Raw genomic sequence first — 249,584 nt, forward strand, 5'->3', positions numbered from 1 at the left:
CTTTACAATGCTGATCCAGGAAATCCGAAATACAACACCTGGAACTACAGAAAACCTTTAATAACTATATTGTCTTTGTAGGTAAAAAGAAACATTTTATATAGCTCATGTGAAAGGGATTGATCCCACTCCACATTCATATGTGAAACAAATAAATCATCATAGAGAATCACAATGCAATAAATAAACTTCACTCTGAATCTTTGTGTTTTCTTTTTTAACAGCTCAATTTTTTTCAATCTGATTTTTTTTTTTTTGTGTCCATGTGGAAATGCAGAGCTGTCACCCAAAAGAACTGTAGAGAAACTGTTTAAAAAAATTGGCCTAAGCCCTGAATCACTGAGACACTGAGTTGTTTGGATTGTGAACCTTAATTTGTACTGCATCACACATAAAGAGTGCCAAATGTGAACAATTCAATACAAGTTGCACTCAATTCTAAAAATTTTGAATTTTAGTTTCATGATGAATTCTGCTTGATTTATCCCTAAAAAAAATCTCCTCTTGAAAAAAATTAACAGAAGCTTTAAGACACTTCTCCTAAACCTAGTTACCTGAAAAATCAGTGCTACTGAACATGAATAAACATTGTTTTTTAAAATCATACAAAATGAGCTGTATTGCATCTTTATAAGTGTGTCTTACTAAGTTCCACCACTGGGACAATAGAAAAAAAATAATAGTGATACATCTCCATCTAATTTTTTATGTCTTTCTCAGTGTTATTATAGGACTAACATATTCTCCCTCTCAACTTTTTTTTTTTTTAATTGTGGTAGCACCACTGGGAGCAGGTGCCTTGAAGTGGCGGCACATACCAAGCCTGACCTCCCTATGAACAGCTCTAAATTCCCTGATCTTGTTATGAATATTTTTTCTTCAAATGCAAAGCTGCAAAATGCATGAAGGCTAAAGTAATTCAATTAAGTATCTATTCTGAGCTGGAAAGGACCATTTTGTTAGAAGCACTGGAGCACTAGTTTAACCCTGGTGCTCAGAATTCCCAAGCAAGTCAGCACATTAAGCCAGCTCTTCAACTTAAGAACAATTACTGTCATTTATCAGCCTGAATAGCAATAATGCACAAATCGACAGCTTTCAAGAGGCACAGACCCAGCTAGGTGTAATGATATGCAAAGCCACAGCACTCTGCATTTTGAACTGTCTTCAGCCCATCAATACATCTCCAAGTACCTACCATTTATCAATACAAATGTGGTACCCAATGAAGGCAGGACCAAAAAGATAAATATGAACAGGGTGGAATAAAAGGTTCGAGAATGTTTGAATTTTATAATGATGAAGTGCAGATCACATTCTTACAGCGTTTTACATGCAGTGACCTGATCACATCACATTTCCCTCAGCAAGAGGAAACTAGGATAAGAGATAATCCTTCAGGTAGTTGTAAGCAGCTGCTTTGCTATTTTGCCTTTTTATGTTTTTGTTGTTGATGTCTCCTTTCTTTTCTATTTTTTCTTTTTTTTTCCCCTGCCATTCCTATTTCAAATGTGCATCTATGCAGTAGTTACACAGACATAGTTACTTGTATTGAAATATATAATTAACATATCATTACTTTATCTCAACAAAGCATAGCATATATAGGAAGCAGCATTTGTTTCTCGCTACCTTATAAGCTGATTTTAGTAGCAATTGAAGGACTAAAGGAATGGTTGAAATTATCTAATAGCATAGACAGCAAATAGCATTCAGTTAATGAAAGTCTCAAGCCTATTTATAACTGATTTCCTCTGTACCTGATCTAATTGTGTAGGGGTTTTGTTGTTGGCTTTTTTGGCTTTTTTAGCATTACAGCTTTTTTTTGAACAGAACCTTTCAGCAACCAGAGCTATTGCAGGGCTCAGGTATTCAGATTCCCTTTCTCATGCAGGCAGGTATGGGCATTTGGATTATCACATATACAGGGAATAAAAGGATTTCTATGTTTTACCATGATCAAAAAAAAAAAAAAAATCAGGATTATAATTATTTCACCTGCAAGTCTGGCAGTTCTACCTGAAACACCTTACTTTATAATATATTTTCATTTTCTAGTCCTTACTTTCTATTACTATACCATGTAAACTGTTATATGTAGTCCTACCTTTTTGCAAGATTTCAAGGTGATTCCTTGAATTAAACATCTACTTTGGAATGTATTTAGCACAGGGGATATCACCATGCAAGATATTTTTTTCTACACTATTTTCCTCTTCCAAACAGAATTCACTGTATCATATCAGGATATATAGCTCAAAGTTGAGAGGACTTAGAAGAAGCCTTCACATTATTTAAAATATAATTTTAAAAATAAATACAATTTCCTCATGGTTTACTGTCTTTGTAGAATTCATTCATCTTCTTCTGGCATTTGGGGGGGAGGTGTATGTTCAAATGCTTTGAGTTTATTTTTCAAAACCTTTTCTTGCTCCTGGCAGCTTCTTTCACAAACTTTTACCTTCTTACCAAGGGAGCTCATTTCATGTTCCTCAGCATATTTGTCTTTCAGGCAGCAGCTGCTGGAAGTGTGCAGAGATCCAACATCTCAAAGTGTGAGATGACCTCAACCTCAGAGATCCTTCCTTCCACTGTGACCTTCATTCTACTGCTGATTACAACTGCTCACCAGCTTGGTAAAATTACCAGTTAATTATATCAGTATTCCTTCAAAGTAATTCGCTGTCAAGGTTACTGAAGTAATAATATGTAGGACCATCCCAATTCAAGGCAAAACAAAGAGAAACCTACCACTGATTAAGACAACTTCAGAACTGCTGTGTTTGCTCCAGTATTCTGCTTTCAGCTCACTTAGCAATGCATATGGAAGAATCCACCATAATGGAAACATAATAGCATTATTTTCCAAGAAGGTGAGTGGGAAACTAAGCAGAACACAGTGAATGCTTATTTTGATTTATATCTCTCTTACTTGTTACTGCGTTGGCAACACTTATGATTTTTCACAAGTCTCCTGTTACTTGGTATTTCTTCTCATCTAACCACTCCTGCAGCTGGATTATTATATTTTTAAAATCTCATTTTCTCTTTTTAAATTATGTTCCCAACATTCAGTAATTATGAGAACACACTGCAAGTGTTTCAAAAAGTTTCAGAATGCAAAGGGAAACGAAAAGAACATAAAATGCATTGTTTTTAAAAAAATGTTTTAAACCAATATAATTGGGTTTTTTGTCAGAAATGCAGTGGTCATTGTTCTGGTATATTCCTGTAAGTAATGGCTCTAAAGCTACAGCCAAAATAGAACTTCCATCCCTTCTCTTTCTAACGTGTTTGTGTCCAGCCTCTCTACTGTTATCAATCTCTATTACTCCAGTCTAATAGCAGCATCAGAAATGCAAATTTCCTATAAAAATCCAAGGCACAAACCATTACATTGATAGAAAATAAATAAATTATTCAGAAGAAGAGGAGAATGCTTTCAAATAAAAGTGTAACCTGAACAACCTAAATGACATGTTATTGTGTCACGTCCTTTTGTTCATTTCTTATGTCTAAACTGACAGAGTTTGATCTTTCTTCCTCTGAATTCAGAACAAAACTTCCATTTTTCCTTTGAGAAAGCACAGAAATATCTTCTGGAGCAAAATGATATCTTCTGCTGAAAAAAAAAAAAATCAGATTTATCTCTTCCTTGGCTCATGTAATAAGCAGAGATAAAATAGTAAGAAAAAAATAAAATCATTAGAGTTTCAATGACCAGTTAACTTATAAACTGTGGGGTAAAAACAATAAAATGGGAGTCAAATCCTCTCAAACTGAAGAAAAACTTACTGATTCTTGTTACTCTTCAAAGTATCCATGCAGTAATTTAGAAGACAGTGCAAACTCACAGACTGAGAAGAATAGAGGGCAAATCAGGGCTAATTCAGGGATTCAGATCCAATGTTGATATATTTGCACATGCTACAACCCAAATAGGAGGGTTTTCTTCAATGTCATCTTATTACTCTGCAAGGGAGGAAAACAGACAGTTCAATCACAAAATCATAATGCTTAAGCAGCATGAAATCATAAAGCTAGCAACAAAACAGGTGAAGCATGCTACATTTATGATTCATATGCTTCCTTTCACCCCAGCACAGCCCTGGTTTGCTCACAGCCCTAAATGGCCAGTCCCTGCTGCTCTCCCCAGCACGAGAGGAGTGAGCAGTATTGTCCTTTTGGGTGTGCTTACTGCACTGCACTCCATCAGACAAAAATAATGCACATGAATACTTTAACTGTTTAGCCAACTGCACACATAGGTTACTAGACACTCGAAATGGGATTGTTGTTTAGACATGTACATAAAGCTGAATGCATACAAATAATCTTTACTGTCACATTTCAGATCCATTGAAATTGGTATACAGCTACAATGTAGTTTGTTGGGTTTACTTTGCTGCTGACATCCAAATTCCCTTAAAAATTGATGTGAACCAATATAAAATATTATTTGCAAAATCATATTTATAAAAGCAAGTCTAAAAGGAAGTCTAAAGAAAAAGTCTTCCTTTGCTCATTTACTTTTCTCGCAGTTTCTTCAAATACTTTGTGATTTTGAGATTATCAGTGTTGATATTCTCAAGCACATGAAGCAAGTACAGCTTGAAAGGGATGTCTCCTTAAGATGTGTGTAAAAATCCAGAGTAGAAACAATTTAGAGAAAACTCTCAACTTTATTTCATGATTACACATGGTGAAACAGGCATTTCCAGCTAAGATATTACAATTAGAACATCACAAAATAAACTGGAACATTTCCTCTCTGTGACAAGGCTGGACTGAGCACAGAGATGAGGAGGAAATGAAAGGACAGCTCAGATCACCTCGGGTGGGCTGGAGACTTCTTCACTCTCTGCAGCAGCTCATCTGGGTAAGGAACTGACCTGCAGAATTCAATCCACCTTTTATTATCCCACATCTTCCTGCCACAAGTCAATTCCTAACAAAAGGATAGTATTTTCTGGAGTGACTAATTAATCTAAAAGAAGTGAACTAGGCTCCCAACTGCCTTTTTATACATTTCAGCCATGTCTCATACACTGGCATTTGTTCATTACAAGGTAAATACACCTGCTATACTGCCATCTGTTGTCAATCAATAATCCACAGCATCAAGAAAATTTCTACATTGTTTTCAAGATAACATCGTTGCTCTCAAAAATTATTTGAACCAGCTTGTCGTATATAACGTGAATGTAATAAAGATGTCTTTTTCAAGATGTACTTACAATATTCTTTAGCATATGAAACTTGTAGCAGTCAAAAAAAAAAGTTAATGATACAGGAACTAATAGAGTATTTATTTGTTACTGGCATCTGCATATTATTTTTAGAATGCTAATTCCAAGACACCTTTTAATATTTTCTACCTCAATCAGAAACTTTTCCATTTCTTGTTCCAGCCAGAAGACAGAGTCACTGTTTTTTATGAAGATCCTCCCCCCACACACTACCCTGCCTAGTTCCTAGAGCTACAACCAGCTAAATGTTAATAACCACAATAGAAATTGCAAGTTATTCAGAATTTTGAGGCCCTGATTCTGCGTAGGACCTCACCATTGCCTTAGGTGAAACTCCATTTCAGCAGCTTATGATAAATCTTTCTAGAATACATCAGGGTGGGGTGTTTATTAATGACTTCTGTCATCTTAGTTAGCATCTTTCCAGTCACAACCTTCACCTCAGTGAAATTTCCACAAAAGTAGAGGCAGTCATCACAAACAAGAGTTTACTGATCCCTTGTCCTGAGAGGAGATTTCACCTCTGTTCATCAGGGAACGGGCAACTCTGCAATAAGAGCTTGCTTACTAATGCTAGATCTATTGCAAATTAATACCCAAGAGTGCAGCACACAAGAAGCAGTGTTAGGAAAAGCAGATAACTCATGGTCAGGTGTTCCTCACATACAGGCGACCCCAGGAAATGAAAAGGTTCCTGTCACACAGCTTCAAAACACAACTCAAGACCAACATGAGCTATAATTAACTCATCAATTAGCAACATACCACTGTACTTACTGAAATGGCTGCACAAGTTACAAGAGTAAAATCCTGGCTCACAAATGGTACAGACAGCACAACAAGACAAGCAGAAGGCAAATAAAATACAGATTACAAGTAGCTGACACTCCTGGAGTTCTGTGTCTGCTCACCACAGTGACCAAAAACTTCTGCTTTAAAAGGCTTAACATGAAAAGCAATTTATCACCCATCCCACTAAATCTGACTTCCACAACACTGTAAGGAGATTACAGGTGTTCTAAAATTCATTTTAGTTACATATTTAACTTGCAATCACAGGCAAGTGTTTCAGCAGCCACACATTATGTGACTACACCTGTAGTGACACAACAGTATTCCCTGGCTGGCCACTGCTGGTTTGGGGCCCTGACTGGCTCTGACAAAATAGAGAAATCAAAAAAATCAGGGTTATCCTTAACTTCTGCATTAGCTGCAAAGGTGTATTCTAGGGGTTTTTCTTGCTTTAAAGCAAAGAGAACAAACCACCACCCAGAATTCAAACAAATGTGTCAGTGAGCACTCAGGAATTCATCAACACAGACACCCAAGTTGTCTGTAAGAGGAAAAAGTTTTGCAGGTACTCTGTGAATTAGTCTGATCACTGGTAAATTCCAAAAGGTAAATGCAAGGGGAAAATTACTGTATTTCATTTCTACAAAATTTTAGACATGTTTGCAGAGCATTTTTGCATAATAAGACACAAATTCCTATAACAGAATACATTCTGCTCTTTCCATTTTTTTCTTAAAAAAAAAAATCTTACATACACAAAAAAAATGTATTTGCACAGTAATCAGACATTTCTTTATAAAGTTTTCACTGCTACCTAACAGGCACAGGTTTCATGCACAAAACATCAATAGTTTAGCTTCTGAAACTTTGTGTTACTTCCCATGAAAGACATCCACCCACATTTAGGGTTCAAAAGGTTTAAAATGTTTCTGCAGCATTACCGAGGGTCATGATGGTAACAGCAGACAAGGTAGGGAGACTGCACTGCTATTAATTATTACTTACAGTACATAGTATTAAATTAATTGAGCAGTAAAAGGTATTGCTATGATTTATCAGAGTATTAAAATCTCATTCACTGGATTTTTTTTTTCTTACTGACTACTGAATTCAGTATTATAAAGCAATGATTTTACCTTTTCAGTTTAAATAGATGATCCAGTTTTGGAGCAAATTAAATTGAATTCTTCTGAACATTAGTAAGAAGAAAATAAAAGCTGTGTTATCATTAGGAAAACAAAAATCTGGGGTAGATATTTTTAAAATATATCCTTCATCTTAAATTTACACAACTGCAGAAGTGCACAAAAAAAGAACAAAAAGATTGTTTAGGAAGTCCAGCATTTGGGAAACTCAAAAAACCCCTGGACAAATGACAAAAAAATGTGAAGTCCAACTTTAACAAAAGGAAAACAAAAGGAAAACTGGTAACCAGATAGGGTTTTATCATCATTATTTTTTATAGTTTATGAAGAAGTATTAACTGACAATGATATTGCATTTCCATGTCAAAAACCAAGCTTATTTCTGCTTCACCGCCACTCTTTTAGAGATTTTTTTTCAGAAATAAGCCATCTCTATTAAAAAGGGAAAATATAACTAATGTCTGGCAAGCTTTTAGATAGCAATATTCTCAATATTTTTCTACCAAAAATTCTTGAACTATTTTCAATTTCCTATCATTAATACTGGTTTTGGGACTACTGTTTTTGTGCTAAAACTGCAGAAGCAGCCAGTATGGTACTGAGATGTAAAGATCTGAATGACTGAGCTCAGCACTTTTGCCTGTATGTATAATGCTCACACATACATTATGTGTAAGAAAAACAATGTATTATTGCATAACATTCTTAATTGCATCTCTCCCTGCAGGACTCCATCCAAACACGGCGTGTTGTGTCTCTATAAAAAATATTTTGTAGAAGGACTTTGGAAAAGCAGAGAGCTAGTAAACAGATAACCATTGCACATATAGTTACAATTCATTATGTATTTAATAACCTAAATTTTTCAGTTGACAGTGCAGATTTTTAGTGAGCCTGAATGGACAGAAACTCCACATGCTTATATGGAGTGCTATCTTTACCTGCTCTTATAAAGATAAGCTATTAGCCCAAATGGCAGATACTATTGCCATGCTCACAAATACTGCCTAAGTATTTCTTCACTTAAAGACATATTTAGAGTTCATTTCTTTCCAGATTTGAACTTATATAAACGTTGGAGAAGAGGAAAGTTTTCTGAACTACTTTTCTAGGGGAAGTGGGTGAGTTTGTTCTCCAAAAGCACATTATCAGCCTGGAGGAGAGAAACAAAGGAACATGGAATGTGAATGGCTTCCCAAGACTGCTGTAGGACACACCTCTCATTGTGATAATTTGCTGACAGTCTTTGCTATTTAGGTCTATGCTATTTAGAACATTTATGCATGTGAAGAAAGAGAAAGAAAAAAAATCTGAATTTTACAGGTAAAGTAGATTCTTGGGACTTGTGTGCAAAATCAGAGAGACAAATTTTTCTATGCCCTAATATCTACCAGAAAAGCTGTGAAGCTTTCCTTTGATTTCCATGACAGCAACTGGGAAATAGCCCTTGTTCAACACTACAGGGGGATCACCTCTGTTTTCCTGTCATTGCTTTCTTCATTACTAGAGCCAGGCAAGGACAATCCCAACAGCACATCTGCTGTGAATCTCTGACTGGTGTGAACAGTTCCTTCAAACGCCACGTTATCAAATCCTGTTTAAGCTGGTTTCCCTTTGAAAATTCCAACTTGGGCAGAAGGGAAAGCAAAAGAGGTGGTGAAGGGGAGATCAGAGAGGAGATGCTGATGGCTGGATTTGTATTTGTCCTCCCAAGGTTCCTACTCAGTGGAAGCCTTTCCACAGTATTGTTTAATTGTTCATCTACTGTCTTTGATACAAGATATTATTGCAGCATTTCAGATGGAAGAGAGACTGGAAAAGCATCTGATCTTATCTCAGTCACTACAGGAAAAGTCCACACTCTCACAGTGCTGATCTAGAACAAGAAATGTCAGTCTTGTTAAGAACCTTATAGAATCCTAAAAACGTCACTGCATCCTTGTAGACAAAGCCCAAGCTCATTCATGTCAGCAGCAGTGCTACAGGAATAAAGAAATGAAGAGCTGATTAGCACAAAGCTGATCAGTGCTCTGTGCCCAGGGGCTGGCACTGCCACTTCCACAGCTGCCCCAGCACAGGGCACAGCTGAGCCCTCAGCACCCCTGGGGGAACACATCTGGGACAGGGCAAAACTGCCTGGCAGTGAGGGGAGGGTGAGGAAAAGCAGGATGGAAAGCAGGAGTGAAATCAGAAGAGCAGCCCTGAGAGCACTGAGCCTGGAGGAGCCCCTGGTGGGGCTGGGGTGGGCACAGGAGTTTGGGAGGAAGGAGTGAAGTTGAGCCTAGGAAGGACAGGCAGGGGTTGTTTTTATTTTGTCTCTGTTTCTCACCATTCCAATGTGTTTCATTTGGCAATAAATTAAATCAATTTTCCCCAAGTCAGGTCTGATCTGCCCAGGACAGTTACTGGTAAGAGATGCCCCAGTCCTTGCTGTGACCCCCAAGGCTGGCTGCAGGACAAGGTCATCCCCAGGCTGATAAACACCACCCCTGACTGCCAGTGAGGGGGAATAGAACAAAAAGGGGGGAAAGGCAAAGGTGGTAAACCTAAAGAAGAGGGAATACTAGATTTATTTGAAATCTTATCCCTACGTGGACTATTCTTGACTCTAAGTTCTGCAGTCAGTCCCTGATATATTTGGATATTTTGATCACACATCCATACTGCCAATATTTATTTCAGTGACACATTTGGGCCTCTGTACTCACTTAGTTCTATTCTCAGCACACAACCAGAACCCTAAATATAGTCCCAGTCTGTCTGTGGGTATCATGCTGTGCAGCTACAGCAAGCATGCTTTACTGCAGTAACCCTTTCTTCTACCCTTGAATTGAGTAAGCACTTGGAAGGATCTGTATCTAAAAATGCTCAATTTGTTTTATTGTGTCAAATCCTGTATATATCTGTTTGTAGGGAAAGATGTGAAACTGTATGGCTGTAAATAAACAAACATGCTTTCTAACAAACATTGTATTAATCTGACAGAGTCTATATAAAAACAAAAAAAAAAAGAAATTAATAAAATACTTCAAAACCATATTTTCAGGAGATGTATGCTGAATAACCTGTCTGCTACACAACTAGCCTCCATTCCCACTAAGTTTTTTCAGACTCATAGCTGGATACAAACTGTGTAAATGCTACCTTTAATGCCAGGCTCTCCTTCCTACCCAACATATGGAAAAGTGATGGGTTTTTTTCTAGATTTCCCCCTTCCCCACTGAGTTCACACTTTCACATCTCCTTTCCTTAGCCAACCATAAAATTCTACCAAGAATGTCCAGTTAGATTTTTGTCTATTAGTAATGACACTCGTGGCTCCTGAGGAGCACAAATCTCATTCTTACCCCCCTTGTGTAGCAGTTGTGATATTGATCTAGCAGTCCACAAAACACAGCTCTCAATGCTTACCATAAATGAGCAAAACACGTCCATTCTGAAATTATTAGTACTATCACAGGCAGATTAATTTCCTTTTGATGTTCTTCTATCAGGAACTCTACTTTGATTCATTGATGTCACAGAACAAATTAGTGCAGTACATAGCCAAGAGTCTGATATTAAAATCGGACATTATTCTGTGGCTGATATCAAACAATAAAGTAGCAGATGGCTTTTTTTTTTTTTTTTTTTTTCACAAATGGCTTTCATGTCAGAGTAAAGGGCTGCACAAACCAAAATTATTTCTTTTTCTGGAAGTTGTTCTTGTTGGTTGCATACCTGGATCAAAATCTTCAGTGTTTGAAAGGACTACATTGTGTGATCAAATGTCAAATATTCAATGGTATAGAGAAGACAAGAGGTTTCATAAGCTTCTATGTTTTTGCTCTTTAGCTTCAAAGTGGCAACAAACCATAATATCTGGTGAAGAAAGAAACACTGACCAAACTGTGTTTACTTTTGGACAAAATATTTGCCAAACATTCAATTTTAATAACATTGTCTTTTATACACAAGATTTACTTATGCCACGTGCTACACTTGCCTGAAAGAAATTATTCCTTCATAATTAATTGAAATCAAAGTTATATACTCTGGCATCAAAACTGGATTTGTAAGTGCTACCACAACTATTCCAATATTCTTTCTTTCTACACTCAGCCTGAACTTGCTTCTCCAGCAGATTAAAGACAAATGTTAGGACTTGTCATTTGTTTCAAAGGTGGTAAACGTGGTTCAGGGTCTTTCTTCAAGAACATCTTCCCACGACACTCCAGGTGTTGTAAGGACATCTGCACCTCTTTATTCAGCACAGCTGCTCTTCAGAACTGAAGGGTTAGAACACACAGGCTTGGGGACAATCCCTGAGCTGAGGAGCAGCCCATCCGTGGCTGCCACGTCTCCTCCTGCTGAGTGCCAGAACACACGGGCACTGCAAGGACTCGCTGTCTGTGGGTGCCTTCAAATGAATGAATGAAACAAAACACAAAGCACAAAAGTTTGTTTCACGTTGTGCTCAACCCTGAAGATGACAGGTAGCAATGCAGGGTTTGTGCAGCTGTTCCTGCTCACCAGCAGGAGGACAGAACATCAGATGCAGCAGAATCCTGGAGTTTCAACTGCACAGACAGGGTCACAATATGTACCACATTTACTGTATGCCAAGTGGCTACTTCAGTAGCTTTGTACAGTAGTTTCCAGGAGCTTAGGAGAATGAACAAAATACAGCCACTTACTTTGACCTCAGCCCATGGGTCTGGCAAAGAAAGAGCAGCGAAACATACTTACATATTTAGTAAAAACAGAAGAGTCAAAATATAGACTCTAAATAAACCTATAGAATCTCTAAAAGAGGAATAACACTTCAAAACTTTCATTTAAGAACACCTCAACAGTGGAACATGTGTGCTGCTAAGTGGATTAGCAGCAATACAAGTCCTATGGAACAAAACAGGCCTTCTAACAATTTGCAATTTGCATTTCCCCATGGAAGACTGGTGATTAGTTTTACATTAATTGCAGCATCCTCTTAATACTATCCCAGCCAGGTTTCACTGGCAACCAGAACCACTTTTTTCATTACCAATTCTTATTAGCTGTTATACGTATCTAATGCTAACATATGAGTTCAGTTGGGTTTTTCCATTATTCTCATTAATATGGGATCTTTTGAAAGTTTGGACTACTCATTAAAGAGATTGGGGGTGGGGACTGGAGAGGATTAGCCATAGTTTATATTATCTTTTGTAGAGAAAGTATCTGTGCTTGGCTTTTTAAAGTCATGTAAACTCTGGGCCATGATGTCAGCCTTTAATACTCCCACTTGTTAAAAGGTAGACGCTTAAATTCATTTAGCAGAAAAAATAAATTACAAGTTAATAACAGTAACCCAAATATTTTTAGAAAGATCTGTACAGCCAAGGATGTTCTTTCCTAAGCAAAATGTTTAACAAGTTCATAGCACTTTTCATATATCCAATTTTTAAAAAATCCTTTGAAAAAATAAGTATCCAGACATGCACAAACACAAGATAAGTTTTCAACTTATTTTTCTGAGTTATTGTGCCTCTTTCTCTTCCACAGTACAAAACAACTCAAAAGCTGTAATCACCACCATTCACCATCATAATGTTTAGAAAATATCATGTTCTAAATGTTCAATATAGTGAAAGCTTCTAATAAAGCTAAATTAACAAAATCTCCAGTTTTCAGGGTTATCAAATTAAATCAAGGACTGAAGATGGTGGGCAGTGAAAATGCATTTTGTACTCACTGTAACAAACACCTGGCTCTGCCAGCAGCAGATCAAGGACTGTGTTTTATGCAGGACACAATGTGGTTTGCTTAGCTTGGAAACTGTGAAAAAGAGCAGAAGCTTTCAAAACACAGAGAAGTAGAACTTAGTGCTCTTTCCCCATAAAGCTGCAGAATGCAGGTCCCTCTCAGCTGTTAAGATTGAAGAATGACTCGGAGTAGAACAATAATGTCAGAAGAACAGTGAAGTGCACACTAGACAGCCATAAGAACTTCATTTGACTTGTATTGGCAATTGATTTAAATGGAATTGCAACCACCCATCAAGGTCAAGAGTGCTTTCTTGACATTAGGGACCTCTGTGTCAACTGTAAATGTACAGTGGTCATCTATTTTTTACAAACATGTTCAAATCATTATAGATCATGTTTTAGAGTGATTGTTTTAATGTTCTAGGTAATGGGATTTTGCTGAATGGTAGTATTGCTTGCTGTACAGTTTGCAATTTATTCTTTGCTATACAAATTACTCCACAAAATAATAAAATACCCTTTATCAGATGTTGCACAGCTTAACCAAAGAGATGGATCACACCAGGTATCTTCCATTTTAATTTAACAGTGGTACCATGAAGACAACAATGTTGTGATTTCAGGACAACAAGATCTTGCTTAACATTAGTGCAGCTCATTAGGCAAATGTTACACTAACATTTGAATAAGAATTAAAATATTGGTTCCAGGTCAAAATCTCTGGAATATCCCACCACATCTAGAGTAGATTGTTCTCCAACTGAAGATGAGGACAATCTGTTTATTTGGACTTTGTATAGTTACAAAGAGACCCCACTGTGACAACTGTTTTTATATTTCTCCAAGAAAATGGGTTTATGTTGCTCTAAAGACAAATAAAAACACATCTCCCTTTCGGGATACTGATAATCAAGGTCCCTGACCAACAGAGATAAGGGTTACCCTCTAAACATCCTTTCTATATGGTTCTGTGAAATTACTCATTTAGTTTCCAGGTTAACTCTGTTCAGCTCATACATATTTACTGCCTTACTCTTATTTCTGAGGTAAATATATTTTGATGATAGAGCCATAAGGTTAAAATCAGAAAGAAAGAAGAAAGGCTCACAGTGAATTATATTCCTCCCAGGAATACTGCTATCTCAGTTATTTTGCTTCTTTTGGCACTCGCTGCATTCACGTCTTTGGAAATTTTGAAAAAACACAATCCCAGAATGGTTTGGGCTGGAAGGGACCTTAAAGCTCATTCCATCCCACCCCTGCCATGGCAGGGACACCTTGCACTGTCCCAGGCTGCTCCCAGCCCCAGTGTCCAGCCTGGCCTTGGCCACTGCCAGGGATCCAGGGGCAGCCACAGCTGCTCTGGGCACCCTGTGCCAGGGCCTGCCCACCCTCACCAGGAACAATTCCCAATTCCCAATCTCCCATCCAGCCCTGCCCTCTGGCAGTTTAAAACCATTTTCCCTATCACTACGTGCCCTTGTAAAAAGTCTCTCTTCATATTTTTCAGGCACTGGAATCACAGAAGTTTGTTCAAGAAACAGTGAAGAGTGAAAAAGAGAAGACAACAGCTCAGACCAGAGGTAAAAGGCCAGATCTGCGTCCTAGAGAAGTAACAGTATTTGTATTGGCTCCAGCAACCCCTGGCACAGCCCAAACAGCATTTGTGTGTTGTAGTCTCTGTTGCCTTGTGGTTTGTGATTCTCTGTTTTTTAAACGTAATAACACCTTATTGTGGAACTATAATTCAACTTGCATTTTTGTTTACATACTTCTATACTTGTTTATATTTAATACCTTTATTTCCTTAGTTGAAGAAGTTGTCAACAAACAAAACAAGTGGGAAAAAATTAATATAAGGCTAAACAGGTCTAAATGTCATATCTTAAACCTTCAAATTAAAGACTGAATAAATTTAAAACTTAAATGAATGTGTTAATCTTATTTTTCATTGAATTACACAGAATTATTTTATCTATTACATAAGCTGTCTTTAAGCAGTTATTTGGACTCCTTTAGCACCTGTTACATAAAGGATTCCTTCACACCAGATTTTAACTGATGTAAACACACCACTATCATTACTTTTCTGCATTTGTTAGGGAAAAGACTTTTGAGTGTTCATTCATTCATTATCCCACTGGATAACAGAAATCTAATCTGGATTCTAGTCCAGGCTTGGGCTGGTCTTGCAGAGCAGCAGCTCCTGAGCAGCAATGCCCCTGCAGAGCCAGAACACCAGGAGCATCCCAAAGATCCCAAAAAGTGTTTGGATGCTGGGAGCACCCCAGCATCTAAACACCCCGCATCCCAACACTCCAGCATCCCCACACCCTGACATCCAAACACCCCAGCATCCAAACACCCCAGCATCCCCACACACCAACACCCCAGGATTCCAACATCCCAGCTCCTTTCCCAGCCCAAAGCTGGCTTACAAGTTTGTCAATTCCTTTTCTTCCAGTGCCTCCTATTTGACTAATTACCTAATCATAATTGGGTAACCTAACAGTAATTGACAGCATAGAAATGCAAAATAACCTGAAAGCTGCCATGAGCAGAGTTATGTCACCCAGCATCCTGGCTTTCACACAACTATTTCATTACCTGTAAGCTTCTCAGTAATGAATATGCTATTAAAAGGGTTTTTTAATTTTCATGTTTCTCATGTTGTAATTCTCCAATAAATTTCCCTGACTTCCAATATAAATAAGTTTCATTATTCCTCATTATTAAAAGAAACAAACACATTCTCCTTCACTGAAAGGGTGTCATATAATTAGATGACCTTCCTACATAAACTCATGAATGAAAAAAGACCTGACAAGTTGCATAAAAATATTTAATCAGACATTAGGACATTAAATATAGTTAGTCAAAACACAAGACATTATTGTACTAACAAATGCTTTCAGAAACAGTCTTTTACAATACAAGAGATCAAAACAGACTTTAGCTTTACTACATCATTAGACAAGTCCCAGATTTTCAACAATTTATCACCAATTTCTTCATTTGGTTGCTTTAAACATGCTTTTAAAACATACTTGATAACTAGTAAAAATTGTATACAATGCAAATGACATTTCAGATAAGTTTTATTGACTTAATGCTCTGGTAATAAAATTATAACAATCAGTATTATTTTGATTTATTGCAAATTTTACTTTCACCTTTAATGGACTTGGTGCATGGCAGAATTGAATGTAATGCTGCTGCCACCTCAAGGTCACTACAGAAAACTGTGATGGCTCCTATTGGCCTCCTCCTATCTAATAAACAGTAGGAAGAGTGAATAACTAAGAATGAACAGGCTCCTTTGTTTTCATAAAGTTGTTTGATGCTCACTATGTGCAGATCCCATGTGCATATTTGCAATGAAAAACTGATTTTCTGCCTCTGTGTACATGGAAGTACAGACACAGACACACAGACAGACACAGGACCTGCAGACCTGCAGGCAGGCACAGTGCTGAAGGTTAGAGACAAAAACAAACTTTGGATGCCAAGGAATGTTCAAAAAGTGACCCAAACCATGCAGTCCTAATTTTACACCTGAATGAGAATTTGAACTTAGTAAAACTGCAAAGGGATTTCAGTCCATTCATTATCTTTTCAGGGTTTATGTCTGCTTGTTTGTTGTTTGTTGATTTTTTAAGCTTTCAGACAAAAATCACAATAGGATGAACAACTCCAGTTTGTCACATTTATGTCAGTATCTTGACAGAGATTTTGAGGGGACAAGTGCACAGTAAGTTCTGTAGTCCAAATAGGAAACTTGTGCAAATATTCCTATTAAAGATTCTATAGAGCAAAGGAATGTTTCAATGAGGAACCATGTCTTTACTATATAATATCTGCAGTACTCTGTGTTTCTATGGATGCTCAGAAATAATATAAGTTTGTACTCCTAAACGTTCTGCAGGAGCATAGAAAAAGCCTCACACCATCATCCACATGACAAATATGTGGTCACTCATATAAATTTTGTAAAATTTGTCGTGGTTAGGTTAATGTGACTGCTACCCTGAAGTTATCTGAAAAATGCCACACTCAAAAATTACAATCTACTGCTTAAAACCCACCTCAAGCAGGTCTGTACTTGATTAAAAAACTATCTAATCCCATTTGGCAAAACACAGATTTCAATTCAAGTAAAAAAGTCTGCAGGAGATCAACCTATGAAATTTAAGGAAAGTTGCCAGGACCACTCAGTGAAGGACAGAGGACTGGTCCATCATTCCCTTTAATGATATGAGAATACCCAAAGGCACTTCTTATTTCTTGATTTAAACTGTCCAGTTTCCAAGCTGAGCAGGAAGTTTTAATGCTTTTATTCTGACCAACATTTGTAATGAATATTGAAATGAAGTCATGGATATACCAGAGTTTCACACTTGACTGGATTTCCAAATTTTTGATGCTATTTTATCTTTTGGAAGCGAGCATGCAGTACATGCTCTAGATGCTCTACCTTACACCAGAAATTACAGTATTTTAGTCCACACTGAGCAATTTAACAAGGAGGGAAAAGTAATGCCTTTTAACTCCAACTGTAAAAAAAAATATCACCAATTGAATCAATTATGGGACTATAAGCTATATTAGAACTCCAGGGAGTCCAATTCTTTTTAGGGGATCTCCTTTTACAGGTGAAATATTAATTTATGTAATGCATGATCTGATTCCAGGCGTAGTGCAGCTTATCATTCACAAATGAATCTCCTGGATGTGTAAATACACACCAAGGACAGCCACTGGGGCATTTCTGAGTGGCAAATGTAACAACTGGGATCACTCTGTACCTGCTCTAATGCAACACTTCACATAGTGATAATTTCTCTTAAGAAGGCAACAGGCACTTCTGTATTTTCTCTGACTATAACAAGACAAAAAGAGTGGTACTTTGCTGTTGGAGTCTTTTGTGCATATGACTCCCCCTGCTACAACTGACAGTAATAAATCCCATTCTGTTGGATTACAGACCTAAAGCATTGTTTGGAGTAAGAGCTGGCAAAAATATCAGTATCTATGCAAAGTGATAAAAAGAGATAAAAATACTGGACATTACAATATGGTACATCATGTGGCAAGTCTCTGTGGACTGCCTTGATATTTTCTCTATTTTTGTCCCTATTCTAAAAGGAGTTTCCCCATGGCCAATTCAGCAGTAAAATCCCATGCAAAATCTATTATTTTACTAATTTAAAACAGATCTCAGTACAGGTACACAGACCACACTTTATTTTAACCCAGGTATAAGGGAACTGCCTGTTCTGAGGGCTGTGAGAAGCCCTGAGACGTGAAGACAATGGCAAACCACCTCTTTAAGAGTCTGCAAGTTCATCATTTTCCCCTCCAAGAAAAAGAAAAAGGTGGCAGTAAGGTCCTTGCTCCCTCACACTCGGCTGCAGCCCAGGTTTATCCTGCTTTCCACTCACTGCAGACCTTCCAGCTTTGACCAAGTCCATAAAAATCACCTCCCAACACACTCAGAGCAGTTAGGGAAGTGATTTTGGGTGACATTTTTATGTAAGATTTAACAAAAAAACGCAGTTCTAATTGTGTTTTGCCAGCATCACTGGCAGAAATAAGCTTTCACTTCCTCCACGGATGAAACCAACAGATACAGCAACTGTGAAAAGCACTGCTGTGCCAGTGTAACTTCTATATAAATAATAAGTTATATAAGTTGCTGTTGGTATAGCTGTATAAAAAAACACCTTATTTACTGCAGAGAACATTTTAGCAGCTTGCCTTGAGCCAAGTTTGAAGCTTTCCATGATGTCTCACTCTTTTCAGCTCACCTGGTTTCCTCTTCTGCTCAAGACCAATGAGAAGTGAGTATGTTGAAGATAATAACAATATTCCACAGAATAGCATGAGGAGAATTTTGGGGGAAAAAATTACATTCTCTTATTCCTGAGAAAAAGTTGTAAATATAAGTGAAGCAGCAGATGAGAAAGAAATATAGATTTTTTTTCTGTAAAAAGCAATTCCAAATAAGTGACTTATGGTCAAATAACTAAGATTCAAGAGAATGAGAGTAAGTTTGCAAATAATAGGACAGATACTGTTAAATCATCTCTAAATTGCAATTACGTATTTTACGTATACACTTACTTGCACACATAAAATTAGATTTACGTGGAGCTTAGAGGTGGCCCTGAATCACAGGGTTTAAATCTGGAGTCAATCCTATGTCTGCACTCCCATAAAGCTGGGGGAAGCAGGGGATTGAATACAGGGATTTTTAGTCTCATTTCCTGTACAAAATCAAGTAGATGTGATTCTAGGAGACAGAATAAATCATGTAGGAAAGTAGAGGCAAAGTGTTTTCCCTTTAATTCACAGGAAAGTATACCTAAAGTACAGAGTGAAAAAATCTCATTATTTGATAACATGTCATGGAAAAATACAAGTCTAAAGTAATGAGAGATTCACTGATTTGCAGTGGTAGCAGTACTAAAATAATTAAAAGACAGATCAAGGGGAAACAAAAGACAAAAGGATAAGAAGTTTAAAATGTCATGGTTATTCTCCAGATACATGACATCTATCAGATTCACAGCTTTTTAGCAAATACTAATAATTTAGATTTAGTAAACATATTAGTAACCATCGTCTCAAAACCAGGAGATATGTATCTAAATTAAATTAATATAAATCAGCCCCTAGATGTCATTGTTGCAGCTGAAATATCACTTAATACAGAACTTTCCTAATTTTCTAGCACAAAAGCAAAATAAACCATCTAAGTAATATAAATTCTGCTCAGCTTTAATGCCTTACTGCCAAAGCACAAAGAGCTCTGAGGCTGTAACAAAAAGATATCTGAGTCTAACTACACAAAAGGTTGTGTGTGAGGTTTGGGTTCTGGCAGCAGAGAAGCACAACCACCCCAAAAACTGCACTCCAAACCTTACAGCACAAAACATCACACCCCTGTCCCAAGGGAAGATCCTTCCTAGCTCCCATCAACACTGGCCTCAATACTAAATGTTATTTCATTACTAATTTCATTACTAATACTAAAAAAGTTATTTCATATAACAATCTAAATATATTGAATAACATTGAAATGTTATTTCAATATTTACATATCTTATTCTGTCTGGAACAGTTGTACATGTTCTCTCATTATATGCAGAAACTTGGGTTTAAAATACTCATTTTAATTCTTGCAAAGTTTTGTTTTCTACCATCTATTGTAGCAATGAGTTCCAGAGGTTGAATACACTTACATGAGAAAAAAAATAATCTAAAACTCCCTGTACCCGTTTTGAAAGTGCAACTATTATTCAACTTCACTGAATAACTAATTAATCTAATGGTAGAAGAAGTGTATTTAGAGTGCAATTTATTTCTTTTATACTATTTATTATCCATACACGTCTATCATGTTCTATTGTATTGTCTAAGTGCAGACACAGTGTTCATTCTTCCCTGCATAATTTCTCAGTACTCCTAACAATTCTCAGTCCACCTGCAGGATTTTCTCCCAGAATACAATGTAGTCCTATTTCATAAACAAATAACAAAATCTTTTTCCTAATCCATTTTCTTATCATGCTTCTCTCACTCTCTGCATTTTCCTAGATTATGCATCACCTTTGCAAACTTCTGTATTTAGAGGGTCAAAATGTCCCCAAGGCTCCCTCTCACGGTAAGGGTTCCCACAAAGCTAGTCTGATAAATCAAAATACCTGTACAGTATTTGTACTCCTATGTGAAAATGGGCAAATTCTTCCAAATTTTCTGAGGAACCAAACATTTCATTTTTCATGTGATAGTGAGCTGTATTTCATGCATTCTAAACTTTTTTTTAACCCAGAAACAAGACAGCTAAAAGCAGATACAGACAATATGAAACACATACTTTCTGCCAAAATGAATTTAAAAAACTAAATCCAAGCTTCTGTGATGTAGCTAGTTTATAAAGATAGCAGAAAATTCCCTACTTGCCAATCATATTGCAGAGCAATGGCAAATTCCATCTTTTAATGGTGGATCTACCTCACAATAAAGGTCAACTCCAGGCTACCAAGAGCTGAAACTTAGCTGAAATACTAAATCAAAATTCTCCTTCTGCTCATGCCACTCCCAATGCTCACACAGCACTCTTGGCAGTGTTCCCCAGGAAGGGATGCACCAACCAAAGCCTCCCTTCCCACCAGGGCTCCATGCAAGGTTCACTTCTCTTGTACACAGAGCTACAAATCAGTTTATTTAATGCCCACTCCATGCAGTCAGGGACTCCAGTTATACAATACATTATAATAATGGGAAAATTATAAAGCTTTTGGAATGGTTTGGGAACTGCCAGGTATGAAAACGTAGAAAACTCGTGGGCTAAATTGGATTTTTTCATTGACAATTATATAACTCGTTGCTGGTAAAAAATCATTAATGAAAACAAGCCTAACTGTTCATTTGATGACTGAAAAGAGTTTCAAGACTGAGGCCACAAAGAATAAGCAGGCACCTTATAGGAAAGCTACTACCTGTAGATTTCTGTTATTTTAAAAGTGTACACAGAAACCTGTGCATGTTTTCACTTCAAGATTGCATCTTTGCTGATGTAGCTCGAAATTCACCTGGTGTTTCTAGGCTATGTGTTACTCTTTTAAATTAAGCTTATAATGTTTACCATAAAACTCATGCCACCGACATTCTGTACATATTTACAGTACTTAGGAAGCAATTTGGTATAAACTTTTACAAAAACATCAACATTCTGAACATATTATCCCCAAAACAAGAGCTTCATCTCTACTGCTCAGGGAGAGGTGCCTTATCCAGATTTCATTTGGTTTCATGTCGCCTTCAACTTGAAAGCAATGAAAATGAAAAATAGGAAAATAGTTTTGTGAGTTAAGAAGCCTTTCAAATTAATGTAAAAGTGTAAAATCTAAATCTGTCTTTTGGTACAATCATACCTGTACAGAGAATGAAATCTTTAACTTAGTCCAGGTTTAATTACAACAAAGAAGAATAACAGAGTCTATGGAGATGATTACTCATTATCAACCCAGTATTTTTAATTCAGGTCTATCAGATCCTAGCATATTTTGATTGGAAAAAGGAGGGTGAGAGTCCTGTATCTACAAGAGTGATTCAATTCAGGTAACTGCTTAATGAACCTATGACATATACACACGTGGAAACAAAGCTTTTAAAGGAACAGGGTGCATAAAAATAATCATTTTCTATGAAAAGGTTCTATTTAATATGGCAGAAAAAGCTGAAACAAGTTGCCATAATTATTTACTACTACCTTTGACACTGTGAATACTATACAGCTTAAAGTTTAACTTTTTTAATTAAAAGCATTTAATAGGTGTTAAGAAGAGAGGTTGTATCCTTGCATTTTCCTGACAGCAATTTATTTTTTATAAAAAAGTCTTATCAAAGGCTTACTGTTTTGGTTTTTTTTTACCAAGTTAGCAATTGTAGGATATGACTTGAATTGTCTTAAAACTTTATATAATGAAACAGAGCTTCATAATTCAAGGGTCAAAGGGAAAAAGTAAAATTAGAGATGCCTATTGAAAAGATGGTCAAATCCATCTCTTGAAAGATATCTCTTGAATAATATCGGATTTGACAATATTTTATAAAGGCGATATACTTCAGATAGACCATATGACTATGAAACAATACAAAATCATTAACAAAAAGTTCAATCATTGCAAAAAGTTCCTACAATTTTACCAGATCCCTCCAAATCTCCACATCGATACACTTCAATCTCCGTTCTGGAAGTGAAGACTGGATTTTACCTGCCATCACCCAGCCACTTGTGAACTCGCTTTTGAAGCTCATGATTCCCATGACTTTCCAGGCTATTTGAAACATCTCACAAATTCACCACACGCAGCATTCCTGGTACCTGGGTGCCAAGGTAGCCCCTGGCATGCAGTGAACATGTAAAACTCTCAATTTCTGCCCACCTCAAACTGCTAAACCTTCTTGACAGCTTCACACTCAAAAACTGGAGGTTGGGGAGTTTTTAATTGTGGTGTTTACCATCGAAAACTGTGCTGGGAAAGAAAAAAACACCTTTGGGTGACTCTGGGATGTTTGGAGCGCCTGGCGCTGCCAGCGCGGCCCTGGCTGTGGGAATGAGGAGAAATGAGGGGGAATGAGGGGGAATGAGGGGGAATGGGGAGGAATGGGGAGGAATGAGGGGGAATGAGGGGGAATGAGGAGGAATGGGGAGGAATGAGGGGGAATGGGGAGGATTGAGGAGGAATGGGGAGGAATGGGGGGGAATGGGGGGGAATGGGGAGGAATGGGGAGGAATGAGGGGGAATGGGGAGGATTGAGGAGGAATGGGGAGGAATGGGGAGGATTGAGGAGGAATGGGGAGGAATGGGGAGGAATGGGGAGGAATGGGGGGGAATGGGGGGGAATGGGGAGGAATGGGGGGGGCTCTGGGCCGGACCAGCCAGACCCATCCCGGAGGAGCCCTCAGCGGCACCGGCCAGCCCGGGGCTCTGGGACAGCGACATTGCCCCACAGGGACACACCGTCCTGCCTCACACTGCTGCCCGTGTCACCCACACACACACACTCCTGAAGAAACGTGTTTCCTGGGCTGTCGGGGTCCACTCCGGCTAGCTACTGACCTCTGCCCACACAATACTTCATAGACGATGGTAAAAGATTAGAGAAGTGCTCTCCTCCACGTGGGAAACGTTGTCCTTTATTCCAAAACACACATGAGAGGCACAAACCCATGGGAGAAAAGAGAGGGCATTCCCTGGCAGCAGGGATGGGGACAGAGGGAGAGGTCCACAGGCAATGGGACACCAGTGAGGAGAGACCACCAGGGAGTACCGGGACAGGTGAGGGAAAGACCATGTGATGGGAAAACGGGATAAAAAAACCACATGATGTAACGTAAGCTTTACAGCGCGATATAAAACTATTCTGTGCCAATTCCCAATCACCCAGTGCAAGAGAACAACTAAACTGGTGCACCACAACACACTCCTGACAGTGTCCCCCGGCCCTGTGTCACACACACACACCCCTGTGTGCCCTGTCCCGTGTCCCCGGGCCCTGTGTCACACACACACCCCCCTGTGTGCCCTGTCCCGTGTCCCCGGGCCCTGTGTCACACACACACACACCCCTGTGTGCCCTGTCCCGTGTCCCCCGGCCCTGTGTCACACACACACCCTGTGTGCCCTGTCCCGTGTCCCCCGGCCCTGTGTCACACACAGCCCCCTGTGTGCCCTGTCCTGTGTCCCCGGCCCTGTGTCACACACACACACCCCTGTGTGCCCTGTCCCGTGTCCCCGGGCCCTGTGTCACACACACACCCCCCTGTGTGCCCTGTCCCGTGTCCCCGGGCCCTGTGTCACACACACCCCCCCCTGTGTCCCCCGGCCCTGTCCCCCCTGTCTCCTCCCCGTCTCCATGGTAACGGGAGGCGGCGCTGACGCGGCGGCAGCGCCCCCCGCCGGTCACCTGACCCGGGCCCGCGTGTCACGTGACAGGGGCTCCATCGCCGCCATCTTGGCGCGGCGGCCGCAGGTGAGGGCGCTGCGGGCGCTGCCGCGGGCGCTCGGCGGGCACGGCCGGGGCTGAGACCGGGACCGGGACCGGGACCGGGGCCGGGGCCGGCAGCGGCGGCGGGCGGGCGGGCGGGCGGGCAGCGCCGGGAGGCCGGGCGGTAGGCAGGGCGCCGGGCGCGGCGGCGGCGGGCCGGCCCCGGGGCGACGCGCCGCAGCCCATGTGCGGAGCCGCGGGCGGCAGCGGCTCCCGGCGGAGCCTTCCCGGCGCCGGGGCCGCCTCTCTTCCCCCTCCTCCTCTCCTCAGCCCGCCTCGCCGCCCCGGCGGCAGCTCCTCCTGCCCTGGGCGGCGGCGGGGCGGTCCCGGGGCGGCCGGGCAGTTTCCGTGCCCGCGGGCACCGCGCTGCGAGCCCGGCCGAGCCCGGGTGCCGGCCCTGCTGCCCCGGGCTGCAGCCGCTCTGCCCCGGGCTGCATCCTCCCTTGGGCGTCCCCAGCCCTCAGTTACTGTGCAGCTGGCTTGGACAGCGCTCGGGCACGTGTGGCTCTCGGGGCTGGTCCTGGGCAGGGACGGGGATCCCTCCAGTTCACTCTGATAATTTGTGTGCAGTTCTTAGCGTCCCCCTGAAAACCAAAGTGTGCACAGTAAGAATTAAACTCCAAGCAAAGAGTGACATAGCACACGTGTACTGTAGGTATGCGTCTGGTAACGGGGATCAGCTCCAGGCATCCCAAACAGTCCAGGTGAAGGTCCTCTCTCTGTCTGCCTTTTTGACATAGCACCAGTACATGACAGCATATTTCTTTTATAATCTTTTGTCAAGGATTCTGTGTCTTATTTGTTATGCTGTTTTCAGGTACAGAAAATATCTGCCTATTTAGCATTACTTTAAAAGTTTTTAAAATACCAACTTATTGTAATTTAAGGTAGCACCAATTTTCCTTGACTCATTTTCAAATTGAAAATATTTCAAGTAGATATTACTCGTTTGAGCGTTTTATTAAATCTGCGTTCAGGGGGAAAAGCAGGTTTGTTCACTTTTCACAGTGGTTTTGAAACACATTACAGGCAGTTTGAAAGAAACAACAAAGTGTTTTTATATAACTGAATTAGGGTGGTTTTCAAATAATAGTTTTCAACTTGAAATATTTAACAGGAGGTGCAGATGATACCAAAAAAATTAACATTGCTTATTGCTAGCTCTGATGATGACCTGAATTGTAAGTTGAATGGCAGATGAAGGTAATTTATGTAGTTCTGTCCAGAATTTTTCTGTAGTGGGAAAGGGGCACCAGAGACCCTGCTCTCATGTCTCTGTGCATTATAATGCTGTACACTAAATCCACAAGTAGGAATTACTGGATTTCATGGGTTTTTAGGATCAGTTCTGGAAATTCTTTTTTGGCCTCTGTATCTTTCTTGCAAAAAAAAAAAAAAATCCACATGAATTCACTTAGTATAATTTTTCAAGGATGACTGATAAATATTCCTCATCTCTTTATGTTCTGTTTTATCTGTAGTATATAAAAACTTTGTATAAAATATGTGTTTGAATATGTAGTAGCACTTGAATAGCTCATTTCTAAACATTTTTAGAGAAGTAAAATTGAATGTAAGACCTTTTGTCCAGCTCCTTCACCCCCCACCCCACAGCTCTGCCCACATCACAAAGTATGTTTTCATGTACATTTCTGAATATTGGCTTCTAATTTGACCTCAAACACTGCTCATTATTGCCTGTGGTTTATGGTTTGGTATTTTTAAAGGAGGTGTAATTGGAAATAGTAACTGCCTGTAGCTTCCCCTCAAAACAGAAAAGAATTGTTCTTTATAACTTCAGTACCGCTCGATTTTCCCTACAATTAAGAAATTGTAGCTGCAATTAGTAATTTTTGTAGAAAACAACATTTATAATGAGAAGTATGATTTGACATTTGAATGGTCTTTAAAATAGTCATAGTGAAATGACTAATGCAAGTAAATGCCAGAATGACTTTCTTCTAACATTTCAAGGAAAAAAACTGCTTATTTTTGTAAATTATATTGTAGCAAATTGTCATTTGCTTTAGGAGCATTGATGCATCAAAGTACATTAGGAATATATTTTCATATCCTACTGTGCTTTTAAACATCAATATAACAGTTACTGTCAATTGATATTTTAATGTTTAGCATTCACATGTGTAGTGCTTGTGAAGAAAAAGAGAATAGCTGTAACACTGTTCTTCAGCTTACGTTTGAAAATACTTGTCTTGCCCTTGTACAGCCTGGAGGCAGCCTGTTGGAGGCTCTCTTGGAATTATTCTCCAGCTGTATTGAAAAGCATCCACTAAATGTCCCCAATATCTTTGGCTATTTCTGTAGCCCTTCTGAACATTTTTATTAGTTTAGTGGAATTGGGCTTCCGTGTTTGATAGAGAGAGCAATGTAAATAGCACTGGGCTGTATTTTCATTATTGTGCAGGTACAAATCTTTATTTTTCTAACCCCCATTCTCCTAGGTATTATGGAAGAAGGAAGCAGCATTGCAGTATTGATGCCAAATATTGGGGAGCAGGAGGCTGTGTTGATTTCTGAAACAGTCATTGGCCCAACACTGCAGAGCAGTGAAGAGCAGAGAAAATGTAAAACTGACCCCCTGATCCACGTCATCCAGAAGCTGAGCAAAATAGTTGAAAGTGAGAAGTCACAAAGGTGCCTTTTAATAGGGAAGAAACGTTCCCATGCCGACGCTTCTGCGCAGTCCTTGGACGCAGCCGAGCTCTGTGAAATCCCAGCTAAAGCCATCGAGCTCTCGGTGATTGCTACTAAAAAGACTGAAGAGTTGCAAGCAGATTATTTTGTGACTGAATGTCTTCCACCAAGCAAAAAAAAGGTGACGTGCTATCAATGCGGTCTCTGTAATTTTCTATCGCCTTCGCTCTTAACTCTACAAGAGCATATAAAACAACATGGGCAAAAAAATGAAGTGATATTAATGTGCTCAGAATGTCATTTTGCCTCCAAAAGCCAAGAAGAACTTGAATCCCACTTCCAACATCACCACGAGAATGGTGGTAAAAACAGCATCCAGAAAAAAGTGCAGCAGTGTGTCAACGTCACAAGTTCATTTCTGCAAGGGCCGGTGGAAGGAAGTGTCAAATCAGGGACTGATCAGACAGGAAACGTGGAATGTAAGGATGCAGCTCAGTCTGCTCCTGTGCCTGAAATGGGTAGGAGGAAATGGTACACCTACGAGCAGTATGGCATGTACAGGTGTTTGATTTGCAGGTACACCTGTGGTCAGCAGAGGATGTTGAAAACACACGCCTGGAAACACGCGGGGGAGGTTGATTGCTCCTACCCCATCTTTGAGGAAGAAAATGAAAACACCAGCTTGTCAGAGACAGTTGTAACTCACACACCTCAGAGTGTGGATACAGTTGTCCTCTCTTTGGAAAACAGTGAACTTGATATCCATAGTGAGCCTTCTCTTCAGCTTCAGATTTGCAATTCTGAGCAGCTGTCTTGTAAATCGCCCATAGGAACAAATGTAAAAGAGGAAGAGATATTGAGTGAGTCCGTGGTGCATTCTCCTACTACAGAGGTTGTAGAGGAGACTGTGTCAGATACAGAACCAGACAATATGATAACTGACAGCCTGCTTTCATCAGCACAGAAAATCATCAGTTGTAGTCCAAATAAAAAGGGTCATGTTAATGTCATAGTAGAGCGTTTGCCGGGTGCTGAAGAAAGTGTTTTACAAAAGCCATTCTTAATGAACACTGACATTGAAACAGAAAAAAAATTGATCTCAGAGGAGTCCTCTGTTACCTGTGAAGACCCTGAAGTTTATCATTCAGATGCAATTCAGGAAGTAATAATAGAATGGAATAACACCGAGAAGAAAGATAACGAATTAAGCACTAATAAAAATGTAACAGCTGATGAAAACGTGCCTCCTGCACGAAGGAGGACAAACTCAGAGTCTTTGCGACTGCACTCCTTGGCAGCAGAAGCTCTTGTTACAATGCCAGTTCGAGCTGCAGAGTTGACCCGGTCCAGCCTCAGGGCTCTGACTGGAGAAGATGCTGTGGATGCAGGTGCAGGACAGGGAGGAGCCGATGGCCCGTGCATGGCTCACTCTAAAGTGGTGTCCTCACTTAAGGATCCTTCAGAGGAGTTCGGTGGCTTAAACCAAAGTGAATGTGCAATAGTTGAGATAAAGAAAGACAGACCGGAGCTATCAGAAGCGCCAATTAAAATGGGCATCAGCATGTCACTGCTCACCGTCATTGAAAAGCTGAAGGAGAGGACGGACCAGAACGCCTCGGACGATGACATCCTGAAGGAGCTGCAGGACAACGCGCAGTGCCAGGGCGGCGGCGAGGCGGCCGTGGCGGGCAGCAGCCTGGTGGAGTTCATCCCCAGCGCCGAGCGGCCGTACCGCTGCCGCCTGTGCCACTACAGCAGCGGCAACAAGGGCTACATCAAGCAGCACCTGCGCGTGCACCGCCAGCGCCAGCCCTACCAGTGCCCCATCTGCGAGCACATCGCCGGCGACAGCAAGGGCCTCGAGGGCCACATGATCAACCACTGCAAAGCTCGCATGTACCAGTGCAAGCAGTGCGAGGAGTCCTTCCACTACAAGGTAAAGCTCCTCCCCGTGCCTCTCTGTGTTGCAACAGTTCCATCCTGTTGTCTCCTTATCACAAAGGTTTCATACCTTCTTGGTGTTTTCTCATGGGCAGCTCCTCAGAGTGCTGACTCCTTCTTCACAAAGTAGCCAACTGACTCCAGTTCCTTCTCAAGCAGCCAAGCCACTCTTTTACAGCACTCTTCTTCTTACTGGTTACAGCTGTGGCCTGTTCAAGTCAGGCCTGTTCCTAATCTTTGGTAATTGGCCCAGCTGCAACGCCTTAGGGGTGAAATTACTCTCTGCACTATCTTTATTTTCTTATATTCTATCCCCCCACATCTCTAGAATCCCTAAATAACCTATTTCACTGCTCTTTTAATCGCTGGTGATCCCTCTTTCTAGCTTATTTCAGTCTGACATCCTGGCTCCATTGTAATTACCATTAGGGATTATTGCCAGCAGCACGTGCTGAATATACAGTTCAACTGTGATTATTCTGCTTTACCCACTGAAATAACCTTGCTTCCTTACATAACATTTTTCCTGAGAATTATCTTACGGACATAATTATATCGTGTTGTTTTTCTGCCCACACATAGCAACTGCAGGAAGAAATGGAAACATCAAAGATCTTAATAGCTGAAATTTTAAAACAATGCTCAAACATGCCTTCCTCTTGTGAGTGGGGCAGTTGGGGGTAACATTGAAGCAGAATTTATTTTTTTTTTCTGCTGTTTTGTTGCTTTGGATGTTCTGTAGAACTTAGATTTGAAAGATTACATACCAGAGCAGAATAATATATTTCTATCATTTTCCTAATTGCTGTTTTAAGCATTAGTGAGTTCCTATGCACTCAGCTCAGTATTCAGGAATACAGAACAGATTGCATCAGTACCCAGCTATACAGCTGAACCTCTTGGAAGCAGTGGTCATGCAAATTTTCCCATATTTATTGTCATTTAGTCCTAGTTTGAAAAACTATACAGTTAGGGTGGCAAAAGACTCTCTTGTCTTTCTCCTCCCCAAGCAAGCAGAAAAAGGACTGGTGTGTTCTTAAGTCAGTGGGCAATATGAAAATTGAGGTAATTTTCACACAAGATCTAATCTCATACTGCTTTTGGAGTACAGTAATTTTGGAGGAAGAACTGTGGCCACTTGTCTGTGGCAATGGGGAAAGAAGGAAATCTATTTTCTAAATAAATACAAATCATAGAATCCTCTCAGTCACTCGTACCAGTCCTTTATGTTACTAATCCATGAGATTTACTTGTTTTGTTTGTAGTAAAATTACCTAAGGGATATAATCCGTATATATGTTAACATGCATTTGATATCAGTTGTCATTAAAGCTTGAGTAACAATGTCACAGATGATTGCAATATTCCAAGTGATCTCTGTATGTTTGTAGTGTATATTTAAACATCAGGAACTTTTTTCAGAGCCAGCTGCGAAACCATGAAAGAGAACAACACAGTCTTCCAGATCTCTTCTCCACAGCCACAGCTAACAAACTAATAGTTTCCAACGAAGCAGATGATAGAGAAGGTACTGTTTATATTTACACTTGAAATTACAAAAATTCACTCATAACATTACTTGTTTGCTGTATTTGTGTGACTGGTTTTAAGATCTCTTGTGCTGAAATGCTTTCATGCCTGATCATAACCTTAAATGTATGTTCTTTCCAGAGGGCAGAATTTACCATAGTCAGTCTTGAGGTGGCGTTTATTGTTAGCTGATATATTTTTAGCCCCAGTAATTAAACCCTTCTTGTGAAAAACAACTTATATGCAATATTATTCTGGATTTTTAAGGAGAAAATCTTTTTTTCCTTCCTTCCTTCCTTCCTTTCTTCAGCAGCTATAGTAGTTTTACAAATGACCTAAACAAAATAAAGCTTTTTTTTAAAACTCACCATGGTAATGTAGTTTACTCTCAGCATATGCATACACTGCCATCCCTTCTGAGTTTAGAAATTTCTGTTTAATTATGGTAATGTCCAAAATGAGTAATTTATTTAAGCCCTAGCAAGGCAAATGTAAGGCATTCTAAATGCAACCTGTATCTGTAAGAGTTGCCTGGGTAACAGTAGATGTGCATTTTCATAGAGACCTAGAATGGTTTGGGCTGCAAGGGACTTAAAAGCTCCTCTCTTTCCAAGCCCTGCCATGGGCAGGGACAGCTCCCACTAGATCAGGTTGCTTAGAGCCTCGTGTTTGTTTAACTGTGTATCTGCTTCTAATTTAATAGGGTTTGTTTGCTAAATATAAACAGAAACAAAAGAACAAAACAAAAACAAACCCAACAAACTCTTGAGGCATTAAGGTAATCAAATAGGGGAAAAAATAACCAAATTCTGAAGTTTAGGAGCAAATGTGGCCTTAAAATCCCTTTTGTGTCCTGGAAAGCCACTATGTATCATGGCAGTGTGAATGCATCCTCTTCTCTGGTGAGTTACATCTACTGAAAATATTTACAGCATTTTTATTTTGAAGGCAACACTAATTATTAGCATTTTGCAATTTTAGAGCATTGTGGATAAATAGTAGTAATTAGATAGTCTCTGAACAACTGTGAGCTGAAGTATTCCCATTTTGTGCACAAAGCTCTTTTCTGTCCTATCTGTGCTCCCTCATTTGTTTAGACAGCAAAATGTGCACTCTAATGGTACTTAGGTTGCTGTGGAAATCTCTGTGTTCTACTCTTTCCTCTACAGCTGCTCAGTGAGTGCAAAAGTGGTTGAAATGGATGCAATTTCTTGTGAAAAAAGGCACTGACCAGCAGGAGCCAGGGTGGATGGGCAGTGGTTTGCCCAAAACAACCTGATACATGTCAGACCAGAATGAGTTCTCAGCTCCCACTGCCTCCTCCTCTGGCTTTCAGTGTACAAGTTGAAAGTTAATTTCCGTATCAACCTCAGGTGGAAGGTACCTGAGGTACCCTCCCAGCTCCTTTCTGCTCTCATCAATGCAGAAGGCATTTAAATTCAGGAAATTGATCTGTACTGCTCAGTACCTCCCCAGGACCTAAGCCTGAGAGAGCCATTGAAAGCCAGGGGGAGCAGGGAAGTGGCCAGGGAGGGTCTGTGGGAGTGGGAACCTTTCCTGTTACATACTGGGGGTTTCTGCAGAAGCAGTAGCATAAATGTTTAATGGAAGTGATAGGAAATAAAACATTGTTACTTTAAGTAAGTTACTTATATCTACAAGCACAGCTTGGACTGTTACTTCTGACAGTGTTTTGTGTGCTGTAAACCAGTGTTCCTAAAGATGTCATGATACAGGAATAACTACCTTGCAATGCCTGAAACGTGGCAGGTTTGGAGAAATACTGTACTTTTTGAGCTGAACTCCTGGTAATGGGACTGGTAATGTAAAAATCAATAGTTGTATCTGCTTTTGAAATTAGTATGTTTAATGAGGTGGTTTTATAGTTTATATCCTGATTTTGTAATTTGACTTTCATGAAAGGGAAGCCCCTGTTCAAGAAATCTGCCTGCTTTCAGTTAATTTAGAAATGTTTTTATAAATATTTTTTTCTTACTATTACCTTATACGAGTGTTCCAGCCATGCACTTTAATTGTTTACCCCACATGAAATTTAGTAATGGGGCTTGAATGAAAACAGTTCTCCTTTTAAACTTTTATTAACTCATACTGTGGAATGCTTAAATTATTTCAGAATCAATTTATAATCAAATTGCAGCACCACTGCAGTACAGCAATCTCTTGTCAAACAGATGTCATCCCTATAAAGCAACACAAAACAAAGAAGTTTATGGCATAGCATCTGTTTATGTGAAAGATGCCTGAGCTGGAACAGTTTCATTTCTTGTTTATGAAATGGTTAGTCCTAAAAGTCTCTTTATTCATCATGGTTGTACAATAAATTAAAAGGAGCATTACAGCACTGGATATGATAGGATTGTAAATGTCTAATAATGAAGGAATAGGGTAATAAGCAGCATTAGAGGAGCACCTGTTACTGCTGCTGCAACAAAGATCTGTCATTTCCATATTCACTTGTAGGAGACCTGATATTCTCCATCCAGAAAACAAAACAGGCCCCAAACCCACAAGAAATAAGCCAGGGAAGGGGGTGAGGGACATGAGTGCTATTTTATAACAGCAAGAGATTATGTGATGTATTATAATTTATGTGCATTTTGTGGAAGGAATAAATATAAAGTAGTGATTGGTATAAATAATTGCTCCTAAGTGTGTGCTGCTGGGTGTGTGAGCATCTTAGAACTATGCTGTAGCTAATATGTTTGCATAATGCTTTAAAAATCTCATTAGATACTGTTGGTTTTAAACTGCCTGCCCACTGAAATACCAAATTCGTAACAGAAAATACATTTGGGAGCAGATCATTCTAAAGCTGCAGAATTTAAGATGGAAAACCCCTTCAAGCAGAGCACAGCCCCTGCTCTCCCATGGATCTGCAGCCCAGTGAGTGTCCTTGGTCCACTTGAGGTCTCCTACATGATTGTGTCTTCATAAAAGAATAATGCATAGATATAAATTCCAAAGTCTTCAAGTAAATAATTAGGATTGTTCTGATAACTTTTACATTAAAGGAAAAATAAATCTAATAAATTTTGAGCATTTTGTAGGAAAAATTCCAATATATTTTGCTTTAAGGTTGACTTGCAAAGAGTGCCTGCTGTTGTTATTTCTTATAAGAATGCTAAAGAGTGAGAACTGTGTGATGTTTTAAAATTAAATATAGGAGATATGTTTTCGGTTATCTTGGTACACACAGAAATATTCCAATTTTATTTCACTATCTTTGCATTCAGACTGCTACTTTATTTTATATGATATACTATATATTCTTCACAATAACCCTCTGGGGTTATCAGCCTTACCTAATTACTTTGCATCTTGAACCAAAAGTGCTAAATTTTGGAGTGAAAGTTTAATTACTTGTAATTTTTCCTTACTATTGAAGCTGTGTGACTGTATTCATCAGAATAATATATCTAGAACCCTTTTTGGCAAAATTCAGTGCCTGCTGTGGGAAAAGAAATGTCTCTTTAAAAGAGTTTTACCATCATGACTCTTTAATTGTTTTGATAATGAGAAAATTCAGCCTAAAAAAAAAGTGCATGAGGTACAGCATGATAGGCTGGAATGGGAAAATTACCTACATTAAAAATACCATCCCTCTTCCCAAATGTTAATATCTTAACCCAAATCAGTCCCATTATTCAGTGAGGGAACAGGAGCAGGGCTGTTAAAGTGTACACACTTACATCTCAAAAATACTCCAACTGTGCACTGGTGGGCACACATTTTCCTGTGGAAGGAGTCATTAGCCTTTGTCTCTGCAACCATTAATTTTTCAAGAGTCTTTTTCATTCTGGAAGGAAAAAAATTACTTTTGTTCAATTGCTTTTTAGTCATTTGGATAAGTTCCAAATTATTTATTAAGACATCTGGTCAATAACTATTTTTTTTTATCATCTCATGTCTTTCAGAAAGTGTGAGTGTATGTTGGATGATAAAGAGGATTTAGAGGCTTCGGGAGGTCTTTTCTTTTCTGTGTTTGGCAGTTTGAAACTCATCCATTCTCAATCCCAGTCTTTGATTTGATGCATTCTGCAATGCAATGAAACCGCTGGGTTCAGCAGTCCCACATATTATCACCTTTTGCTGTAACACAGGACTTTACCCAACTGCAGGGAGAAGGAAATGTCCACACAGAATGTGTTTTCCTAAAATTTTAATAATTCCTGTAAATGGCAGGACAAATGAAGAACAGTATGGTAAAATAAACCATACCTTTATTACCTCTATGCCTGTTGTCTTATTTGATACTTTAAAAGTATTAAATATTTATCGACATTCAAAACTTACTTTAAAATGTAAATTTGTGTTTCATAATTCAGTTGTGATGAAATTACAATCTGAGAATGCCTTACAGCGCTGAGTGCAGCTCTCTAAAATGATGGATTTTGTTCCAACAGGAAGCAAGTGTTCAGGCCAGAAGCTGTTCAGGTGTGATGTCTGTGACTACACGAGCACGACGTACGTCGGCGTGCGCAATCACCGCCGCATCCACAGCTCGGATAAGCCATACAGGTGAGTGCCTGCCTCGCCCTGCCAGGGCCACCCAGCTGCTCCTGCACCTGGCAGGGCTGCTGGAAAAGAGCTGCAGTTACACTGTTTTACTGCAAATTACTGAAGGAGACACACTTGCTGGCTGACTCAAACCATGTAATTAAGATTTGCTAATTTTTCCAGAATGCATCTTTTGCTGTGGCAGTCTTCTGCCTGTTTTCAGTTTGAAGCATTCACATGTGGAGTGGAAAATAATTCTGTTATGATACTGGACTTTGGCCAACAGTAATAATATATTTCTCAAAACCCTTGCACACCTAACTTCATTTTGGATTTGCCCTTGTCACCAAGTGCCTCATCTTTTCACTGGTTTCTAAAAATAGTAACATACTCACTAAGGATCATATTTTATAATTTTTCTACAAGGGTATCATATGGGTTTATATAGGAAATTGGGTACCCAAAACCACATGTAATACTATTGCTGAGGTCCTCAGCAAAAATATACATCCTGCATTTTCCTATTGGATACTGCATAAATTCCCCCAAATTTAATCTGTGCTTATGCAGGGTGGATCTCTGTCCCTCTCTAGTGGCTAGAAAACAGATCTGAGTCAATAGATTTTTTGAGCTGATCTTTAATGTAAACTTCTGTCTTTAGTGTAAATTCTGAAAGCTCAACACCTTGAAAGGCTGAGCTAAGCCAGGGACTTTCTCTTCTGGATAAACAAACCCCAAAGACTTGTTGTATTTTGATTTGTGCATTATAATGATATCCCATAACACCAGCAAAAATTCACAAGATGTTTACTCAGAGAGCAAGTGTGGAATACAAATAGATTGTTTTCTCCTCAGAACCTTCACTATTACCATTATTTATTACTTAGTGAGGTTGGAGCAGCAGATACTGTAGAGTGTCTTGTATGTGGTAGTTTTCAAATTGGTGTTAGCAGCCTGTTTTGATTTAGGAACCCTTGGAAATTTTCCATTGGTGATACACACTGCTGCATACTAAATACAAACCAACCCATCTGCCTTGCTTCTCTTATTATTTTTTCATAAACCCCTTAGACAAATCTGAAAACCTGGCAGGATACTTGAGCCAGAGTCTGAAAACCATAATAATCCAGTATTTATGGTATTTCTCCTTCTGAAACATGAATTCCTCAAGCCTTCCATAGGGTCAAACAGCAACTACTACATTGCTGCCTTTTTGAGAGCTGTAAATATACTTTATTATTTGTTTGACAAAACTTGCTGGAAACTAAGCTGTAGAGCCTTAAATGATATGTTTTTGTAGATTTGATATGTTTTGGATTTTAATACTGCACAATTAAATCTTTTCAAAAATATATTCTCAGGGTAAGTATGAGGCAGTTTCAAACTGTTTCACACTACAGAACATGCTTTCTAACTGGACATTTTACCATTAAAAAAAAAGAAACAACTAAAGTTCAAACAAATACATAAAAATTTTAGCTGAGCTTGATGGTTTCTGTTTTAATATGGTAGATACAGGAAGGTTGTGTGGTAGTATATTGATATTTATGAATAATAAGGAATTTGTGTAATACTTTGGGATCTAAATCCATGTATCTGAATTCAGATCCACACTGCTTTATGTATTGGTTTTATGGAAAGATATTGTGACAGAAGTAAAAAAAAAGAAAAATTTGAATGGCATGATGTGACACGCTTAGGGCACTTAAATCTGAATATGTTTATCTTGTCACTGACCTCTTTTTCAGCAATAAAGCCCTGAAACTTGGTGTTTTATTACTGGTTTGGCTTTTACAATGTCATGAGAACCTTGCTGGTGCATTAAGTAGAGCACATACCCTCCCCTGCAGCTTTTAGGGTCACACTGTGCCTTTGGAAGGGCTGCACCCAGCCACCTGCATCCTCACCTCCCTTGCCCTTAGTGATGCTTACCCACACCAGGAGAGGGGCACGGGAGAGACTTCAGGAAGAAGCATAATCTGTAAGCCTAGTGATGCTTGCTGGAAGGTGGAGGCTTTTTTGGGCTGCAAAGATTCTCACTGCCCCAGAGCAGTTATGTCATAGCCTGGAGCTCTGTAAATATGGTTATTCCTCAGCTGTAGCCTGTCCAGGCACCTTAGCATTCTGCTGGCTGTTGGGGTTTGGAGCAGGCTCAGCAGTGCACGGGCAGACCAGTCACTTGTTGTTGTCTCTTCAGATGTCGCGTGTGTGACTTCGCCACCACAAATATGAATAGCTTGAAGTGCCACATGAGGCGGCACCCCCAGGAGCACCAGGCAGTGCAGCTCTTGGAACAGTTCAAGTATGTAACTCACGTGGCAAAAGCTCTGACACCGGGGTCTTGTTGTTGAAGCAGTGTTCAGATCCTGTTCCCTTCCCTCCTAGAGTCATTCTTTGCTCCAGACTTGTTTGGGGTTGTGTGGGGTTTTTTGATGGATTTGCCATGGCATTCCAGGCCATGCTTCTGCTGGCTGATTAAACATGTCCATACTTCCCTCTGGGACACTGTTTAGCTTTTCCTTTCCAGAATGTGGTGGTTGCACACAAACTGCCTATTGCAAGTAGTTTCTGGGCCGTGTTAATTACCTAAGCATGCCTGGAGTTGTTTAGGAGATGTATGAGCCAAAATCATGCCATGGCACTTCTAACATTTAACATTATAGACAGGTAAATTCCAGTATCCAGGAACATTTCCTGGCTTTCTTTAATATCTCAGTCTAGGCACAGCCATTGCATGTACTTGTCAGCTGGAATGCAGGTTGGCATCACCTAGTTAAGATTTAGCATGAATAGCCATTAAGGGATGAGAGTCCCTTGTAGTCTGTCCATAGACATGGGTGGTTTATAGAGGTATGAGAAAGTTGGTAAAAATTTGTGTACTACTGATTTGCAACAAAAAATAGAAGTTGGGAAGGGAAAGGAAAGAAAATCAGGAATATTCTGAATATTTCTTAGTGAAAGATTTTAAGGGCAGTATGAAAAGTGTAAATAAAGCACACTCATATAGAAGTTTCTTCTCAAGAAAAACTGCTTCTACAACTTGAAAGTACTTCCACTGCATTTTTCCCAAAATGTTCCTAGAAGCATTAAGTTGTATTTGCTCAGCTGTCATCCTTCCCACAGTATTGCTCCTGGTATTACCATGGATTATTGGAATCCTCCACACTTTAGTCCCTGACCCCAGGGAATTAGTCTATCCAAAGCTGCAAGAGAATTGTTTCCTCAGTGTATCAAAGTAGACGACACCTGAACATTGAAGTTTAATAATTCAGCACAAATTAAGCAGTATATTATGGAACTGAAAGGCTTCTGCTACTAAACTCAGTGGTAAATAATTTTGTTTCTCTGAGAAAGTTGCATATACTGTAAATACATGATCATTAACTGTAGTGCAGGATGCTAAAAGCTGTTGGAGTTCCTGTGTCAGATTTGAACTGTATGCTAAAATAGTCAACAGTATGTGGCTCAAAAGATACTGTTCTCAGCAAAGTAAATTGTATTAGTAAATCACCTGAGTAAATTAATGAGCTTCAAAAAATGAGAGTATTTAAAAGGGACTAAAATTGGAAACTGGGCTGTGGCTTCATTGATTGTGTTCCCAAATCACTGACCATTGATTGTGTTCCCAATCACTCTAAGCAGGGTTAGTGGCACAGAAAATCATATGTATTGTGAGACTAGTGGGCACATTAAATGTAGTTAAGATTATTTGTTGACCTTTGGGTTTTACAAAAAAAATTATTTTATCTATAAATTAGCTATAAGGTCTGCCTTTTATCTAATGATGTATTTTGTAACAGCCTTATTAGAGGTACTAGGATTCCCAGTCTGAGAATAGACTCACTTATCCCTGAAAGCATCCATTTTCTTTGTAAGGCTCCAAATTGAAGGAAAAGAGACAAACAGGATCCTACATTCCCAATCAGTAGGGAAGAGTGAGCTAGAAGGACACACCCATTGTTCCCCAGCAGGACACAAATACCTTGCTCCATAAGCAAGGTAATGTACTGTGCTTTCACCTCACTTGGGAGATTTCTGCTCTTCTCTGCAATCTTCTGCTGAGCAGAAATAGTTTGCTGTGTATGATTGTTTGCAGGCTATTTAAGGACTATACCCTACTGTCATTAAGAAAAGTCATAAAACCTTACTGAATTGTAGTGTATAATGTGGTTTTATGTAGGCCTTCTTGTGTTTCCAGGTTACATTTCTGAAAAGGTCTTAAAAATTAACAAAAACTGACTTGCATTGTGGTCATTTTAACAGACTCATCATAGTAACACACTGGGATCACATTGCTTGAGCAGAGCTGCATTCCTAGTTAGCATTTATTAGCACAAGGTCACCTTCAATTGATTCTGATCTTTTCCATGGGATCTGGGGAACTGAAGCCTTCCCAAGTAGCAGGCAGCTGAGCAAAAGAGCTTTTTTATCCAAAAGACAAAAAGACAGATCCTGCTCTCAAGTGATGTCATGCAGTATCACTCATCTCCTTCATGCTGAGGTGACTAATTTATCATCTTAAAAAACACATAAAAAAAACCTCCTCTGATGTATATTCGTGCATGAAAAGGGTTATACAGGATTTGATCAGTCTCGGGTTATTTCTGTCCATAAATATACACTACATCTCCCTGTCAATAGGATTTATTCTTCAGGGTTTTGTTCTTTACTGCCTAAGATGGTGTTTTACAGGGAAATAGAAAATTTAGTCTTGTGGTACCAGCGCTGATTGAAAACTCTATGAAGAAAATGATCACCTGTCTGGATTTTGATCTGTGAATATATTCAGAATCTGACACTGCCCTCAGCAGCCTGCTGATCCTGCTTGAGGGGCTGGATTGGACTGTGCGACCTCAAGAGGTCCCTTCCAACTTCAACAACTCTCTGATCCTTAATAAACTAATACCTGCTGTACCAGGAAAGACTTATTTAGTTCAGTTGACATAATTAGTGCTAATTACACAATTCCTGCTTGGTTCAGAGCAATGGCAGGGAGAGCTCACCACCTCCCTGCCAGATGCCATGTTTCTGCACTCAGCAGAAGTACTGCATTTCTGCAGGGTTTACACAATTTCATCAGCCCAAACAGATGAGATTTCAATTCAGCTGTTTAGGAAATAAAAATACATATATATTAGAGAGTTCTCAGACCCTAAAAATAGTCTTACATTTCAGGATGAAACTTTGCAAGCTAATGTGACCCAGTTATGAAACCGGAAATGGGACCAAGAAGAAGGTTCACATGGATCTCTCTGCTTACTCATCCTTTTGGAAGAACTAAACCATTACCAAACAAATAAAATATAACTTTTAAATGGTTCTTTTTCCTTCTCCATTTCCCCTCCAGATGTTCTCTCTGTGGATATGTATGTAGCCATCCTCCATCCCTGAAGTCCCACATGTGGAAACATGCAAGTGACCAAAATTACAACTATGAACAAGTGAATAAAGCTATTAATGATGCAATTTCACAAAGCAGTAGGTATGTCTGATTTACTGTCAAGCCCTATTATCTTTCAAAAGACCCAACCCTGACCCAAAACAAAGTTCCCATCTAAAAGCAACAGCTGTATATTTTAATATTTGTTTTGTTTTTTGTTATTATTTCAGGTTTCAAGGACAGCTGACTGACAAAACCTTATTAGAAGGTGCAGATGAAAGTACAGTACCTATACTAGGAAGTTCAGACAACCTGGTGTCTTTTACAGAGTCCATTAACCAGACTACAAATGAAATTTCAGGTTCTGATGAAAATGAAAAACCTACCTTGATGAATACCTCATGCAGTTTAGAAAAGAACTCCACTCTACCCCATCTTGGCACAGAATACTGTGTTCTTCTCTTCTGCTGCTGCATTTGTGGTTTTGAGTCTACCAACAAAGAAAATCTGCTGGATCATATGAAAGAACATGAGGGTGAAATCATAAACATCATTCTAAACAAGGACCACAGCACGACTCAGAATACAAACTAGGTGAAGCAGTAAGTTGAGAGGATTTCCTAGAGTGAATATTTTCTTTTTTTGCTAATTTTTGCCTGAGAAACTTGCTAAAGAGAAGAATTGCAAGCAAAACTTGATTTCCCATCCTGAGTTCTTGTTTCAGTAGGAGTACAGTGTTTGAACCAGGGACCGATGAATCATTTAAGAGATAAATATAAGGTGTGGAGAATAGAACGATCCAATTTAACCTGTTACTTCTTTATATGGTGCCAAGAATGTAGGATTGTTGTTTTTTTTCATTTCCTGTCAGGTACTAGTCAGTAATAATGCATTAGCACAGTACTTTAAAACCCAAAGGTGTGAAAGCTTTGAATCACTTGAAAAGCTTCTTTCTTCCTACCTCTTTGTTGTTTTCCAAGTAATTCAGCAAAGAAGGTTTTTACCCTCTTTTTTGAAAGATGATCTGGCAGATCAGGTAGAACTGTTACAATATGATCTGGTAATCCGTCTCCCTGGAAGGTGGGGAGAGGGGAGGTGAGCCAGGGCATGTGTGTGTCACATTCACACACAGGAGTTCCATTTTTCCCAGTCTATTTTTGACTTTACAAACTCCCATGTCATCTTCCAACAAAGACTGCCATCCTTTCCATTGATTTACAGCATCAGGAGCTGAAGGGTCTAGAAGCATTTTGTTAATAACTATTTGTTTGATTGGATCTTAACTACAAAACTGCTATCTTTTCAACTCATAGTGTGTCACAGATTATTTTTTATAACAATAACCTGTTGTTTTTTCGTGGTTTTCTTGACATGTTCAAACAAATTACTTAGAAAAAGAAAAACTTATAATGTCACTTTCCATTTTTGGTGATTATTTTGCAGTATGGATGAGCAATGTTTTTACTGAGAACAAGATATTAACAATAATTGCCACAAAGTGATGCAGATTAAATCTATGTAGATTCCAAAAGATGTAGGTGAGCACAAATTGGGATTTTCAGAACGCCTACGTGCTTTGGCAATCTTTGAAATGCCACTGGCTGGCCAAATTTCCCACTTGTCTGTCAGAGCTGTAACTGTGGAAATAATGAGCTGAAAGATAATCTTCCTGTAGAAAATCATATTTAAAAAAAGAAATGGTAAACAATGTCTTAAGCCAAACTGTATCCAGTCACTTACTGAATAAATTTTACTAGTGCCTATAGTATGGATTGATAAAAGGAATTAGAGATTACCTTGTTGACTAAGAAACACACAGAAATCTCACCCTTTAAAACCCTTCAGCTTTTAAAATTACAGTGTGAGTATTTTTTGTCTGTTGTTTTTACAGTTACAGCAGCTGGCAGCAGAAGATACTCATCTGTATATCAATGTGGAATATTATTACACTGGCTAGTTCCTGGCAACTTTGTTAAGTTATTGATTAAGTTGGCTGCTTAATTTCTTGAAAGATTCATTAAGTGTAGTATCACTTCCAGAGAAGCCCTTTGGCAGCCAGATTAAAACTCCCTAGTTCAGGCATGTGTTCCTGCTCCTGGTGAATGGCAGATGCCCAGCAGCTTGCCTGGTGCTCACACGGGCATGCAGTGACCTGGTTTTTAGTAGCTCAGTATTTACCAGATTCCTTACTCTTAGGAAAACAGGGGTTTCTGGTTCCTGTATTTGCACCCTTCTGGCAGCAGAAATGAGCTGCTGCAGCTGTAAATGTGAGAGGCTGGCACACGGAGTGTCTGTATTGTGCTAGCACTGCCTGGAAGTGGCAACCAGGAAAAGAAAACAGTACCAGAAGTCACAGCTTCATGAAGCAGCACAAAATGTAGAGGCCAGGGTAAAAGCACTAAGACTTCAAGTGTATTTGATACTTGTTTGCAAGAGGTTTCCTCAATTTGACTTCTTCTTTTGGGTTAAATAGGTATTATTTTGTTTATAAATTAGATAGCAGAAAGTACACATTTGACTTGAAGAATTAGTCAGGATATAAGGTCAAAGCATTTTTGTGTTGAATTTTTTACATACTTTAAATCCGTATTTGAAATTAATTATACATTATTTTTTGATAATAGTTATTTTTCATGTTCCTACAGCTGTATTTTACATTTGAAAAACACATTATTTATTTACATGATCCCAAATTCCAGAAGAGGTAATACAAATATCCCATTAAAAGTTTATTGTCTTACTGACACCACTATTTTACCTTCAGTATAGAATTAATGTGAAAATACTACATCATCTGGAATATATCTCAACTTTCTCACTCAGAAATCCCATTTGTTTGAAAAGTTAAAGGACAGTGAGATCCCTCGTAATGCTAAACTACCAGTCAGTATTCACAGAAACAATATTTACCACACTGTTATTTTTGTGTATTCTGTTCAAGTTGCTCAGCTAGTGAAAGACAAAAAAAGGAAAAACTTGCATTCATAAGCTACAAAGGAGATGGCAGTGCACCAGACTTTCAGAAGGCAATAACCTTGAATCCAAACGAGCAGCTCTGGTGTGTGTGGAAGCCACAGGAGCAGTGCTCTGTGCAGTGCCCCAGGAATCAGTGGCAGGATTCCTGAGCAGGATGTTCACAGTTGTTCTTTGCCATCTTGTTGCTCTGTTCTTTTTGACCATGTGTTCCTGTAAAACAGAAAGCTACTTGCCTCTAAAAACCATTATCAGTCCTGACAAATGCCAACAAAGCATTCTTTCCCATATGCACAGAGATTTGCTTTTTTTAGCTGTCTCCATGCTGCTTGCAATTAGTTACCCACTCACAGTTCCCAGGGACTTTGTCAGAAGTCCTGCATGTGAAATAATTATAGACTTAATTTTTCTCAAAGCAAATTGTTTCTCAGGTTATCTGCTTTTGAAAGTGTATGGCTGGCCTGGTTGCATGTTTTGTAAGGGGTTTTAAGCACATTTCAGAGTCACTAACACTGCAAATTTCCCCTTTCTTTAAGCTTTTAAACTATTTTTGTCTCTTCAGTCACAGCACTAGCAGGCGATCAGCTATTCACGTGCTGTTTGTTTAAATTAGATTTTATTCTGTGATACAAACTGTACCTTGCAGCTTTGTTTGCAATGCCTGTACTTCCACTAAAGAGCAAAATTCATACTTGGCTGTGCTGAAAAATGGGTGCATATTTCATCTTCCTGATTTATGCTTGACCTGGAAAAACAGAGTGGGATTCAGTTGGAGTTATTGTATTTTCCTCTTTCATAAGCACTTATTTAATCATTTAAAGAAATGTACAGTTGGTGCTCAAAGTAACATTTGTTAAGATATATTTAATAGAAATTTACATTTGCATTTGATATTCATGGACATGGGTACATGTATTTTTTTAAGAAAAGGTATTGTAACACTATGGCACTGCTTTTATAGCCAAAGTATAAAAAAATTTAGAAAACTGACATGTAAAGACTGCAGTTAATTCTGATACTGTATCTTATGAAATAGGATGAGTTTTGTTTTATAAAGTTATCCAGCACATTAAGCTGCATGCCTTAAGCTCTCTCTAGGATTGTGTTCCTGATAGGCAACTCTTTGGAAGGATGAAGCAAAGTCTGTAGTACTACTTTAACTACCTTCTGGAATACTGTACAATGGTAGAATAATTTATTTTGCTTTACAGGAGTTTGTCACGTATTGACTTTAATATTGTATTTTGGTAATAAACTTTTTTTTGTTAAACTCTTTAGTCACTTTTATTTGGTCTCTATGAAATATGAACATAGAAAATCCAAACACTGAACCCGGTGTTTAGAGGGAGGGAAATCTGGTTGAGACAAAAAGTATTTGAAATATTTTACTGCCATTTCTTACTGTTGTATGAAGTTATTAGTATTAGTTGTTATTACTAGTTTAAATACTGCTAATACAAGTTTTATCAAAGTAACTGTTGTGAAGAAATATGAAACTGTTAAGTCACAATATTTGTAAGTCTGCATGCAGTTAGGGTGGCACCATGCTGAAGAACTGCAGATTTGAAATTCATAATGAAACTAGTAGGAATTTTTCCCTAATTTAAATAAGAGTGAATGCCTTAATCAGCTTTTTTTCAGGTGATTGACTTTTGCTTTTCCATCACATAAGCTAAAACATATCTTGAAACCTATTTTTAAATATACAGCATATTTCTTGGCCTTGCTGGAGCTTTTCTTCCCATCTTTCTCAGGAAAAAATAAAGTCAGTTGGTGTTGCTGGGGAGAAAAGAGAGAGTATGGCCAGGACCAGCATGGTTTACAGTTACACAAACAAGCAATCTTTGCCATTTTCTTCTTGCTATTATTAAGGCCCTGGGCCAAATATGTTGAAATAAAGGCTGGAACTACAAATGGGTTTAGATGCAACACTACAGAATGCTGTGTCATGCAGCTTTTTCACATTTTCTCTAATGCAAAACCTGGGAGAAAAGCTCTTTATAGCAGGATGTGGCATCCAGGTGTTGTCCTGTTCACTGGGCTGAAACACCTTCCTCCCTTCAGCCGAACAGAGCCCGAGAGCTCCCCCATAAATAACCTGATCACAGGTGGGGTGGGCACCCCGGGTCCTGTGAGGGTTGGAGCAGCCCTGGGGGCTGGGAGAGAAGAGAGCCCTGGCAAGGGCAGTGGGATTCACTCTGTCCTAGATCCCTGGCAGGTGTTTAGGGCTGGAATTGCTGCGGAAAGCTGATGCACCACAGGGAGCCTTTGTTCTGCATCCCCTCGAGGCACGTCTGGAGAAGAGCTGTCACACCAGGAAGGGACACCACTGAACTGACCTAAGATTAGCTAGCTAATGAAATTCACAATTGGTAAAGCCAAGATTTTATTTGCCCAAAAGCAAAAACTTCAGGAGCCTGAAAAGCTTTAAAAGTTGAGAAAAGTGAGAACCCAGAAATTTGGCATGTTTGCCACCTACCACAGCAACTCAAAACACTGCAGGTTTAGACTTAAAGTTTACTGGGGCAGAACGTGAGTCCTCCTGCTTTTCTAGTTCATGGTAGCTCTTTCTAAAGTAGAACCCAAGAGAAAACACAACTAAACTGAATTTAAAGTTTCTTCCAACCATTTCTCGTTTGTAGATGTTTGGCACTTGCTGGGATTATGGCTAACTTGGTGCCACTACTTTGATCTAGTTGGGACAGAATGAGCAAACAGAATATTGTTAAATATCCTTTTGCTATTTTGGCAAGTAAGAAGCCAGCATTGCAACAGTATTATAACAATACAGTTATGATATAATCATCAGTATTACTGATTGCAAGCTACAGTTTGATACTTTTAATTTACATTTTATAATACAACTTTTAGATATTAATATCCATCTGGAAGCTCTTTAGTTCTTCTATATTCTCATACTTGAAACATTACAAATCCCTTACATCCATGCATGGGGTCATGAAACACAGGAGAATTAAGATAACTCCCCCTTCTTAGGGATTTCTGAAGCTCTTCACTGATTATGTTTTCTAAACCATTTCTGCAACTGCTTGTTCTTGTAGAATTTACTTTGCATTGGCCTCTTTACAAGCAGTGGAGAAGTAGAACTGTTATTCCAGGAAATATCTTCCACAGCATCCCCTTTCTTAGAAATGTAAGTACATTATCTGCTTTACACAAAAACCTGCAGGCACTCAAGGTGTTTATCTACACTGTAAAATTTCTTGTACGTATACAATGTGTTCATTTCAACAAACACATGACATCTAGGATGTGGCAGTGAGAAAAGGAAGGTAAATCTATTGCCCATGGTAAGGCACATATTATTTAGTTTTCATTCTTAGTTTAAGCATTCCCACAAATGTATGAGCTGCCTTATTGCTAAAAAAAAAAAAAAAAAAAACCAAAAAAAAAACCACGAAAAACATGAAAACCAAAATAAATATGGCTGTAAATTGACTTACAGTAGAAATGTTTAAATATTTGGCAGACTTGATCAGAAGTAAGATAATTCTGTTGTTTCTAAACAATACTTACAAAACAAAATAAGGACGCAGAGCAGATACTGAAAAATTTCCTGATTTCTAGTGCCAATGGCTTCAAAGTTCAGAATGACCAGGATGATTACTACATCATTTTCTTGCTGTCTCTGAGCATGCTTTCTATAAATTTCATGGCTCTTCCTGCTTGAAATACTAAGTTTTTCAATGAACCAAGGCTGTGGAATGAGAGAGAGAAAAAAAAAAAAAGTACTGCTGTACTATAAAATTATGATGGAAAATCAACTCAATATTGTCCTGAAGAAGTGAACTCTCTCCCTGACAATTCCACAGAATTTGTATGGATTTTTGGGAAATCAGCCGTCTGTGATAGGACCTGGAGTTGGTTTGTTGGTTACGGCTTCATGGGGCATGGTTTTTTCTACAATTACTAAGGACAGTGCAAATAAAACTTACAATGAAGACTTACTGCAGGGCTGGGTTGTCGCCATTCAGTAGAACAAAGTCTGGCACTGCCGCGATCTTCCAGCTACAAAAGGTCTTTCCCCCTTTAAACGTTTATGGTGCAGTTAAGCAAGAAATACAGGGCAGCTTACAATGCGCTGAACAGCACACGCAGCTCTAATCTCAATTTTAAAATCACACATATCGGGAGGGAGAGGGGCGGTGAGAAATACATTTTTAAAACCGCTACAAATAAATTCTAGGGCGCTATTTGAGGAAAACATCCTCGGACAGCGGTGCCCCCGGGGGAGCGGACCCGCTCGGGCCCGCAGCCCCTTTCCCCCAGGGCTGCCCGGCTGCCCGCCGCCGTGCCCCCGTGTGCCGGATTTCCGCCCGCAGCCGCTCGCAGCGGCGGCGATGGAGGCAGCGGGGCCGGGGGCCGGGCCTGTGACGGGCGCCTGTGCCCGCCCCGGCTCTCGGTCTCCGCCCGGCAGGGCCGAGCGCCCGGCGCCGCGCCCGCCCCTTCCCCTTTCCCTTCCCCTTTCCCTCCGCGTTCCCCGTCCCTGCCCGCGGCGGGGCCCGGGCGGCTCCGCAGCAGCACAGCGGCCGCAGGTAGCGGGGCCGGGGCCGGGGGCGGGCGGGGGAGCGGCGGGGCCGCGCAGGCCGCGGGAGCCCCGGGAGCCCCGGGAGCCCCGGCCCTGCCCGGGCCCGGCCCTGCGGGGCCGGCCGGGAGCCGCCCGCCCCGGCGGAGCGCAGCCCTGCGGCACCGCCAGCGGGGAGGGCATGAGCATCGTGCCTTTGTTCATTGATTGTCAGGTGTGCTACAGAGCCGCTCTTAGAGCCTGAGCTCGCCCGGTTCCCCGCGTGTTCCCCCAGGTGTGCGGGGAGGAGGCGAGGCGGGTCCGCCGCGAGAGCTTCCAACAAAGTTGTGCGGTCGGGGCGCTGGTTCCGCGGCAGCCGAGCGCGGGGAGCAGCTGTTGCTGCCGGGCGGAGCGGGCGGTGCCGCCGGGGCCGGACGGAGGGAAGGCAAGGAGAGAAGGGCAGGGATTGTCGCTGCCCGCCGGTGCCAGCGCTCCGTGCGGGCCCCGCGCTCCCGGCCCAGAGCCTGGCCACGGACGGGGCAGGGACCGGCCGGGCTTCTGGGCTTGAGATGCTCTCAAATTCTGCGGCGTGGAAAACATCGAGTGTTTTTTAATGCTGTTTCTAGGTGTTCTGTGTCATCGCTTTTGCATCTTTTGACCCCCTTTTTTGGGTGTTTCCTGAAAGTCAGGATTTAAATGACTGGCTTCATATTTTAGGCACCCAATTGAAATAGACTGAAAAGACTAATTTTTCTTTGAAGGGGTTAGATGTTTTAAAAAAGGGGAGCCTGATGTGTGTTTTGAGTCAAGGGCTAAAAAACTGAGGGCAGTCAAAATAAATCATTCTGAAAACCTGTTCAAGAGTATGTAAAATGGTGAACATTAGTCTTTATAATTCTAAGATAATGTTTTCTTTAACGTACTTTAATTTGCTGAGTGGTACAGACTTAAAGAAAAACCTTGCATTTTGATAAGATAGCCTTACTGTACATAAGAAATGTACAGTAGAGTTCTAGAAGTCAAAGTCTGTGATATCAGTAAGATGTGGTTTTATTTTCACGTATTTCATGCAGTATCAAGTGGCTGCTTGGGTGGGAAGATGCATTGCTTGTGTGTGTCCATTTAGGAGTCAGGCTGAAGAATAATGAATTGAAGTGACGGACACCATGACAACCGTAAGACAGAGAAGGGTTGGAAAAGGCACAGAAGTAGCTGAAGATCAGCCTTCAGAGGAGACAAATGCGAAGCCTGATGGGAAAATTCTGCCTGGTGAGTAATGAAAAACAAAGCGATGTTCTGGCTTTTTAGTACTGTTTTGGTTTTGATCTGTCCCAAGCACAGCTCAGGGCTAGGCATGTGCCAAATGCATTTCCATACTTGAATATCACCAAAATGAATTGGATGAGACAGAGGGTCTTATACAGATTGTTCCATGTCAATTTTATCTCTGTTTTAAATCCATGTCATACTTATCCTAGTTTAAATTGGTGACAACAATTTTTTCAATTTATTATTGGTGACACGCTATCAGCTTGTATGCAGCCATCCAAAGTTCTTCAAAGAATCCCAGTCCAAATCATTGGTAACATAAAAGGATTTGAAGACAACTGATGAAATGTACTTAAAAATAGGCAGGTTGTATATAAAATCCAAATTTAACTGCAAACTTTTGCTTTTTAATTTACAGGACACAGGTTAGTTAAATTTACAAGAGTCATTAAGTGTCTTAATTCCAGGATCTGTTTAAGTAATGAAATTCTGACAACATTTTTGTATGGAATTACAGCTTTAGAGCTGACAGAGTTCCTTGTTTTTTGGGGGGATTTTTAGATTAACTTATTTTAAGGGATATTTTGATCTAAAGTCTAAATGTTTCTCTGCATTTGGGCAGATGAAAGGAAATTCTGCACAAACACACTTAGGCTATATACAGAAAGAACAAGTGGTCATAGTTCTCTGCAGCCCAGCCCTCAGTGGCATGGAATTGCATGGCTGGAACCCTTAGGCAGATGTCACACACAGTATGAAATAGCCATTTCAAAGATACAATTCCAGATCACAAATCCATGTTAAACCTTACATTACCATTGAAAATACAAAACCCCTGGGAATGTAAGTGCCCAGTGAGGGCCTGGAGGGCAGAGCCCATCCTTTCTCTGCCATCACCCCATCCCTGCCCCTGCTCCTGTGTCAGCAGGGGCCCATCTGCAATTCAGAGCATGGCACCACCATCAAAGGCTGCTTTGGCTGCTGTTCAGTCTCTTTGTGGGTATTTAGTGAGGCTTCTGAACCTTCACTGTTGTTTTTACAGAAACTGAGCAAATTCCCCCCCAAAAGGCAGCTATTTTTAGACCTTTCTTGTGAATTTCTTGCTTTGTCATCAGTCATGCTGTATTGCTGGAATTTAAAAAATTCTGGAAGATTTTTCAATTCAGATTTACAAATTAGTTATGGCGTTGAGCTAAACTTGTATAGGATCATTGTGTTCTTAAATTTAAAGTGTGCCAGTTAAGGCACACTTTACTTAACTTTGTATGTAAATTAAATACTCTGATTTTTATATGAGAAAATAAAAACAAAAGCTGTGTTAAAACCAGATGTTCTGTTACCTGCAGAATGTGAACTGTACTAGCAGAGGCAGTGGATAAATGGCTTTCCAATCTCCCCATAGGTTCAGTAACATGTTTCACAGTTACAGACTGAAATATTTCTCTTCCAAGATCCTCCAGGTGGAAAGCTGTGGAGCATACTCTCAATAACTGTTGGTGGAATTGTTGCCATCTCTCTTGGACTTCTTACTTCTGTGTATGTGGCTACACTGCATGAGAATGACCTGTGGTTTTCCAATATCAAGGTAACAATCATTTTCCCAGTTTCATCAGTAGTTTTGTGGAGCATTAATATGAACATTAGTTGAAATTTCTTTTTTTTTTTTTTTTGGGAGGGCTATTTGTCTTGCAACCCACTCAAGACCAGAATATTTAATTTTTAAGAATTCAGTTTAAATAAGCTGTACTTCCCTTCCCACCATACTTCATCAGTTCTATAAATACCTGTCCCCAATTTTTTCTCTAAAAATATTGCTGGAGAGCTCCTGTCTGAGTTGTAGCTATGGTTCTTCCAAAAATTGATCTTTATCTACAGTAGAATTTCAACATTTTACTTCAGTATGTTTTCATACTTTCAGTATGTTTTTCTATAATCATCTTACTTTTATGCAAAGCAATCTAAAATTAAAATAAAAACCATTAGTTAAAAGAAAATGTATGCACAATCCTGGCACACAGTTCTTGAATTGTATGTATACTGTTGTAATATTATTGTGTAATACAGTTTAGGGACAGCCTCTCGCTATTCAAAAGTAATTTTATATAATGTCATCCTAAATGTGCAAACCTCAAAACATATTTCTTCCATTCACTGATATCAACCCAACCATTCCAAGACCCAGGACTGACTAGTTTTTTCATAGAATCACTGCAGAGAAAATAATGCAGCTGTACCCACAGCTAAATTTAACCAGAGAAAAGAACAGGTGAGTCATTTCCCTTTCAAATGCCTGAGATCCATTCTGCTAGGTCTGTGTATTGTGTTGTTCAAAGAGTACATTTATTTAACTGGAATACTTGCCTTGCAATACGTCTTTTCTATGCTACACACTTTTTGTGGCCCAGAAACATTTATATTTCCCTAACACAAATAATTAGCATTTCCTGCAACAATTGCTGTTGTATTATACCTATAACACTGTGTTGTGCCCACCCTTACCTTCCCTTGATTATATAGAGAGGTTGTACTCAGTATATTGAAGGTACACCTTGGGTTTGCATTTTCCATCCAAAAACAAATAGTGAGTAATTTCAAGGTGTTGAATATTTCCAAGTACAAGCAGGCATGGGCTTGTGGCAGTGGATGAACATAATGGATACATCTCTTTTCAGTCTTTCAAACTAGCACAGAGTTGACTGAAATAAGCAGCCTTGTAATTATAATTAAGTTGTCCCCTCAATGGGTGAAGCATTTGTTTTATTTGGTAATGACTGTTTTCGTTTTAAGTACACTAGAATGCCACTAGGCATCAAAACTGAAATAAACCCCTCTAGTTTTTTGTAGTCTGGATTCTGTTGTCTTTGTAGCTGTTATTTCATCCCATGGAGGTGATGGATAGCTGGTAACACTGCAACAAGAGCAATTTCAGCCAATCTGATGGAAAGATTGTAAGAAGCATTGAGTTTATCTGGCAGCAGGGTAAAGGAGGAAGAGCTGCAGACACTCTCTGGTTTCAGTGTCCCTTCTTCAGAGGGTGTGATCTCCACCAGAGCGTGCATGTGGAGATTACCCAGTGCTGACTTCAAACAGAATACTCTGTAGGAGTAGCAGGGGAAGAGAAGAGTGCATATGAAGGGTCTGAAATTTCCTGCAAAGCTGAGGCAGGAAGGCTCATCCCAGTATCTGTAAAACAGTCCACAGCTGTCTCTGTGCCTGTGTGTAGGAGTGTGGTCTCTCCAGGGCTGTGTGCATGTTTTCCAGCACTTCTCCACTGGCTAATCTTTTCACTACAGCGCATACTATATACTAAGAAAGATAACACCCTTAAAAATCTCATGGAAAATAAGTGGAAAAGGTGCTTTCTTCTCTAACATTTTATAGTTTGGCCGAAGCATCTGTTTTTGCAAATATTAACTGAACTTTCCAAAAGTTTGGAAAGTGTAAGTTTTGTTTTAGTTCATACCCCTGCCCAGATTCTCAGAAGGGAGAACTGTAGTCTAATCCTTGTCCCACAATTACTGCATGCCTTGAATAGTGAAATGCAGAGGTGATCTCACTTTATTATATTTTCATTAAACATAGCATAGAATAAATGGATGCGTTACAAATACACATCCAGTCTTTTATTAATTCCCGTGCCTTTGAAATACAGTAGAGCATCATCACTGCTCTGCAACACAGAAAAGAAAAATTCTAAATCAGTTCTATTTCCATGTATTTTAAACTACTAATTTCAGTCACCCTGAATTGGCTGTAAATGGGGCAGATTTGAAGATCTATGTTGTTGAAATCTGATACAGAAATTATATAACAGTTATTATTCCCCTGAACTTAGTTCCTTTCATCCAATAAGCTACAGTTAGTCAGATGATAAGAATTCATGCCCAGAAGGGTCTGTGTAGCAACTTAAATTAATACAGAGATGTAATGGGAGACCTGTTTTGTCTTATTTTCTTTTATATGAAGGTACTCTTCTATTTGAAGGGCTGCAGTGTTTTTCAGACACTTCTGCACCAGGCAGATGTTTGTACCTGCACCTTTTAGGTGCAAAAGGTGGAGTTTTGGTTCTGGAGACCCCACTGATACATGAACACCACAACTGCATATTTAAAAAGTCTGCAGTTGAACTCAACCCTAAAAATGGGAAGTAAAAAGAGTTTATTATGCGAAGTCATGATTCCTAACTCCTAAATAATTGGAGTCAGGACTTGCACACACGCTTGCAGTGATTGCCTTTCTGTAATTTCAATTGCAATTCATCGAAAGCCAGTTCAGATTTGGGTGTCTTCCAGCAATGGTTCACCCAAGTAGAAAAACTGTCTGGTTGTTGTTAAACTGTTCTGCTGTATTTTGAATATGGCTTTCAACAGTGCATTGCTTTCAGCTGCTGCTCTGTGTGTGAGGCTTGTTCTTGTTGCTGGTAAATGTGCCTGCTATTATCCATTAGCCATGGTCACAGGAGAAAGATGTACTATTGTTTTCTTACCAGGAAAACTGAAAAAGGACATCTTGAAGAGTGGTTTATGCTGTGAAGGAAGTACACAATTATTCCTTTTATTTTTTTATTTCAAGATTTCCTGGAAGAATGACCAAAAAAAAAACCTGAAACAGAAAAGATTCAGCATATCACGACACCTAGTCAGGAGCTCTGTGTGTGTCCCCTTCCAGCAGGGATCACAGGTTATAATCACTTTACTTGATAAGCTAATTTTTAAGAAAAAAATTTGAATCCCTTCTCATATACATTAAACCAACAAACATTTGTTTGTGATGGTGGAAGTCAAAACAGATTTCTTATCCAAAAATCCTTTCTCAGTTTTCTGTAAATGTTCTGGCATAACACATCTGAAATGCCTTGTCTATTTTCAGTGATTTTCAGTAGCAGTTTAGTGACTGCCCCTCCAGTGTAGCATCTTTTGGGAACAGAATCTGCTATGCAAATCACAAAATGGGGGGCCACCTCTCCTGTCAGCCACTGCTTGTTCAGCTGCAAATTCTGAAGACACTTTGAACAGGAGTAAGCCAAGGCCAAGTAGCAAATTAATACTGTAAGAAAAACAGATAAACTTCAGAGCATTCATTTCTTCTTTATCCCTTCTGAGTAAGCATTTAGATACTGATATTGATTTTTCCTTTAATAAAATGCTGCTTGCAGGGAGTCAGGCATAAAAATATAAGATTGTAAGTCTTTCAGGATAGGAATGCCTGGATTTAGTCTGTGAAGTCCTCATGTTTTTCCTTTCTACGTTTTGAATGCAAACCCAGAGAAGCTGTGGCTGCCCCTGGATCCCTGGGAATGTCCAAGGCCAGGTTGGACACTGGGGCTTGGAGCAGCCTGGGATAGTGCAGGGAGTGGCTCTGGATGGGCTTTCAGGTCCCTTCCAGCCCCAAACAAAATGACTCTATGAAGAAAAGCAGGGAAAGAGGTGATGAGAACTGCACCAAGTGACTGCTCGGGCATGCAGGACTTGGGCAGTACTTGTGCACAGCAGTGCCTGTGGAGGTGCTAGGGGTACTGTTACTGTGCATCACATCTGACCTGGAACACACCACTCCAGGAGATGGGCTTGAGGTTACCAGCCACACTCTGTCCAAAGATTAAATACATTGTTGAAGGCGTTCTCAACTGGGAACGTTGACAGCAGCTGTGTGTTGAGAAAATTTTCAGATCTTCCCAGTCTTAAATTGAAAAGTAACAAGTAGTTTCAGTTACACAAATTTTGTTTTAGCTATCTCAAAAAAAGAAAAGTAATTGGAGCTTTATTTATGGTCGTTATTTATAGAAAAACTCAACTCAGACTTTGGCTGCTTGCTCAGCTTTCTGAAGGACTTGCTTAAAGAGTTTGAGGAATCATATGCTCTAAAATTTTACACTGCCCTTGAGAGAAAGTCCTTTGTATTAGGTTGTGAATACTTAATATTATTAGGATACAATTGCATAAATTGAAATAATAAGCAGCTCTCTGTGTCCCAGAGGAATGTGTTCTTTATTTTTCCCTTGGAACACTGATAACTTCTTTGCTACAGCCTCACAAAGTGCATATACAGACAGATAAGCATGTGCTCTCACAATGTTTACCCATAAGTCTGTATGTTTTTATTGACATGGAATGCTAGGAAAAGTATAAATTGCTGTAGAACTGGAAAAGTATTTTCAGTGAATAAAACAGATGTTATCTTAGCATGAAACAGATGTAAAACTCACTAGTGTTTGTCTCATAAAGTATAGCATTTGGTTGAATACAGCTGGTGCCAGGATTACAAATTAATCATGTTTGAATGCATTTTTGCTAATTAGATCCCCCTCTGTGACTCCTCTCTCCCCCTTAATAAATTCCAAATGTTAGCATTCCCTTTTTTTTTTTTCTTATGAGCCTTTAAGAGTCAGCCACTTTTATGGTATTAGAAAACTTTTCAGTAGTGATGAATTTGAAACTAGAGCTTGTTTAAAATCCAGCACTCTAATTTTGCTAAGTGTGTGGCTTTTGGTTTGATGATGATTTCTATGTCACAGGGCAGCTGTGAGAGTTTAATTGTGAACTTAGATTGAATCACTTGTGGTTTTATCTATTGACTTTTCTCAGACCAGAGCTAATATTGGTTTGTCAACAATTGACTTCAATAAAACACATCCTTTGAGATAAGAACCTGTACTGGGCAGCAGAGAAGAACATGATTTTTTTGTCAGGCTTTATGTTAGTTGTGAAATAGAATTGATTCTGCTCCAGCATAAGAGCTGGGACTCTATGAGAAAGTTGAAAGTCTTAGGGTTCTGTGCAAGGTTGCGTTAACAAGATTTGCATTCATAAAAGTCTCTGAAAAAGTAATATTTTGTTATTTCAGTAACATTCTTTTGTACAGAAAGATGAATTCATAAGGTTATTTTTATAAATCACAGAAATTTTTTAGTGACTTGCATATAGCACATACAGGAATTTCACTGCATTTTCAAATCTCAGTATAAACTTTTTCTAACTGGATAGAGACCTTTTCTAACCTACTGCTTAGGAGATGCATTTGCTGGGATGTTATTATACAAACTACTGAAAAGATCACTAATAATAGAACAAATCTGTTTAAGACAGTTGTTAGTTCTCATCATATTGGTTGTGCATGCCATCTTTGTTTTAATGTGGTTGCCCAAAGCTGTGGATTTGTTAAATTTCATTAGGTCTTCACAACTAATGAGGTAACAAAAGGAAATGCATTCCAAAGCAAAAAGCTTTCAAATCTTACTAGACCCCATCTGCTGCAATATCAGCCAAGAAAAAAGTATAGTTTGAAATGTACCTGATTTGAAGTGTACCTAGTTTAAATAATTTGAACGTTTTTAATTAGAAATAAGAAGTTCACCAGCCCTAAAGCCCAGTAAAGAGTCCCTTTTCCTTTCACCTGTAGTTTAAGAATGGGAGTGATGCCAGCTGGCTTCCTGCAAGAAGCAGTGTTGAACAAGTGGGCAGCAGCATCCCCTGCCAGCAGAAATATCCCTGACATCATGGTGCAGCCCCCTCGTAGCACACTGAATTAATGGAGCCGTGAGCTGGCAGAGCCATGGAACACAATGGGATAACTGCACCTGGGAGAAAAGGTTAAATGCACAAAGCAGGGAAATGCAGCTTTACAGTCCAGCTGTGGGCCACTGTGCCAATCTAAGCTTGTCATATTGCAAAAAAATAGCGAAATGCCCAAAATGTCTCCATGCAGCAGCTCAGAATCACAAAAAGCTTGTGCATTTCCCCAGTTAAAAGAGTCATTTACACCCCAGCCGTTTGCCTCTCTAAGTTGTCCATGTATGTTTCCCTTTGGTTGAACTAAGTTCTTAGAATATGAAACCAGAGGACTGAAACCTCTCTGGAGCTCTCTGGTGCTGCAGGAATTGGAGCTGAAGGCAGCTTTGGATGATGGTGAAGAGCAAATGGAAAGTGAATTTACTGTTAAACTTCACTTGCAGGAGGTTGAAAGAGAAATTTCATTCAGAACCGAGTGTGGACTTTATTATTCCTACTACAAACAGATGATTCAGGCTGCTTCCATTCAGCAAGGTATTGTAAACTGTAAAGTAAGTTTTGCAGCTGACTATTTGTAGGCTTGGTTGGGTTTTTTTTTCCAAATATAATTGACAACAAGGCATACCATAACTATGAAAGATAGTGTAACAGTTGTACTGGAGACAGATTTATTCTGTTCCTATGCCAGGGAGCCACTAAGTTATTATGGACATAATAAATTTCACAATGATGCATTGATTTCTGTGCCACACCTTCACGTGCTAATGAGGGCAATCACTTTGAGGGACAACTGTCATATCTATTCAGGTTTCAGCTTGCTGGTTTATTCAGTTTATTACTTTCATTTTTATTCTTCTCTTGTTTAATTTGAGGTATGAGCTATTGCTGGGAAGGGGCAATGTTTTTTGCTGTGTTCCTGGACAGTAAGTGACACAAGGAACAGCTTCCAAGGAAATCATGTACAGTGATGGGGCTTTCTCAGACAGTCTCATGTTTTCTAGATATTTAGCTGTTGCTCCTTAGTAATTTTGCTTATATTACACATTTTTCAATAATAACTTCACCTGTGATTAAAGTAGTGCCAAGAACAGTTCTCAGGATCCAGAATGTACCACAGATTCTATGCTGGGGATGGAAGTATAAAAATAAATGTTTTATACACTACTAAATATATAGTACTTGAATTAGCACTGTGAGTCACATTTGAAGCAGGGAAGCTGAAGACCTCAGAAGGTCATGTTGATTCAGAGGTAATGTGTTCTGAATCATTGACTCAGAGTTTGCAGTTTCTGATGAGAGATCCTAAAATACCTTTGAAAAAGTTATTCACTGTTCAAATGAAGATGGAGGGGGAAAATGACAATCTCCTATTTCAATTTCTCTTTATCATTAAGGTTTACATGGTTTAGTATATGACAATAAAACTGAATCTGTGAGGACAATTAACATACTTGAAAGAATGAATGTTTACCAGGAGGTGTTTCTCAGCATTCTGTATAGGATTCTTCCAATTCAGGTAGGCATTTATTTATGGCTTTAGATTGTAAGTGCATTATGAAGATTGCGCAGTGAATCATAGCTCCCCTTTGTAGATATTTTCTAATTAGAAACATTCCTGATACCTTTTTAATTTGTAAAAGCAAAACCTAATTCATGCTAAGTATAATCCCCCCTGAGTGTTTTAATATCAACATCAGTATTCTTGTGTTTTACAGCAATACCTAGAGCCTGTTTATTTTTATATCTACACTTTGTTTGGACTTCAGGCAGTTTATGTCATTGCTCTCTATGTAACAAGCTGGCTTCTTAGTGGAACATGGCTTTCAGGGTTGTTGGCAGCTTGCTGGTATATTACAAACAGGTAAGTGAAATGAAACATTTAATATTTCTAAAATTTTACCTAGTTTCAAAGGTAAGGCATTAAAGCTTTAACTGCGTGATTAATTGGACAAAACATGAAACTCTAAGGCCTCTCTCCAACTAGCCAGAAAGTGGAAAGAATGTTTAAATAACAAAAAATAATTAGAAAATAATCAGAAATGAGCTGACGTATCAGGCTGGGTTTTTAAAGGTTCTGGAAGTTTGAGTAGAAAATTTTGTCTTAAAGTGGTCTCTGAAAGTGGACTACATCTTTCAGATGTGTCTGGAGCTCCAGGTGATGTACCCTGTCTTCTCCAGCCTAGCATCTCTCAGGTGTTAAGGACATCTGCATAAAAGCCCTTCAGGTGTCTCCTCACTGCCCCACACCTGCCTCCAGGGGTTCCTTCCACAGCCTCAGCTCAAGTTCAGCTCCTCTCTCCCCTTATTCCTGTAGCCACCTCCTGCACTAAGCCTCAGAGAAAAAGCATGGTAATTGAGCTGTTCCAGTGCTTCATCACTTGAGGAGATAAAAACCTAAGAACTGGCTTTATGCCAGAATTAAGCTGCTGGCATGAAGCTAAGACTGGTGACATTGGCTGTTACCTGTAAATTACTCAAGAAAATAAAAGTGCAGTCTTGGTTCTACCAGAAATGTTTGATATGTTAATGAGCAGCTCTAAAGGAATTTATCTGCAAGCAAATTCACTACAGAATAATTACAGGTGTATGGAGGCAAGATGTTTCTTTCTCCAAATATAAAAGTAATTAAAAGCCATATGCAATGTACAGTATTTCACACGTTTCTTTCATGAGGTCATCTCTTCCATTTACAGAGTATCTGCAGCAAATTTGTCCCTCTTTCTAATAATTGGTGAACAGTGAGAGCTTGTTTACTTTATACAATATAATAAGTGCATAGAATTGATTTGGATAAAGACTTTCTGTCCAGATTAATTACATCTGAGGCTACTGAGTAATTCCATTCAGACACATTCTTCCTCCAGCTGAACATGTCTCAGATATGTTTCTTACTTGCCGTTTTAGCAAATATTTTCTCTACACTGGGAGAAAAAGAATTATTCTTTGCTTTTAACTTTTAAACCAGGTTTTTCAAATTACCATTCTTTGGGGAATTCTTCCATCACATACTTCTAATGTTCAAAAGCTTCAAATCATGACCAAAAGCTCATAAGCAATTAAACTGTCTTCATGGTCAAGTCATTGGGATCACAGTGAAAATTATATTCTGCTTATATTCTTACATGTGCATTTGCAAACCATAAAATGAAGTAACATGACCCATGGTGTGGAAATCCACAAGTTGGATTTTGCAAGTGCTTTTCTGAATTACCCAAGCTGGGCTTCAGAAGTAAGATGTAATCCATAGTATAGTTTTTTTACAGTTAGTGAAGCTGAAGTACATCATTTGAGATGCAGAAACAATGGATAACTTGCAGAACCTTCGTAGTGATTTACTTCCAGAGCCAGCTGTGTTGAAGGAACTGGAGTATAGAGCCTCCATTTTTATAAATAAGGAGTTAAAATAGCACAAAGATGCCTGTCATTGCAAGCTGTCTGTCACCAAGTGTTTGCTTGATTTTAAATTTATGAAACTCTCTGTTTTGTACAGAGTAGATACTACAAGGGTAGAATTCACCATTCCTTTAAGGGAGAACTGGGCACTGCCATTCTTTGCTGTTCAGATAGCAGCCATCACATACCTACTCAGAACTCATTTACAGCCTGCTCAAGAAGTGAGTATTTCTGACAAGTATGACCCAATAGACTCAGTAACAGAGCACTGTCCTGATCTGCAAGAATTAAAGCAAATTGGTGATCCAGTTTCTTTGACCAACAGTTCTTGAGTTACCACTCCTCATTTTGATAAGTAACTGCTGTTTATGCCACAGTAAAACAGGTATTGCATTTTAATCTGGGGTCTGAAACTGTCCAAGATCTCACAGTTTTCTTGAAGATGCTATTACAGTGATAAAACAGAGGCGTAAGTCAAGAATTTGTAACTCTAATATAATGTTTGTTATCCTCTAAGCTGTTATTGCAGTTAGAAAATTCAGTATTTTAAAAGTGGTATAAAATAAAACCAGATTAAGGTGGGCTTTGGCTTGGTTTGTTGGGGTTTCATTTTGCTTGATCTTTTGTGTTTTAATGAAGAAAACTATAAAAGAAAACTTTGTTCCCTCCTTGCAGAGGCTCACACTCATGGCAGTATTCATAGCAACGTTTCTCTTTAGCCTGACTTGGCAATTTAACCAGTTTATGATGCTGATACAAGCATTGGCATTGTTCATACTGGACTGCTTGGACATGCTTCCCACAGCAAAGGTAACTTTTCTTTGGAAAGAACCTACTTTTGTTTCTTTGCCTTCACAAAGCCAACAGTTTAGGAGGTGTTTTCCTAACCAGTGGCCTGGATGCTCAGAGTAATAGAGACTGTGCTGTGTGCCTTGTGCTTTGAAGTAATCACAGTGTGTAAACCCTGCAAATGTAAAAGTGAATGATGGAAACAACCAATTTCTGTTTTTTTTTTCACTTGAACCTAGTTCATTTCTATTTCATTTTTGTCTGCTTTTGTTTAGACACTATTTGACACTTCCAAACACCATCCTAACAGTTGATCTGATACCACAGCTTTAGCATGGCCTCTCAAAGTTGCCAGAAGAAAAAAGTACCACAGGAAATCATTGTGTAAGCTGAAGTCAAAGCAGTGTATGAATTTTGCCTCAAGCATTCTGCATCCTCGTTTGCCAGTCAGGGCCAAGCTCTGTACACAGGAGGAGGGTGCAGAACACCAGGTTGCTGGGGAGAAGCAGTTGTCTTGCCTGCTTTGACATTCACCACAAAATAACAGCATTGCCCCTGCTGTGTTGCTGAGCTGGATAAGCCAGAAAATAAAACAAGTCTTACTAAGAAGGTCAGGGATCATTGACAGTCAGTCTTTCAAAATAGAAATGTACTGTAGAAGATGAAAGAACTGTCTTTAACATTGCTGTGAAATTCTACCAGGATCATTTTAGGCATGCTGAAAGCTTGCACTGGTTGAGAAAGGTTCTAACTTTAGGAAAGGTTACAGGAGAATGAAGAGTAATTCATGTAAATTCATTTTAAATTTGAAGCAGACTTGAACTTTACTGATTGTATTAATTTAACTGAAGATGAGTATGGTGCCTGCATATCAAGCTAAATGTGGCTTACTTAAGTTTTTGAACTCTTCATTATATCAGCAGCTGCAAGCTGAATTCAACATTTAATGTGACTGGTCAGCTGCCTTAAAAGTCAGCAAATTACCAGCTTCATCCTGAGTTATTCCAAAGCAGACTCACCACACCACTGTGTCTGTACTCATTTTCAGAAAGCATACCTAGAACTCTTGGAGCTTGTGGGGCTCTTTGATACTGATTTATACCACTACTGTTATACAAGACTGAACTTGGGACTTATGTGTGAGGTAAAATGTATATTTTGGTACCACTGTGTCAGAAAATCAGCTGGGGTTTAGTGCTTACGGTGAGCTGAACACAGATAATAGTTTAGCATAACCCAAAAGGGATTATACTGAACCATTACTGAAAAGTTTGAGAAGGTAGGTGATGTTTGTTTGCTGAACTGCACTGAGCCATAACTCTTTAGTCATAAAGACATCACAGAGGCTACAGAAATACTTCTTGGACTGAAGAAAATAAGAACATCTTCCAAGTATTAAGTAATTAATATTTTCCTCACACTGCAGTTATAATCAGGTATAATCAGCAGTAAATCTGCTTGATTATAGGATCAGGCTTCCTTAAGTATAAAATGGGCATAAAATATTACCCTGAGTAGTTCAGGACATAAATATAAAAAGAATACAGTAATGGCTTTAAATGTAATTATTTACTGCAAGGTGATACATTATTTGCAAAAATAATTGATGTTGAAATAAATTGCAAAGCATATTCAGAGAAAAGCACCTATGACTGTAAAATTTTGTAGGCATAAAAATCTCCTTATTGTTACAGGTTACATGGCTCTATATCATTCAGATTTCTGGGCTACTGCTGGTCTGTGTCCTACAGTTCTTCAATTCTATGATTCTTGGGTCATTACTTATAAGTTTTAATGTTTCTGTCTTAATAGCAAGAACAATCCAGGTAGGTACCAAAATATTTTTGTAGTACTAAATAAAGAGTATTTATATATGTGTGTGTGTGTGAATGAGTAATTTAGATGCATTATAATTTTCATTTAGCAATAGTAATTAGAGGAATTACTATAGCATGCAGCAACCCAAACATTGCCTGATCAAATAATGAATTCCATTACATTAACTGCAGCTTAACCAAGCACATCAGACATCATAATTCCATGATTGCTATTAACATTAATGACTGTGCAAGCTGCAGTTTGGATCCTGAAAAAAAAATTGCATAAATGGACTTTACACCTGTTTCAACAGGACTTGGCTTGAATTTCTGGATCTGCCTCCAACAAAATAATCTGAAACAACTAGGACAGCTAGGCTCCTGTCAAGTTCAGCTTCTGGAAATCCATTGTCTGTTCCCAAGATTAGGGTTTTTTTACTGTAGTTACGGTTCTTTTTTTTCTGATTCTGGCATTGGTGATAGCCTCTGACCACAATAAAGGAGTTTATAGGGCCATTCCTATTGTCTGCATCTATTTCCCAGTTACCTGTGAGCACCTTATCTGGATCTGGATCTTGTAACTGGAAAATTGCTCAAAATTCTAACAAGTGACAGAGCCACAAGATCCCTTTGCCATGTTTGGTGGAAGGTGTAATGAGTGGGTATTTAAAAAGGCACACAAGACTGGAAGTTAGGGGCTAAGTTCTGTAAGTACACTAGGGCTGCTGCCAAAGAAAGGCTGTTTGGCTGCTTCCAAAACTCTGCCAGATCAAAGCTTTCATGACCTTGTCCCTTCAGTTTTGTGCAAGAAGTAAATCTTTATTCTGGGTATTTGCTTCTGTGTCTGTTTTTGCTTAAATGACCCTAATGCAGAATTGGTGCTGCTCAGGGCTAGCAGATAAGCTGTTTCAAATAGCCTGTGATGCTTTTGTTCCAAATACATTAAAATAAAAAAATGACTGAAATATTAATATTTTCTTCTTTGTAGAAAAACCTAAAAAAGGGTGGCTTGCTTAATAGGCTTGGGAAACTTATCCTCCATGTTCTACTAGTTTTGTGCTTGACTCTCCTAATAAATAAATTCATTAAGGTAGGCAAATAATTTTTAATATCAAAAATTACGCATTGCATTATGTTAAAAGCTATTTGTTAACCATCTACAGGAATATCATTAAACAAAAACTGCAGTGAGATTTTTCTGCATCTCAGAAACTGTATTTTAGAAATTAAATATAGTTTTGCTAATCCTTGATATATGGATTTGGAAACTTCATAAATTACCACCAAATAATTTGTGTTAACTTGAAGCTCACCTGTAATTTTGTCAGTTGTAGATCTGTACTGTTGAACATTTGCAAAGTGTATCACTGAATTTTCTTTTCAATTAATGCAGTTAAAACTGAATGGTTCTTTGATTGCAAAGCACCCATCTTAGTAAGCCTGTGTTGCTTTACAGTTTCACTTAAATGAAAAAAAAAATCTGTTTACTGTGCAATATTTTTGATATTTAAAATGTAATTTCCTGTGTCTTCCTCCCTTTGTAGAAAATTCTTAATCTTGAGTCAGATGAGCATATATTCAAATTCCTGAAAGCAAAATTTGGATTTGGAGCAACAAGGTATGCTTCAGCTGCAGTTTTGCTTTTTTGTTTGACTTCTTTAATTGAAGCCTTCAGGTTGTTCCTATTTCAAATGTGTGCAATAAATCACAGTTTTACCTCATGTTTATGTCATACTTGCCCTAAGAATAATCTGCACAAATGCAGAAAGAAAGAACGGAAACTTTGATCCTTTTTGACATCAAGTCATGATTGACAAAGATGTTTATTTTTTTTTAGAGATTTTGATGCTAACCTGTATCTTTGTGAAGAAGCCTTTGGTTTGCTACCTTTAAATACTTTCTCAAGACTCTCCAGTACATTACTTTTTTACATCTATGGATTTGTTCTCTTCCTTCTGACAGTAGCAGCTGTAATTGTTGCCTTTCGGAACCTCAGGTAAATCCAGTTTTAAGAAAATTCACATTTTTATCAATTTTCTTTTCTTCAGCTGGCTGAAGAACTGACAGGTGAACACAGCAGCAAATTCAGGATTGCTTTGCACAGCTACTGAGGAGTGGGGTGTATGAGAGAGAAATCAGGCAGAATAAGTAACTTCCTGTTGAATCTAAAAGTGGAACCAAAGGAACATCCTTCCCTACAGTCAGTTAAGCTCTTTGCTGCTGAAGCTTTGCAGTATGTATAATGTTGGTTGGGTATTTTTGGGATGTGGGAAATCAAGGGAAGGATGTTTTTATCTAAAACATTGTTTGTTTCTTTAGTTCATCCCATTTCCCCTGTGCAAAGCACTCCAAATCACAGATTTCCCAGGTGTTACCCTCAGACTGCCCAGAAATGAGCTGGAATAATCTGTGCTGAACTTTGTGATCTGTGTGAAGGGACAGGAGCTGTAACTGTGCATCACTGCTGCCAGTTCCCAGAGCTAATCTGTGGGATTCTGAGGTATCTACAGAACACAGAAGAAAATCGAACAGAAATGTTACTTAAAAAAAAAAAAAAAGGTTCATTATAGAGCTCTCTGTTTTACTTGTACAACCTGGGCAAAAGGTGGAAGGGATCATATAAAACTTGATTAAGCAAAAACTCTAGGAGTGTCACCTGACGGTCAGATTTTAGGGAAGACTGGATAAAAAGCAGGGCAAGAGAAAGTGAGAGTATCCAAGACAATTACATTACATTACAATAGTAATTGTCAAATGTCAGTCATCTGTAAATAATTTTGGTAGTATTCAACCAGTCTTTTTAAAAACTTATTGCATCAGTCAATTTTAAAAAGAAAGATTCTGCAGCCTTTATTTTCTACAACCTTAGATGTAATCCCAAACATGTCCCTAATTTTTAATGCATTTATCTCACTTGTCCCCTGCCCTGAAAAATCACAAAAAACCCCACAAATTGAAGCAGCTTCTTTTTGTTTTTTTTTTTTTTTTTCAAGTGCCCTCCACATATATTCACAAGGCTAGACATCTCAAGCAATAACCACTCCCTTCAGGGCTTATTTTCCCTAACTATGCTTCCATTCTGTGGCTTTGGTGACATCCAGACAGACCAGCGTAACCCCACAAATCACAGTTAAATTCTTCGCTCTCATCAAAAGCCTTCTGAACATGGGAGTAGCTGCTTCCAACAAGAACCAAGCTTGCCTTGCTGTAAAGAATTCTATCTCATTCCAATCCAGCTCATTTAAACCCCTTGTATTTCCAGAAATCTGCACATGAAAAGAAATACCTGATGCTGCATCAAGTTGGTGGCATCAGGCTAAATTAGATCATAGAGACAACAGAGGGTTGTGGGGTCATAGCAGTGGTTGTTGTTTCTGGTCCCAGAAAGATTCTGTGCTTTTTAAAATGCAGATAATTATTTGAAATATGTTACAGAACTTCACATAATACTTTTTTTTTTCTTCAATTAGTGGTTCAAATCAAGTCCGTTTTAAGGACAAAATGGAAGAATATACAGTGACACTGAAGCCTGATGCTGCCTACAGCTTAGCTCACACAGTTCTTTTTGGATGTCTGGCGTTAAGCACAATGAGGTATATTTTCTTGTTTCTAAGGGCTTCTTCAGATGATTGAGTATATATTTATAAAAGTGTAAAATATGTTGACCACAAACTGATAGGATCGTGAACATTCTTTCTTTCCCTGGTGTGTTTCTACTTGTAGACTGAGGCATTTCCCAAAGTTCTGCCAGAAAGAATGGAACTTTGGGAACAGAGATGTTCTCAAGAGTGCATAGCAAAGTGCAGAGTCAGTCCTGTACTCAGTTATTTCAGAGGCATGAAAGTCCAAGGAAACTGTGTTCAGAATTTCTCTAGACACTAACTGCTGTCACAAGCAGCTTTGCAGAGCTCCAAATGACAAAACACAACACAAAAGCTTGTGTTCTTCCAGGATGAAGTACCTCTGGACATCCCACATGTGTGTTTTTGCATCCTTTGGCCTGTGCAGTACAGAGGTTTGGAAACTCATCCTGAAGTGTCTCCATCTCTACACATCCCAGAGGGTGAGCACTGTGTCACAGCCTTTCATCCACTGGGCTTTGGGCTGCATCTGAACCAAGTCAAGGCTCAGGGCTGAATATTGCTTGTAGTTCTCTCAAGCCAGGTATCTCTGCAGGATGTTTGTATAAATTTTGTAAGTAAAATGGATTTTCTGGTGATTTCTGTATTAAACAATTCCACTGGAATACACTAGATGGCAATATAGATGTGGCTATGAAAAATAACCTTATTTTTACTAAAAAAGTCTCCATATTAAAAAATCATCAGCAGTCTGAAAAGACCTTTGCAGTCAATTATACTGAGTGACAGTGTTTTCCACCTTGTAGAATATAGATTTAAAGATATAAGTCCATCTTTTGTGATGGGTCTGTAGTTAGGGTTATACTTGAAAATAAAATCAGAATATGGGCTTAAAATTCAATCACTTTAATTCCACTACATGTTAAATATTTCAGATATCAATACATTAAAAATTAAGTCTATTAAATGTATCATCAAAATAACCAATTATTTTTTCAATTTCTCATAGACACAGGTGATTAAGTATTCTATACCAATAATTACATTACTGTACATCTCATTTAAGGTAAGAAATTTTTTCTCAATGTTTTGGCATATGTTAGTTGCATGAAATTTTTCCTTTCTCCTAGAATGGTTGTCTTATTAGTAACTACATACAAGAATTGTAACTGAATTTTAAAAATAAGGATAGCTGTGCCTATGGAATTGTCTGTGAATGATCAGTTGGCTTATTTGATCCAAAGTAGTTGTTCATAGATACAAATGTTTATCTGATTGTAGTGTAAGTAGCAGGTGCTATTTAAATGCATAATTTTATGGAAATGGGAGTTGTCTCTTTTGGTTTTAACTAAGTTGTAGATAAAATGGAGATTGTCACATTGTGTCATGATTTCTTGTAGGAGCAGAAATAATCATAATCTCTACTGCTGTGCCTCATCTCATATGTTTTAAAGTTTGGAATTATTAAATGGTTTGTCTTCTGTCTGTTCCAGAAACAGAATATTATTATTGTCAAACACTTAAATGTAAATGCATGAAACATACCTAAATCAATAACATGTACAAGATTATCAGTCTGTCATAGCAGTGAGATTTAGAACACTGATTTAATGGGCAAACCATTCTTTTAATCTGTAGTCACAAAGACAAAAAATTCACAGTCTGCTTTGGTGGAGAAGTTGTTTCTGCAATAACTAGTCTGAGATGAAAATGCATCTGTTAAGTAATTCCCTTCAGAAGAACACAAGATTAATTTCATTGTTACAGTTCAAAAGGCAGTAGTGAAGCAGTTAAGAAAGCTGCTAATAGAGTTCATTCCAGTATTGTGTTCCCCCCTCTAAAACTGAAACAAAAAGTAAAAAAATACTGTTTTCCACTTAAATTGTCTTATTGTTCTGTTAGAAGACTTTTTGTCCACTGATGTGACAGTTAGGAAGTCATTAGCCATTTTCATAATCTCTGAATATGACAGAAACAATGCCATTTCTTCTGACATGGAGGATACCAGGAGCATGACATTCTGATAGTGTAATGTGACAGATCACTCGGAATTATTTTCCTCCCACTCTTCGTGAGCAAATGTAAAGTTCCTAAATTCTGTCAGATTCAATTCTGAAGTCAACAGAAACACTGATTTCATGGGCTGTAGAGCAGTCATTAGTTGTGCTCAGTCTGCCTGAAAAGCATCATTTTCGTGTTTCTTCTAAATAGAGGAAATAGTTTTTATTGACATTAAAAATACTATTTTTCAAATTTCTCAGTAGGAATGAGAAATGTGTCACCTCTCAGTTGTTTTTGTCCTGAGTCAGTTCTTGCAGTTGAGCTACCAGAAGAGTGGATCTCTCTGTGGGTCTGTTCTGCAAAGCTGAAGGAGTTGATGAGAAGCCTGAGGGAATCACAGAATATCCTGAGCTGGAAGGGACCCACAAGGCTCCTGTCCCAGGTGCCCTGGCAGTGATCAGACAGGAATTCTTACAGAGAGATCCAGAAAGGACCCATCACTTCTGTGAGAATGTGGTTTTATATTCTCTCTCTAAAACCTTATAAAGAGACAGTGGAAGGAGATCTTTGGAACAGAGATATACTTATCTTTCTCTTTTCCAGACAAGAATTTCTCTGTTCAGTCACTGCTCAGATGGCAGGGGCAGTTTCTCTGTACACCACAAAGTTAACTGGCCATCAGGGCTGGTTCTCTTGAATTTGTAGAAGGGCAGTTTGGTGTTTCATTATCTGTTACATTTGTCAGAACTATTCTTCAGTGCAGTTCCTCAAAATAGGACTTTTATGGGATTATTAACCTAATCCTGAATAAGCCAATGAAAGCTTCTTTTGAGGCATGTGGTTACTACAGCTCCAAATACATCACTTGAACAATAATTTTATGAGGTGCAGATGCAGCTACAATGCTGGCTTTCTTTCAGATTTCAGGATGTTTGAGACCTGTAAGACATCTGTATTCCTGTTTACATGTGATTTTCATTATTACAGTGCAAACATCTTTCACATAAAGTGAAAATGCTGAAGTATTTCCATGCCTACTTTAGCTGTGCTGCAGATTACACATGCAGAAAGCAGTACCAAGTAGTATTTATGTTTCACTTCTTAAACTTCTCAGGTAGATTTCACCTTTATCTTTTATTTTCATTTTATTTTAACTTCACAATAATGCTCCTCAGTTTGTGTTTGCATGTCAGTAATCTTTGAATAAATTATTGGTATTTAAGGTGAGATCCTGAGCTTGAGCATTCTCATTCCAAGGATTGCCAAATAATCTTGATTTCTCTCTAAGAGTAAACTCTGTATTCCTGTTACTTCTGCAGCTGCATTTTTATCTTCATCATGGCCAAGTCCTTTTGCTCCAAACATGGACATTATTACAGCACATATTGCACCATATACCCACGATCTGAGCAGTCTTTGGCTGTATGAACAGCTTCAGTGCTAACTTAAGCCACTTGACAAGCAGTTTCTTTTCCTGAAGACTTTGACCCCAGAGACAAGCACTGTTACAAGCTGGAAACCTCTTTCACATTTTCCTCTCTCTTCTGAGCAGTTTGTTACATCCCTTATGTGCTCCATCTGTTCTTTTTATCCTCTCCTGGTGTCACCAGACTTTTTCTCAATCTGACATATTCTTGATTTATAAAACAAAGTTCTTTCAGTGTTATTGGTCCATATTTTCATATGCTTTACTTTTTATTTGTCATTCTCTCGTATTTGGAACTCCTGAAGTACCTTAGTTTTCTCTTGGTTCTACTAATCAGGTGTAGTGCTACCTGGAAATTTTTCAATTCAGTAATAGCAAGCCCCATGACCAAAATTTTCCTCCAGTAGAAACTGCCTGTACTCACTGAAAACTTGCAGTACTGGGACTTAAAAAACCTTTACAGAGTGAGTGCCATGGAATAGCCCCAGCAGTGAGCAGGGAGCTGTAGCACTGGTGGAACAGCCACTGGTGCACTGACAGTCCTTCTGTCTCCACCCTGAAGGACTCCAAGCTCTCAGAATGTGTAGCTATTCCAGGCAGTTTAGTAATGAAGAGAGGAAATTTTGATTCATGATGAGACTCCACAATCTCCTTTCACAACAGCTGAATTTACTCATCTCTGGGAGAGCTTCTGAAGAGCAGAAATACATCTGCTGTACTGTTGTACTTCCCAAAGCTTCCCCACGGTTGGGATGCTGCCATGGCTCCACCTGGGAGGTGCCAGGAGTACTTGAACAAGTGTTTTAAGTGAGCAGGTACACTAGTGAGAATCTTAACTGGCCAGTTATACCTCCTGCCCCAAGCCCCATGTAATTACAGTTTTAATGAAGGAATGCCTGTGTTTGCTAAGGGGCTCAGCAGCACCACATTCAAATTCCCTCTGAACTCTTGGATGAGCATTAAAATGGGATGATTAATGGCCTTTTAGATTATCAGGTGGGTTTCCTTAGACTTTCTCCTGTAGCATTTCCATTTTCAAACCAGCAGTCCTTATCTAAAGAAAGCAGGTTTGGAATAGGTTTCACCATAACATTCTCTGTAGTAAAGACTGATGCACAGCAATCTGTCATTAGCATTGTCATTATCTTCCTTAATTGCTCCCTTCTGCCCTGGAATATTCCCTGGCTTAAACAATAAACCCTTAAATAAATCATTGTTCCCTTAGCTTTTTGGATAGGAGGGTTAAGCTTTTCAGAATCAGTTTCCATCCTTCTTTCTCTCCTCTGGATTTGATTTATGTATTCTTTGTATATAGTAAATTTTTAAAAGCTTTCCCCTGATGGCCTATTAGTTGTTGTCATTCAGTCACAGTTTTATTTTTGCCTTCAGTGGTTCTCTTTTAATTCAAATTTCTGAAATACCATTAATAGCATCTTAAGTGCATCTAATAGTCTTTACTTCTGATACAAATTGCCTACCTTTTTAAATTTAGTTTTATATTTCCTTTCCAAACTTAATGTTAATTCCTGGGACCTCTCCTTGTCTTGTCATCATTCACAATGGGCAGGTCTGGTCCTGTTGGTTATCTGGCAGGAGCTGCAGATCTCCAACTCTGAAACTGTGTGTTCATCCTGCAGTGACAGCCACCTCTCCTTCCCAGGAAGAGTAGACAGATACTCTTGAGTCTTGCAATATACCCATGAGCTGGACAAGATTATTAGCCAGCTAAGAGGAAGTAATACATTTCAGCATCCAGAACTTGTTTGGTTCATTCTGTCTTCAGGTTGTTCTATTTTGTTTCCATTTTAGTTCTGGCCAGGAATAATGGATGAACTATCAGAGCTGAGAGAATTCTATGACCCAGACACTGTGGAGCTGATGAACTGGATTAAGTAAGAGGATTTTTTCTCTATTTCAGTTAAATGCTATTTGTGTAGATCTAATGTTCTTAGTTACAGTGTTCTCCTTATTTGTCCCGGCTCAGCAGTGAACTCTGGTGACCCGTGAGGATAGTTAGGGTGAGTGGGTTATCAGGAGGTTGCTGTGAGCAGCTGTGGACAGCAGCTCTTTATCACTGTTCAGTGTCACTGTTCAGTGTCACTGCTGTGTTCCATGTGCATCAGGGAACCAGCTGATCCCTTTGCCCCCATAAGGACACAGTTTTCCCGGCCAAAAGAGGTAAATTTGGAGGTGCCAGGCTTCTCTCATCATATTATAGCTACTTTATATTAATAGACCTCTGCAGTGAAATCATTTTATTCCTCAACCCCCGCCCCCCCAACCTAATGTCCTTCTCAACTCTATAAATGTTAAAAAGCTTGGATGTAGTGCTGGAAAATTCTTACTCTGCAGTCTGTTTGTTGGACTTGAAAACAATCTAGGTTGTTTCTGCTTGTTAGAATTAATCCCAACATGTGTTACAAACTGCAAGCAAAATATTTTGAATTGAACTTGAACTTGCCACAGCTAAGCATAGGTGCAGTCTTTCAGGGGTGTGAGTTAATCATTCAAACCCCACCTCATCACTGCTGATTTCTCACAGAGCATAGGAAGGTGTTTTTTAGGTGGAAACAGTTTGGAATACTTCATGTAGAAGATGCTGAGCAAAAAGGCCAGGTGGGATGTTCTCTGGAGGGCTGTGAACTGAAGGGATATGTTCTCTATTAACATAGAGCAGCCACTAAAAACTTACAGGTTAAGTTTCTGAACAGGGACATTCCTGGGACTTGTATTTATTTGCAACTCCGGCAATGATTTTAAAAAAATGAAATTGGTTTCATGTCATAGAGGAAAACATTCTGAAAGTAAATCTGAATATACAACATTAAATATTGAACTGTTTGAAGTATTTCCTTGGAGTATTTCCTTCATATGCAATGAACTTCAGTGAAACCAGTCACCCAGCCTGTTCTCCCCATAGCAACATATTTACACTCCATAATGTTGTATTTCTTTAATCCATAAACTAGAAGGAGTAATTTAGAAGTGAAATATATTACTAGCCTTCACTGACTTATTCTGAAAGCAGGCCATGATTTTTTCCATCATTTAGAATCTTTGCAGCCTTATTGACATGTTTTTGTGACTAATGTTTACCAGCCAGTTCCATTTAGCACTACTGTTTTATTAAAAGATGGTAAATGTCTGATAGTTCAGGTCTCCTGTGTGCAATATATAGAGTTATATATAGATTTATACATAAAATATGCATGTGGAGTTATTCCCAGCCATGAACTGGATTTGACTGGCTCCAATGAGAATAATTTTTCATGTGTTCTTAGTGCTGAGAATGCTAAACTGGTGCTTGTCATCTCTTCATTCCAAGTCATGACAGACAATTACAGAGGGGCATTTTTTTACTTAGAATTTATTGTATTTAGAAATATTATTCCTGTGAAGAAGAGTTAATTATCTATGCTTTAAATACCAGTCAACAAAATTTATGGCAAGTTTCTCAAAATGGGACAGATTTTGTTAAGTTTGATGTGTAAGAGAACACTTTTACTTTACTAATACTTAATAGTTGTGCTGTAGTTAATGACCTGTCAAGACTGGTGTCAGGAACTAATCATTCATTATTAAAACTCAGTATGAAAAGCTCTAATTTGTCATGTATAGCAGTGAATTAAGAATAACTCATCTGTCTTGCAATCTCTCCACAACAAGAAAACCCTTCTGTCCGCTTAGCTCTAAATGCATATTAACTTGTCCAGATATACAATCTGAATAATGGCCAACTATTAGTCTGTCCCCTGTGAAGTGTCTGCAGATGCATTTCTTACTCTTCCCCTCACTAAAATTGCCATAGCATTTTCAGGAAGATTAACTGGTTTGTATCTGTACAATTGCAGAGCGCAATTTTTTACATAATGATCTTGCATATCCCAGTCTTCTGCTGTTTTTCCTACCCACCATCTCATTTGCTTAGCTTTTTTCCAAAAAAAAAGTCAAGAATCCAGTGCTCCACAGTTCTGTTCCCAGCTGGGAGGTACATTAAAATTCTTAGTTTTGGTCTTTCTCCCTAAGACAACAGGAACAACATGCTCATTTGTGAGATGGGGAGGAATATCAGTAGAATGAGCAAATCAGTAGCGTGAACTTCCCTACTCTGTTTACTCCTGGTAAGTGCTAAAGAAGCAATGTCTTCTGCCTTTAAAGGGGAAATCTGTCTACAGTTGTGGAATATATCAGAAGCAGTTGCCAAAACTCACAGAAAAAGTTCTTTAAAATCTTGGGCAACAGCCAAAACAATGGAAAAGTTAACTGAGGCTGAGATTCAGCAGAGCATTGTTGGATGTCAGCTGTACCTGAACCAGGTGTAGGGACAAGCAGGCAAATATGTGTGTTAATGCAAACCCCACAAATTTCCAAAAAGCTCCTAAGGTTATGCAAATGAAACACCCATGTTTCATGGTGGTTCTTTCTTTTAGTAATTTATACTAATTTATATTAATGGCTATATTTTAATTTCAAGCCAGCTTTAAAGTTTAACTGTGTTACTTACATTCCTTATTTTCAAGGCTATCACACTGAAATCAACATGTGTTCCAGACTTTAAAGGCAATATTACATTTTTTTTTAAATTATTGTTCTTAAATTCTTGGGCTTTTGTTGGACAGACATGTGAGTAAATTTCAGGCATGAACTTGGGAGTGCCTGAGAAGTAGATTTATACCAGCTGTGTAGGTGCAGTCCTTTATGTGAGCATAATCTGCATGCATAAAATTGAAGCTGGGACTCACAAAAACACATCTTGTTGCTCTTTCTTTGTGACTGTCGTTTTCCATTTTTGCAATTTTTAGTCTTTCCAAGCCAGAGGGGAAAAAAAAGAACCATGACAGTGTGATTGAATGTGCTTTACTGCCTATCTTCTGCAGCTAAATCTGTGATGTTTTAATATTGCATTCTGCAAATAAAAATATTTTCTTTTAAAGAAAAAGAAAAATCTATCATGGCGTATTCCTCAGAATCTCCTTTTCTCAAATCCTTTCACTTTGTTGATTCATACCATACTCAGGCACTGGTAAAGGAATAATCTGTGACCTGTTAGATTTTATGGCTTTGAAAGTCAACTACAGGGTTCAAGTCTGGAGGACTTCTACTAGAAATAGCCATTTTATTTCTGATGATGTAACCTGTAATTGCAATGTTGGCCATTTCTTCCTTAGTGCTTCCTAAAACCAGCTCACAATAATTCTTTAGTATATTAAGAGAAAGAATTACTACCACTTTCAGAGTCTGTGCAAGTACTTCCTGTAAAACCCTTTTATTTTTAATGAGTTATTCTTTCGTATTTATATAATTCTCTAAATTCTTAAGTGTAAGGTAAAGAAAAGGTTCTTACACTGTAATATAGTGCTTAGTTTACCCATTAGCTCAGCTGTAATTAACTTGTTGAAAGCGTAGAGCTTCAAAAATAAATGAGATTATTTGTTCAAAATGCCATCAGGTCTGCTTGGAATGGCATTTAAATTATATAATGTAAATCAGTTTGACCTGTAAGTCCTTGTCATTATTTAGTGACATTTCCTAGAGAATAAATTGTTTGCAGGTTGGGCAGTGTGGTATGGAGCCTGGCAGAGAGCTATAAAAACAAATTATCCTTTCATTTTATACATCATTTGCTCAGACAGTTGTAAAAATGGCTTGGTTTTAGTGTAATGGAGAAGTGTCATTCAGGGGGTTGCAGCACAGGAGGTGCCCTGGCTGCAGAGCATCCCTGGGATGCAGGAGCCATCCTGGCCCTGGGAATGCTCCTCGGGGCTCCTGTGTCCCCAGAACTCAGCAGTGGCACCCACAAGAGCTCATGGGGAGGGAACTGGAGAGGGCAGATACCTGGGGCTCTGTGTCACCTCGCAGTGTCACCTCCCAGCTCTCTGCCCAGGGCACAAAAATCCAGCACTTGAGCTCCTGGCACTGCCACTGCAGCACAGGGAAAGAGGGCTTCCAGTAGCTCCTGCTGGTCTGGCAACGTCTGAGGTGGCCAGTGAAACATGGACAGTGATGTGTCTAAGGAGTATCATTTCCTAGGACTTCAAACCTGTAAATCTCAGGGAAACGTCTGCTTTTACCTGGAGCACCAGATTTTAAAGTCCATCCCAGACCAAAGCACCTAAAGCAGTTGTTTGAAAAGCAAGAAGGGGTCACTAGATTATTTTCAAGCAATAGGGAGAGTAGAAGTGTGGCAAAACTCTTTCTGTGTGGTAAAGAATGCAACTCAGCTGTATTTCACCCCTTCTGGGCAGGAGTGAATGCTTTTGGAAAGGGGAGGAATGGAGCCCTGAATCTTCTGCAGGGTCCATTTCCTGAGGGGAGATTCACTGAGGGCTGCAGCTCCAATCTCTGCTCCCTGTGACCAGAGCAGGGTAAGGCTGGAGATCAGGGAAAGGTTCTGCTTCCCCCAGAGGTGCTGGCACTGCCCAGGGATGGGCACGGCCCCGAGGCTGCCAGAGCTCCAGGAGCGTCTGGACAGCGCTGCCAGGGATGCCCAGGGGGATTGCTGGGGGTCTGCAGGGACAGGGGCTGGACTGGATGAGCCCTGTGGGTCCTTCCAACTCAGTGTGTTCTGTGATCCTACATTTTTGACAAGAATTTTTACCAGTAGGTTATTAATAAAGGGCACTATCACATTTAGCTTTCTTTTTAAAGAAAAGAGCCTGCAGGCTGGTTTGGCTTTTTTGTTTGTTTGCTTTTTTCCCTGTGGTTTTGCGTTTGGTACTTGTTGGGAGGGGCTGTGTGAGTGGGTTTAAGACAGTTTGAGTCTGCTACAGAGCCCATTATAATGCAAATCTGCAATCAGAAGAGCAGGGTTGCCTTGGTAAGGCCAGTCAGGTTTTAAAATTTGAACTAATCTTGAACAACCACAGAAACCTACTTGTCACATTAGAAGTTGACTGGCCCTGCCATAAACACAGAAACATGTTGAAGATGCTTTAAGAATCATCATTTTTATTTGGGTGTCTAAGCTCTCCCCAGTCCCCTTGAGAGTCCAGCCCATGTCCTTTGCAGCTTAGTCCTACAGACTTGTGCTTCCCCACAGCTCCAGGGATGAGTCCTGACAGCCTGTCAGGGCTATCCCATTTGCATAGTACTAAATTCTATCAGGAATTAATTTCTTTCAATGGAACATGTACTTCAGGACACTTGTGGCTTTGAATATTTTAAGTAATAAATAATTTCTTAAGAGATTAAATATTTTCAGACTTTAAAATTAAACAGGTTTTATAAAGTGCTGAAGGACTAGTCTATCAGGAAAGTTAAACTGGCCTATTAAAAATACTATCTCTGGCCTTCCTAGATGAGATTAATGTACCAGTACAAGATTTTTTAGGAAGGGTTTGTAATTATTAATTCATTTGCTAAGCATAATCTCTTGAAAGGCGGTAATAAAATTTAATACTTGTCTCAACATTTTCAAGCTGATCATGGAGCTTAAACATGATGACTGAGTGTGTAGCTGCAGTTTCCAAAGGCTCCCTAAAGTGCACCCCAAACTGTCCCAGTTACTGGAGTGCTTTAGTGTGTGCATGGGGGTGTTAGGCACCTATTCCCATTCTAATTTCATTTTAGTTGATTTAATGTGTGCTGCTTTCTGTTGGTTTAGTCTTCACAGACCCTTCCATGGCTATGTGCCTACTAAGCACTAGAAGTCACTTCAGCATACTCTGGCCAGTTCCAATTAGCCTGATTACAGGAGTGTCCATTGCCAGGCATTTTTACTTTTGCTTTTGCTCTGCCCTTCTGTTGTGTCTTTGCAAATATTTTCGATTGTAAACTTGCTGGGAAGAAGGTGAGCACAAATTTTTTTTTTTCATTATTGGTACTTGAATGATCTTGAGATATAAGGACTGCTATTTGGAATTTCAAAGGTTATAGTAACAAAAAGTGACAGCATTATTCTGGCATCTTCTGCATCCCCCTGCCCCAGCTTTTTGCAGCTGGGATGTCTTTTTTCATAGTTTCTCTCCCACAGTTGTCAGAATAGGAAGAGTAATGTCTCAAGGAACAAAGTTTTTGTTCCAAGTGAATGGTGAATGCCAGGACAGGAACTGAAAGTTTTACCATTCAGATTAAATAATTCATTTTATATAAAGTACCTTATATATATCAGACTCAAACCTAAGTCACAATAAGTTCCTTGAAATATTAAAATAATTGGAATATAGAAATCTATAAATATTCATAGGCTTTATGAATCTGAGAAATACATGAAATACAGAAATAGTCTGAAATTGTCAGGATCATGTTTGCCTTAGATTTCCTCATAGTGCTTAGTAAATTTTTATTTGCAGTTGAGTATTAGAATAATTTATCCACTTGGCATTTGAAGAAAACACAGGTGCTTGAACAGTTTGCTCCCTGAATAGAGAAGCAGAAAAATACTTTTGCAGTCTTTTTTTTCCTTCTGATCTGTCACAAGCATTGAAAAAATGCCCCTGCAGAGACTTCCTCAGACTTATCACCGTTTGTTCAGGTCAAACACTCCAAACACAGCAGTGTTTGCTGGGAGCATGCAGCTGTTGGCAGGAGTCAAACTGTGCACTGGACGCACCTTAACCAACCATCCCCACTATGAGGATAAGAATCTGAGAGAGAGAACAAAGCAGGTAAGAGACTTCAGATTTTTCATAGTAGTCCTTGCCCATGTCACTGACTCCACTCCAGCAAACAGTAATGTCCTCATGGCACACTGCAAAAGGCATCACGTGCTTTACTCATGGATAACTTAGTGTCAGGCACAGGCCCAGGATTTAACTGCTTTGGGATCTCCTGACTCACTTCTGGCAGCTGGTGAGTGTCTGAGCAGCTCTGTGCCTGGGTACCCAGCTAGTCCCAAGGGCCCTGGTTTGGCTACTGTGGCATCAGTAGATCCTGGCTGTTAAACCCACATGGAACGTTACCTGATAGTGCCCTCAGTTCCCAGAGCAGCACACAGCATTTGATATAAAACCATCCTGAGAAACTGCACACAGAGCTGGGAGACTGTTTCACCTGCCCTTCTCTGGACTTGAGACATTCCCAAAGCCTGACAGCACCATCAGTGTTGTGTAGCCAGCAGCATCCATGCTATAACACACATCTCCACATGGAGATTTTCCTGAATAAAGCATTTATAGGTTGTTTCTGTAATATTTCAGCACATGGTTTCTCAGTCCCAGTTCTTTGTTTGGCTCAAGATAGAGGGCAGAGCAAAGAAAGCAGCAGTGGGTGGTGTTGTGGAGTGTGTTGGAGCTGAGTTCCCTTGTTGTGCAGATCTACCAGATCTATGCCAAGCGCTCTCCCGGTGACGTGCACGGCATCCTGCGCTCCTTTGGCACGGACTACGTGATCCTGGAGGACAGCATCTGCTACGAGAGGAGGCACAGCCGGGGCTGCCGCCTGCGCGACCTGCTCGATGTAGCCAACGGCCACGTGAGTGTGACAGATCAAGGAACAGAACACATTGCCTTGACTTGCTCTGAAACCCAGTTACTGGGAGCTGAGGTGGCTCAGCCTGTTTGCACTGTGGGAAGGAAAAGCTACTGGAGCCTTTAGACATTCTCAAAATGGCCAGATTAACACTGCTGGTGCTTAAGGGTATTTGAGAATAGAAAAGGTGGAATTTCAGCCTGGGCAGGATAAGTAATCGCTTCCTGACCAGCTCCAGGTTAGGAGCACACAAGCAGAGTTCCCTCCCAGGTGTAAATCACTTGAGAGCTTCAGTTCCCTGAGGCCTGGTTCTGTTACCACTCTGTGGCAGGGGAGATCTCGGGCACTGCTGGGGCTGAGCTGGAGCCAGAGCAGGCTGCACAAGCCCAGGCAGATACGGACCTCTGACAAAGCAACTTCATCCATTTAGAGACAATATTCTTACTGCTTTAAAGCTGTTTTCTTCCTCCCACTTGTTTCATACTGTGAACGAACCTGGCCAGCCTGACCCAGTGAGTGTATTGTGGAGGTTTTTATGAACTTGTTATTGCCTGGAACTGTGAATTGGCTAAAGAAATTTCACCCATCTGTTCCATTTCATTGCAGATCATGGATGGCTTGGGAGAGAATGAACCTGATTTGAAACCTTCATTGTATCCTCGCTTCTGTGAGGAGATTAAGAAAAACCTTCCTTCTTACACCATGCACTTCACCAGGGTGTTTCAGAACAAAACATTCCACGTTTACAAACTTGCCAAGCATAAATAACATTTCTAACCATGACTTCAAGTTCAGTATTTCACTGCTAGGACCACATTAGGAAATGCAGATGAAGTTTACAAACAGGTTACATTTGTAAGACATTTTACACCGATGTTTTTTTGTTTAATTACTGTGATTCTTTTTTTAGACAGTTTAATTTTGATAACATTATTGATGTTGCCAAAATTTTCATAAATTCATAAATAAATGCTAGCAGGGACCATTTTGATTTAAATTCTGACCCTCAGAATACTTAGGTTGTAATTGTTTTCCAGTTTCAATTGATTGGAAGACAAGGGCAGCAGCCTGTGAATCTGCTCAACAGTTCAGATTTTCCTCTCCAGTTACAGAAATTCAGTGAAAGCAGCCCATGCTGCTCCTGCCCTGAGTAAGCATTGCCTTTGTGAATCCTAAAAATAGTCACAAAATGAAGTTTTGTCTTACAGTCTGATGCTTTTTGACAGATCCTTGTGCTCTTTCAGTGCCTCTTTTTTGAATTTTTTGGGAATGTATGCGGCTATGAGTTTCCAATTTTGTGAGTATGATTGCAGAGTCAGTGAGTGCGGATTAAGCAAACAATTTTGAAGAAAAATAATCTTTGGTCCAGCATTTTTAGTGATCAGAAACAAACTGGTTTATAACATTAAGTATTTAATGATGGAGTGTTACGTATTTTTAGTGAGAAAAAAGGCTGGAGCATGCTTGATACATGTTGCATGTTTGTATCCTTGTAAAATGCTTAGAACAAACAAAAATCCAAATTTCTCAGTTTGGATTTTCAGAACACTTTTCTGTATATATTTTCTGAACTACAGGGGATCCTTTCTCTCCTCATGTGAATCCCACTAGGATAGCAAAATTGGACAAAAGCAAAACTCATCTCTAAAGCAGCAGGAAATCAGTATTTCAAATACATTCAGATAGCAGAGCTTTGTTTTGTATTATTTCAGACACAGAGCTCTATATTTTAGCACAAAATCACTGTGTCCTTGTTCTTTAGCCTAAAACAGAGACTAACAGTATTTTAAAATGATGTGGAAGATTAAGTGAAGCCAGACCTCAATGCTGAGAATTTTGTGATTTGTTTGTATCCTTTGTCTTTTTACCAGCCTGAACTTTGTGATTTGTATCAGATTTCTAAATGTTATGAAGGTACCACATGACTTTTGCCGTGTTTTTAGCACTGCTTTGGTTTTAGATTGAAATCAAAAATAAATTTGGAAGTCTCACAGTACTCTCCATCTTGAATTAGACATCCACTAGGCTCATTTGTTTGTTACAAAAAACAGAATTGTAATAATCAAGTGCCTCTAGGCCCAGGTTGAATTAACATTTGAACACCTATAAGACTGTTTGTGGCCTGTGCAAATAACTCAGTTATAGTAATTACCACTGCAATTAATTTCTAATGATGGGAAACTTAAAGTGCTACAGATAGCAAACTCCACATTTAATTTAATCAAGATGTGTAATGAGATTAGCTGTCACAACTGAGCTGGGCTCCAATTCCAAATGATTTAAGTGTTTTCCCTTTCAGTTGTTCCAAGGTAAATTACCAAAGAGATGGAGATGGTTATGTCACATGCTCAAACAATTTTATATTCAGTAAATACTCATTAAACAATGTTAACATCCTTTCTCTGTGGCACAGAAGGCTGTGCTGTAGCCAGGCTGTGTTAAATCACACACTGACAGGAGCTGGGCTGTTACACTGAGCAGCTCAAACTCCTGAGTAATTCTTAGCCTGTATCCTTTAATGAGGTTGGAGACCACTGCAGTTTAACATAATACAATAATAAAACATTTTAATCAGTATTAAAACTTTAATTAGGCCTGTAATGATGCATGGTTCTTGCTGCAAGCCTGGGTCAGTGAATCCCTCAGTGAGTGCTTTCAGTAACTGAAAACAAGCACACAAAAGGTAAAAGATGTCTGGGCTGTATGGCATGTTCTAGAATGCAACTGGATCTTTCTGGAAAGGTGCAGTGACTTTCCTTTGGTGGAGGGGAGGCATTCCCAGGCCCAGTGATAGCCTGTTTTCTTCAGAATTTACTTGTAGGTAACAGCTGAGACTAAGAAATCCTGACTGAAACAGTAATTATTTTTAAACAAACTTATTTCAACAATGCAGTTTCTAATCTTGCCAAAGGAGAAACTTAACATTTTCATAGAAACTACCAAGTGCAATCTGGTTTGTTTGGGGTTTTTTTGCACAGAAAGATGCATTATGAGAGATTATCAGGAAGGTTTAACACTAAGGGTTATTCCAGGGCCTGCAGTGCAGCATTCAGACACCAACCTGCTTCAAAGTGTAAATCCAGGGGCCAAGGGCCAAAAGCAGTTCCCAGCTCCGAGGGAGCAGCTCCTCCCTGCCCCTGCTGGAGAGGAGCCTGGGGGACAGGGGCTGCTCCTCCACTCCTGAGGTGCCCCAGCAGTGGCCATGGCAGGCACAGGCTCCTCCCGTGTGCTCCTTGGTGGCCACAAGGACTTCGTGCTGCATGTGATCAGTGGGATTGTGGTTTAAATTGCAGAGACAAAATGCTGTCAAGGAGCCAGGACTTTTTTAGGAGAGAAAAGCCTTTGAGATCCATAAGTGTATTTTAATTTCTTGTTTCAGTGTTCTGCTGGTGGGATCTAACATAGTTATTTTATAATATGTTGTTGTAAAGAGATGTAATGACTATTGTATACTAAATAAATTGTGTAATTTGAAAGTCACTTTTTTGCTCGTTTTTATGTTGGGATGGGCTGAGAAGGACCTGGTTTGGGAAGGAGCTTTGTTTCAGTCTATATGGAAAAAAGCAAAATATTCTTCACAAGCAAGTTTTGGCTTCTCAAGATCATTATATTGTGTATAGCACTAACTTTTGGAATCACCTTTGTGTTTTAACAGCTCACTGGGCTTCCTTTGTTAGAAGCTAAAGGAACCAGCCATGATTTTTATCAGTCATCACCCCATGCATGTCAACTCCAGTAAGGTCAGTAGGCTGAGGCAGTACACCCATTTAAATAAATATTATTTCTTTCTTTCTTAAGTATATTTTGTATATATATAAAATCATATAGCAAATGCTTTGCCCAGCAGGGATCTGCTTGTTTCCACGCTGTAGTTCAAGTTTAGTATTTTTGATGAACAGAAAGGTGCATTCTTTGGGAGTGAAGCAGCCCATTTCCAGGGCTCCATGAGCAGTAGGATGTCCTGATGTGACTCTTGTGGCCGGAGCTGCAGGATGTGCAGAGCTGGGGTTAAACTGCCCATGTGTAGGACTGGTCTGAAGGGGGCTGGGGGGAGTTTGTCACCAGCATTAATTAGATTAATGTAATTGATGGGGTGTGAGCCACACATGTTTTTGCATAGAGGGGATTCTGGGCTCCAGGGAACCTCCTCCTTTCAATCCCCAGCATTCTTGTAATTAAGAAAATGCTCAACTTTCTTCTGCCCATCTAATCCTGCTTTTTTACAGCCCTGTTTTCCCTCTTAAACCTGCAGGTCAGTAGGTCAGACCTAAGGACAATCAGCTTTCCTACGGCTTGGCTCCATGTTATGTACTTGGAATTTTATTTTAACAGGGGAAGACCACAAAGATTAATGTAGTTGACAGGCAGCCAGATTAAACACTAATATCCACATGATTATTTAAATTTCAGACCTTTACAAACATTTTATGCTAAATAAAATGTTCTTACTATATGTTTAAAGTCTGTAAAGAACATGGAAGAAGATTAATAAAAGTACTAGATTACTGCAAATCCCACTACCTAGGGACCCAGTGGGGTTTTTTATTCAGTATTTCTCCTTCCCCCCTGACCCAAAGGTTTCTGTGGAAAGCCAGCTGTTCTCCCTGGGAGCCATGGCAGTGCTGGGATAAGCCTTTCTGCAGAGGCACTGAAATATTTGTGTGTGCCTGTGCAAATGCAGAACAAGTGAGGATATGATTTCAGCAATAGCATAGTAATTAAAAGAGCAGCATGCAAATTACAACAGATAAATTAAGTGAACTAATTAGTTATCTCTGGAAAGAGGAAGAGTAGGCTTTAATAGGGCATGACAGCTGTAAATGAGTGTGTCCTATTACTGAGATTGTATCGACACAAGCTCGTGGAGGAGTTTGGAGAGGTTTCCTGCCCTTTGTTTCAGTCTGTATGTTCTGTACGAGGTGGGGCTCCCTGTCAGGGCAGAGGCAGCTCCGAGGCTCTGGGGGTGCTGTTTCCATGGCTGCCTACAGAGCAGGGCCACAGCTGAAAGGGGAAGGAAGCAGCAGCAGGGCAGCAACATTCAGAACAGCACTGAGACATCTGCACATCAGCTCTGTGTGACCCATGTTTGTCACCTTTAGGGTTCCTGGGCACCACTTGCTGTCACTCTCACCCAGGGACCAGTTCCTCAGGGATGGAGGAAGAGCTTTGATGAGGTCTCATTCCCCTGGGGAAACCCACAGTGGTTTTTGGGTGGGTAACTGGATCCTGAGCCCACCAGCAGAAGCTTTTCAGGCAGCACAGCACCCATGACACATCTGTGGAAGCTTCTGATCAAAGCTGAGAGAGAAATAATCCAACAGAGTCCACCCTTCAGTCATCCTTAAACACAAACAAGGCAGAGACACCCGGGACAGAAGGCTGGTTTATTATTTCTGTGGTGCCTGAGAGAGGCAGGACACTTCACAGGCAAATAAAGACAGTGTTGGCCCCAAGGAGCTTACAGGCTAAATTAAATTAAAACCAGCCAAAGCACCAGCATGTCCATTGCTAGGGGAAGAACACAGGGTATGCAGACAAAATTATTGCTGTTTCATGAAGGAATAGATTTTTGTGCACAATATATATTTAGTTCATTTTCCATACCCTGTTTGTGACAGCTGAGATGGTGGAATACAGAAGCTGGCAGACTGGACTGGTGAACACTGCAAGATGTTTCAGCCAAGGTTTCCTCCCAGGAAAATAAATGTGTCAGTAAAATTACAAAATCACTCCGTACTGTGTGTGAACCAAAACCATTGGGTGTGAGTAAAAACTGGATTAAGGTTTTCCAGAGGACAATGCCCACCACCTGCAGTGTGTAACAGTGCTTAATGGTGCACTCAGGGTCTTCCAGAGTGGCACAAGTGCACATGAGAACAAGGTGCTGTGTGAACATTTCTCATTTGGGAAACATGCAAACTGAGCTGGCCTGCAGACAGCATTCACCTACTTATGGGTTTTAACAGATGCATAAAAATCAAAGCCAGACCTCCCAAAACAAGCTACTGAGCAAAGCAGTTTCAGTGTCTGCCACAATACATTGTTTCATGCTTTGTTTTAATGAAACATTATTAGAAACTAGGATGTATTAATATTATTAGCTCATAATATATAATGTACATATTACATATAGTTTACATATTACAGTAGATGTAATTTACATATGATACATAGAAGAAACAGCACAACTTAAGATTTAGGGTTTGCTGCATTGTACTCCATTTATCTGTACAAGTGGTCTCAAAAAAAATCAAAATTAATTTAGTGGCACCTTTTCTCTTCCAAATATTGTCAAGTTTAAGAAAAATCCAGCATAGTAGCTGGACATTAAATGGTTTCAAAAAGGGACTGATTAATTTAGAGCATTATATTCCACCCCCTGCTACTGCTGTTAGTTTTCCCTGTTTCTCTGTCCCCAGATATGTCCTGCAATGATTCTATCAAAGGAGATTTAACAAAACATGAGGGACACAGTTGTAGATGCAAATGGCACAATTCAGGCTGCTTTAGGCTCAGTTTAGCAGTTCATTAGGAATGAGAGATTGTGATGTACTGTGGTGTTTGCTACTGAAATCTTGACCAGCACCCTTTGAGGCATGTAGCCAGCACACCTGGCCTTTTCCTTAGGAAAATTATGTAAGCAGCTGGGTTCATGTGTTACGCCTAAATTCAGTTTCTGTCCTTGTATGGCAGCATAAAGGGATTTCAGCACAGTATAAGTGAAGTTCCCGTTCATCCTTCTGCTTCTTTCCTTTTCCTGTACCCCTGGACTGGCACCTGCACTGTGAGCAGTGAGCAGGGCTGTCACTGGGCACTGTGAAAAATGAGAGGGATGTAATACACCGCGGACTTCATTACATGAGAAAAGCACAGGGTGTTTTTTTCTTCAAATAACTCAAAGCACCAGAAAGAGCACATCCAGCATGCTTCCCTCAGCTCCAGCACACCTCAGGCTATGTGCACTGGATCCCTCAAGAGTCCTGCATGACTTCAGTGATAAAAAAGACCTGTACTTCTTAACCACACTATGTGAATGGCTGCATACCCCAGATTCTCTCTTTATTCCTCCCAGTAGGTTTATATACCAAAATGCAGATGTCCAGCATGTCCCAAGGTGAACTCCCCCACCTTTGCTGCCCAATGCGCCTTAGCGGGAATCTGAATCCCTGTTGAAACAAGGAAAAAAGGCCGGGTGGGGGTAAAACAGAGCAGGAGAATAAAAAACCGCGCCTCACCTTTGCCTCCAGAACTGCAAAGAGCAGCCTCGGGGAGCTACAGGTCCCCTGCCTCTCTGTGCGAGTACAGCTCCCTCAGTTTCTCGAACTTGGGTCCCCACTCGTGGATGTCCTCGCAGGCGCTGCCGCCCAGCCCCGCGGAGCTGAGGGAGCTGAGGGAGCTGAGGCTGCCGGCGCTGGAGCCGGCGCCCTCGGTGCAGAAGACGCGCAGCTGGTCCTGCGGCGGGCCCGGGCCGCGGCGCTCGGCCTCCCTCAGCAGCGCGGGCAGCGCCCGGCCCAGCGCCGCGCCCCGCGCCCTCACGGCGGCCTGCCGCGGGGCCGCGGGCTCCCTCCTCCGCTGCAGCGAGTAGGCCGGGCTGCCCTGCAGGGACACCTGCAGCTCTGCCATGTTGTAGGCGTCCTGCAGGGAGAAATCGGGCACAGCGCATTAATACTCCCTGTAGGTCCCACAGGTTCGTGTTCTGGCGGGAGTAAAGAAGGAGTGATGGCGAGTCAGTCTGTCTGCTGTGAGCACCTGAAGGGTTGGGTGTTCTGCCAGCTCTGCCGCCTGCAGTGCACCTGAGAAAGCCTGAGGAACACCTGTGCACTCTGCACTGCTGCAGTCAGGGTCAGAATCAAGTCTGAGCTCATCCAAAAGCTAAATAAACCTGACAGGAACACCCCAGCTTTTGTTCTAAAATTCAGATTTAAAGTGTCTTATGACTGGACACTGATCCCACAAGTATGGCAGAAGACAGAAGAAAGGGAATTCACAAACAGCGTGTTAAAGAAATCTTTCTGCAGTAGTAGTTCACAAATGTACTGTGATTTCTGATACAATTTTACCAGTCTCTGGAATGATGCCTAATTATGTTGCATGGCAGTGGCACAACTGCAAAAGCCAAAAACCACTTACTCCCAAAAAAGTCACTAATTCCAGCTCAGCCACAGTAAATGCTGTCTGGGAACTGTGCCACAAGCTCTGGCACAAAGGTGCCAATGCCAACAGTATTCAGTGATCAGAATCTTTGTGCCACCTGCAATGAAGAAGTCCTGTCCCCCGGCATCCTTCGCCTCCCTACAACCCAAAGGTTGCTTCCCTTGTCTGATTTACAGGCCAAACTAGAATGCAGACAGGTGGAGGGAGACAGAATTCATTAGAGCAAACAAATAATTATTTGTTTTGCTAATACTGTTCATGGTAACAGGAGCCATCAGTGACAGAGGTGTGCAATCAGCACTTCCCCAAAGATTTCTTTAGCTGTCCAGCATGTGGCACTGTGCATGACCATGTTGTAAGAGATTAACCAAGGTAATCTCAGTGAGTTTTGCTGAATTTCCCCTGGAGGCTGAGAACAATTTAAATTCTCCCCACCTGCAATCAAGAAGCTGCCTAAGTGGCAGGATGGGGTTTAGGACCTGCTTATGCCCATTCCTCCACAGACTTGGGAGTGCTGGTGACAACACCGAGACCTGCAGCCCAGATCCCTGCCTTAGGCACATCCTAAGTTAGTGCAAGCCCCAGTCCAGCCCCACTCTGAGCAGGGAGACCAGGAGAATCCATGACATGGAGCAACTTTTCATTGTGCACAAGTTAAATGGGAGTTGTTCTAATACAGACTTGAGGATCATCCCTTCACTGAACTGTGTGATGATAAAAGCATCCTTCACTGCTACTAATTGTTCATTAAAATTACACATTTCTTCTGATAATAAACCCTTCTTGGCTGGCCATCCGGCCAAGCCCTCAACTCGAGCCCTGCCTCTGGGTCCAGAGCTGGCTTTTAACAACATCTGGTGGTCAGCTGAGTTCAGTGTATAATCAACAATGCACTGACCTCCTGCAATTTTTATGAGCTCCTAATTTCAATGGGGGAAAATTTTATTTCAGATGCAGAAACTCCTTCATATGACAACCCCTTGTCCTCATAGCCCTACCATCCACAAACCCTACAAAAATGAAACTCTCTTATCCAAGCAGCCTCATGGTGCTTTTGTTGAGGTAACATTAGAACACAACTGAGGTGGTGTAATTCTAGGTATTTTGGGCACTGGTTTGTTTGTTTGGGTTTTTTAAATCTAGAAAAAACAACTAGGTTTTAGCTTAAAAAGTTTCAGCTGCAATCCCAGCAACTGTTAAATCTGAATAATTACACAGAACCCAGAGAGGCTTCACTCCCAGCACTGTTTCTTCAGGCAGAGTAATAACCTCAGATGGAGGTCATCAAGTCACTAATGTGGTTCCACTGTTTAAAATAAGGAGTGCATTTTAAGAACTCTCCAAAAGTAATTAAACATGTCATACAGTAACTGTAGATTTCCTCAAAGAGACCTTCTGGGTGTAAAATTGCAAAATATTGCAGAGGAAGTTAATCTGATTAAGGAAAACAGGCTTTATAGCTGTCTATGTTATCACATGGGAAATGTCTGTGTTTATTACATTCCCACTAATTCACCAAGAAAACAAGTATACTCTACAAGTAAGAATATTTTTAAATCACTGGCAATTTTTGGCCTTCACACTGGTACCATGACTATTATTACCTCTGCAGAGTCACACCACCCCTTGAATCCATGAAATGAACAGTTAGCAATGACATTTCTTACCTTTTATAAACATAGAAAGCATCTATAGGTCAATAAATAATCTATTAAGAGTACTTGTTTATAACATTCACTGTTTTCCTTCAAAGCTCTGCCTTTCACTGACACATGAAAACCTTAGAACAGCCAGCAGGAATGTTAATAATACCTGCTTTGGGTATAATCTGCTCTACTCTAAGTATAAACAGCTTGTGTTCAGTGGTGTACTTATCTCCAAAACACAAAAATGCCAAAGGGTTCTTCCACAAGCACCACATGCTCCAGGGCCTCAGAGGAGCCAATTCAGCACCTCCCCTTCCCAACAAGGGAGGTGTGAACACCTGCTGCTGGGAGCAGTCTCTGGAAAAGCTTGGCCATGAGCAACAGTCACACCAGGCTCTTCCAAGCCCTTGGAGCTCCAGCAGAAATGAGCCCTGAGAACCTCAGTGTCTCCTGAGCCCCAAAACCAAACCCAGCAGCTGTTCCCTACTGCTAAACTCGCCCTACAGGCTCCTATCAACATGCACTCAGGAGCACTGGCTTTAAGACAAATTAAAAATGTATAAGCACTTATCTGAGCTTAGGAAACATGCACCCTCATCCAAATAATTCATTTGCTAATTGCAGGGCTGAATCAGCAGAACGAAGACTGAGGACAAAGCACAAAATGCATTTTCCTCAGCCTGGTGAGGCACCAGTCCCCTCTTAATTGTAACATAACAGTGATCCTTACTTCATCTTGCTCCCCACCCCCTTCTTCATTGTAGTTGAGGATGTTTTCCCTGATGTCCTCCAGGTCCTCGGGATGAGCAGACCCGTGGTAAACGCCTCCGTGCAGACCCTTGCGCGACTTCCAGTGAGCCCAGAGGAAGGCGGCGCTGAGCAGAGCTGTGGGGACAGGAGCAGAGCTCAGGTGATGCAGGCACCAGTGGACCCCAGTGCACAGCAGGGCCAGCACGCCTGCACTCCGGGCTTCCCAGCAAATGTCTGGGCTCTGCACTGTCCAGTGTGGTGAACATCGAACACAGAAGAAGCTCTTAAAGAGCGTTTTGCAACACCCTTTAAAGCCCAGCTCAAAGTTGGTTAAAGACCAAGTGGTGTCTCTGACCTGTCTCCGTCCTGTGTGGAGTTGAACTTTGTCACAGAAAATGCATTACAGAGGGGGACAAAGAAGAAATAACATGTTGACAGTAACAGACACAATTACACACAAATGAAACACAAGAAGACACAAGACAAAAGAGGAAATTACTTTTAGATTATTTACTAGAAAACAGGAATGAGGCACATTTTGCCTTAGCATTCATTAATTTAAACCCTTTTCTTAAATGCTGAAGTGCATTTACACAACTGACAAGCTTCAACATCAGATACTGAACATTCTGTAAATAGAGACTTGTGTATCACTGTGCTACCAACTCTATAAAAATCGATAAAACTCAGAGTAAGACCTCAAAGCATTGAGTGCCATAAATTAACAGTGCAGTGAAATAAATAAACTAGAATCTCTTACAGAATATCTACATGGCAGCAGATTTATGGAGAAGCATCTAAATGACCTTGGGACTGAAACTGGGATACAAAGAGGTCATGCCCTGCACTCCTCTAACATAAAGAGCTACTATCAACCTCAGCTGTCTGGGATTCCAAGAGCTGTGATACCACTTAGCTTCCCACAAATTTGCTGCTCATGTTTGCATGGCAAACATAGTATCTAGCAGAGTTGGGGAAAACTATGGTATTTCCATACTCTTACTATGACTTCTGAACAAAACTGCCTTAAGAAAAATCCTATGTCTTTATTCAGACAAACTTCCATAACATTTGAATAAACAAAAAAGACTCCAAGATGTGATCCTTCCTCACGAGTAACATCCTTCTGGTTTTCCTCTTTAGATCCAATACCTAAGGGCTGAGGAAGACAAAATCAGCTGCTTAGGAGCTGGGACACAACTGGCAAGATGCAAAGTCTCCTCCTGCCTGATCAGTGTATTCCTATCAGCCAGGAAGTTTCAACTAGACTGAAAAATCTGTTTCATACTCAGCAGTATTTTAAACAATGCTTATCTGGTAGCAATTTCAACTCTTGCTGTTCAGTTGCATTTGCTTCCAATTATGCATCTGAACAGTTCCTCAGCAATGACGTGAAAATGTGAAGAAAACAAAACTGCAGAGACCTTCCATAGCTCACACATGTTGATTCACAGCGATGGATGCACAGAGGGATGGGAAATCAGTGATGGGACCACGGCAAAGGAACGAAGGCAGAGCTGGCCCTCCCTCGGGAGCTTTCGGCAGGAGATGAGGCGATGGCTGCCCAGGACAGGTGGACACGTGCGCTCACCACAGGTAATACAAGACGTAGTTGCCGTAGCTACCTAGGAGTGCCAGGAAGCAGACGCAGATGGCGAAGAGGGAGGTGAAGCTGAGGCCCGTGTCCTTGTGGAAGATGGCCAGGGTGATCTCGCAGTGGCGCCCGGCGTAGCCGTCGGGGCAGTGGCACTGGAAGCTGCTGGGGGACAGGGACACGCAGGTGCCGTAGTTGCAGGGCTGCTCGGCGCACGCCGTGTGCACGCACTGCCGGCCTGAGGCGTTCTCCAGGATCATGTGTCCTGCAGGGCAGCTGCACACACCAGGCAGAATGGCACGTTAGGCTGGGAGAAAACAGCCGTGACAGGCAGCACTGAAGACTTTAAAACACACTTTGGTGACACTTTTTGCACGGTTTCCGAAGCAGTTACTGGGAGTTACATGAGATCATGACAGGTTATAGCCTGTCCCGAGGCAGCCATAGCATGAGCTCCACAACTTCAGACCCTTATGTCTGGGGCTTTCAGAACTCAGGTATTTCCACTGCCTTCTGCAAGATTATCCTTGTGACAACCTGCTGGGTTGCCCTCTGCAGTTCTGGCTAGCCAGGACAAGCTGTGCTATGTTCTTTGAGTTTCCAGAGTTAGAGACTCCATTTATGTGGACAGTGCCAGTTAGGACAGTGTGCAAACATTAAGGTGTGTGTAAATAAAGTGTTCATTTGCACAGCACAACCAACAGGAATTAGTGTTGTCCTGACCCCAGACACAAGCATAGGAAACGGAGCTCAATAGAGTGGTGTTTCTAAAGCAGCTTGAGGAGGATGGGAGGGAGCAGAGGCAACAGCCTGGGGCACTGCAAGAAATCAAATCCTCACAAGAGAAAGCATTGACACTGCACAGCAAACAAGCTTCACAGTACAGCCAGGGAACTGTGCCACTCCAGCTCACACACCCTCCCGTGCTGGTTCCAGGGTTTACAAGCATTCTGGATTTGCTGCTGCTCTTTAAATGTTTTCCACTAGACAGGCAGCTGAACTTGCTCCACAATCCCTGGAGCCAGGCTATTTACATCAGCTGTGGTGGTGTCTCTAAGGACACAGTAAGCTGCTCCCTGTGCAGGTGTTCAGCTTTGTGTGCCACTGAGGTTCCAGGGATTTGATGAGATTGCCCAGTGCCAGCCTTCAAGCTGAACACTTCAACATCCACCCCTTCCCACCTCATTCTGAAGGGTTTTGTGCTTCTATTTCCACCAATTACCTGCATTCATGCATCATCCACAAATCAATACAAATAAATTCTTGGTTGCAAGGGTTATTCCTACAGGCCTCTGAAGAACAGCCTTCTTTGATGCCTTGGGCACTCAGTACTGACACCAGCTCCTTCCCATGAGTGTCCAGAGGGATTCTGTAGTTGTTAAATCTGACATCCTTCATACATCCTACAGCAAGGTACAAAGAAACAGTTTTAAAAACTATTCAGCAAGAATCATTTGAAGCAGTTATAAGATTTGGCAGTTTGTGCTTAACAAAGGACACAGGCTATTAAAGTTTAAATCCAGGACTGAATTCACTTAAACTCTCATAGCATTGTCCTTCATTTTTGAACTGAATTTGCTGAAGTTCTAGATCAAGATTCCCAGTGGTTTCCACAAGAATCAAGTGCTACTGCAGGTCTGTGCTGGTTTTGGCTGGGACAGACTTAATTCTCTTTGCAGGGGCTGTGTAGGGCTGTGTTTGGATCTGTGCTGAACACAGGGTTGATAACATGGAGCTGATTCTGTCATTGCTGAGCAGGGCTCACAGAGCCCAGGCCTTTCCTGCTTTTTGTGGGGCCATGCTGGGGAGGGGCTGGGGCTGCCTGGGAGCCTTGGAAGGGACACAGCCAGGACAGGGGACCCCAGCTGACCCAGGGGATGCTCCAGACCACAGGGGATCATGCTCAGGATTTGCACTGAGGGGAAGGAGGAGGAGGGGAGATGTTTGGAGAGGTGTTTGCCATCCCAGGCACCCATTGCACGGGATGTGGCCCTGCTCTCCTGAGGTGAGAACACCTGCCTGTCCCTGGGAAGCAGGGAATTCATCCCATGTTTGCTGTGCTTGTGTGTATGGCTTTTGCTTTCCCTATTCAACTGTCTTCATCTCAACCCAGGGCTTTTCCAGCTTTTACCCTCATGAATCCCTCCCTGATCCCACTGCTGGGGAGTGAGTGAGAGGCTTTGAGGGGCTGGGGAAGGGCTGGGGTTAAACCATGACAGGGCCTCTATTCCCCCTAATGTAGTCAGTGGAATATGTACCCCTCCACTGTGATTTCCATAGAGAAGTCCAAATATTGTGGAGAATCTGTTACATATGGATAACCTGTTCTGTTCTTCAATGTACCAGTAAAAGTTGTTTGGCTGATTTTAAATTGTAGCTTATGGTTTACCTTTATAGTATGAAGAGCAAACCACAAATAACAGTGAGAGAGTCTTCAATCAGGGATAGAAAATGTGTACTGAAGATGGGTGACATTAACTTTGTATGCACGAGATGCCTCAGCATGAAAACATATACTTTGATTAATTAAGTACATTTTATGACTTTGAAGTCCTTAAAGTTTCAGCTTCTTAGCAGCAACATTAATAGTCCTAATTAAAATGATCTTCATGCAACCATTTGACTTCTTTATTTACTTAAAAACAAACACTACTACTCCCATAAATAAAAAATTCAAAATATGCTCCCTAATTCATATAATAAACTTTATTTATTGGAATACTTCTAGTAAAGCAATAGAAAACAATCTTTTTCTAAATAATTTGTGGTACACTTAAGTTGTAAATTATTACTCTATTTAATTTCTCTCCAGGCACTTTTGTATTACTCGCTGAAGTACTTTTGCCTGGTGAAAAGATGACCAGCTTGCTTTGAATGGATTAACTAGGACCTAGATAAAGAGGTGAAGGGCATGGGAGAGAGGTGACCTACAGACACCAGGCAGGTTTAACCAGCAGTGATGTGTGTTCCTTAGCAATAAAAGCTGATTTGCTTTACTCACACTGTGGGTTTAGGCAAAGGCTAAATTTCCAGCTGAGCTCAGAGTAAAGAGCTGCCATGGATATCCCAAACTTCCTTTGTGGAACTACTCAATTTCCAGGCTGGAAACTGATTTGCTTTTAACACACACCGTGACCTTATCCACTCAGTTGCTAAAAATTCAGATTTTTAGCTCTAATTCAATAAACCATTTCTAATTTTAGTTAATGCTTTGACTGAGTGTAAAATCCAGTAATAGTGAGGTAATAAACCAGGGTTTGGTGGGTACTATGCAATGCACATAGAAAATGGAAAAAATTCCTTTCAGCATAGAAACAGATGTGTTTGGGAGGGAAGGAGAGCTGCCAAATGGAGTGGACAGAACCATGCACTGAAGCAGCTCTGCCTATCTAAGGCAGGGAGCCACGCACAGTCTATCTGGGAGAAGCTTCTGGAGCTCCAGGTACCAACTCTGCAGCCAAGGCAAGAGGTGACCATCATTGTTCCAGGTCCAAGTGTATTTGCAGGCAATTCCCTGCTGTACCTTCTGGTCAGAACAGCTTATCCACCCCTGTTGCAAAATGTCATGCAGGCAATCTGTGTAATTTGGGCTCTACATAAACAAGAAAGTTTCCTGCACTATTTTTTTTATTTTTACAGGTCCATATTATGAACAGTGAGATGAAGAATTCCTACCTTGAAAACTCCTGTTTTGACTGAATGGGTAGGTGTTTCCAAGGACCAAGCTGCTGGGGTCAATGACAATCTCTTTGTATATTCCTGCTGCTTTTGTAATCTCTCTCTTCCCACCTCCTTCATAAAGGCGAAGAGTAAATTCATTTTCATTTCTCTCCAGTGTGATGTGATGCCATTCACCATTATCAATGTGGTAGGAGGGAAGGCTTACAGAATAGTTTCCATCACCCAGATTGTATGAGACCACTAAGAGTCCCTGAACAACCTTATGGATAATTAACAAATAGCAAGAAAGAAAAGCAAAGTCATTGCCTGCATTTTGTATTGACCTGTAACTTCAATCTTAAAGCATTTGTTTAAATTTAGGGTATGTTTGCACTGCACATTTAGCTGTATTATAAAAATACTGCAGGTGCTACTGAATTAGGCAACCTAAATGTGGCAGCAATATACTCATAGTAGTATCTAAGTCACCTTAGGAGTAATTTTACCCTGATCTCTCTTGCACAAATTTATGGGGTTCTTCTGATAGTTGAGAGTCTGGTGTATCACAGCTACAGTGCCAGCTCAAACCAGCGTGGCTGAAGAGGTGACTTGTTCAGTGATGTGTATAAAATGAGAAGGTTGTCACTCTGAGAGCCTGACATCATTAGAACTGCCACGGGCACCTTGCTTGGCAGAGTCTGAACTACACAGAACTGGCCACATGTTCAAAAGAACACCAGGAACACACCCTATTCATCCTATTCTGTATAGAACCTGTATTTCTCTGCAACTGGCACTGAAACCCAATGGCATACCAGAGCTGAGTGATCAATATCTCAAGTAAAGGATCAGATGTATCTACCCATCAAACAAATTCCAGACTCTTGGTGCTCAGCATTAGGCTGTTGCTCTGTTTCCATCTCTTGAGCGAGTGTTTCTCAGAGCTGTGTGCGGCTCTGTGTGTGAGTGGTGGCCTCACCTGCAGGGTGATGTGCTCGTCCCTGGCGCGGGACAGCACGGAGGCGATGACGCCGTGGGGCTGCCGCGTGCGCACCAGGGCCTGCAGCCGCGTCCTGCGCGCCGACACGCTCACCGGCAGCTGGTAGCGGATGTGGCTGCCTGCCTCAAACCTGTACTCCTTGGCCACTGCAGGGGAGAGAAACCTTTAAACCATCTCCTGAGGAGAGGGAAACCTTGTTATTGCCCTTAATGTCATAGTAAGTGTTGAAAGAAAAAGGAAATAATTGCGATGCACAGCATGGATCTGTGAGACAATGTATGTCCTTTGGGACATACTCCTGTACTTATTTTACTTATTTCCACAGCTTCTCCAGTCACTCTCACACTTCATTTTCCTGTGTAAAGAGGTGTTCTCCCACCCAACTTGATCCTGCTAATGCTCCTCCTTACAATGCTCACATGGGGTGACAGCAGGGAAGCAGCACCTTTGACCAAGACAAGAGACTGAGGATCAAGTACCACAATCAAATTTCACAACCTGCTATTTTATAACTGTTGTTCTGCTGCAAACTTTGCCTCCATGAGAGCAAAAAATCCTACTGTTCCCAAAGCATAGCTCCTTAAGCCAGCAGAGTCTCTTCCTGACACCAGTGGAGCAATGATTTCTAATTCCAGTTGCATGGTTCTAATTCTTCACAGAAAGTGGTACTGGCACACTCATACTTTTTAGGTTATTAGATATTTCTGAAAGTGTAAACAGATGCAAATCAAACAACTGTAATAAAATAAAATACTTTTTTCACATTTTTTTTGTCATGCAGCCATGTAATCATACAGTCATTGCACAAACACCCTCAGGATTAAAGAAATGATCCTGTACTGAGAAAGTAATTTCTCAAAGGGAATTAGAAAACAAATTGTTAACAATCACAGGCAACGACACTGCAACATGACTTTACATAATGTAATATAAAACCACCTCAACAATCATTACCTGCAAATATTTGAAGTTTCCTGTAGTGTAAAATTTAGCAGCCTACACAAATGAAACAGAAAAGCAGGGTTCACCTTTATCACATCGATAGCCGTGGTAGCCTGGCAAGCAGTGACATGCAAAGGAGCCCCAGTCCCCAAGGCACCGCCCATGGGCACCACAGGAGGAAGATCCCATGGTCTCACAGCTGCCATCCGTCAGCGTGCAGCCAGGGAAGCTGTTCAGGGACTCTGCAGGAGACTGAAGGTCGTATACCTTCAAGAGACAATTCAGGACACAAAAATATTATTTGAGAAACATATTTCACTTTTAAACAGAAATAGCTGCACCACTTCACTGTGTGTTCCTCATCTGCATTGCTTAAGTTTGCTTTTTGACATTCAGACTTCAGCTGATTTTATCAAGAGCATGTTTTGCCTTTGAATAAAGTCAACTGACTACAAAAACAAAAAAACCCCTAATACTTCCTAACAAAGCAGACAGCTGGCATAAATATACCGTTATACAATTGCCATTCAGAAGTTCCCTGAATGCAGAAAGAAGCTTGGAAAACAGCTGCATGAAACAGGGGATAAGCAAACAGTTTCTGCCTCATTAATACATCTCCTTCTATCTTTTCAAGGTACTTATTCTAATTATCACAGAAAAACACAGAATTTTCTTATATTTTACACTGATGCATGTGAACATTGAATGCACTGATGGAAGCAGAAGTTTCGTGTATAATATGAATCTCCCAAAAGTTGAATAAAGAAGTTTTCTTCTCTGCTAAAGCAAACATTACTCTGCTCTTACCTGAGTATCCAAGATGAAATTGCGCAAGCAGCCAGAAAAATGTTTGTGTAGCAATTGTGGGTAGGAGTATGGTATGGACTCTTTCACACCACCCAGCTGGAGAACATGGTTCACATTCAAATACCTTGAAAAATCACATCAATAATAAAAATAGATGTGCATCTACCTTTAAACATAGATGTATAAATAAATAAATACACTGCTTTTCCAAACATAACATAACAGTAGAATGCAACTACTTAATCTTCTCTCTCTGAAATAAAACCCTTTAAAATAAAGGATATTTTTTAAAACATGACAGTGAAACTGGCTGAACTTTTAACTGTGGGACACTTACCTTTTGGGTATGTTTGCATCCAAGTCAGAAACAGCTGTGATATTCTAGACACCATATTCTCCTTCAAGTGCTCTGTGTGTGTGCACAGACATGCTATGCTGTAGGAATACTACAAAAAAGGCTGTTCTGTGTACGACAAAACTCAGAAATCGAAAAGCTGGGTTCATGTGGTCTGAAAGGCCACGATAAACAGGTCCAAGCTCTGCACTATCTCCCAATCATCTCTCCAGGCCAAAGAACTCCATGCATTTTAGTCCTCATACTTTCTTTTTCCCAGAGTTATCAATTAATTTATTTTGTTTTCATTTGTCCTTATATTTTTCCCTTTCTTTGTGCTCCTTTCATGACCAGGAGAGCTCCCGGCAGCTGTGGACAAGGCTTAATCCCAATGCTCATCAGAATACTTGCTTGGACTATCTATTCCACAGCTGAACTATCTTTGATAGTACAAAGGTTTCCTTAAAATATAACCTGAATATTCCTCACTGTAACTTTAGACCCTGTACAGAAGAGATTGTCTAAATCCTCTTTGCACCATTCTTTTGTACGCACTGAGACTTATCATCTCGCTCCTTAGTTTTCCCTTCTTTCTGTTAACTGACCTCAATTCCTTCATTCTTGATTCTTACTCTCAGGGCGAGCTGATTAGTCATTGCTCTTCTCTGGACTGTACCCAGCTGCTCCTTGTGCACCCTGCTCTGTGGGGCACCAACTGCACCCAGGACTGTGATGTCAAGTGGCCTGAATTCGTAAGGTTTTAAGGAGTAGGCTCACAGAGACTTGATAAACAGAGAGAAATCCTACGGGTGAAGGATGGTACACAGGGCCCACAAAAGCTCCAATAATAGCCACAGAGTTTTGGGGTTGTCAATTAGTAGTGCAACACTACTCAGTGGAAGACCGGTTCCTTAAAATTTTTTTAGTTCTTTGATGTCCAGGCTTGGTCTAGAAGGTCTGAGAAAAGAGGAAATGCTTTTTATGCTCCTAGCCATCAATAACTCTGCTTCAGTCTAACAGGTCAAATGTTCACAGGCCTTAGAATGAAGTGCCTGTCAGGGAGCCTCCAGGAATGTACCTTGCTCTCCGTGGAGCCGACCCCCGGAGTTCGCAGTTGGTGCGATCTTCGGCGGACAGCCAGCGGCCAACGCCTTCGATCTCGGAGAGCGCGGCAGCGCTGCACTGATCCAGGGTGAAGCGGACAGCCTGTGCACGACACACACACTGAGCTGGCCTGCTGCACCACACCTCAGCTTCCACTTCCTGCACACTAGCGTCCAAAATGGGCTGGGGTGTTCCCTGTTCTGTTCATCTTGCAAAAACCAGTAGAGCCAAAATGGAACCATTCAGCAAAAGCAGGGACTCCTCAACTTTATTTGTGCTTATGAGTATTTTAACCACTTATACAAGACCTGTAACTGCATTTGCAAGTAAATAAATATCTGCTTTTTTGTCCATAAATAATGGATTCCAGTGGCCACATTCTATACGTGCTTAGAAAAGGTAAAGATAACAGAATATGGATTACAGCATCACTGGATGTGGAATTCACAATGAGGTTGTCCCAAAATTTCTATTACTCATCAAATCTACACGAGCAGTTAGGACAATACCTATTGTCTGTTCTTTATTGAAAGGCTGTTCTTTCTATCCTCCTGTATCTGCACAGGGAAATATTTTTAGAAATATTAATATCCTGATGTGAAAAAAAATAACTGACCTGACCATTGGTTCTGACTTCCAGTCGATGCCACTTCTTGTCTGCTACATTCAGATGACTTGGAAACTGCAGCACCACAGAACCTGAGCCATGGCTCATCTTCAGCACAGGAACACCACTAGAGAGTTCTAATACAACATGAAAGAGAAATTAAATTCAGCTACAAAATGTCACTTTTGGTATCTCAGCACTGAGATGTACTGATTTAATGGTTATTGTTAGTCACATACAGGGGGGGTCACTACAGAAATAATTAGAATTATACCCTCTGTCTTCTATTAAGCAGAAGTACTCATTCAATGTATTATTTACTTATACACTTTAGATTATTCTACTTCTCTGCCAAAACACTGAAACTAATTTCTGAGAAGCAATCTGCAATTTTATGATGCTCTAAAGCAATTAATATATGCAGGTTTCTTCTTTCCCATCTTCTACTCAAACTTAGAAGTAACTGCAAAGCAAAACAGAGGTAAATTATTAACTATTCAACCACATTACCTTTCAATTAATCAAGAGAATATAAAATGCCAACCATACTGTTCATCTTGTGTGTTAATTCACAAAAAATAAGCAGCAGTAACCTTTTAAATATATGTCAACATAAAGCATTGACTTCTACTTGTAGATGAATCTTCTCACAATGGCAGGTGGGGCTGGATTAATCCATCACATCATTGCCATTCTAAAAAAATCTACAAAATTTCCCCAAGACCAAAGAGAGTTTAAGTGGATTTCTTTTCTCACCAAACTACATAAGAATTACATGCTACTAAAACTGCACTACTCATGTAATACCTATCTTCAAAGCACCTAAATTCCTTTATAGTACTACAATTTTTCTAGGCAGGTGAATTTTTTATATATATATCAATCTGTTTTGCTTTCCCCTTCATTTCTACAACACTGTAGAACCCAAAGCCAGAGATGCAGGCTAAAAAAATAGACATTAAAGGAGAAAGACTTGTTAGGAAATGCTTCAAAATATTTTTACACCACAAAATAAATTACCTCATGAAGTGGAAAGACAGAATCCATAGTCTAATTGTTACATTGGTCACAAACAATCCATTCCCAAAAGACATTTAATTTTTCCACACCCTTTTGCAGAAGTACCTATTGCAATGAAGTTTTCTGTACTCCCAGGTTCTGGATTTGATAAAGGGCCACTATATAGTAAGAGTCCATCTGGAGCCACAGTAATAAACTCTAGAGAGAGTGAGCTTTCAAAACAAGGTCTGATGGGACGAAACCATGCATAACCATTTCCATGGAAACTGTGCTTAGTCTGCTGGCAGTCTGGTCCATGAAAGGAAGCAGGACAAAGACATCTGAAAGACCATAAACAAAAGAAATAGTCAAAATTCCCCCATGTTCAGCTTTTTTTTTGGTTTTACATGCAGCAGAACTTAAATCACAGTTAAAACTCAGCAAAACAAAGATTTTAGTGGAATCTTAGGTGTGTCTGGCAATTATTAGAATGCTCTAAGAATACAAAGTAATTTTGTTCCTTATACTAATTCCCTCAAAAAAAGTATTTTTGAGGCCAAGTTTTGAGAAAAATAAACTTTTTTTCTAAATAACACATAATATTATACATCAATTTATTACAGAGTAAACTCAGGAAGGTTAATTCCTGGCTGGAATTAATTTCACTACGGGAATACTGCTGTATGCCAGGTGATGCTATAATAAAGCAAGTTTACAATCGAATGCTTTCCAGGCTCCTTATTACCCATTGTTTGAACTATATTTCACTCCTACATCCCTACTGCTACCATTGGTACTCACTTTTATTATTACTCTGCTGGGAAAGAGAAAAAAAACAGAGCACACATGCCTTCATCCTGAATTAGGTGCTCTTAACAAATGACAAGTGTTAATTCTGTGTTCCCCAGGGTTTTCTTTGTTACTCATGCACTTGTTGGGACCACAGCCCCATCGAAACCATCAGGAAGTCCCTGTTGCTGTTAGGTTTACACCCCAGTGCACTTGTGGGGTTTTTCTGATTCTCCTCCAGTCAGAAGTACATTTATGGCAGGTACCTCGTAGGCATCACTCAACACCTTAAAATGAGAGGGCAGAAATAACGTGCAGGGCAGGTTTGCTCACCTGTAGCCGTTCAGAGTGTCCACACAGAGGCCCCCGTTGAGGCAGGGGCTGCGGGCGTAGGAGGAGCAGGGCTGGTGCAGGCGCTCGCGGGCGGAGCAGGCGCAGAGCCCCTGGCTGGAGGTGCTCAGGGACACGAAGGACACGCTCCCCGTGTCCATCACTGTGGGGATGTCACTCACACTGAGGTGGTTTGTACAGCCCTCACTGCAGTTGGCACTCCTGCACTCGTCGACATCGATCTGGGAAATGTTCAGTTGCAGAGCTGACTGCATCTAAGAGCAAAGACAGCAGCACTGTTATCCTAATGAAGGCTTTCACCTCAATTCTGAAAAGTTGAATCAGAGACTTAATGCAGGGTTTAGTTTCTTGAGCATTACTTAGTAACATCCCTGATTATATAGGCAAGAAAAATAATTTGAGAAATTCAGGAAGCATTTCATTAAAAAATTACAGCAGCAGCATTTCCTATAAACTTGATCATTGACACGATTGAGTGTGAACATGTTGAATCTGTACTGGTCTAATGACATTATTTCCAAGTACCAAAGCTCTGAGAGCTGTGACACTCCTCAGAACTGCAGCATCTGCATCACACATTTCTGCACTTCAATACCAACAGGAGTGTTTCAGCTCAAGCCAGGATAAATCTTTCCTCAGCAGTAACACCCAGATATTATTCCTTACATTCTCTCACACAAAAGGGATACAGACACAGCAAAATGCAGAGCTGAGCTGCTTTCAGTAATCCTGTCCACAGACAGTGACCTGACAAGACAACTTTGTAGCAACTTGGATTCAGTCTAATGATTTGTGCCCCATACATTTACATTTCATGTCAAGCTGTCTGCAACAAAACAGGGTCAGTTCAGCATACAGGATACTGTATTCTATCCTACATTAACCTTTGCTAGTTCACTGTTTTTACTGTTAATGGGGCTTGCACCTGAAAGCCCAAGTACCAAATAAAAAGAGCCTCAGTGTAACCACAGCTCTGGTAATGTAGGAACAGTGACTCTGAGATCACAACTTCCATTCCAAATGGAGCAAGGAAGCACTGGCAGAGAGGGAGGGAAGGGAGCTGCTCACAGTGTGAGGCCAGCACAGAGCTGCCATTAGTCCTGGCTTTTTGTCTTTCAACCAGCTCCCCTGAATTATCACAGTTTGTTCTTTCCACTTACTTGGAAATTTTGCCAGGTGTCTGTTATGAAGCTTCAGAATTTGATCTGGTATTGGTGATTCAAATACACTGAAATGTGCATTTAGTACCCAAACCTGAGTTTGGGTGAGTGAGGCAAAAGACCTCAACTACTCTCACAGTGGTACTCAAATGAACAAAGTATACAAATGTAAAACTAACAACACTAGAGCTTTATGTATTTAATATGGAGGGTTTTCTCCAAATGGTAAAACATATGGCACATATCTTAAAAATATGCTTTGAAAAGATCAAAACAAACACACAAATACTCAAGTGCTTCTATTTTTTTCTCATTTATGCAGTCATCTCAGTTCACCACTGTAAGAACTCTGATCTTTATAATCCTTTGTCTCCATATTCTCAAATATCATAACATGTATTGATGCCCTGCCCCCAAAGGCACAGAGTATACTTTGCAATGACATGATGCATCCTGTCAGTGCAGGTCTGTGTCTGCTGCCCACGTTTATCACCATCAGTGGAGAGTCTGTAATGCACATTTAGACATCTATGTAATGCTGTCATTGAAAAACTGTATAAAAACAACCTTGGCTCCTTTAAAGTATTAGGATGGATTATTTTTCTGCTAAATAAAAATTGCTGTTGTAAAACTATATCCCCAGGAGGTAATGCAAACATATTATTTATGTAGAAATTCAATGAATAATTCCAGTGCTAATTACTTATTTTCTATATTTATAGTTATACACATAGAAAAACTACTGGAGGAATTCTCCAGCTATGATTGGTTTTCTGTAAACTATTGGTGATTACTCACTAGAACTATTCATTAAATATTGAAAGGTAGTATATAATTAACAAAAACATATTTTTTCATTAAAATACGTGAAGCAATCCCCTTGTTACCACTTTGATGAATTCAGGTGTCACGTATTATGGCAGAGAATATTTGAAATCTATAGTATTTTCTATCTTATTGTAGCAGTAATTCAATAAATATGCAAAAGAAGCAGTCATTACCCTTCATGAATACTCTCTGTCTCTGGCATTCCCTATTTGGTCACTCTGAAGACTCTCATAATCCACAGAGCCATTCAAAATACACCAAGAAGGAGGCAGGTAGTAAGTTAAGACACCCCTGTTTGGTTCCCAGACTCAGGCAGACTCCACCATATTCACACAAATGGAAAGTGCTGATTTCTCTTTGGAAAAATCATCCATATGATGTACCATGTATTAAACCCACATATGGCCAGGGCAAGTGAAAGCTGAGCAGTGTCACTTTGCCTTTGTGCAGGGCTACAGAAAAATCCAGCTGTGGCCAAAACAGACTGTGTCTGTAAGTGAGTCAGACAGCAGGACAGCTGGGGAACACCAAGAAGGGGAGGGAAACATCTTCCATCCAAAAATATTTCCCTTGACAACAGCAAAAGAAGTTGGGGACAGTGTCACTTTGAAGCTGTCCTTTGGTGAGATAAATGCAACCACAGGACTGGTTGTCTCCATCTCACTTACCTGTTGCAAGTGTCACCTCGTTATACTGCAGAATTTCTGTGAGGGTGCCATCAAGCCTCCACTCTAAGTGTCTAAACACAAGCTGATGTGGAGATTTGGGGATGACACAATGAAACACTGACTGGAGAAAACAGTATCTACCCCATGGCAGCATTGCAGACCCATTTTTCTGCAGCTCTCCAGTGACTATTCATTGAACCAGAAGTTAGTACAACCACACCATACCAGTATGTGTGGCACCAAAAAGAAGGAAGAAAGCTTGAATTAAACACTTGTTTTTTCTCCTGACTGAAGCAATAAGACCCTTATCTGTAGATGCAGTGTAGTTTTCCACTGAGGTTTGGGATGCACACCCTGCAAACTCAGTGTTTGCTGGAGTTCCACAGGTGAGAACCAACCTCAGTTTTGAAGGCTGCCATCTCCGCATGCAACTTCTCAGGTCTATAATAGGCTGAGCCAGCACGGACTGCAAATCTCACATCTGTCTGTTCTCCATCCCTGCCCATCACACTGAAGACAATCACATCACTCAGCTTTGCAGGTAACAGTTTTGCAAGGAACTCCTTGAACTCGCCATGTCTTGTTTTGCCATGTTCATCTCTCCTTATGAACTCCTCTGCTGTGACACCTGGTCAGGGGATTCAAAAATAGATAAACCTGAATAGCTGGGAGCTCACAGGTTAATTTCTCAATTTATTTGTTATTCAACAATATGGAAGCATACCAGAAAGTAGCCTACAGAGATAAGCAAATCAAGTATTGATGTAATAATACCTACACCACATAAACATTCAGTTAGAGAAGCAGCTGATCTAAACTCTCACCAGCAAATAAAACCAACCTGAGAAACGCACAGTGGCTGAGTTTTGTATGGCTTCATTTTCCAGGTCTCTGACATGGATTTGTACTGTAGATATAACATCAGGACAAACTCCATCAGAAACTCGAACTCTTAAGTTGTATATTCCCTGAGGAGTGTTGTCCACCATCAGCAAGGACCCAGTCCTCTGATTTAGTCTGAAAGATCTAGACAGAAACCTTCAATTAGGAAATCTTAACAAATCAAAGTTGAAGATTCACTTTACTCATTAACACCATTCAGAAGGCCTTAAACATTACTGTGAAGGTTATAGGGCCAAAACGTAAGGGAATTATGCAACAACGTCAGAAAGGCATCTCAGCCACATTAAGTGAGAAATGACAATCTGCAGATCTTGTAAAGAGATGTTCCTGCCACTCAGCCTTTCCCAGATTTGAACAAAAGCAATTTGAACTTGCAGTTAGAATTTGTGCAGTTGAACCAGGTGGTTCAGCACAGTCACCATGGGCAAGTCTCTGAAGTCAGTAAAAGGGAGTGAAAAACCCACACTGATCATTCCAGGTTCTCACATCTCTATCTGGAACAGGGTAAGTCTGTATAAAATCTCTCACAGCATCTTCATTGGACACCTCAAAGGGCCAGTAATCAGCAATTATGGAAATATTCCATGACCATTATTATGGAACAGTGACCTCTTAGCATGGAAACAGGCCTAGGGGCTGCTGATGGACACAAAGTCTTTAATTCTGGGCTACATCAAGCTTTTAAACTTCCAGTCATAGCACAGACTAAAATTCACTTTCACATCCATTTTTCCCTTTCAGACACCATACAGTTATGCCATAAACCATCTCACTTTATGATATGAACAAAAAATGTCTAAGTAGGAATTAAGGGTCCAATTCAACATTTCAATTAACAGAAAAAAACCTCCACTAATCTGAGTCATGGTTTTCACATGCAGTTGTAAATTTAGCCATCAAAGGAGAGCACCAAATTCCCTTCCACTTTTGATGAAATTACTCCATTCTTTGCTTTTAAATTCAGCATTTGTATTCCATCAACCCTAACATCTGAAAGCAAGCGTTAGGACTCTGTCTATTTTTAAATTGGAGCTTACAGAATGCACATTTTAAAGTAAATTAACTATGACATCTGACTAAAAATCAACATCATGGTGTGATCCTGCATTGTCTTGGAAAAAATATTTAATGCAGTAATTTCTTAATACCTAGTAACCCAAGTGAAAAAGAGCATTTGAAAGGTACATCCCTTAATACACTCAACACCCTGGCTTTATGCACATCCTGAACACAGAGAACTACATGGTGAGAAAATAATTACAGAGGCATAAATATTACTCATTTTGACAGAAATACAATCCTCACTTGAGCAGTTTTCCTTCAGAGAGAAATGTTTTATTGTCCCAGTCATCCTGATCTGGTGCAAACACTTCCCCAAGCACTGTTGTTGACCATTTTCCTGTTGAGATAAATTATAATAAATCTGCATTTAATTTTTGCTTTTCAGTGCACTTTATATTCTGTGACATTCATTACTGCATTTATTATTTTCAGACTCCTGCTCGATTTAGTGATGGTTATGATCCAAGATTCTTTAAACAATGCATAGCCTGTCATATGATTTCTGCCAGTTCTGGTAATGTGAGCACAGTGGAGATGCCACATGAAAGAAGAAAAGCTGGAAATAGCACGAAACAACACCAGAATCATACATAAATACAACTTTCTAAAATCTCTCAGACAAAAGAAAAATTAAAAATCACCACATCAGGAGTTAGTTCCAAATGTTTAATTGCTACTCTATTATTTTGAAGAGCACACAAAGTAGAACCCAAGAAAAGAGGGAGAGCATCTTATGGGGTACAGCTGGGTGAGAAGGACATGATTGGGAAAAGGAAAAGGGCAGGAAGACACCAAGCTGGGCCAGACCTTGGTGATTTTTCCAGGCCCTTGGGAGCTGGCACAGAAGTGAAACATCCAATCAATTTTTCTAAAACAGCAAGAGAAACAAATCCAGGGCAGGAGACTTTTGAAATCCACAGTCCAGGTTCAGCAACATGGGATATTTTTAAGGATCAAATCTGGAGCCAAGCCAGCCTGGATGCTTCATTCTCTCATTTGTACAGTATGATCTGGTCACATCTTTTTTGTTGTTTAGGCATACCAAACTCAGAAAACTTAACTGTAAAATACCTTCTGTAGGTGAACGCTCATTAACAGAAAATAGATTTCATGGGTTTATAAAAATACTGCTTTGTCTGCAAGTTCAATATATACCTGTTTGCAGCTAACAGTTCTTTGGCAGATAATCTTTTACACACTAAGGTCTGAGTTTAATAAATATATTTAACTTATTCCACTTTACTTAGTCATTTACAGAACAGGAGCTGCAGTTTTAAAGTATGTAAACCATTAAAGAAACAGATTAACAGACTGCAAGAAAGAAATTAAGTGTAAAACTCTGCTATTTCATGAATCTGATCTGATATCCAGAATCTGATCTCACATCCAGCTAGCACTTACCTTTGTAGCTGTACACATAGACCTCCTTGTGGCCAGACTCGTGGCAGTTGTCATTCTCATCACCAATTGTTATAGTCAGGGTGGTTGTGGAGCTCATAGCTGGAATCCCACTATCTGTTATAACTATTGGCAGGTGAAACACCTTCTGCTTTTCTCTGTCAAAGGACCTCAAAGCTGTTATAGTTGCTGTGTTATTTCTGTTGTCGGTAAGAGAAAAGTCCAAGGAATTCTGATATTCTGGTGGCAATGAAAAGGCAAAGGGTGGCCCGTTTTCCTCAGCATCCGGATCAAACGCATGAAGCAGCTTTGAGGTATGGTTCATGTGCACTATCTCAGGCTTCAATGTATTTTCCCAAACTACAGGCATGTATGGTGCTTCAAACCTTGGTCCATTGTCATTAATATCCAGCAAGTTAATTAAAACTGTAACACTTCCAGTGCGGGCAGGTGTCCCCTGATCTGCAGCCTGTACAATTAAAGCGTATTTCTGAATGGTTTCACGATCAAGGGCACTTGCCACAACCACGTGACCAACCTGGTCAACCACAAACTGTCTCATAGGGTCTGAATCTGGCTTTATAGAATAGATAATCTTCCCATTCAAATCAGAGTCCTTGTCTGTAGCCCTCACTGTGGTTACTGTAGTACCTACAGGGACATCTTCAAATACAGGGTTTGTCTGAATAAGCTGAGAAAGGAAAGCTGGGCTGTGGTCATTTGAGTCTTCAACTTCAATCAGGCACACTGCAACACTAGAGAAATCCAGATCTTCCACAGTAATAGTAAGATTAAACTGTCTTTCACGGGCATTCTCAAAATCCAACTTTTTTTTCAGTCGAACTGTGCCACATTGCCATTCTTTGTCATTCTCAATATAAAACTTCTCATCTGGGTCTCCCCCAATGATACTGAACATTAAGTCTGCATTTTCCCCAATGTCTGCATCCGTAGCACACACCTGCAGGACTTCTGAGCCAATAGCACTGTTCTCAGGAATTGCTGCCTGCCACAGCTTCTTTGTGAATTTGGGAACATTATCATTGACATCTGCAACCCAGACAGTGGCAGTGGCAGTTCCTGTTAGCCCTCCCCCATCTCTTGCTTCAACAGTAAGGAAGTAACTTTCAGTCCTCTCCCTGTCCAGCAGTCCCCCTGCCACGTGGATGGTCCCGGTACTGGGATTGATACTAAACATGTCAGTACCAAACTCGTTCTTCACATTCTCTGTTATCCTGTATGTCAGGACAGCATTCACACCAACGTTTGGGTCATCACGATCCACTGCAGCCATTTCCATGACTAAGGTGTCTGCAGGAGAGTTTTCGAAAACATTCCCATTGCAGTCATCAGGCATGCACGAGAACGTGGGTTCATTGTCGTTTATATCCCACACGTTGATGATCACATCTGCAAACCCTGTAAGTCCTCCTCCACCTTCATCAGTGGCCAACACAATGAATCTCCACAGGGCTCTCTCTTCCCGGTCCAGCCTCTTGTGGGAGTAAATGCTGCCTGTTTTCTCATCTATTGTGAAAATGTCAGCTGCACCATACCCATGCAAGGAATATCTCAAATCTCCCCCATCAACACCACTATCAGGATCAGTGGCCATAACCTACAACAGTTTTGAAAAAAAAAACAAACATAGAAAGCATGAAATATGCAGTGATTGCATCACATCCTATATGCTGCTGCAGTCTAAAGGAGTCCAAGCAAAAGCATATGAAATGGTAATAACATGTGCATGTCAGGGAATAGCAAATCCAGGGACAATTCAGGGCAGGCACAATGCATTTTTAACAATGTTAACAATTTAACAATTTTAGGACTAAAGTAATATTATATTCTTCATATTCATACAGGTAATTTAAATATTACATTCTGATAACTGCTTTAGCCCTCCATTATTGTCCATTATTTGCTTTTCAGGATTAACAAATGATCTATCCTGTTTATCCTACTTACTATCCCTGTAATTTATTTTTTTTCCACAAAAGTCCATTTCTTCTCTTCAGTGATAAAAAAACTTAGTCAAAATAAACTTCATTAACATCTATGTGCTGAGTTATTTTTAACATAATTGTACCACAGTAATCTGTACTCTTTTATTGAAATATTATAGTCTGTGGAACTGCATACACTACCTGAAGAACGAAGACTGGCAACGAATCCAGTTCCTCAATTATACTTCCATAGTATTCATTGATAGAAAAAACTGGAGCCTCATCATTTTTATTCATGATGTTGATGATGATAACTGCATAATCCTCCCATTTCCCATCAGAGGCCAACAAGTGGATCTCATACATTTTTGTTTCTTCATAGTCCAGTGGCTGGGCGATGAAAATGGCTCCTGTTTCTGGATCTACATCCAGCACCCCTCCTGTGTTTCCAGCTGTGATCTGATACCGTAGCTTAGCATTTGTTCCTGTCAATTACCAACAGTGTCAGAAAACACACATTTCTTGAAGTAAACTGATGGTGAGATAAAGTACAAATCACACAATAACTGATTGGTGGTATTATTTTTCTTGTATTGTTTTTGTGGTCTTTTAAAACATGCAGCTATGTCAGATTACTTAGCAGCATTTTCAATTCTGGTGTGTCCAACTGTCGTTTGCCTCCACAAAATGTGTCTATGCAATGAAGTAGTAATTCTGTTTTAACTTTATTTAGAGGGCAGAAATGAAGTGCCATATATCCATCACACCAGGTCCCCTGTCCAACACGGTAGAGCAGATTTACAGGCAGCCTAAGTCCCAAACTAAAAGTTCCTTGAATGGGTAAATCCTTCTGCAGTATATCTTCACCACATTTGCCTCAGCCTCCTACAGAGTGCGAGGAATCCAGTGAAGTCAGGATTTCCTTGCATTTCACAAATACACAGAGAACAGTCCTTGGGACTTGTGCAACAAAAAAATAAAGAAAAGCAGTGTTTCACCATACAGTGAAGCTGAATTAGCAGTGCTCCATAGTCAAAAGATGGAAGCATGCACTGATCCCTCTCTCTTTTATCAGCACTGATTATATACTTTTAAATTATTAGTGGCTGAATTTCTGGCTGATTTGTGGATAGAAGAGTGTAGCTAAAATTCATCACATGCATTTAGGAAATCTAGATTCAAATAAAACAAAGAAACAAACAAAGCAAACACAAACTATTCTGTCCATCATAGAGAAAGCAAATGAATCTCACTGAAATGAAGTCTGACTAATTCTAGTTATCCAGGACATTTTTATTGGCACCCACTTGTAACAAAATGATCTGATCTATAAAAAATTTGTATCTGCAGGCACAGAAATTATCTCCTATCATCCCACATTAGTGTATGTCTCCTGAAATAAAAATTGTGCCTCACAGCTCACAGTTATGAACTAATGTTCATGCCTGAAAAGTGCACATTTAAAGGAGTTTTAAAATCTGGAGACACAAAGATTTCCTTTTCTCACACCACCAAATATGCCTTGGAGTGCTGAGATTAATGAAACTGATTAATATTTAGGACAGAGCTGTGGGGGATTGCAGTGCTTTACCTTCATCCTCATCGTTAGCACTGACTGTGAGGATGGTGGATCCCACATCCTGGTCCTCGTCCACGCTCACCTCGTAGACACTCTGGGCGAAGACGGGCTGGTTGTCGTTCACGTCGCTGACGGACACGCGCACGTACGCTGTGTCTGCAGAGACAAGGAGCACACACTCAAGTCCCAGCTGTGCCACTTCTGTCAGCTGTAATCCCTTCACCTGTCTGCCAGCACGTTCAATGCACACAAATATGCAGACACTACAGAAACAAACCCTTAGGGTTGTGGACCGCCTATATACCAACATTACTCAAAAGCACTTGGGTATCAAATAAACGTCACATCCAACTTGTTTAAACACATACTACATGAATAATTGAGTCATTGATGCCTAATATGGCAGTTGTACAATGTTTAGGCAAAAATTTTTCGTTCTGAAGCCACAAAATTTTAACTTTTTATTTAAGCAGAGTGATCAATTGAGAAAAGGATTTTCTATCTTGCGTATTCCTGCTTCATAATTACTTGTGACTGAATACTGTACATATGCAGTGCTTTGAGAAACACTTGCCCTGCCCAAAGATTTGCATCCTACAGATAATAGGCACATCTTTACCAGCTAGTCAATACTCTCTAAACTCTAGATATGATGGTCTATAGGGTTTTTTTTATTTCAGAACAAAAACTTGCTTGATCATCACGTAAAGCTTATCTTCCAGCTCTGACACAACTGTTGCACAGCTAAACAGTAAAAAAGCCACCACGAAGACAGAAAAACACTTTTTCACAAGACATGGAAAAACAAAAGAAAATTATTATTTCATCTTGTATTTCAGAGCTTCTGTTTTCAGACATAATTCAAGTAATATTACACTTACCACAGCCATCTGTCCCTTACCAGAGTTTGGCCTGCCATGCTTTCCAGGTCGAGCTGATTCAGAGCCATCCACTGACTTGACTTCCAGAAGGTAGGAGCCCTTCTCCTCTCTGTCAAACACTGAGGTGGTGTAAATGGAGCCCGTCTGGGGGTCCAAGCGAAAACAGGTGTAATCTCTGCCACTGTCATGTAACAGGGAGTAAGTTACCTACAGGATTAAAAAGAAGTTGTTAATATATACTTTCCTTTTGTTGAATACTTCACAACTAGACCAGTACTTAAAGAGAGGAAGAACTCTCCCATGTCCGAGTACTTGATCAGGCCAAGGAAGCTGGGTAAAACTGCAGCTTCAGCAGTCTGGTCTAAAGCCAATTAACTTCCTTGACTGCTGATCTGTAAAGGAAAATAATTTGTCTAATCAGCTCCTGATTCCACTAGCATGTGTTTGTACAGTGCTTGTGCTGCAGCACTCAAACTCAACTAAAGATCCCAAGTATTTCTACAGCATTCACAGGTGAGCTCCATTTGAACCTGCTCAGGATCACAGACCACATTCTACCCTCTATTATATGCATGGTTTTGTGACTTGACTTCAGCTTGCACTCTTGTTCTAAGGATGTATCTCTTTTCAATTTGTTTAATCAGCAAGGAATACATTCTCTTTGGGTGTTAACTTGACATATTTTGTAAGGATTCAGTTTGCAGTACTGCTAATGATTTCCAGTTCACAGAAGCTTTTAACACAGCTTTTCTTCCATTCATTTATCCATTCTTATTTTAGGTCTATGTAGAACTTTCCATACAAAGGAATTATACAGGAAGCATTTCAACTAAGCTACAGGTTGTGTAAATATTTCCTCTTTGTTTTATGCCTCACACCTACTAGTTTGAGTTGCATTTTTCACCTGGCAACACAGAGAAGCATGTAATTATCTACTTTATTTCATTCTACATTTGCCTATTAGTCATCCCTTTTCTAGGCTGAAGATTTCCAGACTATTTAGCCATTGCTCCTGCAGACATTATTCCACAGCTTTCATCAGGGGATATGAAGGTGCCCATTTTCTTACCTCACCATGCTGACCAAGGTCAAGGTCAGTGGCAGACACCTGAGTGACAAATGTCCCCACATCAGCTCCCTCTGTTACTGAGGCTTCATAAATGGATGAAGTGAAGAATGGGACATTGTCATTGACATCTAGAACATCAAAAAAGAGCCCACAGAGAGAAAACTATAAAACTTTAAAGGAAAACAGTGCAGGATTATACTGTGACATCACTGAGCAGCTCACACACCTGTGACATTAACATGGACCGTGGTGAATGCTGCCAGAGGAACTGCAGCCACGTTCTGTGCTCGCACCCGCAGCTGAAAGCTCTTTGTTGTTTCATAATCCAGGGGCTCAGCTACCAGGATTGAAGCAGAGCCATCATGTCTGTTTGGAGTCAGGTAGAACCGCACTGGCATGTTGGTCTCTGGGACAAGCCCCTCTTCCAGGTTGTAAGTGACACGGGGATCTCCAAGGGGAGAAGTTGCTTTGATTGTCTGCACAGTTCAAAAAGTGTGTGTAATCAACCCTTCTGCAAGTAAGCAACATTTCTAAAAGCTTTTGTGTTTTCATTCTCCCAGATATTTGGCTACAAAATACAAAACTCTTATAAAAGCTCACCATTTATGCAAATAAACAATGTTCGATTATCTTGTATTTGTGGGGTTCCCAGATGAAGGAAGGAATGATGTATCTGATTCTATGTTCTTAGAAGACTAATTTATTATTTTATTATTTATATTATATTAAAGAATACTATACTAAACTATACTAAAGAATACAGAAAGGATACAGACAGAAGGTTAAAAGATACTAATGAAAAACTCGTGACTCTTTCTCCAGAGTCCAACACAGCTTGGCTGTAATTGGCCAATAAGTCAAAATAATTCACAGCAGAAACCAATGAAACAATCACCTGTTGGATAAACAATCTCCAACTACATTCCAAAGCAGCAAAACACAGGAGAAGCAAATGAGATAGTATTGTTTTCCTTTTTCTCTGAGGCTTCTCAGCTTCCCAGGAGAGAAATCCTGGCCAAAGGGATTTTTCCAGAAAATATGATGGTGACACGGTTACTCTGCAGTCTGAGAGCTACAGAGAGACAAACAACCTTACCAAAATTGAGGCATCCCGTGTTGTATTCTCTGGAATAACAACTTCATAGCTGTCTCTTTCCCACTGTGGAGGCTGGTTTTTTGCACTGGTTACAGTTACAGCAAGTTCAACTTTACTGCTCCTGTTGCCTCCGTCTGTAGCAATAATCTCTCGAATTATAGATGACTTCTGAACAGTAAAAAAGGTTTCATTACAGAAGGTTTTGAGCAGACCTCCAGTATAATTTCATAAAAGAAAAAGATCTGCAGATGAACTCAAAATATGGACTAGGTGTAAATTTGATGAAAATTCTATTTACTTCACTTAAGAGGGTTGGAAGATTTTGCTATATGTCTCAATAAATCTAAGCAAATGTCACACAAAATTTAAAACCAAACAGAACAAAAAACACACTTTGTGGAGGTCCTGAGTTCTTAAGCTTGCCTATTAACAAGTTCTTGTTATTAGGTCTGTAGGGTTCTTAGATTCATTAAGGAAAATATATTAAAATGATACAGCTGCACCAAACTTCTGTGTGTCAATTATTTAGAAGTTCAGTTTCGATGTTAAAAATATCTATTTAAAGACTGACATCCACAACAATAGTTCAATTTCAAAACAAATTACTTTAAAACCTGAAAATATCAAACTGCTTGTGTAGGTATTTAGAAGTAGCTGAAACTGATCAATTACTACATGAATTATGCTTTCACCTTCCTGAGGGACAGCTATGCTTAATGCACCACAACTGACATATATCAAGTAGGGAATCTGTATCAGGACCAAAATTTCACACTTGTTCCCATGCAGGTTTGTGTCTTGACTCATTGCCTACAAACACAATGAAATGCTACACCTGGGTTCTTGCTCCTCTGCTTCTGCCCTCAGCCCTTGGAATCAGCATGCCAGAGCCAGGGAAATGGGAAGAACAGGTCTCAGAGGCAGTGCTGTGGCTGCTGCTTCCCAGGTGAAAGCAGGGCTTGCTCAAGCAATTCACATTCCATGAACCCAGCAGCTAAAAGCCTTAGGCTCATGTTTAATTTAAGTAGATGTATTGATCATTTAATCTGAGGGGTAACCCAAACTCATGACCTCAGTCTCTCCTATGATATATTGAAATAGCTTAAAAACGAAAGCAAGAACCATACCTGAGATATGGGTTGGTTCACAAACACCCAGCCTGTGGTAGGATTAATCTGTAAATAATTTGGTTCATCACTTGCTATGGAATATGTAATGGCAGCATTTGAGCTGTAGTCATCATCACGGGCTGCAACACGCAGGAAGCTGGTCCCAACTCTTGTGTCCTCTCTAAGGAAATCTAATGGAAGGAAAAGATATTTCAAATTGATCATTAATTTAGTAAACTATCGAAGGAAAAGATATTTCAAATTGATCATTAATTTACTTAACTACATGGACATTTTAGTAAGTCCTAAAGAAATAACTGCCATACATTATTACTTTAGTACAATTTTCTCTTCCTTGGAACAATAGCCAAGGAAAATACACTGAGTATTTTAAAGGGCTGCTATCACTCCAGAGCTACTGATCATATCTGAACTTCATATACCCTATTCATAACCTGGAATTTTTATTTCTTATAAGATACTTCTCTTAACTCTATTTTAACCCAGAGAATAATTGCTCTGTATGAATGACATGGCTATTGTTTCAAGGAACTTTCCCATAAGGCAGGCCTATGAGCCAAGGCTGTACATGTTACATCACACATTACACAGAGTAACAGCTCTGCATTAAATAAGCAAAGTGCATCTCTGGATGCATCAAAATTTGTCACATGTTCTACTGCCAGGATAGGCAAAAACCCAAAAATCTGAGACATGGGGTACGCTCACACTCAGGGCACTGAAACTCTATCCAATGACTCGCAATTACATTCATAGTGGGTGTTTTCAAATCTGGGGTCATTGTCATTTTGGTCCAGGATGACAATATTGATCTGGCATATTCCAATGAGTGGCTCCGCTGCCTGATCTGTTGCTGTCACAGTGATGGGATATTCCCTCTGCTTTTCTCGATCAAATACCTGAACAGTTGTCAGAACTCCTGAAAACAAATTAAATATAAAAGAGTTAAAATTCTGTGCATCTGGCAACCTTCTTCAAGCAGATGTTTATTTTTCTGTCAGTACATTGGGATACAATGCAGTAGGTTAAGTACACCTATAACATCAGCTTCAGGTTCAAGGATCCAAGCCTGAGATTTAACAATTGCAACAGCTGACATTGTACTGCTCAGGCAGACTCAAACTTCAGTTACATTTCATCCACACACAAGAGGAATTTTAATTAGAATGGAAGTGTAATTTAAGTATAGAAAATGGAGGTAAGTACAAACTAAGACAATGAGTTTCTCAAGAAATTATTTCTTTTGAAGAGCAGTAAGTACAGGGTAAAGGAATGTTTGATATCTTTCATCCTCCAGAAATTCAGCCTGAACTTAGTTTTGGCCTTCTCAGATTTAGTTCCTTTGCTGTCTCTAAGACTGATGTAATTTGGATAAATCACTTATATGCCATTAGCAATGTTGCAAGATAATGTACACTTAAAATAGGTTTGTTTGGGATTTTTAAATCCAGTCACAAAAGCACACAAGTTACTTCACAAAGCAGAATGTCCACGTTTCAAGGAAAGCATCAGTTTTAGTTCAGTACTAGACATGAAACTTAGTTTCATGGAGGACTTGTTCATGCAGTTAATACAGTTTGTATTTGGTCTGCAGTCAAAACACTACATGAAAAAGCATGAAGTCTGATTTTATCTAAGCCTTTTTTCCAGCAGTGTCACAAGTTGGTTTCTCTATGCCATTATCAGCACTGACATTTGCTTTACCTGTGTCAGGGTGAATGCTAAATGCTGGCAGGACACCATCTCTGTGCATCAAGCCATATTTCACTATTCCATTGGCCCCTTCATCAGCATCAGTGGCTTCAACCTGCAGAACAACAGTCCCTGAAGGCTGATTTTCCAGGACAGAAGCATGTTCCCGATAATACTGGCACTACAAGAGGGGAGGAAAAGAAAGAAAGAACAATTTAAAAAAGAGAAAAATCAAGGACTTCCCTTGCCATTTGATTTAAAGGTATACTAGCAGAGGGGAAAAAGAATTATTTAGCTACACTTGCATTGCCATGCTCTGCTGTTAAAGCTTTATCTAACCATGATTAATTTAAATTTCCCTTGCTATTTTGTGGTTATACAAACAACACAAAACATGAGGCCACTGAGCATCTCCAGCTAATGGAAATATTTGGAGAAAAAGTTAAAGTTGCTTCCAAATGCAAATATTTTTCTATACCAGCAGAGGTCTAGTAAAAGAGGGCATACACTTACCCAAACCACAGAACTGTTTTGATCAAAAGGGATTTCTACACAAAGCAACTTTGTCAAGGAGAGGTTACTGAAAATTTCTAAGACTGACATGAATAGTTGCTGACTTTTCAAAATATGCAACATTGCTCATCAAAATCTGAGCCACGAGTACTACACCTGAAATTTTTAGACAACAGATCTTTAACGTGAATTAACATTCTGAAACCAAATTCAAGCATTTATTTTTTACCGTACTTCAGTATTTAAGCTAAAACATTCTTCTCTCTTTCATTAGTTCCAGACCCAATCATCAAAGGAAGAAAGGAAGACTTTGTAATTTAGAGAGGTGTTCTGGAGTATTGTGGAAGAAGCCCACTGCACAGACAGCTATCCCTGGGGATTCCTGCTCACATGGGATCTCCAGAAGTGTTTCACTTGGCCTCACCCTCTGAAGTGCCAGAGATGAGATGTGGCTCAGGGAACAGACAGGAGCTCACAGGAGCTGTTCCGCCACAAGAGCAGAACAAACCCTGAAAGCCTTAGGGAGGGATGGAGAAGAAGCAGAAGAGAGGACCCAGAGGGAAGCAGAGCAGCTCCTGACCAGCTCTGCTGCTGCACACCTGCAATGCCAGCAGTGCTAAAACAGTTTTACACAGTCCAGTACAAATGCCAGAGGCTCATATATTTACCTTCTGAAAGACAGGTTTGTTATTGTTGACATCATCAATTTTCACAACAACCTGGGCAGTACTGGTGAGAGGATGGGGCCCTCCAGAGGCATTATCATCAGTAGCTGTGACATTCAGAACATACTCTGTCCCCTGCAGCTCAGGAAATGGGCTTGCACGAAGTCTAACTAGCCCTGTAAAAACAGCAGGTTGTGGGGTTTTGCTGCATTAACCCATTTCCATTATTCTTCTCACTAGTAAGCATGACAACAAAGCATTCTGGTTTACCTATTCACCAATAAAGCATAAGGCTGTGCTATTTAATTTAACTATGGTGTTTTTACTGCAGTCCCACATTAAAACAAAATTAAGACATCGCAACAGGTTTGTCTGCAGGTCTGTCTACAGAGCAAACTGAGCCAGCAGCCACAACTCAGCTGACCTGCACATAATGGCTTTCATCAATCTGCAGCTGCCATGGACAGCTCAGCTGAGACTCCTTCAATTTTACCTTCCTGCAGCTCAGTCAGGGCACAGGCTGAGAAACCTCTGTTCTGCCTCTCAGAATTCCCCACAGGACACAGCCTGCTGGGTGGGACACAGAGGCACTGGTAAAAAGAGGGGCTACAAATGCAGAAGGGAGCACTGCTGCCTGAGATCCTGCAGAGAGGGGCTGTCATTCTTTTGCTCCACCATCCATCACATCTGTTATTCATCAGGAAAAATCACAATTGTCATCACAACAGAGTATTTTCACAGCATCAATGTCACTAAATTTGTTTGAAAATGTAGTGTTTTAGCTGCAGCACTTATCTTTGACACTTCTCCCCTGTACCTTCACATTTCTACAAGAGGATACAGACTATTCCCCTGACAGCATTCATGAAAAGAAGCTGCTGTAAGCCACTGCATAAACCTTTACTGGCTTATTCAGCAACAAAAGCTAAAAGTCTTTTGGAAAAAATGCTAATGTTCCTAAAATTCAGTTTCAAATACTATAGAATTAATTGGCAAAAAAGTATGACTGTACCTATACATGATTTTCTATATTAAAACTGTGGAGCTAATCCCAAGAGATGCTATCAATCAAATGTTAAGATGCTTTGACCAAAAACATCTGTTTCTCACAAAAAAGATCTTCAGAAGTGTCATGTATATTAATGCTGTAGCTTTTAGACACTTTCCAAACCTTTGTTCTTCTCCAGGTGCCACAGCATCTGTAGAAATTTAACTCTTGGAACCAGCAATTCTATTTTGAAATCAGAAAGGAAGTAAAGGAGCTCATAGTAAACTCAGGGTCAGGATTCAATGCTTGCCAGTTACCTGCAGACTGTATTTTTGGGAATGTTTCAGAATCTAACATTAATATTGCAGAACCATGATTGCATTGAAATTAAAATTTCATGTTAAGTGAACTCTATGAAATAAAGTGAAGGAATAACTAAGAGCAGCTTGGTCCTTCCTATGTGTTCAATGCTTTGGAAAATCTAAGTTCAGATTTTGATTGCAGTTCAGAATACAAAGTAGTTTAACTGAAGTTAATTAAGTTACTTCAATCCTTCAATAGGATTTCAATTTGTTTGCCTGTTTCAATCTCAAAACATCCTCTTCTGTTTTTTCAAGCAAGCAACAGCAAATAAATCCTATTAATTTAAAAGGATATTGCCAACCTACTCAAGATGCTGGTGTTTGCATTTATTTTATTTACTTTTTTTTTCTAATGAGGACACCAATATGGTGGGAACCTTTTTTCTTCTCATGTTTTGAAAATATGTGATTATTGAAAAGAATTTTAAAAAGTAGAAATTGGCATTTCAGAACAAATGCCTTAAACTGTAAAGTATTCTCCACACATCTTTTCTCATGTATGTAATATTCTTGGCTAAATAACACTGGTCATGCGAGTGATTAATCTTAAATGAAAAATATACTTCTTCAGATTTTATATACTTTTACTTTCACTGTAATAAAACAGTGGTAGTTTCGTTCTACCTACAAACACTTCATTTTGTGTCAGCACAACATAGATAAGTCCAGCCAAGAAATGTTTTCTCTCACCAGCATGATCAGGACATTGACACAAGCATGGGGTGGGAAAAGCCTCATTTAAAATCCCAGATGTCCAGTTTCTTATATTAAATTCCATTCAGATATCTGTCTGACATTTTGGAATGTCATCCTGTTATCAATAATAACATTCTCTATTAAGTTACTGTCTCTTAAGCTACTCTGTTATCTATAATAATGCCCTCTATTAAGTTACTGACTGAAAGCAAACACTGAACAGGTAAGAGAGGTCAATTATACACAGATTTAGGAAATTACACAATTTTTTATCATTATAAGAGAGTATATGCATTTTTTCCCTGCACTTTCCAAAATTAAGCTTCAAAGATAGCACATGTGATTCAGTTTGATAATAAGACCAAATTCAAGGTGCATCACAACAGAACCAACATTATGACCACAGCAGCAAAGAGCTAATATACAATTACCTTTCTTAGGGTCAATAACAAAGTTCCCTCTCTCATTCCCAGACAGAATATCATATGTCACTCCATCTCCATCAGGATCAACAGCATTAACTGTGGCAATCAGTGTGTTTGGGCCTGCATCTTCAGAAACAAAGCTCCTGTAGCTGTTAAAACACCCAGACAACAGCACATTCATGAATTTAACCAGGGTATAATAGATACAGAACTGAACTTTACAACACCTACCAACTGCTTGTTCAAAGGACACTGCAGGAATTTGTAATTTTCTAATACAATTATACTGATATGTTGCTTTTTTGTTAAGCAGTGAAATTACAGCATTAATGATCTATCCAACCATCCACAACTTTCTGGTTTTACCCCCACATTTCCCTCCAAACTTCCAGCAGTACCACAGCCTTGAAGATGAGCTGTGCAACAAGACCTGTGCTAAATGCAGAATTCACTTGGGATTTTTTGAATTTGAAAAAATGAGCTTCCTGATTCAGACTCCAAGCAAACATTTGCTAAGTTATAGCAGTTCCCATCACAGCACTTTCTGACACAAGCCCTCAAAAGACTTTCAGTGCAGTCCTTGTCCAGCAGGACTAAGATGAGAGTGAGATGTGGAGGATATGTGCATAATGTCAGTTTTACAAAAATCTCTGCTCAAGTCCAGACACATCACTGACATTGTAAGCTCTTAAGAGGCATTATCAGCCTAAGCTTAATGCTCTCTGGAATAGAAAAGCCCCTACTTTAGCAAAGTCCCAAATATTTATTATTTTATCTGACTGCATGGAGCGTGTGGCAGACTAAGCACCCACCAGGCCTGTCCACAGGAGATATCCCAAAGCTCAGCTCTGAGAGTGAACTGCAGCTGGCTGCATCCACCACAGTACAGATGCACACTGGGTTGGAGTGCTTATGGACACACTGGCCAGATGCTGAGAATAGCAAAAAATTGAAAGGAAAAGAAAATGGATGCTCAGAAAACCTTTTCCTTCGCTTTTGTTGTCGAGATATGTGTGGTTTCTATGAAACCTCCACAGAAACAGCTTCTTTTCTTTCCCCAGTTTTATATGCAGTGAAGTAAGCGAAGCAAATCATTCTGGTTTAGCTCAGTCACAAAACTCAAGACACTGTCTTAACTGTGCATCTCAAAAGTGAAGGAACAGTAATACTGATAATTTTTACATGAAATACAGGGAGAGTGGAGTTCAGAAGAGATCTCTTAAAAAAGAGAAAGTAAAAACTGACAACATGAAAGAGTGGTAGCCTTAAGCATTTCCTAACTGAGATAAAGAATAACTGTGATGAAAGAGAGCTCATGGCAAGGAATCATGAGTTTGTACTGGGCTGTAAGTCTGTTTGAACAAAGGGCTAGAAGGACAACACCATCCCCTAGATTTGGATTAGACTGCCACAGAGCACAACATGAACTGCAAACAGTCTCGCAACAGGTTCCAATTTCCATGAGTTCACAATGATTCTATTTCATGGAAAATTTCAACTAAGTTCTGTCTGAAATTTACCTCTGGATTCAAGATTTTTTTCATAACTGGAAAGATAAAGCAAAATCAAAGCCTAGTTAACCAAAAGCTTGACATAATTTGTATTCTAGGAGATGAATTCAATTCCAATGTCTATCTACATGTACACACAACAGTCGTTTCCCTGCTATTGCACAGAGAACAGAAAAGCTTCTTGTGAAGGTTTGGTGATTTAAAATAATATTATTTTAATCACATACTTCAGCAAACTTTGAGTACAAGAGCTGGCAGGGAGTTTCATTTAAACTATGTTTTCTGTTTCAAATTTGTTAGAGATATTTACAGCATCTAAATATTATCACTCGCTTCTGATTAAAATATTAGGAACAGATGAAGATAAATATTCAATATCTCTGAATAGGAAAAGAAATTAAATGAAAAATAGGAAGAGAAACATAACCTGGTTTAGTATTCAAATATATACAGAAATCCAATATTAAATTACAAAAGATCAGATTTTCCAAGCCATATCTCTTCAGCAATGTTTAGAAAAGAAAGAAAGGCGCAAGATTTTGAAGCCAGAGGTTATCTGCACATAAAACAAGGACTGTCAGAAAGCTTTGATGTTTTGTTCAGTTAAACCCCAAGCTTAACATCACTGAAATCTTTGCTTTGGTTTTGTTCTGGGCAACTTCTACTTTTAAGAGTCAAAGTCTGGTGCAGAAGCTGACTGGAAATTCCATTACTAAGGCTCTAACATCACTGCAAACTTACAGCACTTCTGGTATTGCTTCAAATTCTGCTGAATCCCAGCTATGGAAGAAAAGTGCTTACATGTATTTAGAAGAAAAAAATATATACATAATTTGTAGGGGATGGAAAGTGAAATTAAGTGAACTCCACTTAATGGCATTTATCTTGTGGGTTTTGTAATTCAGTTGCCATTTAGGTTTGTGTCATCTAAGCATTTTTCTTTGACAGCTATAAACCAGGGATGCAGACTGCTGACTAAGTTTCAACTGCCTAATTAAAAGGCAAAATTCCCCCATGTCTCTAAATGAGGGCTAATGGCAACAACTCTGCTGCCTGTTTTTTCTGCCTGATTTCCTGTGGTGGTGGAGGGGTGCTCCTGAAATTATTGCTCCATATATTTCAGTACATACTGGAAAAATAGAAATGCAAAAAAGAGATATAATAAATAAAAATAAATTTAAAAATTAATAAGATATGTATTGTTTATATACTACCTTTTTTTTTTTACTGAGAGTTTCAGACTCAAAATATCACTACCCATTTGTCAGACCAGCTCTCAGCTTTGATTGAAACAAAGCCAATTGTCATTCTGTGATCAGCCATTCAACCAAAATACAAAAAGCAACAGTAAAAAATAACAGAGTCTGAAGAATTTGTATTTACATAGTCTGAGAAAACTCAGGTGCTTCATCATTCACATTGGAGACATGGATCCTAACAGTTGCTGTGCCAGTCCTGGGCTCTTCCCCCTGATCCACAGCCATGATGATGAACTCATAGAGGTGGTTAGGGCGCTCATAGTCCAACCGTGTGGCTGGAAAAATAGTGCCATGAGAAGTAATGCTGAAGTCTTGGCTCAGAGTGTAATACAGCAGCTGGGCATTCTCCTTGGAATCACAGTCAGTGGCTGTCACTGGTAGAAGGGAAGAGAAAGACATTGTGTAGATCAAAGTTGGTGAATTGGAATGGTAAGTGCATTTACTGCTACTGTAGCAGGATTTGCCTTGGCAAATGTGGTGCTTGACACCAGTCAGAGAACTCTGCTCTCCCTTGTGCTTTTTTTTAGTGAACTAACCCTTACTCAAAATAGGTTATTTAAAGAACCAAAAGTTAAGTCCCTGGGAGAATTTAGATGCTACATCTTGACTTTGTTAAAGAGTCCTGTACCATCAAGACTATATTCTCACATAGAGAAGTATATTCTCATGTCCACCTCACCTACACTGCTGACTTAAAATCACTCAGATCACACACTGGGAAATTAAAGATGGGATATTTACATATATTATTCAACTGATGCCCATTATGTGTTTGTCAGATCCTATTCATAGCCTACAAAAATCTATTCTAAAAGCACAGTTACAGACCAGTAATTAACAAACTACCATTAGTACAGGATAAATCACTAAGCAGAACAATAGGAGGTTATCAATAGCAACTATTTACTAGGGAAAAGCAATTTTCCAGCAGTTGAATTTCCTTTCCCCCCTCAAGATTTAGAGAAAGTTGATGTAAGGGTTAAAGACAATACAAGGCCTTTGTACAACTGTTTAATAGACACAAATTTGTTTTCTTGCTACACTTTACAGAGCACCACCACTTGAAGCTCAAGTGCTTGGTCTCCCTGGGAAGAAGCAGTCTTCTCGTCAAGCATCCAAACAAAACCTCCCACAGAACAGTTAAAGTGTACAAGAGGCTGTTAATGCAAGAGAGCAGAACTCCTGCAGCAAGCCCACACAGGACTCTCAGAGACAGAGAAGCTGAGCTGAGGCATCCACAACTTCTGATAAAGGATCACTCTCTTCCTTCAAGAAATGTAGCAAGACTGTTACTATGAGCCTGCTGCTGTAATACCAACCACAACAAAGTTCTGTTACTTCAAAATTCCACAAGAAAATCTGTTTCTTTTGCCTTCCTGTCCCCCAAAACTGTTTGGGCTGTGGCACCAGTAAATAACTCTGACATGAATCTACAAGGTGTCATTTGCCTTCAGAGAGCTGCAACTACCCACACTGGGACAAGTAATTTTGCTTTCTGAACTGAATTCTAAGTGGTGCAAGGGAGAAAAATACAGTGAACGTAATAAATGGCTTCAGGAGCACTAACCTTGGAGAAGTGCAGTTGTCATAGGAACTGTTTCAGGAACACCGACTTTGCTGTAAATCGACTGATGAAATTCGGGGGCACAATCATTCACATCTGTGATTACAACCAAAACCTTAATGGAGAAGAGGGGAATGTTAAACAGCAAAGTGAATCAAGGGAATGACCTCACTGCTCTGGAAATACCACATGGAAGAATTTCCCAAAAACATCCTTGAAGTCTTCAGCAGCTATAGGATAAGACATTTTTCTTAGATTGCTCTTTTTCTGCTGAGTGCCACTGAAATATTACATTCCAACATACTAGCAATTGCCAAGTCCCTGACCCTGCAGCAATGTTTTCCACTCACCCTTCATCTCCATTGATTATTCCTTATTACTAGTTTAAAGGAAAATGCACCATCTGCTTGCCAAGCACCCTTTTTCCATTATCTTATCTTGCACCACTTCTGTGATTTGTAACACTAAAAACTCTACTGCCAAGCATATTACATTTTAGCATTATAAATCTCTAAGACCAAGTTCTGAATTTAATTACAGCAGCACAAATCAGATACAAGTGGAACTGATCTCCAGGGAAGTGATCACAGCCCCAAGCCTGACAGGGCTCAGGGAGGGCTTGGACAATGCTCTGAGGCACAGGCTGGGATTGCTGGGGGGTCTGTGCAGGGCCAGGAGTTGGCCTCAATCCTTGTGGGTCCCTTCCAACTCTGGGTATTCTATGGTTCTGGAAAACCAAGTAAGAGATACAATTTTGCCTCCAACATCTTTACAAATGCTTTCTTATTCCTGTGTCAAACATGAGTCCACAGTTTACACTCCCAGCACTAAGGAGTGTGAAAAGGAGCCTTTCTGGTGGCTCATGCTGCACCTCATGCAGTTAGGGGAGGCATTCTGCCTTACAGAGCACCAAGCAGAGCTGTATTCCATGAGCCTTGCAGAGCAGGTATGCCTGAGCTGGAGCTTCTCTCTCTACTATTGAGGTTGTACCAGTGTAAAGTAGGTACAAGTTAAACTACCTCTAGGCTAAACATATTTTTAAATCATCTCATAATCCTCTTTTGAGTCATATTTTACCATTCTTCATCTTGTAGTGCACAAGGGTCAGCTGAAACTATCAGGGTCTGGTGTGCTACAGCCAGTGTTTGCTACACTGGCATACTGCTTCCTGTGTCTCTGTGTCCTCACACTTGATGCTAATAATTCTGTCTCCAGCTCCCTATCTTATTTCCTGCAGCAGGAACAAACTCATAACATATGCTTTTCCTAGCTCAGTGAATTTCTGAATTCAAATAACTGTAATAACTATATTAAGAAATATTTTTGGTGTCAAACAGCTTTCTAAAATACCACAAACCATCAGCTTTTAATATCACTGAATTTTTATTACTTTCTTGTTTTATGAGTTCACTTTGTGTTCTTGATACAAAACAAGTAATTCTTCATTCCTGCCTTTGTTTTAGAGTGGAATAATCTCAAATGTACCTCATACTTGACAAAAGTAGAGTAAGACAAAATGTCTGGCTTGGCCACACCCATTTCCATGTGTTATCTTGGCTTGTTGTCCCAAGCCAAGATAAGGCTTGGGATCTAAGATGGGATGGCATATTGATCCCTCAGAAACAGCTTTTAGAGCATCTGCAAGAATGAAATCCAAGAGTACCTAAACCACTCCTCAACACCTCCCCACAGACAGAAAGACTTTTGAAGAGGACAGCAGAACGGCCAGCATGGGGAAACAGGAGCTCCTGGTGCATTCTCCCCAGATTCAAAAGGATGAAGGAAAATGGAAATGCACCCAGGCTGCTGGAGGGGAGCACCTACCTCAGCAGCAGTGCTGAACTGCCCCTCACTCTCCTCTGCCCTGACCAAAAGGAGGAACTGGTGGGGGTCTCCTTCATAATCCACACTCCGAGTTAGACTGAGCTCTCCTGTTGCCGGATCAATGCTGAACAGACCCCCAGGATTAGTGAGCAAACTGTAGCTCAGGGATTGCTTTTGATATGACACAGCAGTGACTGTAAGAAAGCTGCATTAAAAGAAACAAAAAGAGAGGACTCAAGGACATAACACGACAATGTGAAAAATATGACAAAAGCGATGCATATCAGAAAGGCTGGTGCAACCCTGCAGGTCTGCTCAGAGGTATCCTCAATGAACTCACTGACAGCTGTATCTAAACACCAAATTCAAGCATTTTGTTACACAGTGCTTCTATCACCTTGGGGTTCAACAGATAAAGATTCTTGGAAGCAGAACACAGTAAGGATTAAAAATGCAGGAGCAGAGGATTTAAATTTTGCTGCAACTGAATTTGCCTACTTCAACTTCCTTCTGTGGTAGTGATGGTTTTCAAGCAGAAAACTAAAAGATAAAGCAAGATGAAAAATATTTGTTTTAATAACAACACAGTAAGTTTGCTGCAGTCATACCATCCTAAAGTTCCAATAGATAACAGCAAAAGGATAAAAGCCAGGCCCTAACAGCAGTGTGAGTTACAGCTCACACTGGACATATATTCTTAGCTCATCTGACACTATCTTTTTTCCACTGAAGTGCAATGTGTTTAAAGCCTTCAAGTGGAAACACCCACAATAAGAAGTAAAAGATGAAATTTAAAACTAAATATTTTTAAAGGACTTAAGCCAGAAAATTAATTCCTCAAGTTCTCTTACTTTAACATGCAAGTTTCTTAGGAAAAATAATTTCATCTCCTGAGAGGACACACCAACATTATCCTGTGGCAGTTACAGTCAAAAAACACAAACTCATTTTGTGCAAACTCCTTTTCATCCCCCTGCATGGCCACGCTGCTGTGCCTCACTTCCCTCTGGTGCACTACTGCTGTGGGTCATTATCTCTCTTCAATTTTCTCCTGTATTTTCCTGTGCTGAGGTCTCACAGGCAGTTTCAGCCAGTGCATGACTGCATTCCTGCCAACAGGAATTATTTTGCTCTCCTTCCAGCTCCCTGTACTGGCTGCATGTTCAACCCACCTCTGCCCTCCTTCCAGCACTGAAAATCCCAAGGCCATGCTGGGAGCACATTTAACAACACAACTGAAAACTTTTTTTGCCTTTTTTATCTTTGTACCTCCTCGGCTCAGGCTGCCTGTGCAGCTGTAGCTCACTGGTGTGACAGGCAGACCAAAGGAAGGCAAAGATGTAGTAATGCTCCTCTGCTCAGCAGCAGCCTTAATCAGGCTCTAATTAGGAAATCCTAAACCCAGAAATTCAGAGCATGACAGCAACTCTGTTCTGGTTTGGCAAACCAAAACCACTACACCTGCATACTTGGGTAATTGGTCCAATTTAAATATGGATTTTCATGGAAGGATTTTCATGGCTATTTCTGGCCAACACATTACAGAAACAACTTTCACACTTTCATTGTGTATAGTCAAAGTTTTTTAGATGTAACAACCACACAAAATACTTCATTTCTTTTGGATATTACCAAGTCATTTGATCAACTGAATAATCTACTATCATCTAAGGTGTGCAAACCTATTTATAATAGTGATAAAAAGTTATGATTTTTTTTTTAAATTCTAAACATTACTGAACCCAAGACAGCAGGTACCTGTTGGACATTATAGTATTTTGCAGTTATTCCATTTCTTTTATGCCTGTGCAATTTAATTTTATTGCAGTTTTTTTAAAAAAGTTATCTACCAAGATTTTTTTTTTAATCTTAACAGTTTTTAGTTATTTAGACACTGTAAAACTGAATGTTCCAGCACGACAGATAATATAATATGAATAATAGTTGAACTGCCACAGAAGGAACACATTGACTGGAAAAAAAGTATTCTCAATTCAAGCAGAAGAGAAAATATTTGTTGTAAGAAAAAAACTGTTTGGAAAAGAAGGGACTGAGTGTTCAGATGGACTTATGTTATTAACATTTTCTGTGATACTTCAGTTGACATGGTCATACAAAGGATGGAGAAGTAACATGGAAAGTTCTGCAGCATCTTCATTTTAGCTCAGTTTGTCATTGTGATGAAGACAGGAAAAAGAATCTTAGTTTTTCTAATTTTCTCTTAGTGGAGAAGGCACTTCTCCAAATTTGACACATTAAATTAATGTATTCTTTCACACAGGATATCTTGCTTCATGATGTAACAGTACTAATTTGTATTCTGCATTTTGTTTGAAAGTTAAGAAACAATCAACATCTAATCCTTTCCATATAATTTCAAAAAGTAAGAAAGCACAACTATTCAATAGCACTTCTCCCTTAAAAGGGTGACTAAAACAATACATCATCAAACTGTGTCTGGATCACTTCTATTGAGAGACCTAAATTGCTTCTCACAGTATTAATTTATGACTCACAAACAATACCAAAGCTCTGGGGAGATCAAAGAGAAGTCCAAAGCAGGAGCACAGCCTCAGTGCACTGTTGTGAGCTGTTACTTACGGTTCTCCTTGCAGGGTGCTCTCAGGAACATACACAGAGTAGGAGATGTTGGTGAACTGGGGTGGTCGAAATCCAGCAATCACAGAAACAGAGGCTGGGGATCCTCTGCTTCCAAGTTTATCTGCTGCTAGTACAGTCAGCAAATACTCCTTGTCCCTCACCAGTGGCAAACCTGTGGTTTTAATCCAGCCAGTGTCCTTCTCAACTTCAAATCTGTCTTCGCCACCTGAAAGGAACACGTCCACAAATTGTCACCCCTGAAAACATTTTTATTTGATTAAAATTAGGAGGAGAAGACAGTGTCAATTCCCAAGTTGGCTTTGGCTTAGGATCAGCATGCACACTAAGTTCAAAAGTTTGTTTAGAACTTGGAAATCAGTCATTACAGTCATCATTCATGACTGCATTTCAAAATTCTATTTCACTCTCTAGACAATTATCACTATTTGTTATCACTGAATTATAAAATAGTTTGGATTGGAATGGACCTTAAAATCCATCTCATTCTACCTCCTGCCATGGCCAGGGACACCAGCTTGCTCCAAACCCTGTCCAGCCTGACCCAGGACACTTCCAGGGATCCAGGGGCAGCCTCAGCTTCTGTGGGCAACCTGTGCAAGGGTCTCCCCACCCTCACAAGGAGGAATTTCTTCCCAATATCCCACCTAAACCTACTCTCTGTCAGTTTAAGCCACTCCCCCTTGTCTTGTCACTCAAGGCTCTTCTAAATACTCTCTGTCCATCTTTTTTTTATCCTCCAAAACTTTGCTGTTGCTTGACCCCAAGTATCCCTTACCAGAAAATACTCCACTGGAGTGTTATTGTTGCTCCTCATCTGCCCAGACACTTTTGAACATTACTAAAAGGAGTTTCTTAAAAGGACACACACAAAATACTATAATTGAGTTTGTACAAGCTTTGCAGAACCCAGACCTTTAAAAATTTATTACAAATGAACCAGAAGCATGACTCCCACAAGGAATAAGAACATTAACCCTCCTCTCCACCCAACAAACTACTCCTCCACAGACTGTCTCATAAATACAGTCCCCACTGCATTCCCTTGCCAAAGCCTTGGGATTACTGACTGCACCAGTGCCCATCATCTCCAGGGATACATATGGGCAAGAACTCAACTTTGCAAAGAAATCTGTCCATACATCAATAAAAGTTGATTTTTCTCACATACAGAGCTGAAGGTTTATGAACCTCTTGTAGGAGGAAAGGAAATTAAAGCTGAGGACAAAAAAATCACAATCATGAGGCATAATACTCAGGGAATGGGAGGGTTAAAATTTACCTTCCAAGAGAAAATACTCTACAGTTCCATGGATCCCTTCATCTGCATCCACAGCAAGCAACTTGTACACTTCAGTCCCTCCTGCAGCCTCAGGGGAAACCACAGCCAGGAAGGGGAAGGGCTCCATGGCCCACTCAGGGACGTTGTCATTCACATCTGTCACAGTAAGTGACATGTGCACCAGGTACCAATCCTTCCCTAAAGGTCACAGCAAAAGGAAGAAATCGTTAGACAGCTAATTGATGGCACTGAGAGTAACAGGAACCCATCAGGACCTGAGTGTGCACTTGCTGCAATACTGCTGGCACATAATCCAGAAAAACCTGGAGTCTGACGTTCTTCTGGAATGAACAGCATCCAGAAACAATGTGGGGAAGAAATAACCAGCACAAGCTCTGCTGAACTACAGGATTGGGGCCACCCATATCACATACCTCTGAGATCTCTTCTTAGGAAAAATCACACATTCTTAAATTTTCAAACCTTAAATACCTTTTTTTCTAAAAAGTGTTTTCTTTTTCTGAAGAAGGGGGGAAAAAGCATCAAATGTTTTGTTTATGCAAAGTTACAGCAACTCTAAATTTTAAAAGTTAAATACTTGCTGCTAAAAAACTCTAATCTACCCTAACCAGTGATTTGCCCTTCTATAAAGTTCACCAAAATCCTAATATAGTTTTCATTCCCATTTAAGTTGAAATATCATTAAATACATACAATCAAAATCCAGAAGAACAAACCACCACAAAACGGAACTTCAAAATGTTCCAAAAATCAACAGCACAAGATCCTTAAAAATTGAGGACAAAATATTTATTATACTTTTACCATTATTAAATTAATGAAATAGCATACTAAGAAATTAAAGAAATAGCTTACTAAGAATTAGTAAGTTTCACCCAGGTATTGCTGAAAAGGTGGCAGAAAGGACACTTGAGACACTGATGGGGCAAAGGGGTTTTTATAACTGATAATTCTCAGTAATATCAGGGAGCACAGTATGAATAAAACTTGGGCCTGTGGGCCAGTGTGGCTTCCAGCAGACTGTCACTGACCTTGTAAACAGTTGTGGCCAGAAGCCAAGGTGATGTTCCTGCAGGCCATATTTAATGCCTCTGGCTCCAGAAGGGTGAGCCCCAAAGGCAGCACAACTGCACTGGCACTGCACTGTGCTCCAGCCTGGAATGTGGCCCAGGCCAAAACTGCCATCTACACTTACAGCATGACAGCCACAAGCTCAATAATGGATGTGAAGTCAGAATTTTTAAAGTTGATGGTGTTAATACTTGATTTCAGTGTAGATTTATTATTTATACATACATGAAAACATACAACAAGAATTTATTTTCAAAACAGCTCTACAGGAGCTGAAACAGTGTGGAAAAAGGAACATCTAAAACTACCAGTTTTAATTGAAATCTAATTAATAATACAAAAACGCTAGTATTTAAGTATATATTGAAGTAGAAAGTGCTGCCAAAATATCTAATCTTGTAGACAATGCTAAGGAAGCCTGTTCTCCCAGGAAGATCACTTAGGCTGAACTGCTGTACTCATTGTCCCTCTCTACTGCAGTGTGACATCCCTCTACAAAAATCATCCACATTCCAACTCAAGTCTGTTCCTTTGTGTGAGGTGTGCATGTACAGACATTCTCCTTTCACTCCCACAGAGGCACCACCTCCTGAGCCTCAGCTTGCCACACTCAGGAGTTCCTGTCTGCTGGCACGTGGCAAGTTTAGCACATCACAATCTGCCATCTGTGAACAACCAGCTCGTGGGCTGTTGGGAAGAAAACTCCTTGGTGTTGTGCCTGGCAAAGTCAAATAGAAGTTTCTTAGTTTAGATTCCTGAGACTTAATCCATCATGACCTTTGAGTACATCTATTTTTACCCAGAAAATTCTCTTAACAGAAAAAATCAGCAGTCACCCAGGATAACCACTGAGGCTCTCTTGAGTTCACCTTGTAAAATTGTACTAATTCATCTCTATTTTAAACCTGTGAGTCAGTACACGGCCTTTTTTGTTTCTCTAAAGAGCAACAAAAAGTGTATTGACAGTAACTTGTTAAATCCAAATTAATTTATTTGTAATTATACCCTGTACCCAGAACCTAATGCTCCAGGGAATATAATATCAGTTTTACAGTAGCACATATGAAAAAACAGCGCCTACAGCAAAACCCAATATCTAATTTATCAAACAGTAAATTACACAACTGATCAGTTTTCTGAAAAAGAAGCTGTATTGGGTTTGCCCATTAAACATGCACCACTGTGGAACATGGATACATGCAACACGTGTTCTGACATTTTCATGGCAAAATTCCCAGTTACCATGCTTAAAAAGCCTTCCTGACTGTGAGACCTGCTGTGTGTCAGGTATTACTGCACCTCTGCAGAGAGAAGTGTTGGGAGGCCCAGTGTAAGGATGCTCAGTTCAGCTCCTGCAGACAGATGTGCTTTAAAATAGTGCCTGTGAAGCCAAAGCTTCCAAAGACAAACTCAAACTGCCTCACCACAAAACAGGTGACACTGAGGTGAGAGCACAGCTGCCCACTCTGCTGTTGCACTTCCCTTGCAGTCACCCAGGTGTAATTCCCTTCAGCATTCAGACAGACTCTGAATGCAGCTGCTTTGCTTTCTCCTGTGGGGAGCACAAAAAAAGCCACAAGAAGCTGAAAAAACCTTTAAAAAACCCCAAATACGTCAAAAACAGCAGCATATATATTACTTCTCACTACTACACTAAATAGTACCAGATACGTTTTAACTACATGTGTTCTCATGTCAGAATGTGTGTCCCAAAAGTCCCAGGCCAACCAGTCCAAGACACCTGAAGAAAATGCAGAGGAGGGAATGTGCTGGACATTGATTCAAGGTTAAAACACACCACACAGCACACAGCAGGGTGAGCTCTAAATGAGAAGTGCCAAAAGCAATCAGTGACTGCTTGAACACTCCTAAGATTTTAATTAAAATGTGTCCAAACAGAGTAGCAGCAAAAAGGAGAAGTTAATGTCAAAGTTGCCTGTCTCCTCTCAAAAGAACAGCTCTGGTGGAAGCTCCCCCAGTTTGTAAATACCCACTATTAGCCTAGTTTGCCTGGGCATGCTGTGGGCTTAAAGTAGCAGCACTAAATTAGAAGCTGGGTTAAGAACCTCTGAAAATCTGCCCCTATAATAGCAAGACCTATTGAGGATTTGAATGCTACCTTGGTAATCCTGCTAGGAGCAGAAAGGTTACTGATGTTTGTCTCTCTGGAGTCTGGAAATCATTCTCCTAATCAGCCCATGAACTCACTCTGGTTCAAGTCCTGCTAGAGTTCCTAACATGCATGCATTATGTATTCCTCTGTCAAAAAGTAAGTCCCAATTTAAGAATAATTCGTTTTTATTGAAGAAGTAGTAATAAATCTGGTTACAAATCCCACTTTTGTCACTCAACCAATGCCAATTCACTGAAAATGAATATGCTGATACTTAGAACATACTTGTAATTGAGAAACAGTTGTAAGAAAACTGTGCAGAAGTGCATAAGGACTAAGCTTAATCCAAACATGCTCTATCAAAATTCATTGCTCAAAAACTCAAAGGACTTGGGCACATTCCTCCAGGTACTTGTATTTTATCATTTAGGAGACCTTGGTGTCATTCTGACATCTTGGCAAGACCAAAGCTTTCGGCAGTATGTTGGTTACTTCTGAAACATGTGAATAACCTTAACAATTTTGTTAGGACAGTCAGGACAGTCAGCAGGAACTGCAGTGCAGGTAATGGAAGAGACAGCATTTAAGTGCCTCTCTTGACCAGCATTCATTTCCACTGCATATGACTCCACAGATCTTATTGGTATATTATCTTCCTCCATCAACCCCAGACAATCTGATTCATAAGACAAAATGCTGAATAAATCATCATGATTTCCCAGATAAAGGCAGTCTGAAGGAAAATGACTGCAAGTAAATTTTCCCTTGACTGCATGCCATATATCAAAGGCAAAACTACAGCAGAAACACCAACCAGGACTGGAGTTCTCTGCAGAGACCTACAAATGTGACCTGACAACTTGTGGAACAACATCAGGGTGTCCAGCGAAGCATGACAGACAAGGACTTGCCAGAGGACAACCAATGTGATGAAGAGACTGACAGCAACAATAATGTCTGTGTAATATGTGGATGTCTAGCAGGACAAAGCATTAAGCATTTCAAAGTACGTGTTCGTGAACATGATTTTTTTTTAAGCATAACTCCACATTGTAATTAGCACAGCAAGTACTTCCAAGTTTTTCTTGACTGTAATTACCATGACACACACAAAAGGCAGTCTCTTGTGTTTTGTAACTGACACAGCTGCTTGCTTGCAGAACAGACCTTAAACCAGACCTTAAACCAGACTTTCAACTCATTTTGAATAAGGTACATAAAATTAATTTTCTCTCTTACTTATGACAATTTTCTGTGCTTTAGGAGAGTGGATGGATAGAAATTTTAGAAATATATACCTTGCTATACTTCAGGTGTCTCAATGCCTCCGTCCATCAAAACATCCCCCATATGTACCTTACAGATATATTAATGTGTACATCAGTATATAAAAGTAACAGTACATTATCACAAATCTGCATTCATATATTATGGTTAATAGTAGTTCATTAGTACTATATGTGCAGTAATATTGCTACATTATGGAAGAAAATAATATGTTACAATTCCACTCAAATCTTAGCTGAAACAGCTTAAAACTGATAATCCTCTGTGGATTTAGGTTAAGACCTACAAACACACAGAGAGGTTCTACTGAAATGATCTGTTCCCAATACCAGTCCCTGACAAGCAGTGGAGATACCTGCCACTACATCCAGCAGTGTAAGTCAAGCACTGCTGAGCCCCTAAGTCAGGAATCTGACCCAGGCTTCATCTTCCCAAAAAGAATTTCTAACTCTTGTGTAACACAGTAGCAATTACAACTGTCTCAATATTAAAATGCTAGATGGTTGACTTTCAAGCCAGGCACACCATAGATATCTTACACAATGTCATCCATTCAAAAGAAATCCTCAAAGAATGGTTCTGCTAATTAGATTGTTGGCACACACACAGATTTTGCATTTGACAGATTTTCTTCCCTAGCTTCACACAACAGAAAAATTTAAATTGCTTTCTCACAGATACTGAGCAAGAGGAGATAAAACAAAAAATGGGCCTTGCTGATCATGAACATGACAGTAACATAACACTGGAATACCTTATGTCAAAATTGAGTATTTTTAAAAGTCATAGAGAAAATAATACTTCCTATTCAAAAGGGTAAAATCATCTTTTTATTTAATCAGAAACTATCTTTCCTCTTATTTTTCTTCAGCATGGAAACTAATGAAAACAGGTTCTATAAGCAGATTGCTTTTCCCACATATTTGTAAGCACCACTTATTTGCCCTTTGCAGTATCAAACCTAAGCCCCCTCCACAGCTCTCTTTTCAATTTATACAGGAAACTAAAACTAAAATTATAAACTCTAGTCCAGAGGTTTTTCCTACTTTAGCTGCTTAATTCCCTATTAGAGTCAATTCGTGTATCATCAAAAATCCTTCTTAGGGCAGCTCATCCTGAAGTCTGCTTTTTTTCTCTCTGATATTCCCTCCAGTTGGAATTACTTCCTTTTAACTTAATATTACTGACAAAAGCTATAGCACTGAAATTCATTCCCTATCACCAAAATCAATCTTCATAATCCACTGCTGAAACTTCATCATAGGTATCTATCTATAATTGCTTATTTTTCATGCCTATCTGTGGTTGAAAACTGATAAACAGAAGGATTTATTATACTGTCTTGCTCTGAAATCCAACCACATTAGGAAAGCTAATACACTAGCTGGCCACCTTTCTGCTCACAGAAAATACATTGTATATCATCACTCATCATTTTCATCCCTTAGAAAAAAAAATAAAAACAAACAAAAAATTAAGTAACTTGCTGGGAAGCTTAATCATAGTAAAAATGGAAATAAATGGCAATGAGTCAGTAAAAAATAGGGAAAGTCTCTAAAACATTTAAACAGCAATAACAACAACAACCAAATAAAACAGGAAAAAGCCTTAATACTTACACACTATGAAGACTGGGTTACACTTCCCACATCAAATTTAAGATATACAGAGGCACTTAGGAAGGGAAAACCCTCTCAAAATCATTAACTTCTTGGGACAGTTCCAGTTAAAGACTTGTCAAGATGGAAGAACATACTGAAAATTACAAAAAGTAATCAGGTATCTTGATGGGATAATGGTTCTCTTCTGTTTTAGGTTTTTACAGCTTTACTGAATCCAGGCTTATTTGAAAAATCTCTTCTGTGATGTTCCCCATCAATTTTCTGGGAAGGGATTTTAACATAAAGTAACAGGAACCAGTTGCTCCAACCTGCTCTTGCAGCTGGTTAGAAAGACTCACTGGATTGCAGAGAGCTATTGCAAACTGATACATCCAGTCATTTCAGACAGCAACTAGAAAAAATGTTCACCCACCTACCAATAAAGTTACACCAAAGGTGGTGGGAAGAAGGCAAAGGATTTAAAACTTAATATTTCAGTTAATAGCAACTTCTGAAGGCTCTTCTGGTTAAACCAAGCCTTGAAAATCATGCCTGCTGAAACAGTCTGACTGCAGTTTCAAATACTGGAGGTCAGAGCTGCCTCTAAACCCATCTCTTTTCACCATGTCATTTTAAAAGATGCTGTCAATCTGTGAAATCCAGCATATTCTCAGACTTCTGATTGCATTAGGATTATATGACTGTCTTTTCTCTCAAAAATCCAATGGATAATTCTATAAGACGAGACTTGAAAATAAAATCCTTATATTCATGGAAAATGTAGGCTTCTCTGCATCAGTGTAATTGATAAAACTGACAATGCCAGACATTCTGATTTTTAAAAATCTGACAATAGAGAATATGTAGTTGACTGAACATGTCTCTGCAATTGTGGACAAACATTATACATTCCTTGAATGTTCTGAGGGAAGAGGTATTGTATTATCATGATTAAACCACAAGGGGTGAGAAGCTAGGCTGCTCCTGGCATTTTCAGGTCATTACAATTTCTTTTTAAAAGGAGATTATGAGAGTGTTAAAAGTCTTGCAAGCCTTGAGGTTACTATTGCTATTACATACTGCCCTAAATCCATCAGCAAATTAAGTATTCAAGCTGGTATTTTTCTTAATGGCTTGTGGGTTTTTTAAGGTTGCTCCTACTTTTTACCTTAAATAGAGAAATGTTTTTTGAAAACTTGGGGTGTTTATTTGGGTTACTCCAAGTTAAATGTTTGGAGTTGGTGGAGAGGATCTTGAAGTTTTGAAGACTCTCTGCAAATATCATCCTGCACTATTTTAAAACCTCACTCTATAATATGTCTTCATGCAAAATACCTTCTGAATATAGAGTTTGGGAAGATACGTTTTCAGAAAAAATATCTTAATGCCCTAAGCCTCTAGCTGCAATCAGGAGAAATCTCTTTTCCCATTTTCATACCATAACATGAGATAAAAGCTACTGGTTATTGTACCCAGTCCTACTGTATATCCTTCAAAAAATAGGACAATTATGCACAAACATTTCTCTACTGTCATTTCTGAAAATTCCTGAGGTATATGATGGGCTACTTTTAAGTACAGTAGTTTGCTCATTCATAAAACATAAACCTTCTAAAGAGATAACTTTGATGGGCTCAAGCTGGGGACAGCCCATGTTCTCTCCTAATATGCCTCATCTTTTTTGCAGACAGAATAATGACAGCCTGGCATGTCTCTGCTCCTTACCATCATACAGCTTTTAAAATAGAAGTTAAAGCAAACCAGAAAACAAAAGTAAAGAAAACATCAGAGGAGCTCAATGATCATGGCAGAAAGGATATTAGCATAAATAACCAATTAAAAGACATTAAGGTGATGACCATGTTACCAGAGACTTCCAGTGTGGCATCAATCTTGTGAGGATGGCAGTCAGGGAAACCAAGCATGCCCAGATGTGAAATAATGACTGCAAATTAATAATCACAACAGACATCCTTAAATAACAAAACATGTGTCTTAATGAATTACTTTTGATTGCCAAAAAACATTATCATAAATACAGGACTTGGCTAAAGCAGCAGCAGCTACTGTGTCACTGTAGGATGGGAAGTTCTCAGAAAATTTTCCTTAGAGTTTCTTGGGGAAAATCCAGCTTGTTTTCTGTAGTCTTTCCTGTGCAAGGAGGAACAAATTTTAAAAAAGGAAAAGAAAAGGTAAAAATGCCATCACAATCAGTAGCCTCACCAACAGAGCCTGCTGTACGTCCTTGGATCATTGTGAAATCCTAGAATGGTTTGGGTTGGAAGGGACCTTAGAGCTCATCTCATTCCAGCCTCCTGCCATGGGCAGGGACACCTCCCACTAGACCAGGCTGCTCCAGGCCCCATCCAGCCCGGCCTGGATGTTCTATAATTTATTTGTTCTATCAAATTGTCAAATTTGTGCTGAAATTTAGTTAGATTTTGAGAAAAAAGGAAGTTCATTTCTTTTGTAGAAACTGAATGTTTGAGGTGATAATCAGCCAGAAGATCTAAACAGCTTTGGTGTTCAAGTCATAGCAGTCTCAGGAAGATATTTTTAATCTGACTGCTTGGAATAGAAAGCAGAAAATTTCAAAATATTCAGACTGATCAAACATCAAGATGGTGCTCCACAGCTTCCTCAGACATTCCTTTCTGCCACAAATCAGTAACATTCCAAGCCTGTAAACACCCATAGCTGTCCTGAATGCACAGAGAACACTTTCTTTTTTTTTTTTTTTTTTACTTAAGTGCATGAAGCCCACTGCTGTTTAATGAAACCCATCTGCTGGATAATAGATAGTGATTTCAACTTAACAACTTAAGCTCAGCTTGAAGTGTAACTGTTGACAGCTGTAATTCATGAGAGGTAATAAGAAATCTAAAAGGCAAAACATCACCCAGAAGCTACTTCATTCTTAGGGATGATCCCCCCAGAATCAATACAGCTAGTAAGGGACTAAGGCCTGAGATAAAATTAAAACAGATGATCCTTGACTTCCAAGCACGAAATCCTTCAAGGTGAAAATATTACTGAAATTGGGATCTCCACTCTCTATGTTGATTTAAACAGGATAAATATATTTAAAATACAAGAGATGCTGTTAACTGTTGGAAGGCATGTCAAACATCACCCTCAGTGAATCCCTGATGAGAAAAAATGAACGACAGGAGATTACAAAGCTAATACCCATGGATCAAGTAAGGTCAAGAGAGCTTGAGACAGCAGGATTAGAGAGGTGGGATCTTTAATGCACTTCCCCCAAGCACTTATGGAATAATAATGGCTCCTTCTCAAATTAAATGCTACCCCATGTTGAAATATTAATGTGTACGACAGTCTAAGAAATTTTACCTTCTGCTCACTGAGTAAAAACTTAAAATAGCATTATGCTTTTGCAAAGAGTAAATCGTGTCCCAATAAATTGAATGGCATAAAATCCTGAGAAGCCACCAAAAAATCATGAGCATAACCATCAGTCCTTCCAGGCAAGGCTAACTGAAGAATATAACCCAGGGCTGAGGGATCAATGGGTCACCAGAGGAAACTCCTCCTCAAGGAGCATGTGCCAAAAAACAGGTTAAGGCGTGAAATTCTGGCATTCTCTTTAGCATTTCATGGCACAAACTAATGCACAGGGGTTTTCTGGTGTTTCCCTTTGGTTTGCAGTTGTAAGTTTGTATTTTGGTTTATTTTCTTTTGGATAAAATGTTTGCTAATTACAAAAAACAAAGATTGCCAGGCCATTCTTCAATTCCCAGTGTTTTCAGCTCTCAAGACTGATTTCCCTGTCCAGTGTCAAGGCAGAACCTCACAGCACCTTCCAGTATCTGAAGGAGCCTGCAGGGAAGCCAGAGGAACACCCTTTCTCTGGAATTGCAGTGACAAGAAAAGGAGTCATGGGTACAAACTGGAAGGGGGGAAATTTAGGTTAGGATGTTAGGAAGAAATCTTTTAATGTGGTGGTGAGAGACTGGAACAGGCATCTCAGGGGGGTTATGGATGATCCCAGCCTGGCAGTGTTCAAGTGCAGGTTGGATAAGAGCTCACCTGAAGCTGAAATACCAACCAAGGCACTATGTCCCCTCTTGTCCAGGCCCTGGAACTCCTCCACAGGCACAAGAGAAACCATTCCATTAAAAAAAAAAAAAAAAAAAAAAAAAAAAAAACCAACAAAAACCACCACACCACCAACAAAACCCATTCCATTAAAAAAAGTCCCGATTTCTCTGTTGCTACTTTCTAGTGACTTATTATGGCCTCCAGAAAACAAAAAGTATGATAAAACTAAGTCTACAAAGTATAAAAAACCCCAGAGAGATACACAATGAATAAACAGAACTAGCAACATAGTATTTCCTCTACAGACTGCAGTTAATTTTACTGTAGCAGTAAAACAGACCAAATTGTTATTTCAAAGGATAAAAAAGATTATTTTTTTTTGCATCTACATTAAAATAAAACCATTACATTGATAAGCAAAATATGTTTGGTCACAAAGCAACCACAGCATGTAATGCTCTGGTAATGATAATAATTAGTGATTTGTGCACATCACTACCACAATTTTAGAGCTCAACTGCAGCATTGCAAAAAATCTCTACCCTGAATGCTGAAAAGTTCTTTATACTGCAAAGACCCCTCAAATCTACCCCTGACATGGGTAAACATACAGCAGCACAAAGGCTGTGGTCTACCAGGAAATACTCCAGGCAGTGATGAGTGAGTGTGTGACACTGGTAGGTACTTGCCAGGCCAAGTGGAGTGAGCTCCCTTAACTCACACCTTCAACAAAATACAACTCCGAGAGACAAACCCTTCCTTGTCATCAGCATGTGGGAAATGTCTGGATATTGAGATGCTAAAGGTCTGGTTGCTGCTGGAACCCCAGCCCTGCACACACTGCTGTGCTGATTATCCACAACAGAATTGAGAGGAAGTAAACAGGAAAATATTCAAAATTCTCTTTTAGCTAAAGGGGAAAAATAAACAAACATGCAGCCTGTTGCATGCCACTTGAGGAAAACTGAATTTGGGCAAAGAACATCTACACAGTCCCACTTATGAGCTAAAGAGTGGAGGCTGTCACAACCTAGGAATAAACTGCTCAATGTTGCTTTATTACCATATATCCATCTTCTTGCTACTAATTTGAAAATGGTCCATAAGACAAAAAAAAAAAAAAAAAAAAAATATATATATATATATATATATAAAAGACCCCACACAAAACTAGTTATGTGCCCAGAGATGTATTAGGATCATTTCTGGCACAATGCTTTTAAGCACTTTTTACTGCTGTAAGTAATGAAGTACACATTACAAATGAATCACAATAAACTACATTGAAAATATAAAGGAAAAGAGGGTAGACTTTGTATGCTAAAGTATTTAAACATCTTGTCTTATCCTCAACATCATTGCCTGGGTTGAAGAAGAGCATCATGACAGAATTATTGGTTTATTTCAGTTCACAGTTACCAGGCAGCAAGAAGAGTGGAAAGTGAAAAAAAATTATTGAAGAAATTAATGCAACTTTATATACCACTTGAAAATAAATAGACACCTGATACCATAAGCTCTAATACTAGAAACCCACAGCTACTGAAATGCTTACGGTTTTTTGTAATGTAAAATAAGTGATCACAAATGTTAAAAGCAAACTAAATAAACTGGAGAAAGAACCTGAACTTGCACTTTTATTCACAACAAAATTCAGTGTAGCCAACTCCACACTTTAATTCATCCTGAAAGTTCACTTCTGTAAATACTTTGTTTTCAGCTGGAGGCTTTGCAATATTCTGCAACTATGTCAGACTAAGTAAAAGACATAGTTATGCTAGGCATCTTTCTCCTATCCCTTCCTTTTGGTTTTCTTTTTTCAGATTACTGCAGTTTGGACTGTGAGTAAGCAGAGAGACAGAACTTTCTAAATCTGTTTCAAAGTATAATGTTAAATGTATTTTAACTCCTATAAAAGGACTATGAAAGCTTTCTGCAACTTCAAGGAGTTTTGAAAGTACCAAGTCATTATTAACCTTTAACTGATGAAAACAATAGCACTAAGATGTATTTTTAATTTGGTCTCCTTTAAACCATGAAACTTAAAATCATCACTCCCTAAAGTATGGCATTTGGATGGTCCACAATTAATTGCTGCATACCTTATCTCAGAATCAGAACTAGTCCTAGATATTTTTTAGAGATTTATTCTCTGATACTACATAGTACCAGCACTAATACATTAGGCTAGTGGAAAATGCTCCAAACTACTTAGTGAAACTACATGATGGTAAAAGAAATCCCTGAAATTAAGTTAAAACTTGTTTCAGATTTTTTTAAACTCCATTAGCAAGCATTGCCCTGGAAGTGAAATCTCGGGCATGACAGAATGACGAACTTTGTTCCAGGCAATCTCAGACTTCTATATTCAGACTAGGTAAGGGAAAAACGATCACAAAGGTGAGACCAGCAGTAACCTGGGGCAAGGTTAGCTACCACTTCTCTAACAACATCTTCTTGATCCTGACAGAGGGAACTGACACCAGCAAAGGGCTGGAACTTGAGCTACATGACAGAGTGGTGAACATCCCAGCAGCACACTCGGACTGACCCGATGGCTTCTGTCACTGCCTCGGAGCAATGACATTCCCCTCGGCAGGCAGCCTTGCTCAAGACTGACTAGCGGGAGTAGGACACACAAACTGCTGTGTTTTGGAAATTGGTCTGTCAAGCCCTTGGTCTGCAGCCAAAGCTCAGGCTGGGACACAGCACAAAGCCAGTGCAAGTGACTGACACCAACACGCGACAGCGACAGGCACGACAAAACCCCCGAGAGAGCGGGAGGAGGATCTGAGAGCTGCTCCCCAGGAGCCGAGCGAAAGGAGCTGCTGGGGTAGCCTTGCTCCGCAGGGGGAAGCATCCGTGTCACCGAAACTGTCAGCGCTAATTAGAGCCCCGCGGGCAGCCCCAGGGACTGCGCAGACACCGAGCAATAATCTGCCTCTCACTCCTGTGGGCTGCCCCTCAGCCAGCAGCGGCCGCGGTAAGGGAGAGGAATCGCGTGGGAAGCTTTTCATCTCTCCCGCCTGCGCTGCTCTGTGGCTCAGGGAAATCACCCTGAGCAGTTATCGCTTCCACAGCCACTCAAAGTCTCATCATGCCAAAGCCTTCCCGAACCTTTCCAAGATGAAATCAGGCCAACCACTCATGTCTTCTGGTAAGATTTTCTCCGGAACACTCATTCTGGGCAATCTCTGCAACCTTGTTACAATCACAAGTAACATAAAAATTAAAAAAGCAACATGGTGAATGGGTAGAGATATCCGCCATTCATAAATTAAAAGTATGCTTAAACTAATCTGTATTTTCATAGGTGAAAAGTACTAACCAACATCAAAAATTAAAGGAAAAGAGAATTTTAAAAAGCAATATGTGTAATCAGCAAACGAAATTAGCAATTGTATTTAACTTGAGTAAGAGCTTGTGAAAAATGACAATTTAAGCACAGACATGCCATTTTAATGGTGTACATTAACTCCTGAGATATTTTTTAAAAAGAATAGCTACCTAAACACAGGGGTTCCAGTTCTGCAAAGCCCCACATCATGCTTGTGAGTCAAACACACTCAACTTTAATAATGACTCAAAACTCAATGGCTTCAGCTGCATGCTTCAAATTAGGCACTTACAGGATGAGCACTATAGAGAATATTTTATTAGCAAACACCTGTGCTGTGCCTCAACCACTCACTAACGGCCAAGAATTCTAACCTGTGAAACACTTAAATTCTGCTGAACACCTTCCTGCTCCAAGCATTTTCACACAGCTGTACAGTCCACTTTTCCAAAACTGCACAGTGCCTCTTGTCACTTCCAGTGATTTTAATACTAATAGTTTACAGATCTAAAGGACCAAAACTACATTCCTCAACACTGCATATGACACCTGATGCTAAACCACCGTTAGGTGCTTTGTCTCCAGTCACCTGGAGACAAACTCCTCGGACTCCCTGGTGGGACAAGACCGCTACTTCGTCTGACTGCCGAACACCCACCTCGGCGCTCCTGGACGCGGACGACGAGCTCCCAGGTGGCCACCGCCTCCCTGTCCAGGCCCGCGCGCAGCGTCACCTCGCCGCTCTCTCGCTCCACGCTCACCGGCGACTCCTCGACGGGCGGCGACAGCAGCTCGAACCAGGCGGAGGGGAAGCGCGCGGGGGCCAGGCTGGCCAGGCGGGTGCCCGGCCGGGCGTCCTCGGGCAGGGCCAGCGCCAGGGGCGCGGCGGGCGGCAGCGCGGCGCGGCGGCGGCGGGGCGGCGGCGGCGGGAGGCGCTTGGGCTGCGGCAGCACCTCCAGCTCCAGGGGCTCGCTGAGCAGCGCGGGCCGGCCGCGGTCCCGCGCGTAGAGGCGCAGCGGGATGGGAGCGCGCAGGTGGAGCAGGGAGCTCACCAGCACCACGCGTCCGCTGCGCGGCACCACGAAGAAGTGCGCGCTTCGCGGGAGGGCGAAGTAGCGCAGCTCCGCGTTGGCGCCCGCGTCCGCGTCCTCGGCCCGCGCCTGCCACACCTGTGACTTGAGCGCCAGCGTCTCCTCCACGCGGAGCTGCGCGGAGCCGGGCCCCACGAAGCGCGGCGCGTTGTCGTTGTCGTCCAGGACGCGCACGGTGAGCGCGGCCAGCTCCGCGGGCGCGGCGCCCTGGGGCGCGCAGCGCTTGCAGCACAGCGCCAGGCGGAGCGAGTAGAGCGCCCGCGCCTCGCGGTCCAGCGGGCGGCGGGTGCGCAGCCACACGCGGGCCGTGCGCGCGTCCAGCGACACCTGGAAGTGCGAGTGTCCCTCGCCCAGCAGCTGCAGGTGCCAGCGGCGCCCCTGCACCTTGGCGCACCAAGGCTCGGGCCCCAGCCGCGTCAGGGGGATGCTGAGCCCGCGCACCCGCGTGCCCGCCGGCCGGTTCTCCGCGACGTGCCCGTCGAACGAGGGTGTCCTGCGCGGGGCGGCGCGGACGGCGGCCAGAGCCCAGCAGAGCAGCAGGCAGCCGGCTCCGCGGGGGCCCATGCCGGCTGCGAGCGGCGGCGGCTGCGGGCGCTGCCCGGCCCTGCCCGCCGCTCCCCGCAGTGGGCGGGCGGGGAGGGGCCGGGGCACGCCGGGCCGCTCCCGCCCCCGCCCTGCCTTCCCCCGGTCCGAGCGCGCTCGGAGCGAACCGTCCCGTGCGCCTGCTGCAGGATGGCCCCGCTGGCGAGCCGCCCGAGTGATCCCGCTGCTGTGAAAACCTACCCCGCTCTTTTCCTCCTCCGGCAGCCGAGTTGTTCCTCTACGCGCCGCGGGCATCGGTGCACAGGTGATGTCCTGCGGTCTGTCACATGTCAAGCAGGCTCTCCCAGCACTCCGGTGTCCCCTGAAAACATTTAATTGTTGATTTCTAGACAGCTACCTATTCTAAAATGCCAGTTTTGCTCTCAGCTTGTACTTGAGCGCTGTCACTGACCTAAAGTCACATCTTTAGTCACAATTAATCAGCTCCCTTATTCGTGAAGGTAAAAAAATTCTTGATGAAATGTAGCTTGACTAAAGAATGTTTCTGGTGATAAACAGAGAGAAATATAACCCAACATTTATTTGCCTGTTTGGATTTTTGGAGTAAAACTAAAAACCCAATAAAACTAAATTTCACCATGTTATGACTACATAAATCAGGGATGTTGTAGAAAAAGTTACTAGATTATGCAATTCCTCTTCAAAACAGATCAGTGCTTTCAAGAATAAAGTCCAAAACAATATAAAATGGGAATTGGCTGTGTTTATGTAGTACATGAATCATTTAAGATTAAGAAGCATTCTGAGATTAAAGAACAGCAAAATAATAAAAGATACTCTATTGGTCACATTACTCAAATTTCATGAGACTGAATAATGTTTACATTTCTCATAAAACAGTGCATTTCCCTTATGTACACCACCCAAGACTGTGGAAAAAGTTCATAGACTCAAAATTGTGCTTCCCTGTAAGCCTTTTGGAGAAACTGGTTGTCTTTTTGGGGAATTGGCAGTCCAGGATCAAGTAGGAAGCCTGTGGAAGACTCAGAATGAAAAATCCAAGTGCTCAACAGGGACTGACCTTCTCCATTTCATCCTGCAAGCAATTAAGGAGAAATAAATCATCAGCTTCACACAATCTCTCCTCTTCTGCCTCACACTGAATTGTCTCTATAAAAGCACCCTCCTACATGGGATGTTATCTTCACTGCTTTTGTGGGGGCTCTTTTTTGGCCTTAAAATAGAAAATTTTACACTTGTGAATGTGTACAGAGCAAAGGGCAATAAAGAATGGAATGGGATAGGAAGAACACATAATTTAGTCACGAAGATTTACACTTCTTCAAGATAAAAGGACTTTTCCAAGACTTTTCTAACTGGTAGGATACTACAAGGAATCTACAATTAGTATTTAATCAAATTTTGATCAAAAGATTTTGTAAGAGCATTTTAGTGAGGTCTGTTTTCTGCATCCACTAGGACTTACCTCTGTAAAAACATACAAGGAACAGTACTATATTTTGCAAGGTCTTTCTCAACAGATAAGTAATTTAAACACATATGTGGTTTTAACAGACTAGAAATGAGCCTCATTCATTATTTCAAATGCAGAACTCAACCTACATTATCCTAATCAGCATGTAGACAGGAAACTGGGAGATTGCACAAGGTTTTTTAGGAAAAAAATAGAGAGCTTACACCATTGTTTATAAAAAAAATAAAAGTATGTTGTTTTATAGTTCACTGCCCTATGGCAATCATAGAGAAATACTTGAGACTCTCTAATCCTATTACTAACTCTGCAAATCAGTGGGAACCTGAATTGGTGCCCTGGATATTGTGTAGTCACAATCCTTCTGACTTCAGCCCACCTCCAGAAATCCTGAGCACGGTGGCTTTACAGTACCAGCTCCTCAGGTCTTCTACTTCACAAATTTGCTGAGATCTAGAATATAATAAACTTTACACATCATTTGCTTCCTTTTCCTGACTGTTGAACAACACTCTTTGCAGTCCTATCCGAGTACTCTGAATATTCCAGACCATCCTCCCACTTACAAAAACTTTTATTTCCCAGACACAAGGTGCCACCACAGGCAACAGTGGCTGGTTTGACAGTGCCAAGTGCCTCCTGCAAACTGACATCAGGAACCTGGCCTGGTGACTTTTGTTTCCCGGGGAAAAGGGCCAGTGTTCGTGTCCAAATTACCCCTACATTTGGATTTGTAAGATGCACCATTTCTTGCATTAAATCAAGAAATATTTTGGTCTTGCTTTGAATTACATGTGTGCATCTTTTATTACAGTAACTTGAATTTTCCCTCTTTTCTCTCTGTAAAATCCAGGATTTACAACCCTCAGGGTACACCTACATACCTGAGAGTAAATCTCCTGCCCAGGCTCACAGGCTGCACAGATTCTTGCAAGCCTGTGGTGCAGATGAGCATCATTTCCAGAAACCTGACATGACCACAGATCTCTCCTGGTGACACACAGCATCAGGCTAAACCAACCTGCTGCTTACTAAGTATTTGTCTATGTGACCAGGTGATGGCAAGGCCAAGACAAAATCATAATCTATGCCAACGTTATGAATTCATGTTTGGAAACTGTTGAATTGTAACAGTCTGTAACTCAGTGATTTATATATAAACATGATTTTTTTTACAGAAACACCCTGATAAGCATTTGATAAGAATTTGCAGTTTACAAATCAGAATTCCTCTGAAATATGAGCAGGAAACATTCTGAGGAAAATCTTGCCTTAACCTTATGGGACTGCAGAGTCAATATTAAGGCAGAAGAACAAGACATTCTTCCTGGTTTACATATACCTTGTAGCTGAATAGCAGGATGGCTTTGGGAAAAGTGGGACAATCAACTTTGCTTTTGATCAAAAGGCAAATATGCCTGAAGCAGTGAGTGCTCTTGACTGCCACATACTCAATAGCTGGCTTTCCAGGAGAAGAAAGGGGCTGGAAGTCCCCTAAGGTCTTTTACTATAAATAACTGTAAATATATAATCATAACAGAATTAATTGACCCCTCTGGAACAAGATGTTGTATGTGTCACCAGGTGCACCTGCCAGACATTCCTCTCAAGCACAAGTCTAAACCTTCAGGAAGGGCTCTGCTCTGCTGCACATCCAGCCAAAGGAAGCTCTTCCTACACTATTTACTCCCCAGTCAGGATTCTGCAAGTGTCTTGGCAAGCAGCTCTGCAGGATCCAGCCCAGAGTGACACAACAGCCCCTGTGTGATTTGAGACGGTTTGTACATTGCCACTTTTTATAACAACACTTGTAGCTCCATTTTCTCAAATGCAAGTACAAGTGATAATCCTTTCCTGTATAATTTTGCAAATTAAACCTAAATTATTCAGAAGTACAGCTGTTGTTGTGTAATCCTTGCTAGTTCTTTATGCAGCTTTCTCTCTATAAGTCACAAATTTTTCTTGGAATCTAGTGCTGAAATGAGTGCAAGAAACACCTTCTGTCATGCTAAAAGCAGAATTCCTCCTCCAAAAGGGAAAAGCTAGTGACTTTTTCAGTATCTTTCATTAATTCATAACAATTACTTTCCAGTTTATTTCAACCAGCTGGAAGACCCTTTCTGCTGTTAAGCATGGTGTGCTATATACAAGTCTAAGGTTAGAGGAAATGTTTTGATTACAATAATGTACCTAAATGGACATTCGTATGCAGCTGGAAACACCTCCTACATGACTTATAATCACATTAAATCAGCTATAGCACCACATTAAAAAGGGATACCTGAGGTGGGTTGAAATCAGACAAGACAGTCACAATCAATGGTCACTCTAGTCACACTCTAAAGGTATACTCTGTTTTCTCTGGCTGGTGCCTTAGTGCTTACCAGTAAAAACACATCATTAATAATGTCCCTAAACAGTTTGAAAAGCTTTTCTTAAGCCCCTAAGTCTTTACATGATATTTTTTTTACTTGTGACTAACACAGAAAAAATATTTAAAATAATTATTTTTACATGACTTTACCCTGTTCTCTAAATGCTCATTTTTCACAAGACTGTGTTCCATCCCCACACTGCCTTAATAAAATGTCTCTGAGAAGCAGACTGCTGTTTTCACATTCAATACATAAAATACAACAAATACATATGCCAAACACTAAATCTTAGTAAATCTTGTTCCAATTTCTTTCACTTATTTGTATCTTGCAATAAATGTAAAGAACCCATTCATTCTTGCTTGTCTTTCCTATTCACAAGTGTAATTCTCCATAACTTCAGTATCTTTTGTTTTGGTCATCATGTTTCTTTATGTGTGAAACCCAAATTATTTTTGACTCAGAAGAACAAATTATATTGTCAGAATGTGCAGATTTGGCAAAGAAAATGTATCTGATTCCATTCTGCCAGGCAGGCTTCTGGGGAGCTGCTCAGCATCTGGCCTAAAGGGCTGCTGGGAAACCTGGCCTTCCAGATTCCCAGTTCTGGGAAGGACATCACTGGACTGCAGCCCTGTGGCTTGGGATGTGAAGGCTTCCAGGGTCTGGAGCAGACAACTGCTACAAAATCAGGGAGCCCACACCTGCCAAGGGCAGTAGCTCTGAAAGCCACAGAGGGACTGACCTCAATCCAGTGCCCAGTGCAACCCTCCTCCACAGAGACCTCCTGGGTTTGAGAGGGGTTTGCTCCCAGGTAGGAGGAAGCAAAGTTTGAAGTATCACACATTAGCACATTTAACAGAAAGGCACTTGCAAGAGATTTCTATAAACAATCCTTTGAAAATAACGTTTGTTTAAATAACTCCAAACAGTGTGACAGTACAATGCACTGGTGTCTGGTTCATTTGAGATATCTTCTACTGTACATCACAATTAGCAAGGGTGTCAATCAGAACAGTTATTGTGAGAAATGCTCTGGTTTAGTAAGTGATAAAGACTAATATACTACCAACAAGGGCAGAAACCACCTTTAAAGTCATTATCTCACCTTCATCTTTGAAAATTAAAGAAGCTCAACAGTGATACAAACCTAAATTAATATTCTGATTTATCTAACTTACATTTTATGCTCTTACATGTTAAAAATACTCAAGCATGTTAATGCTGGAAATTTGAAAACCAAAGCTTATGGCAGCTCTGTATCATGTAAAGGTGATACAGAGAAAATACTGTTTGTACACCCAAGGAATCAGTGAGGAATGATGCCTCTGTGAAAGATACATCACTCATGTGTTCTAAGGCTGTTGCCAAGCAGAAAGCTGTGGAGGGAGCCATGTTGTGGCAGTTCTGCATTCCCCTTGGCATGCCCTCTGCAGCTGCAATGTGCCCTAACCCTAGGTGTTACCCTAACCCCAGGCAGAGCAGTAAGCACAGCCTTGGGTATGGAAGTGTGGTGAGCCAAGCTGAAGGCAGTCATTTTACCTCTTGTGGAATTCTGTTGGAAATAACTGCAGGTAGCGCCGGGCTCCGGCAGCAGATCCCTGCTTTTCTCACAATGCAGTTAGGATATTCCCTTCTGTCCTGCTCCACTCCTCCCTCCTAGAACAGCTCCCGGGGGTGTGGAACAGCCAAAGCTCTACAGGGTCAGCCCAGGCCTTCTCAGCACACCTTGACCTAAGCAAAACAAATGACAAAAGTAAAGCATGAGCAAGCATTGCTTTTTACCCCAGTCTCACCTTTCCTCTCCCAGCTCTAGTCTTTCAATCACGCCCCTCTAGCTTTCTGTGAAATCTGCCCCCCATTTATTCCTCTGTCTCTCTTTTCATCTCAGTGAAACAGCAGCCAAAAGGCGAAACAGACAGTGGGAAACAGAGATAAAGTGGGTAACTTCAATATCAATGTGCATCTTTTATTCCATAAAATAAAATAAATTTTATTTTTTAATATTTAAAATATATAAAATATTTAAATATTTGGAACCAATAATGTTGCAGACCATTTAAAGTAGACATCTTTCCATAGGCTACAGCAAAATTTAATAGTTGGAATGCAATAAATACTTAACAGTGAAAAAAAATAAATCTAGTGCATCCCATACATGTGTCATTTCCAAAAATAAGTAAAAACCAGCACTAGTTCATGTCGGTTACTACCAGGAGAGAACTGCTGGCTTAGTGCATCTCTTCTTTACACAGCAGTATCTTTTAATAGAGCCATGCTACAAATTTATGAAGTTCAAAGAATATGGAAGGGTTAATTTCAGATTGTTTTGATTTTTTTAAAGCAGAAATAATTCTGGTGGACAACAAAGGTAAACTTCCACATCTATGTGTAGCAACAGTTATAAAACTCATAAATGAACACTTCTTTAAAACTGAGAGTATCTAATTGTACTAAGTAATACAATACTACTGGAAACAGCAACAGCTTTCCTTTTAACTTAGAGGAATATTTCTAAATTGTCTGCTCCCTGTAATTCATAGTTCAGATTTTTTTGGGAGCTGGGGAACGTGTTTCAGAACAAGAAATGTTCACTGCAGGGAGAGCTAAGGAAGGACAATCCTGATCTCTTACAGGCAGTGCTTTACCTGCTCAGCTGAATGCAATGGCTCTAAACTGTCAATACACTTGTCCCATTCAAGTTAATTCCTACTCTGAACCTGAAATATGGGAAAAAGTCTTTAAGAAGGGACAATAAAACAATACAGTCCTCATTAGCCAAACCAACAAACAAGAGACTAAGTCCTTAACCCTGTGGAAATTTAACAATACAGTAAATATTGTTAGAGAAAAATATCACAATTCCTAAAGAAAACCAGGAACTGGTTAAGCCTCAGCCCATTCTCACTTCGTATATGTGCTGATAACGCAGAGTTCCTGTTTCACTGGCTTTGCTGTGCTCCAGCTCATTACACACAGCTGCTTCCCATGGGACAATATGAGGAAGGAGAATTAATTACCTGAGTAGAACATTTTAGCCAAAAAACTCAAAGGCTTTCATGTTCTACTTCTTGATAATGCAACAAAAACCCCAAAACAGGTGTTTTTAAAAAATTACGGTGTAAGAGCATATATCTATATAGTAATAAAAATCCCATTAATGGCTTCAGCCAGGTTAAAACAGCACACCTGTCTAGCAGAGCAAATCCATGAGTATAGCAATCCTAAAATAGGAAATATGCATATAAATATGTGTGTGTGTGTGTGTGTGTGTGTATAGTTACTTCAGAGGAAAATTACACATGAACTCAAGTAGTTTGCAGGTTGATTGTATCTGTAATATACAATCACAGCTTCTGTACCCCACTTTATATATGTATATACATATATATGTGTGTGTGTGTGTGTGTGTGTGTGTGTGTGTGTGTGTAGAGCATGAGGAAACACCTGAATGTGCTCCTCACATTTGATGGCACTATATGGATTATGTTCCTACAAAACATTTGCTATTTAGTCTTTGAAATTAAATGTAATTTAAAAATCTGTCAACAAAACTGTACAGAGTAGTATTTTTCCTTTTCTCACTCCTGTCTGTTACAATCTGAGATCTCCTCACACATGGAGATCATTCCATTCCCAAATCCATTCCACTGTATTTTGCTGTTATTGCATACAGCTCTTTGCAAAGCCATGGCACAATGATTCTCATGACACATTTATTTGTTTGTTTGTTTGTTTGTTTATTAGAGCCCACTGCTGAGGCACCATTCAGAGTGTTGCATTGCAAATAATCCCTGTCTGCATTGGCGTATTTGTTTACGGGACAATGGAAATTAAAGGGGAAATCTTCTATGGCTTCGGTAAGATTTGGAGCAGGCACAATGTTATTGTATAATTACTAATTAGATGCTTTAAAATCACTGTTAATTATTGAAGATTGTAGTTTCTACTCTTGCTGTAAATTTTTCTTAATTTCTTTCTCATCAAACACAATTCAATTTTCTTTTTTTAATATTACTTTTCTTATAGTATCATACTTCAGCTTCTGTAAGGTGGAAAAATCTTGCAATGTTTATTGTCTGCCAATTTTTATAGCAATGTTTCTGTGATTAATTTTTATTAAAATTTTAATTTAGGTCAGAGATGACTAAGCAAGAATTTCATGAAGCAAGGATTTGATCAAGCAAGGATTTCCAGTGTATCTTCCAAGCAGAAATGCTAAACACAGAGTTTGCAGAGTGTTGTCATAACCATCAATATTTTGCTTTATTTACAACTGCCTGAGGGATGAGATGGTTTGTTCATGAGTGTTTTCATGCATTCTGTTATGACTCTAATATGGTGTCATTCCAAGGGTGATTATGAGGTCAGTGTGAGTATTACTTAAAGAAAGTCACCATTGATAGTGATTAAAACCTTGGGGAAAAAATCAGCAGCTTTTCTTGAATCCCTCTAGTGTTTGAAATTGAGTCTCAAAGGGCTTGTGAAGGATCCTGCTTATTGAAAGTGATCTCCTGGAGATTTTTACATATCTCAAGTAGTCCTGAGAGCTCTGCTGAATTACTAATGTACACATAGTGCATTATTACTTGCAAACCAATGCATACTGAGCATTTTTGACAGCTAAAATTGACATTCCTAAATAATACAGAATATAAGTTTAAAAAACAGAAAAAAGTCTTTTTAAAGCATCTCTTTTCTGTTTACCATCCTTCGTCTATATAAATGGTACACAGAATTCTGTGGATATATCAGAAGTGTCTAGAACTTTCAGGAATCCACTATTTCTGCATCACAGCTAAAGGTTCTGAGCAGTGTAAACAGCTCAACTGATTCTGAAAAATCCTGGTCCATCTTTTATGCTTTTGCATTTAGAGCTGCCCTGTTTGCAGAGGAAATGATCTATACCTGGGAGTGGCTGAAAAACAAACCAGGCATCTGACGAGCCAAGAATGATCCACAACTTAAAGCACTGTTGCCTCCAGATTTCTTCAATGAACCAAACTCTCCCTTTTTGCTTCCTGAGCCTCAGATCGTAATTGGCAATAACTGCGACACCTTCTCAAAACACAAAAACTCATCAACTGCCAGCTCCCTGCTAATAAACTCATCCAGAACAACTTATTAAGACATAACCTTTAAGTGTGTGAGCAAACAATATGCAGCGAAAGCCGCAACACAAATATCTATGAAGCGAGATGAAGTATTGGGATTACTGCAGCTTTCTCTGAGCGAAGCCAAGCATATGGTGGTATAATGGAGCATGAATTTACAGCAGCAGAGATGTACGAGATAGATTAAAGCTTCATCTGGGAGAACATACTGCGCGGCAAAAAAGCAAAAACAAAAACAAACAAACAAAAAAACCCCCCCCCCCCCCAAAAAAAAAAAAAACAAAAACAAACCCACAACCCAAACAATTTTTGGTTTTGTTTTCTGGTTGAACGTTGAGCACCAAATACTGTTGTGTAGAACAACGGCTCCCTCTGCTGCCCACGGGGAAGGACAAACCAAATCCTTCCTTTTGAAGCGCTAAAAACGCTAAAATCCTTCCGAAATAGCCCCGAATTTCAACCGGTCTGAACGTGCTTCTCAGAACACGAGGATGGATGAGAGCTTTTCAGGCAGGACGGATGGGCTCCTGTGATCCATCTGGAGGGTGTGACATGGAAAGATCCAAAATAAATTAACTCCGCTCCGCTAATTTTGTCTGCATTCCCTGCCAGAGTTGTTAAAGAAATAAGCACTTGACACATTTTGTTACAGTTTAAAACTAGACCAGAAATATTTGGTAAATACATCTTTATTATCCCTGCTTTAAGGGAGCTGTGGCTTATTCATAATGGTGGAACAGCTTTTGGGGTTGTTTCTTCGGTTAAATTAAATCTAAAAATACGAGTGGAAAACCTACCAGCCTGTAATAAAAGTGTGACTGACCAACAATAAAGACTGAAATTTGGGGTGTGAAAGTAACTTTTTTAACGTGATTGAAGCTGTTACATTGAAGCTATTAAATGAGAGTGCCAGTAATACTTGCATTGCTATTTTGACGCTATTAAAGTGTCTTTGTACCCAGTCTGACAAAGGCCATTACCTTTGTCAGCTTTTGGGGGGAGTGTGGGGGTTTTTTTCTATTTGATTCTAGAGACAGGGCCGTGGCTGAAGGTCAGGATGTCTTTTAGTGTGGACCGGACTGGGGAGCAGGGGCTCAGCACAGGGAGGCACTTTTGGGGAGCCCCAAAAGCAGAGCAGGGCTGGGGCAGCGCCACTCCCTGCTGCTCCCGTGGCACGATCCCACGGCTGCTTTGTAGAGGAAATCAGGGGGCCATGGCAGACTCAGAGCCCAGGCCACCAGTCCATGGTGACATCGTAGCAGTCACTGGCACAAAGGGACACGGCAGAGCCTCGGTGTTCCATCAGCCCGGCGGGACCGTGTCCGTCCCGCTGTGCCCTCACAGCGCACTCCGGTCCTCTCCCGTGCCCTCACACACAGCGCACTCCGCTCCCGTGCCCTCACACACAGCGCACTCCGGTCCCGCTGTGCCCTCACACACAGCGCACTCCGGTCCTGCCGTGCCCTCACACACAGCGCACTCCGGTCCCGCTGTGCCCTCACACACAGCGCACTCCGCTCCCGTGCCCTCACACACAGCGCACTCCGGTCCCGCTGTGCCCTCACACACAGCGCACTCCGCTCCCGTGCCCTCACACACAGCGCACTCAGGTCCTGCCGTGCCCTCACACACAGCGCACTCCGGGCCGCTCCCGTGCCCTCACACACAGCGCACTCCGGTCCCGCCGTGCCCTCACACACAGCGCACTCCGGTCCCGCCGTGCCCTCACACACAGCGCACTCCGGTCCTCTCCCGTGCCCTCACACACAGCACACTCCGGGCCGCTCCCGTGCCCTCACACACAGCGCACTCCGCTCCCGTGCCCTCACACACAGCGCACTCAGGTCCTGCCGTGCCCTCACACACAGCGCACTCCGGGCCGGTCCCGCCGTGCCCTCACACACAGCGCACTCCGGTCCCGCCGTGCCCTCACACACAGCGCACTCCGGTCCTCTCCCGTGCCCTCACACACAGCACACTCCGGGCCGCTCCCGTGCCCTCACACACAGCGCACTCCGGTCCTGCCCTGCCCTCACACACAGCGCACTCCGGTCCTCTCCCGTGCCCTCACACACAGCACACTCCGGGCCGCTCCCGTGCCCTCACACACAGCGCACTCCGCTCCCGTGCCCTCACACACAGCGCACTCCGGTCCCGCCGTGCCCTCACACACAGCGCACTCCGCTCCCGTGCCCTCACACACAGCGCACTCCGGTCCTCTCCCGTGCCCTCACACACAGCGCACTCCGCTCCCGTGCCCTCACACACAGCGCACTCCTGTCCGCTCCCGTGCCCTCACACACAGCGCACTCCGGTCCCGCCGTGCCCTCACACACAGCGCACTCCGGTCCCGCCGTGCCCTCACACACAGCGCACTCCTGTCCGCTCCCGTGCCCTCACACACAGCGCACTCCGGTCCTGCCCTGCCCTCACACACAGCGCACTCCGCTCCCGTGCCCTCACACACAGCGCACTCAGGTCCTGCCGTGCCCTCACACACAGCGCACTCCGGTCCTCTCCCGTGCCCTCACACACAGCGCACTCCGGTCCTGCCCTGCCCTCACACACAGCGCACTCCGCTCCCGTGCCCTCACACACAGCGCACTCAGGTCCTGCCGTGCCCTCACACACAGCGCACTCAGGTCCTGCCGTGCCCTCACACACAGCGCATTCCGGGCCGGTCCCGCCATGCCCTCACACCCAGCGCACTCCGGTCCTCTCCCGTGCCCTCACACACAGCGCACTCCGGGCCCCTCCCGTCCCGCTCCTCACGCCTCCCGAAAGAGGGGCAGCTCAGGAAAGGCAAGGAGCTGCTGGAGAGGGTCCAGCAGAGACCACAAGGATCAGGAGGGGTCTGGAGCATCTCTGTGATGAGGAGGGACTGCGAGACGTGTGCCTGGGGAAGAGTGAGGGGGATCTCATCAGACCACACCAGCATGTCCAGAGCACGGCGCCAGGGTCGGTTCAGTGGTGCCCGGCGACACGGCGAGAAGCAATACCGGTCATCTAAAACACACATTCCACATCAGTATGAGGAAGAACTTCTTTACACTGCGGGTGGCAGAGCTGCCACAGAGGCGTGCAGTCCCCCTCTCTGGACACATCCCAAACCCCCCGGACGCGTCCCGGTGTCCCCTGCCCCGGTGACCCTGCCCTGCTCCGGGGGCTCGGGCATCGGCGGTGGATTGGCCTCGCCTGGCGCGGGCGCGGCGGGGCGGGGGCAGCGCTCGGCGGTGGATTGGCAGCGCCTGGCGCGGGCGGCCTCAGCCATGGCGGACGAGGAGCTGGAGGCGCTGCGGCAGCGGCGGCTGGGCGAGATCCGGGCCGAGCACGGGGTGAGGGCACGGGCGAGATCCGGGCCGAGCACGGGGTGAGGGCACGGGCGAGATCCGGGCCGAGCACGGGGTGAGGGCACGGGCGAGATCCGGGCCGAGCACGGGGTGAGGGCACGGGCGAGATCCGGGCCGAGCACGGGGTGAGGGCGCGGGCGAGATCCGGGCCGAGCACGGGCTGAGGGAATGGGAGGATGAGGGCCGAGCACGGGCCGAGGCAGCGGCCCGCCCTCCGCCCGAAGCGCTCTCGGGGCTGGAGGGAAGAGGAGAGGCGTGCCGGGGCCGGGGGAAGCGGGAGCAGGCCCGGCCGTGCCGGAGCTTGGCTGGGAGCGGCACCGAGCGCAGCCCCGGCCCCGCCGCCCCTGCTGCCGCTCCTGGCCTGGGAGCTGCGGCACACGAGCGGTCCCGGCCCCGGTCACTCACTATTCCGTGGATTGCCTTCCTCGCCTTTCCAGCATCTGTTTTCAGAGCTGAATCACAGAATCGTTAGGGCTGGAATGAACTTTTGGAAATCATCCAGTCCAGCCTCTCGCCAGGGCAGAGTCATCTGGAGCAGCTGGCCCAGGAGCGTGTCCCGGTGGGTTTGGAATGTCTCCAGAGACTCCACTGGCCAGCTGCTCCAGTGCTCTGCCACCCTCCATGGAAAGAAGTTCTTCCTCGTGTTGAAGTGAAACTTGTGTTTTAGTTATGGCCATTGCTCCTTGTCCTGTGCTGGGCACCACTGCAGGGAGTTGGACACCACGCTCTGGCACAATCCATGTATGGATTTATCTGAAGTGTTAGTTTTGTTCCTGTGAAGGAGCTCTACCTCCAGCCAGCCCCATTTCCTCTGTGTGGTTTTCCATCCTGCTTTCACACCTTTAATTGTTACCTGCAAAATCTAAGGTGTTGATTCCATAGAAAGTTGAGGGGTTTTTTGGTTTTTTGTTACTTGTTTCTGAATAGTCACCAGTAATAAGTTGAAGACTCAAATGACCCCAGCCCAGCTTTTCTTTCTCAGTTTATTCAGGCAGACCCTGTATTTGAAGATGTGCCTGTAGGTACTACAGGAATAGTGACTTGGAAGTTTTCCCCTTTTGTTTTTCATATGTATTGGTGTTTAATGCAGGAACCAGCCCTTGTAGAACCCCCCTCATTAACTTTTCATTGGTTTCAGGAGTTAGACTTGCTGATCCTTGTGGGTTCTTCCAGCTCAGAGTGCTCCATGATTCTGTGATTCTGGGATTGCAGCTGCCAAGCTGAGAATGTGTTAGGTTTCACTTTCCTTATCCTTAACTTCCTCTAATGGATCCATAATGCTTTTGTCAGTTTTCTGGGCTTTGGAGAAGCCTGTTATCCTAGAGCTAAGGGGAAGGCCTCTTTCCCAGCCCCAGGAATTGTGCACAGCCCAGGAGCAGCTCACCCCACTGTGGGCATGACTGCGCTGTGAGGAGAGCAGAGGGTGCCACATTCATTTATCTGCTAGGGCAGCAGATTCCCATTTCCAGGATCTCATCCATGGGCAGGCAGGTTTAGCAAGCTGGTTTATGTTCCATCCACGCTGCTGGAATGTTTTAACTTTCTGTCCTGTGTGGAGTGATTCTGGATTGTGATGTTTGCTCTGATCTCCTCCTCCAGGATCCTTCCGCTGACCCGTCGCAACAGGAAGCAAAGCAGAGGTATAAATGAGACTATTGAATTCTTTAACCATTTACTTTTTTTTTTTTTAAGTATTTAATTTCTTTGGAATGCTGCCCCACATTTGTTTAGTTGCTGGGAAAACCACCCCCAAAGGAACTGAAATGGACCAAAGGTTTGGTGCAGGTGTGGCTCCCGTGCCATGACCATTCTGCCTGAGCCCTGCTGGGCTGGGAGGGCAGATGAGGAAGCAGCAGCAGCTCATTTTCCCTTGGCCTTGTCTGAGTCAGTGACCTCCTGAGCTGCAGTGATACAGTTGGGTGCTCTGGGGACATCATCCCTCCCACTGCCACCTGCTTCTGGAGGGCAGAATCCTTGGCTCCTCAGGGTTGGTAGGAGTTCATGATGCAAGTCTTGAAGGCTGGCAGAACTCCTCCCAAACTGGTGCTTTTTGTCTGTGGTGAGTTTGGGTTGGGTTTGGCTGTTATTGCAGTGGCAGGAGCCTTTCCCAGCTGATTTGATTTTTCTGGGATACCTTTTCCAGTTAAAGAGCTGAAGCAAAATTATTTTTGTCAAAGCTCAGTGGGGGAACAGTGTTCAATATTTGTGCTGAGGGGAAAATTGTAAACAAGTGTTTGAGAGCTGACTTTGCACAGTTCAAGTCTGTATAAACTAAAGTTTCATAAACTAAAGCTCCAGCTTTGCAGATACTTATATCAAATATTTTACATACATGGGGACTTAGTGAAAAGTTCTAAATACATAAATGAGCTTTGGTTTTGGAATTGCATGGACCATTCCTTGTGCCTGTTCTACCATGCATTGCCTTGGGGTGAATTCCACATGGATAAATGCAGGATCTAAAGAGCAGCACAGCTTTTGTCTCTTAAAATGTGATCATAAGCAGTGAGAAGGTGTAAGTATGGAACTCCACCTTGGTTTCTTGGAAGATGTTGCCAGCTGTGTAAGTTCAGTAATGGGAAGTGTCCATAAGAAATGGACATTCCCAGGACAGGAAATGCTGTTAAAGATGGAAGGTTTGAAGTGACCTCAAGCCACTTCCACGAATCCAAAGTCTTCTGAAGTTTGCTGTTCTGTGCATGTTATTTTAGGTGTTTGAAATCCCACTTTTAATGTGTGCTTCACTTTTCCTTACAGGGAAGCAGAGATAAGAAATACTATTTTAGCTCAAGTTCTTGATCAAGCAGCTCGTGCAAGATGTGAGTATCCAAGTAACTTTGAATAAAAAATACTCATCTCAGTGACTCCTCAGAAGTGTGTGGTAGAGGCCAGACTAGAGAAATACTGGTTTTGCTGAGAAGATAAAACTTGCAGCTTTTCAGTTGGCAATATCACTGATTAGAAGGGAGACGCTAATGAGGATCTGAATTAGGTTTATGTTTTGGTTTTTATTTAAATTAATAGAAGGAATTATATGGAGAGTCAGAGTTGTTTAATCAGGAGCAAATATTTAAAATTAAGAAATATAACTGTCTTGTACCTGGCATAAATGAAAATGCCTTTTTCAATTTATTTCATGACCCTGGCATGAAAATTGTTTCCTAGGGACATTTCTCACTTTGTTACTAATGAAGGTGTTGGAGAATGTTCTAAACCCAACTGAACAGAGCCTGTTTTTGTTGCAGTAAGCAATTTAGCACTTGTGAAACCAGACAAAGCAAAAGCAGTAGAGAATTATCTTATACAGATGGCAAGATTTGGACAGCTAGCTGGAAAGGTGAGTATATTTCCTAATTCTTTCTCACATATATTTATTTTTAAACCAAATTCACTCTAAAAAAGAGATGGTTATAATAGCTGTAAGTTAAATTAACTGTAAATAGCTCCTAAAGACTATTATTTAATTCCATCAAAAACCTTTTGTAAGAAAGGAAATTGTGATTCAGTTGTTTGATACTAAGCATCTCTCAGAGTGTGTTTATCCACATTTTGTTTGACTTTCCTAGGTATCAGAACAAGGTTTGATAGAAATCCTTGAAAAAGTGAGTCAGCAAACAGAAAAGAAAACAACAGTGAAGGTGAGTTCTCTTTCCTATATGTGATGTTGTATAAAGTAGAGCAGCAGAATTGCACGTGTGGGACCAGGTCAGGGTGGAAGTTTGTGTTTGCACCTCTTGCCCTGCCCTGGAGGGTGCTGGGGTTCCATCAGAGCAGTCCTGCACTGGGAAAGGCTTGTGCCAGCCTGCATTCACCATGACCCTTCAGTCTTCACTTTATGTATTTCATTTTAGTTCAACAGAAGGAAAGTGTTGGATTCTGATGAAGAGGATGACTACTAATACTACTGTAAGGCTGCCAAACAATAGCCTGGAACAATGCTGTTAGCAGGCAGAATGCAAGATCTGGAAATGTTTACGCTTCTTGACTTTTTTTTTATTATTATAAAAGGCCAACAAATAACTTGTAAAATAAATCTGAGAAGGGGGATTTTATAACTTAAGGTTTTGTAGTATAAGAGGCCTGAGCAGTGTGGGGTTCCCCATGGCTTCATTAGCATGAATGTTTTGTTACCCCTTCCTCACTGTAAGCTCTGCTTTCAGCCACTGCACACACTTAACTTGCTGTTACTGGAGATGCAAACACAAGTGAGCCAGGGAACAGCCACTCAGAGTTTCAGTCTGCCCAGACTCTGTCACAGCAGTGTCAGAAAGGAGATTGCTGAGCCCCTGAGGGATGCCTGCCCCCCAGCCACTGGCTCTCAAGTCCTTACTGGAGATTTTAAAATGAAGGTATCCAAATAGTGTTTGGATCAGGGGATTCCTATCAGGCAGTCTGTAAAGAAATGTTACCAGCAAAGAGCTGAGCTGTTCCTTGTGAGTTCCTGGGCTTTCAAACAAAGCAAGTTAACTGTGTCACACACAGCACTGTTCAGACACTTGGTATCCTGTATCTTACAACTACCTCCACTTTTATCAAATGGCTGGAGCGTTTCTTACCTGGAAAAAAAGACCCTTTTCCTAAACTCTGCAACTCCTGCATGCATAAAGTGAAACTGAACTTGTGCTGTACGTTTATTCAAGAATATGGTTATGGAAATCAGTAGGATGAATACTGTAATGTGCTGATAAACTCTCCCACCACAACCCCCTTACGTGACATAATTTAACAGGATCGTGTAGGATTCCAACTGCAGTGTTTTTTGGAACAGAATAAACTTATTTCAAGTGAGCACTAGTGGGTGTGTTTTTCATCTTGTCTGAATGTGGTTAAAGATATGAAACATTTGTTATTTTTGTTTCATTTGGTTTAGACTGTGCATTTTGCTTCTCTGTGTTAGTAATTAGGATGTCTTAGCTGTAGCGATACCCTGAGTGCCAAATTTCTTCAGACCTACCACCCTTACTGAGTCTGAAGCCAAAGTTTGGTGAACTGATTTTTTTATCTATATGGTTGAGAAATCTGAAGAAAAATTTAGTTAAATGTATGCTACAATGAAACACAAGCAAAATTCTCACTGTAATTTAGAAATCAGATCTATAACAGTCTACTAGATCTTAAATATATGGATTATTCGTGCTACAGGTAAGGGCCAATGACTTACTCTGAGTCATCTTTATAGTTTCACAAGAAGGAAAAACCTGTTTTACCTCTTTCCTTTTGACTTGTAATAGCTGAACTTTCTTTCTTTTTAATTGGAATGTGGATCTAGAAAAGGAGGTTACGTGAAAATGCTCAGTTTCACTAACAGTTCTATTTTGTACACATCTGTGCATAAATCTACAACCACACAACCTAATAAAGTTATCTGTAAATGTAGGAGGAAGGAAAGTTCAAGAGTAATAAACACAAGGCAAGATCTTCAAATGCCTACAAAACCAAGCAAGAAAATCTGTAATAGACTCAATATTTGGACAAAAGCACTCAAAGAAACCAGCATTTGCAAGAGTTCTTTTACTAGTTTTTTCTTCCCATCATTTGGCACAAATCCAAGGCACATCAGAAAATCAGATGAACTCATAAATTATTAGAAAAATAAACACATTACCCTCAAATCCAAATGTCATTTGACATTTTACCTCTTAGATTAAAAAGTTATCTGAAAAACCCAGCACTATCTTCCAGCTTTGTATTTTGCCAGTTTACTAATACCACAGTTAAAAGAAAGAGAATTATCTATACAAATAAAACACAAGCTGGATGTGATGAGCCAAGAATAAAAAAATACTGCACTGCAAAACCTGGCTCGTGCTATTTACAGCTTGTCCTCCCTTAACCGAACAGTAGAAAATGAAGTTCAAATCCAAGCAGCCACTTGGTAGTTCCCTGTCAGCTTTCAGTTCTTCAGGGATCAACCGGGGCAGGATTTGGCCTATTCCAGCCAGTGCTCACTGATGTGAGAGGTACCTTTCATAATGGCAATGTCACCTTTTTAAAGCAGTCCAGAGCAGGCTCTGAAGCAGTTTTGGCTGTGGATGTTGCCCACGATCAGAATTGTGAATATTTGTGCATTTTTGCATTACTTACTTTAGAGTAGGGGAAAAGCAACTTAAATGCATGCTACAATGAAACACAAGCAAGCACCTTGTGCTTGCTTCTGCCTTTTTATGAGGCTGTGAACAGTGAGTCCAAAGTTCAGCTTTGACAAGGGCTCTCCACTTTTTCTCCAGTATCTTGGTTCCTCTGTAAGAACTTGATCTTGCAGCTCCAGTGCAGGGGAGCATTTTTGAGATATTAGAAAGGATTACATCCCTTCACATTAGTAAAGGAGATGTTATGGATTATTGTTTACCCAGCTACTGAAATATACACAAATATATATTATAATGGTTTGTAACATTACAGTAAAAATAGAGACATTTCAATTACCTCTGGCAATAAATACCTTGTTATCCAATATATCTTTTTATATATATAAATATATTTATATTCTGAATGTAGTGATAAAAACTGAAAATGCAAAAATTATTCAAAGACTTTTAAAACAAAGTGGGTGGCTGAAAAATAAAATACAGGGTTTCATTTGGTTTACTGTTACATAGAATGTTTTACTAAGTGCTGAATAGAATAGGAAAGTTGTTTTACTGTCTTCATCTCGTTGTGTCCCTGTTAGTGAGATCAGTAATGACCTGGCTGTGTGGTCACCTCCAACACGAACAGAGGAGTCAGGCCCCAGGGTGCCAGAACATTCCAGCTGTGCTGCAGAGCCTGTGCCTGCTCTGAGCGGGGGTGTGTGAATGTCACTGACAGCAACACACAGGGAAGGGCTTCTGAAATTCACACCACCAGCTTGCTCAGCTGCGGGCTGCAGATCCGTGCTGCCTTCAGTGATGTGAGGCTGAACTGTGCTGGTCCTGGGGCTGTGGCACCCCGGGCTCTGCAGGGCTGCAGGAGCCCCCGGCGCTGCCCACGCTGACCACATTGACCGTGTGTCTGCGCTGCAGCAATCTGCTCCTGGCAGCAGCTGCCATGCCAGCATCCTCCACTATCTCACCACTGCACCCCGAGTCAGGCACCTGGCCTGTGCTCTGCTCCAGCATTCCAACAGATTTTAATTTGCTTTTATCAAAGCTTTTAATAGCCATCTGTGAGGAGAGAGAAATGGTACGTTAAAAGCATCTGCTTTCTTCATTAAAAAGGGAAGTTAATATATTGTTTCTAGAACATTATTATCACATGAATTTCATGACACTGAGAACACAGCCAAGATTAAAATAGCATACTTTTTAAGAGAGTAATTATATTTGTGCTACATATGAGAAAAAAAGAAGCCAGCCTGCCCCAGGCTACACACACATCAGTACCAGACTGAAAACATAACAGACATTCCAAAACTTATTTTCATCTCACTATCCCAACAGCATCCCAACTCTTCTAAACACCATTTCTAATACAAGTTTCAATGCACTTGAAATTAACAGCCATTTCTTTTAATATTAAGAAAAGTGGAAGCAGTAACAGACAGGGACACCCAGGTACTGCTGAAGGCAAAGGCAGTTTTCCCTTCCAGAGGTCACCTGTCAGGGAAGAGACACTCACCCTCCCCACCCCTTAGTGCCTCTTTCTGGTCATTGCAGCTATTCACATCTTCCATTTCCACACCTGCTCCTGTTTCTGCTGTACAGGGTGCATGGCTGGCCTGCATTACTGGCCACTCTGCAAATGTTCAAATGACCAGAAGAAATAAAGAGAATGCAAGCATGCTAATGACGGATCTCCTTAGACAAGAACGAAAGGAGAAAGTAGCATTTTTACTGAAATAATGGAAACAGTCTTGAAAAAGCTGCAGACAGAGGTTAGGCACATTTAAATCCACTAACAATTCAGAGCTGAATGGACTCAAGAATTAGTTCAGCCACAGCTGTATGAACTCACAACCACAGAACAGGGCTGGAGTGCTCTGTATCAGGGTCACATATTGGTTTTCTGACACCTGTGTACTGAAATTATATACTGCCTTCAGTGATCCAGAGTTATAAAATGTAAATCCCAAGTTAAGTAGTGGAATATTACAGTTTAGGAGGAATTAATAAAATATTACGGCTTTATAGGATTAATTTAGCGTTCTCAGGGCTTTTGGCAAATACTCAGTCTTCTAAGGGCTGTAGGAAAAGGAAGAGAATCCCATTTTCCAGAAGGACATGAGTTGCAGAGTCTGCATTTCCAAGGCTGTGTCAGTCTAATGATGGGCAGCTGCTGGACTAACCTGGTAAAAACTGTTTTGTTTTGGACAGGTCATTTTTCTCTTGATTTAGTGTTCTGAGATGGCTCAGCAGAAGATGCAATGAGAGTCAAAGGCAGTGCAAAGGAGGTAGAAGGAGCACAAGCTCTGGAGAAGGCAGCATCCAGCAGCTGGTGTGGGTGTCACTGCACCCCAAGCAGAGGTGAATCTATTACATACATTTGTGTCACAGCTGACAATGCAACATGCAGTTTGCTGTCACCCTTGCAGACTCCTCTTACAAAGCAAACCTCAATTTCAATTCACTGAAAAATGTCTCTCTTGCCAGAGCAAGCTACAGCTCCACGAAGCTGCAGTTTTTCAGTTGTAGGTTTTGCTGGACATGACACAGAAAACAAGACAGAGATGAAGCCTGCAGTTAAGAGGCTTAAGAAACTTGAAAGAATGAAATGCTCAAGAGGTGTCATAGAAGCACCACTGAAGTTTGAACCATGATGAAATTTGGCAAACAGGTCAGAACTTCTGTGATTCAACGACCACCACTAGTAAACTTTCTCTTACATCTACCCAGAGTAATAACAGAGCAAACTAACATATTGGCTGTAATGTAAGAATAATCTGAGCAAGTATTTCCACTTACCTGGTGCAGTAAGTGGTAGTCAAAATTAGGGACACTTTTATCTCTTGTTATTGTTTTCCGTAAGTGTTTTTCTCTAAAGAAGATTTGAAAGAAATCAAATAAATTAAATGTGTTCACATAAGCCTTTCATAAAAGCCTCTCTCAGAGCTCCACAAGGTGGAACTGTCTCACCAGAGACCGGCAGCTCCCTGACAACACCTTCCCAGAGCTGCAGCCTACTCGTATTCCCTGTATTTTACTATGGAATATACATTAGGGCTTAAAAAGATACTGAGCAAAACCCAACCAGTGAGTGAACACCACTAGAGTATTTTTAAGCAGTCTGGCTCTGAAATGCTTAACTGATGGTACACCAAGTATTAGTGCAATCCCAATTTTAGATACATTTTCAAGCCCTCCCTCTCCACCCTAGTGAGCCTGTCGTGCCCAGAACATCTGCCTGGGGATGTGACCGTGCCATCCCTGCAGGATTAACATCCACTGGCATGCCACTGCCATGTGTAACCACCCCTGACCCACTCTGGGCCTTTGTTAGCAGCTGCACTTCTCATTTGCTTATGGGAAACAAGAACAAACTCTGAGCAAGCTTCTCTGCTTACTTGTTAAATCTGTTAATTGATTGGACCAGTTGAAGTTGTCTGTTTATGGGATCATCGGCTTCCTCACAGGGCTTAGGATGCACTGGGGATTTAAAAGAAAAGGCAGCTAAAATTACAACTGAGTCTCACTTAGGAATTAAAAAACACAGTTCTGATTTTAAATTGACCATAAAGCTATAACAGTGCTAACTTGAATTAGAGTGGTGATTTGTCTTTGGAAATTTTAAAAACTTTTAAGTTGCAGATACAACCATTCTTCCTCAGATAAAACAACTGGCCAAGCTTCTAAAGAAACTGTAATTCTGGACTTTGAGGCCCTGAATTCCAGTTTTTACCAACCTGAATTAACACACAGATGCTAAACCACCTCTTCATTACTATTACTCACTCATATCTTCTATTGCTCTTTTAGAACTATTCAACATATTTGAAAGAACTATTCTCAATTTTAGGTGTCAGCACGCTGTGATTAATTGTGATTTTCTATTAAACAGACATTGACAATCTTTCTGAGGGAGGAAAGCAAGAGTTACTTAGAACACTCATGGGTGCTGAAATGGGCACTCTTGCTCCTCATTTTCCCTGACTCCTGCTTTGCAGCCTCCCTGTTTTCTTCCTACAGTCCTGGTGGCTTCATGTCCTTTGCTGAGCTGTCCAGCTCAGGGGGCACAGCTTTTCTTACATCCCCAGGGTAGTGAACTTGAAAATTCACCTGAAAAACTTCTGAGCCAGCATAATGGGAGCAGTGATCAGAAGCTGGGGGTGAGGAGGGAGAATCTGTGATCCTTAAACTCCATCTCAGAGGCTGCTTAGGCACATTAAGATAGGGCCATGTGTCAAATCCTTCAAGGAGTGAAATAACTTTGAATCGTTGAATATAACATATAATGTTATTGCTAAAAAAGGGGAATGTCAGAGTTTACACTGCAAGGCAAAAGGTACAAAAGGTATCAAAAGGATGGTAACTCATCCTTCCCAAGGCACTGGGGCCCTGCTGCAGCCCAGCTGTGCTGACACTGCACCTCGTGGCCACACGGTGCCACCTCCTGCCACTTGCTCAAAGTCCTCTGCAAACTCTCTGGAAGGTTCACAGTCACCTCTGTAGCTCTCATTTCTGTCCCAAAACATGACAGACAGTAACTAATGAAGAGTCCCTCCCTGACCTGTTTTAGGGCAATATAAATGACACCCGACAGTCATTTAAATCTGTTTTGCTTTGCACTGAAATGCACAGTTCTACATGGCCCATTATATAATCTCATATGTGGTGTGTTTTTACCTTTAAATGGTTTTGTAGGTAAAATTCACACATACACCCCAAAGTAGGTGAAAACTAAGTTTGAAGCAATGTCATGAGTAGAATACAAAGTCTGCTGCATTTAGTTACAGTATTTTAGGTGTTACCTATCATAAATATGAAAAATAATTGACTGTTCTATTATTGTATGTATAGCAATTACATCCCTTTTTATTCATACCAGTGGAAATATCACAGGTACCTTTTTTCCTTATCTTGCCAGTAACGTGCTGCTCACTCTCCTTCTCTGCCTCTGCTGATGTGGGGACACAGCTTGGTGCTGCTTCCAGCAACTTCATGATGTTTGAATTCTTGATTTTAAGGGTTTCCATTTTTACCATTATTGAAGAAAAAGAAAAACAAGAGTAGATTTTAGTATTTCAGTCTGGGCAGAGCGTGTTAATTAATGCTTCTATGAATCAATACAACACACATAAAATAACTCATTATAAAAACAAACTTCATTCTGTATCATTCTGAGTAGGGGCAAAATCAGTGTGCCACAAGTTACACTGTAAAGCAGTGATGACGTTGGAGTCCTGACCTCTTATTTTAAGCTGCATTACTTATGGTTAAGCCAATTTCAGTTTAAATGGTAACATACATACCAAAATTGATTCAGTACAGAACTTTGTGGTCATTAAGGTACATCTCAGAGGCCATTTAAGCACATTAGGATAGGAGCCATGTATCAAATCCTTTAACGAGTGAAATAATTCTGTATAATTTAATATTACATATAATGTTATTGCTATTAATAAAGGGGAAGGCCAGAGTGATCTATTGCAAGATAAAAGGAACCAAAAGGTTTGAAGGGCAGAAGATAATGGATGGGACAAGGAACCCTGCTGCCAGCACAACTGATTAGTGCAAGGTGTTTGTTTGCACATCCAACTTCTGCTGTCTCTGCCATTACAGAGGTTTGAATGTTAATTTTATTTAGGTCTGTGCTTCCACTCTTTCTAGACCCATGCTTTTAGTCTAGGATAACATTCTAGGAACACAACAGTTTCCCAGGCCCCTGGAACCATCGCCAGGCTGCCAAGGAGCAGGCATCAGCGTTCATGTCCCCACGAGAGCTGGGTGCAGCTCAGTGTCTGCAGCTCAGCGTGCGCAGCTCAGCGTGCGCGGCTCAGCGTGTGCAGCTCAGCGTGTGCAGCTCAGAGTGTGCGGCTCAGTGTGCAGCTCAGTGTGTGCAGCTCAGTGTGCAGCTCAGTGTGCAGCTCAGTGTGTGCAGCTCAGCGTGCGCAGCTCAGTGTGCAGCTCAGTGTGTGCAGCTCAGTGTGTGCGGCTCAGAGTGCAGCTCAGTGTGTGCGGCTCAGAGTGTGCGGCTCAGTGTGCAGCTCAGTGTGTGCAGCTCAGTGTGTGCAGCTCAGTGTGTGCAGCTCAGCGTGCGCAGCTCAGTGTGTGCAGCTCAGAGTGTGCTGCTCAGTGTGCAGCTCAGTGTGCAGCTTAGTGTGTGCAGCTCAGTGTGTGCAGCTCAATGTGTGCAGCTCAGTGTGCAGCTCAGTGTGCGCAGCTCAGTGTGTGCAGCTCAGTGTGTGCAGCTCAGAGTGTGCTGCTCAGTGTGCAGCTCAGTGTGCAGCTTAGTGTGTGCAGCTCAGTGTGTGCAGCTCAATGTGTGCAGCTCAGTGTGCAGCTCAGTGTGTGCAGCTCAGTGTGCAGCTCAGTGTGCGCAGCTCAGTGTGCAGCTCAGTGTGCGCAGCTCAGTGTGTGCAGCTCAGTGTGCGCAGCTCAGTGTGCAGCTCAGTGTGCGCAGCTCAATGTGTGCAGCTCAGTGTGTGCAGCTCAGTGTGCGCAGCTCAGTGTGCAGCTCAGTGTGTGCAGCTCAATGTGTGCAGCTCAGTGTGTGCAGCTCAGTGTGCGCAGCTCAGTGTGCGCAGCTCAGTGTGCAGCTCAGTGTGCGCAGCTCAATGTGTGCAGCTCAGTGTGCGCAGCTCAGTGTGCGCAGCTCAGTGTGCGCAGCTCAGCGTGTGCAGCTCAGCGTGTGCAGCTCAGTGTGCGCAGCTCAGTGTGCAGCTCAGTGTGCAGCTCAGTGTGTGCAGCTCAATGTGTGCAGCTCAGTGTGCAGCTCAGTGTGTGCAGCTCAGTGTGTGCAGCTCAGTGTGCGGCTCAGTGTGTGCGGCTCAGTGTGTGCAGCTCAGTGTGTGCAGCCCAGTGTGTGCAGCCCAGTGTGTGCAGCTCAGCATGCAGGTCAGCAGGAGCACAGCTCCCGTGGCAGGCAGGGCAGCACTCACGGGCTCGGCGCAGTCGGCGGGGGTGCAGCCGCGCTGGTTGCGCAGGTGCCGCAGGGCGCCGTGCTGCAGCAGCAATGCCACCAGCGCCTCGCTGCTGCGCGCCGCGGCCTCGTGCAGGGCCGTGCTGCCCTGGGCGTTGCAGAGGTTCACCGAGGCTCCGTGCTGCGGCAAAGGGAGATCACAGTCAGAAAGGAGCAGAGCAGTGCAGCTGCCCCAGTGCAGGCAGCCAGGGGCAGCTGCACCACCAGAGCCACAAGAACCCACCTGGCCACGTTACTGCCCCAACTCCCGGCCACAGCTGCATGGATCAGCTCACTTGGGTTTTGCATATATCTATTACACATGCCAAGCTTTAGAGATACTTAAGAAACCCCCAACCCTATGTGATAGAATCCCAGGCAAGAAAACCTGACACTGTCCACGTAAAAGTTCCATAAAAACAGCTACCTGTACAATAGCAAGGTAACATTTATCTAATTAACCTCTGTGAAGGGATGGGATTCAAAGGAGTAAGTCAACAAAAATTCTTACTTCTTTCCCCAAGTATTTCCCCCAAGCATAACTAAAAATACTGATCCTGAGTAGTGGGTAAGCACAGATATCACATAAGAAACACCAGCAGAACACTCTGTCTTCAGTGATCTTACCTGCAGCAACAGGGCAGTAGTCTCATAGTGACCATTCAAGCATGCATAAATTAAGGGAGTATTTCCATATATATCTTTTTTATTTTGTTTAGCATTGTAATCCATCAGACACTTTACCACCTATTGAAAGAAATAACAACGTCACTCTTACTGAGTAGGAGTACTGAGTTACTGAGTATGAAACTAATTGTCATATTTTAACACCTACTTTTAAAAAAGGAAAATGTAAGCAACTACAAGAAAGGCCAGAAAATAAAATTAGAGGTGTGTGAAAAACGAATATAACCAGTAACTTAACATCAAAACCAAACCACCACAGCAGCAGCACCCTTTTCCAAACTCATCACAACACCTGGAAGGAGTTCTTTATACTGTAATTACCCCATGAACTAATCTACAACTACCCCATTAATTAACCTACAACTCTGAGTTGTATTCTTGTTTTTTCTTGCTTCCCTAGTACTTTATCTTCCTATCACTTTCAAAATCCTCTTCTTTTTCGTCCTGCAGTCTTCAGCTCCTAATTTTTAAATAATTCTCCACTTTCCTAATTTTCCTAATTTTCTGCTTTTCTGCATCTTTCCATTTGCCGTTTTGCCCCTGGTTTTTCATGTTTGTTGTTCTCCTGTCTCATTTACTCTCTCTCCTGTATAGACACCCTCCCTCCATGGGCTCATGCTTCTCCTTCACTGCTTTTGCTTCCCTGACCTGAAGTGAGGGACGAGATACCTGCTGCCTCCAAGCTGCACTAGGCTCATGATCTAATTAAGGAGTTGAAATTACAGTAACTATTTAGTACTGTGGCTACTGAAGACACCAAGACACAAACATGACCCAGAGAAGAAGGTACAGAGGAATCAACACAGAAGATTCAGCTGCACAAGGGATGTTTAAAGCATTTGAAATACAACAGATATACCACTTGCATTAAACCAGTATTTTAGGTCATATATGCTTATATATAAAGTCATATACGCTTTCATAAAGAAAAGATGTCTACTGAAACGATTTCAGCTCAAAGTTCCCCTTTCCATCTGGAGATTTTAGACCAAAAACAAAAACCAGAACCGCCAAACTCATTCTCTCTGCTCCAGGCTTAGTCCGGTTGCTCATTCCCCCAGGCAGCGTTCAGTGGGTGCCAGGAGGCAGCGAGCTCTGTGCCAGGGCAGGGTTACCTGGGAGTGTCCCCTCTGGCAGGCCAGGTGCAGGGGAGCTGCCAGCTGCGCGTTCCTGGCGCTGGCGCTGGCGCCGTGGCGCAGCAGCAGCGACGCCAGCTCGCCGTGCCCGTGCAGGGCAGCCATGTGCAGCGGGGTGAAACCATCCTGGTTGGAAACGTTCACCCCCAGCCCGTTGGCACAGATCTTGGAAAGCTTCTGTTGAGGGAAACACACAATACAACTATAATCGTGCTGTGTTTTAATCAATGAAATAGCCAAATAAGTTTATATAAAACGGGCAGATGGGCTTTACAAGGAATTCTGCTAGAGCCTAATTTGAGGCCTTCAGAAAAAGTCAGTGAAGAAGAGCAGCTTGGTAGCATTTTTCAACAGAAAATTACTTTTATCGTTATCTCTTTTCTTCCAACATGGTAACTTCATGGAGATAATCCCAGACAAAGTATTCATGGTATTAAAAAGAGGCTAAAGCAGCACAGTTTGAGGCAGAAGTAAAATTGAAAGTTTTTGTACAGTTGTTAGGATGCTCATACTGGAGATGAGGCAGTGTTAATGAGTTACTCTGATTTATACAGATATTAATGCTTTTTGAAACAGACAATAAACAGCTCAATGCTACATGAAGCTTGAGGTACTAAGAATACAAACTAAAATTAATTTCATTCACTTGGAAGCAAGAGTGGCCCAGAGAACAGACTGCCTGGGGAGTCAGGATAAGGAAAGCACCTGGAGGACAGTTTACCCAGCTGTACAGAACATCCTCTTTCCCTCCTCTTGCAAACTGTGCCTGCCTGCCATTTACAGTGCTGCACAGCCTTTCATCCTGTGCTTTCAACCTGTGCCTGCCTAACACAGGGGCTAGGGTTAACCAACAAGTTCCTTCTTCCCATTCAGCAGACAAGTGAATTCCGCAGCAGATGCCATTCCCCTCCCTGCCAGCAATACAATGAGCTTCATGGACTCTGGCATCTTTAGCACAGGATCCCTGTCCTGCGGGCACAGGGACAGCCCTCACCCGGGCACGGTGTGAATGTGAAGCATTCGAGGACAACAGCACAAAATAAAGGTGTGGTGGCAGTGGGGAATTTCGAAGTTAAGCCATCTCACGGTGCTATTAACCCCAAAGCAGCCAATCAACTGAAAACTTGTACTTAAGTTTATTTTACAATTTATTTTACAATGACTTATCCAGTCATGTACACCTTCAGACACCTCCTGGGAGGCAAGTTATGGAATTTCTATTTCCAAAAGTCTGGGATTGTTCCATATGTAAAACAACAACAACAAAAACCCCAAACCAGAACCACATACACACACAAAAAACCCAAAAAACCAACCAAAAAACAACAAACAAACAAAAAAAACCATAGGAAGAGTGTATTGTAAAGCCTCTTCTATTCTACAGGGTGTGGTAATTTAGGGGGAAGGAAATCTTTGCAACTGAAAAGAAAGTCTTGGTAATTATATCAGATCTCTGAAGAGGCTTTAGATATGGCTTGCAGAAAAGATGCTGTGCAATTAAAAAAAGATTTATCAGCATTACATGGATTCTGGGATTAGCAGGTACTCCTTGCTGAACTGATTACTAACAGGTAAGTAGATATGCAGTGCCAGTAGCAGTGTAAACTAAGGAGAACCAGAGGCTTAGAAAAGAATGAATGTTTATTCAAAGTTGCCCAAACTTTCCTGACAGCACTCCACATATCCTAAAAGCAAATTGTGAAGTGTTCTCAATCCATTAGACATTGTGCAAGTCCATGAACACCATTCCTGTATCCAAAATTTTCACCAATTCCATTAAAAAAAGAACAATTTCACACCAGCAGATGAAGTGTGAAAATCTGTATATAGTTAATTTATTTTTAGAAGAGAGACAGAGGTGCTGGGCAATATGGATGCTCTTTCCCTGGAGCTGAAACGTACATTACAAGAATATAAATTATTCTTTTTACAGAATGAATATTCCAACCTTTTGTGCTGGCCCACATTTTGAGCACTGGCATAATGGATGGCAGAATTCTGGTTTTGATGTACTGGCTGTGTCATCCTCATCTTCCAAGTCTTCTTCCACCCATTCCAAGAGATAACGGACCTGGCATAAAAAGCAAATCCTTCTTTATAGAGTCCAAAAGTTCCATGTCCTAACAGATCTGCACATGCAGACAAGTCAGATTTGACAAACACACACTTGTGAGTCTCCCAGGGAGAGCACACTGCTACCTCCTGCCATCAGCTGCCCACAGGCCAAATTTAAAAATCAAGTGTTATTGTTGACAAAGCAGCTAGGAAGTTCTCCAAGTACAGTGAAGTGAATTATAAATGATTTCCTGCTGCCTAATCACAACTGCACTGTTCTCCCACTCTCAAACACTCCACATCCTTTTAGCTCAGATGATTTGTGCCAGCTCATAGCAATGTGAATTCTGTTTCATCTTTTGCTTTAAAGAACATAGGAATGACAAGGATGACAACATTTAACCCAAAACTTTGCAGGGGCACTGACTTTCCTTAGGTCTGTCACTTAGGAGCTGGACAGTTTCACTTTTCCCTCAATGTGCAGTGCCTCATTTTTGAGAGAAGCCCTTCAGAGAAGTCTTAGGGCTCAGGGCATTCATGTGCAACCTGCCAACAGTGATGCTTAGGGCATTTAAATTTCACATTACATTTCATTCAACAAAATAAAAGCTGTTTAAGGAGTGCATTTTTACCTTGAAATTCATAAATCTACATTTCACTAAAGGCATTTTAGAATTAGCAGTGACTGTATTAAGTCTCCATTACTACTGGACCAAGCCAAGAGCTCTACAGCTGCTAATCCAAGGGAATGGGGACAGTGGGATTTCTGAGACATCCCTCCCACTCTGTTTACTCTCACACTTGTCACAGGTTCTGCTCCTCACCACTGAAGTCTGGGAAAACAATCCATGTCTCATCCACTTAAACACATGCAGCTACAACAAATCCTAAGGAGCCAGGAAGGGCCCTATACCTGATTCTGAATGACAACATATTTGAGCCTGAAAAGGGATGTTTTTTACAGAATATTGCTTTCCCTGCAAACTCCATGCTGTTCTCTGGAGTAAAGGAAATCTTCTCTCAAGCCTGCCTGTTTATGGAAGGCCAGCTCAGCAAAGCTTTACCACTTGCTACATTTGCACATGTCTAAAATAAGCAGAACCCTCACTTCACTTCCCCCCTTCCCTGCAAACTCTCCAAGACTCTCACAATCGATTTCCTCCTCCTCCTGGGACAGCCCAATACTGCTGCTCTCATTATCCAGTGCACAGCTCCCAACCTATTGATACCTGTGCCTCCCAAAAACCTGAACACACTACTCCTGTGCCCATCACCTTATAATTACAGTGCAGTGGCCATTCTTCTTAGTTTAAACATATTTTTTGGTCAAAATATTAACTTTACTTTAAAGTAGACACACAATGAACCACCTCAGGAGATTGCCCAGTCTCATTTGCCAGGTAACTTGTCCCCTGAAAGCTTCTTTACACTGCTGGGTTACTTTGGAATACTCAGCTGAGCACCCTAAGTCTCTGTACCCTCACTCCAACCTTTCAGCTGCTCCACAGCACTTATTTCAGACAAGAGATTTGTTTTTTTTCCTGTGGTAGATTTGCACATATCCTTCCCACTGGACAGGCTGGGTAGGAGAGCACCAAATCCAGTAGCTATGCTGAGACAACACCAATCACGTAATAATGTTTATTTTTTTTTTTAATCTTCCAGTTTTACAGCACTTTTTAATGCCTCCTCTTGCAAAGCTCAGTTGGCTGTCACAGCAAACATCTACAGCAGCCCTAATGACCTGGTTGCTGTGGCTGTTCCTATGCAGACAGACCTCAGGCTGTCAGAACAAGGTCAGAGTTTTTAAATATGCATGGTTTTTTAATAGATATGCAATCTGTAACCTTTGTCATCCAGCTGGATGATTCTCCTTTTCTGAACAGCTTCACATGAACTTCAGTAATGAGGAAAGTAAAGCCACAAAAGAGAAGGTGATTCTGTCATCTGAATGCACAGACTGGATTTCTATATGCTTTTTTTCTATATGCTTTTCATTGCTGGTATCTATTGAGCAGTGCTAGATACTAATTTCCCAGCAAGTTATAGCACTGTATTTCATTTTCTTGATGAAGTTTAGATTTTTCACAAAGTGGGTGAAAAGTTAACTGTAATATGTGTACATTTACCAGTGGCCAGGAAAATGGCAAATATCACCATTGTACATGTTACTGCTTCTTGAAATGGCTTCAGGGCTGGCTTGGAAATATTTCCTTACATTAAGTCACATTGTAAACTAGGATAATGACATGCTGAACAGTTCTTTGCTCTATCAGCAGATAAATTATTTGCATCATCTCAGTGGAATAAAACATAAGAGAAACAGTATTAACATGGCACATATTTTGCAACATGGGTTTTCTATTTTCTGATGACTCTAGGAGGCTTCATTGGCATTTGTAATTCCTGGTACAAACCAAAATCAAACAGGTTTTTCAGAACATGCACCCAGTAGAGCACACCTGCATTCTCACACAGCTTTATGGTTTTGTTCTGTGAACTACAAGAAAATCAAGACATCTACAGCCTTACACACATTTAGAAAAGCAAAACTCCTAAAGATTCCTGTGTCATCTTCAATTTTTCAGTAGAGTGACATTGCAAGTATCTTATTTTTTAATGAATAAAGGCAATAATAAATAAAAGAATAGTCAAGACAGGTGGTACTACAAATTATAGAATATCACCTCTGGAATTGGTATTATATCATCACCTGTCAATTTGAAGTGAAATTCAAACTTCACATTGTTGTGTGCCCCACAAATAGCATCTCTGTGCTGACCAGTGTCACCTGAATTTCCTCTTTACTTGAAATTATTACCCAAAGCATTCTCCCCTTGATACTATTTACAATTAACTTCCTCAATTTGAATGAGATAAAATGGAATTCAATAATATTCAACAGCCACATTAACACTCACCATTTCCAGATCTCCATCAGCAACTGCTCTCAGGAGTTTTTCCACCTATGTATGAAGAAAATTATTTTTTTGCTTTGTTGGTATGGGTATTAAGCAGAACACAGAAAATCCTATGTCCTTTGCTAACCTCATAAGCTCATGCAGTAGGATTACTGCTGGCCCATTTCATATTTATTAATAAAGTTTTAAAGGAAAAACCTTCCTCCCTTATGAAATAGAGAACCTGTGCAAGGCCTGTGGCCATTTGATGATCTCTGACTTGCTCAGTTAAACAGTACTTATCTAAACTGAGGATATGTGGCCCACCCATAAACAAAGCCATGTAAGCTGATATATATTATTGTGCTGCTCCAGCAGCAGCTGCCCTGTGCATTTCTGTGTGAACCCAGTGTTAAAAATGCCTGCTCAAGGTAAATTCCTACCCTAATATACACTAACACTGGCTGAGCTGCTCTGTGCTGCTCTCATTATCCAGCACACAGCTCCCAACATACTGTACCAGTGTCTGCCAAAAACCTGAACACACTACTACAGTGTACAGTGCAATTACAGGAACACAAAGCAATTTGAGAAACAACAGTTTAAGACGAAAAAGATACTTTCAAATTGTTACCTTTACATCTGCAGATATCTGGTTTAATCCTGCGCTAAAACCAAACATTTACAAATCTAACTTGACTGTAAGTATGAAATTTGTTTTCTTACTTAAAATCTGGGAAAATATAAATACTAAAGGGCATACACTGGGACCAGCACCACATTAGCCCACTTTAGTGCAAGGTGAGGCCAGGGCCCCACTGCTGGGGGAAGGTGCTTGCCTGTTCACACTCTGCAGGGGAACACACACGTGAGGGAGGAAGAGGTGGAAGGAGCTCTGCAGAGCACTGGTGCCATTCCCTGAGCCTCAGGCTGCTTGTGAAAGCAGGAGAAGGAGATTAACTTGTCTCTTCACTTCTCTAATTCTCTACTCTCACATGAAGGAGTTGAGATCCAACCTGATAGGAATGGGAAAAGTGCCAGCAAAAGGGCAAGGAGAGTCCATCAGTCCTCTCACAATTCACCTGGCTCTGCAGAGTGTCAAGAATCATTTTAAAAGCTTTGTGGAAGTCTGTTTTAGCATTATAGCAAATTATTCCAGCACTGTGCTAGAATCACTGAAGATGCTAATGGGCAAACACACTTGTTTCTATAGTGAGGAACACCTTGAAAGTTGGAGATGTCATGGAATGACAGCTTCAGGCACATTTCCATTTCATATGGAAATTACCACCTTGCTGAGTGTGACAGTGGTGTTTGGCAAGGCAAACAAGGAAGAATGAGACTCAAGTTTATGTTCTATTGCTCTGATCTCTTTCTTCAGGGTTTCAGATGAAGAACAGGACTCAAACAGCTGAAAGATCAGAGGCCAGATTAAATCTCTCCGTTTTTATCTCTTAGAACACTGCTAAGTTTGGTTTATTACCACCTTTCTAATACAGGATGAAAGTCCTTGGAGTCATGCACTGGTCACTCCAGGCAGAATCTATGATTCTTTGATTTTTCTTTCCTAACTTTCAATGTCTAAAAGTCAGCTGTCTGAATCTCAGACAGGCATTTATTTTTAAACTCCCCCTATGGTAACCGCAGAACAGAATGCGGTCAACAAATAACACCTGAGTGCAACTCAGGTCAAACTAAGCATGTCTGACATTAACTCCTCTCTGAAGTGAATTTCCCTCCATTGACTGAGGAGGGGAAATAAATGTCTGAAGTAAAGACAACTGTCTTCCAGAAGCTGGGTGAGCTGAATCCCAAAGTCTCTCCATATTTACAGCTAAAATGGACTATATAAATTAGGGAGGTCTGTGCCTCCCCTAAGCTTCCTGTAATCATACAGAATAATGTCACTGAACAATGCAGAGGTCTCAAGCATTTTTCTGGAGTCACCTTATGCCATACAAGATGCCCAACATTAATAGCAGTGACCCACAAGCTCTGATAATTTCTTTCCAAAAATAACAACTTTCTTAAAGTACTAAATGCTGTCTGAGGCCCCAGCAGTGGTACATTTGTTATGCAGCTTATAGATAATTTATTAAGAGTACTTAGGGCAAAATGTCTGCTACATGCACTTCCCCATCTTTCCAGTTTGTTTTCTCACTCTTCCATGGAACAGAACCTTCCTTTAAATGTAAAAATAGAAGAAACAAGCCCATTACAATTCACTTGCATGGCCAGTTTTTCAGATGCTGAACAGAAACTGTGCATGGAGATTTTAGTTCCAACAGAGCAAATCCCAAATTTACAATTCTGGCTCTTTCACTCTCTCTTTTCTAAGTCATAATAAACAAGCCACTATGACTGGCTCATTTAAAAGTTTAATTCAGTATTGATTAACCAAGATCTGACTGGATCCCCTTAATTCAAGGTGGAAACCTTGAAATTTGGACAACTGACTACATCAGTTTCCATTACTTCCAGTGGTGTGTCCTTCATGGAGCTCTCTCAGCATCAGGCTCCTGCCTCATTGAGCAGGGAGCCCAGGTGAAACTTGGCAAACAGAAATCAGCTAAAGCTGGATTACAGAGAAGGTCATTCACCCCAAGGACCTCAGGTGTAAGCAGTTTGTAATCTTTTTCCCTGATCTGAACTACAGTCTTAGCACTTGGGTGTGATAAATTTCTTCCTTCAAAGAAAAAGAAATCCTCAATCTACAAGGAGAATTTATTTAGAGTGCTTGACTCTGTACAAACAGGGAGGTCCAGCCCTACACTGAGCCTCTGACAGAACAACTCAAGTGTGAAATCATATTGTCCAGTCACAATGTGCATCTTTGTGTTTCTTCAATGTTTTTAGAAAAATGAAACTTCTGGCAAGAGAAGAACCTCTTAATACCTGGAAAAGGAAGAATTTGAATGTAGTGATGATATTGAGAGAAACAAACACACTCAACAAATTCTCAAATTATGTAGTAAACTTCAATAAATACGAACAACTACTTCAGAGATGGTGTCAATTTTTCCCCAGAAATAACCAGCAGAGCAGTTGAAACCACACAAAGATAAGTACTCAGGCACTGAGATAACAATCCCCTGAGGACAGCAATTATCATTTTCCAAACCACACAGAAGGCTATTCCTGAGGAAGAAGTTGAAAACGCCGTGACAAATTATCATTCTTCTAGCTTCCTTCACTTTGCTTACTGTCAAAACCTGTACCTCAGTCTTACCTCTTTATAACTGTTTTTTCCTTCTTCTTGCCTTAGATCAGTTGATGCTGATGACAGGCTTGAGACAGATGATCCTCTGCTGAAAGTTTCTGTTGAGTGCTGAGGAGACCTAAGGGGTGACTTACAGTTGGAAAAAAAACATATAAAAATCAATCAAAAAACAAAAAACAACCAGAAAAGGTTAAATATCAAATAAAGGAGGTTAAGCAGAGGCAAGAAACAATTTAGCAACTCACATGGGCTGTTGTTTACATTACCTCTGAAGCACTCTGTCCTCTTTCAAATGTCAGGTAGTTTACTTCCATCAATGACAAAATCTGCACAAAAATATTAAAGAGAACCAATGTAACTCCACTCATAGAGGAATCTACTGACTGAAACACAAATCAGCTGACAACCTAATAATTAGTAAGAGAATATGACTGAGCAGATGAGAAGTACCCATTTACAAGTTCATGTTCTGTCCCACAGAGTGTATTCACACTGCTGGAGTTAAAATGGGACCTTTCTTCCTCAGAGTGAAAGACACATTTTCTCTTTAAGAGTGAAGCTCTACAAGCAGTGAACACCTCCACCTTTGTGATGTTGCATCAGAAAGAAATCAGGCTGGAAGATGAAGAGGAATACCTTGGAATTCAATGCACACTGCAGGGAAGTCTCTTTCATGCGGTTCTGAATTTCTGGGTTTGCTCCATTTTGCAAGAGCACTTCAATGATGCCCTGATAGCCCCAGCGAGCAGCAATGTGCAGAGGAGTGTCTCCCTTCTCATTGCCAATATCCAGCCTGCAGGAGTGCACATCATAGTACACTAAAGCCTTGACACACTGGGAGGAAAAGGAAAGCTATCAATAAATTATAGCGGTGTGTCTCAGTTCAGACAACAGGCACAGTCCTAAAAGGTTTGTTTTGATTGCTGCTTATGTAACCCATTACCTAAAGAGAAGGCTTTAGTGGTTCATTATCATTAAATAAAGAGTTAACTAGATTTGCAAAGCACTACTATATTTAATGTGAAGTCACATTAAAAATTGCTATGAACTACCAAATAAAGTCCTCATTTAGAGCATTAAACAATTTAGCCTTCAAATATTTTTATTTACTTTTTAAAATATGTAAGTTTAGTGCTAATTTGCATCAGTTTAATTCCATTGCATTAGCATGCCCATTTGGTTTGATACAAAACAATTACTTACATCCTCATGACCATAAGTGCAGGCTAAATGAAGTGGAGTATTTCCATTATTGTCCTGAACATCAGTACTTGCCTTGTAGTGCAATAAGAGCAGCTTAAAAGAAAAGCAAAAGTAGACATTTAAGTAGCTAAAAAATTAATGTACAAACAATTATTGCTCTGCAGATTCCTTTAGGGTTCTGGCATGATGAAGCACTTAATGAGACACTAGCTATGCCTCCTGTTTCAGACATCACCCTCTTGCCACTGCAGCACTGTTTGTGCCCTACCCTGAGAATCACAAAGTCTCTGCTCACATATTCAGAATTTTAATTAAAAAATGAATTCTGCACTGCAGCAAACACTGCAATATATTCACTACATCATCTACCTCACATTTCAATTGCCTATGCAAGTGAAGACAACTTTATTTCAACAACGCTAATTGAAGAATATCACGTACACTAAATTCAAGCAGACAATAATCACTGCAGTTACACAGTCTATCCTAAACACAGTGTGAAGCATTTAACTCAGCCCAATGGCTGCAATGGTTGTTCTGTTTCAAGCCAGAGCAGAGATGTTCTCCATTTGCATTATGTATTGGACATCTGTGTTAATAAAGTGGATGAATTGTGCAGAGCTGCCATCTGGTTATTACCAATGGCTGAAAACCCTGCAGTAGGAGAAAAAATAAAATATCTTGCAAACTCCAATGATGAAAGATCCTCCATTCTGACAGCTTACACAGTTCTGGTAAAAGCTCCCCAGAAGAGCTAAATGACACTAACAGTAGCAGAGCTTAGTAAGAGTGATGCATTTATTATTTAGGTAGGTGTTGTGCTTACTGTAACATTCTGATATCCCTTCTGACAGGCGAGGTGAAGGGGAGTTGAACCGTGGTAATCTGTGGCATTGACAATGGCTCCTTTGGCTACCAGCAAATCCACTAATGAAGTTTGACCTTGGAAAACAAGCATTCAAAGAAAGGTGTAAACTTTGCACAAGAACACTGCTACTTTTCAAATTCAAACAGTGACTATAAACCAAAATACCCTGCATTTCTGCACACTATGTTTCCATATACTGCATATTCACTGCCTTGGTATTTGGGTTTTTTTGTGGCAGATATTTCAATGTCAAAGCCCTGTAAAAGAACTTCCAGCTAAAAGCAAGCTATATTTGTGTCCTACAAGTAACAAAAGAAAATATTTCGAGTCAATAAAATAACAAGAAAGGAAATTATAAATAAGAAACCACCCACTAAGAAAATAATACAGCTTCTAATAAAAGCAAAATCAATTACATAATGAACATTACAATACAGGTGTTACAGATCTACCATGCATAGCTAGCTACAGGAAAGAGAAAAGGAATTTCTCAATCTGCCAGTCCTTTAAAAAAACCAGAAACCTCCTGGTTTCTGAGGACACACTTTACTTTTTTCAAAGCTGAAGAAAGCACCATTGTGGCAAAAGTAGTCAAAGATTAACTCAGCCATAAGAAACTGAGCTTAAAAGAATATACAATGACTTCAGTCTGTGCTCAGACAGAAACAGCAATGTTTCAATAGCAAAGAAGCAAAAAAAGAACTTAATGCAGAATTCCAACTTTAATACAACTCCAACTTTTAACAGGCTGGCAAAGACACAAAAGCAAAAGGAGTAGGAAACACTAGTGAAGAATGCCCACTCACCACAAATAGCAGCTATATGAAGTGGAGTATACCCCCGGTCATCTCGGGAAAAGGGAGTGATAATGGAAGGGTCATTCAGTTTCCTTTAAAACACAATGGTTTGAAAGCAGCTTAATTACCCAGGTGGTGGTAGGAAGGAGGAGGGAAAGGGAAAAGCTGCCAAGGATGGTAAAAAACTGATTTTGGAACTTTTTATCCTTTTACATTGACAAATTATTCCATTACATTTTGTTAAGAGAAGTGGGTTAGTCCCAGATCTGTAAGGTTGATTCAAGAGAAGAAGCACCATGTTCACCAAAGCCCACACAGGCTCCATCACAGAACAGGTGGGTTCCAAAGGATTCTGTCTGCTCCCAATATTTCTGTTTTTTCAAACCACACCCACCCACATGCTCTCTACTACATCCTGAAGTGCTCCCAAATTCCTCTATAACCAAAAGCAGCATACTTCCTGAAGCACATCTTGGATAAAGGCGTCTAGACAGTTTTCTATGCATTTGTGGGGTGAAGAGTGCTCACCCAGAAACCAGCTTCTCGCATTTGTCACAGTAACACAGCGGGTGACACATTTTCTGTACAGTGTCCTTATCACTGTCACCTTGACTTAGCAGCCGCTCCACTTCCTCCTGATCACCTGAAGCAATATGCTACAAAAAAATACAAGAGAAGAGAGAATGAGAAACCAATTTTAAAGGCCTCCTTTTAAGACAAAAAAGCCAAGAGTAATTTACTGAAGCACAAAATGAAAGGACTCGATTTTGAAAGACGTATTCAAGCATTAGAAAGCAGAAATGAACAATGTCACAGCACAAAACCCCCTAATGGGCATTCAGTATTAAAAAGAAACTGTTCTTGGCTTACTTCACTTTCTATAAAAAAATTAAAATAATTCCTATTGTTCTCTTTAGACTCAATCATGAAATTGAGCTCCCTCTGTGCAAAAACATGTCTATAAAATTACTAAGTCTCCAGCCATAAGCTGTGAACACATATAATTAGAAGCTCTGCTTTGTGTCCTTGTATAGACAAAATTCTTTTAGAATGACAGTGTGAGATTAACAGATAATATGAAGTAGCTGTCAGGTGACTACATTTAAATTGTTTCAGAAAACTCTTCCAATTTCAAGTACTAAAAGCTGTGAGACACAAGCAGTATCACATCTGTGCATTAAATGGGTCACACAAAACCAACAGCAGAAGCATTTCATCCTCATTTACTTCTATATTTCATATAACACATGCTGAAATCCATAAGATTATATTATATTAGCAAGGCTTTGACACAGAAAGGTACTCAATTCAAAAGACACTTTTAGCATCTACTAAAAGACATTTCACAGTACTAATGTAATTAACCCTTCATTACATTCCAGAGAATTCCAGTTGTAATTCCACACAACTGCAGAAAGGGATAGATATAAATATGAAATGTGTAAATACATGCATATTCTGCCATAAAAGTGATTAACCTTAAACAAGCAGTCTATTGGTGCAGCAGACATCTGGGACAACAAGTTCATCCTTTGTCTTAAGAGCAGCTTGTCACACAGACTCTCAGATTCCTGAAAATAAAACAGATTATTTATACAGACATCTACAGGCAAAAGTGCAGAACCCTAACACTGGAATTAGCTTTTAAAAATACTAAACACTTATTTACTATGTATGAATTATCAGACACATGTGAAATCTGAATCAGTTTCACTTTTAAGATTCTGAGATATAAAAGACTGGGCACTCATAGAAATAAGTAGATGTTCACCAGAATATTCCTTTACTGAAATTGACTGTGAATTAACATTAATGAAATTATGGCAGTACCATCTTAAAAGAACTCAGCAAAACTAAAAAATACATATCAAAGAAAGCATGAACTGTAAGAGGTAAAACACATTTTTCTCAAGAGGAGAAATTAAGGGAAATTCACATAAAACATGTCTACTGATGGCTACTAAAAAGATGACCCAGATACAACTCTGACTCAAAGAATTCTGAACTCTGCTGCTGGCTGAAAAACAGAAGATTGCAGCAGGCAAAGCACTGCTCTGCATCTGTGTAGATTTCCTACTTGGTTTGAGCTAGGCAGATACAGCTGCAACCCTTGCATCGGTACTTAGAGACACTTAAAGATACACTTTAGGATGCACTGAAGAATATAAATGCCTCCAAAGCCAGGTGAAAATTATGAAGTGGACTCAGATTTTGAGGTGGCAGCACTGACCCTCCCATGCAATAAAACAACCACCTAAGGAAAACACTTCCTAAGAATGCAGATGGAAACTTTTGCACGTGGTTGGCTCTGATGCACAGCTGCTTGTGGTTGTGCTGCTGTAGGACAATGGCTCTCCAGAAATGGAAAGACTTCAGCCTCCATAAAACAGAAAACCACTGCATTTAAGACACACACCCATGTATCAGGAAAATGTTGATGGTTTAGGATCTGGGCTAGGGCTTTTGCAATTAAAAGTCTGTCAAGAGCAGATATAAATGAGTAAAACCAGTCTGACTCCACCCTTGCATTAGTAAGTCAGCATGAAATTTGAGCCTCATAAACTGCAAATAAACAACATCAGTTGATTCAGACTTTCTAGAAATTAGGACTATTCATGTTTCAAAATCAACACAGATGCCTCTCATAAAGCTGTCCAAAAACCCTTAAGAGTTCAGCAAATAACATCATTAAAAACATGTTTGTGAGGTCTGGAGATGAAAGTTTTTCTCTGTACTTCACAGGAATTAGATATATAAAGATGACAAATATTCACCAATCTTTTCAAATCTCTGTACTTTAGCTAAGGATACCCAACATATCTTCTCAGAATTACAAGCCATATAACACTAGTGTCCTTGGATAGATTTTTCTTAGGAATAATTTCCCTAAGAAATATTTGATGCAAAATTTAACTGCTGATACAAGTTCCTAATGTCTAATCAGAATTTCTAGTGTGGATGCTCACAGACAGCTTTACACTTTCACTGTGGAGAATCCAATTAACCACGAGCAAGAACTACTGTAGTTTTAGAACTGCTCCTTCCAGAGAGTGTGTCTTCAAGGGAAGTGCTCCCCAAGTGGAATCATTATTTTAAGAGAGTCACATGAGACAGTAACCCTAATGTAGCAGTATTATATATTTATTATATAAATCAGAATAAATAGAGTTCAGGTGAAACCACATATCTTCAATAGTGAAATATGGAATGAAAATAATCAGATATTCACTGGAGGATTAAACAAGTTTGGGGCTTCAAAGTCAGAACTCACTTGTACCAGCTTTATTTACAGACCAAGAACTTGTATTTCTTTTTAAAAGGGGTTGCTCAGAGTGGGACTTTCAGGTATTTTAAGGGTATGCTGTCTAGAAAATACACACCCAAACATTAATGACCTTTTTACTCTAATACTACCATGTGTAAAAAAAGAAAATATTTGTACCTATGAGAGTGTACCTTTGAAATCATCTATCTCAAGACATTCTCACAGATTACAACTGATAACTTGGAGGAAATATATGTGGCAGAAGCCAGAAGAGGAACTCCTGAACACAAACTAAGGGTAATAAAGTGTTTGGTGGGGAGGGGGAGTAGGGATCATTTCCCCATCAGAAGCTCTTCCCACACATGAAATAATATGCTGCCTACTCCCTCATGGCTGGCTCTGACTGCCCATTTTTTATACCTCACTTGAACCCTCTGAACTTCAGAGTCTTACTACACATTAGCTGTGCAAAGAAAAGAGCTAGTATTCAAAATTTGTTAACAGGAATTCTAATTGAATAATGTTGAAAATTCAGAAAATAGAATTGATACTCTCCTCCCTTCCCCACAAAGTGTCTGACAAGGACTTGCATGACCTTGGGTGGAAGGATTTGGCAAGAAGGTCCTGAGTGCAATTCACTTACTGCCAGGAGGGTGAGAACATGCCCATTATCCCTCAGGGTACATTAGTCCCCTGCTGAGTTTCTTTCTGGAGTAACCTTCATTAGGGATTGGACAGCAGCACTACTCAGCTGCCAGCAGCTCCATCTGAAGCCAGCTATAAAATTAAGCATAACCACATAAGGGGCTGTAATGAAGCCCCAGGGCACAGCAATGCTCCTGCTCACTTCATCCCCACACCCCCTTCCAGCACAATCTGGAGAAGGAAATCACAGGGCAGCAAGATGACAGCTGCTGTGCTTCAGGGTTCATCCCCTTTACCAGAGAGTAAAGGAAATATCTCAACTGGTAACTCCATGAAGGCAGAGCAGTGCTCCTCCACCTCTTTATTATTCTTTTTCCATTTCCACCTCAGTCTGTTTTCATTGTGTGCCACCTTCTCCTGCCCAGGAGAAGAAAGTGGTCTGGCTGTTTCCTTTCCAGCTGTGTTAACAGCAAGTTGTCCCTCACTTCATCCTCAGGGCTCTGCTGCTCTCCAGCCAGGCTGACTCCCAGGAAAGGCAATGCAAGAGGACTTTGTGTTGCACATTCACCCTGAAGTGATGAAGTTCTCTAGGTCTGATCCAGCTGAAGTATAGACAGGAACACAAATGGCTCACTCTTCTCGTGGTGCAGACACTGAATTCCTCATTTAAACTTCTCAAATATATAGTTTATCTTTCAGGACAGGTGCCTCCCGAAGAACTAGAGTACCTTAATGGAAGTGGCACTTAAGTTACAATATTTGAATGCAATCCCAGTATGAAAGCTGCTATACTTAACTACACCAAGACAGACAGGATCAGGCATTTAATAGGAAATAGCCTTTATTCTAGAAATTTAAGAGCAGTATATGCTATCTTAGTTTGCTGGCATTGTTGTGGAAGACAATTCTACTTTGGTTTCAGTTTTCTTTCAGAGCACCAGCATTGCTCTTTGTATATTGATTGTGAATGACAGCCAAGTGACTGCAGGAAGCAAAATCATATAGCAGGTTGTTTCTTTTAAGCTAACATTTTTATTTTTTTGAATATAATTCAATTACAGACAAGAAATACCACTCTTTGTACAATATGAAAGTGTTGGTTTGGGTTTTTTTTGGGTGTTTTTTTTTTTTGGAGTGTACAAAACCAACTTGCACAAGTTCATGGAAAAATCCCAGAAAAGGACAAAACCAAAAATAGCAAGAGGCCAAAATGTTACATTAAGTGCTTCTTAAGACTGTGTCCCAGGATGTCCCATCCCAAGCCCTGCACACTGAACCATTATTCTGGCCCCTGCAGTTAGACTCCAGTGCTTTGCAGCTGGGCAGACTGAGACACATTGAATTCACTCTGGCTCCATGTTCACTCCTTTTGATGTCCACATCAGCTCAGGAAAACCTAGTTTTACAACAGTAGAAAATTTTACAGGAGTGGTAAGACTGGATTCCTTGACTAAATAATCTACAAAGTTCTTAAATTATAGAAGTTTCCAAAGTCACATCAGCATCACCCTTGACTGGCCTGCAGGGATGTGACCAGACTGACAGCAGGTCTAGCTGCCCAGTAGGAAATCTCTCATGCATCCACAGATTTCCTGCCCCTGCTAAGTCAGAGATCCCAAGGGCCAAATTTGACCTTCAAACAGCACCTTATCACAGCCCTGTAACCCCCCTAAGCCATCAGTGCAGCACTGTAACCCACACTGCAAACACATGGAATTCTTCCAGTATGAAGATTTACTGAATAATTCTAAATAACACTGCTATCTCCATTCTGCTAGCACAGCTAAGCATTTTTAAAATACACAAAAATTTAAGCTGTGCCTGCTCCCAAATACTGCACTGCTTTCACAATCGTGGTAGAGTACAAACAGGAGATAAACATACTGGAGACTCATCTGTAGAAAACAGTGCTGTCATTTCTCCTCTAACCATATGAAGAGACAGACCTGACACTTAAGTACTTCCTCAAGAAGTATGCAATGGAGATATTGCTATTGGTACATCATTAGGACTTCATTATGATCATTTAGGTCAGTTTAGCATTTACTTCAGGTAGTCACCTCTACTCATTTTTTAAAGCAAAAAAGGAAATTGTTAAGTTAGTTATCTGTATCCTCTGGCTGGACTCACACCACAGTGGTAGTACAAGGTATCAAGCACTGGCCAGAGTTTAAGAGTAGCTTACTGTTGGTCTGTCAGAGAGGTTGCCCTGCCGGATGTACTCTATTGCAGCCTCGATGGAGGTCAGGCAGTACCCCAGCTCATCCTTCACTGAGCTGCAAAGCCTGAAGTTCTTTATGTAACTCAGGTTGGCCATCCTGAAAAGAAAAAGTTAAAGCTGTGAACAACAAAAACTAAGACACTAGCATGGCATATTGCAGCTCATCTTAGGAAATTCAGGCAGACAATAGGGTGAGTTGGGAAAATGATTCTAAAAAGCTTGTTAGGCCATCAATATGGTTATTCTGAGCTTGCAGAGTGACCAGAACTCTACTTATCTCTTAAATATTCAATGAAGAGTTAGCAACTGGATGAAAGGAATAGAAGGATAAGGACAATAATGGGAGATCAACATCTTTCAAGTGAGAGAAGCAATGTTTCCAGCACCATAAGCACCACAGTGATAGCTACAAGTTAAAGGCCAATGCTGATCTCAGAGATCCATGATAGAACAGCACAGAGAACCAGTTCAGGTACAGCTGGAAGGTTTAGATAGACTTTTACTGAAAATGAGGAGACAATAGCACAAGCTAGCAGGAAGTAATTAAACATTCACATCTACTTTCTCTGTAAGAAACACACCAGATCTTGAAATGCATAAAGGTGTCACAGCTCCCAACACAGATGAGAGAGAACCACTCTGTGAAGGCTGTATTGACACACTGATTGGCTTGAGAGATGGCCTCCCACTACAACTTTTTTCTAGGCTGAGGATCAAAACAAAAGGCACATTCCTGATAGCTCCTCCATTTAGTTACACATATAACACATCTTTGCTATTTGTCCTATAAAACATCTTCTGCATTTCAACAGGACCTTACACTTCCAGTAAGTTATTACTGTATGTTCAGAAACATTTGTCCCTACAGCAGCACTATACAAGATGGTAGGAAGGAGTTCTGTATAGCTAAAACAGTTACATACCAGTTTGGGATTTCTGTTTTTACAAGCAAATACAGCAAAACAGAGAGAAGATCATCTGCACACATGGTTTCCACGTTAACTAAAAACAAGAATTCACATTTGGCATTAGTCATGTCATGGTTCAAATCAAGAGCAATAATTCTATAAAGTTCTGCCTCTTAAGACTGAGGGCCAGCTCTACTAGTACAGAATGCATGGAGAGCCCAGAGCAGGCCTCCAAATGTTCTCAATCTCTCACTGAAGCAGACTGCCAGGAGCCAACACACAGATGCAGTTTGTGCAGCACACACTGCAATATTTGACTAGCATCCCTCCCTTCCCACACAGCAAGGGCCAGAGCTTTAGCTCAAGATTTCTGAAATTCTTGAGGGCAAAGACTACACTCAAAGCTGATACATTTTTCCATAACCCAGCAGTCTTCCTAGGGAAGAGATGAAGCAGGGAAAGCGTAACTTCACTGTGCTACTCTCTTTGTAGAAGAGATTGCAGAAGTATCTTCTCTTTTCAAGCTAGATAAAGTGCCAGGTTAAGAGGACTGTGCTTTTGTATCACAGAATCATGTCTGCAATCCACAGCAGCACATTTGTTTAGCCCCACCCATCTTTTGCATTTTGTAAAAGATGCATCTCAAGAGTCTCAATTTCAAGTTGTCAAGGGAAGCATGGACAACTACACAATAATGATCCAGCAGCAATCTCCAGTGTTTAAAATGGATCACCCTCAGTGTCCTGGCAGATGTGAGCTTCCCACAAGTCCAAGCTAAAACATACACAAGCTAACCCAGTACCCCACCTGAGCCCACAGGAACCAGTGCTGACACATCTGCCTCACTGCCCTTCCCTTCTGCCTTGTTCAGAGACCTTAGATACCCCAGCTCAACTGGGTTTGATCCCCAAGAGATATCCAAACAGTTGTTTATATACTGAAGTGCTCTGTGTGTGCTGGTGAAGTTTAAAATTATGAACTGACTAATTACTGACCTCTTTGGCTTGGAGACTGCATGATAATTTGTACAACTTTACGCAGACAAAGCAGCTTCTGTTGAGGGGAAGTGCATTTGTTCAACTGCCCCAGCTCTCGCTTTGCACGTGGTATATTAAAACTACAAAATAATTAGAGAGGAATGATTAGCATACAGAGTTGCTCTGCAGGATGTCCAAAGCTTTAACTTATTCAGAGCTGAAATGAAGAATGGTTCCAAAATACTCCCACTTCTACTCCAAGTGCACCCGCATTTCTGTATCCTGTATATGGCTTAAAAATAGAAAAGTAATCAATGCACAGAGTGTCCTCATATGACACTTGCAAGGCTTTGATGTTACATCTCAAATGAAAGTGTAAAAAAACTTGCTAGTGCCTGAAGGAAAACATTTTTTTGGCTGGCATGATCCTATTTAAGACAGGATCTCAGTGACTCTTCAAGAATCCACAGTCATGTCTCTCACCTGAACTCAGGCTTCACTCCAATGTCCTTTTGCTGCAGGTCTTGAAGGCTCCTTGTGATTTTATTAAAATCAGCATCCTAATTAATAGAAAAGCAACAGGTTTTTTAAATGCCTTAGAAGAACATCACTAGTATGGAGCAATCAAAGAAACTTACCTCACTCGCCTCAATCGTCCCCACATATTTGAAGACTAGGTCATAAATAGCATGATGGATATACATCTGTAGAAAAAAAAAGTATTTTAGGCATGAAAGGGAAAATTAAAAACAGCTTGCTAATTATTTTCCTTCATTTCAGATGCTTACTTCAACTGCTTGTTTGATCAGATTCATCTGCTCTTCTTGCTTTGCAAGCATCTTCTAGAAAAGCAAAGCCATAAACAGCAAGAGAAAGTCAGATAATTTATTGCCTAAGTAACACTGTACTATGTATTTAGGGGAGTAAGTCTTTACCAGGTGTGAATCTCTCAAAAGATGCTGCAGACATTTGGTATAAAGTGCATTGACAGAATCCTAGGAGAGAGAAAAGACAGTAGCCATCAGGTTCAGGTTAATGGGACTTGGAGGAGCAAAGCCTAAATAAGTAATACACGTCTTCCCTGTCTCAAAAGTGTACAGTATGGTAATAATGGCAATAATAATTGCATTTACTAAATAGTTCAGACAGTGAAATTCTTAAATGTGAATTACCACTTCTCCCTCCTCCCCTTTCACAACTCTAGGCTACTCTGACACAGAAAAGCTCAGTAAGCCAAAGATAACAGCACCAGTGAAGCTAATTATATTTAGCAAATTAGACACCAGGAAGGAAGATACTGACTATGTAGTGGCGGAGGCTTTTCCTTTCGTGTTCCTTAAATGTTCTATAGAAAGATCCTATGTATTTATCAAATCTCTCACAGTGCCTTCCCAAGAACTCTCTAGCATCTTCAATGTTTTTAAGAGAATAGGAGTTTGATGAAGCTGTAGATTCACCTAAAATAAAAGCCAAGAATTAACACATAGGCTTAATACATGTATGCATGGTAAAATACATTTTGTCCCTACATATATAGCCAGCTTGTGTACACTGAAACATGAATTCAGCTCACTGCACCTTTAACTAGAGATATTGCCTTTAATTAAAACAATTTACTGAGTCACATTTGAGCAGGCTCCCCTGCTTTTCATGTCAAGTGTTTATTTGGAATAGCTAAAACAGATTCCACTTATTTTTTACATTGGGATCATTTATTACCACATGCACTCAGCTTATGAGTTGTGTAAGTCAAGCTTGAAAGTAGAAGAAAAGCACATTACAGTGTTGACAGAGTGACCATGCAGGAAGTCAGGGTGCTTTAAGTGAGCTGCAAAAATCCCATCGTGGACTTTTACATAAGCTATTCTTTATTTAGACAAGCTTTCTCTGAATGGGAGAGAAAAGTTACATGGAGCAACATTAAAGCAAATCCACTTTTTTTCTGAATAAGACAACTGAATCCCTCACTCAGGAATCATGCTCTTTTTCAAAAAATTCTTTCTAGGCAAATCTTTCATCTCCAGTCAAAGGCAGCCAGCTAATAAGAGGCTTAAATAATTCTTTTCAAATTACTTCTGAAATTAGAAACTCCTTCACTTCTGAAAGACTTATATTACTATATTAAGTAATGGCTATAAAGAATATCACAAGAACAATTTTGAGATATATATTAACACTTACAGAATTTATGGCAATATGAATGGCAGCTGGGTTGATTGTTTTGGGTTTTTTAAAAGCCTTCCATACTTTCCTCACAGTACTACTTTCACACTACCCTAGTACTACTTCCCTTTGCATTCACTTTTTTCAAATATTCTTATTTATTTAGGAAGACTCATGTTTTTACTTCAGAAAAAGCTGAAGCTTCTAAGCTTCTTAAGCAGCTTCTGTTCTTAATTAGTCAACATAGATTGTTATACAAGTTCACAAGGACATGCTGCTCACATTCACAGTATTGACAGCAGTCTTGAAAACAGTCTCACAGCCTCAAGGAGCATTTTCAGTGCAGGACAAAAATTGAGACATTCAACTTCATAAGCTGGGCCACCATCAGGAGGCTGCCACCTAACTGTGCCACACAACCTCTATCCCCCTAGAAAGTGATCATGAAAGAATTTACCTCTCCAGTTATTTGTGCATCCACCTTGCATCTCAAGACACACAGGATCACATCTAGGATTAAATCCCTTTTCTAAGCAGTCAGCACTAAATTGAGCACAGCTAAGAAAAATCATGCTGGATTAAGTATTCCACAGATAATTCTTAATTCTACAGGACTTATGCCCAAGTCTCAGCACTAGTTTTGCTGGGAGCACTTGGTATATCTCTGCAACAGCACACCAACATCTGGCCCAGCAAGCTCATAAATGCCAAGGACTTTTAACCAAGCCAACACTTTCCAGAATGAACACATTTATTAAGCACAGACATTAACTTGCTCACTGTGCAAAAGCAGCCACCAAACTGACATCAATACATACTTGAGCTCTCTGTTTTTTCCAATGGATGAGCTATGCACAGTATACTAAAGCTTTCTTCTTTTTCATTGTAAAAGGTTTCCTCAAAGAGAACAGGTACTGAGAGAGTGTAATTAAAACCAGCTCCTAGAATGATGAGGTTTCCTTGTATGAAGATCTCCTGAAACAACACAGAGCAGATGAGGTGTGAAACTGCCAGAAAAAAAAAAAAAAAGATCTCTTTGGCTTCTGCCTCACATAGCCATATTTCCAAGAAGGACAAGAGAAACTTGCAAGGAAGAATGTGAAATTTCTCCAATTTGGCTTTTTCGTGCTGTGTTGACACTGAAACAAAGGCTCCTTCACTGGGCAGTGGCTGGCTGAGCCTTGCTTACAAGTCTACTGCTGGACGAAGTGGCTGTAAAAGAGGTTTCAGACAACCACCACGGTCTTGTTTTCAGATTTTAGAGCACTTTTAGTAGCAAGGAAATTTTAAAATCCCAACAGCTTAAGATCAGTACTTAACCCCAGCCTCAAAAATACCCCGCACCTTGTGTGTATTTCTCACACCTGGTTTTCTTTTCCCAGCAGCTCCAGTGAGGACATCTGGAACAGGAAAATCCTGATGGCAGCCTGCAAACTATCCCTAGTGCAAGCTGTGTGCCCAAGTTCTCTGACTGTACTGCAAACTTACAAATGAAAAACCTGGGATCCTCTGCAGTGTCAGCCCTGCTTGCCTTGTCTGTAACCATTAGTTCACACAGCCAGCCAGCAGTGAATCACTTACTGGAGTGTCCCCAAGCTACATTCAGATATCAAACAGAAATACCTTTCCATTTAAGGTTTGAAAATTTTCTTCCAGAGGCTTCAGAACATAAGATTCAAACTGGCAGGATGAAAGACTGTTGCTTGAAAGGCTTCCTTTGCATGGAACTAGCACCTAAAAAAAGTTAAATCATGTTTAAGAGAGAAATGCTGAGTATTGCCAGCTATACATCAGTACCTTTTGTCCTTAAGAGGCAAGCAATTAAATCAGGCTTTTAAATACTTACAGTAAACATACAAGAACCGTAGGTGCTTTTATTTTTAAAAAAAGGAGAGGTTATCACTAGACAAGCAGTCTGATAATTAACCCAGAAATTTCACTTAGTAACTTATCTGAAAAAAGGCTGACATGCAACTGAAGCAAACAATACTAAGGGAAGTAAATTAAATCTTCAGTTACTTAGCACCAGTCACAAATAACTTCAAATGGCAACAGATGACCTAAAATTAAGCAGGTAATAAAAAAGTGAAGCATATATTCAGACTCAAAAATCCATCAGAAATAAAAACATCTAACAAATATCTTGGGTTTAGGCTAAGAGATTGGCAATTTGGGGCAAATTCTTAATTAGAAAGAAACAAATTGTATCATCAGGTGACAATAACCTCCATGTTTAATGGAGTTAATTGTGAATGAAAATTAATTGCAAAATACTCAGATTAGTAAATATTAAGGACTGGAGTTTTTATTCCAGGTCAGTTTAATAGCATTATTTTGCTATGTAAAATGCTGTCAAATGAGTAACTGCTTGTCCACCAGGCATCGAAACTTGTGAGAGAATTTGTAACATCAGTTCATAGAAAATAAAGTAAGTTTCCTGTAGGGTTCAGAAACAACATCAACCTTAGCTTTTTACTATCTTGCAAAATATAAAAAGGTCCATATTAGTAGATAATGTGCAACTTGAACTAAAAATTGTTCTGCTTCATTTCCAAGTTTTGTAGGCTTCAAATAATCTTTACATGTTTCATAGCACATATGATATAAATTCAAATCACTACTACTTACTAAGCAGCTTTTAAATACACTTTTTCATACTTACAATACCATGGAGTTCTGCAACTTTGCTGCATAGATCAGGACGTCGCTTCTGAATGGCCAAATAAAAGGGATTTTTCAAGATATCTTCATCATACATAGCCATATGGACTTCAGATATTCCAAGGAGATGTTCTAAAATACATATGGAGAATGGCTGATGTATCATACATGGTATCTGTTAAAACATAATATTTGGGAATACCTAGGGGCACTCTGATTCTTTTTGTACAAAAGGATAAAGCAGTTTCATGCTTTATCCTTTTGTACAAAGCAAAAGGATAAAGCATGAAATACCCTGAGATAAGCAGCCAATGGCATTGCTTAACTACTATTAGAAGTTATTCACACAGAATATTTTTCATGATTATACATTTCCATCACAGTTATCCTCCATGTCTCTTTAGGCCTTCCAGGTACTGGAGTCTAACTGTGAATATCAGAGAGGAGCAGTTAAGATCAAAATTATTACCACTTTGATATACAAACTAACTTCTCCTGCTGAGATCTAAAGCCAAGAGACAAGTTAACAGCCTGCTCACAGCAGATTCTACTGCACCACGGGACATTGATGCCTTTGCACTGTGCTCATGTAAGTCGTAACACTCACCTGTATAAGGATTACTCACACACCCCAATGAGACACCCAGACAGTGTAACAGAATCCCTCATGTAAGGCAATCCTCAACTTTCCAGGGAAAGTTAGAGAGGTACAACAAGGAGATATGAATATCCATGCCATAATTAAAAAGCCACCATGAAATTTATCATAATTTGCAGTCATCTCTACTCCTATGAAAAGAGTCTCAGTGATTTGAGGTCAGGTTGCTAAGTAACATTTGGCTAAACAGAGCAAAAGAGCAACTGGAGAGTGAAAATCCAACCTGTAAACATTGGAAATGCTGTCACTAGGTGTCACAGTGCCCTGGAGAAGATGATCCCCCTAAGGAATCAGACTTTCACCTGCTGGCTTCCTCAATTCCAATTCTCTGTAACACATCATACACAAGGGCAGGAAAAACCCTAACAGATCCTGGAATAACTTCAGATTTTTTTAACAAGAATTGAGATTAACAGGCATACAACTGCTTAAATAACAAGCTTATTCTAGCTTTCCAGTCGTGCAGGTTTCCTTAGCAATCAACAGAAGTTGCATGATTTCCTCATGCAATTCCAGCTGTACATAGCCAGAAAGGGTAAGCACAGCTAGAGACTTCAATTTGAGCACACCACCCTCACACAGTCAGGATCCCCTCGTTTCCTCCAATGCAGAATTATTCCTAGCACATCATTTGCTTAGTGTGAGCTCACTGTATGGCAGCTGAAGGGGGTGGAAAAACATAACCCAATTCCCATGGATTCCATGTAGATAGCCCTTGAGTTTCAGCCTGCTAACTGAGCTGGGCTCTGGTCCTTCCCCTGACCAGGCACAAGCAGAGTTGGCCCCAAGACCAACCATGTCCTGGGCTCATCCCCCTGCATGGGCAGCAGGTCAGGGAGGGCAATCTGTCCCCCTGCCCTGCTCAGGTGAGACCCTCCTGCAGAGCTGCCTCCAGACCTGGAGTTCCAGCTCAAGGACATGGAGCTGCTGCAGCAAGTCCAGAGGAGGGGCACAAAGATGCTCCAAGGGCTGGAGCCCCTCTGCTCTGGAGACAGACCAAGAGAGGTGGGGGGTTCAGCCTGCAGAAGAGAAGGCTCCAGGGTGACCTTATTGCACACTCCAGTACCTAAATGGGCTGCAGAGAGACTTCGAACAAGGGCCTGAAGTGACAGCACAAGGGCAAGAGCTTCACACTAAAAGAGGGTGATTTGTATTAAATGTACAGAAGAAACTCTTCCCTGTGAGGGTGCTGAGGCCCTGGCACAGCAGCTGTGGCTGTCCCATCCCTGGAGGGTCCAAGGCCAGGCTGGACAGCTCTGGTAGAAGGTGTCCCTGCCCACAGCCAGGGGTGGAACAAGATGGGCTTTAAGGTCCCTTCCAACCCAGACCAACCAATTCTATAATCTCTGTCCTGCCACAGTGTCTGGGTAAACAGGATGATCACCAGTAATTCCACTGGTTTATGATTACTATAAAGATTTCTTGGCAGGTAGCTGCAATCCAAGTCCAAGCTGTGGGCTCCTTCCTCAGCCAGTGCAGAGGGAAGAGCAGAGGCAGCACAAGCCCTGTGGCAGGTCTGCTGCAGGAACACAGACTGCTGAGCCACACCAAGGGCAGGACAAGTTAGCTACAAAAAACCCTGCCTGCTAAACATCTGGCCTGGCCACAATTCCAGCTAAGTCTTAATGACTGCAGCTTGCAGTCCAAACGTGACTCAGTGACAAATTAGTAAATATAATTAAAAACAATTTAGTGTAAGTCAAGCACCAAGCAGGGCTGTATGTATACACATGTGCAACCTGCAAAATAGTTTGCCACAGAAAGACTTGAGAGTCCCACATGCTTTTTTTTTGATGGTTTTTGATGTTCCTGCCCTCATCACAGCAGATAAACTGACTGAAGCAGAGCCTGAAGTGAGAAAGGCAAAGGAGCCTTGTAAGCAGAATCCAATCCATGGAAAGCAGTGATGTTTATAACTAAGAAATTGTATGAAGCATGTAAGGATTTTTTTCCACACAGGCAGATCAAGCTGTCAGTGAAGGGCATTTTTTCCCACATCTAAGAAGTAGGTCTTAACTGAAGAAAACAGGCTCAGGTAACACATCAGGAACACCTTCCAAAAGGGAAGGTAAGCACATGGTTTACATTGCTTGGCAAAGCTATCAAGTCTCTCATGCTGTAAATCTCCAAGAATGTGTCAGACAAACCTCTACTAGAGGTGACAGTGGACAAAGCAAAGCTGGGAGGGTGGATGACATGGTCTTTTGAGACACTTTCCAAATCAGGTTTTTCATTAATGCAGTTGTCCCACTGAGACACTTTCATCTGCCTTTAGTTTGGTGAATTCATGTATTTGTCCAAGCAGCAGAAGATGAGACTGCTGAGATCCTCCCCAAGACAGCGATGGAGAAGCTGTTAACACACCACATACTGTCAGGGGAAAAAGCATATTGACACAAGGAGGCAACCAAGCATCAGACTGCAGTGCTAAAACTGCAGAGCACAAATGTCTCCAACAGCTTTATTGCCAGTCTTTCAGCCTAACAAATCTTCAAGTCCAAAGACTTCTTCCCATAACGGGAGGGGAAGAGAACACATACCATAAATCCTCCTCATCATCAAAAAAAACTCCAACCAAAATTTAAAGTAACACTTCATTCCCTGGCATAAAAGGTATAAGAAATTTATGTGAGGAGGAGAAACTCCCACAGAAGGCCTGACCTCATTAAGCTTGTCTGACCTCTTAAAACACTACCTATATCTGGGGAAAAAAAAAAAAAAGCAATTGGAGTGCTTTAAGAATCACTACTGATGGACCATCATATGAAGAGCTTGAAATTATAATCTTCAGTTTCCAATTCATGAATTACACACCACAAATGAGCAGTGATGAGCAGCCACAGATTCTTAGTTGCAGCCATAGATTCGTTTACTACAAAACTACTGACAGGGCTGAATCACACTTGGAACTCCAGCAAGGAGTGAAAAGGAGCTGCATTCAAGCATTGAATTGTGGCATTTACGTCACGGTAATACACCTAAGGTGCCACAGATGTGCTCCACCCCAGGAAGGAAGGTAAATTTCTAGTTCACAGGGGTGTTTGTCACCCTCCTTGAGCAGAGCAGATGGGAGCCCTGCACTGCTCCCTGCATGCATCTTCTGCACAGCAGGAAACAACCCCCACTGGCCACATCGGTACTGTTTTGAGAATCACAACTTCATTTCCTTCCCTTTTCCTCTCCCTCACCCCTGCAGCTGTTCAGTGCCTCATTAGGGGTTAGGTATCACATCTGATTAAAATGTGGCTATGAAAAACAACAGGTGGAATACTTATTACCTAAAACAGTCACTGTATTCACTTAGCCCTCCATCACCTTCCCACAGCATTCTCCAGAGAGACAGAAGTGTGGATGTAGAAGCAATTTAAGTCATCAAGAAAAACCAAACCAAAGGAATTTAGTCCACAGATTCAACAGAGTACATTAAAGCTTCCCTCAAGCTCAGGCATTTTTGAGATTAAGTCAATTTCTTTCCACCCCAAAAGTTAAATGCATCTGAAAATACTGGCTAATGCATTCCTATAATTCTAGGAACACATTAGAATTCTCCATTAAGAGTTTGTTGGCAGAACACAACAGCCAGCTTCAACCTAATTTAACTTGGGGGTGACACAGACTTACTCTTCTAGCTGCACCTTGGACAGCTTTAGCTTCACAGTGAAAACAGAAAATGCACAAAACCCTATATACATTACCAGAACTGATTAATGCTTAACAGAATGCTCATTAAGAACTATCATCTATATTCACTATGAAGTTTACCAAAATCTATCATGCTGAGCAGCAAAGCAATACTCAAGCACTAATGTTATATAAAAGGTTTAAATGGAATCACTTCAGTGTATGGCTTCATGCCTGCAAACACAGAAATAGCTCAAATTGCTGGAAGAACAGAAGCTAGCAGGATCAGACAATCTAATAAGCATTATGTTACCATTTAAAAAAGAACTATAATCATAATCTTGCAACAGGCTAATCCTTTCTAGATCAAAAGAAGAGTGATAATTCTAACGATAAAACTATGGTACAAAGGAGAGCTCAAGTGAAACCATGGAACCTAAGCATGCCACCGTTTTCTCTAAAACACTGGAAAAGAGGCCTAATTACCTTTGGTAGTGAAAACAGTTCATAGGAATAAATTCTGACAGTTCATTTTCTCATTGATGGTGTTTTCCTTTAGAGATGGACAAGTGAGGAACCTTTTCCAGAGCTTGCAGATTTCAGTTCCTTTTAAAAAGTACTTTGAAATTTAGACAAACAGCCATGAAAGTGGATGATGTCATTGTATTTGCATTGTTACTTAGCAGCTACCTCCTGTCCACATTCAGTGGTACAACTACTTACTAAAACCTTAGCCTCATCATCTTCTGAACATCCTGCTACATCCCTACTAAATACTAATCAAAGCATGCTGAAAGGAAAACATCTTTCATAACAGCATGAGGGATGGTGTATACAAACACTACATAGTCAATGCTGAGCTGCATCATTTTCTGTGTTTTCACCATGGCATTTTAATAATAATTTAGCAGAACAAAGTAAAAACAGCTACCAAAGCCAGTAAAAATTATTGGCCAAGTTCAGTAACCTCAGCTGTCTCCAGGACAGCAAGTTAGGATGTTACACAGGGATACTAACACCAAGTACCTCAGTGTCCTCTCCACACACATCCAGCTTCAAAGCAACAGAATGCCAAGTTCTCCAAACTTCAACACCAGATCCATTAGCATAGCAAGAAGCATAAATTCACTCCATTTTAGTTTACCAATGTTGTGAAGTTTCATGTGATAACATCAACTTTACTTCAGCTCCCAACAGCTAAAAGAGGAACAACTAAGGCTTAGTAATCCAGTAACCTGGTATTTGCTGAAGTGCTCAAAATAATGAGGGAGGACCAACTCACTACTCAACTAAAAGATTTTTATCTCAGAGTAGCAGATAAATACACATACAAACTTTATCAGAAATGTATTATTCTAGCAACTACACAGCTCCATAAAAAAGGAAAAAAAAAGTAAAAGAAAGCAATTGCTCCCCAGTTCTAAGGGTTTTTTTAACACAAGTGCTTCCCCCACACACCTTAAGAGCACCACTTGTTAGAAGGAACAGCCAAAGGTAAGCATATCTTAGAGCTCTTGACAAGCAAACAGGAATCTAACGGTGGAATTTAAATAGACTCAGGCCAAATATTCAAGTTACCACTCCAGCTCCTGTTTTACAGCACTATTACTCCTTGGATGCTCTGCTTCTGGGCAAAAGTTACAATCTGACCTTTAGCCCTGCATCAGCACTTACCTCAAAGCAAAAACAGAAGATAATTTCTTTTTCTGAGCATTTAAAAACTCTAAAGGATGAGCGTTGAGCACTCTGTGAAAAACACTTGACACTTTCCAGTAGGCCTTGGTCACCATGAAGGAATAAATAAGTAATTCTATTTCTACCCCTTCCAGATTCAGATTCAGCTTGTACTGACTTGTGAAATGGAAATATGCAAGAGTAGCACCTTTGAATTATCACATTATAGAGTGGTGAACTCACATCAGTCAGCTCAAGGCTTACAAACAACCAGTCAAAAACTAAGTTTTGTCATCCCAGAACATCAGCCTGACAGCAATGGAACAGAATCTGGAAAGGAGGGGTCATGAGCACTCCAGGAAGATGCTAATTTCTCGCAGCATTTCCCTTCCAGGCACACATTTCTTTCACTGAAGGGTGAAGAGTTGGCATGGGATCTCCTGCCTTGGGTTTTTCCTCTATCCAACACCTCCCAAGCCTTTTCTAAGCCGGGCAGCTCTGGCCTTGCTACCACTGCTCCACGTCCTTGGATGGGCATCTCCCAGAGCCTGCAGCAGTACTGAGCACACAGGGCTGTACCAGATCCTTGTGCAGCTTCTCACGAGCCCCATCTCCAACTCCAGAACAGAGCTCAGTCGTGAGAAGTGGTGAGAAGGTTCACTCTTTATATTTTGGCAGTGCATTTGCACTGTTCTTTGACGCGGGCACATCCTTACTTGTCCCAGACTTGGGGGCTGGAGTCTCCCCCATCGCTTGTTCCTCTCCTCCAGAGGAAGCACATTTCAATATGTGTGGACCCTTCAACAGCTGAGCTTCCAACTTCTACCCAGTTACTCCAACATATTCAAACACACCTTGCTTGTCATTAGCCAAGCATCAGGAAGCAGCTGCATCCTCTTTTCACAAGAGGGTAGACCCTAGATTTCCAATTCTCACAGGTTTAGAAGTCCATCAGAGTGGCTGCAAAGAAGTTTCACCCTTTGGCTTGCCACTACTGAAGCTGCATTAACATTCTCTGATGGGCAGCCCTGAGCTACTCCAAGCCAGCCCTGGAACAAAGTGCAAGTGCTGTTCAGTGAACCACCAACAGTTACAAGGAACACTTAGAGGGAGAACATTAACAGCAAACACAACAGCTTCTCAAAGAAGGATGCTTCCTTCAAATACCAGTGAGCTGTATTTCAGGTCACCTCCTCCTCAGGCTCTCAGAGGTTTCAGCACTTTGGTACTTCACTCCCCTTCTTTGGCAGGGGGTAAATTCTTATGGAGTTGAAATATACAGAGGTTTACTTAAATCAAATGTTTTCATCTATTTAGGCAACAGTGCAAGGGTAAGAAGGCTGGAAAACAATTCAGCAGTTAAGCTCTAACTAGCAAAATAAATTGCTTTAACCACTACTGGTGTTATAAATACTACACAATGCAACACGTAACAGCCTCAGCTAATTAAGAGCTTCCTGAAAGTAAACATCACGATACACAAGTATCAGTCTAACATTCCCCCATAATATAAATTAAGACTTTTCCTATGGATCAAATTCTCTTACCACAACAAGCAAAAACCAAATCACAGAATTCAAAGAATTCACAATTTATCAGTGATCAGGGAGAGGGAAGGGGTTGATAAAACATTTTACTTTCACTGTATTTCATCCTTACTTTCCTTCTTCATCTCATAGTGGCTTCAAGCTTTGCTAAGCCATAGCAGTCTACCAACCAAACTTAGTCTATAAGCTTACTCTAAAAACAAGTCCCTCAGACAACACTCACCAACCATTAAAGCAAAACAAACCTGCATTAACCTAAAATTCTACTTAAAAGTATTAAAATGAGGCTATAACATTTAATTAGTGATGTCCAAGATGCATCACAGAATACTTTGCAAACAGCTTTAAGAGTACTGCACAGGAAGAATACGATCATTAACATCTATTGCAAGAAAGCCTTGCCACAGAATCAGGAAATGCATTTTTTCTACTACTCATTATGCTGCTTCCTAAGTCAGTTCTAAGGATTTTTACCTCCATCCTAATAGTTTTCCCAGGACAGTATTTTTGCTAGTCAGCATCTTGTTTGAAAGCAGTATCAAGATTTGGATTTTCAGAACATCGTGCCTGACTGACAAACAACTGAATTTTAAGAGTTCCCACAATCTAAGCAAGTTGTAACTGCATGCAGCTGAACTTAAATTAGAAGTAATCTAAATAACAGGCTCTTCCCACATGACACACCTGAAGATGTACATAGGTATTACCTGATACAGATTATGACTGCTGCTACCTTCAGATTTAAATAGTCACATGTTTCTGAACCAATCCTCCCTCTCTCCCCTTCCCAGACACATTTGCAGAAGTGGCTTCCAGATTCTCACACAACTTCAGTGCTCTGTGGCAGACTTTAAAAACAGCTAAAACAGACACACAAATATGCATAATTTTGTTAGCAATAAGCTTGACACTAATGTCACATAGGACTCCAGCTTCAAACCCAGAGCTAATCCTTTTTCCACCTGACAATGATTAGGCAATTACAAGACTTCACTTACAATCAGATCAAAATCATCCTGTTTCTTTATTCCTACAAAGGAACAGGCATGAGTGATTTGCTTCTTCTAGGCTACCAACATGCAAATTGACAGAGCTATTCGGTTTAGTTGGTAGTAACTTGATAATCTACATAAAAGGTAAGAGACAATTTCTTCCACAGGTAGTAAGTAACCTGCAGCAGGAAGCTACACAGGTTTTGGAACTAGGGCCAAAATTAAAGCAAGATAAAACAAACAAAAAAACCCCAGTGAGCAGAGTCCAAGCTACCAAAATCCAGGAAGAGGAACATAGGCTAAACAAGACTTTTCAAGCTGGGCTTAGCAGTAGAAAGCCAGTCTGCCTGGACTCTGTTCCTCTTAGCAAATTATCTTGCTCATAACACACACTGCCCTGCAAAGGCAATGATAAAAGATAAGGGATTGGGTCACACTCCCCTTCTGGTGGGACTCCTGTGGCTTCACAGCTTTTTCAGGCTACTGTAGCATCACAAAACCACTCAGCTCCCCGCAAATGTTGGGGTGTATGTGGCAGCATATATCGTGACACGCAAGCTCTCCAGAAGCCCACTCCAGCAGGCACACCAGGTGCCAGAGACAGCGGAGCTCAGGTCTCGGAGCAGCACTCCATCACCTCCAGCGAGGCGAGCACGGCCTAGCGCCCAGCAGAGCTGCCAAGGGCAGCCGGCGGAGCATCATTTCTGACAGGGACACGCTGGTGCTTCCTGCACTCCCTGATGTGTCACGGCCTGACCCGAGCTAACTGCAGGTGTCCCGGAACGCACACCGGCCCTTCCTACGGATGAGAACAGCAGCGAGCTCCATCCCCAGCCGGGTCCCGGCGTGCCTGCGACACACGGGACAGCCGGGGGGCCGGGCAACACCAGCCCGCCATGCCCAGCGGGGTTCAACACGGCGGGGACCGACCCTGCCGCGGCGGTCACTGACCGGGGCCATGTGTCCGCACGGCCCGCCGCCGCCGCTCTCCGGCCCGGGCCAGGGCCGAGCGGGCACGGCCCCGCCGCCGCCCAGGCCGCGGCCGAGCAGCTCCCGGGGCACGGCACGGCACGGCGGGCCGGAGCGCTCCCCGCTCCCACCGCGGCGGGACGGTCCCAGCGGGAGCCGCAGGCTGCCCGGGGCGGGAGCGCTACTCACACCGACACCATCGCCTCCCCGGCCGCGGAGCCGCCGCCGCCCGCCTCCCCCGCCGCTGCGCGCCCCGGCCAAGCCCTACCGGGGTCCAGGGCGGGCCCGGCGCGGCCGCACGAAGCCAATGGCTGGGCAGAGGCGGGAGGGAGCGGGCGAAGCGCTGGGAGCACCGCGGGATCGCTGCCTGCGGAGGCGGAGCCTGCGAGGGCTTATAGGGCCGGGCCGGGCGCTGCCCCCATGTGACCGCGCGGGCGCCCAGCTGGGGCGAGTTAAGTGGCGGCGGCGGGGACCGCCGGCTGCCCGGCAGCCGCTCCCCAGAGCTCTAGCCTTCGCTTTTTTGATTTCTTATTTTTTTCTCCTCCACCCCCGGCGTTGGGCACTTTTCAAACAGCAGCGCCCCGCTGAGCGCGGCGCGGAGCGAGCCGCCCCGGTGGCGCTGCAGGCGGCGGCGGCGCGGGGAGCGATGCTGCCCGCCCGCCCGGGCTCCCCGCCGCCCGCCCGGGCTCCCGGAGCCGCCTGACCAGCGGGTAACGGGGTGCTGGATGCAGGCCCGACCCGGAGGCAGCGCTTGCCATGTGTGCTGGTAGCTCCCGGCTGTGGCAGCGGCCGGGGCCCGGCTCCGGGTAAGGCAGGGCGGCACCGGGCACGGCCCCCGCCGCCACCATGGTGAAGGAGGAGTGCAAGGCGCTGCTGGACGCGCTCAACAAGGTGACCGCCTGCTACCGGCACATGGTGCTGACCATCGGCGGCACCTCGGACTCCCAGAACCTGCGGGAGGAGCTCAAGAAAACCCGGCAGAAAGCTCAGGAGCTGGCGGTGGCCAACAGGAACAAGCTCACCACGGTCCTGAAGGACAAAACCGTGAGTAAGGAAGATAAAGCCGAGTTCGAGAGGCTATGGGTGATTTTCTCCACGTGCCTAGAGATCCTGGAGATCGATATGAGGAGAGCCCTGGAGCTGGGCCACGAGTTCCCGCTGAACGTCCCCAAAAAACACCTGATCCAGACGGGCATGAGCGGGGGAACCTCCGGCGTGGCCGCCCGCGCCATGAGCGTCCAGAACATGAAATACGAGGCTGAGCACAACATAGACGTGGTGGATTTGAAAGACCTCGAGAACGAGATCAACCAGGTAGGAGAGATGATGTACGAGATGGAGATGAAGGTCAATGTCCCCCAGTGGACAGTAGAGGCTAAGCAAGACCCAGGGGCTGAACTGAAATCCACCATCAGCGTGGGCGCTTCCTCTATTGGCATGATCTCTGTGGAGGAAAATAAATCCTTCTGCGATATCAGCAAGGTTCTAGCTGGGATTATTTTCACTGCTGTGCTCATTATCGCTATTGTCCTGGCAGTGTGTGTGGTAAAACTGTCTTAGGGTGGTGCACGCTCTGACACCTCTCCAGCCTTCTCTGGAGTGTTTCATGCCTCACCTTCACTTCCAAAGTGTGTTACTTGGATGAGCTGAGAATTTTAAACGAACACTTGAAAGAACAAAGCAGAACTTTTGCCTCTGGATAGCCTAAAATGCACTATTTGTTTCTTCATGCTTTTTGAAGAAAAAGGGATGCAAATCAGCCTGCAGAACAGAATGTCTTCGTTTACTGGACTTGTAACAGTTAAGCGAAATATCAGGGTATTATCACTACTGGCTGTAACAGGGATTTGCCTGCTATTAATAGGTCACTATTCTCAGAAGCCTGTGGTTTTTGTTCTTCACTAGGTTCTGGTGTTTGCTGCTGGTCACTGTTTACAGTATTGGAGGGTAACATAAATTTCATAGCTAACATGGGTGTTTTGTCTGACCAAGTGAATAGAATACTTCTTATTTTCCATCAAATACAAAACGTATTTCTTGAGCAGAGGAAAGGGGTAAGGATGAAAACCCCAATAAAATAATGCAGCCAACCTCTATTTTAAATAAGTTAATGGTTAGGGAGGGAGGAGAAAACGGAACGATGTTTGATACCAAGTACTGTTTGTTGATTTAGACTGGATTGTAGGGAACCCAGTTGCATGAATTGGCACAGCATATGTCAGTGACTAATTGCTTTCCAAATACAGAGAGAAAAAAGGGAGAGTTGCATATTCCAAAACATACTAGCAAGCCTCATGGTTTTCATTCACATTTACCATGATTTTATCTTTCCCTGCAGAAAGACTTATTCTTGCTACTGATTCTAATTTTTCTTTCTGAAGCAGGAATTTGTACTCCGTGATTAACTATGAAAACAGGAGCAATGAATCTACCCACAGCAGATACAGTAACATGGGAAAATAGCTTTTAGCAAAGAGATACAAGCAGACTTTCCCAATGGGATCCCCTCTCCTGTTGACAGGGAGGGACTGATGCTTGTATGTATACAGCCACATTTCTTCAAGCTCCCAAATTGCAGAAATCCAGACAAAGCTAAAAATGGGTCTCAGTTTCATATCTCAGTCATGTCTGATTAATCATCTGGGAAACAGGAAGCCTGTAGGATTGATAACACTACAGTTCTGGAAGGGAAGTGCAACAGCATAAAATTTTCAAGTGCTTCTCTATGGAATTGTCAACATTTAAATATAAAACTCTGGGAACAGACACTTACTTAGCAGAGAAACTTCACAGTATTTTGTAAAAAGGATTTATGTGTTACGGTATTTATTATTTACTTTGGGAAATACCTTCTAGTGCTGTGAACAAACACTGTCCGTTCAGGAATGCTTGGTAGATGTGCTACAGTGCCATAGGTGTATGGGGCACTCCACAGCCAAATATAAAGACCCCAAAATACTGGGGGTTTAAGAAGTAATTTTTCTTCATTGATTATTACAGGAACATGATCAAAAAGTAATAATCAAACATGTTTTGTGAACAGTCTTCATGCTTGTTAAATAAAATTGACAACATGCACAAACACCTAATATTTTAAAATATTTTTACGTTAAGAACTAAACATACTTCAAAAAACTGCAGCAATTTGTTCTTTAAAACTTAACTGGATTGGGGGGGAGGGGGGAAGTGTATTTGAATCTGGTCACTTGTAGGTGAGGAAAAAAATAGTAAGGGGAGGCCTGAATTCAAAGCTATAGATTATCCTTCTGTTGAAGGATAATGTGAGCTCTGCCTATTGGTCCAGTCTAAATCCATTCTCTCAGGAATTCAGAGTGTTCCAAGACAACTCCACATTCCTTTCTGCTGTGTTTCACTCATTCCATAGAATATGTTTTATGTGTAGTTGATCTATGTCTGTAGAGATCCCTGACAGCTTTCTAACAAAGCCAGGTCTGCATTTATCGGTGCTACAGTTCCAGCCTGCCTAGACAAGGTGTAATTGCCGAGTGTTCACAACCACAATAAATAAACATATTTAAGGAAAATACAGCAAAAGCTGCAGAAGAATGTACCTATTTGGATTGCCACCTCTTGTCATTAAGGACCTGTGGATGTTTTCACTTTCTGCACGCTCACTTAGTTCACAGGAAGGTAGAGAAGACATTGGGCTTTATTCTGTGCTTCTGAAAACTCTATAAACCTTGAAATCAGACCATTTGACCACATGTTCTCAAACCCCCAAGTCATGAATGCAAGTCTGTTTTCTGGTGGCTAAGTAAATGGTAACAATGACAACATTCATATCTTTTATCTCGGTATCTCCCACATACCTAACCATAGATAAACAGTTTATCCATGCTTAGTTGTGTAGAAGAATTTTTAAGAATAGGTCATTTTTAAAAGCAAGCCTTAGTGGGTTGTTAAACTGTTACATTTTCAGTCCATTGCAGTTTTGTTTTTTTACTTGGATTTTTTAATATAGGACTCAAAGAATTCATATAAATAGCCTTTAAGTATGTAAGTCTTGCTTTATTATGAATATGCATACAATTAATATTTAAAGGGTTGGCCTTGGAAAAAGAATTTTCAAATCTTAAGACAAAGCTGGCTGCAAATCAATTCATCATTAGTATGTTCATAAAAATCTGTACATCTTACATTTAGCCTATCTGAAATCAATAGATTAAGTAGAATTGTAACAGAGGATTGGCACTGTCTACATGGATAAAGTGTTGACACTCATCTCCTACACGTGTTTGTTCCGTGTGACAGAGTTTGGCACGACACTGCACAAAACCAAAACTAAATGAAACCTCCATTGCCCAAAAGTACAGAGGCTTCCTTTAAATTAAGAAATAGAGATATAGATTTGCGGTCTTCATTTTTTCCTCCTACTGGAATGCAACTGGAAGGAGACTGGAAATGCTACTTTGTAAGTGAAAAATGGGAATTCATACTTCAAAATGTTCTATATTGAAACACCATGATGAAAAAAGCACATACTCTCATGCTGATTGGTGAGAATGTAATTATAGTCCAGGAGAATATGGTCATTGCTTAATTAATATCAGTGTTGATCTACTTCAGCTCTTTTGTCTTTATTCACAGAATACACATATTAAATTTGCTGTATAGTAAAATCTTACTCCTGACTTGAATTACACTGGTTTTGCCTGTGCATGGGTGGTATTTTCTACACTTTGAATAATGCAAACCTGTTACTGTCACTATTTATTTAACTTAAAATAAAGTACTTCCTTATAACTTACTGGTTTGCTTGCAGCAGTAATTCAAACAAAATCTGTCAAAGGAGGCCACACAGTTGATCAGAGGGATAAAGCACCTCTGCTGTGAGGAAAGGCTGGGAGAACTGGGATTGCTCAGCCAGCAGAAGACAAACTTTGGGGTGACCTAATTGTGCCCTTCCAGTGCCTGAAGGGAGCCTGCAAGAAAGATGGAGAGAGCCTATTTACAAGGGATGGAGTCACAAGGGGGAATGGCTTCACACTGACAGAGCTGGCTCAGATGAGATTCTGGAAGAAATTGTTCCCTGAGGGCAGTGAGGCCCTGGCACAGGCTGCTCAGGCTGCCCCATCCCTGGAAATGTTTGAGCCAGGCTGGACAGGGCTTGGCACAATCTGGTCTGGTGGAATGTGTCCTTGCCCATGGCAGGGGTTGAAACCAGATGACCTTTAAGGTCTCTTCCAACTCAAACCATTCTATGACTCTTTGAAAAGCTGGAATATTAATAGAGCTTATCTGTAGTAAGCTCTTCTAAACTAAACTTCCTGTTTCAACCACAGTAATAAAAGTAATGTGCTAAGCTGTCTCATTAGTTTGTTAACATAAACACGCCCTTCTCGAGCTCCCAAATTAAATAGTGATGTAGCTTACACTGCCAGGGAAGCAGCAGTCTGAAAAGCCAGGAAATCCCTGCCTTAGGAAAGGGCTACAGTAACATTGAGGCTAACAGGTGATTCTGCCTTCAGCCTGGTTGTCCAGTGTTAAGTACAGAACCATTGGCCTGGACAACCTGAAAACCAGACTAGACAGGGCTAACAATTGGATTCTCCTTGTGTTAGGATCCAAACTCTGTCTCTTTCAGCCAGCAAAGCTGGCATTTACTTTAGCAAAAGATTTACACAACCTAAGGAGTGTGAAACTTGGTCCTGTGCTTTTGGTAGCAACAATGATCAACAGTTGTATCAAACCATCAGAACTGAGTCTGTTAAATGCAGCAATTTGCAATTTCATTCCAGGATTTCCAGTCTATCATCATAAAAACCCATAAGACTGTTTTCTAGTTTAGGAACACAGGATCGTAATTAAAGTGATTCTTCTGATTTTGCAAACAATGTAACATCAAACTTCAGCACTAAGAATAAAAAATAAAATTAGTTTCAAAATTCTTCATGTAATATGAAAATATTTTTTACAGTAATGCAATTATTTAAAAGTGGACTAAATGACTGATGTAATTAGCACTCAGATTAAAAATTAAACATGTGCTTATTGTTTGTAGAGAGGATTGGTTACAGGCTTGCTTTTCCTTCTTTGGAAGGCTTGTATTGTTTATGTTTGCTTTCCAGAAATGCCTTCTATTTAAGTGCTAATGGAACTCCTAGTCAACATATTTACCCTTCACAGATTTTCATTATGTAAAAAGTCATTCAGTAAGACCAGTGGATTACAGATCTCTAAATGCTTTCTCTCAATACGATTATATAAGTCTTTTAATACAGGAAGAGATCTGGACAAAATAGTTCACACGTGAGCAGCATTTGCTACAGTACGTGTACAATAAAATTGGGATAAGAAAATAATGTCTTTCATATAAAATTATCCACATGTGTTTAGGAAACAACAAAAAAAAGGAAAGGAGGTGGATGTATGTGGTAAATACCAAAATTTGCCTTTTGTTATATACAACAGCATCCCAATGTTAAACTACAGCTTCTCTATAAAAAAAGGAATCTCTTATGCCAAATGGGACAGAGGATATAAAATATCCCTGAGTGGAACTGACTCCATTCTCTTATGTCTTACAGAGTAAGAGTAAAAATATTTTGATTTGCTACATGTTGTTATCCATTTTACAGAAGACAATCCTTATCTCCCTCGGTTCCACACTGCCAATGACCTTCTCCTGAGGAAGGCAGTCCCACCTGGCTGGATTCCAGCACCGTCCTCCCAGCTCGCTGCTGCGGTACTGGGTGCAGCTGGGATGTCGCTTTGGCAGCTGCCACTGCAGAACCTGTGCAAAGGTGAAAAGTCACAGGGCATTTAGCCAGCACCAGGGCTCTGGTGGATCCTCTGAGCCAGCCAGGCACGAGTGTTCCACGCTGGGAGCAATGTGACTGCAAACACAAATCCAATCACAACCTCTCTGCAACCGCCACCCACAGAGGCCACTTACCAAATGCAATTATGTTTATTGCTGAGTTCCAGTAGTTTGTGAGACTATTTACTGTGATTTATCAGAGCGACAGAAACTGACTTCTCAGCCCTCCACGCGGTCAGGTGGGTTTTTGTTTTGTTCTCTTTCCTTGAATTTTATGTTTTATTTACACTGCATTGCATGACATTATTTATCATATACTTAAATCTCCACCAAATTAAACAAACTCACAAATCCTCTCAAAGCTAGGTGTAATTCAGCTACACAGAAATGGAAGTCACAGCTGTGGTATAAATGTGGTCTGTTATTTTGATCATTTCCACTGTGCATGAAGTTATCACTGCAGTCTCTGATCAGTCAGGTCTGTCTCACACACACAAATGTTCAAGTAACACACACAGATGAACTCACTGATGTGCCACAGCACTAAGAAATCACACAGCCAAAAAACTGACTTCAAAAATCATGGGGCTTTTGAAAGAATAATAAACCTCATATCCTACTGTCATCTACAACTGTCTTGGGAAAAAAAAAATGCAATTCCTTTGTGTGATCCAGAAAAATCTATGCATAAATGTTGGGGAAAAAAACAAGAATAAGAAAGGGGAAATGAGGAAAAAAAGACAAAAGAAAATACTTAACTATTTATACCATATAAAATGACGGAGGACTGCTAGAGACAGCAAATGTGATACTCCCTTAGCAACTTAATCTAATATACTAATTGCAGGTGTAACTTAAGATATACACATTTGAATTCTGGGTCCTGGAAGGTGTGCTCCAAATGATTCCTGAAACAAGCCACCAGTACTCAGTCTGGCAAGAAATTACATGTGTGAAAACTATTCACATAACTAAAAGCTGCAGAATTAGAACCATCATTTCCATTTCCATAAGATGTGTAATCCATTTTGTTTCTGTTGGAAGTAGAACAGTTCCAGTTGTTAATACTATCTGTAACCTACTTTTCTCATCTGCCTAATTTGTTGGAATATCATTTTGTATGAAGTTAGCTGGGTTTTTTTTTATTTTTCTTTTTAGTCAATCTATATAATGGTGTTACAATCATAAACCTGCATTTCCTAGATGTGACATTTATTCACAATTTGGAAACAATACTTGAAAACCTATACGGGTTGAATAATCTATTTAATTTCAATATTAATTATTAAGTCTGCCTGTTTGTTGATATTATAGGAGCTAAACAATCTAAAAGCTTTAGCATGCCATTTTGAAGTGACCTGGAGCTATTTGAAACACCATTTGAAATAGCTGGAGGCAATTAAAAGATGTGCAGATGGGGCACTTGGGGACATGGTTTAGTGGTGGACTTGGCAGTGCTGGCTTCATGCTTGAACTCAATGATCTTGGGTTTTTTTCTCCAACCTAAATGATTCTGTGATTCTACAATACTGTAAAATAAGGCAGTTTAAGAATCAGTAGACAAACATAGTGAAATCTCAGCATTTTTTGACACTTGAAGTTGTCACAACTCATTATTGTAGACACTGCATCTGCATGGAGACAAAGATGCATCTAAATTAAACCAAGAACTGGCTCAGTATAATCATCTCCAACTGACAGGATAGCATGTAAACTAAACTAAATGATGAAATGCTGATGGACCTTGTTTTTCATCTGAAATGAATTATTACAGTGGTGAAATCTGCACTGACCTGTCTGGGCAAAATAATTTATGCAATGATGTAACAAAAGGAATTAAGTAATTTGATTGCCAAGTAGTGTAATCACATAGAAAAAACCCCAGAAAATTAATTTCTATATATCTAGTGACCTAGACTTGCCTTTTTTTTTTTTTAAACAAACTTGTAAGCAGTAACTGAACTGTAGAGAAAAATGTTGAAGTAACCTCTGCATTGCTAAAATATGATGCCACAAAGAATTATTATCAGTGCAATAATCTTACGGTATTTTATTTAACGTAACTTTTGCATCACTCAGAAGGATTTCTTTTTCAATACAACACAATCTGATTTTGAAAACAGCCTGAAATACAAAATTATTTGGGGTACATTGAGTACACAGTTGTATGTTCTGGCATACAAGAAGCATGAAAGACAGCTGAATTCTTTACTTTTTAGCAAAGCCACCTTTTTATCTTTTTTTAATCATTTAATTTGGAGGGGACCTCTGACTCTTTCTCTACTCTCACACATGTATCTAGCTAATTCTTGCTATGAGGAGACTTCACACTAAAATGCCCAGCCTACAACTGACCCTTGAAGCATCATGTCCTCATGCTGAAATCCTTCCACACAGTAATGCAACAAACTGGTGTGCTTGGTTTAGGATTAGTGATACATTTTCTCAGATTTTCTCTTTCTTTCCTGAAATCACTCATAAAGCTATAGAATAAGTACAAGTGAGATAAGCTCTGCATTCTAGCAGAATATATTGAAGAAAAAAATCATCTCAGTTGGAGATGAAACATGCTCTATGATAACCTTACATCTAATTTGCCTTTAACAGTTATTCTGTATTCATATGCTACCTCCAGCAGGTCAGCTATAGCTTTGAGGGGGCAGGTACACACACCAGGAGCTGATCTTTTGCCTTTCTTAGCAGGAAACTGGAAGGGGGCAGAACATCCCTTTGCATCCTTTATCTTTGCTCACAGAGTTTCTGAGTGCTCATTCTCAGAACCTCCTGCAATCTCCAGTCCTGATAACTGGGTCAGGTAAAGACTCACGCACTCCTGGAATTTCACACGAGATGACTTCAGCTTTGCAGTGAATGGATACCGAACTACTCTTCCTAAGACAATTCTGAAACAAGCCAAAAAAACTGTCAGCAATAGGGTGACTCTGCTGACCCTCAGGAAAGGAATGACACCTTCCTAACAGGTGACTTATACTGCAGAACCGGATAATGCAGCAAATGGAGTAGGGAAGAAAGTTTACCCTAGCTTGCACTTGGCTGTGTTTGGGCCCAAAGAACTGCTCTGGGTGCTGAGCTCAGTCCTGAGCAGAGCTGTAACCCCAGCCCTGGCATTCTCTGGGTGACCGAGGCCACAGCACCGTGCCAGCCACACATCCCATTTCCACTGCCCTGCAGGAGTGCCTTTGGAACCAGACCCACGAGGTTTAATGCCAGTGGGTGCCAATGAAACCAGGGGAGGCCACCAGGTTCACAGGGGGATAAAGCACCTCTGCTAGGAGGAAAGGCTGAGAGAATTGGGATTGTTCAGCCTGCAGAAGAGAAAGCTTTGGGGTGACCTAAGTGTGCCCCTCCAGTGCCTGAAGGAAGCCTGCAAGAAAGATGAAGAGAAACAATTAACAAGGGCCTGGTGTGACAAGGGGGAATGGCTTCACACTGACTGAGAGCAGCTTTAGATGGAGTATTGGGAAGAAATCATTCCCTGTGAGGGCAATGAGGCACTGGAACAGGCTGCCCAGAGCAGCTGGGGCTGGCCCTGGATCCCTGGAAGTGTCCAAGGCCAGGCTGGACGTGGCTTGGAGCAAGCTGGGATAGTGGAAGGTGTCCCTCCCAGCAGAGGGAGAACCAGGTTATCTTTAAGGTCTCTTCCAACCCAGACCATTTTATGACCCTATGCTTCATTTGCCAGGGTGTCCCTGCTTTACATACTAGCACTTGTGAGCCTTTAGACTGTCCAAAATAAATAAATAAATAAAAAAAAACAAAAACAAAACCAAACCAATATTTCAGTTAGAAACTTATGATAACACTATAATCATTGCTATTCTCTGGTATCAAATTTTCCTAGATATGTTCTGAAATTATGTTCCAGGGCTATCAGATATCACATTTTTGCCAGAGTAAGACAGTTTTCTATATGTGTGGGTATTTTATCTGATTTGAAAGTGATACCGTTCATTACTGGTAGATGAGCACTTTCTACTTAAAATGCCTTTATGCTGAAATGGTCTGACATAATGGACCCTAAATCTTTTTGATCAGCCATCAAGCTTATTGGATGTTAAATCTTTAAAAACCTCAGTAGTTTATTAATATTTCACCAGTAAAGCACATTCCTAACAAGACGTATGCTTAACGCAGTGAAATAGTTAACTACACAAAGAGTGCAAAAGGTGAACAAATATCAAGATGAATGTCATGGTTTTAGATTCAAAGTGCCTTAGTAGAAAACAACAAATTAATGAGCCTTGTGCTTCAACTGCCTAATGTGGTAATTACTGATGAACAAAAAGGATGAAATCAGTGAGGAAAGGGCTGCTCGGGTTAACAGATACCATTGGTTTTGCTTGTATATTCAGTGATAAGTAAGGGAAGGACAGGGAGGCTTGTCTGCTGTCTGGCCACTCATTTTAGCAGCATCAGCTGGCTTGGCTGACCTGCTCTGCCCACTGCAGCCAGGCACCAGGGTGAGCTTATGGCCCAGCTGTGTCTGGGCACACCTCAAGGTCATTTTTGGATTTGTCAGTTGACATGATCCAGCATCCCACTGCTTCAGCTGCTTCTAAACTGCACTTCAGTTCCAGTGACACACATCTCATAAAGCATCAAGTACAAGTTCAAACGGAAAATAAAATTGAGAGGTTGTCAGAAGCATGTACAGGTACGTGGGTATTTGCCAAATGCGATCTGGCAAGAGAAGGATTATGGATGTGAGAAGGATTTTCCATGTTAATACCACGTAAACACCATTCTTGTAAACTTCTCAACCTGTGTCATCAACTTCTTTCTGCTTAAATTCTTCCACATTAGGGAAAATTGAGGAATCAAAATCAATTAACAAAATAAAATGTTTCCTAAAGGTTCAAAGAATTTTTCAAGATTTTGCTACCTTGCTGAATATTTTTTTTCAGCTAACAAGGTACTTAAAAACCTCAAAAGAGCACTGTAATGATAAACTAAAACTCATACTCCTCTCATTTGGAATGTACTAGAACAAGTTCAAACAACTTGGCAAAAGTCACGTTTAACTACAGACCTAAAATGACTTTTGCTGTCAGCATGGCTTGCTGTGGCATTGAGATAAGGAGATTTCTGCGAGGCCAGCTGGCGGGTCAGCAGCAGCATTACCAACACAAATCCGAGTCCTTGGCTCCTGACCCCGTGCTGACTCCCGGGGCTGCAACTACAGACCCTTCCCTCTGCTCAGGGAGGTTCTGGGGCTGGAACTGCAGACCTTTCCCCGTGCTCAGGGAGGTTCTGGAACTGCAGACCCTTCCCTCTGCTCAGAGAGGTTCAGGGGCTGGAACTACAGACCCATCCCCGTGCTCAGGGAATTTCTGGGGCTGGAACTCCAGACCCTTCCCTCTGCTCAAGAAGGTTCTGGGGCTGGAACTGCAAACCCTTCCCCGTGCTCAGGGAGGTTCTGGGCTCCCAGGAAGCTCCTGGGCATTTACACCTTGTGATGCCGTAAATACACTCCGTGCTGTGTATTTACACAGGAAACGTGTGATCCAGCGAGCCGGCCCAAGCCACAGCCTCCCAAGCCACTTAAAGCCACCGCCTCGTTTCTCCCGGCCATCGCTGCCTTAAGCCCTCTGTATTGCCTTAAGCCTTCGCCCCCTGAGGACACCCGCTACTTACCGGCTCAGGGCTGAGGGGGGCCGAGGCATGCCGGCGCTGTCCCGCCTCCCGCGGGCCTCCCCCGGCGGGGCCCGCCCCCGGCTGCAGTGGCTCCTCCGGGGGCGCAGGCGGCGGTGCCGTCCCGCCCGCCGCGGGAGCGCGGCTGCCCGGCGCCCTCCGCCTGGCCAAGATGAACCCGCGGCTGCGGCACTGGCGGGAGGCGGCCACGCTGCTGCTGGCGGCGGGCACGCCGGGCCGGCCGCCGCGCTCGCCGCTCGGCCCCTTCGACTACGAGCTGCTGCTGCTGCGCCGGAGCTCCCGCAGCGGCTTCATGCCCGGCGCCCACGTGTTCCCGGGCGGGCTGGCGGAACCGGCGGATTTCTCCGCCGAGTGGCTGGGGCTGCTGCCCGCCTCGCCGCACTGCGGGCTGGGCGCCGTGAAGCCGCCGCCGCCCGGCGGCAGCCGCGCCCCGCTCTTCGCCACCGACCGGGAGAGCCTGGGCTCGCAGCTGCCGGGGGAAGTCGCCTTCCGCATCTGCGCTCTCAGGGAGACCTTCGAGGAGGCGGGGATCCTGCTGCTGGTGCCGGGGCGCGGGCCGGCCCCGCCGCTGCCCGCCGAGCGCTTGCCGCCCGCCGCCGAGCTCGGCGAGTGGCGGCGCCGGGTGCGGGAGGACGCGTCCTGCTTCCTGCGGCTGTGCCGGCAGCTGGGCTGCGCGCCCAACATCTGGGCGCTGCACGAGTGGAGCAACTGGCTGACGCCCGTGGGCAGGGCCGGCCGCGGCGGCCGCCGCTATGACACGGCTTTCTACCTGTGCTGCCTGCGGGAGCGGCCGCCACACGTCTCGCAGGACGACCAGGAGGTGACAGCCGTCCTGGTAAGAGGGGCCGGGGTGCCCGGGATGCGGCACAGCCCGGCCGGGCGGGTGTCGAGACGGGAGCGGCCGCTCCTGCCCGGCTCCTGGCTCCGCCGAGACTGTGCCCCCACACTTCGAACAGGCGTAGAATCATAGCATGGTAGGGGTTGGAATGGACCTTAAAGCCCCTCTAGTCCCACCCCCGCCATGGGCAGAACACCTTCCATGAGAACAGGTTGCTCCAAGCCCCAGTGTCCAACCTGGCCTTGCACACTCCCACGGATCCTGGGGCATCCATAGCTTCTCTGGGTACCCTTTGCAGGGTCTCACCACCCTTATAGTAAAAAAAAAACCTGCTTTCTAATATCTAATCTGATAGTCCCCTCTTTCGATTTGTACCCATTGTACTTCTTGTCCTGTCACCACAGTTCCTGACAAAGAGTCCCTTTCCAGCTTCCCTGCAATTCCTTTGAGATACTGGAAGGTGCTGTGAGGTCTCCACACAGCTGTCTCTTCTCCAGATCAATCCAAGCCCTCCTGATAAAGCTCCTTGAGACGTGAGGAAAGGGAAGGGAGCCTTTACCTGCGCTGTGCCCATCTGCCCTGCACACCTGGAGCTGCCACCGTCACCAGCGGTGCAGCCGCAGCAGCTGTCAGAGGGTTTTTGTGAGGTCGTTGTACATGATCCGTGTCACATCAGATCCCTTTCACCGTGAATTACTGTCGCTTTCAAAGGCAGTTGACAAATTCTTTACATTCATTCCTGCATATAGCAAGGTTGTCACACCTCCTCAGTATGCTGGGAGAGATCCATATGCTATGTCCAGGTATATTCTAGGACTGCATGAGATGCTAGTAATTTTTTTTGGAGTTACTTGGAATATTTTAAGTAATATGCAAACTTGTTGAAATAATATAGTAAAAATTTTGACTTTTTACTTTTTTAACCTTTTTTTTTAATTGAGTGTATAAAAGTAACAAACTTCATGAAGAAGCTCTAAGAGAGCTCAAGGTCGGGTACATTAGGGTCCTTAAGTTTTTCTAGCATTTTGAAAAGTTTGATTGCAATTTAGAAGTAGATGAGAAACAGTTCTGTAAAAGCCTACTTAAAATGTTGGTATTACTGATGCTACTATATTTATTTGTTTAATAAATATAGTAGCATCAGTAATTTAAAAGTACCTGAAACCTTACTTTCAAGAGCTCATGTTGTAATTTTGTTAATAGTAGCATAAATCTACTGCAAACAATTATGCATATATTATTAAATTCAACATGTGAGATGAAATCAAGATTACCAATAGTTTAAATATGCAGAATTATGATGAATCGCTGGGTGTTCATGCTCTGAAAACTGCTTCTAAGAAGCAGATATTTAGAGGTACTTTTAAATCTCAAAACATCAGTGGCAACCTCTGGTAATAGTGAGTTTAATGGTTTCTCTTGGTTTCAGTAAACTTTCAGTCATGCCCCTAAAACAAATGTTAGTATGGACTCCCTTGCTAAATGACTTTTCAGTTTATTCAGACTTTCTATCTGCTCCTCAAACTATTATTTCAAGACTTGTTTTCATCTTCCAGTGGTCGTCACCTCCTGAAGCCATTGAACGCTTTAGGTCTCAGGAGATCTGGTTTCCTCCACCTCAGTTTTATGAATTCTGCAGGCTGTGCAACTTCTCTTCCCTGGAGGAGCTGCAGCAGTTCAGCTCTGCACGCGCTCTGGAGGGCTGTGAGCGCTGGATGCCCGTGATGCTGAGTGCTGCAGATGGATTCATCCAGCTGCTGCCAGGTAAGGACAGCTGGAGGCTTCTCCCAATACACAGCATCTCCTGAATGCTGTGTGCTGAAGCCACACGACATAAACCATCCTTAACTGAAAGGGAAATACTCTTCTAAGTCAAGTTACTGCACGCTGTTTCCACCTTGTTTGCTGCAGTTGTGACCTGGCTGCAGCAGAGAAGAGCCAGGCATCAAGACAGCACAGTTATTTCTTAGTTACTCATAATCTCCTGTCTCACCATTGTCATCATATGTGTATTTGTGAAGAAATTCCAGCATTTCAGCTTTTTGTAACCTGAAGGATGTTTTAGAGCTCCTTCCTTTTAGTCCTTTTCAGTGGGAAGTCTTTACTTCAGGTATCACTGTGAGGAGAAGGGAATCAAGCACAGCTGCAGTATCACACCTCCCAGCTGCAGTGATAAGGCACTGGACTAAAACCATACACTCAGCCATCTTCCTCCTGCCCTTTCTCCTACTTAAGTCTCTCGCATTTCATAATCGTGTACATACAGCATTAAGAAAAACTGTGTATACTATTTATTATTTTTTGCTTCTCTTAGTTTGTCTTTCATTATGCTTTCCTTTTTTTTTTCTTTTGGTTACAATTGACCTCTAGGATTTCTGTATTTGGGGTATATTATCAGTCTTGCACAAGAGTATAATGCCTTGATATAGGAAAATAATTATTTACTTTAACAAAATAGAACAAAATAAATTTCTTAGTCCTGTCTTTATACACGTGTGCTTATCCTGTGCCCCACGTGTTATATACACTCCTGTCTGCCCAGGCTGTCATTACAGCATATTAACAGCATATTATCAGGAGCTCTGGAACATTCAGCGTGCACTGCAGTGTCACTGACATACTTCAGAAATGTATGGTTCTGTCTTTAAATCTGAAGATGTTTAGAGGCAATTTACTTTGCATTGCAAAATACATTTCCACTGATTTACATAAACTGATAAATCCTAAAAAGTTGCCTGTGAAAAGGCTGAAAAATAAGGTTGGCTATCTATAACTAAATCTTTTTTTCTACCCCCAGGGGATGAGTTATATCCGGAAGATCCAGATTATACTGGAGAAAAGAAAATTACTATGTCAACAGATAAGAAGGTTGAAGATCTCATGAAAGAGGGTGGGATATTTCACAGGATAGTAATAAAAGACATCAACAATCTTGCTGTCTATGTTAACATTCAAGCAAAATATAAGCATGTAAATCCACTGATGATAAAGTGTGATAATTCAGATTACAATAGCAGATTATAATACGTCTTTGGTTTAAATCTAGAATATTTTTAATTGCATATATGCTCACTGTGGTTTTGGTGCTTTTTAACTGTTGCCAAATAGTCATGAAAATATTTCTCTGTCCTGCCAAAGCATTATGTCTCTGTGTATGTGTGGTGGCACATCTATGTGTATCTAATCTCTTGAGTCTTTAAAAACAGAGCAGTTGTGCCACTGTAGGGTCACCAAGGTCCTCTTCTCACTGAAAATTTATATATATATTATGTTCAGAACAAGCAGAGAAGAGTTGAAGGATTTGTTTAGTGTGCTTCCCAAAGTTACCCACTAGATAACTGCAATGTGTGTCTAGAAATGAATAAAATCTCTCATTACGTATTTGTTGATATTTCCCACTCTATTCTCTCTTTTTGGGAACAAGCAATGTATGTATAGATATATACATAAATTAACTATAATGCACTTTTTAAAGAATATTATAAAGTTAATTTTTATATTTGATACACTTAAATGCTTTCTATGAATGGTGATAATTCAAAACTATAATTTTCAAAGATAGACTTAATTTAAAAGAAAGTCTTCCATGAAATTGAGTGCATGCTTTTTATCAATATATTTTTTTATCTTCAAGTTGTAAGCAATTAAAAAAATAGAAAGTTTAATTTTTTAGCTCCAAAAAGATATCAACTACTTAAGGGAATAATATTCCTCCTTGAAATACTCACTTTCATATTCTAACATCCCACTTTTTGCTTCTTAACTACTTTACTAATATAACTGAGATTTAAGAACTTCAGAGGAAAGATTGCTGCTTAATTTTTGGTTTGGATTTGTCTTTTGTGCAATAAGTGGAGTCAGTGGAGCAGTTTTGTAAATTATCTGGAAGGAGAATGAATGATGACTTCAGATTAGTGAGTAAAGTTGTTCAGAAAGCTTTGTTCCAGCTTTTGTTCTGTGTTTCAATTAAAACCTGTTGCTACAATTAGTTTAAATTGGTTTGTAGCATTCATTTGGATTAAAAAAAAATACTGGAAAAAAAAGGTGTGTCTTTTTCTTCTCCCTCAGAACATACCCAGGCTGGTGCTGGTTTTGCAGACCTTGTTGAGGTTTGTAAACCTGTGCTGAACAATGACCACGTAAGCAGAGCACTGTGTATTGTGCAGTAGAACACCTGAGTATTCTGGCTGGGTGTGACATTTCCTTTTCTCCAGTCACTGGAGACTTCACGTGCCTGCCCTGACTTCTCAAATGCAAAGGAGAGTGCCCTAGGACCCACCCTTGCTAGTTCCCTCAGAACCCTGGGCTGCATCTCATCAAGTCCCAAGGACTTGTCTGTGTTCAGGCTTCTCAGATGGCCTCGAACTTGGTTTTCTCCTACAATGAGAAGTACTTTATTTCCTCACCTTGAAGTTCAGGGACGTGGGAAATGTGGGAAGCATGACTGCAGCAAAAACTGAGCCAAAAAAAATGTCAAAGAAACCCTGTCAGCCCTCCATGTGGATTATCCCTGAAGTATTGGGGGTGTATATTTGTTTAAGTTCTCCTTTTCTAATCAATATACCTCTAGGAGATCTTTATAAATTTTTTTTCCAGATCTCTTGCCACATTCAGCTGCAGCTGAGCCTTAGCTCTCCTGATCCCACTCCTATACCCCCAAGCACCATCCCTATATTCTCCCCTATTCATCCCCTATACATACTCCTGCTTCCAGTGCCTGTGCATTTCTTTCTTGCACTTCAGTCAGACCAGAATGGTCTTACGTCTGATTTCTTACATGTGAGAATCAAGAGTTTTTGTGTTTCAAGGAAAAGATGCTTAAAGAGCTGCCAGCTCTCTTCTCTCCTGCTCCTTTATCCTTTATCCTCGAGAGCAGTTTCCAGGAGTTCTCATCCAGTAATGCCTTCAACAAGTGACAGTGTGCTCTCCTAAGTTTTTTTATTAAACTGGACCATATCCCTTGAGGTGACAAATTCAAATACACAAAAGATTTCTTGTATTGTTCTGCCTTTTATGGTTATTCTACCAGTTTACTTTTATGGTAGAAAGTAAGTATTATGAGAAAATATTTTTGATAAATCATTTAGCACCTGGGCACAGCAGGAGTGTGGATATGGGAATGTGGGTTGGGGAGGCATGCAGGGGTGATGCCAGGTGTGTGGAAAAATGCAGTTTTGGCACTTGTGTTAGGTGAGGGTTCTCCCTCTGTCTGGCTGGGGTTTTATCTTCCTGCAGAGCTAGGAACTACCCCAAGGATTTACACTAAGTTATTTCAGCTCTTCCACAGTGGCAGATCCCTATGAACTCTTTCCACTTGTCCATTTACTTCTTGGTGCTACACCTGTTTTGGGTTTTTCTTTTTTGCTGTGGTTGTTGTCCCTGCGTTAGTTAAGAACTACCAGTGTTTCCAAAGAACTACCACTATTTCACCATTGCCTCTGCTACAGAGACCTTAAACCTGAAATAAATTCCAAATCCTAAAGATTCATTGTAATAATTTCCCTCAAGTCCCAGTAGACTGTTCTTGATTTCAAGTTGTTTGCAGTAACAAAGGCTTTTATTCTTTCACTATGAGTTTGGTTTCCATGTTATACAGAAAGCAAGACGATGAACTTCCCTGCGCTTTGTGAGATTTCCTGCAGCGTTTGAGGTGTTTTTTTCACCCAGGAGCAGTTGGCCGTGCCATGGGCCCCAGCCCGCTCCTGAGGGGCCGGGCCGGGCCGGGCCGTCCTGGGCTCGGGCCCGCCCCGGGGCGGCTCTGGGGCCGCAGCGCGGGGGCTTCTGGAAGGTCCGCGGGCAGCGCCTTCTGGAAGCTTCTGCGGGAGGGCGGTGTGTGGAGCTTGGAGCCTGGCAGCGCCGGAGAACGAGGTCAGTGGGCTCGTTTCTACGGGAAACAGCGTGGAGCTGTGGCAGGACAGGGGGAAATGGGGACTGGGGAGAGAGAGTAAAGTGAAGCAGGTGGTTTTTCAGGGCGCTGTGCTGTGCCGCTCTTCCCTCGCTCCGCGCCCCGGGTGAGCAGGGCTAGGTGGGGCACGGCTGGATAACGAGCTGTGTGTGCCGGAGTGTCTGCACACACCGGGAGCGCCGCAGAGGCTCCTTCTGCCTTCTCTCGGTCTGTGTTAATGCAGCAGGCTGGGCGAGGGTTTAGTGACGTACAGCGTTTTTACAGGTTGAATACTGTATAATGGTGGGTGTGGGATTTGAGCAAGCGTTTGATTCCCGTTCTTCACAAAGCGGGAATGTTACTTGCAGCGGGGTGGGAGAGCTGGCCCTGTGTGTGAGCGTGCTTCATCCATCCACGTTGATGGGCCATTTACTGGGGTTGCACTCATTAACCTGAGACTTCAGCTGAAGTTCCTCACGCCCCTCACGTGTTACTGCTGAAAGAAAACTCCGCTTTAAGTGTTCAAAGCAGGACTGCTGATCGCTTGGTGCAGTATAAGGGTGTAGGGTAAGAAACCGAGTGTGTAACTCCGGAGCTTTCTTTGTGTTAAATGTTCTTGGGTGAAGCTTCTGCAGTCGTTCCAGCTGTTCCATTCTCATGGTAAACTGGGAATGATCACTTACAGCGTGTCGCCGTGTGTCACCTCAGGGTAGCTCTGTTGCTGCTGAACTCTGGCTTGTTCAGCAGTCGCTTTGGAAATGGAAGGACAATGTCTTGATTTTCCTTTTCTGAGATATTTAATTAAGCGTCTACTTTAAGTTAATTCTTCTAAGTTAAGCTAGACCCTGCGGTGATGATACCACGATGTGATTTCGTTTTGTGTCAAAAATGAAATGCCAGTTACTTGCTGGAAGTTTCATTATTCTGTTGTAACTCCTAGGTCTGGTATGTGCCATTGCAGACAGATTTAGTGTGAAATACTAGTAAAAATCTGTGACGTTAAACTTGTTTGCCAAGTTAGGGATTTGTCTTTTCTATGAGGCTGAGGGATTTTTTAAAAGTTGTAAATATTCTGCTCTGGTTTTTCTGTTCATTTGATCATGTAGGTAGGTTGTAGCAGCCCTTGTCTGTGATCAGCCTATTTTTGCTGGCCTTTGAATGGAAAAGATGCTGCATGGATGGCAAATCCTAATTAGGCTTTAACGTAGTCCCTCATTAAGAAGGCTGGTTTGAACTCTTTGAAACATGTAAATCATAAGTAATAAGTTGCTTAAACTAGTACTCCTGAAATGAGCAGTAAAAATCTATAGGCTTGCTTTAGGTGTGTGTTCTTCAAATAGGCTTTGAAACAAATGGTGGTGATCAAAATGGTTTATCATATATTTTTCTTTTACAGTAGTGATTAGGGAGACACAGGAGATAAACATGGAAGTCGTGGTATTAAAGGTATGCTGCTTTTTTTTAAATCTGAAGGATTGCTGTCTGTTGCCATGTGACTTTCTTGAGGTCACATTTACAAAGTGTTGCCTGTGTATTTCTGTTCACCAGCATTTCTTTGCACTTGTGGAGTCATATTTGGGTTATATATATTTTGTTCATTTTAGGTTTTATTTTATTGTTTTTATTGTAAAATAGGTGAGAAGGTGCGTGAATTAACACAGGCAGGCAGCCAGAAAAATCACAAAACCACAGCTGAAATAAAGGGAGTACATTTATTTAGTTGCCTGGCTAACTGGAGGATTGGGGGCACACCTGGGTGGACACTGGCAGGCTCAGCCCATCCCAACAGGATTCATCAAGAACCGTGTGAGCTCCCCTGTGCTTTTTATGATCTCTGTGCTTTGATCTTTCTCCTAACACAGAGCTCAGCATGTCCGTGAGAGTGCCTCCAGGCCTCTCCAAACACCTGTATTACCTGCACACAAATTCTGCTACTCAAAACAGAGGATTAACAGCAGTAGGTGTAATAGATGGAATTTCCTACTCTGATGTTCTCCAGGCCTTGGCATTCCTAGCTGGGAGGTCATTGAGCTATTGTACCAGCTTCCTCACCATTTTTACATTTCTAATTCCTTCTTCTCCTGCAGTAGGGATGCAGCTAAAATCTAAAATGGAGGATGTGCAACACAGTATTAAATAATGTGTAGTATAATATTAGATAATCCTGAATTTGACAGGAGATGGTAGAAAATGCAGAGTACAGCCAGGACAGATGACTGAGGGGATATTCCCTACTACATGATGTCATGCTGAGCAGTAAAAGCTGCAGGTATGTCTCTGGTCAGCAGCCCTGTGTGTGATGAAGCTCTGTGTTCTGGAAATGGCCGAGCAGCTGCCAGTGGGGAGCAGTGAATCCACTCCTTGTGTTGCTTTGGTTGCACCTGCAGCTCTTGCTTTGCCTAGTCAGCTGCTCTGATGTCAGCCTGTGAGTTTTCTGACCTCTGTCCTTCAGATTGTCTGGTCCTCCTGCTGCAGGGATGTGACCAGGGAGCAGCTGTGTGGGGTTTAGCTGCCTACTGGGATTAAAGCACAACAGCTGGGGACCCACATCAGCTGGAACACTGGAATGTGACAGTTTACAAAGGCTTAGCAGAAAGCTGTCACCCTGTTGTAAAGAAACTGGTTGTCATGCTGACACTCTGAGCAGAAAGAAAAGCCCCTTGGTGAGATTTATCATGTTTTAGGGTTTTTTTATGTACTTCCTGATGGACTTCATGTGGAAGTAAAAAGCTTTGCCTTTGCACTTTGCCCACTGTTTGGTTTAACCAACTTTCTAGATAATGCTGCTCCTTTCTAGACCGTACATGGTGTTTGTTGCAGTGCTAAAGAGACTTGGAAACTGAGAAGCCATTTCTTGAACTAATGCAGTGAAGGTGAAAGATGTTTCATGTGTTAACATTCTCTATCTCAGTGTCAGTCACCATAATTTTGAAGGTGCCCTGTATAAATCAAGTTTTACATCTGCTGCTCAGATACTCTTAAAAGCCAGTAGTGTTTATTCTCTATTCCTTGGCCTAGGTTGAGGATCCAAGTTGCTTTTGGATTGCTGTGAAAGAATGTGTGCCTGGTGTAGTCGGTGAAGCTGTGTATGAAAACATGAATGCTGAAATGGACCAGTTTTATAGCAGTTCTAAAGATGCAGAGGAAGTGAAACAAGAGGAGATAAAAAAAGGCCAGGTAAGATCATTGCTTTACATAGAAATAATCTATTATTTGAATCTGTTTGAGGGTGAAGTATCAAATATGTGTTGTTGTTTTATTTTTTTAATTTTACACAGAAAAACAAATAACAGCATCTCTGTGAGTTGTGTTTTCTCATCTGTAAGTCTCCTAACTGTGTAAGCTATAAGGCTTGCATTTTGCAAAGGAAATGGAAAGCTGTGTAATAAATATTGTGTCCTTGCCTTTGAAAAGCCTTTGAGGGAACCTGCTGTCATGTTCTTTGTCTCTTGCTCAGGTTTACGTGGTGTTCAGTGAGGAGCTGAAGTGCTGGTGCAGGGCTCAGGTCGAGTCAGTGCGGTGCCAGGCGGATGGTTACCAGCTCGGCTGTTTCCTCGTGGATTATGCCAAGTACTGCTCTGTTCCAGCAGAGAAGTATGTGCTTTTGTTACTGTGATGGATTTGTTAGTGCATCACGTATAATACATTTGTTAATAGATACAGATGCTGTTGATATTTATTTCGTCAGTGCTTTGGTTTAATTGAGGTGTAGACTGTGTCCACAAGAAGCTGCTAACCAAATGATACACTTGAAAGAACCTGAGTGCAAAGCAGTCCTTATTTTGTGATAAAGATGCTTTCCATTTTAGGTTTTGCTTTTTTAAAGATTCAGAATAGAAATAATAGTCTGTTGTGATTGAGACATGTGATTGCCAGTTAAAACTTAACCTTTATATTCTTTTCTTCTTTACTAATTTGGTATATACTAAAAAAATTACGGCCAGTGAAGTTCAGGCACAAAAATCATCTATAGAAGCAGGGTTTCGCTTGCTACAGCAGGTTTTTAGGTCTAAACAGAAATATGTGGGGGTTTTCCAACTGCAGTTGACCAACTTGTTTACTAGGAGCTGCAGTTTGTCTTGTCTTGGTGTCAAAAAAAGGTACATTTTCACAGGTTCTGAATTCATGATGAAATGAGTGTAAAACCTTGTGGTTTTAAAATCTTGAAAAACATGTTCTTATGTTATGGAGCAAGCTAGTCCAGCCCTTAAAGTTTGTCTATTAAAATATGCAACTTGGAACACAAGAAACTTTGCTAATTGGTTTTGGTAGTATTCCACAAAATTAGAACTTATTTAAAGTATTTTAAAATAAATAATGTTTTAAGTTGACTGTTGCTTTGTTGGAAAAATGGGTTAAATACCATAAAGATATTTATAAGATGAGTAGCAAGATGACTTGAAACTGCAGTGGCAAAGGATCAGAAAGATGTCAGTGACTGGGATGTGTATTGATACTAAATGGATAGAACAGCTCTGTCCTGGTCACCAGCGGGTCCTGATGGCACCTCTCAGAGTAAGACAGTGGTTTCAGGGTGGGAGCCAGTGGGATCCAAACTCCTGGAAGAACTGTGATGTCAAATTCAGGGTAACAGGAGGTGGTTTGTGAGGCCAGTGACTTGTGGAGAAGAAATTCTGCCCTGTAAAATGAGATAATTTCTACGTTGCTTTGCAGCGTTCGAGTTTTAGCAGGAGCATTTGCAAAGATCCCAGACAGAGCAAAGAAGTGTCGGCTGCACTGCACAAGGCCACTGACACTGCATATTGACTACTGTGAAAACACTGCCAAAATAGGGTAAGGAGAGCTAGTAAATACATTCTGTTTATGCATTTCTGAAGTGTGAGGGTTCAGTGCAGAATTTTTTAGAAGGGATTATTATATTTCAAGAAGAAACCTGCAGTATTCAAATAGTGAATGTGGAACACAGAACTGTACCAGTGACTAAGAGGAAAATCAGCTCTATTCCAGCTGAGAGGACAAAGCTCCCCAGGGAAGTGGTGGAGTCCATGCCATCCCTGGAGGGATTTAAAAGACGCATAGATGTGGCACTAAGGGACATCGTTGAGTGGTGGCCTTGGCAGTGCTGAGTTAGGAGGTGTACTCAATGATCATGTGGTTTTTTCCAACATAAATGATTCTGTGGTTTCTTCATATTTTATATTTGGTGCAAGCCACGATACCTTGACAAAACATCTTTTAATTTTGATCAGTTCATGATATTGGTGAACTGGAACAATATTACCAAACTAATGTGCTGAGTAATTAGATTCTGCTGGTTTATCTAGTTGGGCACTTTGTAAGAATTTGCATGATTTAGAGCTTTGTGCTTGTGTAATTTATTTTTAAACTACTATTTTTACATTTGATAATGTGGAAAAACCGGTTGTTTTTATTTTCCTAGACCAGCCAAAAGATGGGATACTGCTGCTATCCATCATTTTCGAAAGCTTCTTGAAGGTAAAGCACTTTAGTTTTGGGAAAAAAAAATTATTGGAGAAATGTAGTACTTGTGTACAAGTTCATCATACTTAAGTATACCTGGTTATTAATGCTGTTTGTTAAAAACAGTGAGAAAGGAGCTGCCTAAGTATGGAGTGACTAAGGCACAAGTATTTTGGGAGCTGTATTTTCAGTACTCTGGGCTTCCATGCTGCATGAATTTTGGTAGTTAAATAGATTGTGTTTAGGCTGGATTAGGCTTACTGAGGGAGCATTCGTGTCACATTGATTTTGAACACTGGAACCATTCTGTGTATTCTGCATGAGACTCTGAATCAGCATCACTGCTGTCCTGCATTAGCATGAGCAGAGGTGCTTCAGGACTTGGATTGGCTGTTTGCCCAAATGAAAAGTGTAACAAAGCTGTACAGATGTGCAAATACAACTCCCTTCAAGAAAAGGAAATGTCTCACTTGGAAAGCATATGCTGGTGCCCCAAACTGTCAGAGCCCAAGAGAAAATCAAGACTTTCAGTGTAGAACTAAGAGTGGTTTGTCTCAAGGCGTTGTTCATCTGTTTCAGCTCTGTCCTCCTCCAAAAACTAAGGACAGGTTCCTTTTTGGAGCTTTTAAGTTTTTATTGTTAAATTCTTTGTTTCACTTAGGTGAAATAACAAGTGTTACACATTTTTAATTGTGATGCCTGTTTTTGTCTCTCAGTCCAAGTGAAGAATGCTGACAGTGTGATAAGGGTTTAATCGTTTTTCTTGTGTTTCTTACTACATTTAGAGGCTACCGAGGTTAAAGCCACAATACAGACAGTAGAAGATAAAGTGTTAGAGGTGTTTCTTTTTGTGACTATAAGAGATGAAAAGGTAAGATACTTTCATATTTCCAGCTCTATTAATGTACTTTGCTGTTACTTTAAGGCTGGAAAGCACGACTCGCAAGTTTTGTAATTTCAATCAGATACAGTAGAAGCTAAATCATTAACTTATCAGAGGTGTTTGTTACAGTGCTGTTCATTGTAAATGTCTGGAGAAATTCCAAGAGGCAGAACTTATATTTTTCTCTGCATGAACCTTTTTTTCTTTTTCATTACTGACAAGCAAGTGAAGTCCAGGCAGTATTTAAGTGGATAACTATATGCATTATTTGGTGTACGTCTTGTGGTATCATATTTGAAGATGTTTCAGTAAGGCAGCTGCATAATACTGTAAAAATAACTAAAATTTCACACTCTTGCATGCAGATGAGTCCTTAAGGAGCTGGAAAAACCATCCAGTCTAGTTCCACTTGCCAAAGTGTGTAACTTGTGTGAAATTTCTTGTGTGAAAGCTACTGCCACACATAAGCAGCTGTATAGTAGATAGAAGAAGTTTTAGGTCTAATACTGCTTATTTTTTTTTCTGTCAGGTTTTGGTGTATGCTGAATCCAAAAGAAATAAAGAGGCTTCACTGGATTAGAGGGTTCTTTTAGATGTGTAGGGCTCCTAGAAGCAGTTAATTCAGTACAGAATTTTGGCCAGAAACATGGAACTCACTAATTAACAGCTGTTGAAAGAACATGCACGAAGATAGAACTTTTCTTTTTTTAGAATTAATACTTGAATACAGAAAGCATTAATACAAAAAGCATTCACTGGTATTTCTTATGTCTGATATTCTTTTTGGTTGGATTTTGTTTGGGTTTTTTATCATTTATAAAAGCACTGCTTTTGTTCAAAGCTTCACATAAATTTTAAGCAAGTGTGCTGGTGTAGCTTATTGCTTGTTGACACTGGTCAAAAAAGATCTTGTTTGGGTTTTTTTATAGATCTGTGTTAATGATGATCTGGTTGCAAAGCACTTTGCTCGTTACAAGGAGGATGAAGGGACAGCAGGGAGTTCTTCAGATGTTTCTGATGATGAAGTGTCCTTCAATGCTGAGTGTGTTCCAGTGGAGTTTGTTGGTCCTACGTTTCTTGCCAGGCCAAAACTGCCCTTTGGGGAGGAGGTGTCACCACATCTTGGGCCAGGTGGGACCCACGAGTGGGGAAGACAGTCCTACATGCAGCACTTTGTATGTTTAGTTGGATATGTGGAATGGGAATGTCCTGTCTGGGGGTGGATCCCAGTGACTGGGACACATGGTGTCCATCTCTGGCTTTTTATGTGTTCAGATAATCAGAAATTGGTAGCTTCATTTCATTTACCTTTTTAGGTCTTGCTGGTCGTAATTCTGTTCTTGAAAAGCCATCCCAAAGGTCTCATACAGGTCTAAATGACAATTCTGTGCCTGTAAGTATTACATTTTATATTAAATTGTGAAATACAAGCTTACAAAAACATACATAGGCCAGATTAGAAGTGCTGTAGTCACCCAGCTTGTTATTCTCAGACAGTTTTCTGAAGCTTGTTTTATCAAAATCATTGCCTTAGTCAAAGAAACTTTGCATTTATAAAAAAATGCTGCAGAATACTCGGAGAATCCCACAGCTGGGTAAGAAAACTACTTTCCACTTCGCGTTTTAAATACTGCTTTTGAACAGTACTTTAGTGCTTAAAATGTGTTTTCTTTCCAGGTGGTCAGCATGGTGCCAGGTTTGCCTCCCAAGGAAGATAAAGCAGTTCAGACAGAGAGGTGTGGTGCAGTATGTTAAATATTCAGAATGATTCTGTCATCAGACAGTTGGGAGCTGTAGTGTGTTTGCAGTTCTGTTCTTGGGCCTCTGAAGGGCAGAGGGAAAGGGAAGCCACATGCACATGCTTCTGGGAAGGAGGGACTTCAAAGCTGCTGATAGTTACCCAGGAAAAATACCAGTTATTTCTAAACAGTAACTTGACCACAGGGGTGTGGTGGGCAAGTGTTTTTCTGCACAGTAAGTGTGTTAATTTGCTTTATTTTATTTCTAGTGTGATTGGTAAAGTTTTCAGATTTAATGAAATATGACTGGGTCAATTTGTGCAATGATTTCACTGTGCTGCAGGTCAGTTGATGCATATGTAGTAAACCTCAGGAGTATTTCTTCTTTCAGTTTCTAACTGATACAAAGATGAGTTATTTTATGTTTTGGAACATTAAAAAGCCTTTTTTTCTGCAGTCCAGTCTATTTTTCTTCTAATGTCAGGGAACTTACCAGCTAACTTTGAAAAATATTCTGAAATAGTATTTTCAGTAAATTTTGCTTTTCAGGTGGTGGATTTTTATTTCTCCTTTTGTATTGAGGGTTTTTCTCATTGGCATAGATAGATATGTTAGAAATACTTAATTGCTTCATAACACTTGGGAAATACTGGTGGTATTTATAAATGACGTAGTTTTGCATTTATGTTGGATTTAATATCTCTGTTTCTCAGGCTTCCACAGTTCTTAAATTCTAATTTCCTTCAGGCACACACAGTTGAAGATGACCAACAGGTATTTCAAACGTTAATTTCAATTTAACTTCTCTGGTGCAAACATTTTGATTTTGGTAGCATTGGGTCTTTGTGGAAGGAGGTCAGGGACTGACTGCTCCTGCATTGGCCTCTGCAGAGCTGAGCCAGCCAAGTTGGGGATGCCTCTCTGAGTTTAAGAAAGGGCAAAAACACAGGGAAGGGAATAAAAAAAAAGTGAGAAACAGGCAATGCCAGGGTCAGAGGAGTAGAAGGAGCTCCATGCAGGTGTTTCTGAGGGGCTGCAGTCTGTGGAGGACCTGCACTGGAGCAGGGGAGAGAGAAGGAGAGATGGACAGAAATTGCCAGCTGCATTGTGACTGCAGTCCTGCTGCTCCTTGTGGGACTCACTGCCAGCTGTTCACAGAGTATCCACTGCATCTCTTCAGGGGTTTAAGACAGTTAAGACCATCTTTGAAAATCTTTCTTCAGGAACAGCAATAAAGGGTTGTAACAATAAAGGTCTGTGTAACCTGTAACTTGTAATGTGTAACTCTGTGTATGAATCATATTTAAAGTGAATTTAGAATTTGATGCATTTACATCAAAATGCCATTTTTTAAAATACAGTGAGTGCTTTTGAGTTTTGTGTAAGCTAAACCCCTTTTGTTACGTATTGCCATTATCATCTATTTGTCTCATGTTTTCAGGGTTTACAAAATGTTGGGAAAGAAAAAAACTTCGTGTTCCTGAGCAAGAAAATTGAACCATCATCACTTTTGGAAACAGCACCACTTTTTGATGGTCTGAAAAAGGTAGAGGTGATGATACTACATTGATTATCATTTTAAGACAAGTTCCATACCTGAAATTACCACAGTAAATATTACAGTAATACCTCAGTTTGTTTGAGGAATGTGTACAAGGTTGTTCATGTAATTGAGTAAATGAAGCTTTGGAGAAGTGCTATAAGAATTTTACACTTTTTTTCTGGTGTATTAGCCACTGCTACAAGTGGATTTGAATTTGAATACAGTAATTTAACAGCTGAGCCCAGAAGGTGGTTTTTCATATTTCCTGTTAAGGACATTTGTTATATAGTGGGTCACAAGCTTTTAAATCACTCATTGTTATGCTTTGTCTTGTTTTGTTGGTGTTCAAGTATGCGGATTTAATGGAAAACTCTTATTTCTGTTTCTGTAGGAACTTGCTTGGAATAAGTTTTCAGGCCCTACCTTCACCCAGTCCTACTGTTGGCCACCTGTAGCTGGGGGATGTGATGTCGTTGCCATCTCCCATCAGGGAAATGATCCCTTATTATATATTCCACCAGTTCTTACCCTTTTGCAGGAAGGTGACTATGAAGTCTTGCCCAACATGAGTGGGGTATGTATATATGGGACCAGAGAACCTGTTACTGCTCTGAATGTTTGGAATGTATACATTAATGTTATCTCAGTATATCTTCATGATGCCTGCCAGTTTCTCCAAGGCCTCTGCTTAGAGGACTTGGATGGACTCTGAATGGGGCGAATCCCAAACTTAGTTTAAAGCAATCCCTAACAAGTGGTTTATGCCCTGGCACTTAAGAGATACAATGGAGCTTTGTTTCTGCATGAGCAGTATGTACTTAATTAAACTAAATTGGGTATTAACTGTTTCAAATACCACATTGCATTTTCTAGCTTCGGTTAGATCATAGAATTACTGAGGTTGTAAGGGACCTCTGAAAATGGCCCAGTACAACCTTAGTAAGACAGGATTCTTAAGGTTCTGTACTTCTGTCTAACACATGTTGTCAATTTTTGTACCTGTGTATGTATGTAGCCACTAGCATTGATTTTATGTCCTGGATGGAAGAAGGCACAACTTGTTTTTGACCTGCTGAAAACATACAGGAAAGGCTGCAGACACCTTCATCCAATGCTGATAATCCTTGGGCAGAACAAGGAAGCTGCCAGCCAGATGGAAATCCGAGGTTGTAAGACTACTTTGTCATCTTAGTTGTGCCTCAGGGCAGTGTGGGCTGCCTTGATTGCAGGAGCATGTGAAAGAACAATTTCTGCTTCTCAGGTTCTTGGTTTATTTGTTTAAATGGTGGTTTACAATTTGCTGTTAGAATAAATGCTCAGTACTTTGTGCATCTAACTCAGTAGCATGCAGGGGCTGCTCCATAGAGAAGCAGCATAGAAGTGATAAAAAAGCTGTTGGGAGACTTGCCTTGCTTAGATGTATGTACTTTAAACATTTAGGTGTGTTCTGGTTTGATGCCTTTGTTTGCTACCTGCATTTTCAAAAGTGGCTTTTGTTGTGCCAAGGGAGTAAGGACTGTGGATAAAACTATGAGGAGTTGTGTAAAACTCCATTTCAGCAGTTGGTATTTTTTCATCCATTGTTCATGTTTGAGCCTGGTGGGTGAATTCAGACCTTTAAGCAGCAGAGCTGTTGGTTATTTGCAGCAGTGAAGATTGGTGTGGTTTTATTTCTATGTGTAGATAGATACACGTGCACACAGGTCTGAGTAAATTCCTAAGCTACAATGTGTGCTTTTTTCCACTGTTGAAACTCAACTTTCCTGAAATTGCTCTTCATAAATATTTATAAATATTTCCCTTCTGGCTATTTGCTTCTGAAGTTATTACCTCTGCTTCCAGTACCTTACTGGAAAATGAGATGACATCCTGCTTTGTAAGCTTGCTAACCTTCAGATATTTCACTGGATTTTAAAATACCAGAACCTCACCCACTCATGTCTTGGAAAACTTGCAGGAGCAGAAAAATACAAACTCCCCAGCTTCGAGTTGATGAATCTGAAATACAAGTGTGACCCTTTTTAAGAGAGCTACTACCATGTCCTTTGCTGTCACAGTAATTCTCTTCCAAGTAGTAAGTTAATGGTAACAGTCTTTGCTTCCATCTTGTAGGTGAAGTAGTAGTGACTACACCACACAACCTCCTGAGGCTGCTGGAACATAACACTGGTCTCTTGTGTAGGCTTCGCCATCTTGTTCTTGATGAGGTCGATGTGCTGTTCTCTGACACTTGTGAGCAGGTAAATTGCTTCCACACTCACTTGGTAAAATGCTGCTCCAGTTGTGCATGTGTCTGAAACGGTGGCACATGCTGAGGAAAAAACACTGGAAGTGGGTTTATGATGAATGGCCTCTTTTTTTCCTTCCTTACGTTTTGTTTTTGTGTTTGCAGATTACTGTGTTGGCAGGTTGGGCTTGTTTTCTAGTTATCACCTAGGTTTTGCTGAATGCCTCTGCCCTCTCAGATCTGCTTTGTTTAGGCTTTTTATATTGCAGATTTGAAGAGGTCTGTTGCCTGAGATTTCCATCTTCTCTGGACAGAATCCTGCATGCACATGTATATGCTGTCCTCTTGCTTTCTTTTGCTTCAGAAGTCATGCAAAGAATAGGATAAAAGTGTACATACCAAACTGTTCTTTTGAGGGGTGAAACTTGTAGTTTGCTGTGGTAGGGGCTTTGTGGCTGGAAAAAACATTGTTCTCAACTCAGTATTTTTCTGAGTTGTCATGAGCTTGCTGGAATATGATGAGAGGAGAGAAAAAAACATCTTTTCTTCCTAGGTGTTTACTATACTGGATTGTTACAAGAAAGCCACTGCTCAGGCACAGGGGAATCTACCACATCAGATCATTGCTGTGGGAACTCAGTGGAATAAACATATCACACCCTTGATAAAGGAGTTCATGCATGATCCTCACATTGTGATAACTGTTATTGAAGAAGCTGCCATCTTTGGAAATGTGCAACAGGTAAAACTTTGGAAACTGTCACTGCTTGGATATGTGGCTGCTGCTGGTTTGCTGGAAGCAGGTGGTGCTGCACTGCTGCCTCCCAGTGTGAGCTGAAGTTAGAAATCATGTGCAAGTGAGTCACTGAAGGAGCTGGAGGTCTCTAACTTTCTTCTGTAGGATTGAGATGAAGACAGTCTCTTGACTATCTCATGGTTAGTGCAAATGAGTCTAAATTTGATGGGATGTATTTGCAAACAATACAGTTCTTGACCAGAGTGTTCTTGCAGTTGTTAGCTGTGACTACATGGTAAGCACTGCCAAGGCAAATCAAGTAAAGCATTTGGTTTGCTGCTTTCACACAGTACCAGACTTTGGACCTCACATTTCTAGATGGCCTATTACATATTTTCAGGTATCTTTACACTTAATTTCCAGTCAATGTAGTATAGCTCTGAGGAATAACACAAAATGGTTTAAGTTTGATTTGAATTACACTATCTCAGCATGGAGTCGTTTGTGGAATTTAAGTGTTGGGAAATCTCCTAAAGTAGGTACTCTGAGCATGTAAGGAAACTGAAAAGCCACAAGTTTTTGTGAGAAGCCTTAATAATTGAGCAGAACTGAAAGTGTAAATGTGTGGACACATCAAGGTTAGGATTAGGAAGAATTATATAGTAAAATATGTATGGGTTACATGAATTTCCAGCTCTCTGTTTCATATTTGCTTTTAGGTCGTGCAACCCTGCATGAACAGCAACAGAACTGCTGAGTTACTCAAAATCCTGGACTTCACCCAGAGGAATCATCAGAAAGTGCTGGTCTTTACTGACTCAGCAACTGAAGTAGAGATGATTCATAAGGTAAGAAAGTGTTTAAACTTAGATAAACAGGGTTTTTTGTTTTTTTTAAGTCACAACAAACTAAAATATCTTGGCTTCTGAAAGTAAAGGAGGAATGTGAACTTGGAAGTTAATCTTTCCTGCTGAAAATAACCCCAGACTGACTGCCAGTAAATAACTGGCATAGATCATGTGATACTTAAAGGATTAATTTCTGATGTAAATATTAGCGCATCTGGAATGTTTATTCTTTGATGATTATTAATGGAAGCAAATCTGGTTTGGGGTTGTAACTTTTTAACACATTTCCCTTTCATATTTGAGGGTTCAAGCATATCAAAACCAACCTTGCCACCACTTTAAAAAAGTGCTTGTTGATGTTAAAATAGGATTGAATATGTTCATAGTAATTCTTGTTGGACAACAATTCTTTGGACACCAACTTCAAATATTTTACATGGCCTCTGAAAATATTTCAAGGGCTCGTGTGATGAAGAGTGCTTGTTCTGAGAGACTGACACATGAATCTGCATGTTGTTAGATCATGGAGTCAGAGAGGACACATTAACAAGGGGAAAAGCTTGGCGTTTTTATTTTCTTAAATGTCTGTCTAATGTATTAAAACCTGAGACATGAGCTTGTAGTTTTCTTTTTATACAGGAAATTAATGAACCTTGTCTCCATTAATACTTCTTTTTTTCATATAAGAAACCTAAATTTCATTAGCTCTTTTGTTGTATCTCTGCAGTAAGATGTGCTAAATTCTAGTAAGAAATGCTGCCTCTTAGACTTGATTGGAGCAAGTACTGCAGCATTGCAGGAATGTGTAACTTTTCACTTTGCCATGCAGGCGCTGAAGAGCAACTCAATAGTTTCCTTGAAAAAGCATAAAGAGAGCAAGTGTAATGCTAAGTGTGTCTTGGAAAGGTGGAGAAAAATGCACAGTTCTGGCACTCCTGCTGTGTTAGGTGAGGATTCTCTGTCTGGTTGGGATTGTATCTTAATGCAGAGCTAAGATCTGCACCAAGCACTTACACTATGTTACCTTACCACTTCCACAGGGGCAGATCCCTGTCAGTTCTTTACAGTTCTCTGTTTACTTCTTAATGCTACAGCCCTTTCCTTTTTGGGTTTTTTTCCTTTTCTCCTGTTACTATTTTCCCTGCTTAGTTAGAAGAACTACCAATGTTTTCAAAGATTTTCCATAATTTCACAATTTCCTCTGTTACAGAGGAGATACAAAGTCTGAAATAATTTCCAAGCGACAGATTTATTGTAATAATTTTCTATAAGTTCCATTAGGGTTGTTTTTCAATTTTTTTGCAGTAACAAAGACCTTTATCCATTTTCAAATTCAATTTGTTCTATATGTTATATAAAAACAAGAAGGTGCACTTGCCTTTGCACAGAGCTGTGGGAATTCCTGCAGTATTTCAGCGGTCTCCTGTCTTACTCCTGTGAATTACTGAGTGGTGCTCAGTTCTCTGTATTCTGTGGTGCTGACAGGAAGTGGAGAATTCTGTGAGCTTGGCATGAAATGCTGTGTCTGCCATATGCTGATGAGATTTATTGACTGGAGAAATAAAAACTTAGAGGAATGTATTGGGGGGAAATCCATCTTCATCTTCCAGTTGGGAGAAGGAAATCAGCTGTGGTATGTGTGATGTGATACTTCCCGTGTTTGAGTTATTACAGTTACAGATCTGTGTGAAACATGTGCTTAGTTTTAGCAGATGACTGCCTGCAGTCCTTGGGAATCACAGATGCAACTTGGGTGATCCATTTCAGTTTCCCATCTCCAGCAGTCTTTGGGCAGCGCCTGCAAAGCATGAGTGACAACTTCAGCCCTGGCATAAAGGTTTGGGTGAACCTAGACTGGGTAATGCTACACTGGGTTATTACTGGTGGATACATAAATGTTTTCTCAAAATATTTCTCATTACTTCTAGGATTCTGCTGTAGATGAGGAAGATCTGAAGGCCAAGTCAGTCATTCTGCTGACAGAGAACAGTTCCTGTCATGCACCTGGGATTCTCCACTATTTAGAGCATGCAGAAGTTGAAATTCCAGAAGAACTCTATGATTTGACTGCCAGGGTGCAGGAATCTGAGGAAGATGAGACATTTTCAAGGCCTCTGTGTGCTGCTCTTAAAACATTTGGGCTTTGCAGGTAAGGAAATGTCAGGTTTTTGTGCCTTGAATGATGATTGCTGCTGATTCCTTGATGAATTTTCCTGTTGGATGCTTTTATCTGAAACAGGTTTTGGTCGTAATATTTTTTTTTCCCTTTGCCTGTTGGAAGTCACGTAACAGTAGTTTAGATAAAAGATCTTTGCTTTCACTTGTAAACTTGTTGTGGGTTTTTTTTTAATGTAGGAACAGAACGGAGTGTCCAGATCGTCATCAAATTAATTTATCAGTAGACATGGCCCAGAATAGTGCAGCTGAAATGATAGAAACACCTGAACGTGTGACAGTAAGTGAAAGTTTTCCTTGGGCTTGGTTACCAAGAGGACAGCTCTTAAACAGCTACTTAGCATGTTCCTTTATTTTTTTTTATTCCATTAACCTTACTGCAGTAGGATTAACGTGCTCTCCCTTGCATAAATCAGTGTGCCACGTGTTCTTTGTGTTGTGTTTTGTAGGTAATCTTGAGTTTATCTCGGGGTTTTTCTGCTTTAAAGACTGACGTTTTGTGGAAAGAGGACTTGTGTTCTGTCTATTTGTTCCTTTTATAATTTGAGACTATATATTAAAATTAACAAAGATGGAGGTTTATAGAAATTTCTTGTAGAGGAAGCACAGAGTAATCTGTGGGAGTGAAGAAGTTGAAGATTTTTTTTTAACTTGCAAGTTCGTGCAAACTTGCTGAAAACTGAGCATTTTCTGGCCTTGGGATTAAAGAATGTATTTTTGTTTATAGTATGCCCAAGAAGTGGGGAGCTCCTTTCTTGTAGGTAGAACGTGTGAGTTATTGCCTTCAAAAATACCAGTGCTTTGGAAGATTTTTGCTATAGAGTGCTGTTTTAGTTAGACTTCTTTTTCAGTAGTTCCACATCCATGAAACCTTCACGGCTATAAGGTTGACTGTGCTACAGTGATTCTTTATTTCCTAGTAAGAGTTTGTGTCTCCAGGTCCCTTTGAGACTTGGGCTTTATTTGAGGTGCTGTCAAAGCAGCATTTTACTCATTGGTGTGCACAGCTGTGTGTTTGTAGTCTTCTATTTAAGTCCTTTTGGTGCAAAAAAAGCAGTTCTGTCTGTATGGCTGGGGAACATTAAGAGTAGAGCTGCAGTGGTGCAGGATGGGTGAGTCATTAATAGCCTGGCAGGTAATTGGCAGAACTCACTGGTGTTCACTGAGGTGGAATGTCATCACCTGACACCCATCAGCTCCTGTTCCATACATTGCTGTCCACTGCTGCCTGAACTATGGGCAGTTAGGATTGAGAACAACAACTCACTGGTTTCTGAAATATGTGTGTACAACATCTGTCACCTTTTGGGGCTGGAAAGAGTCATGTGATCTATATATAAATTATAGACTTAAATTTAAATGGTTTGAGAAGTCACCCACCCCTCCCTTCTGCTGATGTATTTGATCCCTTCAGATCCTGCCTCTCTTCATTGTACATGCAACAAACTACTTTGGTCGAATAGTCAAGAAACAAAAGGACCAATACACAGTTCTTGCTAAAGAAATGAATGATTACTTCAAGGTACCAGGACACAGGATTTCTGTTAACACTGTGGAGGAGTCAGTGTTCTGTGGGTTACGTGAGGGTGCCGTTTGCCACAGGTAAAATTTTGTTGGCTTTTTACTTGATTCATGTGCATGTATTGATACAAAGATTTTTAAAATCTTGACTGTTGGGTAAAGAAAAAAGCCCTCAAAAGCAGCAAAAAAACCCCACTGTTATGCAAATAATGCTTTTAAAAAGCTCTTGCCTACTCTGAGCTCATGAATGGCAAACAAGATGATTCCCCACACACATGCACTTGGTTACAGAGTGGGCTGGGGAAATACCAGTTTTAAAATGAGAGCAGTTTTAAAAAATATCCTGCACACCTGGTTACATGAATAATAATTCTCTGTTTCTTTTCCTGCTATATGAAGGGTTCAGGTGGTAGAGACTCCAGCAAAAGATGAAGAAAATGTCTATAAGGTCACAGTTGAATACATAGATGAAGGCAGGACAAGTCAAGTGAATAGTGATCAGCTGCTTCACTTACCTGTGAAGTTTCAGAGCCTGCCACCTCAGGCTGTGGAAATTATAGTTTGTAGAGTAAAACCCATAGATAATGAAGCTGAATGGAATCCAAAGGTAATAAGCAGCTTTTGCATGGTATTTCCTTTATGGTCTTTACCTTCTCTTTCTGTTGTGTATAAGAAAACAGTTACAAACTGTAAACTTGGGTACCAGATTGCATTGCTTACTAGTATTGACACTAAATACCTGCAATTGGGGCAGGTTCTAAGAAGGTCAATTTTCTTTCGTTTTTCTATGAAATAATACAGGGAAAATAATGGGATTTTTTTCTCTGATTTAAATGTCTTTCTTTTAGAATAGGTTCTCACTACTTTGGATTCTGGGGGAGGAGCAGGGGAAGTGCAGCCTCTCTGAATTGACCTGTATTTGAGTGATCTTTCATTATGCTTGAAGGCTAGTAGTGTTCTAACTTTGAGTTTAGTTAAAGTGTTGCACTGGTTTACTCAAAATTGTATCTGTTGCATACCCTTCTCATTGTTAAGCTCTGAAGGTGTTGTTTCATTGCAGTTAAAGTGACTCTAAAGCTGTGTTGGTGTCCATACATCTCAAGTGCAGTGATAACTTATTTTTCCTAGGTGACTGATCACATTAATCACAAAATTAAAGGAAAACTTCATCATGCAAAAGTGGTGCATACCTTGGGAAAGACAGTTTGGGTTGACCCAATGGTAGGTATAGAACTGCAGTACTGGGAAGTCTTTGTATGTCTGCACATGGTCCAAGACTATTCCACAAAGTTAGTAATAAATGTGTGTTTGGGAGGTACTAGTGTCCAGTAGTTTGCCTTGTGAAATCAGCTGTGCAGTTTGTCACATTCCACTGGAAGAATGAAACTTGGAATCCTCCAAGATGGTTTGCTGATATCCAACAGCTCATGAAATAAACTTCATTTATTTTGTTTGTAAATTCTTAATTCTGCTCTTACAGCCCTTACACTAGTTTGCTGTTGGTGTTAGTCTAAATTTTTCTGCACATTAAAAAACTTTGAAACTTTACTCCTTCATTTTCTTGATCAAAACAGGAAAATGGCTGCTCTTGTTCTTGGAGTTTTCTTGTTTTATAGTTTGACATCCGTTAGCATCCAGCAGACTCCTTGATTTTGTGGAGTGAGTGAAGTGAAGAATGGATTGGAAAGAGAAAATGGTCTGCAAGTAATTCTTTTCAGTAGCTTCTGTTCCCATATCGTGTTGCTCAAACCTTTCATCAGTTTCTAGGCTTTGGGGTTTTTTATTGTGCCTCCCACCCCCTTAGCTGTTCTTGGGATGTGTGGGACTCACAGTTATTTTTTGCATGAGGTATATTAGGGCTGGCACTGTTTACTTAATTGCCATCCTGGTTCTGTTAGTGCAAACAGTTACTTGAGCCATTATCACAATGTAAATGATGATGGATACTTGGAAAACTACTGATCATGGGGAGGTTCCTATTTGAAAATCAGGAAAACCAAATTGCTTGCAGGCATAAATCAACAGGGCTACGTTTGAGGTTTGACTAAAAGAGCAGCTTTGAGTTGGAGAGAGACCATTGAAGAGCTGTGCTTTCCCTTTATTATGTTGTGTAATTCAAGGTTGGGGTTACCAGTCTTCCCACGATGAAGATGTGGATCAATGAGTACAACATTCGGTCTGAGATTTTGTCGACGGGTTTGGGAACCGACAATCCTGAGCATGTAGGAGAAATTCAGAAGCTGTGCACACAGATACCAGTTTTGGATCATGCAGAGAGCTTGGAGCATTTGTAAGTGTTAGCAGGTTTTTTTCAGCATATAAAGAGAAAAATTTTATTTAACTGAATATGAATAATATTACAGTGATTTAATTAAATGTAGAAACAGTTATATTTGTAATGTGTGTTTACTTCCCATTAACTACTCTTTAGCCCTATAACACCAAGGAAAAGAAAATCCTAATTCTAGAAAATGTTAACCTAGAATTTGATGCAGACAGGCAAGTTACTAACTTGCCTAAGTCTGTAATCCTGACTTACTAACTCCGTAGTTAATATGGAGTCTGAATTCAGATTCTGTCACAATTTATGATGCTCAGGAGCTGGTTTGGATGCTTACCAGCCATTAAACGTCTGGTATCTCAGGCATAGCCTGTTTGCATTTATTCTTTTCTCCTGGGAAAGGAAGGTTGGGAACCTCCATGTCATTGCCAAAGCATGTAATGCTAGGGACCAGATCACTTCATTGTGATGCTGTGTGCTGAAATGTGTGTAATGCAACTGCTTGGATCATTTTTTTTACAGACCTGCTAAGCCTGAGACTACTGTTGAAAAATTGGGAGCTTCAATACAGTCTTTGTTACTAAGGTACAGATTAAAAGTAGGGGGAGGCAAAGTAAGGTGAAGCTGACTGCCATTTGTGGGGTTTTCTTTTAAAACTGCTTTGTCTTCCGTTCAGAAGCGCAAAAGAGGACACAGCTGATCTAGAGGAAGTGTCCAGTCTACAGGATCCATCAATACAGGAAAATTCTGCTGAAAGCTCTAACAGTCCTGTGACTCCTCCAAGCAGTAAGCCTTCAATCCTTCCCCAAAATCAAATGTGAATTCAAGTTAGGTGCTTGGTACCAACCTAGCAGTCATCCTGGCAGCTGCAGGCTGCTCTGGGTACACAGAGCAGCACCGTGTGGCTGATGTTTGCAGCCAGAGCTGCCTTCCAGTGAGCAGTCAGGAGATGCTGAGAGTGACTCTTGCTACTGTAACTCTGTGGCTGTCTGGGGAATGCTCTGTCCTTGAGAAGCTTGGAATTCTTTGGCTGTGAGTGGAACATGTGAGCAGGACATCTGTGCTGTAGAGGGGGCAAGAGCTCTGCTGTCCAATGCCACAGGACTGAAGGGAGTTGAAATCTGTTGAAATAAAGTTGTTCTCAGAGAGGGTAATTTTTTTCCCAAGACTGAGGATGGCAGAAAATGGTGATTACCCCTCTTGCCCATTTCTTTTTCATCTGATTTCAAGGATGTGTTTACTTTTCTGTCAGTAGAGGCTTAGAAATGCTTAGGCATAGCAGGGGGACAGGATTACCTGCTAGCAGCTGACACATAAGTGGAAGGTAAAGAAGTTCTAGCAGATAAAAAGGCTGGGGTGCTTATTGTAGAAGATTTTTTTCCCTCTTAATAGTCACACTAATGCCATGTTTCGAGCTGTGGTGTTGACACCACTATTAATAATTTCATTCCTGAAACTCCCCACTAAGTCCTAAAATTATGTTTTGAAACTGCAGAAAACCTTTACCTGACCTGGAAAACAGCATGTTTGGTTAGGCTTTTTAAAATCTTTTAACACCAACTACAGTATTTTTGCTAATTAAAGTTTTTTATTGAATTATTAACTTTATGAAATCTTTCAGGATAGGAAGTACACAATATAAAGGATAAAGATGGTAATTTGGTGGCTAGCAAGTTATTTTTGTGATGATATAGGGGAATTCTGGGAATAACCTGGTTTCTGTAGTATAGGGAAGTATAAAAGATGTTTCTGGATGTCTTCTTTTTAGATGATGTAGTTCAAACCAAAGAAGCAGAAGACTCTACTGTGCATCAGCAGAAGGGGTAAGAAAATAGCAATTCATTCCCATCTTGCTTTTATGTGAACTGCCCGACAGGATTGTTCTGTGTCTGTGGTCAGCTGACAAGTTCCTTTTGTCTGTCGGAGGTTGGTTTTGCTGTTAGCTTTTCCTTTGGCACTTTGAGGGCAGACTGTGGTGGCATCCTGAGATGAGGCAGCAGGTGGGATTCCTGTGGGTAACAGAATCAGTGGAGTGTCTCCCCATGGAACTTGTAGATGTGCTCCTCCAGAGATTTGGAATATGGTGCTGGTGTAGGAAGCTCGACAGCTGTCCCATCAGCTGCTTTGCTGGCCCTGCTGGTGTCATGTCTGCATGGCCCAGGCTCCTTGGCCGTGTTGTGACTTCATGGGCAAATTCTGGCTCTGTGTGAGACAGCTTGGCTAAACCTCAGTGGTTTTCTGCTTTGGAAGATACCTATTAAATGAACTTTCTTTCAGCTGTCATCCCCCAATCAAGTGGTTTCAAGATGATGTGAGTGTGACACTGAAGGTACAAATACTGAGGGCAACTGACAGTAAATGTGAGTTCTCTAGAGAAAAGGTGACTTTCAGGTAGGTTTAAGAAACATCAGTATAATCAGCAAAATGTCTTTGTTTGAATTTAATGTTTTTAAACTTACTGTATATTGCAGTGCTTATTCAGAAGGCAAACTTTATGTGGCTGACCTGGAGTTCTATCAGTCACTAATTGCAGAGAAATCCACATGTGTGATTAAGGATACAGAGGCTGTGATTTTTCTGGTAAAAGAGAAAAAAGGGACATGGTGCAAATTACTGAAGAACAAGGTGAAGTGAAAATTAATTTGAGAGTTATTGAATGTTCTGAACACGTTTGCTGTGTATCAGAGCAGGTATTTCAAACTCTGTTTTTGTCAGCAGAATGTTCACGTGTCCTTAGATTTTGAACGCTGGGAGGAGTCTGAAGATGAAAGGCCTTTTACAGTTGGTAAGGATTGAGTCTGTGTTTATAACACATAACAGGATCAGCATTCTCTCTTTGCATTGGCTTTATCTGAAATACTCATTTATTCCAGCAGGTTGCTCAGATTCTTTGAGAAGAGCTGAGGGGACCTCTAGAGCAAACTAGAGGCAGCAGGGCACTTTTCTGTCAGCTTAGCACAGACTAAGGGCACACAGAAGTGGTTCTGAGTCTTCTGGTCTAGTTTGCAGTCAAAAGCATTTGGGGCTTGCTGGGTTGGGTCATTGAATAGTACCATGTATTTGTTCTGGAGCTCATTTTTTCCTGGTTTGTAAATGTTACACCTTGTTAATCACTTGCAGGTTCTGGAAAACTGAGCTACCCTCCTGCAGGATCTGAGGAGTGGTTTGAGTCCTCAGAAGACAGTGATACAGAAAGTGATGAGTAACTCAGAGGAGAAATTTCTTTGCCCTCTGATAAGAATTGTACTATTAATTAAATAGCTGATGTAATTGTTGAGTTGATGTAACCGTGGCTTGTTCATGTAATTAATTAAAACCATCAGTGCCTTTAGAACCTGACTGCAACTGTGCTTAATTATAACCTTCACCTGAGAACAGGTACTGGCAAAGCTGTGCCTGGTGTAACAACATTTAAGAGCTGATCTAATCTGTATTTTGGTCTTGCTCTGCATCCTGATGACAACAGAAGTTGCATACTTGAAAAAAACAGCTGTGGAGCAGATGTTTTCCTTCACTTTTCCTTTGACTTGTTTAATGCCTAAATACAGTGTAAGGTGTTGGGTTTTTTGGGGGCTGGTAGATTAGTCTCTAGTGGGTTAATTAGGAGGTGTAAGTTACCCCTAGTTTCTGTTCAAAAAACAAGGCCTCTTCTGTGAAGTAGAAGCAAAAAGTGGGTTTAGCCAGTCTAAAGCACCAGTCTAAAGAACAGCGTAAAAAATAGCACCAGTACGTCCAAGAATATTCATCTGGCCTCAAACAGTTTTTGATCAGGGTTTTCATGAGGAAGAGCTTTCCTGGGGCCTTGCATAAGTGCAGTTGCATTTTGGAGCATATGTGAGCTTTTAACATTCTCCTGCACTAAGGAATTAGTGAAATAATTTTCCTGTGTTTTGAAGCCTTCCCTAATGAGGGCATTGAGGGCACCCCTATGTCAGTGGGAGGGAATGAGAGGGTGGAGGAGCAGGTGAAAGAAAGGGCTATCATGCAGTTTGTCAAAAAAGGGAGGTTGTAGCCCCAAAATGCCTGAGAGTTCATAGGAGGGAAAAGTGTAAAAAAAAAAACAACTAAAGTTTCTATTTTTATGTATATATTTACATATAAATTTATTTCAAAATAGCTCCTCATACATTGTTATATATGTGGGTTTAAAATAGTCAAGGGTTCTTAGATCCATCGAGTTTGAAAGTACAACTCTAACTTTTGTACATACACATTAACAACACAACCCGCTTGAAACACCAAGAAGAAAAGATCCTCTGTGGTAATTAAAGAACCTGCGCTGCGTTTTTGCCGAGTTTTTTCTGAGCGAGTCCCC

At 41.0% G+C, this 249,584-nt stretch overlaps 8 protein-coding genes and 2 long non-coding RNA genes across 27 annotated transcripts; 8 read left to right on the forward strand and 2 right to left on the reverse strand.

Moving 5' to 3' along the window:
* Positions 1-24,393: 24,393 nt before the first annotated feature.
* ZNF507 (zinc finger protein 507) lies at positions 24,394-44,738 on the forward strand. 4 transcript variants are annotated; one of them, XM_064386696.1, is made up of 8 exons: positions 24,394-24,456; positions 26,934-29,062; positions 30,490-30,595; positions 35,022-35,136; positions 37,313-37,417; positions 40,463-40,597; positions 40,726-40,763; positions 40,857-44,738. In XM_064386696.1, exons 2-8 carry the CDS (start codon positions 26,939-26,941, stop codon positions 41,087-41,089), a joined length of 2,856 nt encoding a protein of 951 aa, XP_064242766.1. In that variant the 5' UTR covers positions 24,394-24,456; positions 26,934-26,938; the 3' UTR covers positions 41,090-44,738. The 4 variants fall into 4 exon arrangements, with proteins under 4 accessions (XP_064242766.1, XP_064242764.1, XP_064242767.1 ...); XM_064386694.1 differs by having other exon boundaries at positions 40,726-44,738; XM_064386695.1 differs by lacking the exon at positions 24,394-24,456 and adding an exon at positions 24,990-25,175 and having other exon boundaries at positions 40,726-44,738.
* Positions 44,739-47,842: 3,104 nt separating this feature from the next.
* Positions 47,843-82,665, forward strand: DPY19L3 (dpy-19 like C-mannosyltransferase 3). Of its 4 annotated transcripts, none has more exons than XM_064386698.1 (19): positions 47,844-48,024; positions 49,120-49,262; positions 50,714-50,847; positions 57,214-57,304; positions 58,165-58,286; positions 58,486-58,631; positions 60,261-60,384; positions 60,839-60,973; positions 62,647-62,778; positions 63,758-63,859; positions 64,314-64,387; positions 64,607-64,765; positions 66,240-66,362; positions 66,721-66,832; positions 67,360-67,416; positions 71,587-71,669; positions 78,197-78,383; positions 79,030-79,188; positions 79,792-82,665. In XM_064386698.1, the coding sequence occupies exons 2-19, from the start codon at positions 49,160-49,162 to the stop codon at positions 79,951-79,953; spliced, it is 2,205 nt and encodes a 734-aa protein (XP_064242768.1). In that variant the 5' UTR covers positions 47,844-48,024; positions 49,120-49,159; the 3' UTR covers positions 79,954-82,665. The 4 variants fall into 4 exon arrangements, 3 of the variants coding, with proteins under 3 accessions (XP_064242768.1, XP_064242771.1, XP_064242770.1); XM_064386701.1 differs by having other exon boundaries at positions 47,848-48,024; positions 78,251-78,383; XM_064386700.1 differs by lacking the exon at positions 47,844-48,024 and adding an exon at positions 48,210-48,228.
* Positions 66,357-146,294, reverse strand: LOC135279361 (neural-cadherin-like). 2 transcript variants are annotated; one of them, XM_064386693.1, is made up of 34 exons: positions 145,193-146,294; positions 131,043-131,240; positions 129,743-129,968; positions 127,142-127,346; positions 125,321-125,432; positions 123,878-124,127; positions 120,990-121,132; positions 118,516-118,688; positions 117,347-117,515; positions 116,391-116,561; positions 115,640-115,812; positions 114,513-114,680; positions 113,643-113,892; positions 113,417-113,544; positions 112,368-112,554; positions 111,479-111,622; positions 110,089-110,372; positions 107,945-109,559; positions 106,787-106,880; positions 105,420-105,604; positions 104,977-105,206; positions 101,905-102,176; positions 100,909-101,123; positions 99,793-99,920; positions 99,151-99,278; positions 97,739-97,862; positions 97,018-97,198; positions 95,969-96,135; positions 95,005-95,269; positions 92,552-92,732; positions 91,361-91,605; positions 89,716-89,870; positions 86,421-86,820; positions 66,357-66,939 (listed from the first exon to the last, which is right to left on the reverse strand). In XM_064386693.1, the coding sequence occupies exons 1-33, from the start codon at positions 146,187-146,189 to the stop codon at positions 86,458-86,460; spliced, it is 8,526 nt and encodes a 2,841-aa protein (XP_064242763.1). In that variant the 5' UTR covers positions 146,190-146,294; the 3' UTR covers positions 66,357-66,939; positions 86,421-86,457. The 2 variants fall into 2 exon arrangements, with proteins under 2 accessions (XP_064242763.1, XP_064242762.1); XM_064386692.1 differs by lacking the exon at positions 66,357-66,939 and having other exon boundaries at positions 80,476-86,820.
* On the forward strand, positions 124,010-125,320 carry LOC135279364 (uncharacterized). The gene is made up of 2 exons (XR_010346627.1): positions 124,010-124,182; positions 124,804-125,320. It is a non-coding gene; the product is annotated as an uncharacterized LOC135279364 (long non-coding RNA).
* Positions 146,295-151,714: 5,420 nt separating the features above from the next.
* On the forward strand, positions 151,715-155,165 carry LOC135279734 (uncharacterized). Its single transcript, XR_010346927.1, has 4 exons — positions 151,715-151,791; positions 153,783-153,895; positions 154,172-154,401; positions 154,911-155,165. It is a non-coding gene; the product is annotated as an uncharacterized LOC135279734 (long non-coding RNA).
* A 3,204-nt stretch (positions 155,166-158,369) lies between these two features.
* PDCD5 (programmed cell death 5) lies at positions 158,370-163,287 on the forward strand. The gene is made up of 6 exons (XM_064386731.1): positions 158,370-158,484; positions 160,099-160,139; positions 161,257-161,318; positions 161,745-161,836; positions 162,066-162,137; positions 162,351-163,287. The coding sequence occupies exons 1-6, from the start codon at positions 158,419-158,421 to the stop codon at positions 162,396-162,398; spliced, it is 381 nt and encodes a 126-aa protein (XP_064242801.1). The 5' UTR covers positions 158,370-158,418; the 3' UTR covers positions 162,399-163,287.
* Positions 163,288-163,995: 708 nt separating this feature from the next.
* On the reverse strand, positions 163,996-219,276 carry ANKRD27 (ankyrin repeat domain 27). 4 transcript variants are annotated; one of them, XM_064386726.1, is made up of 29 exons: positions 219,135-219,276; positions 197,239-197,369; positions 196,200-196,310; positions 195,395-195,551; positions 193,716-193,870; positions 193,349-193,408; positions 193,202-193,255; positions 193,052-193,117; positions 192,897-192,973; positions 192,432-192,553; positions 191,452-191,530; positions 190,493-190,625; positions 185,876-185,968; positions 184,926-185,053; positions 184,407-184,489; positions 183,559-183,674; positions 182,733-182,825; positions 182,166-182,363; positions 181,796-181,855; positions 181,539-181,658; positions 178,331-178,375; positions 175,303-175,425; positions 173,334-173,531; positions 172,159-172,278; positions 171,512-171,673; positions 169,477-169,585; positions 167,978-168,059; positions 167,379-167,451; positions 163,996-165,641 (listed from the first exon to the last, which is right to left on the reverse strand). In XM_064386726.1, the coding sequence occupies exons 2-29, from the start codon at positions 197,338-197,340 to the stop codon at positions 165,381-165,383; spliced, it is 3,180 nt and encodes a 1,059-aa protein (XP_064242796.1). In that variant the 5' UTR covers positions 197,341-197,369; positions 219,135-219,276; the 3' UTR covers positions 163,996-165,380. The 4 variants fall into 4 exon arrangements, with proteins under 4 accessions (XP_064242796.1, XP_064242794.1, XP_064242795.1 ...); XM_064386724.1 differs by lacking the exon at positions 219,135-219,276 and adding an exon at positions 206,967-207,082; XM_064386725.1 differs by lacking the exon at positions 219,135-219,276 and adding an exon at positions 206,888-206,955.
* RGS9BP (regulator of G protein signaling 9 binding protein) lies at positions 207,148-211,466 on the forward strand. Its single transcript, XM_064386733.1, has one exon. The coding sequence runs from the start codon at positions 207,545-207,547 to the stop codon at positions 208,256-208,258; it is 714 nt and encodes a 237-aa protein (XP_064242803.1). The 5' UTR covers positions 207,148-207,544; the 3' UTR covers positions 208,259-211,466.
* Positions 219,163-223,985, forward strand: NUDT19 (nudix hydrolase 19). The gene is made up of 3 exons (XM_064386730.1): positions 219,163-219,987; positions 221,547-221,754; positions 222,788-223,985. The coding sequence occupies exons 1-3, from the start codon at positions 219,304-219,306 to the stop codon at positions 223,012-223,014; spliced, it is 1,119 nt and encodes a 372-aa protein (XP_064242800.1). The 5' UTR covers positions 219,163-219,303; the 3' UTR covers positions 223,015-223,985.
* Positions 223,986-225,671: 1,686 nt separating this feature from the next.
* TDRD12 (tudor domain containing 12) lies at positions 225,672-248,603 on the forward strand. Of its 8 annotated transcripts, none has more exons than XM_064386715.1 (32): positions 225,672-225,858; positions 227,271-227,320; positions 228,893-229,051; positions 229,332-229,468; positions 230,549-230,668; positions 231,276-231,331; positions 232,102-232,187; positions 233,129-233,330; positions 233,516-233,592; positions 233,877-233,935; positions 234,652-234,712; positions 235,380-235,484; positions 235,873-236,055; positions 236,497-236,647; positions 237,594-237,721; positions 238,262-238,450; positions 239,164-239,292; positions 240,122-240,239; positions 240,996-241,129; positions 241,221-241,441; positions 241,648-241,747; positions 242,882-243,069; positions 243,388-243,595; positions 244,117-244,209; positions 245,109-245,278; positions 245,792-245,854; positions 245,946-246,055; positions 247,038-247,092; positions 247,547-247,660; positions 247,741-247,894; positions 247,988-248,054; positions 248,390-248,603. In XM_064386715.1, the coding sequence occupies exons 1-32, from the start codon at positions 225,675-225,677 to the stop codon at positions 248,473-248,475; spliced, it is 3,957 nt and encodes a 1,318-aa protein (XP_064242785.1). In that variant the 5' UTR covers positions 225,672-225,674; the 3' UTR covers positions 248,476-248,603. The 8 variants fall into 8 exon arrangements, with proteins under 8 accessions (XP_064242785.1, XP_064242786.1, XP_064242793.1 ...); XM_064386716.1 differs by having other exon boundaries at positions 227,274-227,320; XM_064386723.1 differs by having other exon boundaries at positions 225,824-225,858; positions 228,867-229,051.
* Positions 248,604-249,584: the final 981 nt, after the last annotated feature.

The sequence above is a fragment of the Passer domesticus genome, chromosome 12 (assembly GCF_036417665.1).
Source record: "Passer domesticus isolate bPasDom1 chromosome 12, bPasDom1.hap1, whole genome shotgun sequence".
NCBI lineage: Eukaryota > Metazoa > Chordata > Aves > Passeriformes > Passeridae > Passer > Passer domesticus.

Coding starts and splice junctions, on each gene's coding strand:
- ZNF507 (XM_064386694.1), top strand. CDS start 26,939: ATGGAAGAAGGAAGCAGCATTGCAGTATTGATGCCAAATATTGGGGAG. Junction 29,063..30,489: donor AGGAGTCCTTCCACTACAAG/GTAAAGCTCCTC, acceptor AACTTTTTTCAG/AGCCAGCTGCGAAACCATGA. Junction 40,598..40,725: donor GCAATTTCACAAAGCAGTAG/GTATGTCTGATT, acceptor TTATTATTTCAG/GTTTCAAGGACAGCTGACTG.
- DPY19L3 (XM_064386698.1), top strand. CDS start 49,160: ATGACAACCGTAAGACAGAGAAGGGTTGGAAAAGGCACAGAAGTAGCT. Junction 49,263..50,713: donor TGATGGGAAAATTCTGCCTG/GTGAGTAATGAA, acceptor TTCTCTTCCAAG/ATCCTCCAGGTGGAAAGCTG. Junction 67,417..71,586: donor TACTGTACATCTCATTTAAG/GTAAGAAATTTT, acceptor TTTCCATTTTAG/TTCTGGCCAGGAATAATGGA.
- LOC135279361 (XM_064386693.1), bottom strand. CDS start 146,189: ATGGGCCCCCGCGGAGCCGGCTGCCTGCTGCTCTGCTGGGCTCTGGCC. Junction 113,545..113,642: donor GGTCCATGTTAATGTCACAG/GTGTGTGAGCTG, acceptor TTGATGTTCTAG/ATGTCAATGACAATGTCCCA. Junction 111,623..112,367: donor GCATGGCAGGCCAAACTCTG/GTAAGGGACAGA, acceptor TTGTCTCTGCAG/ACACAGCGTACGTGCGCGTG.
- PDCD5 (XM_064386731.1), top strand. CDS start 158,419: ATGGCGGACGAGGAGCTGGAGGCGCTGCGGCAGCGGCGGCTGGGCGAG. Junction 161,319..161,744: donor TCAAGCAGCTCGTGCAAGAT/GTGAGTATCCAA, acceptor TTTTTGTTGCAG/TAAGCAATTTAGCACTTGTG. Junction 162,138..162,350: donor AAAAGAAAACAACAGTGAAG/GTGAGTTCTCTT, acceptor ATTTCATTTTAG/TTCAACAGAAGGAAAGTGTT.
- ANKRD27 (XM_064386726.1), bottom strand. CDS start 197,340: ATGGCTATGTATGATGAAGATATCTTGAAAAATCCCTTTTATTTGGCC. Junction 195,552..196,199: donor TTCAAACCTTAAATGGAAAG/GTATTTCTGTTT, acceptor GTGTTGTTTCAG/GAGATCTTCATACAAGGAAA. Junction 165,642..167,378: donor ACTACCACTTACTGCACCAG/GTAAGTGGAAAT, acceptor CTCTCCTCACAG/ATGGCTATTAAAAGCTTTGA.
- RGS9BP (XM_064386733.1), top strand. CDS start 207,545: ATGGTGAAGGAGGAGTGCAAGGCGCTGCTGGACGCGCTCAACAAGGTG.
- NUDT19 (XM_064386730.1), top strand. CDS start 219,304: ATGAACCCGCGGCTGCGGCACTGGCGGGAGGCGGCCACGCTGCTGCTG. Junction 219,988..221,546: donor AGGAGGTGACAGCCGTCCTG/GTAAGAGGGGCC, acceptor TTCATCTTCCAG/TGGTCGTCACCTCCTGAAGC. Junction 221,755..222,787: donor ATTCATCCAGCTGCTGCCAG/GTAAGGACAGCT, acceptor TTCTACCCCCAG/GGGATGAGTTATATCCGGAA.
- TDRD12 (XM_064386715.1), top strand. CDS start 225,675: ATGGGCCCCAGCCCGCTCCTGAGGGGCCGGGCCGGGCCGGGCCGTCCT. Junction 236,056..236,496: donor TCTTGCCCAACATGAGTGGG/GTATGTATATAT, acceptor GTATGTATGTAG/CCACTAGCATTGATTTTATG. Junction 247,661..247,740: donor AGAGAAAAGGTGACTTTCAG/GTAGGTTTAAGA, acceptor TGTATATTGCAG/TGCTTATTCAGAAGGCAAAC.